The sequence below is a fragment of the Bubalus bubalis genome, chromosome 2 (assembly GCF_019923935.1).
Source record: "Bubalus bubalis isolate 160015118507 breed Murrah chromosome 2, NDDB_SH_1, whole genome shotgun sequence".
Classification (NCBI taxonomy): Eukaryota; Metazoa; Chordata; class Mammalia; order Artiodactyla; family Bovidae; genus Bubalus; species Bubalus bubalis.
This window is the reverse complement of record NC_059158.1, coordinates 14,509,053-14,797,410: the sequence shown is the minus strand read 5'-3', so window position 1 is coordinate 14,797,410 and position 288,358 is coordinate 14,509,053. Positions and strand designations below refer to the sequence as shown.

Below are 288,358 nucleotides of genomic sequence, written 5' to 3'. Positions count from 1 at the left end.
GGCAAGAGTACTCCAAGCCCCCAGGACATTGAGATAATAAATTTCATTGGTTTTACAGCCCTACATGACAGCAACCTAGGATACTAACACAGCAGGTAAATTTGTTTCTAATAAATTCTATAAAGGTAAATGTCTTTGCTAACATCTTATTTGCCAAAGGGAAAAAAAAATCACATTCTTTTCTCCAGGATAGTATTTTCTGTTTAAATGTTAAGTTTCTCAACACAAAACAAAAGCACTCATAAAAAGCCAGAAACAATATGATTTTTATCTTTCAGTTACTCAATGATGGTTTCAGAGTTCAAAGAGAAATGATGTGTTCTTAGTTTAAGAGCAAGTAGTTGATATTTAATCCCTATGATTATTTCCCCCAACATTTATTACAAAAACAGATTTCTTTTTAAACTCTGAAGTTATGTTTTGGGGGAAAGGTATAGAGAGCTACTTAGGCATTATGGTTGTGTGAAAACATTTTAAACTTAAACTATGGCAGAAAGTATATAAAGCATGGCTACCATTTGAAGTATATAGTAATGTTTTTCCCTTCATGAAGAAGATAATTTGCAAGAAGGTTACTGAATTTTCTTTGTTGAACTAGTTTTGTTGGGGGATGACCTATAGGTATTAGAATGAAGTGAAGGACCCTCCGGTACTAATATACCTCCCTCTTCCCTTTCTACCCTAGCCTAAAATTTCTTCTCTTACAGAGTCATTTATTTGGGTTAAGCGAACAAAGGTCAGGACATCATTGTTTTGAGAGATTGTAATAATTCACAGATGACATCTGAGAGAGGTAACAGATAAGTGTTTAGATTCTCCACGGCTTTTCTCCCATGAGCTGATTAGCCTGGAATAATTTACTTGATCTGTTAAAGTTTACCAGCAATGTCAAAGAATCTGGATCAGAGAGGCTAAATTTGGTAGTGCAGAAAGCACAATAACATGAGCTTGGAGGACTGTTGGAGAGACCAGTAGGCTCTTTATATGGACACAGCTCGTCTCTGTCTAGGAAGGTCATCCTCTCCTTTGGCCAGGCAGCTTTAAGGAGGTGGGGTGCTCTCAAGCAGGGAGGAAGGGAGGTCCATCCACCAGAACAGTTGGACCTACTCTGTTGATGAATGAAGGAGGGGCCTGGATAGAATGCTGCATCCTCATACCCTAGTGAGAAGGCAAAACAAACAGTAGGACCTTGGGTAGCAATGTCTGAGAGCAGAAAGATGGGAGGGGTGCTGATGAGGTGAAGGTGATGAGAAAGCCCACTTGAGGGTGAGCAGGAAGAACAAAGGAGGAGAGGATGCTCCAAGGGTCACCTTCCCATCTTCCCTTTTGTTGGTTTTTATCAAGAAGTGACCTTATTTTCATCCTGCCCAAAGCTGGTGAGATATTCAGTGAAAAGCTCATCCTTTTAGGTACCCACTATTCCTATTTTTGCATCTCTCACTCACTCTCTCTCTCTCTCACACACACACAAATAGTACCTAATGTGAAACTGTTCAATACAAGGCAATTATTATTTTGACTTTGGACTGTTAATTCAACAGGAGGTAATTTGCCTGCCACCTTTAAAATCCCTCCTCTCCTCCGCTCACATTACTGAAGGGAGAGGGTAGGTCTCTGTTACTTTGACTGTGTTGTCTATCACAGGAAGCTTGGTACACTTCTTGAGAATGAGAATACTGTTTTGTGTGTTCAGGAATGTCTCATAAGTCTTCGTCGGTTGATTATGTCTACATTGCCCATCAAATTGTATCTACCCAAGCTCCGTACATGTAAACATCCTGCTCCAAGACGTCTTTTCCACATGTCATCCTGAATATAGAACAGAAGAAAATGAAGCAAGGAGCAAGCACGTGTTACCCAGACACACTTGTTTTACTGCATTGCCTAGTGCAGAATCAAGGGCAGAAATATGCAGAGACTAATAGACTTCAGATGAGCAAACGTTAAAACCTGTGTTTGCGAATAAATAGAAATGACTTTCTGGAGGGAAGAAAGGGTGGCAGAAAGGGGGTAGGGTGGGAAGGAATGTTTGGAATTATGGGAAGAACATCTGGTTCAGTTAAAGAATCAAACCTGAGAAAACAAAAGCTGGGGGCCTGGATGCCCAGTTTATGTTGGTGAGAGCTTCCTCAGAGCTGGGACTTTGTCCTTTTCACTGCTGAGAGCCTAGTGCCACAAGAGACATACAAGAAATATTTGTTGAAGGAATGAAGGTTGAATGAATGAATGAATCTCTAGAAATAATTTTCTGTTCAGGAGGATGCCCATTAGACCTATGATGTTTCAAAATCAAAGGTTAATTTAATTTTATTTTATTTTAGATGATGAATTCTCTATTCAACCAGGATCTTGCTGAATATAATAAGGGCAGAGCCTCAGTGATGCAGGTTTGGATGAGAAGTCCAGGATGTCATCTAATTACCTCTCTACCTGTTACATCCCTCTTCATTCCTGATGCTCCAGTTCACTGAATGTGGGGAGAGGCACCCAGGGATTGTGTTCATAGGAAGCTTCCCAGGTGAATGTATTGGAGACATTCCAGGCTTGGACACTGCATCTCCAGGGTTCCACTGGACACTAGCTGGATGCTCCATAGGAGCAGGGAATTGCATCTCCCACAACTGGAGGGCCATCTTCACCCTGGACCACTGTGCTATTTTCTCTGCTTCTATTTCTGCATTGCCTGTCTGTGGTCTTCTAAGCTTGGAGCTGATTTGGAGTTATCATAGATGCTCAGTGAGTGTTCATTTGTCTAGCTTTTTCAGAAAATTTGGGACTAGGACAGACAGATATTTTCCTCTCTTCACCTGAGACAGAGCTTTCCCCTCTTTGAAATGTCTCTCTCTGTCATTTTTCTTCACAGCATCCCAGTGGGTGGGGAAAGACAGGTTTTTGTTTTTGTTTTGGCTGTTCTGGGTCTTAGCTGCAGTATGTGGGATCTTTAGTTGTGGCGTGTGGGTATAGTTCACTGACCAGGGATCCAACCCAGGCCCCCTGCATTGGGAGCATGGAGTCTTAACCACTGGACCACCAGGGAAATCCCAAAAGATAGGTATTTTGACTCTTATTTTATAGATGAGGAAACCAAGGACTAAAATAGTTATTCATTTCATTCTTTGCCAAAAGAAGAATACCAAGTGGAGCTGGGATTGGCTTCCATGGACATATGTACAGTAATGGGTTTTCCTTAAGCACTAACAAAAAAGAACTTTTCTTGGGAGACTACATTAGAATAAGCCCTTATATGAATGTCTTCTACTTAGCAGAAAACTGGTAACATAATGATTACAATACAATCTGATGGTTTTGTTGAGCAACAAATATGATCTTATATTTTATTTCAAAGATTATATATTTTGCAATTAGTTGATATTGTTGTATGCACTTTGGGTCCCTCAGTTCCTTTCAAAGTACTGCTTAGTATCTTTCTCATCACCAGTATTTATACACTGCATTTCCCATTAATTTTCAAGTTTGTTCTCTTGAAGTTTCTAATAAGCTTCCTTTGTAACCGAATTCCTCTTCTTCCTCCCCGGTATGCATTAAAAAACAGACATCCTCTGAAAGGCACAATGTTTAATGTATTATCTTGCAGTCTAATTCTCAGACTTTTTGAGATAACCTTGAAAAGGCATCAACTCCATGGCATTCTCTAATGAATATCACAGGGACGTGCATATTTTGACCCAAACCATGAGAGGAGTTCCTCTGGCAGCAATCCCAGAATTTGGGTCTGCAGATCATAAGAATGAGTTTATTTATGGACAATGATGATGTGAAATCTTCTGTAGAAATACAGAAAATTCTAATCATTGCCTTACTCTCGAGCATCTCTCCTCAATCTGAGCATAATTTCTTTCAGTTTTGATCAGGATGTGTGATGCATAACTAATGGGCTTCCCGCAGCCATCTGGCAGAGTGTGTGAGTTTGCAGCTCATGCTATGGCAGAAACGAGACCACGAGTCAAATATAAAATGAAAGTGAGCTACAGGACACTTGAACTTGTAAGAATGAGTTCTTGTTTTGCTCCGTAAATTCTTTCTGATGGGACTGTTACCTTTAAAAGTTGGCAAATCTCTGTAGTCTTCCCACTGGTCCCCTTTACCTGTACTGACAAAGGTAAATCTGAGTTTCTCAATGGTTTTGTTCCCAAAGAAAAGTTTGCTTATTTGTAAAGTTTTAAAGCTTTCTTTAAAAAAGTTAATTTTTACTGGTTATCAAACCAGTCAATCCTAAAGGAAATCAATCCTGAATATTCATTGGAAGGACTGATGCTAAAGCTGAAGTTCCAATGCTTTGGCCATCTGATGCGAAGAGTCAACTCACTGGAACAGACCCTGATGCTGGGAAAGACTAAGGGCAAGAGAAGAGGACAGCAGAGGATGGGATGGTTGGATGACATCATCACCTCAACAGACATGAACTTGAGCAAACTCCAGGAGATGGTGGAGGACAGGGAAGCCTGGCATACTACAGTCCATTGGATCGCCAATAGCTGGACACGACTTAGCGACTGAACAACAACAAAGCTTTCTTTAGTTCGAATTATTCTCTCATCACTAATTGTTAGAATATGATTTAACTATATGAAGAGGCTGGATTCTGAGGACCTTCTCACTCTTGAGAAGATGCTTATGTATATGAACCAATATCCAAAATTGTGTTTGTTTGATAATTATAAGAAAACAGCTTAATTGACTTGCTTGAAACTATTGTTACTGCCATTAGTTCTTCACCTCAAGATGGGGCACCAGAGTGCTTCCAAGTAATACTGGGGCAAATGAGGACACTGGCACTCACGCTTACTTTCAGAGTAATTTATGCTGTTTATAATTCTTGCATGAAATAATTTTTCCCTTAAGAAATACTTACTGCCGTGTGTTTTTCACATTATCCTACTCCCAGGTCGGAACTTTTTTCTGCATCATATTCACATATGTAAGTCCATAATATATTAGTTATTCTTGTCATTGTAATTCATGGCAAGCCAACTTGAATTTGCTTAGATGCCAAGGAAGAGTTGAATAACTACTCTATCTCATTGATTCTAAAATTTGCATTACAATTTTTTAAATAGCTTTGAAATGAGTCTGACAATTGATGGAACATTACTGTTTTTTACAAGTGTATGTACATACAATGCATACATAACATGGGGTGCATCTTTTGTATGATGGTGTCTGAAACGTCATCAGGTATGGTGAATCACAGAGGGCTGTAATGCAGGTACATCCGGGGACGACTTGAGCCAGTAGCTCAAGTACTACTGGAACTCTGTCTATGGCTATGGCTTCCCTCATTTGGGTTAGCTTTATTTCTTTCACTGCAGACTAGTAAGAGACAGGGCTACCAATAGCTCTCTAGGGTCAGATCTTATGGGTTCCACCACCAAGCCACAAATTCAAAACCACCAGTAAAGGTAGCCATTATTTTGGTTTGGGTCCAGTTGCCACTCCTTCACTCAGCCACATTTGGCTGGGAGATGTAGTCGTGCAAGAATGATAAAGAGCATAGATGAACAAGGGAAGTTCTGATGTACCCATGTATTGAATAGATGGGAGTAGGGATGGGGAGGGCACTTCTTAGGAGCAGAGAGGTCAGTGCTGGGGGGGGGGGGACAATGCCATGGATGTCCATTACTGTCATATCTGTATTAACAGGTGACTGGTTATCCTGGTTTGGAAATGTTGACTCTTCACTGGTTTCCAGTTCCCACCTTGTTCTTTTATTTATTTACTTATTTTTGGCTGTGTTGGGACTTAGCTGTGGCACAGACTCTCTACTTGAGGCTCAAGGGCTCAGTAGTTGCAGTCCTTGGGCTTAGTTGCCCCGCAGCATGTGGGATCTTAGTTCCCCACCATGGATCAAAAGCATATCACCTGAATTGCAAGGTGAATTCCTAACCACCAGACCACTAGGGAAGTCCCCTCACCTTGTTCTTATAGTTGGAGCCACTAATTCTCTCTCACAGCCCTGCACTCATGTATACGACACAATGTAAGAGAGCCAATTCAGGAAAAACAAAGATATTTCTAAATCATATCTCTTTTCGTCCCCTCATTCACAGAAGACAAAACTCTATTGAATCTTTAGGGAGAAAAGTATGTTGCCTTGTAGTGAAATCTGTCGATTGTGTAGAGCTCACTCCAAACCCTTCTGGACTGTACTTTGGAGACTAGAAAGCTTAAAATCCACTTTGCAAACTCATTTGTAAGTAGCTTCTGCCAAAAACTCAGAAGGTGGAGCAAATGGTATGAGTTGGCAGCCCATGGGGAGAGAGAATTCTGTGGTGGAGACTGTGATCCCTCCAGGGCCACCCGACGGTGGCACAACTGTCTGGTGTCCCGTGGTCCTAGTGGCAGCTGAGTGGCTGTTAGGCAGGGTCCTGGTGTGGTGGGGTGTTTATCCTGAAGGCATTGTTCCTGGCCCTGTGGCTGCCAAACCTGGTCCTGGCCCTTTTGGAAATTCCTTAAGCTTAGATAGCAGTGATAAATCCATTTCTGTCATGGCTAGCTAGAGTGATTCTGTTGTCTCTGACTCAGATCCCTCACCGATACCCTTATGCTGTCTGCAAGAACTTCAGGACTTTTCATTTAGTCACAAAAAATATTTTAAAAATGGGTTCTGGTGGCTCAGAGGGTTAAGAATCTGCCTGCAATGTAGGAGACCTAGGTTTGATCCCTGGGTTGGGAATATCCCCTGGAGGAGGGCATGGCAACCTACTCCAATATTCTTGCCTGGAGAATCCCCATGGACAGAGGAACCTGGCAGGCTACAGTCCATGGGTTGCAAAGAGTTGGACACGACTGAACGGCAAAGCACACCACAGCATTTTAGGGTTTTGCTTTTGATGCATACCATCAAGATCTGGAAACTGAGAATACTTTTATATCAGGTCACTGGAATCGAAAACTTTGGCCATGAGTCACCTTGATTCCTACGCTGCCCTGGCCTCACAGTCCTGCTTTCATGGTGTGTGTGTGTGTGTGTGTGTGTATGTGTGTGTGTGTGTGTGTGTGTGTGAGTGAGTGTATAGGGTCTGGAGGGACCTATGTATGACCGAATGAGTTATCACATAAAAAAGAATTACAAAAAAATAGAAAGGAAAACAAATATCTAGGACAAAATCACTCCGATTAATATATCAACATATTATTTCACCACACACAGAAGAAAATTTGGGAAACCTCTCCAGTTATTAGTGGGTTTATCGCTAAGGAGTGGAGGGGAACTGAAAGTGAGGACAGAGCAGACTTTCTGTTTTTACTTTGTAAATCCTCTTTTGGCTTCTTTGAATTATTTACAGACGTGTTTTAATGATACCTTTTGTAATTAAAGCTAATCATAGACAACACATTTTTCCAAGCAGCCCCTAGTAGTTGGATCTTCGGTCTGGGGTTGAGCGTATGATTCCTGGGTTTCTACCCCATTGACTTTCTCCACTGCTCACTGTACTTACTACAAGTCTGGGCTGCCCTTCTTCACCTGGCTGACTCTTCAGGGACACTGCCTCAGGAAGTCTTCCTGGATTTCTTTCCCATTCTCTCTTCCAAGCTGGCTTGATAACCCTTTCCTATGTCTATTGGTGCTCCCCACAGACCATAGTCTTTACCAAGTGGCCCTGAAATGATCTGTTTTTGTATTTGTCTTCTCTACTATTCTTTTTTTATCTGAATGTAGAAATCATGTCTCATTCATTGTTATGTCTCCAGATGATACCCTAATGCCTGGCCCATGGGAGTACTCAACACAGTGTTTTATTTGGATTCTGTCCCTCTATTCACATCAGAGAGTCGTTACCCCAGCATACTATAGAAATGTGCAAATACAAACAATTACTAATGCCAACTCAGCTTTCCCTGATAATTGATAGTTTTTTTTCTGTATCTTCCATATCTGCTTCTTCACATTAGCTGTTCCAACCTTCTTTACATTCCAAAGAAACTTCCTTTCTCCTAAATTTACCAGGAAGATCAAGACCATCCCTGCTTTCTCTAATTCTGACAGACTATATGAGTCCCTCTGTTGGGACTACTCCCCTTCCTTGGCTTTTGATAGTATTTCTATTTCCTCTTGAACCAGTTTAGTTACTTTGTTAACTATCACTCTTGTTTCAGACATAGTTGTGTGTGACTTGATGAACTGCAGCAGGATGACACATTTATTCATGCAGTCATTATTGAGCACCTACTGTCTGCCAAACACTCTGCTAGATGGGAATATCCAGAGATAACTATCCTGTACCAGTTAGGATTCCAGTAGAAAATGTATGGTATTTAAAGCTGGGTAAGTTGAAGAGAATGTGGGGTGTGGGGGTGGGTGGGAGGAATTGGGCAATTGGAATTGACATATGTACACTATCGATACTGTGTATAAAATGCACAACTAATGAGAGTGTACTATATAGCACAGGGAACTCTAATATACCGTGGTGACCTGATATGGAAAGAAATTCCAAAAAAAGGGGGATATATGTATATGTACAGCTGATTCATTTTGCTATATAGTAGAAACTAACACAACATCATAAAGCAACTATACTCCAATAAAAACTAATCTAAAAAAAGATGGTTTTAAAAAAGTTTAAAAATGAAGAGAATGTAGACAGAGTGTAGGAAAACACATGGGATAGTGTAGTCCTCTAAGGTCAGTAACAGCAGGAATCCCTTACCATCCTTTGGCATGAAACTGAGAGAGATGGGAAGCCAAGCTACTGGGACATGGGACGTGAAGGAGAAGAAGGACCAGGAAGGTAAGCAGAGACGCTCCTGCCCAGGTGTGGTTGTCAATCAAGGGTGCCGTTCAGCCAAGGACAAACTAGCAAGCAGGGAGCTGGGGAATAAATACCCTGACCTCCTCACCCTGATGGGTCCCTTCCAAACCAATTGAAAGCCAGTGAAGGAGGAACCCAGTTGATTCTTCTGTACATCAGCCTCCTCAAGCAGAACAAGGAGGAGTAGGATGGAGTGGATCTGGATGCCCAGATGAAAGGTATCCTGCAAGTCCTCAAGTAGCTCAGTGTTTAAGACAAATAAGAACAGGTACTATAAATATGATGTGGGAGGCAATAGAGTAGCTGTGTAGTGTACTGGAGTTATTGCTCTAGGCCACTTGTTGGGTACAATTCTGAGTGTTTTATTGCATGAACTAAAAAATGTACAAGGTACTAGGAGGAAAAGTAGCTTGGAAGGACCAGATAAGCTTTTTGGAGAAAGTTGAGTCTTAAAGTATGAGATGGTCAGGCTGAGCTGGGTTCAGGGAAGAGGCATGAGCAGAGAAATAGAGGAATAAGTAGCATCACGTGTAATTAGAACCTCATAAATTTCATTGTTGTTGGAGTTTGGGGAAGAGAGCATTGGGAGGAGATGGAAGAGGGAGGCAGGGGCTGGATGATGGAGGGACATGGAACTTTTATCCAATGCATGATGGGCAGCAAGTAGTTTCTTTTTCAACTGAGATATAATAGACATATAACATTATGTCAGTTTCAGGTATACAGTGCAATGATTTGATAGTTGCTTATATTGCAAAGGGATCACCACAGTAAGTCTAGTTAACATTGGTCATCATACATAGCAAATATTTTCCAGTGATGATAGCTTTTAAGATCTACCTTCTTAGCAAGTTTCCAATATGTAACACAGTATTATTAACTATGGGCTTCCCTGGAGGTTCAGATGGTAGAATGTCTGCCTGCAATGTAGGAGACCCGGGTTTGATCCTTGGATTGGGAAGATCCCCTAGAGAAGGGAATGGCAACCCACTCCAGTAGTCTTGCTTGGAGAATCCCACAGACAGAGGAGCCTAGCGGGCTATAGTCCATAGGGTTGCAAAGAGTCAGACACGACTGAGTGACTAACACACACATGTATTATTAACTATAATTTCCATGCTGTACATTACATTCCATGACTTATTTTTTTTATAACTGGAAGTTTGTATCTTTTGACCGCCTTCACCCATTTCACCCACACCCACCTCTTGCCTCTGGCAAACACCAATATGTTCTCTTTACTGATGAGGGTTTGTTGTTGTTATTTTTTTAAGATTCCACATATAAGAGAGATCACATGATATTTCTTTCTCGGACTTATTTCACTTAGCATAATGCCCTCAAGATTCATCCATTTTGTTGCAAATGACAAAATTTCTCTTTTATGGCTGAATGATCTTCCATTGTATGTTGATACCACATTTCCTTTATCCATTCATCCATCGATGGACACAGTGTTTACATAGTGTCCATGGGCAATGGCAGCAATTGAAAAGTTGGGTTTTTTGGTATTTATATACTTATTTGGCTGCATCAGTTCTTCAGTGCCACACGTGGGATCTTCACTGCGGCATGCGAGTTCTTTTGTTACCCTGCGTGTGCTTCTTTAGTTGTGCTGTATGGGCTCCACGCATGCAGGCTCAGTAGCCCCACAGCGTGTGGGGTCTTAGTTCTCCCACCAGGGATGGAACCCGCGTCCCCTGCATTGGAAGGCATATTCTTAACCACTGGACCACCACAGAAGTCCCAGAGAACTTTGAAAGAGGAGAGTGAAATGGTGAGCTTTGCCATCAGCTGACCCTGAGAATGTGGGAAGGATGACTTTCAGGGAGGCAAGACCAGAGAAGAGGAGACCAGTAATAGGAGATCATCATGGTGGTGGCTTCCCAGGTAGCTCAGTGGTAAAGAATCTCCTTGCCAATGCAAGAAACGTGGGTTCAATCCCTGGGTAGGGAAGATCCCCTGGAGAAGGAAATGGCAACCCACTCCAGTATTCTTGCCTGGGAAATCCAGGGACAGAGGAGCCTGGCAGGCTACAGTCCATGCAGTTGCAAAGAATCGGAGTTGACTGAGCGTGCACGCGCATACGTGAAGTGGTGGTAGAGGAGAGATGAAGTGGCAGGAAGTACGCAGGCTGGATAGGGGATGATGAATCTGAGAAATGTTTAGAATTCAAAAGAGGCAAGTCTCAGGTATCAGAAATGAGGGCTGGAGGTAAGGAATTATAAAAGATGCCTTTCGGGTTTCCAGCTTCGGTAATGGTCAGATAGTAGTGCATCTAGCTGAAAGTTATAGACAGGGAGAATTGTTCACTTGGGTCAGTAGGACATCCAGGTGAAATTGTTTAGCAAGTAGTTGAAAAAGAAAAAAAAAATGCCTAAACTTGAGGGAGAGAGAGAGAGAGGTAGGGTTGATCTGGGAGTCTGAACATGTAGATGAGAGGTAGCTAAGATAAGGGAAGTGTTATCAAACTAAGCTTGGATTTGCTCACCCACACACAGTAGTCAGTCTGGTTGTGATGAAGGAAAGTGCAGCGTTTACTGCAAGGCACCAAGCAAGGGATCCAGGACAGCTAGTGCTCAAAAAGCTCAAACTCCTCCAAAGTTTTCAGCAACCCATTTTTATTTTTTATTTTATTTTTTTAAAATTTTATTTTATTTTTATTTATTTATTTTTTAAATTTCATTTTATTTTTAAACTTTACATAATTGTATTAGTTTTGCCAAATATCAAAATGAATCCGCCACAGGCACACACGTGCTCCCCATCCTGAACCCCCCTCCCTTCTCCCTCCCCACACCATCCCTCTGGGTCGTCCCAGCGCACCAGCCCCAAGCATCCAGCATCGTGCATCGAACCTGGACTGGCAACTCGTTTCATACATGATATTTTACATGTTTCAATGCCATTCTCCCAAATCTTCCCACCCTCTCCCTCTCCCACAGAGTCCATAAGACTGTTCTATACATCAGTGTCTCTTTTGCTGTCTCGTACACGGGTTATTGTTACCATCTTTCTAAATTCCATATATATGCATTAGTATACTGTATTGGTGTTTTTCCTTCTGGCTTACTTCAGTCTGTATAATAGGCTCCAGTTTCATCCACCTCATTAGAACTGATTCAAATGTTTTCTTTTTAATGGCTGAGTAATACTCCATTGTGTATATGTACCATAGCTTTCTTATCCATTCATCTGCTGATGGACATCTAGGTTGCTTCCATGTCCTGGCTATTATAAACAGTGCTGCGATGAACATTGGGGTACACATGTCTCTTTCCCTTCTGGTTTCTTCAGTGTGTATGCCCAGCAGTGGGATTCAGCAACGCATTTTTAAAGGCCAGGTAAGTGGGGTGGGGGTGGGAGGGATGCATTCCAGGGTACAGCTCATGCCCAGTCCTCTGACTGGTTCGTGTTGAGGTAACAGATGTCACAGGTATTAACCTGATCACCTTAGGCTTCAGTAGGCATGGGGGCTACCTACTCATGATTATCAAGTCGTTAATTTCTTCCATTTGGTTAGGGTTTTTGCATCTATAAATTAACTCAGAAAACATGCGTCAGATACTGTGACCTGGGCACTAGAGTCAGGAGGTACAAGAGTGGATGGAATTACTCAGAGGCAGGGTGGAGAGTGACAGAAGACAGTGGACTTCTCTTGAGGAAGAGCGTGGTTGGACAGTAGCTGGGAGAGGGCACAAGGGAGGTGTGTAGGATTCAGAAAGGACTTTTTTTTTAAAGGAGTAAACGTTTCAAGACACCTACTGTTTGGACACTTTTAACTTTCCTCTCTCTTCTTGAAACTCCCTACCTTCTTGGCTTCCCTGTAATTGCTTTTCACTGGTCCCTTTTTTCCGCTCTTCTCACTCTTCCTGATTCTTCCCCTGATACACTTTGTTCTTCTGTCCCCTGCACTCATACCAGCGCAAGTACTTAAATGTCCTTGATGATTCTAAATAGTAGTAGTTCTTGCTGACTTGGTCTAACTTAGAGTCTAAACACTCCTGGTTGCTTCAGGGAGGGCCCCAGAGTCTCCCTAGATGTGAGATCACTTCCTATAGCACACGCTCATTGCTGGAGGGGGAAGTTGTACTGGTGCCAACACCGCTTTCAGCCACTATCCTCCTTTCGACGTCACTTGATCTTTCTTCCTGCTTATCTTCCTAACACCTTTACATGTGTCAACAGTTGGGTGTACTATAGAGACAGGAATACTAGTGATATTTTATAAAGAATAGGTCACAGAGGATAGGGCCGCCAATGACATTTTTTTTTTTTTTGCTGCGCCAGGCAGCATGCAGGGATCTTAGTTCCCTGACTAGGAATTGAACTTGCACCACCTTTCAGTGGACGTGTATATTGTTAATCACTGGACCTTCAGGGAGGGAGAAGGCAATGGCACCCCACTCCAGTACTCTTGCCTGGAAAATCCCATGGATGGAGGAGCCTGGTAGGCTGCAGTCCATGGGGTCACTAGGAGTCGGACACGACTGAGCAACTTCACTTTCACTTTTCACTTTCATGCATTGGAGAAGGAAACGGCAACCCACTCCTGTGTTCTTGCCTGGAGAATCCCAGGGATGGGGAAGCCTGGTGGGCTGCCGTCTATGGGGTCACACAGAGTTGGACACCACTGAAGCGACTTAGCAGCAGCAGCAGGACCATCAGGGAAGTCCCCGATGATCTATTTTTTACAGTCAACTTCTTATAATCAGGTCTCCAATGATCAGCTTCTTCTACCCTTCCTATTCTCAAAAGTTTTCCATACACTCATACACCAAAAACTTTAGAGAAGGATCAAGGAGCAAATAAAACAGAGAGGAGGGTACAGCATTTGGATTGAGCACTTTTGTGGCCCCACAGGCTGTAGGTATTTTCTGTGTCCCTCATGCTTCTGAGCTGAGAACCCTGGCTTTGTCCTTCTCTCCTATTCTTGGTTTGAGAAGTTTGATATAATTTAGGTACTTTCCCGGAGATATAAAAAAGAAACCATCATCATTCACATGTGGGAATTATTTAAGGGTAATCAACTCTAGAACACGGAATATTGAGTCAGAGTCACTGGTTTGGAGACCAAATTCCTCTCTGGAAGAAACATTTGGGCTTATCGCCGAGTTTATTGTTAATTGCTGAAATATTACGCTCCCCGCAGTGGACTAGTGATTACAAGACAGTTCCCCCCTCCCTCGCCCTGTTTCAAGAATTCATTACAATAAATGGCCTATTCTGCCTTCTGTTAATTGAATCTCCAACCCACGATGCATCATGTTAGTACTGCTCTAGTAGAAAATTGATGTCATCCATGCTTATGTAACTTCTGGTTGAGTGCTTTATGCTCCAGCCATGGTTATCTGTGAGTCATAATTATGTCTGTGTTAAAACACTGCTGCAAGCTGTGTGCGCCTGTGTGGGTGTTTTATGTATGGGTGTAGTCTGCAGCCTGGGAAGCCAAACCTGTTGGTGGAGGGATTTTCATTTACCCAAGAGAAAGCTCTTAACACTTAACAGAGATCACATTAATTTCACCTGGTTTTTTACATGGACAATAAGGTTTGTTAGCAAAAGTGTAACCAAGTGGGTGGCTGATGCTCTCCTTCTTTACTTGTTTCTGAGGATAGGAGTGGGAAGGAAAAAAAAATCAAAGAAAACTCTTAACTTCTCTCAGGATAGGCAGACTGCGGTTAGTTCTGTCTGTCCAGTAGTTCTAATGGGTTCCTCTAGCTCTAGAGGAAGATTCAATTTTTTTTTTTTTTTTTGAGTAAAGGGGACCCCGGGGAGTATAATGGATTAGAGGGTAGATTCTGAATGCAGACCACCTCTCCAGCCCCTTGGGTAAATTTATATATCTGTAAAATGGGATGATAAGAGTATAATCTCGTAGGGTTACTGTAAGGATTCAATGATTTAATGCAGGAAAAGAGTTTAGTACCTTATACATCAAGGTACTCAAATGGCTGTCTTCTTTCTGCAGGGTTCAGTGTGTGTGTGTGTGTGTGTGCATGCTCAGTTGTGTCCAACTCTTTGTGACCACACGGACTGTAGCCTACCAGGCTCCTCTGTCCATAGGATTTTCCAGGCAAGAATACTGGAGTGGCCTGCCATTTCCTCCCCTAGGCAATCTTCCTGACCCAGGGATGGAACCTGAGTCTCCTGCATCTCCTGCGATTGCAGGCATATTCTTTACCACTGCGCCACCTGGGAAGCCCTTGAAGGGTTCAATGTTAGTCCTAAAGCTGGAGCGGGCTCACTTCCTTGAATTTCATGAAGGAATAAGGTCTCAAGGCTCCCCAGCTGGGTCTTCAGCACTGTCTCAGGTGGACACATTCTGCCTGGTTCTCCTCTCCTCCATTCTCTCCTCTCTCAAAGGTCCCGCTGCCTGGGTCTGCTTTGTCCTAGACGCTGGTAAGGTCACATCTTCCTTTTCCTTGAGTTACATCTTCATGCCAGCTGCAGTGTTTGTCTTTTGTTCCACTGGGTTCCTTCCACCCCCACTCCACCCCCAGCCCACAGCACGGTGCGTCCTCACCAGTGCTGAGGCTTTTCATCTTGCTTAAGTTTGGGCAGCTCTGTCAACCCCCCAGTTTGCTCTGATGATGTGTGGGTGACTCCGTGACTGTCTTCCCACCTTATCTGAAACCAGTTTGTTTTTGGTATGGTGCGGTAATTGGAGGGCTCGGTGTATTTCCTGTTTTTTCTGGCCCCCTCTGGCCATGGTAGGGAGGCTCCGCTGAGGCTGGAGCCCTCTTAGAAAACCTGGGCTATGTGCTTTTCTGAGTTCATTCCTCATTCTGCATTTCTACAGGGTTTGGATCCCTTCTCCAGTTTGGAGCAGTGGTCCTCAGTTTTTTGGCACTAGGGACCAGTTTTGTGGAAGACAATTTTTCCATGGATGGCAGTGGATGTGTGATGGTTCGGGGCAAGTGCACAACATTTATTTACTTATATGATTTTTGTTTGGATTGCTCTGATCTTCGTTGCTGTGCTAAGGCTTTCTATAGCTGCATGGAGTAGGGGTTACTCTTCCTTTTCAGTGCACAGGCTTCTCATTGTGATGGCTTCTCTTGTTGTGGAGCTTGGGCTCTAGGGCATGGGCTCAGTGGTTGTGGCATGGCATGTGGTATCTTCTCGAGCCAGGGATCGAATCCGTGTCCCATGCATTGGCAGGCTGATTCTTTATCACTCTGCCACCAGGGAAGTACTCAAGAGCATTATATTTCTTGTGCACTTTATTTCTATTATTATTACATCAGTTCCACCTCAGAACATCAGGCATTAGACCCCGGAGGTTGGGGACCCCTGGTTTAGAGGATAGCCTGGGAGCTTTCCCGTCCAGGTTATTCCAATTGACTATTTCACCCAATTTACCTCAGCAGCCATTTCCATTCCCTGCAATCCAGAAAGCAGAAAAAATAAGGGTAATCACATAGATTTGCAGATATGAAGTTTTGATGAGAAGGTGTAGAGTTTGGTAACTTGGGACCCAAGGAACTGGGGTTGGCAGCCCTGCTTGACCCTGAGTCTGTGTTCTTTCTGGACCATTGTTTCAAGGTTTATGGCAGTGGAATAGGCTCCTTTCCTCACTGGATTGCTGCTGATGAATTTTTGGAGGACTTGCTTCTTTTTCCCATTATTTCCTTAGGAATGCAATAAGATTCAGCTTCATTCTACCATATTAATCCAGGAGCTGTATTTTTTTTCCTTTTAGCATAAAAAGACCTAATTCATATGCCATAGAAACCCTGACTTCATGAGCCTATAACACAGCTGTCTTTTTTTCTAGCCTGGCTGTTTTCTCTACAAGGCTCCACACAAACCAGAAATACTTCCACTTGAGCCATCTTGTCAAATGGCACTATATCTACCATGTTAATCCAGAAGTTGTATTTTTCCCTTTTAGCATAAAAAGACCTAATTCATATGCAGTAGAAACCCTGACTTCATGAGCCTATAACACAGTTGTCTTTTTTTCTAGCCTGGCTTTTTTCTTTACAAGGCTCCACACAAGCCAGGAATACTTCTACTTGAGCCACCTCATCAAATGGCACCATATCTATCTTCACCCTTCAAATATCTTCCTAGTAACTGGGATGATGGTGGATTAGAGGATCAGTGCAGTGTGCCGTACAAGCTAATTGGCTATAACCAACCACAAAATTTAGGCTTCCTCAAGAGGAATGAAGTAGTAGAGTGATTATCAGCCTGGGCTTCAGAGCCAAATTGCTTGGGTTCCGTTTCTGTCTCTACCACTTCCTAGTTAGCTATGCAAACTTTAACAGGTTAGTTTCCTGTGTCCTCATCTGTAAAATGGGATGATGATAATTCATTTGACCTACCTCTTAGAATTCCGAAGAGGCATAAATAAGTAGTTACATGTGATACAATAGAGCCTTGCTTGTTGTAACTTTTTAACATGTAGTATTTAATACGTATTTAGCAATCTTCTTACTCCATTGTTATTGTTTAATGAAGCTATTCCTGGTAAATCTTGGTCTTCATTGACTACAGGAGCAAATATATCTTTATTTAAGAAGAATAATGTATAAATATAACAGCTCTGCTGGTAGAAAAAATGGGAGTAGGAAGGGGCAGAGATGATGTAAGAGTGGGAATTATTGGTGCTAGCTGATGGGTACATGGTCGTTCATACATTGGTTCCTCATTTTTGTGACTGTTCATTTTCCATAGTTAAAATTTTAAAGATTAAACAAGAGATGAATTCTGTAATATGTCAGTGTGGATCAGTGCAGTGCAATGGGAGGTCTCATGTACTCTAGGTGGGAGGCCAAATTGCCATAAGCTGCCTAGAAAACAAATTGACAGGATAAATCAAGGACCCTGAAAATGTTTGACCCAGTTACTATTGCTACCTGAAAAATTACCCAAAAACCTGGCTTAAAACATAATTTTATTAAGTTCACAGATTCTGGGAATCAGGAATTTGAACAGTGGGTTTGTCATTCAAGCAGATGGTTTGTCTGCTCTATGACATGTGGGGGCTTCAGCTGGTAAGACCTGAAGGCTGGGGGTGACTCAGTGGCCAGGGGCTGGAAATTTCGGAAGGTTTGTTCACTCACAAGTTTGGTTTCTCAACTAGTGGTGCACAGGCCAGCAACGTCCCCTGAAGTCCTCACGTGGCTTCCACGTGGGTTGGCTTCCTCCCAGCATGGTAGCCATAGGGTAGTCATGTTGTGTATATGACAGCTCAGAGATTATAGTGAGTGCTCCAGCCATCAAATTTCAGAGACCACACAGCATCAGTTCTGCTTACTCTGTTGGTTGAAGTTGTCCCAAACTTGCCGAGATTCAAGAAAAAGGGATATAGACCCTCAGCCCTCCCTAGAAAGAGTGTCAGAGAATTTCAGGGTCATGTTTCAAAACTACTTCAATGTTTGTCTTCTGACTCTTGGATTTCACTTCTCAGAATTTATCTTAAAGAAGCAATTCAAAATGTGGACAAAGTTATATGCTCATATATATATAATAGAATATACTTATATTTAATACATATTTATGTTTTTTAATTATACTGAAATGTATTTATGAATGCCTTTCAATGTAGCTTATAATAATGAAATGTTGGACTAACAATAGGAAAATGAATAAGTGCTAGTGAACCACTAAGATGATGTAAAGCCATTAAAATAGTGTTAGAGTTTTCCAATACATAGAAAGACATTCATATTTTATTTAAAATTGACAAATATAGTGTCCAAACTATATAACATATAATTTTAAATGTTTTTGCAAGTCTAGATTGTTAAAAATTGCAAAGAGAAAGATGAGAAGGAACTATCTCAAACATTAACAATAGCCATCTCCTGGCAGTGAGCTTATGGTTACTTTAAATTCTTTTCTTTATAGTTTCCAGCTTTTCCAAAAATATTTGAAATTTTCAGATATTAATTTTATAATTAAAAATATATTTTTTTAAAATTTCAGTATATTTGATGCACTGAAAAAAAATAGCTCAATTATTTTGCTTATTATATTGGACTGAAAAAAGTACTTGCTGGCTTGATTGAAACATGCATGTATATCACCAAACATACACCTTCTGGACTCTAAAAGAAGGGTGGACTAACTGGGCCATAGCAGGATTGGCAGCATTTTTCTGAATCCAGTTTCGCCTCATCTATCCCTCTTCCCTCAGCCTGTCCCCCCAGTTTTTAGGACTAGGAGACCCTCACTTCTCTGCTCAGAGTAGCCGAGGTCTGGCAAGAAGTGTGTGTGACAGAGGCCAGTTTCACCCTCCCTAAGCTGCTCAGGGACCAGAAGGCAGGGACCAGGAAGTGAAAGCCAAGCCCTCAGTCACCTGCTTGGAATTTCCCTCTGCAGCAAACTTTGGTTCTTCAGTGTCTTCATGAATTTTTTCTAGGGAGCATCCTCCTCTGCTACCCCAGGTGCAGAAGTCCTTTCCTGCCCACATGCCAGTAAGACTTGCCCTGGGCCTCAGAGAGTCCTCTGTGTGCCCGCTGCTGGCTCAGTTCCCCTTTCCAAGGGCTGCAAACTGTCATCCCATCATCTCTCCTTTTTCCACTCTTTACCAGTGAGTTGACAAGATTGGTTATAAACAAGCATTTGTGTCTGGTCTCATCAGAGGTCATCCCTGGAATCTGTCTGCCTCAAATCCACAGTTTCTAGTATGACTCAATCAGCTACCTTTGCCTCCATCTCTGCTGTCACCTAACTCAGAGGGCTGGTATCTAACTTGTCCTAGACTCAGATCCCCTCTTAAGATGGCCTTGTCCATCTTTCTCTTCCCCAAGACCGTGCCCTTCGGGATCTACCAATATATGTAACAGTTTGATATATCTTAGTTGCATCGTACAATGGCTAAAGATGTAGCTTTCCCATATTCTATCTAATATATCTGCATGTGAGCTCAGTCACTCAGTCGTGTCTGACTCTTTCAGACTACATGGACTGTAGCCCACCTGGCTCCTATGTCCATTGGATTTCCCAGGCAAGAATACTGCAATGGATTGCCATTTCCTTCTCCATGGGATTGTCCTAACCCAGGAATCAAACCCATGTCTCCTGCATTGGCAGGCGGGTTCTTTACCACTGAGCCACCAGGAAAGCCATATAATACATCACTTCTTTAAAAAACATGTTAAACATTAATCAGTTAATATATTTGGTAGGCAACCCTTGAAGTAAACTGGTCCCTGAGCTACCTACTATTATATGTCGTATTTTTATAATAGTTTCCTGGTCTGAATCACTGATGATAGTGCTCTAATATTAATATTCTATTCCTTGGGATAGTTTTTAAAGCAGTTTAAATAATCAAAACTATTCAGAATTTGTTTTAGATCACCTAGAATGAATAACTCTGGGCTTTTTATTTAATAGTATATCACAAAGTCATCTTCTGTGTGAGTTACTGACACCAGCTGTCCACATCCTTACTTTCTTGTTCATTTGGTAATAGAGGAACAGAGGAATTAGGGCAAGGGAAAAATACAGTTTGAGATAGAAATGGAAATGATTTATGATGCACACTCTGACTAATACAGTTAAATCATTTGATCCTCTTAGAGGATTTGAAAATTGGGAAAGATTTTATTCTCCATTCCAAACCTAATTTCTACTACTAAATTGTTTATAAACTCCAAAAAACAAAATGTCATCTCTGCTACTTGCCACTCACAAATATTTTCATTCTTCTGAGGACATGTCAGGGTCACATGGCAGAATTGCTGCCTTAGAGTTGTTAGCTTGGCCATGAGACTTGCTTTGATGAATGAGTTATGATCAGAAGTAAAAAGATGTATCACTTCTGGGTGAGGCTTTGAGAACTAGGGTGTGCTTTGCCATATTTGGTGTCCCTGCTGGGTTGAATGGAAATTTTATTACCCTGGTTCCCAGGTACCTAGGTGAACAGAATCTCCCCAACCTAGATTGGACATGTGGTAGGATGAAGAAATACATTTATTAACCCACAGAGATTTCCTGGGTGTTTGTTACTGGAGCATAACTTAGTCCATCATGACTGGTATAGTAAGTCGCTAGCCAGATGATGACGGAGAAGGCAATGGCACCCCACTCTAGTACTCTTGCCTGGAAAATCCCATGGGTGGAGGAGCCTGGAAGGTTGCAGTCCATGGGGTTGCGAAGAGTCAGGCACGACTCAGCGACTTCACTATCACTTTTCACTTTCATGCATTGGAGAAGGAAATGGCAACCCACTCCAGTGTTCTTGCCTGGAGAATCCCAGGGATGGGGGAGCCTGGTGGGCTGCCGTCTATGGGGTCGCACAGAGTCGGACCCAACTGAAGCGACTTAGCTGCAGCAGCAGCCAGATGATGAATAGGTATGTATGTAGGTAGGAAGATACATAGACAAAGAGATGGGAATCCAGAGGTACTGGTAGTAGTTGTTCATGGGTAGGAATATAGGTCTGGAAAGCATAACTGTAAATTTTTACTCTAACATTGATTAATTAGTCTAGTGGTCACTATCTTTGATTACAATTCATTTGATTGTCCTTACTCTGAATTAAAAACTATATTTTGATCTTGTTGCTATTTATATAGAATTTTCACAAGGTGGGTCAAAAAGTTCCTTTGGGTTTTCCCATGACATGTTACAAAAAACTCAAAGGAACTTTTTGGCCAACTCAATATTTTAAGTGAAAAAAAGGCAAATTATAGTGCAGGATATACAGTATGACTCAAATATTGCAAGGAAAAGAAATATATGACTAGAGAAGTGTCTGAAAGGCTATATACCAGAATATAAACTTCTTGGGGATATAGGTGATTGCAATTTTCTTTCTGTATATTTATTTTTATTCTAAAAGTATAAGCGCATGTCATAAATAGCTATTACTTTTGTCCTAATCGGTGTTCATTCTATTGAGTAATTACCCTGCTTTCCATCCGTGTGATTCTGTTTACCACCTCCTATCCCACCAACAGAAAAGCAGGTATCACCTAAAGTTAGCCAATCTGATACTTTCCTGGAATCTAAACCTTAATACGGATAATATAGGAAAATATGGTATTTAAAGTCAAATTTCCTGTTGGCCTTGTTAAAAGAGAGACCTGAAACTTCCTTGGTTTCTATCTTTCTCGAGGATTTAGGAATTTCTTTGATTTTAGGGTTAGCCAGCTTCTTCTATTTGTTTTGTCTTTGGTTTTTAAGTTACCCTAAATTGATTTGGCAGCTTGCAACAAAACGATCACTTTACTGACAACACGTATTGCTTGTTTAGTTTAAAAGATTAGTGAGATAAAACATAAAGAATAAATCAATCTTGTCCTCTTGCCTATGAAAAATTAAATCATAGAAACTTCTGGGGCTTTTAAAATTCTTTTTTCAAGGTAATGGTAATCATTACCAAGCCTTTAAAAAAATGAACAAGACATTTATAATCAGCTAGTGCTGGGTGTATGTATGTGCATATTTATGTGTCCTCATAGCATTATGAGGTAATTGGAATTTAAACTGATACACATGTGAACTCAGACGCACTGAGAGTGTGTGTGTGAGTCAAGGTGATATGAGTCTGAGTGTGTGATGATGAGAATAGTGGGTCAATATCCTTCCATCCTAGCTAGCTGTCCACCATTTCACTCATGCCTCCTAGTTATATAAACTTGTTATTTCTGGCTCCTTTCATGCGGTGAATTGAAATGCCCCAAGCAGGCAGTCACCCTTCTTAGCATTCTGTTCCTATGCTCTCCATCCTCCAGTACTTTTTATATAAGAGCAATTCCCCCCTCTCATCCCTCATTCAATTAATATTTGCTGAGTAATTTCCAGGAGATGTGCCAGGTGTTGGGGATCAAAAGCAAATGAGACGAGATTGTATCTTAAGGAGACTGCAGGTTCATAAGGACAATGGAAAACAAACCTAAAAACCCTTAGAAAACCAACCAAGATGACTCTGAAGTTTCCTAAAACCTGGAGTGCATTCCCCATCCCCTATGTCCTGGGGAATAAGAGTCTCATTGTCATTAGTGCTATCCCCCAATGTTTCTGGTGCTCCTCCTGCACGGATCCTGGTAGAATTTCACTTCTCCTCCCCCTTGAAATGAAGTCTAGCCGTATGACTTTCTTTGGTTAATATGATCTGAGTGGAAATCACATGTCACTTTTTTAATGTATTATTTTATTTATTTTTGGCTGTCCTGAGTTGCTTTGATTGGGCTTTCTCCAGTTGAGGCGAGCGGAGGCTGCTCTGCATCATGGTGGCTTCTTTCCTTGTGGAGCCTGGGCTCTCGAGTGCATGGGCTTCAGTAGTTGTAGCTCGAGGGCTTTAGAGCACAGGCTCAATAGTTGTGGTGCCCAGGTTTAGATGCTCTGAGGCATGCGGAGTCCTCCCAGACCAGGGATCAAACCTGTGTCCCCTACATTGGCAGGCGGATTCTTATCCACTGTGCCACCAGGGAAGTCCCCACATGTCACTTCTGAGAAACAGCTTTTGTGAGCAAGTACGTGATTTGCTGTGTTAGGGGCTGGCCATGTTCCGCATGGTGAGGCTCTATTAGATGGGGTCTTGTGCTAAGAGTGGCGTGGAGTAGAGCCCGCTACTCCTCAACAGTCCCAAGATAGATAATGCTGTAAGCATGAAAAAGCTTTGTTGTTTTAAGCCACTGAAATTTGGAAGGGTTTGTTACCTCAGCATAACAGATACTGTGAACATCTCCCAGACCTGGCAGGAGTTTTTGTGGTCCTGGATCAGGCTCTCAGTTAGGACTGGGAGTCCTGGGTGACCGGTAACATTAAAGAAACAAAGATAACACTGAACTTAGTTTACCTGGAATTCCTGGGAGGAACAGACCTTTTAAGTTCTAAGGAATTCAGCCCTAGCCTCAAATGGGCTGCCTCACCATGCCATGAAGTCTTTGAAATAGTAAAACCCATGGGTACCTACTTGGTAACGGTAGATCCATACCTGGTGGAAAAAAAGGGCCACTCCTGAGAACTAGGACTAGAACCATCTGCAACAAAACAGCCCTAGAAGATGCTAGGCAAGCTGGCATGCCCTGCTGAGTGTCCATAATCCTGAAATCTGGGTTTCCCGTTTGCCTCTGCATTTAGAATCTCAGAAGTCACTTCTAAGATGTATTTCACCAGAAACATAAATGTTACAAAAGTCACCAGAAATTAGGAAAATGCAAAATAAAATAGCATTATGATCATTTTCTTGAGTTATTAATTGGGCAGGATATTTGAATTGTCCTGTGTTGGCACAAGAGAGGAAAATATAAATAGCTACAGTCTTTCTGCAGACCAATAAGGTAGTTTATATCAAACACCTTAAAAATATGTATGCTTGTTAACCCCTTCTTCTATGGTAATGGAATTTTTAGCCAGGTTGCTGCTGCTGCTGCTAAGTCGCTTCAGTCGTGTCCGACACCGTGCGACCCCATAGACGGCAGCCCACCAGGCTTTGCTGTCCCTGGGATTCTCCAGGCAAGATCACTGGAGTGGGTTGCCATTTCCTTCTCCAATGCAGGAAAGTGAAAAGTGAAAGTGAAGTCGCTCAGTCGTGTCCGACTCCTCGAGACCCCATGGACTGCAGCCTACCAGGCTCCTCTGCCCATGGGATTTTCCAGGCAAGAGTACTGGAGTGGGGTGCCATTGCCTTCTCCTTAGCCAGGTTACCCAGGATAAAGATCATATTCCCAGCTTCCCCTGCAGCAATGAATGGGTACATGAGTAAGTTCTGGTCGATGGGATGAGAGCAGAAGTGACGTGTGTAACCTCAGGATTGAGCCCTAAAAGGGCAGGAGTGTAGGGGTGCAGTGTCTTGTTCCCCCTTTTCCTTGCCTGGCATTCATGTGTGTCTTTCACTCACATGGCTAAGAGCAATGTCTAAAGATGGCAGAGCCACAAGATGGAAAGAACCTGGATCTTGGATGTCACGATGCAGAATCACCATCCCAACTCTGATTTTATCCCAGATATAAATACACTCATGTTATTTAAGCTACTATTATGTGACACATGTGGCCCAAAATATCCCAAATAATGCCTCTGAATTCCTACTTTTAGATATTTACCCTAAGTCAGTAACTGGGGATATGTGCAAAGATTTAAAAACCAATGAAGTTTATTATAGACCTTATGTGAAAGTTGCAAATAAATAATGGCTTGGTTAAAGAAATTATAGTTTCTCTGTACAATGGAATACAATGAAGCCAGTCAAAATTACAACATAGAATATTGATTGATGTAGAAAAGCATTCTTTTTTTAAAAAATGCACATATAAGACAACCAGAACATGAGCTTGACTTTCCCCTCTCTCCACTTGCAACGGAGAATTCTAACTGCCTGAGAGGTTTCTTTTCTCTTCCTCAAACTTTATGGAAGGGCCTGTCTTGCCAGATGAATTCCTTTGGGCTTTTGTGATGAGTATTAAGAGGAAAGGCATATTGGCTAGGGCGAGGAGGATATTTTCTGAAGGGTTTTGAGAATTGAGAAGTGAGCTGTTGAGTGTGGGACAGTGGGTGAGAGAAGAAAAAGAAGATTTTAAAAAGGATGTCATATGCCTTGTCAAGATATTCGGGGTGAAGTGATTTCAGGCTGCTATGATATGCAAGCATTGGACCACGGGGCTGTCTATTGTGGGCACAGAAATGAGTCTTAAAGACATTTATCAACCACCCACGGTTTTTACCAGCTTTTCCTCTTCCCTAGTGGCTTAGATGGTAAAGAATCTGCATGCAATGCAGAAGACTAGGGTTTGATCCCTGGGTGGGGAAGATCTCCTGGAGAAAGGAGTGGCAAACCACCCCAATATTCTTGCTCAGCAAGTCCCATGGACAGAGGAGTCTGTTGGGCTATAGTCTGTGGGGGTCTCAAAGAGTCGGACACAACTGAGTGTCTAAACATAGCACCTCTGAGTGAGTAGCATTTTGTTTTCTGCCTTTTTGCCAGTGTTTGTTATTAAAAACAAGTGTTTAAATTTATTTTTTTAAATGGTTGCTGAGCCCTGCATAAGGGGCTGCTGCTGCTGCTGCTAAGTCGCTTCAGTCGTGTCTGACTCTGTGCGACCCCACAGACAGCAGCCCACCAGGCTCCTCTGTCCCTGGGATTCTCCAGGCAAGAACTCTGGAGTGGGTTGCCATTTCCTTCTCCAATGCGTGAAAGTGAAGTTGCTCAGTCATGTCGGACTCTTCACGACCCCATGGACTGCAGCCTACCAGGTTCCTCTGTCCGTGGGATTTTCCAGGCGTCCATGGGATTTTCCAGGAGTACTGGAGTGGGTTGCCATTGCCTTCTCTGGCATAAGGGGCTGTGGAGGCATAAATTCATCTCAGCCTTTTCCCTTAGCACAGGGAGAAGGAAGGGGAGAGGAGGGAAGTTCCTGCTTTCACCGCCCTCATCTCAGGCACACTCACCCCCATCTGCTAGAGATGACCATCTGCTTCCCTGAGGCAGTTAGAGTCAGGCCAGGTGGTATATGTCAGCGGCTCTCTGCCCACTGGTGGGGAGGATGAGGGAGCTTGGGAAGAGTCTGCTGCTTTCTTTCTGGAAAATGGGGCCATAGACACCCTCACGGACATGCAGGCCCTGGTTCTAATCAAACCCTCACCATCTGTGGGCCACCCCCCAGCAGACCTCCCACCCCCTTGCTTGGTTTCCATTCTGGGTAGGACTAAAGCTCAGCCCAGCTGGCTGGAGACCTGATCACCGTGCCTTTATCTAGAAAAGGAATGAGCTCTGCATCTGGGATTCCTGATCCACAGTTATGGCACATGCCTTGTTGTTTAGTCGCTCAGTCATGTCTGACTCTTTGCAAGCCCATGGACTGTAGCACACCAGGCTTCCCTGTCCTTTACTATCTCCTGGAGTTTGTTCAAACTTATGTCCTTTGAATCAGTGATGCCATCCAACCATCTCTTCTCTGTCATCCCCTTCTCCTCTTGTCCTCAATCTTTCCTAGCATCAGGATCTTTTCTAATGAGTCAGCTGTTTGCACTCTTGTCCAAACTATTAGGCCTTGAGCTTCAGCAGCATACCTTCCAATGAATATTCAGGTTGTTTCTTTTAGGATTGACTGGTTTGATCTCCTTACTGTCCAGGGACTCTCAAGAGTCATCTCCAGCACCACAGTTTGAAAGCGTCGATTGTTTGGCACTCAGCATTCTTTATGGTCCAACTCTCAAATCCGTATATGCCTACTGGAAAAACCATAGCTTTGACCATATGGACCTTTGTTGGAAAAATGATGTCTCTGCTTTTTAATACACCTGACAGCTCATAAATGACAGCTTCGCAAAACACTCTGTTGTCCCCTTTGCCCCACCTTAGGGGTGTCTCTGGGGAGCAATGGGTGAAGTCCTAGCTTCTAGTAACCTTAAACATAGAAAGGAAAAAGAGAACAGCGTTTTGTTCATCTGTATCAGTAAGAGTGGATGGACCAGATCACTTGCTTAACTATTTTTAGCTCTCCACGTCCTCAGAGAGACATCCTGAGGTCTTCTGAGCAGCTAGAGAGATAAAATATAATGAATATGGCAACCAACGTCATTGCATCCATATAGAATCCCCTTTAATCAGCTGCGTTCTTTTTCAAGGACTTCATACCATGCTTTTGCCCCATGAAGTGTGTCCCAGAGACTGACCAGGAGCGCATCCTGTGGGCACAGTCATAGTCATGGGCTGGATGGACCAGAGAATTCATAATTACTGTGGGAGGAATATTTCAGCTGGTCATATAGAAGGTATTAGTCAGCCATGGGCACTCAACTGCCCAATTATCTGGGCATAATGGGGTGTAGTTCTTGAGGAGTTAATTCACAGGTCTGCTTGCACATTTGACTCTGTGATGCAGGTGTTGGGCAGGAGATTCTTGGGCTCGAATGAATGGTCTGAATATGGAGGTACAAGAGTCTCACCTCTCTTGTGGTCATCTGGCCCAGGACTCGTGGGAACTGGAAAATTTCCCAGATGGAAAAGGCCACTTTCTTCTTTTTTAGAGGCTACTTTCTTGATGGCCATCTGGGGATCTGTCTATATGCACCCTGTGCCACATTATTTAAAACTAGAGGAATATAGTTCCCTTAAGACAAAAATCCATTAGTAATAAAAGTTCAAGTTGTTTCTTAGCACCTCACATATGTGGGTAGTTGGAGCAAGAAACTTTTAGGCAGGACTGTCTACATGGTTTGCAGGACTCTGCAAAATGAAAACGTGGGGCCCTTATTCATAAATCAAGACATTCAAGACAGAGAGAGTAGAGTGTTACATCACACGAGAGGTCCTTCTCAGCACAAAACTCTGGACAGCTGTATAGGTTGCATGCCCTGGAAGCTGGCCCTGGTTTTTTTTTTGTTTTTTTTTTTTTTTAAATAATTTTATTTATTTATTTTTGGCTGTGCTGGAGCCTCATGCCTTTCGTTCCTTTGTGTGGGCTTTCTCTGCCTATGGTGAACAGGGATACTTCCTAGTTGCAGTGGTTTCTCTGGCTGTGGAGCACAGGCTTTGGGGTGCATGGGCCTCAGTAGTTGGGGCACATGGGCTTAGCTGCTCTGTGGCACATGGGATCTTCCTGGACCAGGGATCAAACCCATGTCCCCTGCATTGGCAGGCAGATTCTTATCTACTGTACCACCAGGGAAGTCCTGGCCCTGTTTTTTTTTTTTTTTTTTTTTTTTTTTAATTTTATTTTATTTTTAAACTTTACATAACTGTATTAGATTTGCCAAATATCAAAATGAATCCGCCACAGGTATACATGTTTTTAACAATTCCAAGGGAGTCTCTGAGACTGGCTGGTCTATGGCCACACCACCCTGAACGTGCCCGATCTTGTCTGATGTTGGAAGCTAAGCAGGGTCGGGCCTGGTTAGTACTTGGATGCAAGAGTGGCTGAAGATAGCGAGAACCAAAGGAAGATTGAGCTGTGCCAAGAATTGCTGAGGTCATCCTCTTTCCAGTTTTTAATCTCTCAGCCTTTGCTAGATAGCCTCATGGATTATAAAATTTTCCCATAGGATCTCCCACCCCCAGCCCAGCTACCACTTCATGTTCTTGTTTTCTTCAGAGTCAGATTTCTCGGAAGAGTAGATTACAATTGCTACCTCCACTTTCTGATTAGACAGTCACTGATATTTTAAAATCAAATTTTATCCCCCCAAAATCCACCAGATCTTACCAGGCGGACTGTAAGTAACAGATAATCTGGCATATAGCAGCATAAACAAACAAGAGTGTGTTAATTTTTCCCCCATTTCAAGAGGTTTGGAGATAGATAGTTGTGGGTGTTGGTTCAGCAGCTCAACAGTGTCAAGGCCAAGATCGTGCTTTCACCACATGGTTGTAAGATTTCTGCTGCTCCGACTCTGCTCAGCTCCTAGAATCAAGGTTGGAAGAAGAAAGAAGGGGTCAGGCCAGCTATATCCATACCCCAGATGTGAACGAATCACCCCAAAGCTAAGTAACATAAAAGGAATTACTTTATTTAAAACAATGTTTTATTGGAGGATAGTTGCTTTACCATGTTGTGTTAGCTTTTGCTGTCTAGCGAAGTGAATCAGTTATATGTATACATACATCCCTTCTTGTTGGGGTTTCCTTCCCATTTAAGTCACTACAGAGCACTGTGTAGAGTTCCCTGTGATATACAGCTGGTTCTCATTAGTTATCTAGTTATCCCTGAAGAACCATTTTATTTTGCTTGTAGATTCTACAGGGATTTGTTCAGAGCACAGTGGGGAAAGGTGGTTTCTGTCCCACCACGTCTTGGGTCTCAGCTAGGATGAAGGCCAATTCCCTGGAAGGGGCTACAGTCACCGAGAGATGTCCTCACTCACACATCTTGTAGTCGGTGCCAACTGTGGGCTAGGACTCTGCTATATTGTCCAGAACATCGCAACATGGTCTCTCCCTGTGGTCTCCCGGCACAGTTTGGGCTTCCTTGCAACATGGTGGCTGGCTTCCAGAAGCAAATATCCCAACAGAGCAAGATGGAAACACGTGGCAATGTTATGATCTAGCCTCAAATGTCACAGTGCCACTTCTGCTGCACTCTGTTGTCTAAGACAGTCAATGCTCACTCCAGGATCAGGGGAACGGGACCTTGACCCTATCTCTTAGTGGGAGATGCTTCAAGATCACATTGTAAGAAGAGCATAGGACTGAGAGCCATTGTTGTGGCCGCCTTTATTTATTATTATTTTTTAATATAATTGCTGTACAATGTTGTGCTGGTTTCTGCTGTAAAGTGAATCAGCCACACGTGTACATATATCCCCTCTTTCTTGGATTTCCTTCCCATTTTGGTCACCAGAGGGCATTGACTAGACTTCCCTGTGCTCTACAGTAGGTTCTCAATAGTTCTATTTTATACATAGTAGTGTATTTATGTCAATCCCAATCTCCTAATTAATCCCAACCCTTTTCTACCATTGATGTCCATATATTTGTCCTCTACATATGTATCTCTATTTGTGCTTTGTAAATGAGTTCATCGATACCATTTGTTGTGGCCGTGTTTGAAAAATACAATCTTTCATGAATGCTTTTATTAAGAAAGCAATAGTAAATTTATCCTTGTATCTCACTGAACACATCTGTGTCACATGCATGCTTCGTTGCTTTGGGAGGGTGAGAAAGGGAATATTTGACCTTCAAGTCTGTCCAGTGGGTAGCAGAGCTGGGGAAGGGGAAAGAGTGATTATTAGCCAGGCAGTCAGCAGAGTTTGTCACCCTCCCACCCCCAACCAATGCTAGACTCAACCACTCCCTCCTGAGTGCTATTTCTTTTCCATACAAGCTTCTATACACCACCCATAAAATTTTATTGCATTTATTTGTTGCTTTCATTTATATTCCAAGCCCTTTATAGGCAGAAATTCAGAATTCTTTGTCTTAGCATCTCCAAGGTCTATTGCTGTGCCTGGCACAGAGGAACATTCAATAACACACAATACTGAACAATTGACAAGGTGGGTCAGATGGTAAAGAATTCACCTGCAATGCAGGAGACCTGGGTTCGATCCCTGGGTTGGGAAGATCCCCTGGAGGAGGGCATGGCAACCCACTCCAGTATTTGTGCCTGGCGAATGCCCATGGACAGAGGAGCCTGGTGGGCTGCAGTCCATGAGGTCACAAAGAGTTGGACATAACTGAGCAACTAAGCACAGCACACAAGATTCTGGATTTTCTGAGTCGAATACCTTCTAGTCTTAGATGTTTGGGATTCAAGATTATAAGTAATTTTAATGGAAAGAAGTCCACCTTTAATGCCCACAATACCTAGGTTGCCAAGTGGTCTACAGAGAGCAAAGAACCCAAAGGTCTCGAAGACACTTTTGAATCATTATCGTCACAATCCCTTTGATTTATATAAGGTGGTCTTAACCAATATGGTTCTATCTATTCCTCATAACCACTTAGAAAGTTCAGGAGGTCAGATATCATCATTCTCATTTTGTAAAAAGGTGACTAAGATTTAGGTTAAGTGACTTGTTAAAGCTACTATGTATAGGAAAAGCATGGTAATTTCTTCCTAAATTAACCACCCATACACTTGAAGTCTAAAAGTCTGTGAGATGCAATCAATTCACTTACTGCCTAGTCATCAGTTCAGTTCAGTTCAGTCGCTCAGTCATGTCCGACTCTTTGCGATCCCATGAATCGCAGCACACCAGGCCTCCCTGTCCATCACCAACTCCCGGAGTTCATCCAGACTCATGTCTATCGAGTCAGTGATGCCATCCAGCCATCTCATCCTCTGTCGTCCCCTTCTCCTCCTGCTCCCAATCCCTCCCAGCATCAGAGTCTTTTCCAATGAGTCAACTCTTTGCATGAGGTGGCCAAAGTACTGGAGTTTCAGCTTTAGCATCATTCCTTCCAAAGAAATCCCAGGGCTGATCTCCTTCAGAATGGACTGGTTGGAACTCCTTGCAGTCCAAGGGACTCTCAAGAGTCTTCTCCAACACCACAGTTCAAAAGCATCAATTCTTTGGCGCTCAGCCTTCTTCACAGTCCAACTCTCACATCCATACATGACCACAGGAGAAACCATAGCCTTGACCAGACGAACCTTTGTTGGCAAAGTAATGTCTCTGCTTTTGAATATGCTATCTAGGTTGGTCATAACTTTCCTTCCAAGGAGTAAGCGTCTTTTAATTTCATAGCTGCAATCACCATCTGCAGTGATTTTGGAGACCCCCCAAAATAAAGTCTGACACTATTTCCACTGTTTCCCCATCTATTTCCCATGAAGTGATGGGACCAGATACCATGATCTTCGTTTTCTGAATGTTGAGCTTTAAGCCAACTTTTTCACTCTCCTCTTTCACTTTCATCAAGAGGCTTTTGAGTTCCTCTTCACTTTCTGCCATAAGGGTGTTGTCATCTGCATATCTGAGGTTATTGATATTTCTCCCGGCAATCTTGATTCCAGCTTGTGCTTCTTCCAGCCCAGCGTTTCTCATGATGTACTCTGCATACAAGTTAAATAAGCAGGGTGACGATATACAGCCTTGACGCATAGGTTGCTCTAATTATAGTTTTTGAAAGTAACTAGGAAGCTGACACACAGATTGTCTATCTATATGGACACAAGCAAGCACCGCTTATCTTGAAGTTTTATGCAAAATAATATTCCAGAGAAATAGCTATGGGTTTTCACAAACATTATTTTCTATCAGAATTTAGGGTACAGCACTGTCTGCTTGAAGATTTGGATTCATCCACTTCTTGAGTGCCTGTCTTGAAATGTTGGCAGTGGTGGAGACATGTCAGAATGTTAGCTGTTCTCAGAAGGAAGGAGTGGGAAAGAATTGTGAAGGATGTTATCTCAGCATCAATAGCCTTTGCTAAGATACCAGGGAGAGTCCCACAGAGAGGAGAGTCCACACACAACTGTTGAAACTTAGCTCTCAAATGTTTCTGGGTAACATGGTGCTGAGACACCAGAACTGGGAATCAAGTAATGAGAATGTGATAAAAGGATTCTGCAATTAAAGAAAGAAAGCTGGGGAATAGAAGGGAGGCTCAGGAGGGAGGGGATGTATGTATACCTATAGTAGATTCACATTGTTGTACAGCAGAAACTAATGCAACATTGTAAAGCAAAGATACTCCAATTTGAGAAAAATTAAAAAATACGTAATAACTTTAAAAAGCTAGGAATAGTTTTAAGATGTCAAGAGCAAAACAAAAAATATCCATTTCCCCTCAGAGATTTAAAATTGATTTCATGGGTGTATGATAATTTGCAAAAAAATAAATAAAAATAAAGAAACAGGGCTTCCTCAGTGGCTGACTGGTAAAGAATGTGCCTGCCAGTGCAGGGGATGTGGGTTTGAGCCCTGATCTGGGAAGATCCCATATGCTGCGGAGCGACTGAGCCTGATGCCACAACTATTTAGCCTGTGCTCTAGAGCCCGGGATCCACAACTACTGAAGCCTGCGAGACTAGAGCCCATGCTTTGCAACAAGAGAAGCCACCACAATGAGAAACCTGAACATGGTAACTATAGAGCAGTCCCCACTCACTGCAACTAAAGAAGAGCCTGTGCAGCAATGAAGATCCAGCACAGTCAGTCAGTTCAGTTGCTCAGTAGTGCCTGACTCTTTGTGACCCCATGGACCGCAGCACGCCAGGCCTCCCTGTCCGTCACCAACTCAAACTCATGTCCATTGAGTCGGTGATGCCATCCAACCATCTCATCCTCTGTCATCCCCTTCTCCTCCTGCCCTCAATCTTTTCCAGCATCAGGGTCTGTTCAAATGAGTCAGTTCTTCACATCAGGTGGCCAAAGAAATTGGAGCTTCTGCTTCAGCATCAGTCCTTCCAATGAATATTCAGGACTGCTTGAGCTTTAAGCCAACTTTTTCACTCTCCTCTGTCACTTTCATCAAGAGGCTCTTCAGTTCCTCTTCTCTTTCTATCATAAGGGTGGTATCATCTGCATATCTGAGGTTATTGATATTTTTCCTGGCAATCTTTATTCCAGCTTGTGCTTCATTTAGCCTGGCATTTCACATGATGTACTCTGCATATAAGTTTAAAAAGTAGGGTGACAATATACAGCATTGACATACTCCTTTCCCAGTTTGGAACCAATCCATTGTTCCATGTCTGGTTCTAACTGTTGCTTCTTGACCTGCATGCAGATTTCTCAGGAGGCAGGTAAGGTGGTCTGGTATTGCCATCTCTTGAAGAATTTTCTACAGTTTGTTGTGATCCACATGGTTCAAGGCTTTGGCATAGTCAATAAAGCAGAAGTAGATGTTTTTCTGGAACTCTCTTGCTTTTTTGATGAACCAGCAAACATTGGCGATTTGATCTCTGGTTCCCCTGCCTTTTCTAAATCCAGCTTGAACATCTGGAAGTTCTCAGTTCACATACTGTTGAAGCCTTGCTTGGAGAATTTTGAGCATTACTTTTCTAGCGTGTGAGATGAGTGCAATTGTGCGATAGTTTAAACATTCTTTGGCATTTCCTTTCTTTGGAATTGGAATGTAAACTGACCTTTTCCAGTCTTGTGGCCACTGCTGAGTTTTCCAAATTTGCTGGCATATTGAGTGCAGCACTTTCACAGCATCATCTTTTATGATTTGAAAAAACTCAGCTGGAATTCCATCACCTCTACTAGCTTTGTTCATAGTGATGCTTCCTAAGGCCCACTTGACTTTGCATTCCAGGATGTCTGGCTTTAGGTGAATGACTGCATCATCATGGTTATCTGGGTCATCTTCTGCTTCTGTTAGGTCCATACCATTTCTATCCTTTATTGAACCCATCTTTGCATGAAATATTCCCTTGGCATCTCTAATTTTCTTGAAGATATCTCTAGCCTTTCCCATTCTATTGTTTTCCTCTATTTCTTGGCATTGATTGCTGAGGAAGGCTTTCTTATCTCTCCTTGCTATTCTTTGGAACTCTGCATTCAGGTGGATATATCTTTCCTTTTCTCATTTGCCTTTAGCTTCTCTTCTTTTCTCAGCTATTTGTAAGGCCTCCTCAAACATCCATTTTGCCAACACAGCCAAAAATCAAATAAATACAATTATTAAAAACAAAATAAAGAAACAAAGCTCTCCAAGGTCATCCTAAAAATGTTCCTGCATTTTCCTGGGACACAATCCCACATCTTTTTGTGTCTGTCTAAACACGGGCTCTGGAACCAGAGGAGCAATGGAGGTGGTTACCAGAAGCATGTGTCTGGGTTAATCGTGAAGAAAGTGATTGAGGTACATAATACCACATGAGTCAGTATTCCTTATCCTCTGTTTCAGGAACAAGTGCATACAAATCTATGGACAGGGTCATTACTGCTAAGTTGCTTCAGTCGTGTCCGACTCTGTGCGACCCCATAGACGGTAGCCCACCAGGATTCCCCATCCCTGGGATTCTCCAGGCAAGAACACTGGAGTGGGTTGCCACTTCCTTCTCCAATGCATGAAAGTGAAAAGTGAAAGTGAAGTCGCTCAGTCGTGTCTGACTCTAGCGACCCCATGGACTGCAGCCTACCAGGCTCTTCCGTCCATGGGATTTTCTAGGCAAAAGTACTGGAGTGGGGTGCCATTGCCTTCTCCTTGGGTCATTACTATTTCCAACAAATAATTCAGATCATTACCATTTCAACCCAGTAACTGAAGGTAAACTTTGTGAAAAAGGTTGATCCCTCTTTACATTGCTTTTGCAGTATTTATCTTAATTTTCCTGGGTTAGAGTATATGCATAAAGTGAAGTCACTGAGTCGTGTCCGACTCTTTGCGACCCCATGGACTGTAGCCCACCAGGCTCCATCCATGGCATTTTCCAGGCAAGAGTACTGGAGTGGATTGCTATTTCCTTCTCCAGGGGATCTTACTGACCCAAGGATCAAACCCGGGTCTCCTGCATTGCAGGCAGCCACTTTACCGTCTGAGCCACCAGGGAATCCCAGAGTATATGCATACAAACCCTAATTGTTCTGAGACCATGGTCTGCCAGACAAGAGGGACTGTGTCTTATTTATCTTTGTGTCCAGCCCAGAGCTTTGTACTTATTAGTAGCTTAGTAAATGTTGTTTGAATTGAATAGCTCTGTGCAGAGGCTGTGAAGGCAGATAATAGTAAGCAAGTTCTTGACTTAATTAGGTTCAATCAATATATCATAAAATGCCCAGGGAAATTCAATGGTAGATTCAGGCTATGAAGGTAAGAGCAGTATCTAAAACAGCCAGGATTATTATCTGAATCTTTTGGCATTCAGAAGATGTTGACCTTCATATCCAGATATCTACAGGAGGTACAAAAAGGATCTGGCTGGGAATTTAAGGAAGAGCATTTTCCAGTAGTGCCTGAAAAGCATTTTAGAGAATACTCCATACCTTTGGTGGCTTTTTAGGAGCAGAAATATCCAACAAAGAAAGTATACTGCCTGTAGAGCTTCCTGCCCTGACTAGATCTTTGATATGGCATAAAATATAATTACCAGTCTCCAGAAGTCAGGCACATCACATAAAGAATATCTTTATGCCTCTGACTGCAGCTTATTATAAGATTGCATGACAACAGGGATAAGGGTGACTGAACCTTGACCTGCCTGGCTAGTGAAAAATTACTTTTAGTTTCGTGAAAGCTCTGGATGGATGATAATGTCTCAGGCTCCTGTCTTCTTCCTTATTTGATTATTGTGATCCCTGACACCTGAATATTGGGTCAAAGTTTACAAATCTACTTAGCTAGAGCTACCTCCTGTTGTTATAGAACCCAACTGATGACAAGCTGTCATCTGTTTCAACTGTGCTATTTTTCATGGCTTCACTGTTTACTGATGAAAGTGGGCTATAAACTCCAAGACTTTGGCTAAAGCCTGAACATCTTGTCTGGGGATCATCTCATTTGTTAATTCATTGAAAATTTATTTATTGAGCATCTAGTAGGTGCTGGATAGTGTATTTGGTGCTGGAGATAAAAGAAGACACGATTCTTCCCCTAAGGAATTCACAGGCTGTTAGGGAGACAATTGTTATTGAGTTGCTAAGTTGTGTCCAACTCTTTTGTGACCCCACAGACTGTAGCCTCCACCAGGCTCCTCTGTCCATGGAATTTCCCAGGCAAGAATACTGGAGTGGGTTGCCATTTCCATCTTCAGAGGATCTTCCTGACCCAGGGATCAAACTTATGTCTCCTGCATTGGTGGGCAGATTCTTTATCACTGAGCCACCTGGGAAGCCCATTATGGAAACAGAAAAGCCAGTAATCATGCTTTAGGGTCATCAGAGCTACAATTAAGGCATTAATTGTAGGCATTAATTAATTAAGAGGATTCTGAAAGCACCAAAGGTGAGGAGGAACCCTCTCATAGGAGATGACCTTTCAAGTGGCCATTCCCACTTACCTAAGACTCAACATTTCAGATTAAAAATTTATAATTTTCTCTCCCCAACTCTCATTGCATCCTGATATTTCCCTTTCTGTAAATAGTACTACTATTTATCTTCCCAGTGATTCAGGTTTAAAACCTTGTGTTTCTATTTTATTTACCCCCTGGAGCCATTCAGTTATGTTTTGCTAGTTCTTCCCTTTCCTTTCAGGTCATCAAGTCCCTGGGTACAATAAAGCCTGCAGCCTTTGTTATCTGCCTCTAGTCATTACAATTCTAGGCGCCCAGTATTATCAAAATTTAAAAAAAAATCCAACTAGCTCAAACCACCTACTAGTCCACACCCTATGGATGACTGAACTAGCCTCTAGACCTGCTGAGCACAATCTATCCTGGATTCTGCCACCCACATCATAAAGATATTTACCTGGAGTCTGACTAGCTAGGACATGGGGCTTTCAGATGAAGACTGCAAGAGAGAGAACATCCATACATAAAACTGTGAAATTAGGATGCAACAAATGTGAGTGGGCATTGCCTCAAGAAGGGTAAGAATAGGAATTATCTAGCAATTTACCAGGAAAGCCGACAGCAAGGTGCTGTGACCTCCCAAAGGGACAAGATGCCAAGAGAAAGAGCAGCATAATTGTGTTAATTTCCTGTGGCTGTTGTAACAAATTACCATAAACTTGGTGGCTTTGAGCAACAGAATTTTATTCTCTAACAGTTCTGGAGGCCCAGATATCTGAAGTCAGAATCACTAGGCTGAAACCAGACGTCACATGACCACCCTCTCCAGAGGTTCTAGGGGAGGATCCATTTCTTGCCTCTTCCAGCTTCAGGCGGCAGCTGGCATCCCTGGGCTTGTGGCTGCATCATTCCCATCTTTGTTTCCATGGTTACACTGCCTTCCCCCTTTTGGTCTGTGTTTTTTCCCCCTCTACTGTTCTTTTATAAAAATCCCTGTGATGGCATTTAGGATGGGCCCAGACAGTGGACTATACTCTCCCCATGCCAAGATCTTTCATTTAGACCCATCCGCAAAGTCCTGTTTTAGCCACAGGAAATAACATTGACAGGCTCCAGAGATTATGATATCTAATCTCTGGAGGGAGATTAGGTATCTGGAGAGACGGCAGTAGGAGGGGGCATTTATTCAGGCTTCTGACCTAGTAAATGTGAAATGATGAGCCAGGCCTATAAGTCAGATCTCCTGGTTGTCTCAGGATTAGAGTTGGGTTTTGGAGATGTGGGTGAGGCCAGTATTTCTTTGCAGGGAAACAGCATAAGCAATGGCCTAGGGGTCAGCCAAGAGGATGTAGACGAGACAGTTGGGACCAGGCCGCCTGGACTGAAAATGTCATGCAATACATTGCTGTGGTGGGAGAAGAAACTGCCTACATAATTACAGAGGGCCCAAAGAAGAGAACAGCTGGAGCAGCCGGGGACCATAGAGAGAGGATGCTGCTGCTGCCTGCATGGGAAATGGCATCTTGGCAGTTCTGTTGTAGGAGAACCAGTCTGCACTCTCCTTGTGAAGGCCACCTCACTCCTAACTAAGAAACTTAAGGAAATGGGCCAGAAATCCATACTCCATCTCTGGACACCTATGCCTCTCAACTTGCTACTATAACAAATCTTGCCTTAGAAAGGTGAATAGAATCTAAACTTTACCATAGTCTATCAGGGCCTCTTCAACATCATCTCTTGTCATTTTTTCCTTTATTCTGGGTCCCCTTTCAGTACTTTGAAGATGTCAAACTCATTTCCGCTTCAAGGTCTTTGTGTTTTTTTTGTTTTTCTTTCTGGAATGGTCTTCTCCTCCCTTGGCAGGGCTGGCCCTATCTCATTCTTCTAATCCTAAACATCATTTCTTTCCCAAGATCCCTTTTGACCAGCCTATTTAAAGTGGTTTCTCCATCACTGTACCTGTTAGCTTCCTCACAGCACTCATCACAACTTGTAATTATATATGTTTATTCTTTTGTGGTTTATTGTCTGCCTCTTACAATGATCATCTTCATGAAGGAAACCATTTCTTTGCCACTGTGGATTCAACAAATATTGAACGAGCATTTACAACAATGCTTCACCCTGCTTCCCTGGTGGCTCAGAGGGTAAAGCATCTGCCTGCAAATGTGGGAGATGGAGGTTTGATCCCTGGGTCGGGAAGATCCCCTGGAGAAGGAAAAGGCAACCCACTCCAGTACTCTTGCCTGGAAAATCCCATGAATGGAGAAGCCTGGTGGGCTACAGTCCATGGGGTCGCAAAGAGTCGGACACGACTGAGCGACTCCCCTTTCACTTTCAGGTGTTATACTTGATACCGGGAGACAATAGTGAACAAAAACATACGCTCCCTATTGTCAGAGAATTCACATCCTAATAGGAGGCAGGCAATAAACACAAAGGTGAGGGACTTCCCTGGTGGTCCAGTGGTTAAGACTCTGCTCTTCCAATGCAAGGGGTGTGGGTTCGATCCCTGGTCAGGGGACTAAGATCCAACATGCTGCATGGTGTAGCTGAAAAACAAAACAAAAAAACATGGAAGTGAATATACAACAGGTACTGATGAGCATCAGGGGAAAAAAAATCAAACAGAAGAAGGGGATAGCAAGGAATAGAGTGCTACTTTATAAGAGGTGGTTTGGGAAGGCCTCTTGGAGAAAGTTGTCTGAGTAGATACCTGAAGGAAGTAAGGAAGCAAGCCGTGCACATGTCTAGGAGAAGAGTTTTCTAGGGAGAGGCAATAGCAAATGGAAAGCCTCTGGAGTGTGAGAATCTTGGCTGGTATGTCTGAAGAAAGCAAGGACACCAGGGACCAGGGTGGCTGGATTGGAGAGAACAGGGGGACTATGGTAGGCCTGGTTGATATAGCAAACACTGGATTTCACTTAGATGGAAGTGGCTGGAGTGTTCTGAGAATGATAATGCTATAGCTTACATTTTTTAAGCTCACTCTGGCCTTTGACTTAATAATAGACCATATAGGAAGGCAAGGATACTAGCAGGAAGACTGATTAGGAAATAGCTGTAATATTCCTCCCTCTTCCCCCATAGGAGATGACTGTAGCTTGACCCAAGGGAGTAGAGGTCAGCATGGAGAGAATCGTCAGAAAATGGATATATTTTGAAATAGAGTGGATAGGATTTGCTGACAGATTTGAAATGGGATGTGAAAGAAGGAGGAGTCAGGACAATGCCAAGATTTTTTTTTCCTATTTTTATTTATTGTTTGTTTAATTTTTCATTCTAGGCAAAAGGACTGCTCCATGTCTTTTAAAAAATTTTTTTATTTCATATTTGAGTATGGCTAATTAACAATGTTGTGATAGTTTCAGCTGCAGAACAAAGGGACTCAGCCATACACATATATCTATCCATTCTCCCCCAAACTACCCTCCCATCCAGGCTGCCACATAACACTGAGCAGAGTTGTTTTCAAACCTAAACAGCTGGAAGAATGGGTTTTCAAGATATCAAATTGGAGCAGATTTTAGAGGAGAAAGTAGAAGTTAGCTTTAGATGTGTTCCATTTGAGATGGTTACTGCACATCCAAGTGGAAATGTTGAAAACGGAGCTGGAGGTATGAGTCTGGGGCCCAAGAGGGAGGTGGGACCGGCATTTGGTCATGGAGAAGATGAGATGTTGCTGCAGCATAGATTGAATTTGCAGCCATTGGAAGATAGTTATAACTTGGGGAGTTTGTGACAGTAAAAAAATGAGGTATGAAGACTGGAGGCAGCTCACAGAGATGGAGGACTGGACGCTTAAGTAGGAAGAACTAGAAAAAGGGATGTCTAGGGGCAACAAGGAGCAAGTGTTTCAGGAAGGAAATTTCAAGGTGGACTCATCAAATTCTGCTGGTAGAGCCAGATGTCTGTTTTGATAGCTCTTCTATTCAACGCTGGGCATAGAGTAGACATTGCACAAATATTTGTTGAATGAATAAAGAAATGAGGTAAGGTCTGTGTCCTTAGTAATCTAATCAAGGACTAATTTTTATTGTTTCAGAGGTGGAGCTAGAGCAGGTTTTTGGATCTAGGTGAGAGGGTGCTAGCAGAGTCAAGAGCTCTACAAGGTATTTTAATGGAGGTTCTATCCTGCAAGATACCAGCCGGCTAAAAAATAGAGAGTTAAGAATTTCTGTTTCTACACACACAGGCAGGAACTATAAGTGCTGATGGTGGGGAAAGGGTGGGAGTGGTTCTCCTGCTGCCTGAGTGTCCTTGTGTCTGACAAGAAGCAAGACAGCACTTCTTTAACAGATCCCAGCAGCAGGGATAAAAGGAATGTCAGTTATTTTTTTAAAATCTATTTTGTTAGGTATGGTTGATTTATATTCTACATGTTTCTATAAGCTTATATATATGTGTGTTCAACACAGTGTCAACATACTGACTCATAATTTTTAAAGGTTATACTCAATTATTAGTTATTATAAAATACTGACTACATTCCCTGTGCTATACACTATATCCTTATAGCTTATTTACACATATTTTATACATAGTAGTTTGCATGCTTAATCCCCTACCCCATGTTGCTCCTCCCGCCCTCCTTTTCTCCACTTGTTTGTTCTCTGTATTTGTGAGTCTCTTTCTGTTTGTTTTGTTTTTCACATTCCACATATAAGTGAGCTCAGATGGAGTTCATCGTTCTCTGTCTGATTTATTTCACTTAGCCTAATACCCCCTAGGTCCATCCATGTTGTTACAAATGGCAAGATTTCATTCTTTTCCATGGCTAAATAGTATTCTGTGTGTATGTGTATTCTATTGTGTGTGTGTGTGTGTGTGTGTGTGTGTGTGTAGATACCTCATCTTCTTAATCCATTCACCTGTTTTTTTGTTTTGTCTTGTTTTTGGCTGTGCCATGCAGCTTGTGGAATCTTAGATCCTTGACCAGGGATTGAACCCGGGCCCTCAGCAGTGAAAGTGCAGAGTCCTAAGCCCCTAAGTCAGGGAATTCCCCATTCATCTGTTGAGGGACATTTAGTTTGCTTCCATATCTTGGCTATTGTAAATAATGCTGCTATGAACATTGAAGTGCATCTATCTTTTCAAAGTAATGTTTTAATTTTCTTTAAATATATACCCAGAAGTGGAATTACTGGGTCACATGGTAGTTCTATTTTTAATTTTGTGAGGAAACTCCATACTGCTTTTCATGGTGGCTGTATAAATTTAACTCCCACCAACAGTGCACAAACTTTCCCTTTTCCCCACATTTTTACCAACACATTTCTTTTTGATTAAAGCCTTCTAACAGGTGTAAGGTGATAGCTCATTGTGGTTTTGGTTTGCATTTCTATCATGGTTAATGATCTTGAGCAACTTTCCACATTCTGTTGGCCATCTGTTTGTCTTCTTTAGAAAAATGTCTATTCCAGTCTTCTCATTTTTTCAATAGGATTGTTTCTTCTTTTGATAGAGTTGTATCAACTCTATGAGCTGTTTATATATTTTGAATATTAACTCCTTATTAGTTATATCATTTACAACTATTTTCTCCCACCCAGGTTGTCTTTTCATTTTGTTGAGGGCTTCCTTTGTTGTAGGGAATGTTCAGTTATCTTTGCCTACCTGGAACCACCCTCTCCCTCTCACCAGAGGAGCTGCCCCTCTGTGATTGGCCAGAGGTCAGGTACACCTGACTGACCAATCACTGTGGGGGTGGCCAGACCTTTGGGGGCTGGGGCTCTTTGGACAAAACTAAGTCATTAATTTGTCTAAAACAGTACTGTCCAATAGGAACATAATGCAAGCCACATGCGGAGAAGGCAATGGCAACCCACTCCAGTACCCTTGCCTGGAGAATCCCATGGATGGAGGAGCCTGGTAGGCTGCAGTCCATGGGGTCTCTAAGAGTGGGACACGACTGAGAGACTTTACTTTCACTTTTGGCTTTCATGCATTGGAGAAGGAAATGGCAACCCACTCCAGTGTTCTTGCCTGGAGAATCCCAGGGACGGCAGAGCCTGGTGGGCTGCCGTCTATGGGGTTGCAGAGTTGGACACTACTGAAGTGACTTAGCAGCAGCAAGCCACATGTGGAATTAAAAAAATGTAGTTGTCACATTAAAAAAACCTAAGAAAAGTGGAATTAAATTTCAATAATATATTTTATTTAGTCCAGCATATTCCAAATCTTATTTCTACATGTAATCAATGTAAAAAATTAATAAAGAAGCATTTTACATTCTTTTTGTAATAAGTCTTTGAAATCTTGTGTGTATTTTATATTTATAACACATCTCAGTTTGAACCAGCCACATTTCAAGGCACACGTGGTTTGGGCTACAGGTCAAAAACTTACCTTTGCAAGCCAACCACACATAAATTTCTCATGTAGCTTTGGAGCCTAAATTCAAAGCTGCTTCAGCCAGATCATGTCCAAGTATTAGCTTCATCAGGGGAAGCCTGGAGAACAAAGGAAGAAGGTCTCATCAGGGTTTTATACACCAAGAAAATGTATCAGTGGAGACAATGTTCCTCTACTTACCTTTCCAGACCATCTTCCCTTTCCAGACCATCTTCCCTATGACCAGATGCCTATAGTCCTCATGTTGAGAACTGAATCTAGAAAATAGACCCCATGAAACCCTGATGTGAGCAGGAAGAAGAGAACAAAGGCTGTGTGAACTTCCATCTTTTCTCACTTTCTTCCCAAGTCTTCCTAAAGATGCTTCCTCATCTCCTCTGGTGCTGGCTGCCCCAGGTCTGGGAAGGTCAGTGCCCCCGTGAATCCTCTGGGAGGGTTGCAGGCATCTCAGCAGATTGAGGTCTGGTTACACGAATTATGAGTGACTCAGTGTGTTCCACATCTTCCAAGGCCTACATTTTTGAACAGTTACACCCAGGGAGAAGAATATTTAACTCAAAGAAATGAACATGTAATGATGGAATTTTAGGTACCAATGGTCCTGAATTAAGGAGAGGGGTATATTTGGATGACAGGGTCCACTGGCTCTCAAGGTGATGGGCTGTTTATTTGCTGAATCCCATATCCCTTCCCTGTTTCTGCAAGGGTTGGACCTTGCTTATAGGCTTGGCGCTTCTTGAACTGGAAACAGAGGCCAGTGAGTCGGCACCCCAAGGCTGGTTCTTCTCTGAACCTGAACTCCTATTTTAAGAAACACAGCCCTTGCTTTCTCCATAGGACCAAGCCACTCCTGGTCCCTCTGTCTCAGCACCATCCAGCCTCCAGGCTGCTGCTAAGCTGCTAAGTCACTTCAGTCACGTCCGACTCTGTGCGACCCCACAGATGGCAGCCCACCAGGCTCGCCCATCCCTGGGATTCTCCAGGCAAGAGTACTGGAGTGGGGTGCCATTGCCTTCTCTGAGCCTCCAGGCTAGGCATCATCCATTTCCTTTGTTGATCTGGACCAACCTGGCAGCGTATTAAAGGCTCCATCCGCCTTCCTCCCTGTAGGTGTGGTTTGGATTTGGTCTTAATGATAGTAATAGCTCTGTTTACAGAGCATCTAGCATGGCGCCAGGCACCAGGCTTAGTGCTTCATACACGTCCCGTCACATAATCTTCACAGCCACCGTGTGCCAAGTCCATGTTGTTATCCTCATCTTCAGGACGAGACAACCGCAACTCAGAGATGTTAATTAACCTGTCGACAGTCTCACAGCCAGCTCATGGTAGAATCAAGACAAAAACCCCAATTAGTCTGAGTCCAGAGCGGATGCCAGGTTCCACCCCTCTGCAGTCCTGCTGCCCACGCCAGGATCTGTGGACTTGGGCGGGTGCAACATGCTCCGGCCTCACAACTCTCCTCACTGCCTGTGCCTCGTCCGTGTGTCTGTGCTTCTGTCCTCGATTCTGACGTTTCCTCCTAGACCGGAGCTCCAGCCTGACTCCCAGTCTGCTTTGCTGAAGCCCTCGCATCCTGCCTCAGACCTTCCCTACCTCCTCTTCTGCAGCTGTTCCCTCCAGCTGCCTGGTGCGCTCTTGTGCTCAGTTCACCAGGCTCTCATCGAACCAGGAGCCTCCCTCCTGCTTGACCGCTTGCCCGACCTTTATCTGCAGATGGTTGTTGCCATGCACCATCGGCTCCTCTCTCAGGGGCTCAAGTGCATCTGTGTCAGTCCCTCTTGAGACCGCTACATATAAAGGCCCCTCTAGGGGCTCACATTTCGTCATGAAATTGCCCCGGAAGCCGTCTTGAGTGCCCTGCGCTCTGCACCCCTCTCCCCTAGTTTCCTGATCTCCCAGTGGGCTCTTTAACTCAAAAACTATTCTCAATCAAACCCTTGCTGTATGACCTAGTTTTATTTATTTTTCCCAGCAGAATGGGTTTATGAGGAATCAGCAGAGCATTGCAATCTGGGGTTTGCAACCACGGTGAACCATGTTAAGTCTCCCTACAGCAAGAGAAAGAGGACGCTTTTATGGAGCAGAAGAGGAAGCTGGGAGGGTTATATTGATGGTAAACCAGGAGTTCATGGCTTTTCATTGACTGAGTATGACCTAGTTTTAGATTTGCTGTCTAAGTATTTTGTGTGTTGAAATTTGTTATTATTTTTTTACTTTTTTATTGAGGTATAGTTAATTTATGGTATTATATTAGTTTTGGGTGTATAATATAGTGATTCAAAAATTTTACAGATTATATTCCATTTGAAGTTATTATAAAACATTGGCTCTATTCCCTGGGCTACACAAGAATATTCTTGCAGCTTATTTATTGGATAGATAGAGGTTTGTACCTCTTAACTTGCTTCTCCTATTGTATCCCTCCTTCCTTCCCTCTCCCCACTGGTGTCCACTAGTTTGATCTCTATACCTGTGAGTCTATTTCTGTTTCACATTGTATTCATTTGTTTTTTAGATTCCACAAATAAGTGATATCACATGCAGTATTTGCTTTCTTTGTCTGACTTATTTCACTTAGCGTAGTACCCTCCAGGTCCATCCATGTTGCTGCAAATAGAAAAATTTTCATTCTTCTTAGACTGGGTAGTATTCCATCCTGTGTGTATGTACCACATTTTCTCTAGCCTTTCATCTGTGGATGGACACTTGGATTGTTTCCATATCTTGGCTGTTCTAAGCAGAGCTGCTGTGAACATTATGAAGATTTGTCTTTACTAAGAGTCCTGAGTTAGTCTTTTCTAATAACAATAGAGCTGAAGAGATTATGTCAACAGATATTATTCATTCATCTTAGGAAGCTATTCGTGCCACAGAGATTGAATTGTTGTAGGTGCACAAGAGTGAAAATACTTCTTTATAGGATTATTAGAGTCTAGGAGCACATTTCTACTGGCCACCTAATATTTTATTATATCTAATTCCTGTGAAATATTTTTTTTGTATAAAACTTGAAGTCGAATACAAAGTTTTAAAATACATCCAGTGTAAATATTAAAATTTATATTAAAAAAAGAAGTCTCTCCCTTCAGCCTCACCCACTGCAATGCTCGCCCTGGGGAAGTCGTGTTATGCCCAGGGACCCATCATATCTGGTGGGATTAGCCCCAGTGGTTTTGCCTGGTTCTGTCTAACAGGAGGCAGGGACTAGGCTTCTGCTGCCAGATTTGAACACTGGTACTAACCCAAGTCAGACCCTAGTTTGTGGTTTGGACATCCGGCTTCTCTCCCTGGGGTCATGCCTAAAACCACATTAATCCCACTTCTTGGTCTCCTCCAACTTTCAGCTCATTCTTTCAGTTCTCACCCACCATTGAGATCCCAGCACGTCCCTTGGCCAAATCAGCCCAAATTAGAGCATCCACTTTCCCCCAACATTCAGAACGTTCCTGCCTAAACCACTATGCCTTGTTCTTCTCCAGGGTTTGGCAGCTGCATGGGGTTGCCTGGACCCAATGCCTGGCTTGCCCTTAGCACATTAACCCCACTGCTGTTGGGGACCTGACTGACACCGCTGCCTGCCTGGATTGCTGTCAAATGTCTCACTCTGTGGAGTGCTGCCAGCCAGCCAGCCAGCTAACCAGACCCACACTGTGCCTCCCTGATACTACCTTGAAATCCCTGTGGACCCAGTCACGGTTCCCACTTGGTGGTCTGCTGTGTCTGGGTCCTGGCCATTGCTCAGCTGGCTTCTCTCACTGGCTCCGATGTTCAGAATCTCACTTGCTGTGATGGGAAGGACCACCTGTGGTATGGAGCACATGGGATCTGCCTGCAGGCTTTCTCATGTGTCTTGCAATTTACCAGCCCTCCCCGGACACTGGTTTGTACTGATTTCCAGAGACTTCATACATGTAAGTCATCTCCTCAGCTAGGTTTTGAATCCCTTTAGGTTAATAATTATGTCTTACCATGAATTAATTTAATATACATTGAGTTCTTATTATGTCCTAAGCCCAATGCTGGATCCGAGGGTGTGTGTGTGTGTGTGTTTGGGTGTGTGAATGTGTAGATGAAGCACCAGCATGTAAGTGTTAGTTGCTCAGTTGTGTCTGACTCTTTGACACCCCATGGACTGTAGCCCACCAGGCTCTTCTGTCCATTGAATTCTCCAGGCAAGAATACTAGAGTGGATTGCCATTCGCTTCTTCAGGGGATAGTCCCAATCCAGGGATTGAACCTGGGTCGCTGCCCTTGCCAGCAGATTCTTTACCGTCTGAGCCACCAGGGAAGACTGTAGGACCAGCACAGCATCATGAATCAAATAGAGGCCATGGGACTTCCCTGGTGATACACGCTTCTAAAGCAGGGGTCCTGCATTTAATCCCTGGCCAAAGGAATTGGATCCCACGTACTGCAACTAAGTGAGGGTTCGCATACCGCAACTAAAGATACTGCATGCCACAATAAGACCTGGCACAGCCAAAAAATTAAAACACATAAATAAATATTTTTTAAAAATAAAAAAGAAGCCTTAAAGAGAGAAGTCATGTGATTATCATCCCAAATCAGGAGACTTCTGAGAGTGAGTTCTAAGTCACTTCAGTCATGTCCAACTCTTTGCAACCCTATGGAATGTAGCCTGCAAGTCTCCTCTGTCCATAGGATATTTTTAGGGCTCCTTTCACTCTCAGAAAGGAGCCCTAAAAATAATTGAGTCGTTGATCTACAGCACACGGAAACCAAGACTCTCATGGGATGCTGGGAATTAGAGTCACATTTCTTATGTGCTATCTAGTTTGGTCTTCGAAGGCCCAGCACACTGAGTGGGTGCATATGCAAGGCCTGATGCCTGGCAGTGCCAGGCCCAGAACTTCCATCTTCTGGCTCCTAGCCCTTGCTGTTTCTGTTGTTGTCATTAGAATGTTTACCCTTTAGAAACTTGTAATCAAGTTGGCAAACCTACAAGAATCAGGGGGAGGCATAAGACAGTGTATGCCAATTAACTGCCAAGTAAATGATCAGTTCAGTTCAGTTGCTCAGTCATGTCCAACTCTTTGCGACCCCATGAACTGCAGCACGCTAGGCCTCCCTGTCCATCACCAACTCCCGGAGCTTACCCAAACTCATGTCCATTGAGTTGGCGATGCCACCCAACCATCTCATCTTCTGTTGTCCCTTTCTCCTCCTGCCCTCAATCTTTCCCAGAATCAGGGTCTTTTCAAATGAGTCAGCCCTTCGCATCAGGTAGCCAAAGTATTGGAGTTTCAACTTCAACATCAGTCCTTCCAATGAACACCCAGGACTGATCTCCTTTAGGATGGACTGGTTGGATCTCCTTGCAGTCCAAGGAACTCTCAAGAGTCTTCTCCAACACCACAGTTCAAAAGCATCAATTCTTTGGTGCTCAGCTTTCTTTATAGTCCAACTCTCACATCCATATGTGACTACTGGAAAAACCATAGCCTTGACTAGACGGACCTTAAAGGCAAGCATTCTTCAAATAGTATTCCAGGGTACCCTAGGTTTCCTCAGGTTATCAGTGGAGAGATGCCCAGGCAAGCACATCCCCACTTCTCACAGAGCCCCTCTGCTTATATCTGGTGTTCATATTGGCCTCTGCAGAATTCTTGTCTTCAATAAAGATGTTTACATATTTATGCACTATTTACAATAGGTAGGCCATGGAAGCAATCTAAATGTTCATTGATGGAGGAGTGGAGAAAGAAAATGTGGTACATATATACAATGGAATGTTGTTGTTGTTGTTCAGTCACTAAGTCTTCTCCTACTTTTTTGCCATCCCATGGACTACAGCACGCCAGGCTTCTCTGTCCTTCACTTTCTCCTGGAATTTGCTCAAACTCATGTTAACTGAGTCGGTGATACCATCCAACCATCTCATCCTCTGTTGCCTGCTTCTTCTCCTGCCCTCAATCTTTCCCAGCATCAGATCTTTTCCAATGAGTCAGCTCTTTGCATCAGGAGGCCACAGTATTGGAGCTTCAGCATCAGTCCTTCCAATGAATATTCAGGACTGATTTCCTTTAGGATTGACTGGTTTGATCTCCTTGCTGTCCAAGAAGCTCTCAAGAGTCTTAGACAATTCAAAAGCATCACAATTCGCACCAAAATTCAAAAGCATCAATTCTTTGGTGCTCAGCCTTCTTTATAGTCCAATTCTCACATCCATACATGACAACTGGAAAAATCATAGCTTTGACTAGATGGACCTTTGTCAACAAAATGATGTTTCTGCTTTTTAATATGCTCTCTAGTTTTGTCATAGCTTTTCTTCCAAGGAGCAAGTGTCTTTTAATTTTATGGCTGTAGTCACCATTCACAGTGATTTTGCAGCCCAAGAAAATAAAACCTGCCAGTGTTTCCACTTTTTCCCCACCTATTTGCCATGAAGTGCTGGAATGGAATATTACTCAGCTATAAAAAGGAATCAACGTGTGCCATTTACAGAAACATGGATAAACCTAGAGAGTATCATACAGAGTGAAGTAAGTCAGAAAAACAAATATTGCATGTTAACGCATATATGTGGAATCTAGAAAAAAATAGTACAGATGAACCTATTTTCAAAGCAGAAGTAGAGACTCAGACATAGAGAACAAATGTATAGATATACACCAAGGGTGGAAAGCAAGGGTGGGGGATAAATTGGGAGATTAGGATTTATACACACACACACACACACACACACACACACACACACACACTACTGTGTATAAAATAAATACCTAATGAAGAGAACCTACTATATAGCACAGGGGGAAAAAACAAGGTAAAAATAAAGTTTGAAAACTTCTGGCAGACAAGAAAGAGAATAGAAGTTCAGAGGATTCTGGTAGGTTTTTTAGAAGCTGTGGTACTTAAGTTAGGCCTTAAAAGATGGGTAGAATTTAGATACTTCTAATGTGCTTCCAACCACATCCAACTCAATATTGTGATCAACATTGTTGCTTAATGGATACTAGTTGACTTTTTTTGGGCCCTCATGTACACCCAAGTACATTCTGTGGTTTGTTTGTTTTTTTAAGTGCCATAATAATAGCTAACCAACATGACCTCATGCTTATCTCTATCCCTGCTTCCTGAATCATTCCACATCCTTACTCTTCCCACCTTGTTGCTAAAATACATTTCGCATTGCTGTTCCCAGTACTGATGGTATGAGGATCGTCCTCGGGTAGGACTGTCCACTTTCCCCAACATGAAGGAGTCCTGTGGTCTTTCTTCCTAGTTAGTGGTGGTGTTGACCTTGTGATGGGGATGTGATGCGGCTGTTTATCCACAGGTCAGGCAGCTGGTGGTGGGGGTGAGTGTGTGTGTGTGTGTGTGTGTGTGTGAGAGAGAGAGAGAGAGAGTGACTTTATAGGTGTAATTGGTCTGATTGTGGCTAACTGACTCCCACCAATCAAACACCAAGGCAGTGGTCCCTTTCACACAGGAAAAGTGCTAATGAGCTCCGTGCATGCCATGACCAGTGATCTGATCAGCAGGGATTCTGCAGGGCTTTATACACCTGTATCAGAGTGAACCGAAAGCAAGACCTGGAAACTCCTGCATAAAGTTCTGCTAGTGGCAGCTGCTGGTAATTCCAGATGCCACGTTGGTTGTAAAAAGGTGCAAGGGGGGTGGGGGGGGCAAAGCATTCTCCTAAGCATTTGCAGAATACACCCAACAAAGCAAGAGATGGAAGAGAAACTGAGCTTGGGTTACATCCAGGTCCTCATGGCTCAGCTGCCTTATGGCCACGGGGGTGTCAAAGAACACATCATAAGCTCCAATTCTAATTCAGTTCTTAGTAAATAAGAGATTTTTCCCTCTTAACCCCAGAGCTTCAAATTAGATCATCTGCAAAACTAAAATTCAATTCCATCACATCTATAAAGATTTTCTACTTACAAAAGGGTAACCAGCTGGGTTCTCTAATCTTCAAGGATACACCACTACCTTTCTGTGACCCTAGGGAAGTGGGAGGAACTCTGTCTCCCTCCTCTTAGAAAAGATTGGAAATCAATGCTCTCATTTCTTACAGAAACTGAAAGCTCTATCACTTGCCCATGAGACAACTGGACCATCTGCACTCATTCAAATTATAAATGGACACATAGTGACTTTGCTACCTTGTGTCTGAGACATACAAAGGTATACAAGATGAACAGAACAGGATGCAAAGTTCAGGTTATCACCAATCACCAGGGACAAATCGCCTTGAATATTCTCCTACACGCTAGTGCAATTAACAGCCTTTGAAAATGTTTAAGCATACTCTCAAACAGTTGCTATTCATTGAGTATTATAAGGATGCTTTACATGCTCATTTCAGCTCCATTTGGATGCTAGGAACTGGGTACCATTAACATCATTTTATAAGTGAGGAGTCAGGCACAGGAAATCAATTGACTATCCCAAGGCAGCAGAGAGCTAAGCTCTGAGTCCACAGCTCTCTGCAGCCCATTGCTGTTAATCAACACACTCTATCCTCCTATTAAAAGCCTACTTGAATATTGATTCTTTATTCTCTCTACTTCATTTTCAATGATACATTTTCGATTAGGGAAACAGTGTCTAGAAAACCCTGACACCTAGAAGGTGATTCGTGCTAAATAAATGCTTCCCCTCCTGGAATCTGCAATATGTTTAAGAATAAGTGATGTGATCCAGGAAGCGTTTGGTGTTTAGTGTAAGCCCTTGGAAGCTTTCTGAACGTTTGCTGTCAAATGCCTATTTAAAAACCAAAGATTCAACTTTTCTGTCACCTAACCATGGAAATGACAAGGACATTTGACTACAACCCCTAAGGAAAGTTATACCCCCTGGGAAATTAATTGTTATTTAACCCTGGTTGGAAAAAAATCAATTTGTCAAATTTAGCCCTCCATCAGCAAAGGGCAGACACATGCCTCCTGGAAATGAAGGCTGAATAGCATAAGACCTGTACTTTCTGCACCCACAAACCGTTGTGTTTTGATTGTACAACATTTTGTGCTCCACTTAACAACTCAGCTGCATTTCAATGTATGTCACAAGGATTTTGGTTCATGTCTTTTAGCTGGTAAAAATAAATGCACTCGTGAGCTTTAGGAACACAAACAGGAAATCAATTCATACTCAGAGACAACCAAGGATTAGGGAAAAAAAAAGATTCTGGTGTCAGGAAGAGAATTGATATCTGAGAAGAAAATCAAGGGAGACAGAAAGAACGGGAGTGTGCAGAGTAAAGGTTCATAACAAGCTGGGTGGGTTTTTGCTTTGAAAAATATGACTAGTTTCTAGACTGGCTGATAATTAAGAGTGGATTTTATTCCCAGCTTTATCTCAAATGTATGTGACTTTGAGAAACTCAATTATTCTGTACCTCAATTTCTTTATCTGTAAAATGGAATCATTGACCGCCTACTCAACTCCCCTTGTGGTTATAAAGATCACTGAGATAAGGATTACAACATTCTGTGAAGAAATGCATGGTACAGATATAGACTAGGTCTCTTATCATAAGCTATGCTATATTTCACTTTCGGTTTCCTCTGACTGTAAAGTAATACTTGAAGACAAATCCTCAAGCACCCATTAAAATCCACTGTTCTGGGTAACTGCTTCCCCATTCTCCTTTTCAAGTTCTTATTTGGAATGCATAAGAAATGAAAATTTTATTTGTTACTCCAGGTTCTTCTATGATGCCTGAACAAGAATGCATGTCTATAATTAATGTCTTAAATGTCAGGCTTATTTAAAAATAATATGGGTGGTGAAAATAGGAAATTGGATCTTTTACCTTCTGGAACACAATTTTCATGATAAAGGTCAATAGCTGTTCTATACAATGTAAATTTTTAAAATGAGTGCATCAGTTTGGCATCACTGACTCTATGGACATGAGTTTGAGTAAACTCGAGGTGTTGGTGATGGACACGGAAGCCTGGCGTGCCACAGTCCATGGGGTCACAAAGAGTCAGACACAACTGAGTGACTGAACTGAACTGATTAATTAGGAAGACATTTAGGGGAAAAAAATGAATTATTGTGGGAAAAAAAAAGAATATTACTAACATCCTGCTAGGCTAACTTAGCATGTGAGAGTTATAATTCAAGACGATTCAGTCAACTTTAATTTCTTTGGGGATTACCTCTAAAGTGACAGTAGCCAGGAAATGAGTGTATCTTCTTACAGATGCTAGACAGGGTTTAGCTATTGACTATTTCAAGGGCACAATATTTTCTGGCCAACTAGTAAAACACTCTGAGGTGGAAATTTACCGATGTAGTCATACTACTTAGACACTAACTGCTGCCATCTTGAAAGATCACCGGACTTATTCTCAGGATACCAACCAGATAAACTGTGGAAAGGAGGCCCTGGGTGGCTCGGAAAGAGGATGCAACGAAGGAGCTAGAGAACAGGACCCCCGTTCTGGCATCTTTTTACTCCCTGTCCTTCATCCCGGTGCAGCAATGCACTTGTCCCAATTTGTGTCTCATCCAGAACAGCTCAGGTCCAGTTGAGTTCTGAAGACCAGGGAGGGAGGCAACTTGGACTTTGCCTTCTAAAGAGCTCGACCTCAGGGGAAAGAGGGTTGACTGGTTATGATTAGGAAATGGAAGGCATGCTGTGAAGCGGAGCAGATTATGCAGGATCAATTGAGAATCAAGTCAGAACTCAGAGGAGAGGGGCATCTCTTATCAACACCACTGGGTGCCAGAGTCAGGGCACTCCTCCAAGCACAGATCGGCACCAGGAAGACCTCTTACTGCAATAATAAATTGAATAAAGACTTATGAGCTCCTACTATGTGCCAAACACTGTGTTAGGCAGTAGGAATACTTTACGAATATGTGTTGTTTCAGGTTTCTCCGGTGGAGCAATGGTAAAGAATCCACCTGCCAATGCAGGAGACCCAGGTTCCATCAGTGGAGAAGGAAATGGCACTCTATTCCAGTATTCTTGCCTGGAAAATTCCATGGACAGAGGAACCTGGTGGGCTACAGTCCATGGGGTCACAAAGAGTCTAACATTTGATCACTTACTATCTGTTCCACCTTTTCTTCCAGTAAAAGCTCCATGGGTTTCTTTTAGTGAACTGCTCCCATCCAACCTTGCTCAGTCCCAATGGTTTAGAGTCTCCACCCCCCCTTTAGAGTCTCCACCCCGCTCCCCCACTTCAGAGATGAAGCATGTGCCTCAAGGCTGACCAATAGCAGCACTGAATTCTCCTAGCTGGTGATTGGTTCAGAAATGGCTGAGTCACTCAGGTTTCTCCAATCAGATAGAACCCAGAACTTAAGAGGGAAGCACTAACACTACATCAATATCTTCTCGGGTTGATAATAGTAAGAATGAGGTGAACCTGACCTTGCCAGCAGTCAGCACATAGTGTTTAACCCACACCATGGAAAGCAGAGCTAAGATGGAGAAAAATGGAATTCTGAAGATAACTATTTGAGCCTCTGGGTCCAGGCTTTATCAATCTGGTACTAACCTTGAACTTTTCAGTCTCATGAGCCAATAGATTTCCTTTAAACACACACACACACACACACACACTTTCTCTTAGCTTATGCCAGTTTGAGTTAACTTTTTTGTCTTTTACCACCAACAACTCAGAGTTTTGACACAGAGACATAAATGACAAGTTGTCATTCCTGATACTGAGGTGGCAGGTATGTGGTATATACAAATTTAGAGATATCTTCCGCCCGTGAGGGGAGCAGAGCCGCTGCCTCTGTCTGGGGGAGTAAGTTTCCTCAGCCTGGAGAGGGTAACAGTCGGTGACTAACCAACACTCCTACTGACCATGAGACATATAATCTCTCTTCCTACATGCCTCTAGCTAATTAGTTCTAGGAGGAGTCAGTGGTCTGGAAAAAAAGTTTCTGGTAACTCCTTTTCTTCTCCAATTTCCCCTTGTCTGTGCATTTTCATTAACCGGTGGGTATTTCTGAAGACCCTACCGTGTTAATCAAAGACTGAGCAGGTGAAATGGTGAGAAAAAAAAAAAAAATTTTTTTCTGTCTTTCGGGCAGCAGTAACTGGCCTTAAACCCTCATCCCCAGAAAGAATAGGTCATGTAAATTACCAAAAAAAGGGGAAAAAAAAGGCAGTGATTTATTGTTCTGTCAAATATTTCTTATGGCTGGATATACTCTTGAGAAAGATAATTACTGAAAAACACTGAATTCCTGGACTCATATGGTTCTAGTGCTGTCCTCCAAGCTGGGCAGCCCACTTGAAGCTTCAGTATCAGTTCTTATGGGGTGATTGTTGTGGCTTGTTTTCAATTTGTATGATTTCCCTGGCAAAACTTAAACTGGCTGTATTCTCCAGGATCTTTAATTGCAGGCTGGCATGGAGGAGGCAGAACAGTGAAGTGGAAAGAACGTGACCTTAGAGCCTGATGGATCAATTTTGATTTCTTACTGCACCCAATCAAGATAATGAACTTCTCTGAGCACTGATCTCATTTGTAAAATGAAGATAATAGTGTATCACTCTCTGGGTTTCTGTGACGACTGAGATCAAGTGCCTTGCACATGGCAGGCCACTGTCTGTGTTCATTATAAAATAAATGGATGTAATCAGTGCGTATATTCTATTAGAAACCTGTCTTTAAAAACCAAGATTTAATAACTACCTAACCAGACCTCTGCTCCCCCTTCTCTAAGCTCACTGGACCCCAGCTTACGCTCCTATTCTTAGAACATGAGGGCTAGAGTTCCTATCCATAATTTACAAAGGAACAGGGAAGCTGGTGAGCCGTGAGTCCAGCTGGGATCACTGTGGGGAGGGCAGATTAGAGAGCGACAGCTGGCCTGAGAGAGAAACCCTCCCTTAAAGGGAGAGGGAGCTCTGTCCCAGGCTGCAGAGCCTTCATGGGCAGAGATTTCTTCTCTATTTTCACCCACGCAGTCACCTCCTCTTGGCCGATTCTAGAACTCAGCTCGGCTTCCCAGCAGGAGCCCCACCAGAGCGCCTGCTCCCTGAGGGTAGACCCTGATCTTTCATTTCTTGTTGCCACTTACTGCCCAGACTATGTCTGGCATACACAGTGTTTGTGTGTGACACACACCAAGAGTTAGGAAGCCCTGAATAAACAAGTAAATCCAAAGTCAGGCTCTCCACAGGGCTTTGTCTGGAAAAAGGGCTGATGAGAGGGAGTCCCCTTGCAGGAAGGATGGAGGGGAGGGATACTCTGGGAGTTTAGAATGGTCAGGTACACACTGCTCTATTTAAAATGGATAACCAACAAGGACCTACTGGGAACCTACAGAGCACAGGGAACTCTGCTCAGTGTCATGTTGCAGCCTGGATGGAAGGAGAGTCTGAGGGAGAAAGGATACAGGTGTATGTACGGCTGAGTCCCTTGACTGTCCACCTGAAACTATCACAACCTTGTTGATCAGCTGTACTACAGTATACTGCTGCTGCTGCTAAGTCGCTTCAGTCGTGTCCGACTCTGTGCGACCCCAGAGACGGCAGCCCACCAGGCTCCCCATCCCTGGGATTCTCCAGGAAAGAACACTGGAGTGGGTTGCCATTTCCTTCTCCAATGCATGAAAGTGAAAAGTGAAAGTGAAGTCACTCAGTTGTGTCCGACTCTTAGCAACCCCATGGACTGTAGCCCACCAGGCTCCTCCGTCCATGGGATTTTCTGAAAGGCAAAAGTACTGGAGTGGGGTGCCATTACAGTATACCAGAAAAAGTTAAAAAAAAAAAGCACTCCACACAAAGAAATAAATAATTTTTATTTTTAAAAAGAAAGAATTCCCTTGCCAGATAATAGGGCAATCTTTCATCGTCTCAGCCTTGACCACCTGGGTGAACATCCAAACCTTAAACTGGCTCTGAAGATGGAGGGAGACCCTTTTGACTTCTCGAAGGAGATTAGACTGGGCAGGTGAAAAGGCCAAGCTGACTTTCTAGTTCCCCTTTCCCTAGAGCAAAAATCACTCAAAAAGTTTCATTTCCAGCTGGATATTTTGTTGCATTACGTTTATATTATGAAGGAACTGCTCTAAATGCTTAGGAAAGGAGAACCCCCTCCCCCATAATAGTAGCTTAAACAAGATCAGTTTGTTGCTCACATATCAGGAAGGCTGGATGCAGGGAGTCGAGGGCTGTTGAGATGGCACCGCTGTGGCATCAGCATCCAGCCTCCTCCTCCTGGCTTTCTTCTCTGCCATCCCTAGCACATGGCTTCCATCTTCACAAGAGCTGGTGTTAAAAACATCTCGTCCAACTTGGAGAATGGTCTGGACAAATGAGTGCTTGCCAGCGAGTACAGGCACACTTCGTTTTATGGCGATTCTCTTCATTGTCCTTCACAGATACTGGACTCTTTTTTTAAAACAAATTGCGGGTTTGTGGCAAGTCTGTTGGTGCCATTTTCCCAACAGCATTTGCTCACTTTGTACCTCTGTGCAGGATTTCAAGCTTGTCCATGATGATTATATGGGTGATGGTGATTTGTGATCAGCAATCTCTGATATGATGATTGTAAAAAGATTATGACTTGCTTAAGGCTCAGCAAGATGAGCTGATGATGGTTAACTCATGTTTTTAAGCAATAAAGTATTTTAAAATTAAGGTCTGTACATTTTTTAAGACATGGTGCTACTTGGCAGACTACAGTATAGACTTAACAGACTACACACTTAATAGACTACATTTAAGAGACTACAGTATAGTGTAAACATAATTTTAGATGCACTGGGAAACCCCAAAATTGGTGTGACTGGCTTTATTGTACTATATGCTTTATTACAGTGGTCTGGACCGACCCTGTGGTATCTCTGAGGTCTTGCCTCTAGATCTTTCCCAGAAGTGCTGTCCAAACTCTTCCATTTCATCTCCTTGGCCATTCATTCTGCAAAGGGATATGGAGATAGAGCATATGTTTTTAAAGCAGGACATATTTACACCTCCCAAATATAGAAGTTAGTGAAGAAGAGAATAGATACAGGGTAGGCAATTTGCAGTTTTGGACCAATTATTCTATCACTCAAGAGAAATAAATGAAGATGACAGAATCCAGGCTGTAAATTTAGGGAGAAATTGTTGGGAAGATGCAAGAATAGATTGAGGAGGCTGTGTTTGGGGGAACAGCTCCCAGAACCACACTGAGGACTGGCCTTCTCCGTTGGCTGCTGCTTTCAGGGCCCAATCAGGTCTGCCGGTCTCCGAATAACCAAATGTTTCTCCATTACTGTGCTGGCCAGAAAAACCACTCTCCCTATGCCCAGCTTTCTCCTTATGTGGCTTCATGCCTCCTTCCAAGTTGGGCAAAATAAGTTTATCAGGACCACCCTCCCCTGAGTTGCTGTGTGGGAGTCTAGGGAATGTAGTTGTAACTAGAATAAAAATTATTGCCTGTTATTATAGAAAATGCTATGGACAAAAGAGCCTGGTGGGCTACAGTCCATGGGGTCACAAGAGTCGGACACAATTTAGCGACTAAACCACCACATTTGCAATAATTCTGTACATTTCACATTATTCAAGAATAAACAGTTTATTAAAGGGACTTACCTGGCGGTCCAGTGGTTAAGATTCCACACTTCCCATGCAGGGGACAAGGGTTTTGATCCTTGGTCAGGAAACTGAGATCTTGCATGCCGCGTGGCATGACAAGGAAAAAAAAAAGTTTATTAAAAACAAGCACTGATGCGTTTGCACTAAATTAAGGTGGACTTGCTCTGAGGGTAGCATTCAGACACTGACATGTTTTGTGATTTTAATGTGCAGTTGGGGTTGAGAATTAGTGCTTTACCTTTGGCAACCCGTTCATATATTTTAAAAACACTGTGATGGTAAAACAAAACATCTGTGGGACCATATGCAGCCCTTTGCCACCAGTTTGGGAATTCTGTTCTGTACTTTCAAGAAACTACTTAGAGAAATGCAGAGAATCAGATACAGGAGCAGTGGCTGAAATTTGTACAGCAGATAAGAAGCAGGAGGATTCCAGTGGGAGAGGAAAAGGTGGTGGACTGAGATAATATTTGTGGAACACCCTCTGAGACATTTTCCCATTGAGCACCTATTTTCTTTCCCTGAGCCATCTTTGCTGGTATTGTCCCAGGGAAGTGGAGTGGGGGTAACAAATACAGTCCAGTGAACGAGGATGGATCAGCCTGATTCCTGAAAAAGTGGTGGACCAGCCTGCTTGGTGTCACCTGGAAACTCGTAAGAAATGCAGACCCTCAGGTCCCACTCTATAACTACTGAATTAGAAATCTGCATTTTAATAGCATCCCCAGGGGATTTATATTCACATCAACGTTTGAGAAGCACTGATGTAAGTAATTCCTGTTAAGTTGGGAAGGGCCATCAGAAACCCATTCCAGCACTAAGAGAAGGCACTCAGGAGAGAGGAGGTGAAGGGCAAGGGTTGAGTTATAACTGCTGAACTTCAGGGTTGGGAAAAGATGTAGAAACAGTCTGGTATTATATTGGGGCAGATCCCTTGTTTCTTTGGGTATTATTGGGGGGCAGTTCGTCACATCATCCCACCCTGTATCTCTCAAGAACAATAGGATGGCATTGGCAGAGGATGGACCATGGATGAGCCTGATTGCAGAGTACCAGGTGCCCGAAGCCAGCACGTGGCACGAGGGTTCCAGAAGCTCCACACACATGTCAGAGCAGGACTGTTCGTTCAGCCAGGAGAGTGGCAAGACTCCTGGGCTCAGACCAAGGAGGCTTTAGAATATAGGCATGATGCCAAAGGTCGTGGATTTCTTATTATTACAATCTCCTCAGACCAGGTCGACACCATATCTCAGCAACTACTAGTTTATTATGTTCAGAGACTTGACAAGGCAGGTGCCATCTCAACAAAGCCAGGAAGGAGACTGGTATCTTCAGACTCCTATCTTCAGATGCACGGTGGTGAAGATATGGGATGTCCCTGCAGGCAGCGTTGGGTGGGGGTGGTGGGGGCGCATGAGTCTCTGTGAAAAAGAAGAAATTGACTCATGAGGTGTTGGAACCTTCCCCATCTTCCTGAAAGTTAAGTTTTAAATCCCAAGAGCTGGAATTATCAATACATTTTGGTACTGCCCCGATCACTAGCAGGAGTGACACAACAGAGGGGGAATCAATGTAGGAATGCATTTTTGCCTATCTGAGACAAAAGTGCACACATTTTACCCCAGCTATGTGACTGAGGACTTATAAGGAAGTAAAGCTTGAGTGAAGGTTAAAAGGTGAGGCGTGTTTGTCAGGAGGACAAGAGGGGAGGGGAGAGCATTCCCGGCAAAGGAAACAGCATTGTAAATTGTCAACAGCGTGATGAACTTGCTGAACTGAAAATGGTCCAGATGGTTAGGAACAGGGTGTATGCGCGCGTGCGTGTGTGTGTGTGTGTGTGTGTGTGTGTGTGTGTGTGTAGGGAGTGGGGGATGGGGAGTGGTGTGAAGAAATAAACCGGGTAGGTAGGGTCAGGTCTGGGAGAACTTTGGATGCCATGCTGTTTGGATTTTAATTTTATGGGCGATTGGGGAGAGGGGGATGGGTGCTATAGGACTTTCAAGTAGACTCGAGTTTCAGAATTAGCACTCTGGCACTGTTGCGGAAAATGACCTGGAGGAGTCTGAGATTGGAGGCCCAGACCAGTCAGGAAGCTAACAGATGGGGGGAGGGCTGGAATATGGTAAAGAAAGAAGTCTTAGGTTTCTGTTGGGTTCCTGTGTGGGCGGTGCTGTCATTCACTGAGAGAGGGAGTGAAGGAGAAAAGCAAGCACTTCACACAGCACTCGCCTTCATCTGCTTAAGCATCTACTCCTGGTTGGGCATTTAGGCTGTTTATAATAGCTTGCTATTAAACGGCTGCCATGAACATTCTTATGTAAACTATTATTCCTAAAATTTGGAGTTTGGAGGAGAATGAGAATAGATTTGTCAACGTGCAGAAGAGTTTAATGATGTTTTAAAATATTGTCAGATTGCTTTCTGGAAAACATGCCCCGAGGTAGCTGTTAGTATGCCCTTCTGCATGCAGTCCCAATGTATTGGATTTTTGCTATGTAAATCAAGTTCAGCTGATTTAAAAGGTGGATCCTAGAGTTACTAAATTTTGATTTTCATAATGAATGGTAAGCCTGTGAATTTTGTATGCATTGTTTTGTTGTATTTTCTCATCCTACCCGTTCATCTCTTTTGAAATCTTATCTTTGATTGACAATAGTGATAACCAGCCATCCATAGCTGTAATACTGTTATAGCTTCTATTTTTAAAATAGGCTTTATTTCATTGTATGACATAATGTAGTAATCCACATACTTTTTGATATGGATATCTAGTTATCCCAATAATACTCATTAATGAGTGACTCTTTTCCTGATTTCTATTCTTTTTGGTTAATCATTGTTTCCTGGTTTCTAGAACAAACATCTACCACTACTTCATTGGTTGTTTTTTTAAGGCATGTCACTAATTTATGACAATCCAATTAAGATGCATGGATCTTCCCTATAACCTGCTTCTTCATGCAACTCATATATAACATTTTGTGAAAAGTCATAGATTATTTTTCCCTTTGTCTATGTTTGCATCTCTTTTATTTAGAATACAATGGACAACTTTTCTAGTACAATATTAAGTAGGATTAATGACAAAGGGAAATTTGTCATCTGCCTATTTTGAAGTTGGACATTTCTAATGCTAAGTTCTATGCTATGTGTGATAGTTACTATCGGTTTTAAGTATGCACTCTTTATCAAATTAAGAAAGAAAAATTCCTAGAGTTTTAATCAAGAAAATATTTTGTAATTAATGAAATACTTTCCTTGTACCTATTCGTGTAATTATATGATCTTTACTTTTTCCTGTTAATATAATGATTGTCTTGATCATGTTTTGTTGTATTGACCTTGCATTCCTGAAATAAACCTAACTCAGTCATCAGTGATTATTTGTGTTTAGATGTTTGGAACAATCTCATTCTCCTCCTTCCTACTACCTCACTTCCTCTCTCACCTTTTCCCCTTCCTCCCTTTTGCCCTTTCTTCCTTTGCATCTATGCTGATAATTATAGTTTTCTTCTTTGTTACTGGCCTTAGGTTTGGGCCATAAATTCATGTTTAACTTAAAAAAGTCAGGTCAGAAACATATTTTTTTTTCCCATTTCTGAAACAATATGTGACAGAATTATTTATTATTGGAAAGATCTGCAAATTTAGCAGGGTCAGTTGCTTTTTCTCCTTTTTTTTTTTCATTTTATTGTAAAAGCTTTTCCTTTTTTTTTCCCTTCTATTTAATACTGCTGGGGCGTTTTTGTTGTTTTTTTTTTCTCTGCTATTAGTCTGGCCAAAAAGTTTGCCTTGGTTTTTCTGTAACATCTTACAGAAAAGTTGAACGGAATTTTTGGCCAACTCAATATAGTAAGTGTGTTATAATAAATCATCTCCTGTTGTTGATTTTTCACGCTAAGATGGAATAACAAAGGTACTTGGTGCTTGGAGATTACTTTTTAAAGACATTCTCAGAAAACCTCATGAGGTATTCTTTAGGACAGTACACTAATCAAAATGAGAACTTTTATTTCTGCAAGTTTTGTTAGCTTTTATATTTTTGAAAACTCATCTGTTTTGTTTTGGTTATCAAGTATTTTAACATACAATTGAAAATAATGGTCCTCTATTTTAGTGAAATAAAAAAATTTGGGTTTGAATTGTGATAGCTTTTTTTTTTTTGACTGAATATTATTAATCCAGATTTTCTTTTTATTTCATTGATTAACACTTTAAAAAAAAATTGTCAAAGAAGTTCCTGTTACTCATTCTATAGCTTTTGCTTCTTTATTTATACTTAGTTTATTAGTTCTCCTTTTCCTAGTTTTTCTTAATGATTTTCTTTCTTTTTAAAAAACAGATAATTTAGAAAATTCATTAAATAAGGAAAATTAGGGCTGAGTCTGACAACCCAAAGACAACTATGTGTATTTTAATGCATTTACTTGCACTTGCAAAGTTTTGTGACAGTCATGTATAAGCTTTATCGACCACATGTGGGTATTAGGCCAAATGGATGTGTTGTTTAAAATATACTGAATTATATAGTGGATTTCCTCTCTGATGTAGGTTATTATTTAAAATTTTAATCAACTCTACTATTGTTTATTCTTTCAAGTTGCACTATTTTTTACTTTGGGAATGTGGTGTGTAGAATCTCTTTTTTTGTTGTTAATCAAGTGAAGAAAATTTTTTGTGCTTTATTTGCTTGATATTTTTGATGATCCATTATACTAAAACAAAGTTTAACTTCTGTGATTCTACGTCTGTTAATTATACCTAATTTATTATAATAATCAACCCCACACTTTCTTTGTTCAATCTCAATCCTTCAGATTTGTCGTGTGGAATACCATCATTTCAAAGTACAATTCTATTTCTGTCTATATTTTCCTTGCATGGTATGCTGGTATTCTTAGACTTTTTGCTGTTTACTATAACTTTCATTATTCTTTGATGACTTTATTTCACTTTGATATCAAGCAGTGATATAGCAACTCTTAGTTTCCTTTCTTCTTTTTTGACATGGACCATTTAAAAAGTCTGTGGCGGATTCATTATGATATTTGGCATAACTAATACAATTTTGTAAAGCTTAAAAATAAAATAAAATTTAAAAAAAATAAAAAAAATAAAAAGTCTGTTGAATTTGTTGCATTATTGCTTCTGTTTTGTTTCAAATTTTTGTCTGTGAGGTCTGTGGGACTCTTAACTCCCCGACCAGGGATCGGAACTGCACCCACTGCATTGGAAGCTGAAGCCTTAACCACTAGACCACCAGAGAAGTCCCACAACTCTTGGTTTTCTTATAATCAAACAGGCAAAGCCTTGTCAACCCCTCCCTCAGTGTTTTCCCCAAACATGTTCCTTGGCACATGTATTGGTTTCCTGGGACTACCTTAACAAAGGACCACAGACCGGGTGGTTTACACAACAAAGGTTTGTTGAGTCACTGTTCTCCAGGCTGAGTCCAAGATCATGGTGTTGGCAGACTCGGTTGCTGCTCAGAGCTGTGAGGGAAGGAGTGGTTCCAGGCTTCCCTCCTTGGCTTGCAGACATGCGTCTTCTCCCAGTCTCTCTTCATACTGTCTTACTTCTACGTGTCTATGTCCACATTTCCCCCTTTATAGGGTCACCAGCAATCCCGGATCAGGGCCCGCCCTAATGATCTCATTCAACTTGATTATCTCTGTGGAGACCTGTCTCCTGATAAGGTCACATTCTGAGATACTGGGGTTAAGACTTCAACGAATGAATTTAAAACATTAAACATTCAGAGGATGATGTTTTGGGGGAGATACTCAATTCAGCCGTTCAATTCAGCAAATATTTATTAAGTACCCAGTGTGGATTGGGTTCAATAATCAAACTAGTCACACACTTTTCTTGCATCTCCTTGTAAAAATATCTTTATTTTTGCTATTCTTTCTTCTTTCATTCATTGGGTTTTTAGAATGTGCTTTAAGCTCATTATATCTTGAGATGATGGTCATCTTATCTAATTTGGTTACTTTTCTCACATTTTTAGACATTAAGTGTTTAACACAATATTTACTATTTACTTATGTAGGCTTCTCATACAAACCGGTGAGCTTTCTCTCCTTCTGGGGGTGACGAGGAGTCAGAAAGTTTTCGGTGAAGGTGCCATGCATCAGCAGTGTATGTGAGCATGTGTTTTCTTTTACATACATTGGGCTTCCTGATAAGATCTTGTTTGAAGAAAGCCATGAGTTCCCTGTCTCGGTTACTTTTCCCAGGTAATCTAGGGGGGTGGGTGCGCCCATCCCCTCACTGCAGGGAACACTGACTGTTTATGACCCACTGCTGCCCCCCTGGTCCAAAGAATTGCCCTCAGCATGGAGCTGCCTGGAGGTTATACCTGTCTCAGCCACCCCCAGTCAATGACCAACTGGTGGGATAGAAAAGGCTGACCCCTTGCCTAATGCATGATTGACTCTGGTGTAGATAGGCTCCCGGGCTCCCTGGGGATCAAACTGAAGCTAGGCTCCAGCTGAGACAGCATCCTTGTCCTTGTTAGTTTCTTCCTCCTGCCTTATCCTTCTTCTCTAATTCCTCCTCTCCAAAGAGCATTTCCTCCATAAATCACTTGTGCAAGAATCTCCATCTCAGCTTCTATGCTAGGGAACTTCTATTCTAGGGAAACTATCTTTAGACCAAAGGGTTCCACAACTAGATATTGGGTAAAAATCATAGCTCTAATATAAATACGTTGTGAGACATCTACCAGGGTACGTGGAATCCCAGGTGGTTCTAGGAAAGAAGTTAGAACTCATATTTCAGTGATCTTCTTGCTGTCTTCTGAGAAAGAACCCACCGGAGACCCCTTTTAATCAACAGATATGAGATGAACCATATAACTAACCATTATTGTGGGGACGTTCCAGACCAGTGAATACCATCCAATCAATGGAAGGAGATGCATCAGACTCTGATATGAAATTGTCAAATGTCTTCTCTGCTGCTGCTGCTGCTGCTAAGTTGCTTCAGTCGTGTCCAACTCTATGCGACTCCATAGACGGCCTCCCACCAGGCTCCCCCGTCCCTGGGATTCTCCAGGCAAGAACACTGGAGTGGGTTGCCATTTCCTCCTCCAATGCATGAAAGTGAAAAGTGAAAGTGAAGTCGCTCAGTCATGTCCCACTCTTAGCGACCCCATGGCCTGCAGCCCACCAGGCTCCTACGCCCATGGGATTTTCCAGGCAAGAGTACTGGAGTGGGGTGCCATTGCTTCCTCCAAATGTCTTCTCTAGGGAGAATTAATTATGAGTCCTTCTCATAAATATGTTTTTATTTTTGTTTCCTCTGATGGGAATTCAAAGACCTGAGGTTGGGAGGCCTTAAACTCAGGAAGAGAGAGAACAAGGAAGAGAAAGGAAGCAGGTCAGAGGCGCATGGCAGGAGGTGGGCAGCTGAGAAGGTGCGGTAAAAGCTTTCTCCGACTGGGCATCTCATGGTTCCATCAAACACAAGTGCAAAACGGAAGCATCTTGTCCCTAAATCAACCTGTTCTTCTTCCCTAGCTCACTAGATAACGTGACCATCTATCCACTCCTTGTCTTTTCCCAGACTGTTATCCTCTTTCCACTGTAGTCTTTCCCATGCCTTCTGATTCTCAGAAACAATCTAACATTGTGTCAATTGTACCTTTTATATATTTCTCTGGTCCATTCACTCTTCTCCACCATTTCTACCAGTCCTGTCTCGGCTACCATTACATCACGCCTGGACTATGCAATAGATTCCTAACGGGTCCGTTCTCCACACTATAGCCACCGTGTCTTCTGAAACACAAATCTGACTTCTGCTACTGTCCTGCTTAAAACCCCATAGTAGGTCTCCATTTCCCTCAGGATGAAGTCCAAAATATATATCGTGACCCACATGACCTTGCTTTATTTGGATTCAGCCTATGAAAATACTTTAAACATCATTTTAAAGTTGTTTGTTTATAATGTTTTGTTAGTTTCTGATATACAGCAAAGTGATTCAGTGATATATAGATATACATATATTTCTTTTCAGATTCTTTTCCATTATAGGTTATTATAAGATATTGAATATAGTTCCCCCATGCTATACAGTGAGATCTTGTTTATTTTATGGTATGTATACTGGTATGTTTCTATTAATCCCAAACTCCTGTCTTATCACTCTGTCCATGTTTCCCCTTTGATAGCCATAAATTTGTTTTCTATATCTGTCAGTCTGTTTCTGTTTTACAAAACAGATAAGTTCATTTGTATCATTTTTTAGAGTCCGCATATAAGTGATATTTAACTTATATGCAGAGTACATCATGAGAAACGCTGGGCTGGAAGAAGCACAAGCTGGAATCAAGATTGCTGGGAGAAATAACAATAACCTCAGATATGCAGATGACACCACCCTTATGGCAGAAAGTGAAGAGGAACTAAAAAGCCTCTTGATGAAAGTGAAAGAGGAGAGTGATAAAGTTGGCTTAAGGCTCAACATTCAGAAAACGAAGATCATGGTATCTGGTCCCATCACTTCATGGAAAATAGATGGGGAAACAGTGGAAACAGTGTCAGACTTTATTTTTGGGGGCTCTAAAATCACTGCAGATGGTGACTGCAGCCATGAAATTAAAGGACGCTTACTCCTTGGAAGGAAAGTTATGACCAACCTAGATAGCATATTCAAAAGCAGAGCCGTCTAGTCAAGGCTATGATTTTTTCTGTGGTCATGTATGGATGTGAGAGTTGGACTGTGAAGAAAGCTGAGCACCGAAGAATTGATGCTTTTGAACTGTGGTGTTGGAGAAGACTCTTGAGAGTCCCTTGGACTGCAAGGAGATCCAACCAGTCCATTCTGAAGGAGATCAGTCCTGGGTGTTCTTTGGAAGGAATGATGCTAAAGCTGAAACTCCAGTACTTTGGCCACCTCATGCAAAGAGTTGACTCATTGGAAAAGACTCTGATGCTGGGAGGGATTGGGGGCAGGAGGAAAAGGGGACGACAGATGATGAGATGGCTGGATGGCATCACCGACTCGATGGACATGAGTTTGAGTGAACTCTGGGAGTTGGTGATGGACAGGGAAGCCTGGGAGTTGGTGATGGACAGGGAGGCCTGGCGTGCTGCAATTAATGGGGTCGCAAAGAGTCGGACACGACTGAGCGACTGAACTGAACTGAACTAAACTGATAAGTGATAGCGTATGATATTTGTCTGGCTTACTTCACTTAGTGTGATAATCTCTAGGTTCATCCAGGTTGCTGTAAATAGCATTATTTCTTTCTTTTCTATGGCTGAATAATAGCCCATTATATAAATATACACACACACACACCACATCTTCACATCTTCTTTATCCATTCATCTGTCAACAGACATTTAGGTTGCTTCCAGGTCTTGGCTATTATAAACAGTGCTGCTAAGAATACTGGAGTACATGTATTTTATTGTTTATTGCACTAGTTTAAAACTATTTTAAGTTGTAATATAATTAGTCTATAATGTGTTAGTTTCTGCTATACAACAACATATGCACTATTATTGTTCATAGAATTCATATGGATATATGCTGTGCTGTGCTTAGTTGCTCAGTCATGTCTGACTCTTTGTGACCCCTTGGACTGTTGCCCACCAGGCAACTCTGTCCATGGGATTCTCCAGGCAAGAATACTGGAGTGGGTAGCCTATCTCCAGAGTATCTTCCCGACCCAGGAACTGATCCGGGGTCTCCTGCATTGCAGGTGGATTCTTTACCAGCTGAGCTACCATAACATGGAATAATTATGTAAAAGTGTATTGATGTCTAAGGAAAGACTGAATCTTCAGTTCTTTCTCTTTCTCTCTCATCTATTATCCATTATGTGAATTAAAAAGATTGTGTTCCTTACTACAGTTTTTATCTTTTATTAATCATCTCTAGAGTAGGAATTGGCAAAGTATAGCCTATGGACAAAATCTGGCTCATGACTTGTTTTCATGAGTAAACTTTTATGGGAACACAGCCATGTCCATTCATTTCAACATTATCTATGGCTGCTTTTTTGTGACCAAGACAGAACTGAATAGTTGTGACAAAGACCTCAAGGCCTGCAAAGTCTAAAATATTTATTATCTTACCCTGTTAGAAAAAGTTTACTGACCCCTGTAGTAGAGTCTCGTTTAATTCTACAGCACTCTTGTAAGACATGTATCATGGTTCCATTTAAGCTATAATGGTGCTGGAATACATAGCAAGGTCAAGGTCACATAACAATGCCAGGATCCAATCCCAAGTCGAAAACTCCACTATTTGTGCTCAGCCTGTTTTACATACAGAATGCCACAAATCTTACAAAAAATGCTCTCATTCCTGTTTTTGAGATGAGGAAACCAAGGCTTTGTAATCTGTCCAAGTTATATAGCTGATGAGTAGAAGAGCAGGAATTTGAACCTACATTAGTCTAAAGCTTCATTTCTCAGCCTCTACATACTTCCAGGTAACCCTGCCTCTTGCCTGGAGAATTCCATGGACAGAGGAGCCTGGAAGACTACAATCCATGGGGTCACAAAGAGTCGGACATAACTCTAGGACTTTCACAACCCTGCCTCTAAAAATGTATTCCTTCTCAAAGTTGATCCTGCTGCTGTTGCTGCTGCTAAGTCGCTTCAGTCGTGTCCGACTCTGTGCGACCCCAGAGACGGCAGCCCACCAGGCTCCCCCGTCCCTGGGATTCTCCAGGCAAGAACACTGGAGTGGGTTGCCATTTCCTTCTCCAATGCATGAAAGTGAAAAGTGAAAGTGAAGTCGCTCAGTCGTGTCTGACCCTCAGGGACCCCATGGACTGTAGCCCACCAGGCTCCTCCATCCATGGGATTTTCCAGGCAAGAGTACTGGAGTGGGGTGCCATTGCCTTCTCCTATTTGATCCTAGCTTTAGAAAAAAATTGTCATGAGATTAATACTGAATTCCATTCCCTTCAGATGCAAAGGTAAGGAAAACAGCTGATGGGGTTGGCGTTGTTTTACAGATATGTTTTTGTACCTCCAGTGCTGGGATTTTTTAATCCATAAAGCATTTGAGGATATCATTTACCTAAAAAAACTTGTTAAAACTGAGCTAATTCATTGCACAATAGTCCTATTCTTTCCCCTATTTTTTTTTTTTTTTTTTTTTTTTGCAGATTAGCAGGCAATAGATGCAAAATTACTTCTTATACAAGTTCACTATGTAATCCCATCAGATTGACTGGAAGCATACAGTTTAAAAAGGAAATTGGGGACTTGCTTGGTGGTCCAGTGGTTAGGACTTTGTGCTTCCAAATGCAAGGAGCATGGGTTTGATCTCTGGTAAGGGAACTAAAATCCTGTGCAGAGTGGTCAAAAAGAAAAAATTAAAAAAAAAAAAGAAAGAAAGAAACTGGATAAGACTCTCCCTCCTGTATTTCTTGTTGACCTTCGAACATGTAACACTTCAAAGTGATCATCACTTTATGATGTCTAAAGAGTCTCATTTTATCAAAGTACAGCTAGGATGTATGGGACAAGGAGGAAATCCATATTTGAATGGTGCAGTGTTGGGTTGTAATTCCATCTGGCTTTGTGGGAATGAATTGGCAGCCAGATGGAAGTGAGTAGAACTAGAGAGACTGTGTCAACAGTGGGAATAGAAAAAGAGGCTGTGATAAAGACAGAGAAAGAAACAGAAATTCCCCTTGCAGATTTTCACGGGGGTTTTGCGGGTGCGGGCAAGGAAAGTGACACAGACGTAGACAGGGGCATGACTGTGAGCCCAGTCCTCACGGAGGTACCTGATGTGTGAGGTTATCATTGTGCTTGTTTCACACCTGGGAGAACAGAGGCTTCGTGTGATGTCTCACCCAGGGAAGTAGGGGGAGAGAAGGGCACGCACAGCAGGATTGGTTAACAGAACTGGTGCCTTTGAGCACCTGCCCATCACATGACAGAAACAGCCTCTGAGGTGAAATATTCCACCCATGGGCTCGTACGCCTCGCAATGCATTTTGTCTTCGGGTTGGTTTGTTTTTATCCCAGTAAGAATGAGCCGTGTGGGCTTGCTTTCCATCACAGACGAGAATGCATTTGCCTGTTGCTTGTTATGCTTCTGCTAAGAAGTAGCATTTTTAGACCTGGAGCCCATACTGCAGAGGGCAGGAAAGAAAGAGAAAAACACTCCTGGGACAAAGGGTTTCCATCTAATTATGTTATGAGGAGTTGCCTGTTGACTCCCCCGGCTGCCCTGAATCAATATCCTTGGGATCCTTAACAAATGGCAGGTGAAATTCACACCAGGCAGTCTGTCAGGGTTGAAAACGGACACCAATAATTCCCAGTGGACTATTTTTGCAAAGGTGTAAAGTTTGTTTTCTTAAATTACTTTGAACACAATTCCCATGATTTTAGAGGCTCTTTTAACAGGACCTAAAAGATCTGGCAGAAGGTAGGGGAGGAGCTTACGATGATCCAAGGACTTTTGAAATTAGTTACATCAACCTTAAGTACCCAAAACATTGCTCTTGTAATTGTCATGCTTTTTTCTTCATAAGCCACTGCAGCAGGAGAAATAACAGATCGCTTATTCTGCCAGCTTCCACACACCACTGAAAAAAATAATTTGCAGAGCTAGTGGGGGAGTCTATGCTGCATTGAATGAGAGAAAAATCAGGTGATGTTACATTTGTATTAACTAGAAAAACAAAGACATTAATTCATGAAACAAAAATATAGACTATGAAATCAACCTTGAATATTCATTAGAAGTACTGATGCTGAAGCTGAAAGTCCAATACTTTGGCCACCTGATGTGAAGAGCTGACTCATTGGAAAAGACCCTGATGCTGGGAAAGAATGGGGCAGGAGGAGAAAGGGACGACAGAGGATGAGATGGTTGGATGGCATCACTGACTCAATGGGCATGAGTTTGAGCAAACTGGGAAATAGTCAAGGACAGGGAAGCCTGGTGTGCTGCAGTCCATGGGGTCACAAAGAGTCAGATACAACTGAGCGACTGAACAACAATGTCACAATAGGGAAAATTCATGATTAGAGAGACCGACCAGATGACTTTTAGTGGCCACTGGAAAATGACAGTAATGTGAAGGAAAGTGACCCAATGGGCTGTTTTTCTGCCTTGTTTGGACAAGTTTTGCCTGTGTGTGGTTACAACAGTGTGGTGTGCCTACAGGTTGGCTAGTCTGGTGAGCTTCTAGGATTTCCAGCAAACATTGACACTGTTTTACAACTCCTATGATTAGTAAAAAAGATGACTTGATTTAAGAAATAGCTGATAGTAGAAAGAGGACACAAAAAATGTGTGCGGGTTGTATTTATTTTTATTTTGCTATTTGTCAATGCTAGAGTAATCAAAATGTCTCACAAAAGTGAGAATGCAGAGGCTTCTAATGAAGGCAGGCTGGATCTAGACATGCTTGGGGTTGCTGCTGCTTAAAAATGTCTCCCAGCAGCCTGTCAACTGGTGCCTGAAATAGTACCACCCGATTCATGCCTTTGGATTTGGGGTGGTTGTTAAAGAGCCAGTGCCCACAATGCATACAACCTTAAGTCTAGGCTAAGTTATTCATGAAGGGCCTCTCTCCCCGGTGTGGCAAGCGATTGGCTGGGGACACCTGTGTGTAGTTTCCAGGGGAGGGTTCTGGGTGGGCAGAGAGTCATCAGGTGGCACCTGGGAGAAGAAGAAGCTCTGAGGGTGCCAGCAGGTGTCCTAACAGAGCCAGGGTGGGCTGACTTCACCCATTTCGGTGTTTCCTAGCCTGGTGGTCAAATCAAGGATGACAACATAATGCTGAGACACGTGCTCAGCTGTTGCCTGCAAAGTCAGAGAACCAAGAAAATGCCTCTGGATTTCAGGCCTCCTACCCTTGTTATTTGTAGAACTGGGTGGAAAACCACCAAGGACCTAAGGAAAAATCCATGGTTGGCAAGATCTTGACTTCTGGGTTGACTAGCATTGTCAATCAGGAAGCTTTGGCCCTGGTGTGAAAGAACAGATTGAACCATGATCTTTGCAGAGTGATGGAGGCAGGGAAAGCCAGCAGATGGTTGGCAGTGATGTGGCCAAGGTGTTGATAGCAACAGAGCCCAGGGCTCGCAGTTCCTTAGTCAGCGGAGGCCCTGCGTACTGCACAGATGAGGGAGTGGACTGTCACAGGGTCGTGTCAGGACACGCATGGAGCCTGAGTCCCAGGCTGAGCAAAGCAGATTTTCCCTAATCTCTTCAGCACATGGTCCTTCGGGTGCAGCCCTAGAGAGCTTCACAAATGGCCTAAGAGGATCTCTAATGGTTTGTACAATTTCATGCTCCTAGGATATATTCTGAAATTTTAGGGGCAATTTTCAGTCTTTAACAAATTAGGAAAGTTTCCTTGTGTATGAAAGTTGTCTTCAGATATTGACTTTCTAGGTCATTTTTTAAATTTTTTAAAATTTTATTTTGATGCTTGATTATGGTGGTATAAAGGGATAAAACTGGACCTCATAAGAAAACCTTATGCACAAATAATTCCCAATTCAGAGAGAAGGTGTTGGGGCTATATACACACACACATAGTTACAATGTGTATACTCATATACACACTAGCTTCCAACTACAAATAGCCTGATAGATCCTACCCCCGTTCCCAACCCTTTCAACTTGAGTTGTTTCATTAGTGTTTTGGCTATAATCATATTTATTTATAATTTATTTATTTTTAAAAATTAAAATAATAAAACTTACTTAATCTAGAAGAACCCAATTCTCCCATTTCTTCTACCGCTTCACCACCACCTCCCCATAATTAGATTGTCTAATCTAATATAATTGCATTTAGAGGTGGGAAACAAAAAATACATCTTCAGTGGCTTAAACAAAAAGAGAATAACTTTTCTCACTTGAGAGATCTGGCATTGGTGGGTTCAGCAATGAGACAATGGGAGGGCCCTTATTGTGTGATTTGCTTGGCTCTTTGCTTCATAAGTGCTTCTCTGGTGGCTCAGGCGGTAAAGCGTCTGTCTACAATGCAGGAGACCTAGGTCTGATCCCTGGGTCGCGAGGATTCCCTGGAGAAGGAAACGGCAATCCACTCCAGTACTATTGCCTGGAAAATCCCACGGACAGAGGAGCCTGGTAGGCTACAGTCCATGGGGTCGCAAAGAGTCGGACATGAGAGAGCAGCTTCACTTTCACTTCCTTCATAAATGCAATAAAGCTGCTGTAGCTCAAGCCATCGCATCCATAAGGAGGGACGGGAAATGGGAATAGGATCATGCCAACTACCAGCATCAGCCTGGGAAGACTTCTGCTTATGTCTCATGGATCTGAATTGAGTCCCTTGGCTATCGGCACTTCAGTGAGGAATTTGTAGTAGGAAGGTCTAAGGAGAAGTGGGGGAGGCTTGGGGTAGCCATTTAAAGAGTTTGCGCAGTTACAGCCTGGGTAGGAGGCGAGTTTGGGGGAGAATGGATACATATACATGCATGGCTGAGTCTCTTTGCTCTTCAGCTGAAACTATCACAACATTGTTAATCAGTTACACCCCAATACAAAACAAAAAGTTAAAAAAATAAAGTTGATTGCCTTTGTAATTACACATGTGATTAAAGAGTCTGCCATAATTAGTTTCCACTATGGTCAGAAAATGACCAGCTCTGATTGAGTGACCCTCACAATTGAGATGGCTCTTTATTCTGCTTCTAAGGTAAGGTTTCATTGCTAGATGTGGGCACTGAACTTTGATCCTTAGGGACATCATCTAAAAGTGTATTTCCATGAAGTAAGAAATACGTTGGAGAAGAGGCCTGGAGTGGTTGCAAAGTCCAGACTTTAAATCAAGAAGGCAGAAATGCCTTGTCCTTTTTAGTATCCTGAGCATGTCTTGGAGGCCATATCTCTATTTTCAAGCAGTTCTTGTACATATTCACCTTTGCAGAAAACTAATAAAGAGTGAAGACTTGGTGTCTAACAATGCTTCCCTGGGTGGGACAGCCGGTAACCGTAGGATCTCTGGGTAGCTTTGGCCTTGGTAAACCACACACAGTCGTGATGAGCAGTTTTGAAGGAATCCTCCAAAGATACACCGAAAGAGAAATCAAAACAGTGTGCCCACGATTATGAACTACTGAGAAACAGTAGGAGCTCTGGAGTCCAGTTTTATTTTGTTACATCCAACTGTGTGAGCTGGGCTTCCCTGATGGCTCAGTGGCAAAGAATCTGCCTGCAATGCAGGAGATGCTGGTTCGATCCCTGGGTCAAAGAAGGAGGCAATGGCAACCCACTACACTATTCTTGCCTGGGAAATCCTATGGACAGAGGAGCCTGGCGGGCTACAGTCTCTGGGGTCACAAAGAGTCGGATATGACTGAGCAACTAACACTTTCACTTTCAGATGGGCGGGTCACTAACATCCAAAGGATATTATTTCCACATAAGTGAAATGATGAGTTGGATTAGGAGATTATTTTTTAAATATAAAGGATAATGATGTTCCCATAAAGGCTAAACATTAATCTGTATTTTTAATTAGGTGGATTATAGAATATATGGTTTAAGATTGGATATCATCCATTAAAATTGACCCAGTTACAATTTAAAAAAGAGTAGCATTACCCCAATTTTTTTTAAAATAGAAGTTTCATTTCCTGCATTCCTTACAGTTTAAAAAATATGACCAGCTTGGCTGACTGTGAGAGCACATGAGTCTGTTTAATTGGCAGCAGTGAATATGTACATTTAAATACTAATTCAAACAGTATAACCTCCAACTAACTGCCGCTCAACAGTTATCAAAATTTCCACTGAGATTATATTTATGAACTGCCAAATCTGCATTTCTAACCCAGATTTCTCTGTTGAAGAAATTGAACTGCCCACTAAATATTTCTATGAAGAAAGTCCACTCTGAGTTTAAGATGGAGTTCACTTCTGCAAACCTGCTCCTCTTTCTGACTCTTCTACATCGTTGAATGAACCCATCATCCTGCCTCTTGATTTCCTCTTCTAAATATCTGTCTCCCTGAATCTCCTTGTGCACCACCCCCACCATCATCCATCCTGGCTGTTTTAACCACTTGTGTGATTAAGAAGCAGCCACCCAACCTGGTTTCTCCCATTGTAGTCCCCACTGCAATCCATCCTCACAATCTTGCTGAAACAGAACTATCATTTTTCTTTCATTCACCATATATTTATTGAACATTTCCTGCATGACTGCCTCTGTTCCAGTGACAGGGATTCAGTAGCACCCAAAACTAAGTCCTAGTCTTCATGGAACTTAACATTGCAAGAGAGACAGACAAGAAATTAACAAATGGATATATACTAAAATTAAGGGTGGGTTGAGTGCTATGAAGGAAAGCAAGGTAGCCATATTTATAGGAGGTCAAGGAAGGTGTTTGAAGGGTAATATTACCTTCAGAATGAAGTAAGAAAGCAAACTAGGTGAACATCAGAGGAAAGGATGTTCCAGAATGAGAAAGACCTAAAGTAAAGAGCTTTCTTGGTAAGCTCAAAGAGACCAATGAGGTTGGAGTGGAGTCAGCCTTTGGAAAGTGTAGGAAAGGAGGCCGGGAGGTGATGAGGGACCAGATATCTAGAGACTGTCCAGCCGCTGAAAACTGTTCAGCCAGAGAGGAGGTGACCTGACTCATGTTTCATCCATCACTTGCTCTATTGAGTAGAAAATAAACTTTGTACAAGGGATCAAGAATGGTCCCAAAGAGATCAGTAAGGAGGGTTTTACAGAGTTTGTGCAAGAAATAATGAAGTTTATTTAATTTTATTCATTTATTCTTTATTAGGATAAAATATGCATAGCAGACAATTTACCATTTTAACCACTTCTAAGTATACAGTTCACTGACATTAAATATGTTCATATTGTTATGCAACCATCACCACCATCCATCTCTGAAACAGTTTGCATCTTCCCAAACTGAAACTCTGTACCCATTAAACAATAACTTCCCATTCCCTCCTCCCCCCAGTCCCTGGTAACCACCATTTTACTCTCTGTCTCTATGAATCTGAATGTTCTAGTTACCTCATATAAGTGGAATCATATACTATCTCTCTTTTTGTCTCTAACCTGTTCACTTAGTATAATGTCTTTAAGATTCATCCATATAGTAGCATGTGTCAGAATTTCCTACTTGTTTAAGACCAAATAATATTCCACTGTATGTATAGACTATGTTTTATTTATCCACTCATCTGTTGATGGACACTTGAGTTGTTTCCATCGTTTGGCTGTTGTGAATAGTGGTGCTATGAACATGGCATACAAATACATATTCAAGACCTTGCTTTCAATTTTTTTGGTATCTACAGAAGTGGAATTAATGGATCACATGGTAATTCTTGTGGGTTTCTTTGAATGTAGAGATCATAAGAATCTACTCCTCTGTGTAAAATGTTTCAGTGGTTTTCTGTTGCCTTCAGGACAAAGTCCAAAGTCAGGTCAAACATCCTGCAGGATCTCACCCTTTGACAATCTTTCACAATCCTCTACCCCCACATTCTAAATTCTAGTGAATTTCTTTGAATCTGTAGAGGAGGCCATGCTGTTTCCTCTTCTGAAAACTGCTCCTCCCCACAGCTGATTAATGCTTATTCCTAGGTCTCCCTTGCAGAGCATCTCCATCCTGTGTGGCCCCCATGGACCTTGCTTTTCCCCCGTCACACACATTGCCCATCCCTGCAGGGCTGTCATAGATTGATTTGTCTGTGCTGCCCCCCAGATGGTAAGTGCTGTGTTGCTCCAGACTGATATATGTAGAAAGAGTATTGAATCAATGAACAAGGATATACAATAAAATGACAATCTGTCCTTCCTCCGAACATGGTACTTTAGAACATGAGTGACACACAAAAATACCTCTAGGGGCCAGACAACCTAAATGTGTGATGTTGAGGGTGGGAGGTTTAATAAAGTAGAAAATGGTGGGACCTGTGGTCTTCTAGAGCTGTACTGCCCAGTAGGGTCACCACGAGATACACATGACTATTTACATTAAAATTAAATTAAATTTAAATTCTGTTCTTCTACTAAACCAGCCACATTTCACGTACTTAGTAGGTTGCTGCATAGGACTGTCAGCTACCACTCCGGACAGTGCAGATAATAGAGCATGTTCATCACGGCAGAAAGTTTTTACCAAGGCTCCTCCAAGGAGTATATGTCCCACCTGAAGGCATTCAAATTAAAAAAAAATCTTAAACACCATGCTGCCAAGCAAAGTACTTTGGCACCCAGTTTCTAACCCCTGCTCTCAAAAATGAATCTTCTGGCAAAGCCAGACGCTTGGAGACTGAAGCACAGGGATGTGTCTTTGTGGAAATGAAGGTCTCTTATGAGTGAGAGAATGACAGTGAGGATGTTAATTACTCAACTTCCATGGTTGTTATCTCTTTCTGAAAACCCTGGGGGAAGTTTCCCTTGGATCTTAGTGTCAGGAAGACTTGTGTGTTTTTCCATCACGGTCTGATTCTGTGATTGATCAAATTTCCTTTTTTTGCATTGACTGCCAAAGGTTCCCCCAGTGAACCTAATTTACTTTAGTGGTATACGTTATTTTGTTGTAAACATGTACTACAATTTAATTCCCCATCCCATTATTGATAGATCCTTCAGTTGTTTCCTTTTTTCCCTATTACAAACGATGCTGATGGATGTCCCTGTCCATATATCTTCACGCTGCTGTGCAAGAGTGTGCTGAGAAATGAAACGGAAGTGCCAGGTGGGAGGCTATGCTTATCTTTGAGATGTTGCCAAATCGCCCTCTGAAGCTCTTGTACCAATTACATTCCCACCAGCTGTGTGGGAAAGTGAGAATTTCACTTTCACATCCTGATATCATTTGGAATTGTTACTATTTTTGCCAATATAATGGGCTTACCCATCTCCTTGTTGTCTGCCCTCTGCATTTTCCCCGACCCTTTGTGGGGGGAAACCACTTATTTATCTAATTCTGGTTCCTCTTCTGAGAGTTCCCAATACATATCCTTTGTGCATTTTCTATTGGGTTATTGATTATCTTCTTATTGTCGGATGGGAACCATGTACATTTTAAAAATAACAGCTTTATTGGGACCTGATGCACAAAGCCGTAACATCCCCCTCTTTCAGAGCGTACAGTACAGTGGTTTTCAGTTTATGCACAGAGTTGGGCAACCTTCGCCACTGTCCGGTTTCAGAACATTTTCATCATCTCCAGAAGAAGCCTTGCACCTCGAGCAGCCTCTCCCCATTTCTCCCCATCTCCACCCTCCAGACCTAGGCAACGGCCAGTCTCCTTTCTGACTCTACAAATATGCTTATTGTGGATATTTCATATAAATGGAATCATATAATAAAATTAAGGGCTTCCCTGGTGGCTCTGTGGTAAAGGATCCACCTACAATTCAGGAGACAAAGGAGACTCAGGTTTGATCCCCAGGTCGGGAAGATCCCTTGGAGGAGAGCATGGCAACCTGCTCCAGTATTCTTGCCTGGAAATCCCATGAACAGAGGAGCCTGGTGGGCCACAGACCATGGTGTCACAAGAGTCGGACACGACTGAGCGCCTGAGCACCATAATTAAATCCATTTTGAAATAATATGGAGGTATAAGTAAACAGTTATTTTAATGGTTAATAGTTCTGTGTTTTTGAATTATGACAGTGTCTGTTCATGCTTAGATGCTTTTTACTTGCCTCTAAATCTAGTTTTTCCCCCTCTAACATAAGAATGATGAACAAATATATATATATAATTTTAATTTTGCCTTCCTGATCCTTGTCATTATTCACCTTCAAGGATTCCCAGAGATCAAAATCTCCTCCTTTGGAAAGCATTGGCCTGAAGTAAATCACAATCTAAACACAGCCTTGTAGGAGGAGGGCTAAAATTCAGTTCTGTTTACATTTGGCTGAACTAAAAGGGGTCATTTCAAGAAAGAGTCAAAGACTAGAAAAGGAAATGGCCTGGAATGAGTCTAAAAGACTTAATGTTTAAAAATTGGGGAACTCTAAGGGAACTTCCAGCTATTATCAACTGCATGATTGAAAAGGAGTCCGCTGTTAGGGTAGCCATCCACATCAGTCCTTTAAGGGTAAACAGCACAAAGTATATACTTATGTGTGTGTGTCACACAGTGTGCAGTGCGGGAATGAGAACGCAGACCAGAAAATTCCTCTAGGAAATACATTCCTTGAGAGCTCAAGTTGGGGGTGGGGAGAAGAAAGGATGGTCTGTATTGAGTGAGAACCAGAATTTTTCAGCTCATGAGGTAAAAAGGATTGGGTTAAACAGCAATGAAAGTTAAATCTAGTCATAAGTCAAATATAATGTTCACATATTTTGTTTTTCCAATCGTTCCAAAGCAAACAATGAGTGGTGGTTATTGGTTTTCTTTGCATATTCTGATAGGAAGAGTGGTATGTTTCATTGCATGGATTTAAAGTTCAAAAGCATGTTATTTTCAGTGGGAGTTGTCTTCCTAGTTTTCTACTGGGTTTTAGGAATCCAAGTTATTCCAACATTCAATGTTAACATGGTGGGTTTTGTTTTTTTTTTACCCCTAGAATGTAAACACTTATAGAGGGATTATAACTCATCCAGCATTCACACATGCCCACAAGGGCTTAACAAATGTGATCTGCTACCAGACAGAGATAATGACTGCAGATATTGTTATACAGGCTGGCATCTCCTCCCAAGGAAATAAATGTATATCAAGGTCTTCTGGGCATGTGCTAGATCTAAATATAAATGGGATTATAAAATAAATTCAATGTTTTCTAGACTTGAAATTTCTGTTTCTCACTGGTTTGCCTCTTCTGTTTATCCTGTTTTTAACGAGAAAATTGACAAATCTTCCAGAGGTTTACTGAAGTAAGAATGAGGAGATTCACAAAACATAGACTGTAACACTTCAATAACCTCAACGAAGTGTGGGAGTACAATCTAACCTTGAGAATAGTTTTAAAGAACTATGGTTTGTGACTTCCTGGCTCATACGTGAACTAAAGCTTCAGGCAAGGTATTTCCAAGTTAAGGGTCTCCTGGTCTGTGTTTATGTCCCATCTGTGGGCTTCCCTGGTGGCTCAATGGTAAAGAATCTGCCTGCCAATGCAGGAGACACGAGTTCAATCCCTGGCCTGGGAAGATCCCGCATGCCTCGGGGCACCTCAGCCCGTGCGCCTTGGCTACTGAGTCTGTGCTCTAGAGCCCAGGAGCCACAACTGCTGAAGCCCAAGCATCCCAGAGCCTGCACTCCGCAACAAGATAAACAACTGCAATGTGAAGCCCGTGCTTGCCTCAAAGAAGCGTAGCCTCTGCTTGCTGCAACCAGAGAAAAGCCCAAGCAACGAGGAAGACCTAGCACAGCAGAAAACAAATACGTAAAATAAAAAAGCCCCTGGTGGCTCAGCTGGTAAAGAATCTGCCTGCAATGGGGGAGACCTGGGTTTGATTCCTGGGTTAGGAAGACCCCCTGGAGAAGGGAACAGTGACCCACTCCAGTATTCTGGCCTGGAGAAATCCATGGAGTGTATAGTTCATGGGGTTGCAGAGAGTCGGACACAATTGAGCAACTTTCACTTTCACAAAAATATTTATGTCCCATTTGTGATGGGTGGTGCAGACACTAACAAAAAGTGTGCTAACCTGCTTATAGCTGATAGTTTGGGCAAATAGAAGTGAAAATATGATCAACCTCATTTTTTTTTTTAATTCAAGTGTTTATCCAGACTTTTTTTTCCAAGAGATGATCTATAGTACGGCTTCTTTGGTAGACTTACACACTTCAAAGTATTTAAATTGCCAAGGTTCAGTCAATAATATTGAAGGTTTGCACCCCAGGCCCTTACCAAAGAACTCAGCACTTAATTGGCTGCCAAAAGCACAGTGGAAGCAATTAATATCAAGAGATGGTTTAAAGGGCATGTTATTTAATTATTCATTTCCCCAAATCCTTCCATTTCTGTTTCTGCATTCTATGGGACCTAAAAGTAACCATATTTTTCAATCGGGGTGGTTTTTCAAACTTTAATGTACCAGGTTCCTGGGCCCCGTCTACTCAAATTTTGAATGAGTTTTTCTGGGATAGGATTTAGGAATTTGCATGTGTATCAACTAACACCAGCTTTCCCAGTGGTTCAGATGGTAAAGAATCTGCCTGCAATGCTGGAAACCTGGGTTCGATCCCTGGGTTGGGAAGATCCCCTGGAGAAGGGAATGGCAACCCACTCCAGTATTCTTGCCTGGAGAATTCTATAGTCAGAGGAGTATGGGAGGCTAGAGTCTGTGGGGTGGAAAAGAGTCAGACACAACTGAATGACTAACACACACACACACACACACAAATAACACCAGGTGATTTTGACCCACATGTACCAGTGACCATGTTTGAGAGACTGGATATGAATACATTGAGTTTTCCTACATGCTGTGTTCTGATAGATTATTTGGAAGATGGAATGCAATGCAATTTCCTACGAAGAAATTTTTGCATCTCTTGCAAAACTGTGGTTTTCATGATGCTAGTCAATATTTCTTATGGATCTTTTATATAAGAAATTATGCGACAAATTTGTCTGAGAATTAGTGAAGGAAAATGTTTTCCTTTCATGAAAAAAATTATTTTCCTCCAATTAACAACAAAAAGAATTTTTTTTTTTTTGCCCTGGAAGATAATATAGGAAGCTCAGAGAACAAATAAGCATCTCATTGCAAGTTTGCAGCTGAATTTTTTCCTTGCTTCTTCCTTAATGTGGCTTCTGAACATTCTATCTGATCTAGGTTTTAGTTGTTTTGGTGTATATGTTGTAATAGTTGTTTAGTTGCTGAGTTGTGTCTGACTCTTTTGCAACCCCATGAACTGTAGCATGCCAGGCTCCTCTGTCCATGGGATTCTCCAGGCAAGAATACTGGAGTGGGTTGCCATGCCCTTTTCCAGGGGATCTTCCTGACCCAGGAATTGAACCTGTAGCTACTGCCTTGCAGGCAGATTTTTTTTTTTTTAAACTATCTGAGCTACCAGGGAAGCCCAATAAAAAACCAAGCAAAGCAATTAAAAATAACAAAAGATTTGAATAGACATTTCACTGAGGAATTTATATGGATGGCAAGTAAGCATGTGAAAAGATGCTCAACATTGTCACTTGGGACATATATATTAAAACCACAATGAAATAAACCTCCTGGAATTGGGAAAATAACAATAATAAAGGAAAAACTGATAATACCAAGTGCTGTTGAGGATCCAGAACAACTATCCTATATTGTTGGCAGGGATGTAAAATGGTGACAGTCCCTGTGGAAAACAGTTTGGCATTTCCTTAAAAAGTTTAATACACTACCTGCTCCAAGAATTTCATTTCTGTATGTTTATCCAAGAAAAATGAATACATAATGTTCACACGAAAACCTGTAGATGACTGATTTTGACGGCTTGGTTCATAATTGCCTGAAACCGAAAACAGTTTAAATGTTCTACACACTGCTGGTTCTCCCATACAACAGAAGAAGGAACAGACTGCTGGTATATGCAATAAAATGGATGAATCCCACATACGTTATGCTAAGTGAAAGAAGCCAGGCTCAAAAGATCACATAGCAGATGATTTCATTTATATGACATGCTGGAAGAGCAAAACCTATAGGAACAGGAGACAGATCAATGATTGCCGTGGGCAGAGAGAGAGGCTGACCACACAGGGACACATGGAATGTTCCGGGAGGGTGCCCTCACTGTTCTGCATCTTGATGACGCAGTGCCTGCGTAACCATATGCATTTGCAAAGCTCAGAGAATTGCACACCATGCAGAGAAAGTCTTACCTGTGTGCGTGTGAAGTAGCTTCATTCGTGTCCAACTCTGTGCGACCCTATGGACTGTAGCCTGCCAGATTCCTGTGTCCAAGGGATTCTCCAGGCAAGGATACTGGAGTGGGTTGCCATTCGCTCCTCCAGGGGATCTTCCCGACTCAGGGATCGAACCAGCGTCTCCTAAGTCTCCTGCATTGGCTGGTGGGTTCTTTAACATTAGCACTACTTGGCCGCAAGTTTTCTTTTCCATAGCTCTGGTTACCTTCTTCCCTTCTAGCATATGTTACTTACTTATAATGGCTGTCGTTGACGGTCTGCCTTCCTTTGGTAGAATACAAACTCCCAATGGCAGGGGTCATTTGTATTTTTGCTCATGGATGTATCCCAAGCACTCAAAATATACCTGGCACAGCAAAGGCAATCAATAAATATTTGTGAGTAAATGAAGTCTAATAATTAACATTTATCGAGCACATTTTTGGACAAAGCACCTTACTATATTCTTTCTATTGTTTAATCTCATTGAGTCCTTACAATTGTTCCATACTCTATTAGTTTTTAAATTGAGGTATAGTTGATGAATATTGTATAAGTTTCTGTGCCACAGTCCATGGGGTTGCAAAGAGTCGGACACGACTGAGCAACTGAACTGAACTAAGTTTTAGGTGTACAGCATAGTGATTCACAATTTTTAAAGTTATACTCCATGTATAGTTATTATAAATGGTTGACTATATTCCCTGTGTTGTACAATATATCCTTACAGCTTATTTATTTTACACGTAGTAGTTTAGACCTCTAATTCCCAAGCCTTATCTATGCTCTATTATTATTTGCATTTTACAGATAAGGAATCAGGGTGAGTCATATTAAAAGACTAACCTGAAGTTACAAGTATCTAGTAAGAAGTGCAGCCAGCATTCAAACACAGAAATGCCCGACCAAAGAGCCTGTCTGGCCTGTAGGGCCCACACCACTTCTTGGCTGCTGGGTGCCTGGAAACCTAACAGATTCCTGGTTAACAGATTAGATCTATAGGATGGATTTGTTGGGCTTCCCAGGTGGCTCAGGGGTAGAGAACCTGCCAGCCAGGCAAGAGAAGCTGGTTTGATTCCTGGGTTAGGAAGATCCCCTGGAGAAGGAAATGGCAACCCACTGCAGTAATATTGCCTGGGAAATCCCATGGACAGAGGAACCTGATGGGCTACAGTCCATGGGGTCTCAAAAGAGTCCTACAGGACTGAGTGACTGAACCACAACAATGGCTTTATTAGTGGAAGTCATTTGAAGGAGAGTCCTCCAAGACAAACCCTGTACCAATGATATGAAGATCAGTGAGGCTGAGACAGCTGCTAACAACATTTTTGGAAGATAAAACTGGAATTTGAACTCAAGTTTTTCACTCTTCAATAGTTCATAAGAAATTGAAATTTAAATTCACATCTTCCCTCCCTCCCTTTCTAAAAGGGAAATGCAGGCTGAATCCCTTTTATTCTCCCAATTTTTTTTAACTAAGTCTACCTAAAATAAAATTCACTCATTGCTGACTCTTACTGTAATTATTTTATGTGAGCAGTTTATTTGATTTCTGTTTTGCCATACAGACAGGAAACTGTTTTCATTCTTTATAGAATGTCTCTTAGAATTCATTACAGAAATGGGATTGACGACACAAAAATAGTATTGGAGGGAAAAAAAAAATCTTAATTTGGATCATTGTTTTACCAAACCATCTAGCAGCAGCGCCTGATGATAAAAATATTCTCAGGCTTTTCAGACAGGGATTTTACTCTTCCGGTGCATATTTAGGGCAGGATGACCTTTCACTCCCTTTTGATGAGCGCCCTCTTGTGGTGGAATGTGAGTATGCACGTCTCCATCTTGCTCCGGGGTTCTTTGTGACGTGAGATGAGCCGTGGTTTGTCTTGAGCATCCTCTGCCATCCCTGGTGAAGAGAAGCAGGCCCCGTCTTGAGAGGTCTCTGGTTCTTGAAACATAAGGACAAATATGCTGTTTTTATTTCTAGACTTTATTTTTCTCTGTTTCTTTTTCTGCCAACGCTGTCACTGTCACCGGTTTTGGTTTTCCTTTTCTCTTTCTGTTTGATGGAGGATAATTGCTGAATGAAAGCAGAAAATCCATTTTAAACAGGTTTTAAAAGGCTTTACATTTTGAAGTATGAATTCGTTCCTAACCCAAACAACTCTGCATTTTTGTGTTACAGGGAGAATGTGATTTTAAGGCTGAGAAAGCTCAGAATGTCTTGGGATTATGAGTTCAGCTCATTTCAAAGCTATCTGAAGGTCAGGGAGAAAATGACAAGGTTTGGTGAGCTGTAGGAGGATGATGATTGTACAAGACTTTAGAAGGTGTCTCCTGTGCGTGGACTCCTGATAATATGCCTCTTGGAAAAATGACACATGTTTTGTATAGGTCGCTAGTGTCAACTGAAATTCTTCTACACGATGAGTGCCATTTCAATTTCACTAACTCAGGAGATGGTAACCCAGGTGGTGCAAGTGGTAAAGAATCCCACCTGTTAATGCAGGGGGCCCAAGAGAAGCAGACTCAATCTCTGGGTTGGGAAGATCCCCTGGAGAGGGAAATGGCAACCCACTCCAGTATTCTTGCCTGGAGAATCTCATGGACAGAGGAGCCTGGTGGGCTACAGTCCACGGGGTTGCAAAGAGTTGGACACGACTGAGCAGGCACGGGCGTGTGTGCAAAGGGAATGATGTCTTATGCTTATTTCAGGATCCACTGTAAAGGTCTTGGCTCTTTGGAGTCAAAGAGAACTAAATTTAAATCCAAACTCTGATACTTAGCAGTGCGATTTTGGACAGATGACTTTATCTCCTTTGTTGCAGCAAGGCCACACCATTCCTACCGCATAGGGGCATGAAGCTCAAAGGAGGTCGAGAGTACAAAGGGCCTTTCACTGGGAAGGAAAACACCCACTCACCGCTGATTTATTGCAATCTAGTTGGGGTGACAATACACACATTGGAATACTGAACAGAATATATCATATGTTGAAATTATTTCATGTGTTCACCAGATTTTCCTTTTTGTCCTATCAGTTTTTCTTTGTCTTTGGAGGCTCTCAATAAGAACATATGCATTTAGAATTGTTATACCCTCCTGGTGAACAGAAGCTTCTAGAAATATTATTTGGTAAGCCCTAATAAAGTTATTTGCCTTAGAACTTCTTTGGTTTGCCATTACTGCAGGTATACCAGTTCTTTTGCCTAATACTTGCCTGCTTCAAGTCTGTAATAATATCCCTGTCTGCAGTTCTGAAGATCAAAAAGCTCTGGAAAAAGGTTTTGTCCATGATTCATTTGGCAGCAAAACCTGATCTGTGCTGATGTGAAGCTCTTTAGTCTTTATTCCACTTAGAGTGAATAGTAATGTTTCTTTCAGAAATATTATTGTGCTTGATTAAGAGGTGCCGCATTGAACTCCACTGGGGGTGTTATGTAGATATAACATATACCTCTATTAATTTCTTAAAATAAATTAAAATTAATATGAATTTGGAAACATTTTGTTCTAGGGTTTGGATCAAAGACTTGTGTATGTGCATGTATACATTTTTATATGACACAAAATATTTATAACATAAAATAAATAAAACTATATAATATATAAAATATGTAATACATATATGTTATATAACAAATGCAATATAAATAAGCATATTTATAAATTATGATATATAGTATATATTTTATATAGTTGCATATATAATTAAATATATAAAATATATATTTTATATGTATATTTTTCCCCATGTTCTTGTTTTAGAAATGTATCTTTAGGTGGCATTTAGCTAGATTTAATTTTTTAAGAATATTTTCATGATACATTGAGTAGATACAAAGTAATATTTATAAAATTTATGAAAGAAATACACATAGCTGGATTTACTTTTAATCTAATATAACAATCTGTCTTTTAAATGGAAGGCTTAGTCCACTTACATCTATTTCTAATGTATGTGCATTTTTTTCTGCCCTCTGTCTTTTTTTGCTTTCTAATTGTCCCACATTATCTGTTCTTTCCTCCTTTCCAACATTCCATTGGATTAACTGAGCTTCCTTTCTCTTTTTTTTAAGTTTTTGCTCAATTAGCTAGGAAGTTATACCCTCTTTATTCTCGTAATGGTTCCTTTTGAAATATTTTCATGCGTATTTAATTTGCAAAGTCTGTCATCCCTCAGTTGCTTTAACCCATGCTTCAAAAATGCCAAGGCATTTCATTGCTCTAACTGATCACGTTCTCCCAGCTTACACGCTATTGTCCACTATTTTTATCTTCTTTTTTTGGTTTAACCATAAAAGTTAGAATTTATTGTTTAATAAAAATGTTTATTTAGATTTATGTTCCCATTTACTGATTTGTTTGCTCATCAGCCATTTCTCCAATTTGCAATTAAAAAAATATTTATTTATTTAATTATTTGGCTGCAACGGGTCTTAGTTCTAGCATGTGAGACCTTCAATCTTCGTTGCAGTATGCAGTATCTTTAGTTACAGCATGCGGGATTTTTAGTTGCAACATGCGAACTCTTAGTGGCAGCAACATCTAGTTCCCTGATCAGGAATTGTCTGGGTCCCCCTGCATTGGGAGCATGGAGTCTTAGCCACTGGACCACTAGAGAAGTTTCTCAATGTGTAATTTTTGAACATCAACTATAAACCTAGGGACTCAGCCAGTAAACAACACAAAGTCTCTGACCTTCAGGGACTTAACTTCCAACTTTCCTATACTTTTTGTCTTTTTCCTGGGATCATTTTTCTTCTCCTTATACATCTTTTAGAGGTTCCATTACTGGAAGCTTATTGAATCTTAATTCTTTTTGCTTCTTAAGATAGTTTTTATTTCTGAGATATAATTCACATCCCATACAGTTCTTCCGTTGAATGTATGTAGTTAAATGGTTTTTAATATATTCATAGACTAGAGCAGTCATCACCATAGTCAATTTTAGGACAGTTTCATGACTTGAAAAAGAAACCCTATGCCTGTTAGCAGTCACTTCCTATAGTGGGTTAAATAGTATCTCCTTAAACTTTACCTCTACCTGGAACCTTGGAATGTGACCCTATTTGGAAATAGTCTTTGCATATGTACTTAGTTAAGATGACTTAAGTGTAATAACCTCCACTTAATTGTGTAATAGCAATTAAAATGGGGATATCTAGAGAGATGACAATATGAGTATTATACATATGTGTCTAGAAGCTAAACTTTGAGAACTGTAGGTATAAATGACTGAAATCTCCTCTGCAGCCCACGGATCAGATTGCAGAGGGTGTGGACAGATGTGAATCAGCATAGGAGGTGGACTGCCACGGGATGTGGTCCACGCGGAGAAGCACCTCAGCTGATAAAGAAACAGGATGTGGTGATGGAGATGCAAAATGAGAGAAGAGTCTTCAGCCAGGACACTTTGAATAGCAAGGGACAGAAAACCAATCCAAACTAGGCTAAACAAAACGAGCAATTTATCGGAAGAGCATAGAAGTAGCTCAAAGGACCGTCACAGGACCTGGAGCCATTCTGGAGTGTCACGGACTAGAACCCAAATGCTGTTCGCTCGCTGGTTCTCTGTCTCTCTCTCGTCTGTTCCACTTAAGCTTCCTTCTCTGTTAATAGAGATGGACATTCTCTGCCCAGTAGGAAAAATGGCCTTCAGCAACTGTCAAAGTCACATCCTGAAAGATCTGCAGCTAGAAATGTCTCTTCATCTTTGAATTTCAGTTGCAAAGATCCCGTGGAAGGATTCAGATGGTTCATATGGGATTCTGATGCCCACCGCTTGGACTACTGGACTATAGCCAAGGGGTGGGCTGTCTGTTGACCTAGAGGGGGTCAAAAACCCTTCTTGGGGTTGGAGTGAGCAGCTTCTATATCGGGTGTTGGCTTAGCACAGACAGACCACTGGTGCATTTGTCTGTGTGGGATGGCCCCTACAGTGCACCCTGACAGTCACCACCCTGGTCATTCCCAGCACAACTTGGAGGAGGATGGCTGGATAGTTACTATGAAACCTTCACCCTGGGGGTACATGTGCACACCTGTGCAGTCAGACCGACTAGATTCCAGTGGCTACTCCCTCCATCACTTACTTGCCAGGAGATCTTTCTGTGTATCAGTTTCCTTGTTTATAAAATGAAGATCATAACAGTACAAACTCCACGGGGTTGTTAATAGGATTAAATGACTTCTATGTAAAACCCCTTGAACAAGCCTGGAGTATGAAAGCTGAGTTGTCACTCTTCCTAAGGATAAAGCCAGAAAGACAATGGACTAAATAAGGACACTTTTCAGGATCTCATCCATGCCCTTTGCAGACCGTGAGGTCTTCGGAGTCACTTTCCATTCATCCTCGTTTGCTCCCCAGCAGCTGTGCGAGCTGTCCTGCCAGATGCTCAGTGGGGCTCTGAGGCTGCTCTGTGTCTTTCTGGGCCTCCATCCCAGAGCGAATGTCTTTCTCATTTTATGATCCCAGACAGTTTACTTCTCAAATAAATAAACTTTTATTGTAGGGTCCCTATGAGGCCTCAGAGATAATCGCTGAAAGCTGGCAGTGAGCAGAGCTGTGTCAGCCTTGCTCAGCTTCCTTGACCCCATCAGGCTCGTGTTTCTCAGCAGCCTCCCTGACTCTGCAGCCAGGCTTCCTCCAGCTCTTGGTGGCTTCGTGTCAATCAATTTGCCATCAGATCCTCCTTTACCCATCATAGGCTTCTCATTCCTAGTAGTGTGTTTCTAAAGCCTGCATTTACTTTCCCTCAGCCTTTTTTTTTTTTTTTAAAAATATATCTTTCTCTTCACTTTATTACATAAGCCTCAATGTCCTTATCTTGATCCAACTCAAGTCAGCAAATATTATATACCAATAATCATGCCTGTGGGCTTCCCAGGTGGTGCTGGTGGTAAAGAACTTGCCTGCCAATGCAGGAGATGTAAGACATAGGTTCAAGCCCTGGGTTGGGAAAATCCCCTAGAGGAGGGTCATGGCAAACCACTCCAGTATTCTTGCCTGGAAAATTCCATGGACAGAGAAGCCTGGTAGGCTACAATCCATAGGATTGCACAGAGTCGGACACAACTGAAGCGACTTAGCATGCATGCAGCCTTGCTTGTATCCCTCATTTTACTTCCTTTTTTTCTGAGTTTAATTCTCTCTTTTTCAATTTCCTTCATAGAGGGGATCACAACTTTTAATACACATTTTTTTAAATATTTGAAGTAAAACTCTCTTTTTGTTGAAAATATATTGGAAAATAAATCTTGACATATCCAGACTTGATGTGAGAGTAAATTCCAATTGGGAAAAGGTTACATACACCTGGCTCTTTTATCTATAATATATATCTGTAGTTAGTAAATTGCATGTTGTTCATTCCATATAATGGGTTCATTAGTCTTAGTTAATCTTTTTGTTGAATTTATATATTCCTGAGTTTTGAAGTTGTTCTTCATATACTCTTAAGAGAGGTACCTGAATCAGACAGATTGAATAACATTTATGGTCTCTAATTGGCTGGGGTGTGTGTGTGTGTGTATGCTTAGTTGCTCAGTCATGTCCAACTCTTTGCAACCACATGGACTGCAACCCGCAGACTCCTCTGTCCATGGGGATTCTCCAGGGAAAAATACTGTAGTGGGTTGCCGTACCCTCCTCCAGGGGATCTTCCCGATCCAGGGATTGACACCAGGTCTCCCGCATTGCAGGTGGATTCTTTACCATCTGAGCCATGAGGGAAGCCCAAGAATAGTGGAGTGGGTAGCCTATCCCTTCTCCAGGGGATCTTCCCGACCCAGGAATCGAACTGGGGTCTCCTGCATTGCAGGCAGATTCTTTACCATCTGAGCTACCAGGGAAGCCCCTAATTGGTTGTTGAAGGTGGTTAAATCAGTCAAGATCTTTAGATGAATCCCTGAAGAGGGTTTCCTCTCACGTGGGTGTGGCTTCTTACACTTTCATGCTTCTTAAAGTGAAAATAATAATGCCTCACATATGGAACAGATAGAAGATAACAGGTTAATTGAATGTCAGTAAAACTCCTTGAATATGTAACTATGTAATTAGAGAAAAACAGGCTTTAAATAATTTAATCATATAATCCTAATCCATGGGAAGGCAAGGATCCCTAGAGAGATAGGTACTATGTTTGGAGACGTTTACCTAGTTTCATTGCATATTATTCTTTTCAGAGGAAGCATTAGAATTCTGAGTTGATTTCTATAAAATGGTACCTATTTGTTAAGTAGTTATTTTCTTGGAAGACATTCTAGGTCTTCTGCAGAGTCAGAAGAGAGGATTGAGGAAAAGGGAAAGGGTCCATAACCTGAGGGCTTTCCAGGTGGCACTAAGTGTAGCCCGGCTGCCAATGCAGGAGACGTAAGACACGTGAGTTCGATCCCTGGGTTGGGAAGATCTCCTGGAGGAGGGCATGGCAACCCACTCCAGTATTCTCACCTGGCGAATCCCATGGAAGAGGAGCCTGGTGGGCTAGAGTCCATAGAGTCGAAAAGAGTGAGACATGACGGAAGCGACTGAGCACACAGGCATGCCACAACCTGAATCTTTTATTTTAAAAATCAGATTTACTATTTATTCATTAATTCCAAAATCATTTTCCAGCATATATGTGTCAAATCCTCTGACTTGAAAATGAATGGCATAGGGACTTAACTGGCAGTCCAGTGGTTGAGACTCCATGCTTCCACTGCTGGGGGTATGGGTTAGATCCCTGGTTGGGGAACTAAGATCCCACATGCTGCATGGCATGGCCAAAAAGCAAGATAAAATAAATAGAAAAGAATGGCGTCAAGTGATACTCTTGGAAAAGTTGATTCTGTACTGGTGAGGGTGAGGGAGGGGGATACAGACCTATAAATAAATGATAACACAGGAAGGTTAGTACTAATAGATGAATGTACCAAGTGTTGGGAGAGAAAGAAGGAATGAATAACTAAATGTTCAGTGAGGAGTCGAGAACATCTTCATTCATTTATGGGATTAATGGTTCACTGAGAAGATAGGGGCCTAGAGAAGGGCATTTCTGGAAATACATGCAAAGGCCTCAGTGGTCTGAAAGAACATGGAATGTCAGAGGGTAGAGGGGATCTCAGTGAGACCTGCAGGGAGGGTGTGTTTGAGGAAAACCTGGAAGTGAAGCTGGAAAGATGAGTAACAGATTGGGGAAGACCCTGCATTTCGAGCTAAGGATTTCAGACTGTCTCTTGGAAGGAATGATTTACTAATATTAAATGGGGAAATGATTTGATCAGAATGCAATAAGAAATTATAGAAACGGTGAATAAGGTAACAAACCTCCAGAGATAGTTGAGTACTTGCCCTCCAGACTAGCTTGGAGATGTTCACTTAAAAAAATGAATTTCTGTTAAGTTTGAGAAAAACTGCACATTCAGTTCCCTCTCAGAGAAACATTATTTACCAGAATCTATTTAGTGGCTCTGTGAAGATTAGCATTTAAAGATATTTGTTTAACTTAAATCAGTATTTTATAAGACCATAGTATAGATTTGACACATGAAATTCTGAACATTCAGTGTAAAGTCGAATTTTAGATAAACAAGGAATTAAAGGATATTGCAGGGGACATAGTATGTGAAATTAAAATTCTGGGGGACACTTGTCCAGCACTGTAAACTTCAAAGATACTTTGTGCTGTATTTCTAATGAGACATGAGAAAGGATCCCACTCCCCAGAACTCCATGCATGCTTAAGAGATCTTTTTGGTGGAATCTAAATCTTTTTTATATTAATTGTGATAGGTACTGTATGTTCGTCATCTTTTTTGTGTGTGTAATAAGAACTTTAAAGTTTACTCTTTTAGCAGCTTTCAAACATGCAATACAGTATTATTAACTATGGTCACCATACACCATGTTACATCCCCATGACATTTATTTTATAACTGAAAGTCTGTACCTTTGATCACCTTCACTCACTTCTGCCTCCCTCCCCAATTTCTCTGTATCAGTGAGTTTGGTTTTCTGATTCTACATACACGCAAGATTATATGGTACTTATGGTTCCATCTCTGGCTTATTTAACTTCGTATACTGTCCTCAAGGTCCTTCGGTGTTATTGCAGATGGCAAGATAATCCTTTTTTGTGGCTGAATAATACTCCATTGTGTATATATGCTTTTTCTTCATCCATTCATCCATTAGTGAACACGTAAATTGCTTTCGTGTCTTGGCTGTTATAAATGCCAAGATGTTGACCCTTGAACAGCATGAGTTTGAACTTCATGGATCCACTTGTACCGGATTTCTTTTCAACAAATATGTACTATAGTACTACAAGATCATCAGTTTGTTGAATCTGCCATTGTAGAAGCTTGGATGTGGAGGGTAAACTACAAAGTTATAATGTAAAGCTTTGACTGACCAGAGGCCAGTGCCCCAACACTAAAGTAGCTCAAGGGCCAACTGTGATGCTACAGTGAACATGGGGGTGCCAGAATCTTTTCAAGTTAGTGTTTTTTTCCTTTGGCTGCTGCTGCTGTCACATCAGTCGTGTCCAACTCTGTGCGACCCCAGAAACGGCAGCCCACCAGGCTCCCCCGTCCCTGGGATTCTCCAGGCAATAACACTGGAGTGGGTTGCCATTTCCTTCTCCAATGCATGAAAATGAAAAGGGAAAGTGAAGTCGCTCAGTCATGTCCAATTCTTATCGACCCCATGGACTGCAGCCTACCAGGCTCCTCCATCCATGGGATTTGACAGGCAAGAGTACCGGAGTGGGTTGCCATTGCCTTCTCCGTTTCCTTTGGCTAAACACCGTTAAATGGGACTGCTGGGTTATATAGTAATTCTATTTTTAGTTTTGTGTGGCACCTCCATGCTTTCCATCATGGCTGCACCAATTTAATTCCCACCAACAGTGCACAAAGTTTCCCTTTTCTCCACATTCTTAGTAACGTGTGTGTGTGTGTGTGTGTGTGTGTGTGTGATTATACCTTTCTAACAGGTGTAAGACTGGAAAAGGTCAGTTTTCATTCCAATCCCAAAGAAAGGCAATGCCAAAGAATGCTCAAACTACCGCACAATTGCACTCATCTCACATGCTAGTAAAGTAATGCTCAAAATTCTCCAAGCCAGACTTCAGCAATATGTGAACCGTGAACTTCCTGATGTTCAAGCTGGTTTTAGAAAAGGCAGAGGAACCAGAGATCAAATTGCCAACATCTGCTGGATCATGGAAAAAGCAAGAGAGTTCCAGAAAAACATCTATTTCTGCTTTATTGACTATGCCAAAGCCTTTGACTGTGTGGATCACAATAAACTGTGGAAAATTCTTCAAGAGATGGGAATACCAAACCACCTGACCTGCCTCTTGAGAAATTTGTATGCAGGTCAGGAAGCAACAGTTAGAACTGGACATGGAACAACAGACTGGTTCCAAATAGGAAAAGGAGTTCGTCAAGGCTGTATATTGTCACCCTGTTTATTTAACTTATATGCAGAGTACATCATGAGAAACGCTGGACTGGAAGAAACACAAACTGGAATCAAGATTGCCGGGAGAAATATCAATAACCTCAGATATGCAGATGACACCACCCTTATGGCAGAAAGTGAAGAGGAACTCAAAAGCCTCTTGATGAAAGTGAAAGTGGAGAGTGAAAAAGTTGGCTTAAAGCTCAACATTCAGAAAACAAAGATCATGGCATCCGGTCCCACCACTTCATGGGAAATTGATGGGGAAACAGTGGAAACAGTGTCAGACATTATTTTTCTGGGCTCCAAAATCACTGCAGATGGTGACTGCAGCCATGGAATTAAAAGATGCTTACTTCTTGGAAGGAAAGTTATGACCAACCTAGATAGCATATTCAAAAGCAGAGACATTACTTTGCCAACAAAGGTCCGTCTAGTCAAGGCTATGGTTTATCCTGTGGTCATGTATGGATGTGAGAGTTGGACTGTGAAGAAGGCTGAGCACCGAAGAATTGATGCTTTTGAACTGTGGTGTTGGAGAAGACTCTTGAGAGTCCCTTGGACTGCAAGGAGATCCAACCAGTCCATTCTGAAGGAGATCAGCCCTGGGATTTCTTTGGAAGGAATGATGCTAAAGCTGAAACTCCAGTACTTTGGCCACCTCATGCAAAGACTTGACTCATTGGAAAAGACTCTGATGCTGGGAGGGATTGGGGGCAGGAGGAGAAGGGGATGACAGAGGATGAGATGGCTGGATGGCATCACTAACTCGATGGACGTGAGTCTCAGTGAACTCCGGGAGTTGGTGAGGGACAGGGAGGCCTGGCGTGCTGCGATTCATGGGGTCGCAAAGAGTCGGACATGACTGAGCGACTGATCTGATCTGAACAGGTGTAAGGTGTTATCTCATTGTGAATTTTATTTGCACTTCTCTGATGATTTGTGATTTTGAGCATCTTTTCTTGTATCTGTTGGTCATCTACCCGTCTACTTTGGGAAAGTGTCTATTCACTTAAGAACAACCCATTGTGTTGAAATTTTTTTTATCATAAACACATGTTGAATTTGTAAAATGTTTTTCAGCATCCATTGAGATGATCATATTTTTATCCTTCATTTCGTTAATGTAGTCTATCACATTGATTGATTTGTGGATGTCAAACCATCCTTGCACCCCTGGATAATATCCCACTTGATCATGGTGTATAATCCTTTTACTGCATTGTTGATTTTGACTTACCAAGATTTTGTTGATAATTTTTGAATCTATGGTCATCAGGGATATTGGTGTATAATTTTCTTTTCTTACGGAGTCCTTGTCTGGTTTTGGTAATTGGCCTTGTAAAATGAGTTCAGAAGTATCCCCTCCTCTTCAATTTTTTGAGAAAGATTGGCATTAATTTTTCTTTAAATGCTTGATGGCTTCTCAGGTGGTCTTAGTGGTAAAGAAAGAATCTGCCTGCCAGTGCAGGAGCTCCAGGAGGTGTGGGTTTGATCCCTGGGTTGGGAACATCCCCTGGAGGAGCCATGGCAACCCACTCCAGTATTCTTGCTTCGAAAATTCCATGGACAGAGGAGCCTGGTGGATTACAGTACATGGGGTTGCAAAGATTTGGACATGACTGAGCAACTGAGCACACACACACAATTACTGGATAGAATTCAACAGTGAAGACTTCAGCTCTTAGACTTTTGTTTGGGGGGAGGTTTTTTTTTAATAATTTTTTTTTTTTTTTTTTGGCTGTGCTGGGTTTTCGCTGCTGCGTGGTCTTTTCTCTGGCTGTGTGAGGAGAGCAAGGGCTGCTCTCTGGTTGTGGTGCATGGCCTTCTCATTGCAGTGGCTTCTCTTATTGGGGAGCATGGGCTCTGGGGTGTCCAGGCATCAGGAGTTGTGGCTCTTGGGCTCTAGAGTGCAGGCTCAATAGTTGTGGTGCGTGGGCTTAGTTGCTCTGAGGTGTGTGGGATCTTCCCCGATCAAGAACCAAAGCCATGTCTCCTGCATTGGCAGGTGGATTCTTGACCACTGAGCCACCAGGGAAGCCCTTGGGGAAGGTTTTTAATTACCTAGCCAATCTTCTAACTGATAATTCTCTGTTCAGATATTTCTGTTTCCTCATAATTCAGTTTGGTAGGTTGTATATTTCCAGGAATTTACCCATTTCTTCTAGGTTGTCCAATTTGTTGGTATCTAGTTATTCATAGTAGTCTCCTATGATCTTTGTACTTTTGTGGTATCAGTTATAGTGTCTCCTCTTCCATTTCTGATTTTATTTATTTGAATTCTCTATTTTTCTTGGTAAGTCTAGCTTATTGCCTATTTTATTTTTCAAAAAACAAAAAAATTATTTACCTTTAACTGAAAGTATCTTTCGTATTTTAAATTTTAAAAAATTTGCAATAACTATATGCTAATATAAATAAAAGTTGTCCTTTCCTGTAATTGATTTTAAAAACTCTTTTCCTTCCAGTGACAGGGTTTAATTAATAAATTAATCTAATTGTCCAACACACATCTATTGAGAGTCTATCCCGTTCTAGGCACCGAGGATACAGAAATGTGCAAGGAAGATCTGTTCTCTGCCCTTAGTAGCATTGACAGTACAGGAAACAACCTAAGCCAGTCTGTGGTCCTCTAAACTGAGCTTAGCACAGTAGCTACAGCATGATCTGGCTCCGCATGACTTATGTAGCACCACTTCCCACATCCTGCAATCCACCTTTATCTCTAGCCATATTTATGGTTCCCAGGACATACCAAGCGTGGTACCTCCATGCCGTTGCATGTACTAAGGCCTCTCCCCAGAATGCCCCTGCTCTTTCCTCCCTCCTCACTTTCTCCATGTCACACTTAGCCTTCAAGATTCATCTTAAACATCAACCTTGGAAGCATCTCTTAATACCACTTCCCCCAGTGAGATTGGAAGTCCTGTTTTTTTTGGCAGGGGGGTTGTATTCCAAATACTAGTCAGGAGACAGGGAAGATGAAACAAGTTATTCAATAACTAAAATGAGCTAAAAGATGATGAGGGTCATAAGAGAATATCAGTGAAGTTTCTTAGGCATCCAACCTGGGGGTGAGGAAAACAGAGAAGGCCTTTGGAGGTTCAAAACTGGAGCAGAGATTGAGCACCATTGACATTTTGGCCAGACACCTCTTTGTGGTAGGCAGGCGGTCCTGTGCCCTATGGGGTGTTGAGCAGGGTCACTGGCCTATGCTCACTAGATGTCTTCCAGTTATGAGAAGCAAAATTGCCTCTGGACATTGTTCAATGTTGCCTGAGGGCAAAATCAGCCCCCATCTCTCCCCAGCCCTCTTCCCCTTCCCCACCTGTTGATGAACCAGTGAACTAGCCCTTTAACTTGGGCATGCCTAATCCCCACAAGGAACCCCACTGCTGTGATCACCCTTGAGAGATGCTACAGAGAAAATGGGCTCTGTGCAGCCAGCAAAGCCCTGCCTGTTTTACAATCAGGCGTACTAGGAATGGGCTTCCCTGCTGGCTCAGTGGTAAAGAACCTGCCTGACAATGCAAGAGACACGGCTTTGATCCCTGGGTGGGGAAGATCCTCTGGAGAAGGAAATGGGAACCCACTCCAATATTCTTGCCTGAGAAATCCCTTGGACAGAGGAGCCTAGCAGGCTACAGTCCATGAGGTCGTAAAGAGTTAGACACAACTTAGTGACTAAATAAACAAGCCCAAATATAACTCTATCATAACACTTACTGAATAACCTTGCTGTAATTACTATACGCCAATTGTGCAACTTTATACAAAATAAAATTTAAAAAAAATTATCTCCTGTTAGAGGAAAATGACAGAGAAGGTGATGGCACCCCACTCCAGTACTCTTGCCTGGAAAATCCCATGGACAGAGGAGCCTGGTAGGCTGCAGTCCATGGGGTCGCTAAGAGTCGGACACAACTGAGCGACTTCATTTTCACTTTTCACTTTCATGCATTGGAGAGGGAAATGGTAACCCACTCCAGTGTTCTTGTCTGGAGAATCCCAGGGACGGGGGAGCCTGGTGGGCTGCCGTCTATGGGGTCACACAGAGTCGGACACGACTGAAGCGACTTAGCAGCAGCAGCAGCAGCAGAGGAAAATGAAGTTATAATTTAGTTAATTGTGACTTTATTGGGCTAAGAATGAACATGGAAGCATACCTTTTCTGTATCATGTTCTTCTATTCCATTTCTATATGCCCATCTCTCCTGATCCCGTTTCACCAACCAACAGGTGGGCAGACATGGTGGGGCTGTGGTTCAGAGACTGAATCGCTTTCAGTGGAGAGTCTGGCTTCCCCAGCAGGGAGATTATGCAGTGTCCTTTGCAGATCCAAACAGAAAGTTGCTTTCCCCTCCTCTCCTAGTCACTAGTCACACCCCTAATTTTGAGGAGGTGTTTGGAAACGTCAGTCACTGAGACAAAACTTCACCCCAACCATCTAGAATAATATAGCCCATCATATGCCCTGGGTGGGACCCCCCGCCCAGGATAAGACCCCACAGAGAAGTGGGTTCCTCTTTGATCAAAATTTTTGATTGTTGAGCTGGGAAGCGGGGGTGATGACTGGAGAAGAAGTTCTGGAGGTACACGCTGTCATGTTGAAAGATGCCTGTGCAGTTTTTGCCCTAAGTTTCTGAGGTTCAGTTCAGTTTAAGGAAGATTTATGGGGTGTGGGAAGACCAGGTGCTAGAGAGATGTAACAGTGCAAGGTAGATGCAATCCTGCCCATATAGCACTGGTGGACGAGTGAATGCAGAGAGATACAGACAAGTGTGATAAGGGACGTACAAGAGGGTAAAAGACCAGCCTGAAGGAGAGGATATTATACGCCTGCTAATCAAAGAACATGAATGGACCTGTCTAATCTATCTGTGTGAAAGTCTAGGTAGTTGGCCTGACTCATACCTCTTCAGAGAAAGAGCGATGTTGAAGATCTGCATTGGGCAACAGAAGGTCTACAGCCTAGATGTCCCTTCTTTTCTCAGCTTCTCAAGGAACTAATATGAGAGTCAACAGAGCCAGTGATGACAGTCAGTGATGGCTTGCTGGGGACAGAGTGAGAAAGGTCACTGGCAGGGGGATGTCTGTGAGGCTAGCTGTCACAGCCATGACTGGGTTCCAGTGGTCAGGAAGTAAGTGCCAGCTTGGTGGCTGACAGGGCAAGGGACTGGCAGCCAAGAGAGCCCACAGAGAGAGTGGAAGTAACATGGCACTTGAGGGCAAGGAAGAGCAGCCTGAACAATAATACCTGGGGTCCATGCATTCCTCTGGAAGGGGAGAAATAAGAGAGAGTCTGACTCCTTTTCCTAAGAGTTCTGATTGAGTTATGGGCGTTTGTTACTTGAAAGGGAACGATCCTTACAGGATTCGGTTTCATCTGGGTGATGAGTGAACTTCCTGGGTCGGCCAGAACGTTCATTTGAGTTTCCCACGTGTTACAGAAAAACCTGAGTGAACTTTTTGGCCAACTGAGTATACTCTCTCCAGGACATTCTTTTACCACTCTATGTTGTGTAACCAAACCAATAAGAGGATGAAATTTAATACTTATATCAAATCTTTAATTAAATACCCAAAGCCTAATAATATGGCAAGGGAGCTAAGAAAAGTAAAAAATAAATAAATAAATAAAAATCCTGTCCCCTTTTCACAAAGACTTTGAAAACTTCTGTATTCATGATAATTGGCAGTTTACAACCATGCTGTTGCCCGAGATGGCTGTTAGGGCCAGGGCACAGATACGATCCCCTGATAGTGAGGTTCCCTGACAACTTAGTCCCTTAAACAGTGTTAGAGACAGACTGTAAAACAGGATTCTGTACTTTGTCAGGGTGTGTTTAACAAGACTTTGGTGTCTATTTGGTATTTTTATGAGTGGAGCAGCAAGGCAGTGGTCCCGGCCCCCAATCTAGTTACTATAGTAATAACCAGTGCAAATTCTGAGAGCTACTAAACATGTTTTAGAATTAAAGATGTTTAAATATTTTGATAGTGCTCTCTCTAAAATAAACTAAAACACAGAAAATTCATTAATTTACTAAATGCTCAGACCTCGAAAAGTCCTTTTGTAAAGACATCTAGGAAGAAAGTGTCTAGAAATTTAAATAAATTGAACAGCTGTCACTAGAAACTTCTTGAAACCATAATCCAAACTGACACCTTCATTTTCCTTTACATTAAAAACCATAGCCCCTCTTCTGGTATTGTCATGAATTATTGACATAAGTTACAAACTGCTCTAGGGTGTAGAGCATACCAATCTCCTTAACAGAATAATAAATTGATGCATAGCAAAGAAACGGCCATTTACTACTGACCAAATTCAAATCCTTGTCATCATGAAAGCAATAAATAACCAACCTTTGATTGAAATGCATGGTATACTCACCCCACTTCCAAAACTTGCATGGCCCAGGCAAAAGCAACAATAGAAACCCACATGGCATAGCTTTAAACCACGGTCCCCAACATTTTTGATCCAGGGACCAGTTTATTGGAAGACACTTTTTCCATGGATGGGTGGCAGGGATGGTTTCTGGATGATTCAGTCACATTAAATTTATTGTTCACTTTATTTCTATTATTATTACATCAGTTATACCTCCAAATCATCAGGCATTGGATCCCAGAGGTTGGGGATCCCTAGAAAGGTTAAACAAAACTAGCGAGTTGCTAAACAAAATATGTTCTATCCTCCTATATCGATTGATGTACTTTCATGATTGGAAGTCAAGGTCAGATTTAGAATTCTTAGACCACTTAGTGTTGAATGTCCACAGCCCCTGGCCACCCCTCTTGTCTTCCCATCACCACCTCCATCTGGTACTGTGGGTTCCTTGTGGCATTTGGCACATGTGGGCACCCTAGTCTTGCACAGAATCTCTGTCCACATTCTGCCACCTCCATAACAGCTGTCCCGTGGGCTGGGAGTGGGTGTCCTGGCGGTTCTGCCTGCCCTTGCACCAGACCCAGAGAAGAGACCAGGGCAAGCCCTGGAGGAAGGCTCAGGGTTGTTTGGGAAGGGAACGCCACGGTCTTCTGAGAAAGGTCGTGAGCTCCAAGTTGGTGTGTCCTTTTGCCCATGAAGGTGGGGGTGATGGGTGGAGAAGAGCCAGAGGGAGCTCATATGCATGGAGTCCAGGGCAGGAAGCTTTCTTGCCCACATCGTAGGGTGGGCACCAGGTAACTTCCGGGTACTTGCCTAAGTGCTTAAACCACACCACTCCTATTTAACAGTGTTACTAAAATACACACTCTTCAGTCCATCTTGTTTATTTTCCTAAGATATTGCTTTTATAAGCTTCTGGACAACCACAAAGATATGCCATTATTCGTGGGGATATGTAGGCCAGGAGAAGGCAAAGGAGCATCCAGATATTACCGGAAGTTTGAGCTGCAGAGAGGATGTAGAAAATGGAACTGAAACCACCCTTTCACCTTTGAGGATCCTCCTTCAAACATGGCAGACTTCCTGAAACAAGCAAGTGCCTGGACTCCTTTGGTCGGGCAGACCCCCTTCCCAGTGGCCCCTGTGTTGCTGGCTGTCTCTCTTCCCTTTTCAAGGATGTCAGCAGGCGACCAGTGCTCAACCATCGTCACCTCTCTCTGGTACTCATCTCTTAGCTCTTGCCACCTGTATCTTCCTGTGTGACATCAGCGGTTTCTCTGTAGGTCAAGACCTGACCTGGTTATGTGCCTTTTCTCTGGCAGAAGCGTTGATTCACTTTTCTCTGCTTACCTCCTGTTGAGTGACTCATCTGGGGGAGGAGTGGGAAGACCAACTGCATCTGAAAAAAAAAAATGTGCCTAGACATTTAATTGCTCTGTATTTCATATTGGATTTCACTATTTCAACCAGTCTGATCAGAGAGATGAGAATCAGGCTACATGTTGACATTTCGTCATCTCATTTTGGGAACTAGAAAATAAAAAAAGAACGCATCTTTTTTACTGGTGGGGGCGGGGTGGCATTTCTCTTTCACCTGGACTGTGTTCTTTAAGCTCATTTCCTGCCTGCCAGGGCAATTTCAGGTTCAACCTTTTTTTTTTTTTTTTTTTTTTTTAATGTTGTGAATCATATCAGTGACTCAAAGCCAATTTGGAGAGGGGAAAAAAAAAAAGTTAAGCTGGCTGTTTATAAAGAATCAAGCCTAGTTGGGAATGTGAATTATTATTCTTGGAACTTTTGGCAAACACCCACTAAAGTATTATTCATTCCTTCATTCAGCAAAACTGTGTTGAAGCAAAAATATGCTCAATGGATGATGTCATATGTAAAGGCAATTAAATATTCTTTTCTGAAAGATGCATAGGTTTTTTTTTTTTAAGTTGGATTCTTAACTCTTCTCATGAGGGGAACAAAATTTAGAAGTGGTGGTTACTATAAATTTGTCAACTGTGTTGTTTTAAAAAGAGAATTATGGAGTTCCTCAACCCAGACATACTGTGATAAGGAGTTGATACATTAAACACTTATTTTCTAAGTCATAGAACTGGGAGACACCTCAAGGATTATATGTACTTTTCAATTTTGCAGATGAGAAAAGGGAATCCCAGAGAGGGTGATGACTTCCTCAAGGTTGCACAGCTGGTCAGCCTGTGTCAGAGCTGGGCGGGAAACAACTTCTATCTTTCTATGAGTAAGCTCCCTCTCCAGGAACAATCATGTATAATTATTGTTTATTTATTATGAGAGCAAGGCACTTTCTCTTACACTGAATTACTTAATATTCATACATCATTACAAAATAGGTATTATTCTCTTTACTTTAGAGAAAGAGAAAGCAAGTCTAACCAACAATTTCCTGATTGGCTAGGGACAGAGCTAGAACTGGAGAAGGCAAGAATCTGATTCCCAAGATCATATTTTTCCATATTTCAACACCACTCTACCCTACACCATGCTTCCAGAAAGCGTCTTATGGTTGTCATCTTTTCTTATATACCCAAGACAGAATGGGGCTGAATGAGATTCTGTCCCAAAATTGATATGTTTGTTTATGGGGTCATTCATTGTTTTATTCATTATTCTCTCTGTAAAGCACAGCTAGGTGTTACGCAAGATAAGAAGAATGGGTAACATACATACCTGCCCCTTAAGATAGTCGGTGTCTGTAAGGGGACATAAGAGTTGTTCACAAATAACTACTGTATAGGGTAAAATGTAGGAACAAATTAAAAGTGGTAGAAGGTGTTACAGGAATTCCCATGGTGGAGGAAAGTAAGATAATTTTGTACAGTTAAGAAGGTTTAAGAACTCTGGGGTGGAAATATCTTGGAAAGATTATGAGTTGTTTTACTCTTTGACCTCTAGGTGGCAAAAGTGAGGGAGTACATGTGTATGGAGATTTCCTTCCAGGAGAATGGGCACAAAGTTTTATAGGAAAAATAATTTGAATGAATGAACTTGAGGGGAAGATAAGGAAGTTTGGGTTTTCCACGTGGGTACTTGGAAGATAACCCAAAAAAGCTTCTAAACTTCTAGATAGTCTTGTCTTCTAGAATGTGAAAATTTCAATACCAACTAAAATTTAATTAATAACTAAAAATACATATTTATTACATTTGCTGGGCTCTCACCCTGAGTTATGTAATTGATGGATAAGCAACCATTCAGACTTTGATGGAAACAAGTAAAAAGTTGAATAGGAAGAGATTCAGTTGGGTAAGAGCAGCAATCAGTTATTTTTGCAGGAAATTTTGCAATTCTAAATGGCTACTCTATAGGGAAATAAAATAAAAATCAAATATCTTGTGAAATTATACAAGATTTTTATGGTATCTTTGGGCATCTTAAACTTTAATAACTTAGATTGAAGGCAGAGAAAAAATTCAAAGCACATTCAGATCTGTTTTTTGTTTATACCTTAATAGCACAATGAATCCTAATTCTGGGTATGAGATTATTTGGAAAAGAATGAAAAAAAGGCCTATAAATGAAAAGGAAAGCATGCCCTAAGACTAGTTAAATTAAAGCCCGTAGTAACAGGAGAAGAAAAATTTCACTTTGCCTTTGAATGTTATTTTCAGATTTATTACTACCATGCTCACAACCTAGTGTTTATAAAGTTTGAAGAATAATAATAACTGCAACTTTCAAAAGAGGTATAAAGAGGACTTCAACTGCATCTGTGATATTTTATTTCCTCAGAAACATCTGAAGTAAACACGGGGAAAATGAGAACAATCTGGATGGTGGTGACTAAGAGCCTATTATTTTGTTCTCCCTGGTTTTATTTTCTGTTTGAAATACTTCATAATAAAACACCTGTACACAGGCTTTCTGAAGCCATGCTCACTTTTAAAGTCATCAAATTATTCTGTACACCCACTCTTTTAATCAGTGTTTTGATTTACCACTGGGGAAATTATACCACCAGAATGACAGGCTAGAGGGATGAGAACTTCCAACCAATTAGTGGAGGTAGGGAAAGTGACGGGAAGAGGGGTGGGGAATTTGGATGGGCAGTTCAGTTCAGTTCAATCGCTCAGTCGTGTCTGACTCTTTGCGACCTCATGAACTGCAGCATGCCAGGCCTCCCTGTCCATCACCAACTCCTGGAGTTCACCCAAATCCATGTTCACTGAGTCAGTGATGCCGTCCAACCATCTTATCCTCTGTTGTCCCCTTCTTCTCCTGTCTTCAATCTTTCCCAGCATCAGGGTCTTTTCAAATGAGTCAGCCCTTCGCATCAGGTGGCCAAAGTATTGGAGTTTCAGCTTCAACATCAGTCCTTCCAATGAACACCCAGGATTAATCTCCTTTAGGATGGACTGGTTGGATCTCCTTGCAGTCCAAGGGACTTTCAAGAGTCTTCTCCAACACCACAGTTCAAAAGCATCAATTCTTCAGCACTCAGCTTTCTTTATAGTCCCACTCTCATATCCATACATTACTGCTGAAAAAACCATAGCCTTGATTAGACGGACCTTTGTTGACAAAGTAATGTCTCTGCTTTTTAATATGCCGTCTAGGTTGGTCATAATTTTCCTTCCAAGGAGTAAACATCTTTTAATTTCATGGCTGCAATCACTATTTGCAGTGATTTTGGAGCCCCCAAAAATAAAGTCAGCCACTGTTTCCACTGTTTCCCCATCTATTTCCCATGAAGTGATGAGACCGGATGCCATGATCTTCATTTTCTGAATGTTGAGCTTTAAGCCAACTTTTTCACTCTCCACTTTCACTTTCATCAAGAGGATCTTTAGTTCTTCTTCATTTTCTGCCATGAGGGTGGTGTCATCTGCATATCTGAAGGTTATTAAAGTCATCAAATTATTCTGTACACCCACTCTTTTAATCAGTGTTTTGATTTACCACTGGGGAAATTATACCTTGATTCCATCTTGTGCTTCTTCCAGCCCAGCATTTCTCATGATGTGCTCTGCATATAAGTTAAATAAGCAAGGTGACCATATACAGCCTTGACGTACTCCTTTTTCTATTTGGACCAGTCTGCTGTTCCATGTCTGGTTCTAACTGTTGCTTCCTGACCTGCATACAGGTTTCTCAAGAGGCAGGTCAGGTGGTCTGGTATTCCCATCTCTTTCAGAATTTTCCACAGTTTATTGAGATCCACACAGTCAAAGGCTTTGGCATAGTCAATAAAGCAGAAATAGATGTTTTTCTGGAACTCTCTTGCTTTTTCAATGATCCAGCTGGATGTTGGCAATTTGATCTCTGGTTCCTCTGCCTTTTCTAAATCCACCTTGAACATCTGGAAGTTCACGGTTCACGTATTGCTGAAGTCTGGCTTGGAGAATTTTGAGTATTACTTTGCTAGTGTGTGAGATGAGTGCAATTGTGCAGTAGTTTGAGCATTCTTTGGCATTGCCTTTCCTAGGGATTGGGATGAAAACTGACCCAGTCAGTTTTTCCAGTCCTGTGACCACTGCTGAGTTTTCTAAATTTGCTGACATTCTGAGTGCAGCACTTTCACAGCACCATCTTTTAGGATTTGAAATAGCTCAACTGGAATTCCATCACCTCCACCGGCTTTGTTCGTAGTGATTCTTCCTAAAGCCCACTTGACTTCACATTCTAGGATATCTGGCTCTAGGTGAGTGATCACACCATTGTGATTATCTGGATCCTGAAGATCTTTTTTTTTGTACAGTTCTTCAAGTACTTGTCTATTCTTAGCATCGCCAATGGAGAAGGCAATGGCAATCCACTCCAGTACTCTTACCTGGAGAATCCCATGGACGGAGGAGCCTGGTAGGCTACAGTCCATGGGGTCACTAAGAGTTGGACACAACTGAGCGACTTCACTTTCCCTTTTCACTTTCATGCATTGGAGAAGGAAATGGCAACCCACTCCAGTATTCTTGCCTGGAGAATCCCAGGGACAGAGGAGCCTGTTGGGTGCCATCTATGAGGTCACACAAAGTCGGACACCACTGACGCGACTTAGCAGCATCACCAAAGCTGGTTGATGTCGTTGTGCACGGTGGGGGCGGGGCGGGGAGGAATCTGCGGGGAGGAGTTCTTCTCTCTGAGTCCCCTTCCCTTGGCAGTAGGCATTGGTTAGGTTCCTTCTGAGATTATCTGGCTACTGGAGGACTAAAGAATGTCTTTTCAAGAGTCTAGGAAAGGTTTTCTACCACAAAACTGGGAGAAACCTCTCAAATATTTTGTGAAATGTCATGTTATATTTAGGTTGTCAGAGATACAGGAAAGAAGGGCCAAGTATATGGTATCCAACTAGGTATCACCAAGGTATCAACTAGGTCATCTTTTACTACTAGCTCTCTTCCTCTGTCTCATAGTACACTTTGAATGAGAGGGCAGGAGGTGTAGAGGCAGAAGGCCTCATGGAAAAGGATGGTGTTTATGGGAAAATACTTTAGAAAATGTCCAGGCTTCTCACTACGATTCTTTGATTTGCCCTGTCAGTCATTTAGCCCTGGGGTTCCCCACAGCTATCAGATACAGTCTCAGGCAGAATAGGAGAAAGGTGTTCTTACTACCTGATGAGAAGGATCTAGTGCTTCTAATGAGGTGGCTACTACATGCAACATTTCTTTGTGTACATTACCTTGTTTGATTCTCACACCATTCTTGAAGACAGGAAGTGTCCCTATCTTAATTATAAGAAAACAGGCGCAGCACTATGGGAAGAGTATGGAAGTTTCTTAAAAAAGTAAGACTAGAGCTACCATATGATCCAGCAACCTCACTCCCGGGCATATATCAAAAAGATGAAAACTCTAATTTGAAAAGATGCATCCGAGTGTTCAGAGCAGCACTGTTTATGATAGTCAAGACACAGAAACAACCCGAACTCACATCAACACATGACTGATTTTAGAAGATGCAGATGCGTATATATACACACACACAAAATGGAATACTATTCAACCATAAAAGAATGAAATATTGCCATTTGCAGCAGCATGGATATACCTAGAGAATATAATACTAAGTGAAATAAGTCAGAGATAAAGCAAACATTATAAGATATTACTTAAATGTGGAATCTGAAAAATAATGCAAATGCAAATTAATCTATATACAAAGCAGAAACAGACTCACAGACATAGAAAACAAACTTATGTATCAAAGGGGAACATTTGGGGGAGGGATAGATTAGGAGTTTGGAATGAACAGACACACCACTGTATTTAAAATAGATATACAGCAAGGATTTATGTATAACACAGAGAATGGTATTCAACTTCTTGTAATAACCTGTAATGGAATATAATCTGATATACATAACTGAATCACTATGCTGTACACCAGAAACTAAAACAATATTGTAAATCATCAGTTGTAAAATATTATTGTAAAAATACATCAATTAAAAAAGAAGAAGAAAACTGTCTCAGAAGTTTAAATGACTTGACAAAAGTCACTTAGTAAATGATAGAGCCAGGATTTGAACCCAGGTCTGTTTGATGCCACAGATTATGTTCTTTTTAAAACCCCTTCCTTTACAATCATCTTCAGAGTCTCTCAGCTTCCTTTATGTACGGTTCTGAGAGTGGTAGGGATGGGGTACATGGAGACGGACTATAAAGGTCTAGCAGTAGTTTCAGAGCTGGAGTAATATGTCCCTCCTCTTCAAGTCTGGTCTCTCTGGATCCTACGTCCTCGTATCTCCTTGGGGACCTTGCCCATCACTGTGAGGTACCCACTCTCCCCCTCCAATCGGCAGCATCCCTTCCATGTACAGTGTGTGCAAGTCTCTCTTGTCTTTCCAGACGCTCTCCCGTGACCCTGCATTTCCTTTCACTATTGCCAACGTGGTAACCATTAGTCACATGTGGCTGGTGAGTACTTGAAATATGGCCAGAGCAACTGAGGAACTATATCTTACATTTTATTTCATTTTAAGTAATTTTCATTTTAACTTAGAAACCTAAAGCAGTGTGAAACACTTTCCCATTAAACACAACTCTACCATTCTGGTAGAGCTGTATTTCACTTCAACCGTTGCATCACACAGTAATGCAGTACACGTGTAGCATGTGTGTCATCTAGTATTACTCATAAACACATCACCTCTCTAATAGGTCAATACTCAGTGTGAATTCTTTTTTTTTTTATGTATACCAGTGTGACATTGTAAAGTGTTTATTTGAATATTTTTGGCAGAGAGCACAAATTAAACTCATACCTACTGAATCATAATTGAGAAATACATTTAAATATGATCATTTTAATTTTTACTATAGTATCTCTGAGTCATTTTCTAGTCATCTGTCATAGCTATTTGTAAATCTATTAAACACTGAAACTCTTAAGAGGTAGATCTATAAGTGCAGAAAAACTTGAAATTTAAAATGAAGGTACACTCCTGATGCAGAGTAGAGATGTAGAGGGTGGTACTACAAATGGACCTGTGATGAAAAAGACTGACTGAAAAGAGAGACCGATTTCACAATAAATGGTAATTGCAATTTGCTTCAGCGGAGCAAAATGCAGAAGCTGTTATGCGAAACAAAAATCCACTTGTGTTGTTTTCATCATATAACTATTGAACACCATGTCCTAAAGTGAGTTCCACAAAACATTAATCAGGAGGGATGTTCAAAGCAAGAGGGTCTGTGGTCAAATAAGTTTTGGATGTGGTGACTATTTTAATTCTTTACTGGAGATTCACAGTGTAACTTAGCACGTTAAAAGCATTGCGACATCTGGTTTTAAAAGAAAAAAGAGAGATTTTAAAAATCTGATTTAATCCAGTGTTCCCTAAAGCTATTTTCACTCTCAAGCTTATGTTTTATTTTGATTGATCTATTCAGATCATGTAGTAGGGCATGACACTGCTATTGCCAGAAAACTGACTCTTGTTCTCACACAGTGGATAAACCTTTGGGCAGGAAGTTCTCGGCTAGTGGACGGGCCCCTTCTGCATCATGCAGGCAGAATTCTCTGGCCTGTGATGTGATGTGCACGGAATAAATACAATTCAAACTGATTAAATAAGACTCCAGGAAGGGGACTTCCCTGGTGGTCCAGTGGCTAAGACACTGCATTTCCAATGCAGGGGACCCCGGTTCCATCCCTGGTCAGGGAACTAGATCTCACATGCTGCAGCTAATACTCAGTGCAGTCAAATAAACTTAAAAAATCCAGGAAGTGTGGTCAGGGGCTTGGAAGGGAGTGGACTGGAAGTTTGGTGACAAACAGGTCTGGATCAGAGGCCTATGGTTGGGCGTGTGAAAATGCTATACCCATCAGAAAGTATGGGTGATGGGAGATGCATCCAGCCAGTTGACATGAGCAAGGCCCCTGTCATTGGCCATTCAGGAACTGGGCGCTTGAATGGAGTAGCCACAGTAGCAGAGATATAGATTGATTTGGGGAAAAGTGTCATGCTAGCAAATATTGAGTCTTCTAATCCAAAGTATAGTCTTGGATGAATGAGGTATAATCTCTCCATTTTGTTGTTGTTCAATCACTAAGTCATCTTGGACTCTTTGTGACCCCATGGACGGCAGCACACCAGGCTCCCCTGTCCTTCACTGTCTCCTGGAGTTTGCTCAGATTCATGTCCGTTGAATTGGCGATGCTGTCTAACAATCTCATCCTCTACTGCTCCCCCCACCCCGCCCCCCGTTTTGCTTCAATCTTTCCCAGCATCAGGGTCTTTTCCAATGAGTTGGCTCTTTGCATCAGGTGGCTAAAGTATTGGAGCTTTAGCATCAGTCCTTCCAATTAATATTCAGGGTTGATTTCCTTTAAGATCAACTAGTTTGATCTCTTTGCTGTCCCAGGGGCTCTCAAGAGTCTTCTCCAGCACCTCAATTCCTTTTGTTTTGACCTCCTTTAATTTTTCTCTGTTTTTATGTGTTTTGTGATTTTCAGTGTAAAGATCTCAATTTTAATTATATATATATCATTTCTCTTCATTTTTTTCCTTGTAGATACCTGAGAAAATTCTCAGAAAAATAATTGAGCATATCTGTAGCCCACAAAGTATTGTTCCCACAAGTAAAATGCTGTGAGCAGAGCAAAGCCAGAAAGAACTTCAGTAGAAAATAAGAATATAACAATATTTTTTAATTTAAGAAATTTATTAATCAAAAGTTTTGTACAAAAATTTGAACAAAATTAAAAAAAATGAACTTGGATGGTAGTTTCATTATTCACTCATTTATTTTACAAATGTTTCTTTTTTAAAGTTTAGCATTTTCTTATTGAGGTATAGATAAGGTAAGCAAATTCTTAATAAAGGTAGGCAGAGTAATGTATTTTCCTAGCCACTGTAGGAAAAAGGATTTGTTTTGAATTTGGCCATGGTTTCTTACTGAGTTCTCATTGGAAGTCTTCCTGATGTCTGACTGCTCAATACCTTTGGAAAACATACAGCAATCTCTACCGGGTTAGAGACAAATTATGTAGATAATTCTTCCTGCAAGAAATAAGCTCTTGTCTATGTCTTTAGAAGTTACTGGTAGAGAGAGAAAAACATTAAAATAAGGATAACTAGAGTTGCATTTTCTGATGCCTGTAAAAATCCACAACCCAGAGATAAAGCATTGACATTTTATTGTAAAAAGACACAGTGTTGGCTAAAAGGTGGACACAAGTACTTCAGTTAGAAGCAGGGGTTAGAGAGGAGAAAGGGGAACCAGAACCGTCACAGTCTCCCGCTGGCTCTGCAGCTCCTGCGTGAGAGAGAGTTCTTTGAATTAAGAAATCATTGAAAATAATTTGCAGAGAGCAGGGATATGTCAAGTGTGAGAAGTTCCTCATAGAGGAGCACTTCAGGGCTAAAGATGAGGAGGCTGACAGCAGTTTGGAATCTCAGGATCTTATTCCGGCAGCTTGAAAGAGCACTCAATTAGCATCATGATTATGTTAAAAATAAAATGAGGAAATCAAGATACTGTATGGTCTTGGGCCAGGACATTTTCAGTGGCAAGAAACCTTTATTTCTCAAGGAATTCGGCCAGTCCTGTTTGTTTGCTTTCTTGGGGGAGTGGCCTAACAGCATCACAGGTTTTTTCCTCCCAGTTTTATTGAGAGAAAAAAAAAATTTTTTTCTCCTTGTGATGAGAACTCTTAGGATTTCCTCTCTTAACAATTTTCTTATGTAGCAAACGGCTGTGTTAACTATAGTCTTCATGTTGCATGTTATATCCCTGAAAGTGAGTGTTAGTCGCTCTGTCGTGTCCGACTCCTTGCGACACAATGGACTGTAGATTGCCAGCCTCCTCTGCCCATAGAATTCTCCAGGCCAGAATACTGAAGTGGATTGCCTTTTCCTTCTCCAGGGAATCTTCCCGACCCAGGGATTCAACCTGGGTCTCCTGCATTGCAGGCAGATTCTTTACTGACTGAGCCACCAGGGAAGCCCCTGCTGCTGTTAAGTCACTTCAGTCGTGTCCGACTCTGTGTGACCCCATAGACCCCTATTACCTCCCTAATACTTGTTTTTTTTCTTTTTTTTTTAATTTTATTTTTTAATAAATTTATTTATTTTAATTGGAGGCTAATTGCTTTACAATATTGTATTGGTTTTGCCATACATCAACATGAATCCGCCACGGATATACACGTAGCTAATACTTGTTTATCTTAAAACTTTGTACTTTTGACCACCTTCTTCCAATTCCCTCTCCCATAAATCTGATCTCTTTTTCTATGAGGTGTTGTAGGACATGACTTCAAGGTCCATCCTGTTGTCATAAATGGTAGAATTTCCTTGTTTTTTTAAATGGCTATATTGTATTCCATTGTGTGTGTGTGTGTGTGCGTGTGTGTCAAAAAAAAGATTAGTGGATAAAGAAGTTGTGGTATATACAATAAATATATATATATTTCAGTAAAAATTATATATATATATATATATACACACACACACACAAACACAATGGAGTACAATACATGGGGGTACATATATCTTTGCAAGTTAGTGTTTTCGTTATCTTTGGACACATTCCCCAAAGTGGAATTTCTGGTAAGGTAGCTCTACTTTCAGTTTTTTTGAGGAACTTCCGTACTGTTTTGCATAGTGGCTGCACTAATTTACAATTTCTCCACCAGTGGACAAGGGTTCCCTTTTCTTCACATCCATGCCAGCATTTGTTGTCTCTTATTGATGGCCATTTAAATAGGTGTGAGGTGATATCTCTTTTTAACTTCCCCTAAAGACTAGTGATGCTGACGTTTGTGTAACTTCTTTGAAAAGATGTCTATTCAGGTCCTTTGCCTATTTTTTAGTTGAGTTATTTGGTTTTTGCTATTCAGTTGGATGAATTCTTTATACATTTTGGATATTAAGCTCTTATTAGATACATGATTTGCAAACATTCTACCCTTTCCGTAGATGTTCTTTTCACTGTGCTGATGGTTAGAATATACAATTTTTAGGTACATATATTTTGACCATAATTATGTGAAATAGTGTTAAGCAAAAAATGATAGAAATAATGCAGAGGGGAGGATGGCAGCAGTGGCGAAGTTCAGTCTTTCTGAATCCACAGCCTGGTGGTCCAGTCGTTTAGACTCCGTGCCCCCAATGCAGGGGGCATTAGGTTTGATCTCTGGGCGGGGAGCTAAGATCCCATAATGTGGTGTAGCCCAAAAAACCCCACCCCCAAACAAACAGAAAACAGAACTGAAAACAAACAAAAGACCAGACAGGGAACACAAGAGCTTTCTGAGCCTCACCTGGGTTTTGCCAGGTGCTCCTGATACCGGGGTTAGATCCCTGGGTCAGGAAGATCCTCTGGAGAAGGCAATGGCAACCCACTCCAATACTCTTGCCTGGAAAATCCCATGGACAGAGGAGTGTGGCAGGCTATATAGTCCATGGGGTTGCAAAGTCGGACACACCTGAGTGACTTCACTTCACTTCCTGAGTTTTCAACATATGATTTAAAAATGACATGACATGGAACAAACAAATCAGTGTTTTGATTTGGTAGTGCTTTACCATGAGAATCTACACAGATATTTCAGGGATGTTGCCACTGTTCTAACTGTTCTGGATTCCTCTTTTGAGTCTCTGGCATATCCTTTGGAGATCTTCAGAAGATAAAAGACCATCATTTGTGGACAGGCATAATTTTTAGAGCAAAAGTTCCCTTGATCCCAGGATGGTAAATGAAGTTGCACATGCACAACTGAGATACAAACAATCGAATGAGACGTTCTATGGGATGTGTGCCAAACTGACCTTAGTCTGGGTAAGAGGAGCCCAGGTATCAGGCCCATGATTGAGAGGGCCCTGTGCATGTCACAAATGTACTAACAAGTAAAAATCCAGGGAGTCTCTATACTCAGGGTCTAGTGCTGGTCCAGTAAAACTCATATCCTTAAGACATCTGCCCTCTGTGAACACTGCTGAGGCCCCAGGAGCTGCTTCTTAATCTCTGTTGAGATTCTTGAAACAAAAGGCAAACGTCTGACTATTGTGAAGTGAGACTTGGTTGACACTGCTTTGGAAAGCCCAGTGGTTACAAGCAGTAGACATTAAGATAAATTAATAAACTAGTTAAATACATGTTCTCAGAGAGTTGAAGGCAATGGATTTTTTAAAATATTGAAGCATAGCTGATTTACAATGTTGTGTTCGTTTCAGGTGTACCACCCTGCAAAACCTAGATGAGGCTCAGAGAACTCCTGTGTTTCCTGGGTTTTGGTTTTGGTCCTGTTTTTTGTTGGTTTATTTGTTTTTGGCTGCATAAGTCCACAGCATAGCATGTGGACTTTTTCAGATTCTTTTCCATTATAAATTATTATGGGATATTGCATATAGTTCTCTGTGCTATATAGTGGGTCCTTATTGGTTATTTATTTTTTGCATAGTAGTGTTTGTATGTTAATCCCAACCTCCTAATCTATCCTTTTCCCCCTTTCCCTCTTGGTAACCCTAAGTTTGTTTTCTATGTCTGTAGGTCTACTTCTGTTTTGTGTATAAGTTGGTTGGTATAAATTTTTTTTTAGGTTGCACATATAAGTGATGTCATATGATATTTGTCTTTGTCTGTCTGACTTACTTCATTTAATATGATAATCTCTAGGTCTACCCATGTTGTTGCAAATGGCATTATTTCATTCTTTTTCATGACCGAGTAATACTCCATTGCTTAAATACCACATCTTCTGTCTTCATTCACCCTTCATTCATCTGTCCATGAATATCTAGGTTGCTTCCATGTCTTGGCTGTTGTATATAGTGCTGCTATGAACAGAGGGGTACGTGTGTCTTTTCAATTTATGGTTTTTCTCTCTTTAGCAATAGCCCCTATGACTGCCCACATGTTTCAGCATGAACATTACATATACGTGTACCTAAAAGGTAACATGTAAATTAGATTTCTTAAGTAATTTAGAGGGCTCACTTCTTGAAATATTGCTTATGATCAGTTTAGTATTCTAGAGCAAAGATTTTTAATAAAGCAAGTTATTATTTTTGTAATTTGCATATTTTTAGAAATCCATACTTGGCTAAAGAAGTGATTCAACCCTGAATGCACCTCAGAATAATCTGGAGAGAGTTTAAAAAGTATTAATGGTCTGTCTTACCCCAGGAAATTTTCACCTAATTTGTCTGGAATAGGGCCCAAACATCAGCATTTTTGTTAATGTATTTTTTTGGCTTAAAAGTTTTACTTTGAAATAATTTAAATTCACAGGAAATTGGAAGGAATGTACAGGGAGATTCTGTGTGCTCTTCATCCCGTTCCCCCAGTGATAATCTTGCATTAAGTATAGTGGAATATCGACTCCAGGAAAACAACGTTGGTACAGTCTTCAAGAGTTTATTCAGATTTCACCAGTGTTAATATGTTTGTGTGCATGGGTGTGTGTTTCTATGCAATTTTAGCACACGTGTAGAATTGTGTAACCACCACCACAATCAACATAGAAAACTGCTATCACCACAAGGTTCCCTCATGCTCTCCCACCTCTCACCCCTGGCAACGTATCTGATCTCCATCCTGACAGTTTAATTTGGTATTTCAAGAATGCTATGTTGATGGGATCATGCAGCATGTGATGTTTTGAGGTGGGCTTTTTTTCACTCAGCATAATTCCCTTGAGATCCTTCTAAGTTGTGGATGTATCAACAGTTGGTTGCCTTTTATTGTTGTATAGTATCCATAGAGGGCTTTCCTGGAGGCTCAGATAGTAAAGAATCTGCCTGCAAAGCAAGAGACCCAGGTTCGATCCCCGGATTGGGAAGATCCTCTGGAGAAGAAAGTGGCTACCCACTCCAGTATTCTTGGCTGGAGAATTCCACAGACAGGGCTACAGTCCATGGGATTGCAAAGAGTTGGACATGACTGAGTGACTAACACTTCATTCGATATGGAATGGGTGTTTCAGTCTATTTTACTATTCACCCACTGAAGGATGTTTGAGTTGTTTTCAGTTTGGGACTGTTATGAATAAAGCTGCTATAAACAATCATGTAGAGGTTTTTGTGTGAACCTAAGTTTTCACTTCTCTGAATAAATGACCAAGTGTGGAATTGATGGGTCACATGGTCTGCATATTCAAAGCTGTGGTTTTTCCAGTAGTCATGTATGGATGTCAGAGTTGGACCATAAAGATGGCTGAGTCCCAAAGAACTGATGCTTTTGAATTGTGGTGCTGGAGAAGACTCTTGAGAGTCCTGTGGACTACAAGGAGATCAAACCAGTCAATCCTAAAGGAAATCAACCCTGAATATTTACTGGAAGGACTGATGCTGAAGCTCCAATACTTTGGTCACCTGATGTGAAGAGCTGACTCATTAGAAAAGACCCTGATGCCAGGAAAGACTGAGGGCAGGAGGAGAAGGGGGCGAGAGACGATGAGAAGTTTTGATAGTGTCACTGACTCAATGGACATGAGTTTGAACAAGCTCCAGGAGATAGTGAAGGACAGGGAAGGCTGGCGTGCTGCAGTCCATGGGGTTGCAAAGAGTCGGACACGGCTTAGCAACTGAACAACAATGGAACTACATGCTTAGTTCTATAAGAAACTGTCAAACTATTTTCCAGAGTAGCTGTACCATTTTGCATACCTACCACCAGTATATGAGTGGTCCAGTTTCTCTCCATTCTTAGCAGTATTTGATGGTGATACTTTTTTTTAAAAAAGTAGCCATTCTAGTAAGGATGTAGTGATATTTCATGATTTTGATTTACTGTTCCCCAGTTGCTAATGACATTGAACATCTTTTCATGTGTTCTGTTCACTGTCTGTATATCCTCTTAGGTGAAATGCCCCTTCATGACTTTTGCCCATTTAAAAATTGGATTGTTAGCTTTTAACCATGAGTCTTGAGTTGTTTATATTTTTCTAGAAACAACTCTTTTGTAGGATATAGAGTTTATTTGTATGTTCTCTCACTCTGTAGTATCTTTTTATTTTCTTAGATGGGTCTTTCACAAAGTAAAGGAATTTCATTTCAGCGAGATCCAATTTTTTCAGTTCTTTTAATGGATCATGCTCTTGGCCTCAAGCCTAAGATTTCTTCATCTAACCCTTGGTCCTGAAGATTTTCTCTTATGTCTTTTCTAAAAGGCTTGTAGTTTTATAGCTTACATTTAAGTCTGTGACCCATTTTGAGTTTTTATATAAGACATGAAGCTTACTCTGAAAGTCATTTTTTTACCTATGCATATCCAATTGTTTCAGCATCATCTCTGGGAAAGGTTATTCTTCCTCACTAGAATTACCCTTCCATCTTTGTCCAAAAGTAAGCTGGGCATATTTATGTGGATCTATTCATAGGTCTTCTTTTCTGTTCCATTGATCTATGTATAAATATCTATCTTACCATTGTACCACACTAAGCTGATCACTGTGGTTATATAAGCCTTAATATATATAGTGATTCCTTCCATTTTATACCTCTTTTTCAAAATGGTCTTAGTTATTCTAAGTCCTTTGCCTTTCCATATCAATTTTAGAACACGTTTGTCTATGCCTTACTGGGAATCACTTCACCTTAATTGTCCTGGAATAGAGCCCTGGCATCAGTAATTTATACTCCCACCCCCAGGGGATTCTGATGTATAGCTGAGGTTGTGAACTTTGGTTTAAAGCTAAACACACCTAAAGAAAAATTGCCCTTAGAGAGCAGATGATTCAAGTCTTGGCTTGAAAGTTTGAAGAACAGGTGGGATCTTCTGAGACAGAGACTATGAAATGAAATTTAAAGAAGTGAAAGGAGGAGAAAGAAATAGAAATTTCTTTACAGCCCTGCAAATCGTCTCCATTATATGTCCATCTGAATAGGAGGAAGCCTAGGTTTGAAAAAGCAGCTCAACTAATCTTGACGAAGCTCCAGAAATGGAAATGGTTGGTCTCCAGCCATACTATTCTCACTTGGCTTGAACACAAAAAAGACTGTGGCCAAGACCACACCTGTTAGAGGCAAAATACTCTATAGATAGGTGTGGTACAAGTTAGTAATGTGAAAGCATTTTTCTTCTGTGTGGATGGTGCTACAAAGACATGTTGAAACTGTAAAGGATTCAGAGGTCTTTTGAATCCTGCTCGTGCCTGTGCTCACTCACTGACTTGTGTCCGACTCTTTGCAACCCCATGGACTGTAGCCCGCCAGGCTCCTCCGTCTATGGGATTTCCCAGGCAAGAATACTGGAGTGGATTGCCATTTCCTTCTCCAGGGGATCTTCCCAACTCAGGGATAGAACCTGCGTCTCCTGCATTGCAGTCAGATTCTCGGGCCACATTCAAAAGCTCATCTGGACTGAAATTTTAAAAATGGCAGACATAGTCATACATTTGTTGTCCTTCTTTTCTTTTAACTGAAAGCCTTTTTGGTTGTATCCAGTAAGCATCAATGTTATTACTTTTCTGACAATGTGCCTGTGATTTATAGTTGCTGTTGGTGAATAAATGACGATATGCTTGAGGGGATCTCCCTCCTTTTAAATACTGTTGACAGATAGTCTTCCCCTAACTGCAATTAACACAGATTTCCCCTATAGTTATAGAAAAGACAGAATGATTGAAGTAAAACCATTTCAGAGCAAAATACAGTTCTTTTTCTACTTTTAAAATTACCAAGTAGTTGGCACCACAGAAGTTTGGGTCTGAGAAGAGATACCTAAGGAGGTTGAATGTCTCTTAGCCATCCCATTTATGTTTCTCAAGGCTGCTTTCTGCAGTGACCACAGTACCAGGAAACAGAAAGCTTTTCTCTCCATCGACTTCCTGTTGGCCCAGTTCATTGACCTTCACCTAAGGGTGAGGCGTTAATCTGCTTTCAGTGATCTCACTAGCAGGGAAGGAGTTGGGTCACCTGCCTCCCTGGCTTTCAACTTCATCGCCTTGGGGAATTTTGTTCAAAAGGAAGATCCCTGGTTCCTGTTCCCCCAGCGCTAGCCATTCTGCTCTGGAAGGTCTGTCACGAAGCCCTCAAGTCGGCAATTTTGACAAGTACCTTTGAAGGTTCTGATACTGGCAGGGTCTGAGCCTGCCTAGGGGTTTGGAGTCACAGATGGCTGGTTGTGATAAAGACGCTTTTCAAGCACAGCTGGCTCGGGGATGAAGGTGGCGGCCTTCATCATGAAGGTGGCTCCTTCATGGCCGGGGGAGCCCTCTGTGAGAGGCTCTCCTGCGTGCCCACCTGCCTCTCCAGACCCTTTGCTCTGAAGTTGCTTCTGCCCTGAGCTGCTCCCTCTCAGCGACCACAATAACAATCCTCTGTTTCAGTTCTCACCACTTCACTGAGAATTTGACTATTTCAGTCCCTGTGGCTCTCCCCCTTCTCTAGACTTGCTGTCATCCCAACAAATGAAGCAGAGGCATTCTGAGGGGGCACTTCTGGTGTGAAGGCTCATGAGGTAGCGTCCAGGCTCTGGCCAGCTCATGAAACACCTGTCCTTCCAGCAGTTTCTCCCTGACCCAGCCCCTCTTGCTGCCTCCTGCACTCCGTCCACAGGGCCTCTGCTTCAACCAACCTGCCCTCCCTGGGTCTTCACTGCCATTGTGACTTCACCCCAGCACATGCCACTGCTTTATCTGCTTCGGAGACATCACTTTTTCCATGGTGTCCAATACCCCAAACAGTTCCATGCCTGCCCCTCTTATGTGCAGGAAATTAGAAAGTTATTCTCATGACTAAATGTTAGCAGTAGGTTTCCACAGCCAGAGAATTTGTAAACTGAAGTATAACCACGGTGTCTATAATGGGCTTTGTTACTTGCAAACCCAAATTGAGTGCAACAATTGACATTTCTTCTTCCACCCCAACTCCCCTGGAAGCTCCTTAACTGCAGCGACCATGTCTTCTTTGTCCCCCATGTTTTCCATAAGCTTCATTGAGAACTGGAAAGGATGTTGGACAGAAAGAGGGAAGGGACTATGATGTAAGAAAAGAGAATGGGCTTTGGAATCTGTGTGGGTAGAATCACGATCCCCCAAAGACATAACCTGTAAAATCGGTAAAAATAATTCTCTTAATTGTATAGATGAAGCAACTGAGGTTTCAATTGTTTAATATATGCCAAAGATCACATTTACAAAGAACACAAAGCTGACAAAGGTCCATCTAGTCAAAGCTATGGTTTTTCCAGTAGTCATGTGTGGATCTGAGACTTGGACTATAAAGAAAGTTGAGTGCAGAAGAACTGATGCTTTTGAACTATGCTGTTGGAGAAGACTCTTGAGAGTCCCTTGGACTGCAAGGAGATCAAACCAGTCCATCCTAAAGGAAATCAGTCCTGAATATTCTTTGAAAGGACTGATGCTGAAGCTGAAGCTCCAATACTTCGGCCACCTGATGTGAAGAACTGACTCATTGGAAAAGACCCTGATGCTGGGAAAGACTGAAGGCAGGAGGAGAAGGGGACGACAGAGGAGGAGATGGTTGGATGGCATCACCGACTCGATGGACGTGAGTTTGAGCAGGCTCTGGGAGTTGGTGATGGACAGGGAGGCCTGGCGTGCTGCAGTCCATGGGGTTGCAAAGAGTCAGAAACGAATGAGCGACTGAACTGACTAACTAAAAGATCACATAGCAAGGTAGTGTGAAATCTTTTTGAATCTTGACTTTCATTTAATATAATTCCTGTGTCTCCCAGGTGGCACGGGTGGTAAAGAACCCGCCTGCAGTGCAGGAGATGTATGAGATGTGGGTTGGGTTCCTGGGTCAGGAAGATCCCCTGGAAGAGGACATGGCAACCAACTGCAGTATTCTTGCCTGGAGAATCCCATGGACAGAGGAGCCTGGTGGGCTACAGTCCACAGGATCTCAAAGAGCTGGACACACTAAAGAGTATGTTTTGAATGATTCCTTGGTGACTGAAATGTATTTCCATAATCTCATTCTCCTGAGCTCAGTTGCTTCTGTCGTGTCCAACTCCCAACTCTTTGCATCCGCACAGACTATAGCTGGTTAGGTTCCTCTGACCATGGGATTTTCCAGGCAGAGATACTGGAGTGAGTTGCCATGCCCTCCTCCAGAGGATCTTCCCTACCAAAGGATTCTCTTGAGGAAAAGTCATTATATCCATTTTACAGATAAGGGAATAGATGGGATAGTAAATTGCTCAAATTCCCAAAGGCAGTAAATAGTAAGTACAGAAGTGGCCTTTATTTTCAGTTCTGTCTGAGTTCAAGGTCCCTGGTTTCTTTCCTTACAGCATGCCACATCTCAGAAGGCAAGCCGCAGATAGTTCTGGATTTTGGACTTCCCGTTGTTTCTTGTAGGTCAATATCATAGTTTGTTTGTGTTTATCTCCCTCTGACCACCCTTCCCAAATATCATTTAAAAAATCTGACTTAAATAGAGCCTGCAATTGTAACTATTTTTAAAGATACCCACCTCCCCTACCCACTTTGGTGAACATTTGCAATTACGAAATCAGAATTCCTCTCTTGCATACTTCCCAAGAGTCTTTTTCCATTTAGAGAAGTACTTGCTGATTAATTGATGGTAGGCACTCAATGAAGGTTTTTAGAATTTAATTTAAGGGTTCCCATGGAGCTTGCATACTTGATAAACCTTACAGCCACAGGAATTTTAATTTTATCATTGCTTACATTTGAGAAGACATTTTTAAATTTTTTTGTCTTTTTTTATTGAGGTATACTTGACTTACAATATTATTATATATTCATTTCAGATGTACAGCATAGTGATTCAGTATTTTTATAGATTATACTCCATTAAAAATTATTACAAGATAATGGCTATAATTCCTCGTGCTGTAAATGGTATCTCTGCTGCTTATCTGTTTTATACATGGTAGTTTGTATCTCTTAATCCCATACCCCTAACTTGCCCCACCCCCTTCCCTCTCCCCATTGGTAACCACTAGTTTTTCCTTTATATCTGTGAGTCTGTTTCTGTTTTGCTATATGCAATCATTTGTATTATTTTTTAGGTTTTACATATAAGTAAATAACATATAGTATTTGTTTTTCTCTGTCTGACTTTTTTTGCTGAGCATTAATATTCTCTAGACCCATCTGCTGCTGCTGCTAAGTTGCTTCAGTCATGTCCGACTCTGTGTGACCCCATAGACTGCAGCCCACCAAGGCTCCCTCCTCCCCATCTACATTGCTACAAATAGCAGACTTTCACATTTGGGAATACTTTTTAAAGTCCTGTTTCCCGCACTCAACATACATATCATGGAATGAGGGAATTAGAAGTGGAAATAGCTTTAGCGATTATTTCACCACCTTTCCTTTTCCATTTTACAATGAGTACTCCAAGGGGTTAAGTGATTAAACCAAAACAATGCAGCTAGTTAGTGAAGGCATCCACATCAGAATATAGAAATATAGGTCCCGTTTAATAGAGATAAATGTATCTGAGCTTTAGAGCTAAAGTGGACACTTGGTTTTTTTGAAAACCTAAAATCCATTTCTCCTTGTTTTGATAACAGAACCCTATTTTTTTTTCTTAGAAAATTACTCCTCCTCCACTTTCAGTTAAGAGGTTGTGTTATGCAAATTCAGCCTCCAGTTCCATAGATGGCCGTATGATAATGATCTGGCCAATCAGAGTGGTACATTCTTTATTTGGGTCCGAGATGGGCACGTGACACATTTAGGGCCAATGAGATTCAATCCTGGGATTCCTGCTGGGAGGACTGCATCTTCTGGTTACTGAGAGGACAGGAAACTGGCCTGGAGCTGCAGGCAGCCATCTTGCCATCCTAAGGGGATGGAACATCATAGAGGAAAACAAAACCCAGAAATACTAAAAGACCAATCCTGAAAACCTTGAGATCCTGGATCTAGATGTATCTGAAGTGCAAATACTCTCGGAGTTTTCAATTATTTGACTAATTAATTTGATAACCAATAAATCACCACCTTGTTTTTTTAATTGCCTAAGGATGCTTGAAATGACATGTCTTATCATTTGCAACTAAAAAAACAAAAACCAAAATAATGAAAATATGATCAAAAAGTTAATGGACAAGGATAGGATTGGGGAGACAGGGCCTAACAATTATTTGTGTGAAAGAGGCTCTTTGGAGAATTTTTTTAGTTGAAATATGGCGATTCACGTGGTGGCAAAGAGTCGGACACGACTGAGCGACTGATCTGATCTGATCTGATCTGATAGTTGATTTGCAATGTTGTGTTAGTTTTAGGTGTACAGCAAAGGGATTCAGTTTTACATACATATATGTCTATGTTTTTCAGATTCTTTTCCCTTATAGGTTATTATAGACTATTGAGTATAGTTCCTTGTTGGTTATCTAGAGAAATTCTTATTCAAATTTGAAGTCTGATTTCTTGAAATGTATGACAATAAGTCTGGATACTATACTGAAAAATGAAAAGAAATAATGTAAATTTACTTAAGTATGGCAGAGATTTTTTTTTTTGTTTGGTTGCACTGGGTTTTCGTTTCTATGTGTGCAGAGAGTGGGGACTATTCTCTAGTTGTGGTGTGTGGGCTTCTCATTGCCGTGGCTTCTCCTGTTGCAGAGTACAGGCTCTGGAGTGCTCAGGCTTCAGTAGTCGTGGCTCATGGGCTCCAGAGTGCAGGCTCAGTAACTGTGGCGAATGGGCTTAGTTGCACCATGGCATGTGGGGTCTTCCTGGACTAAGGATCAAACCGGTGTCCCTTGCATTGCAAGGTAGATTTCCAACCACTGAACCAGTGGGGAAGCCACGGGCAGGATATTTTTAACTTCTAGAAATAGCTGATAATAGTTTCCATCTATACTGCACTGGTCATCTCTTGCTTGGAAGACTGTTTTCAGTTTTGTGTAATGGTTTTTAAGAGAGACAGGGACAAACAACAGAATCTCAGGAACAGGGTAATTAGAATAGTATGAGATCTTAAAATTACAACATTATTGAAGGAATAGTTTAGCTATGGAAATGAAGGCTTATAAGAGGGGGGAAAAAGAGACTCTTTTCAGTCTTTAACTGCTGTCAAATGGAAGAAAATATTTTTTTATTTTATTTGGCAGAACTGGGAATAGTGGTTAAGAGTTTCAGGACAGCAGGTTTTAGTGCAATATGATCAAAATTTTTAACCAATATGCTGTTTCCACAGTGTCTGTCATGGGTTACATACGAGCCCCATATGTTTGTTATTTTCTTGGAAGAACCAATTGACACAAAAATGTTTCACTGTTAAACAGAGTCCCTCCCCTTATCCCAGTTAATAACTAAGAGCAGACTGTGTTATCTGTACATCAGTATGCTGAATGGTCTGGGACAATGTTGGATAAAAGTGTTATAAATATATAGTCAATATATGTATGAACAAAGTTATTATTTTTTAAAATATATCTTCTCAGTTCAAAAACAATATTCTACCTGTCTTTGTGAATGATTATATATTTGATTTCAGTTAGCAAAACATTAATGTATATGTTTAAGCTACAGTGATTAGTGTAGGATTGGTCTCTGTCTTCTACGAAGGAATTAAATGTAGCCTTACTCAATTTCCACATTCTCTATACAACCTATTCCTATGTCCTGTCATGATGTATCATATTGATTACTTCCCTGAATAAGGCACTTCAAGGAGAAGGACTGTGTTTCATCAAATTCCATATGAAAACCCTGGAGATTTTAGCCAGCTCAACAGAATAAGAAAAAGAAATAGAAATACAAGGATTAGAGAGAAGGGAATAAACTGCAACTTTGTAAAGAAGATGATATGATTTTCTACTTAGAAAATTTGAATCTATATACAAATAAGTAAAATTCATAAATATTTTAAAGGGTGCTACGTACGTAGAAGATGATCAGTTCAGTTCAGTCGCTCAGTTCGTGTCCGACTCTTTGTGACCCCATGAATCGCAGCACGCCAGGCCTCCCTGTCCATCACCAACTTCAAAAGTAAATTGCAACAAACAGAATATGTAATGTATAAAACAAAAGAGAGAACATTTACTAGTGCAAAAGAAAATATAAAGTACCTGGAATAAATCTAATCAGAATGATCGAGGCATTTATATAGATAGTAATAAAAACTTAATCAGAAACTTCAAGGTCTGAGTAAGCAGAGAGAAATACTGTACTCATGGAACAAAAACTCTACATATCATAAAGATTTCGGTTCTCTGCAGACTGAAAATTTCTCTACAAATTGAGAAAGTGACTCAACACAATTCTAATCAAAACCCAATGGGGTTTTTCATGAAACTAACAAACTGGCTCTAAAATTTACATGGAAGAAGGTCCCAGATTGTCCAGATGCTCCTGAAGAACAATATGATGGAACATCTCATTCCAGGTTCCAAGACTTTCACACATCGATTGTAATTATGACATTGTGGTATTGGTCCACAGTAGACATATAGAACAGTGGAATGAAATAGTAAGCTTAAAACAGATCAACACAAAAATGATAACTTAATATATGACAGAGCTTGATCAGCAGGAAAAAGGGGAACAGGTTGATAAAAGGTTCTGAAACATCTAATAATCCATACAGAAAAAAAAAATGAAACCTCACATTCTATCTCACATCATATCCAGGAATTAATTCTAGATGAGACAGAGTTAAGTATAAAGCAAAATTTAAAAAAGAAATCAACCAAGATATCCTTCAGTAATTAAATGGATAAACGATTGTGAGGGTGGCTTCCCTGGTGGCTCAGTGGTAAACTCTTTGAAAAATATTTCTATTCTACTCCCTCCACAAGTTTTTGTCCTAACATGATTGAAAGTCTTCTATTAATTATCCCATCATACTTTTTCAAAACAAAATATGCATATAAATGTAATCTTAACATTTATCTCATTTTCTAGTATAAGGCTCTAAGATTAATTCTTCTAAAAAAATAATTCTTCTAGATTGAGTTATCTTTGTAATTTTTATTGTGCTCAGTTGCTTCAGTCCTGTCCAACTCTTTGTGATCCATGGAACGTAGCCAGTCAGGCTCCTCTGTCCATGGGATTTTCCTGGCAAGAATACTGGAGTGGGTTGCCATTTCCTTCTCCAGGGGATCTTCCCAACCCAGGGATTGAATCCCCATCTCCTGCATCGCAAGCAGATTCTTTACCACAGAGTCACCAGGGAAGCCCTTCTTAAATATATTTATAAATGTTGATATTGTTAAATATAAAAAGTAAAATTTATTGGAAGTAAATCCTTTTTTGCTTTTTATTTAAATTTGAAGTATAGCTGATTTTAGAAATAAATAATTTTATAAGAAGAATCATGCTCTTTTTCTATGCTTTTAGTAAAGAGAACAGTTTATACTGGTGAGAACTGGTGGGACTAGCAGTTATTTTCTATATTGTTTTTATTGATAGGAGATAGAAAATAATAAACATTTCAAAGGATAAAATAATAAACATTTCAAAGGATAAAACAATAGGAATCACTGTAATTACAAAAAATTGATAAAATAGGTTTTGATTACCACACTGAGTACTACATACAAAAATGGGGGAAAAAAGCTTTATTTTTAGATCTTACCCAAAGTTATCCTGAAAATTTTGGCAGTCCCAGGAAACATTCCAGTAACATTGAAAAGAATCACAGTCATTCTGCTTCTTCAGCTGATCAACATGTTTTTATTTCCAGCAAATGACACACCCTAGGAAAGAGTATTGAAAATAGCTGAAAAGAAATTCTCGTTTTTAAACACATGAAAAAAAACCCTCAAGTTTTCACTGTTGAGTCTGTCTTTTTCTCTCTCTCCCTCCCTTCCCTCCCTCCCTCCTTTCTTTTCTTCTTTCTTTGGGCATCCCATGCACCATGTGGAGTCTTAGTTCCCCAACCAGGAATCAAATCCATGCCCACACAGAGGAAGCACAGTCTTAACCACTGGATCTGCAGGGAAGCCCTAGTGTTGAGTATTTCTTACCCATCTTTTCTTTATTTTTCTCTCCCAGGACTCTTTCTCATTCTTTGAAAATGAGCTGGGGAAGAAAGAGGTGGAAAATTATCATTGCCACCTTCATTCTCATCACTACCATTGATCTGATGTCAGAACATCTTGACATAGTTAACTCTAAAATTCATGCTCTGCCATTAACAGAAATATGCATAAAATGGGAACCAAGAAAGCCCTGTGAATTTATGGAGCCTTGCTTAATCCTCAGGAGACCTGGCCCATTTGGAGATGAGAAGGGTTCACACCCAGGACCCTGGTACACTGTGAGATTTGCAGTGGATGCTTTGATCACGTGGGAGAAGGACTGCTTGAGACTTCTCAGGCAAATTTGGTTTAGCAAGAGTATATATGAAATTTGGGTATCTAGAAATAATTTATATTAACTGATAGATGGTTGCTGCTGCTGCTGCTGCTAAGTCACTTCAGTCGTGTCCGACTCTGTGCGACCCCAGAGACGGCAGCCCACCAGGCTCCCCCGTCCCTGGGATTCTCCAGGCAAGAACACTGGAGTGGGTTGCCATTTCCTTCTCCAATGCAGGAAAGTGAAAAGTGAAAGTGAAGTCGCTCAGTCATGTCCGACCCTCAGCGACCCCATGGACTGCAGCCTTCCATGGGATTTTCCAGGCAAGAGTACTGGAATGGGGTGCCATTACTCACAAAAGTCCTTATGTACCTGAGTAGGGGTGGGAAGGTGAGAGGCATGCAAGCCTTGGTTTGGAGAGCACTACTGATGATGTTTCTGATGTTCTGTTTCTTATAAGAGTTGTGATAACATGCATTTATCTTTTATTGGTCTGTTTTTAGTTTATATTTGTTTAGATATATATTGGGTTGGCCAAAAAGTTCATTTGGTGCTTCCTATAAGATCTTATGCAAAAACCCAAACTTTTTGGCCAACCCAATATATATACATACATATACATAATAATAACAATATATTATTATACTTATACATATGATGTATCTCTCAATAAATACAGTTTTAAAAAATCTATAATGTTTGCAGGGCAGTTTTATTTCTCAAACATATACATGGAAACTGTAGCTGAGAAAGACTGGGTTTGTAGGTGTGACAGTTGAGGGAAAATCTAAAATTTTCAACAACTGGTAGGAGAATCTCTTTCAGGGGGAAAAATGTCTTTATGTAGGAAAATAATAAGCCCTTTTATAGACTGGATTTTAAAGAGGATGGTAAGCAAAGAGATAGTTCCATTGTTTTAGATTAAAAATGAGGCAATTCGGATAAACTCTCACAAATATGGTCCAATGAGCTTTGATGTGGATGTCAAGACCACTCAGTGTGAAAAGGACAATATAAAACTGTTGACAAGCTGGAAATCCATATGCCCAAAAAACTGAAGTTAGACTTTTATCTTATATTATATTCACAAAGTAACTCAAAATGAGTAAAAACATAAGCAGAAGACCTAAAACAATTAGTAGAGAACTAGAGGAAAACATAGGGGGAAAACTTTATGACGTTGGATGTGGCAATGATTTTTTAGATACAACAAAAAAGCACAAGCAATGAAATTAAAAAGAAAAATGGGACTACATCAGGCTTCAAAACTTTGATGAGTCGGAGGACACAATCAACAGAGTGAAAAGACAATGGATTGGATGGGAAAAAATATTTGCAAGTCATGTATCTGATAAGAGGGTTAATATCCAGAATAAATAGAGAATTCTTACATCTCAACAATGAAAAAAATCAATAACCTCACACAAAAATGGGTAAAGGACTTGAACAGACATCTCTCTAAAGATGATGTAAAATGGCTAACAAGCATATGAAAAGATGCTCGATGTTACTATCAGAGAAATGTGAGTCCAAACCACAATGAGATTATTTCACACCCATTTGGGTGGCTACTATTGAATAAAAATGAAATAGAAGATAAAAAGAGTTGGCAAGAATGGAGAAAAATTGGAAGCCTTGTGCAATATGGGTGGGGTTGTAAAGTGGCAGAGCTTCTATGGAAAATAGTATGATGGTTTCTCAAAAAATTAAAAATAGAATTGCCATATGATCCAACAACCCTGGAGGAGGCAATGCAACCCATTCCAGTATTCTTGCATAGTGAATCCCATGGACAGAGGAACCTGGTAGGCTACACTGCATGGAGTTGCGAAGAGTCAGGCACGACTGAGTAACTAACACACACACACATACATGATCCAGCAATTCCATTTCTGAGTACATATCTAAAAGATTGAAAGTAGGGTCTCGAATGTTTTTGTTATGTCTTCACCTTTTAGAGTATAAGCTCCATTAGGGGAGGGATTTTTGTCTGTTTACAGTTGATGTGTATCCCAAGCACCTAGAATGGTGCTTTATTAAATAATATTTATATTAAATAATAGTAGTTTATTATAAACAATAAACATGTGCTGAATGTCGACTCAGTCTTCACAAGCAAAAGCACTGTTTCCCCAAGTGAGTCTGGGGAAAGCTAGTTCTGAAGGATGCACTCTGAACACAGAAAGTGTCCCATAGTGAGTGGAGCCTGATGTTCCTTTCTTGGAGATCACAGACACGAGCACCTGTGAGTATGTGGTGGAGATAGGTACTCTGAAGTAATTGACCAGTAGTGATGGAAATTGTTTTGAAGAGAATGGAAGTTGCAGAAATGGCACAATTGGAGTGTAGGGAAGGCTTAGGGAATAGAGACAAATACCTACTTTAGTTCTATAAAGAAGAGACTACACTGTACCATCAGCATAATTTAGGGCTGGCCAGCCTGATGTGCTGACGCTGATGGCCACACAGGCTCTGAACAAGCTGGGTCATGGGGATTTAAGTGAGAGGTCATGAGTACCATTGGCTGCACAGATGGCCAGGAAACCAGCCATCTCTTCATTTGAAAGCACTGTTGTGCTTGGTATTATCGCTGGGCCTAGGAATCAGGCAATAGAACGAGGAGTGAAGTGCTCAGTCACTCAGTCGTGTCCGACTCTTTGCAACCCCGTGGATTGTAGCCCACCAGGCTGCTCCGTCCATAGGATTCTCCAGGCAAGAATACTGGAGTGGGTTGCCCTTTCCTTCTCCAGCCCCTAACTCATAGTAGAACCAAAATAGACATCAAGGAAGCAACAGCTCAACTATGAGAGGAGGTTGAAAACCTAGGAAGTAGACACAGTAACTGAAAAAGTTTATCTCTTTGGGTGAAATTTAGTGCCTGGACAAACTTATGACAAGTCAGTGGAGTCTAAGATGTCATCACTGTGTTGCAGGATGGGGTTCTTGATTCATCAGTAAAAATTCAGTTATGATCACTTTAAGTAAGCAGGAACACATGCAATCCATTTTAGAAACCTCTTCTTCCCAAAAGACTAGAGTTAAAACTAAAATGTTAGCTTGTAGAAGGTATGCTTTCACTGAGCAGTTTTAGCATTTTTTTTTTTTTAACAATTACTCCGTAACAGTTTAGTTCACATATAATCTTCCCTTCAGTCCTTATACCAGTGACAAGAGACCATAATTCTTATTTTCATGTTGTAGAGCAGGAAGCTGAGACATGATGATAACTAACCTGCTCAGTCACAAAACCAGGAAAAAGCATTTCTGGTTTTCATGTCCAGTTTTGTTTTGCTCTAAAGGCTGGGTTCTTTCGACTTTCATTCCCTGTTCCTTTTCTGTGTTTTAGGCTCCAGTCCTGTACAAAATTGTACAAAATCATATTTATTGCTCTGTGTACTTTTAGTGAATGGCATTTTGTAGCAGGTTTTATTTCTGCATTTGCTTATCAGTGACTAAGTTCTGCTTTGTATTTATCATAACTGGTTTCTTTCAGAGGCTGGCATATTATTTTGGATTCTTTTGTCTTTACAGCATCTCCCTGATGTAAGTAGAGTTTAGTAGGCTGAGAGGATTTGTGCTGATTTATCTTGAATGACTAAATGATACTACTATTCTCAGGGGAAAATGCTATGTTATGAAATAGTAAGAGAAAAATCTGGCATGTGTTCAGTTATCTTAATTTTCTGAACATGTACAAATATGAAAATAATGTTTAACTGTGATTGCAACTCAGAAAATAAGTTAGGCAGGTAGGTGGCAATAGATGCTCCAAGCCAATGCAGAATGGTTGAGCTAAAAACATGAAGAAATGAATCACTGATTGCAAAATATAAATTCCCTACAATTTTGTGCGGATGATGCTTAAGGAAACAGCTTTAAAAGCAAGAGTGGTACCCATCGTGGGTCACTTTAGACCATTCTCCTGATCCGATCTCAAATATTAACGCATGGAGTTTAATGCCCTTGGCAGGCAACAATTTCTGCTGTTTTCCTGAAGGTGGACTCCTAGTATAATAAAAAAGATTTCTGTGTGATAAAAAAGAACAATGGAATAGCTAAGTTTGAATCCTACTTTTGCAGATTACTAGGTGGATAAGCTAGCTGCAAGTTACCAGAAACTTCATATTTTCATGAACAAAAATGGAGATGATGATGACATAATAATAAAAGTGGTAACACCTGCCTTTTCAACCTCCTAGAGTTGGTGGGAGGATCAAAGGGGATGATATAAATGAATGTTCTCTGTGAATACAGAATATACACAAATATGTGGTATTATTAGCATGGCAATTTATTTTTATGTGGGTTATGTCATTTTAGATGGTTTAATTAGTTTTTGTGATAATTATTTTTTATTGAATCATAAGAGTCTATCTTCTTGAGGGGGTTATACCTTTGTAAATTTTGAGGATGATTTTAATTTAATTTTGTTGTTTATATTTGGCTGGGTCTGTGTTGGCATGAGACTGGTGTTGGATTTTCATCAGTCGATAGCATCAAGCTGCCTTCTGAATCATGCCAGATTCTTTTTCAGGTCTTTTTTGTCCGGCCTTTAATTTTAGACCAGTCATCAGGGTAAGTGCTGGGTCTTCTGGATGACTTCACATTCTGAACATAGCTTCATAAAGGAGATTAAAAACCTGACCTTGATATCAAGCCTCATTTTACTGCAGATAGAAAACAGGTGAGACAAAGCGCCTGTAGCCTCACCCCAGCCACTTCATTTTTGAACAGTAAATGCAGTGTTTTGCCCATAGGAATGACAAGCCTGCGGGTATGTGAGCAGGCCTCCTGATAGAGAGAGAAATGCTTTGTTTTAAGAGGCAAATGGCAAATGACTGAGAGCCCAGGCTCTGGAATCAGACAGACATGTTTTATTCAACCTCCCTTAACACAGTCAAGACACTTAAGCTCCCCAAACTTCAGTTTTCTCATTTGTAAAATAGAGATTATAATAACTACCACATGGGATATTATCACTGGTAAATGAGAGAGCTTTTGTAGAGATATAACTAACATATAATAATTATTATGATGAATGTATGATTCACAGAGGATGGAAACAAAGGGGAAGGAAAAAAGAGTGATAAGTCCATGGTGCATAGCCCATCTTCCAGAACCCAAGTGAATTAACCTGTAGTATAACTGGGGATTCCCCGGTGCCTCCTGCAATGTAGCAGATGTGGGTTCAATCCCTGGGTCAGGAAGATCCCTTGGAGAAGGGCAGGGCAACCCACTCTAGTATTCTGGCCTGGAGAATCCCACAAACAGAGGAGCCTGGCGTGCTACAGTCCGTGGGGTTGCCAAGAGTTGGACACAACTGAGCACCAGCACCAGAGTACGTGCGCACACACACACTCTGTACACAGAGCGACCACCACCACCACCAAGTGTTACTGATCCCTTCTCTTGATGCTGCGTCTCCTAGGAGTTCTTTGAGGATTAATTGTACTACAGTTATCAGCAGGACAGGATTATTAAGATTTAAGTTCTGTGATGTTTTGTTTTCAAGATCTAAGCATAGTTCCTGCCTTTTTAAGGGTAAATTTTAGACTAGATAGATGATAATCTGCATTTTGTTGAGAAGAAAATCCAGGTAGGGCTAATCTTCTGTTTTTAAACCTATGTCAATGTGAGGACTATTTTTTGAAGTCTGAAGAATATAGCTTTGTGGAGAACTATGAATGGTCTGAGGGTTTTCTTCATAAACACCACCCAAACTGGCCTACTTTTCTTTTCTAGCAGTTCACATTTAAGTGATTTTTTTTTTTTTTTTTGAGGTTTCAGACTCTTTCTGCCCTCAAATACCTCATGTAAGCTGTCCTCTTGCTGAAGATAAAAGGAACATTGTTTCAATTCTGGTCAGTTTCTAGAACTGTGTGTTATTTAATAAGCCTGTCTAGCCTCATTGGGGCTTCCCAGGTGGCATTAATGGTAAAGAATCCACCTGCAATGCAGGAGGCTGGGGTTCAATCCCTGGGTTGGGAAGATCCCCCTGGAGGAGGGCATGGCAACCCACTCCAGTATTCTTTGCCTGGAGAATCCCATGGACAGAGGAGCCTTGTGGGCTACAGTCCATAGGGTTGCAAAGAGTTGGACACGACTGAAGCGACTTAACACGCATACACACAGCCTCATTGATCCTCAAGCATATGCCTGTGTGTGTGAGTGTGTGCACTGTGTGAGTGAAGGAGCGTGGTGATAGTGGCCGCCTATAAAATCTTCATGGGGACCAGGAGCGGTGGTTGGGACATTTTTTTTGCTCCTCAACAGAGGACAAGAGTCCAGAAACTCTGGCCTGACCATCTAAAATTCTGTGCAGCTTTTTGGTGATGAAACTCTTCCAGAAGGTCAGGGTGAGGCTGCGCCTTGGAGGGAAAGGTGTTAGGTGTGTCTGACAGGACTTCAGTTGGATTTGAAGTTGAGGGTCACATGGAGGACAGTTAGTTCTGCTCTAGAGGGACTGCCTCCCTGTTTGGTTGGTTTCTCCACCAACTAATCCTTGGCTGGGTGGCTCAGTGCCCGTTCCCAGGTAAACTGCTAATGCAAAGTATTGAGCTTGGTTACCTGGTGAAGCCTGGGGATTGACACCAACTCTTTTTTTTTTTTTCTACCCATTTGATTTCAACACTGCTTTCCTGAAAGTCGTCTTCATCAGCAAGCATTACAGCAGTTCCTGGAAAGAGCAAGACTTTTATGATTCTCAAAATCTCTGTATCAACTGAAAAAGTTTCCCAAGCACCAGTGATACATTTCTGGGGACAAAGAAGTGAAGGGGCCAGGTAACCCCTTTTTAGAACCGGTGCTGGCAAAAAAAGTGATCAGAGAGCACATAGTTCGCAGTAGCATCGTTTCTTACAGGAGTGAAAAGAATTTACAGTCCGCGGGGGGCCGGAAATCCAAGGTCAGAAGCTAGCAGTCCTAGTTTCTGAGCTTCTGCGACACAAACCCAGGGTGTAGGAAACTCTCCCCTTAAGGGGTGGGTGATGGGGCGCTGGCTGGGAGCATCGGGGTGTCCTTGGGTTTCCAGCCCCCGGCAGATGAACTCTTGGCCGCGGGGAAAGCGCAGGAAACCTTCACCCGAGAGGGAACCGGGAGGGCGGGGGTGCTGAGACTGCGGCGAAACCAAAACAGGGTGTGGCCAGGGTGCTCCCGTGTGCTAGGCGCCCGCCTGGGTGACCCGGGAGGAGGTCGTTTTCGGGTGGCGGGGAGAGAGGACAGGGAACCCCGGAGAAGGAAGAGCATTGGCTCCTCCCGCCCCACCCCCGCCCGGGGCTACGCAACGCCGGGCGCTGGGCAAGGAGGCAGCGCCCGTGGCGGCCTCTCCCGCCCCGCGCGGCCCGGGCAGGGCGGGCCGGGTGGCGCTCGGGGGGCCGGGCTCTGGTCCCCACTCAACCCTCCCTCCCTCCGCCTCCCGGGCCGTCCCGGGCGGCCGGGCCAATGAGCGGCGAGAGGAGGGGAGCGGGAAGCCGAGCGCGCTGGGCCGCGGCCCTCCTACCGCGCCCGTAGCCGCAGCGCAGAACGCCAAGTTTTGCACCCCGAGACTTTGCGCCGCGTCTCGTCCTCCGGCTCGCAGCTCGGTCCCCGGGAGCCCGGCGGCCGCGCGCTGCCCTCGGGACGGCCGCCCGCGCGCACTCGGGCAGGAGGACGCCGAGCCGGGGGCCGGGGCTGGGGGCGGCTCCTCCCGAAGATGCAGGATGGCAGCGGAGCCTACCGCACCACGGGCTCCACCTGTCTGCACCCGCTCAGCCAGCTCCTGGGCATCCCGCTGGACCAGGTAACTGCGGGCGGGCGGCCAGGCCGCGGCTGGGGCGTGAGCGCAGGCACCCTCCCCGAGCCGGAGCGGGAGGGAAGCCGGGGGAAGCGGGGAGGGGGATGTTATCTACCTCCCGTCCCCGCCCCCAAGCAGATTTCCCTGCTTCAGACTAGGCAGGTGGAGTTTTGTTTGTTTGAGTTGATGTTTTTCTCCTGTAAGTATGTGTATACCCTGCACAGCAGGTTCGAATAAACTTTTTTTTTTTTTTGGTCTTGTTTGAAGTTTGGGGTTGCCTCCTTTCCTGTAAGCCAGTTCTAAAGCCTTCTGATAAATGAAATCGTGTTCCTTCTGTCAGTGCACTCAAGTCTTCATGATTTTTAAGTTAGTTGAGCCTACTTAGAAAGTAAGCCTGAGTGATGTCTAAGCAGTAGCCTACCGTTTGGGGATGAGAGACCCGGGTTTTTCGGGCAGCGAGGCTTGGAAAATCGGGTTGACAGTTATTTTGTGCCGTGCGATCTCCATCCGCAAGGGAGGAGGGACACAGAATGCTGTGGTTTTCCGAGGGCCGTGGTTTATTCAGTCAGTCCGTCCTCGAGGGTCCAGGCTCCCTAGTAGGACAGGTTATTGGAAGAAGAGAGAGGCTGCTGCAGGTGTTTGGACTGAAACTGAAAATAGCAACAAACAGTAATTCCAGGTAGGAAATTTTTCTAAGCGTTGAGGCGCTTAACCCATTTTTTTGGTCTCTCTAGATGCTACAGGCTAGATCTGCCCTGTGTTTAGTAGTGAGCCAGTAAATACACAGTTGACCCTTGAATAAGACAAATTTGAATTGCATGGATTCACTTATATGTGGATATTTTTCAATAGTAAGTACTACAGCGCTGTACCAGTACTGAAGCTGCTTAAATCTGCAGAGTCTAGGAACGGAGGATTCAAGAGGCTGTCTGTAAATTATAGGCAGATGAACACCTGTGTGGTTGAAGGGTCAGCTGTATGTTATTTAAATGGAATTGAGTAAGGCTCCTGGAGGAGGGCCTGCATACTCCTGTTTCCTGCTGAGTTTTTACCCAGTTTTCTTCCTCTGCCTGTTCCCTAGTAGTGAATAGTAGTGAAGTTGCTCAGTCGTGTCTGACTCTTTGCGACCCCATGGACTGTAGCCTACCAGGCTCCTCTGCCCATGGGATTTTCCAGGCAATAGTCCTGGAGTGGATTGCCATTTCCTTCTCCAGGGGATCTTCCCAACCCAGGGATCGAACCTGGGTCGCCCACCTTGTAGACAGATGCTTTCCCGTCTGAGCCACCAGGGAAGTCACCTGTTGGCTAGTGAACTTTAAAAATTCTTTCCTTCACTCAAGAGCATACCTGCTGCACTTTCCACTCCCATTCCTTCTGCAATGAGGAAGTGAGAGCTGGATGTTTGCTTTACTCAGATGCTGTTTTCTGAGCCACCCTCTACCTGGCCCCCTTTGAGGCTTTGATTCAGAATTCCACCTGATCCGACAGTTGCCTTCTCATCAGTTGTGAAATCCCGAAGGTCAGGAGGGGTTTTTTCCAGCTGCCAGTGTCTGTTGTTGTAGTGAGGATGTAGTGACTGCCAGGGACCTGCAAAGGCAGCAGTAATAGCAAATTCTCTAGCCCTGAAATGAAATCTAACTCAGAGCCGAGTTTCCTTTCCGGGGAGTTTGTTTCATACTTAACCCCTCTACCCTCCATCACAATTTAATTGCACTTTGCATTTGCAGCAGAACAGCACAACTAGAGAATGGAGGAATCCAGGGAGGGTGGGGTTTTTTTTGTATGGAAAGAGAGATTGTTAATAGATCCTGGAGATTGATGGCTAAGAGGTACCTAGGATGGATGTTATTAAGTGCCCTGTAACTGCCTCCACTCTCATCTTGAGTCTCCTGGATTTCTGGCAAAAGAATCCTGGTTTTAATTTATAAGAAAGAACAAAAGACTGAGAGGGGAGGGATTTGGGGGTACACTGAAGGAAAAATGTGGGCTTATAGACAAGGAAGGCGCACCTGTGATCTCTTAGATCTTAGGGAGCCCTACTGCCCTTCAGTTGGGTCCAATCACAGTGACTCTTGGTGGAAGACACTCATAAAGGGCAATACCCCAGCTGGCTTATTTAGGCCGAGGGAGAATCCCAAACCATAAACAATGTGGTTTGAGGCGAAACTGTGGCTTGAGGGTTTGGAAGCTTGATGTGTTTTTCTCCCTCACACTTTCAAGGGCCTTTTAGATGTTAGACTGACTTGCGGGTAATTCCTGGTCTGCCAGAAATCTTCCTTTGTGACCGTCAGCTGGTATTCTACCAACCTGGAGCCTTAGGGTCCTCATGTGTAACGTGGGAGATGGCAAAGGACCTACCTCTGGGAGTTGAGACATTTTATATAGATGTAAAGTGCCCTACTGTCCTTATATCAGGCAGGGGCCTGGCAGGAGACAATTCAACTCAATGGCTTATAATGAAGAAACTTCCCTGAATTACTTAAGAGTTGTGGGTGGCACTATAGGAGCCAATAAAAGATGTTCATGTACCAAGACTGGGCGCTGAAGGGGAAAAGGGAGTAAGTCCTATTGCTGGATGCAGGGGCGAAGCAGAGAACTTGGCCCTTCTGCTCCCCATCCCTTGACCTTTGCATCTCTTGCCATGGCCCCTGGTGGGTGGCTGGCCTAGAGCACCTAGGTGAAGTGGTCTGAGGGGCTTCTCCTGGGCCACAGAAGGGGGACGAGAAATGTGGAGCCAGCTCTGGAGGACAGTCCTAGGCTAAGAGCCCAGTCCTTGATATACATTTGCTCCTGGCCCATTAAAGAGAGTACCTTCTTATTGGCCTGCAATTTGCCAAGAATGATAAAACATATCTCAAGTTGCCCAAGTAGTGCCTCATATACCATTTAAAGGCGGCAGTGAATCCTCTCCTTAATGTTTTAGCATTTCACATGTGTTTTTTAATTTCTGAATTGATTGCACTTGTGAGAATGTCTTTGGCTTCTAGGTCTCCCTGGGTCAAGTTGTTTATTATTTGCAACACCTGAGATATCTGCTGAGCATTCTGCTATGTGAGTGAAGAGCTCTATTTTTCATCCGATTCTTCCATTTATCTGTTCTATTAGCTCCTCAGGGGAGCCCATGTGCATTGCAACTACACTCAGGAAAAGTCTCTAGTTTTAGTTTCTGGGGCCTTTGACTAGCCTGGACTCCTCTGAAAGAAGTTAAATGCAAAATCATTTTATTTAATTAGAGATTTGGAGCCCAGCAGTTCAGATCCAGAGTATAGGAAATGGAGGATGTAGGGGCCTTCACAGGTGCCTCACAGATGAGTTTGTTGAAAACTGTTTCTAGAATGAGTTCCTTTCTGTTGAGCAGATGTGGAGCTTGGGCAGGGAGCGGAGGATGACTGATTTGCTTTTCTGTTTAAATCATCTGTTCATGCCCTCTCCACTCTGTTTAGGTTGTGGGCTATGACAAGATCCATCTTTAAACTGTCCCAGCCTTCGAATGGACTAGGACTCAACTAGTCCTAAATGGACTCAGCTACCAGAATGCTGACATTCCTAATGTGTGTGTCACTTGATCATATCCGAGGAGCTGTGCAAGAGGAGGAATTCCTGGCTTTAAGGACTTTGCAATTTGGGGAACTCTGAGTGCCAAGACTTATGTTTTTACTAACTGAAACCCCCCCAAATTTGTCTGTATTTGCATAAAGTATCAATTCATTATTAAATTGGGATTCTTTGTCTGGATTTCAGTTTTTCCCCCTAATTGACATCAGCAGAAAAAAGGGGCAAAGGAAAAATAGACCAGGAGATAAGAATCTAGGAAGTGATTTCCGAGGTTAAAGCTGTCAAGGTTTAGGCCTCTTCCTATAGGCTTCTATTACAGTTTAAAAGGCTAGTGAAGACTAGCTCTCAAGGCCTGGCCTTCTCAACTCATGGTGATACGCGGGTATGATGCTCCTACCCGCGTCTCTGGTGGCTCAGATGGTAAAAAATCTGCCTGCAGGGCAGGAGACCCAGGTTCAATCCCTGGGTTGGGAAGATCCCCTGGAGAAGGGAATAACTACCCACTCAGTATTCTTGCCTGGGAAATTCCACCGACAGAGGAGCCTGGAGGGTTACAGTCATGGGGTCCCAAAGAGTCGGACCATAAAGTTTCTCTACCTGCCTGGAGTTTTCAGTCACCTGGTTGGTTCCCTTGCCTGTCTGTGGAAAGCCCAACCCTCAATTCTTGTCTTATCTAAGCCTTGCCCTTGGTTAAAAGCTTAACTCACATTCCACAGTCATTATTAAATATTTATTTCACACTTGTAATGCCAGGGACTTGGTCAGGTCGTAGTAATATAAGGATTAAGAAAAAAAGGTTTCTGTCCTAGAAGAGTTTATACACCTATAAAGGAGACAAAAGACCCACATAAATATTAATATTCAAGTACTATGTCCTGATGAACCGGTGTAGGTGCTAATAGAGGTTTGCTGTTGTTCACTCACTCAGTTATGTCCGACTCTTTGCGATCCCATGGACTGCAGCATGCCAGGCTTGCCTGGCCTTCACTATCTCCTAGAGTTTGCTCAAACTCATGTCCATTGAGTTGGTGAGATCCAACCATCTCATCCTCTGTTGCCCTTCTCCTCCTGCCCTCAATCTTTCCAGCATCAGGATCTTTTCCAGTGAGTCAGCTCTTTGCATCCGGTGGCCAAAGTATTGGTGCTTCAGCATCAGTCCTTTCAATGCATATTCAGGGTTGATTTCCTTTAGGATTGAGGTTTACACGTGGTACCTTAGTGGAATGGAGACGGGAAAGCCACAGGACACCTTGGACTCCTGTAGAATTTACTGTTTACCTTTGACACCATTTGTATTTGACACTTAGTAAATGTTACCTTATTTTGTTAGCTGTCCTACATTTGTATGCTGAGTTTCAAACTAAAGTTTTCTTGAGGGTCAGGTTTTATTTCCCTTTGTATTCTAAACAAGTAATAAGTGAAAGTGAACGTCGCTCAGTCGTGTCCGACTCTTTGAGACCCCAGGGACTATACAGTCCATGGAATTCTCCAGGCCAGAATACTGGAATGGGTAGCCGTTCCCTTCTCCAGGGGATTTTTCCAAACCAGGGATTGAACCCAGGTCTCCCACATTGCAGGCAGATTCTTTACCAGCTGAGCCACAAGGGAAGCCCAAACAAGTAGTAAGTACTCAACAAATGTTTATCATTAGTAACAGTATAGGCCCATGCTAATGATGTATGTGATCAGATGTTGATATAGAGAATCTTGTTTTTCAAGTGGACAGTGGATGGGCCTTTGTGGGGAAAGGGCCCGCCACTGAACATCCCCCCTGTTGGTGGTGCCTCCAGGCTGTACCCTCGGGTTTCTGATTTGAACCATCTGCTTTCCACCCTAGGGCTTGACCCCAGCTCAGGATGCATTTGGCAGGCCAGAAAACGTCGGTCCTACAGAGAGCCACTTCCATTTATTTCTTTGGCCTCACTGGTTCCTGCAAGGCCAGATCTCCTCTCCCCACTCAGTTTCCCTTTCATTGTCCGAGAGTGAAAATCATTGACTCCCAGGAGGAAGCTCATGCTGTTAGACCACAGATAGCAAATCCTGAGTTTCTGCCGTATTCCAGGAGTTCTTGGAACCAAGTGAGGCTGGGATGATTCAAACATGAATAAAATTGGGCCCTTCCTCAAAAAATTTACTGGCGATTGGGGCGGAGGACACAGAAATCAACTGGTGTTGCTTCTGTGCAGTGCCTGGGCCAGCAGCATCAGCCTTGAAACTTGTTAGAAATGTCCATTCTCTCTGCTTGACACCCCTTCCGCTGCTGTGCGGGGCAGACCCAGCCAGAGGGTGGTCTCATGAGCCCTCCTGGTGGTGCTGGGAGCAAGAAGTTTGAGAATCACTGCTGTATACAGATAATTGGGATACAAATGAGTTTAGTGCAGTGGGGAGTCGGGTGAGGTTTGGTTGTCAGAGAGCACCTCAACTGGTGGGGAGGAACATGAATTGGGTCTTGGAAGGATGAAGAAGTGTTTGTGTGGCGAGGTCGGTAGAAAGAAGAGCACGTACAGAAGCGGGGAAGTGTGAAACTGCACTTCATTTGAGGCGCTGAGCCCACTGAAGTGGCTGGTGGGGCTGCGCTTGTGAAGACTGTGGGACCGTAGGTTGGGGAGGGAGGCGGGGGTTACATCACAGAGAAGCTGGAAGACTCTGGTGAGGTGTCTGCACTTCATCCTGCGGACCAGGGGGGCGGCAAGCTTTTTATATAAAGGACCGGACAGCAAATACCTTCAGCTTTGCAGGCAGTCTGTGGCATCCACGTCACTGTGCCCTTGTCACTTCAGAGCAGCCGTAGACAGTATGTAAATCATTGGGCCTGGCTGTGTTCTCCTGAAGCTTTATTTATGGGTGCTGGAATTTGAATTTTATGTAATTTACATGGGTTGTGGCATCCCTTCTTTTTTTAAAAAAACACTTATTTTTGGCCGTGCTGGGTGTTCGTTGCTTCGTGTATGCTTTTCTCTAGTTGGGGGCTACTCTTCGTCGTGGTGTGGGGGCTTCTCACTGCTGTGATTTCTCTTGTGGAGCTGGGCTCGAGGGCATTTGGGCTTCAGCAGTTGCAGCCCACCGGCTCAGTAGTTGTGGTTCTGGACTCCTGAGCACAGGTTCAGTAGTTGAATCGCACGGGCATAGTTGTTCCGTCGGACGTGGAATCTTCCCAGACCAGGGAATCAAACCTGTGTCCCCTGCATTGACAGGTGGATTTTTATCTGCTGTGCCACAAGGGAAAGTCCAAAATTCTCCTCTTTTGATTTTTTTTTTTTTTACAACCCTTAAAAAATGTAAAAACACATAGTTAACATGCAGGCCACACAAAAACAGGCAGGGGCTGGATTTGGCCTGAGGGCTGGAGTTTGAGATCCCTGTCCTAGACTGATTTTCCTCCAATCTGGTGGATGGACCAGCATCAGAATCTACTGCCATGTATGCTTCTGGGATTCAGTTCAGGCCTAGTGAGTCCAAATACCTGTCCTAGTGAAGGGGCTGCCCAGGTGATTCTCCTGACAATAGAAGTTTAGAGGCACTGCTCACATCAAAGGGAAAGCGTTGAAGGGTTTAATGTGAAAGGATTTTCATCTTGTGAAGTGGGGTGGGAGGTCATGGCTGAGGGATGAAGGGATGGAAGTGAAGCCGGGGTTTTGAGGATGAGCGGATGTTTCAGGTGGTCTTTATAGGGGAGCAGAGAAGGAGCTGCCTGGGGTCAGTTGAATGGGTTGCTGGGTATAATCAACCCACTGAAAGTCAAAAGTGTTAGGATTTGTGCCAGTCTGATTTTTCTCTTTCAGCAGTGCCTTCTCAGAGCAAAAGTGAAATAGACAGTTGGAAGGGAAAGTTGTTGAGACGTTAAGAAGTAAGGGTGTTGAGAGATGCTGACAAGTAGCTAGAGGTGGTGACAGTGGGAAGAGAAACATTCGGAGATTGGAGGGACTTTGAGGAGCAGGTGCTGGGGAAGTGAGAGAGCCAGGCGCCAGGGTATTCAAGTTGAAGATCCCTAGCAAAGCTTCCCCAGGAGAAGGGATGGAAATTGATTCAGTTTAGCAAGGCCAGGAACTAGGGGGGTTTGAGGAATTGTCCTCCTAAACACTGAAGCTCCCCAGGTGCCCGGGGATGTGAGGTGTGGTATCTAAGCTCTCCAGGAATGTGGAGGTTGGTGGATGCTGACAACCAGGAGGGACCAGAGAGGGCATGACCGGCTCTGCTCTCAGGCTCTCAGCCAGCTGCTCTGCAGGGTGCATCCTATCCAGGGTTAGGAGGAGCCAGACTTGGGTCTGGAGGGGAGGTACGTCCTGGCTGGAAGGATGGTGCCTCTCTCGAAGGGTGTTAGGAGCTCTCCTACCCCCTTTATAGAAAGAGGCAGCAGCTGAGCCTGATGAGGGGAGCAGAACATACCTGCTGTGTTTTTTTGGTGCCTGCCACCCCCATTCCCTCCAACAGCCCCATCCTAGGGGCCCAGTTCATAATTGGTGCTAATTAAACACTTTAAGAATTGATGCTTTCAAACTGTGGTGCTGGAGAACACTCTTGAGAATCCCTTGGACAGGAAGGAGATCAAACCAGTCAATCCTAAGAAAAATCGACCCTGAATACTCATTGGATGGACTGATGCTGTAGCTCTAATATTTTGGCCACCTGATGTGAAGAGCTGACTCACTGGAAAAAACCCTGATTCTGGGAAAGATTGGGCAGGAGGAGAAGGGGATGACAAAGGATGAGATGGTTGGATGGCATCACCGATTCAATGGACATGAACTTGGGCAAACTCCAGGAGATAGTGAGGGACAGGGAAGCCTGGCGTACTGCAGTCCATGGGGTCAGGAAGAGTCGGACATGACTTAGTGACTGAACAACAACAGAACACTTCATGAATACAAGACCAAACAAAATGCATTCAAATGCTTTCTTAAAAAAGGCCAGTTTAGAGTACTTTCTCCTCAGGCTAATAAATAAGGGCAGAGATACTACTTTCACATGATTGGCTGACTTTACACACACTTAGAGCTTTTAGTCTGCAAGTGTATTGCTAAATGACAGGGGATGGTGAAAGAAAAATGGTCCAGAGCAGCACTGGGGGAGTCTGGACAAGCAGTGACTTTCTTCTCTCTCCTTGCCCATGTGGTGGTAAAATGGGAAAGCAGACACTGGGGGCAGACAGCTCTCCCACCAGGCCGAGAGCTGAGGGAAGGAGCTGGGAAGACTCTGAGGTTTCCGGAGCAGAGCAGAGGTCAAAAGTGGGAGGGAGGTCAGTGGTGGGAACATGAATCATGGGAGCGGAGGAAGAAGTCCATAGCTGCAAGTGTGCACACCCTACAGGAGGCTGGGGATGAGAGGCAGGGTGCTTGGCAGGGCAGGGAAAGTGCCCCCTGGGGGCCCAGGGGCCTGATAAGGCCATGGCCAGCAACTGACCCTAAGCCTTGCAGTCTTTCCTGGAGCTGCTCACAAAGAGAGTGGTGTGGCTTCTGGAATGCTTTCTGTAATTTAAGGCAGAGGCCTGGTGGGTCCTGGAGCTTCTGCCTGCCTGTCATGGAACAAGATGTGTTTCTTCTCGACTTAGCCTCAGTTTACCTGTCTGCCCTAAAGACACCAGCAACTCCACATGCTGGATGCTTAAACAGGCTTACAGGTCTTCAGTGGGACTTCCCCAGTGGCTCAATGGAAAAGAATCCACCTGCAATGCAGGAGACGCAGGTTCGATCCCTGGGTCAGGAAGATTCCCTGGAGAAAGAAATGGCACCCCACTCCAGTGTTCTTGCCTGGAGAATCCCATGGATCCCATGGACAGAGGAGCCTGGCGGGCTACAGTTCATAGCGTCGCAAAGAATCAGACATGACTGAAGCAACTAAGCGCACACCCGTCTTCAGTAACTTGCCTACAGCCCTAGGGCTGGGCGAGGGCAGAGGCAGGACTTGAACCTGGGCCTCTGCAGGCTTTGCTGTAGTCACTTCCTTGCGTGCCAGCATGCTTTCCTGGGTTCTGTATAGTCAGCGCAGCAGACAGTGCTTTCCTGTGGCTCAGATTCCCTGTGTCTTTTACACCTTCCAGCTTCTGTTCACACTTCCCCTCTCGCAGGCCATAGCCCTCATCCTGATCCTCATTTCCTGTTTCATTCCCTCCTGTCTGCTCTCTGTGACCCTGGCCTTGCTCTCCCCTCTTCCCTTATAGACTCCCCCTCCCCCAGGGCCAAATGACCCCCCTTTTATTTTCTTGGTTTCTCCACAGCACTCTCTGCACATCATATGTACCTCTTTTGAGGGGGGAAGGATTATGACAGTAATCCAAAGAGTTATGTTTATTGACTTTGTATATGCATATCTAAAGGAAATCAACCACCCTGAATGTTCATTTGGAGGACTGATGCTAAACTGAAGCTCCAATACTTTGGCCGCCTGATGCTAAGAGCCAGTTCATTGGAAAAGACCCTGATGCGGGGAAAGATTGAGGGCAGGAGAAGGAGGAGGCAAGAGAGGATGAAATGGTTGGATGGCATCATCGACTCAATGGACGTGAGTTTGAGCAAACGCCGGAAGATAATGAAGGACAAAGAAGCCTGGCATGCTGCAGTCCATGGGGGTCGCAAAGAGTGGGACGTGACTAAGCAACTGAACAACAATATGTGTTTCTACTTGTCTGTATATTGGTTCTGTGTGTCTGTTTCTGTCTTTTTTAAATAGAAATTTCATAGTTGATTTGCAATATTGTATTAGTTTCAGCTGTACAGCAAAGTGACTCAGTTATAAATATTTTTCAGATTCTATTCCATTATAGGTTATTATAAGATATTGAATATAGTTCCCTGTATTGTACAGTACATCCTTATTTCTTATCTGTTTTATGTATAGTTGTTTGTATCTATTAATCACATAATTTATCCCTCCCCACCCTTTCCCCATGGGTAACCATAAATGTTTTCTATGTGAGTCTGTTTCATTTTTTTGTATAAAAATTCATTGGTATTATTTTTTAGATTCCACATATAAATGATATTATATAATATTTGTCTTTGACTTCACTTAGTAGGATATACTCTAGGTCCATCCAAGTGGCTGCAAATGGCAATATTTCATTCTTTCTTTACCTGGTGCCTCTTGTGTCTCAGATATTTCTTGGTCTTTCTGCCCTGCCTTGCTCTGAGAGGCTTCTTTCTGTAGTTGCTTATTGAACACTGGCTACCAAATATTGGGCTGGAAGGGGGATACAGAGATGAGCTAGGGCCTGTGCCTTCTAGCAGGCAGACCTATAAGCATGTGTAAACTCTTACAATGCAGTATGCTGAATTATTCCAGAAAATGTGTGCACCCAGGCCTCAGCACCCCTGGGCCTCTTCTGGGAAATGATATGTGTGGGGAGTGTTCTTCCTGGGAGTTCCTGCTTTAGAAGCAGGAGAGAAAGTGCAGGGATGGGGCTGGGGGACAGGCAGAATATGCCAGGAAGAGGAAACTGAGCAAAGGCACTGAGAAAAGATGAACTTTCTCTGTGGGCAGTGATTAAGGCTGAGTCGTGGTCATCTTGGTATGCTTAGGCGTGTGAAGTAAAAACTAAATACACTTGATTCCATTGTAGTGGAATTTTATTTACATATTTGCGTTGGAATGGATGACTAAGTGATGAGAAACGAAGGGGCCAGTTCCTTTAACCACTGGGTTAGGCCTACCTATTTCCTATTTGGACCCTGCATTTCAGATTGAATAGGCCTAATTTCTGATCGAAAGTTGATTAATGGCCCAGTTGCTGATAGTGAAATGTGAATCTTGGATTGTTTAAGTATAACATTCTCCATTCCTGTTTTCATTGTGTGAAGTTGATAGATCTATTACCCTAGATAGATCTATAGTAATAGATAGATCTATTACTATATGATATAGTAATATCATAAATGCAGATATTATCATCATCTTTTGGGGGGGGTCAGAATGTCTCATGTTTGTGTGGACAATATGTGGAAATTCCTTTCCCAGTCTGAAGTCAAGTCACTTATACAAAAAGTACAGCATACCCCAGTACTCTCGAGTGTTTTTGAAGCATGGCCTCTGAATTACATTCATAAAGAAAAATTTCATGAAAAGATTATATCAAAGCAGATACAATCTGGAAATATCTTTTTGTGGCAGCAACTTATAAAAAAACTAAGAATTCAGTCTGTGTATTTAATCACAGTATTTGGTTGTGTGCTTTTCAGAAGCTTTCTATTTTAAGTAAGTCAACCCTTTCAGTAAATAAGACAAAGGAAAAACTTGCTGCAGACTTATTAATGACAATTTCTAGTAGTTTTGCCAGAAAAGCAAAAGGATAGAGAATAATCAATGGGAAAATTACCTTCACATAGTTTATACTGGTTAAAAATAGGCTTTATTAAAAGACCACTATCCCTTAGGGCTCAGTTACATGACCATGTGCCACAAGATGAACTCATTAACCCATTTGTAATGGGTTTTTACTTGGCCAAAAAGTATGTACTTGGTGAATCATTTACCAACTTCCTTATAATAGAAGGGCTCTGCTTATAACTGTTGTCAGTGGTTAATCTTCTCTGAAGTATGTTTTTGAAAGTCCACATGGCATTAAAGCATCTCTAAGTGTTGAACTAGGATTTCTAGGGGGTGGGAAAGGGGGTTGGTGCTGAGGGTTTCCCAACCATCCTATTGTTAAAAATATTCCATACTCCAGCTTATCTACCAAAAGAACAACACACAGCTTGGGTTCTTGTCTCATTTGAAAAAAAAGAGCAGGGTTATACTGGAAAAGTTTTCTTCAGTTCTAAATTCATATTTCAAACAAGTAATTAAAAAATCCTGTGGTTTGACCCCCCCCTCGCTTTTGTCTCATTCCTCATTCTGTGCTTCTTTTCTGAAACAGAGTCAGCAGGGGTACATACAACATAAAGTTGCTAAGGCCTAGAGGAAGTTGCTAAATTCAAAAGTCATCTTGTGAAATGTCACGAAGTGGTTTAACTGTGAGTGTCATTGGGTTGAGACGTCTTTCCTCCGAAGACCTCCCCCGCCCATCCCCACCCCTGCATGATTTGTTGCTCTGTCTTTCTAAAAATTTAATTTCACTTATTTTAAATATTTATCTGTTTTAATTAAACATGATTTGTGTTTGATTAGTTCATTTTGGGGGTTTTTACTTTGTGTAAATACAGATTTTAAGAAATGAGTTTTCTGACTAGGTAGCTTATGTATTTAGTGTCAGAATCACAAGGCAGAAAAGGGGGATAGGATGAAAGGTCAATCCCAGTGGTGTTCCCCCCCCTTATCCCCCATCCCCCTAGTTTGAAGCTGCTCAGATTCCCTCCCCACTGGCAGCCAGTGGCACCCTTTGAGAGGTAGGGGAGACATCCAGTATATGGAATCTTTTTGTCTTTTCTGATATAAGTGAGAGCGTATGGTTCCTCCACTCTTCTCCTTTAAAAGAAAAAAAACCAAAAACAGTGTCTCCTAGGAATTGATTCATATCTGTGTCTACGGAGCTCTTGCAATGCCGACTTCCTTTCTGCCTTTTCTGAGAGTTCTGTTTCTGTGCTTCCAGGAGTGACCTCGTCCTTTAGCCAAGGCTGAAAAACGCTGCTGGGGGTGGGTGATGGAATTGGGGCGGGGTCCTCCACTTTGGCATGGTCCCCAGGAATATGTAGAGTGAGGACCGCCTACAGTGGGACAGGTTGGGTGGTTGAGCCCGGAGCTCAGGAGCGGGGGCAGAATGGGGTTTGCCTCCAGTTTCAGCTGGGAGGGAGAGAGATCCACTCTGGACTTAGGCTTGAGGACATTGAAGATCATCCATCCCTTGTGGCCCAGGGATTCAAATGGCTCTGCGTCTCACAGATGTGAGGTCCGTGGTCCGTCTCCAGAATTTCTGCTCTCTCCATCTGCCAGAAACGATACTCCTGAAGTCCAGTGCAGCTCTAAAATTCTGTGATTCCAAGATCTTCAACAGTAGAGGGAAGGCTTGGTTGCAGATTGTAAAGGAACTCTTCTTGAGGGTGAAGACCCCCTTTTCTTTTTCCTTTTCAGTGGATGAAGCTCAAAGAATTGCACCTGTATATGTTCCTTTCTTATTTCTCTCAACGAAATGTGCGCATTTCCACGCGTGTTGGCTGAAGCGAATAGAACTTCAGGGCTCTGGAATTGCTTTGCTTCTACCTCCTTGTTAGAGTCCGGTCAGAATGCCTTAGAGGTTTGTGTGCTTTGCTCTGGAAATAAGAGTAATTTATTTGAAAAGAGCTTCTATTTCTTGTTCACATGTTTGAGGAGAGAAATGTTTATCTTACTAAACAATTATTCGTTCATGAAAATCACCTGATGAGCCTGAGGATTTGGGGTGAAAAGTCCTTTGTATCTTTACTGAAAGTGACTTAGATGCCTGCGATGATTTTAATAAATCTGACTTTAAAGTAAAAGTGAATCTGAAGCACAAACACATACTGGTGTAATTGTGTGTGAAAAAGAGCTTCTATTTCTTGTTTACTAGGGATGTTGAGCTGGTTTTCCTCCCTTCTCTATCCCAAAAGAAAATTGCCCATTCATCTCCAAACAGTAAGTGTTGCCTGCAGATTCAAAAGGAAGCAAATCAAATTGGATTTGAAATTGTAGTCAGAGGTCCACTTTCTCTACCCTGTGGAGGGAAGAACAACAAAAAAAATTTACGTTTTTTTTTTTTTTTTTTTTTTTTTTTTACTGACTGGGGTCTGGGGGTGGAGTTTACAAAAAGGATATAATGAAAGGCTGTTTTGTAGTCTCAGCCTTACTGAGTTATCATTTACCTCAGTTTCATAGTGAGCTTGACCTAGTTGCAAATCTTGAGTTACCTGTTTTATCTTTCTATAGAGGTATTTAGAGTGTCTTTATAGATACCTTTATCTGATGGCTAGTTTGTTATCTTAATTTAAAAGAAGGCTGAAAGGAGGCTATAAACTAAAAGTAATCTTTTCATCAGTGTACAAGGTGGGGCCCAATTTCACTGTCTTGAGCAATAATGAATTATGACTGTGCACCTTAGCTATTTGAAACTTTGAGAGACACTGAAGGACAATAGTAAGCTGTCAAAGTGATTTAGAAATTGACCACTTTTTTCAATGAGAACCGGAACACCGTCTGTTGTATGCTTGGCAACCCCCAAGTATTTATTAGAGTTATATGTATCGAGATTGGTTCGCTATTGCAAAGTTTCTAGAGGATATGGTGCAGTTAGAAAGGAGCAGGCAAAACGGTTATAACGACAACTGAATTGAAGGTTCCTGAACAAAAGAAAGTGAACTTGAGTAGAGTTGACTAAAGGTGGCCAAAGCTGCAGACTGTGGAATGGTGGTGATCAAGGACCATAAAGTGCTGGTTTGGTAACCGTAGGTGGGGTGTGCCGCTGATGCATGTCATTTCCTGAAGATGGCCTTGAACTTGATGGCCTCAGAGAACTCCTTTGTCATGTCATTTTATAGGTATCCTCTCTTTAGCTTGAATGAAAATACTAAGAGTCTCACCAATATTTCCAGAAGCAACTGGTATACCGTCTAAGGTTTGCTGTTTGCTTCATAATAATAGATCACGTTCTATGGTAATTAAAAAAAAAAAAATCCCCAATTTATTTTGGAATAATTTTAAATGTACAGAAAATTTGTAATGATAGTACAAAGAGTTTTTGTATATGCCTTCCCCAACTTTCCTCATTAGGTACCCTTGTCAAAAGTAAAACATCAACACGGATAACTGTTAAATGCATTCCAGACTTTTTGAATTCCACCAGGTTTTCAACTAATGTCCTCTTTCCTTTTTTTTTTTTTTTAAATTTTATTTTATTTTTAAACTTTACATAACTGTATTAGTTTTGCCAAATATCAAAATGAATCTGCCACAGGTATACATGTGTTCCCCATCCTGAACCCTCCTCCCTCCTCCCTCCCCATTCCATCCCTCTGGGTCGTCCCAGTGCACCAGCCCCAAGCATCCAGTATCGTGCATCGAACCTGGACTGGCAACTCATTTCATACATGATATTTTACATGTTTCAATGCCATTCTCCCAAATCTTCCCACCCTCTCCCTCTCCCACAGAGTCCATAAGACTGTTCTATACATCAGTGTCTCTTCTGCTGTCTCGTACACAGGGTTATTGTTACCATCTTTCTAAATTCCATATATATGCGTTAGTATACTGTACTGGTGTTTTTCTTTCTGGCTTACTTCACTCTGTATAATAGGCTCCAGTTTCATCCACCTCATTAGAACTGATACAAATGTATTCTTTTTAATGTCCTCTTTCTAATCTGGGATTCTATACCTTACAATTCACTCATTTCAGGTGTTCAGTTCAATGTTTTTTAGTATCTTCACAAGGCTGTGTGACCATTTTAATAACCAAGATGAATCTCAGGAAACAAAGCAACTAATGTATGTTGTGTCCTGGGGCAGACAAAGAGCATTAGGCAAGTCTAAGGAAATCTGAATAAAGAGCAGGCTTCAGTTAATACTAATGTATAGATATTGGTTCATTAACTGTGGCACATGAAACCTTTGTATGTGAGATGCTAATAATAAAGGAAATAGGGTTAGGCTATATGAGAACTCTTGTACTATCTTTGCAATTTTTCTTTAAAGCTGTTCTGAAAAATAGTTTTTACTTAAAACATAATGCTATTTAATTAAAAATTTTTTTTTGATTAAAAAATATTTATTTATTTTCGGCTGTGCCAGGTCTTAGTGGGATCTTAGGTTGCAGCGGATAGGCTTCTTAGTTGGGGCATGCACGTGGGACCTAGTTCCATGACCAGGGGTAGAACTCACACCTCGTGCATGAGGATTGTGGAGTCTTACCCACTCGACCACCAGGGAAGTCCCTGCCTTTTTGTTTTTAATCAAGGATCATTACTTGTGCCGTGTCTGTGAACACTGGGACCAGTGTGGATTTAGAGAATTTTCTAGCCAGAAGAATGAAAAGGAAACACGCAGTTACCCTGGTATGTAAAGAACAAACATTCACTTTTGCTTTAAAGTCAGATTTATTAAAATCATTGCATGCATCTAAGTCACTTTCAGTAAAGACACAAAGAACTTTGGTTTATCCTGAATCCTCCAGCTCCTCATCAGGTGATTTTCATGAACAAATAATTGTTTAGTAAGATAAGTATTTCTCTTCTTGTGACATAAAACAGCAGAACCCCCCTCCCCCAACCCCCCACCTCCACCTCTGAACGAAACTCTCCAGGCATTAGCCATTGCTCATTGAGGGTATTTCCTCATTAAATTTTGACCTTGGAAATGCTATTCTGCATCTCAGTTGTCCATTCAGCAGAACCATTCTAAGTGTCTATTGCTTAAGCCCAAAGAATTCATGAAAAAAGCTCTTCTCAAGGAATTATGGAGGGCAAGCTATACAAAGTCGACCACGTTTTAGACCCAGGCTGTGTAATTGATATTTGTGTTTCCTTCTGACTTCTGTCCTGTGAACTCACCCTTGCTCAGTTGTAGTAGGAACAATGCTGCAATAGACTTGGAAGAGCTGGGTTTTAGACTTAGAGCTAGTCCTTTGTAGATGTGTAACCTTTTGGGGCTTCCCAGGGGCGCTAGTGGTAAAGAATCCACCTGCCAACGTAAGAGACGCAGCTTTGATCCCCTGAAGAAGAGAATGGCAAACCACTTAAGTATTCTTGCTTAGAAAATTCCATGGAGAGAGGAGCCTGGACTTGACGGAGCACATGACCTTGGCCAACCTATTTAAGCTTTCTGAGCCTGACCCCTTATTTGTAAAATGAGCTATTATAGGTACATTAAGAGTGGTTTGAATTTCAAATGAGGCGGGTGATCCATGGGGAAGATTTTAGTAAACTGTTCATCAATTATGTGCATGCTGCTTGCTGTCACTTCCCCATCACCCCTTCCATCACATTTTTGAAGCTCAGAGGGAACAATACATGCTCAGTGCTCATGTCACAGCACTGAGATTAAGTGAGGTGGGTGTAGGTGGTGTTTGGAGGGGAAGTTGAGTTTTCAGTTAGTATCTGGTGATGAGTAAGAAAAGACTCAATTTTGAGGATTCTAGGGGATGAAGAAATTTAGTACTTCAAGACAGAAAAGATGGGGCAGAAGAAGGCAGTGAGTAAAGACAAGGATGACAGTTAGGGGGGGAAAAAAACTTTTTTTTTTGACTGTAGTGAAATGGGAAAGAGTGGATCCAAGCTGAAATATAAGTAAATTTAGTGTATCCAGGAAGTGATAAAGAACCTCTCATAGGAACCACTCTTTATCAGATAAACATTACTTCTTATCAATGAAGAGGCAGGGTTAGTTAGTTTGGGTATGTTCACACCAGCAGCGTGGCTGTACCTGTGGGTATTAGGAAAAATCAACTGTCTTCTGAAACAGACACTGAAGCTCAGGTATTTACTTATTATCAGCCACTTGGATATATAAAAGACAAGACTTCTGTCTCTTCAAAGAAGAGGAAAATACAGCTTAATTCCTCAGGAGGTATGGGCCACATGTATATTTATTCTGTCATATGGCAAGAATTCTGCTTTCAACTTCTGGTCTCCGTGCTAACCTAGCTACACATGTGTGCTAAGTTGCTTCAGTCATGTCCGACTCTCTGTGACCCTATGGACTGTAGCCTGCCAGGCTCCTCTGTCTATGGAATTCTTAAGCTTTTTGCAATGATTGCTTCCTGCATACTGTGCTAAGCACTCCATATGAATCATCTAAGCCACACAACCTCCTATGTGGTAAGTGACTTGTTTTAGGTCCCGTGGCTGGCCTACAGTAGAGCCAGGATTGGGACTCAGGAACTTTGGGTTCTTATCCACTCTTGTGTTTTATGCCTAAGGGCTTCAAGTGCAGCCTCAAAGCAGGGCTGATTAGAGAGTATTCAAGAGTATTTGGTAAGTCTGGGAATGAGTTAGAATACACAGCAAGTTTTGTAGCTGTCTTCTTTGACTTTGGCCACCTGATGTGAAGAACTGACTCATTGGAAAAGACCCTGATGCTGGGAAAGATTGAAGGAAGGAGGAGAAGGGGATGACAGGGGATGACAGAGGATGAGATGGTTGGATGACATCACCAACGCGATGGACATGAATCTGAGTAAGCTCTGAGAGCTGGTGATGGACAGGGAAGCTGGAGTGCTGTAGTCCATGGGGTTGCAAAGAGCTGGACATGACTGAGTGACTCAGCTGAACTGAACTCTTTGGCTTGTGGCATGTGGTAAAATGACCCAGGGGCTGTGTTATGCTCTTCTGTCCATAGCCGGTGGTGCTGTGGAGGGATGGATGGTCACAGCAGTTCACTCTGTGCTGCTTGAGTCACAAGCCCCTCAGTGTTCAGTGCTACGTGTTAGCTTTTGAGAGCGACATTGGAGGGACTTCCCTGGTGGTCCAGTGGTTAAGACTTTGCCTTCCAGTGCAGGGGATGAAGATTTGATCCTGGGTTGGGGAGCCAAGATCCCATGGGCCTTGTGGTCAAAAAAGCAAAACATTAAACAGAAGCAACATTGTACCCGATGCAATAAAGACTTATAAAAGAGAGACCTCGGAAAACAGGAAGAGCTGAAGGAAGGTGAGAGCCCTGGAACCTAGTTCCTGGGAAGAGGATTATTGAAGGAAGAAGAGGTGTTTAATTGAGAGAAGAAAAGCCTTCGATAGGATCCCGTAGTAGAGTTCAGATATTTGATGCATGTAATTATGCTGTGTCCTCAGCAGAATTGAACTCAAGGGATGGAAACTTTAGGGAAGTAGGCTTCAATTTGTCACAACGTTTCCTATTGATGAGATTTGTGTCGATAAAAGAATTGGTCATCATTGAAGTTCATGAGTGCCCCGTCCCTGGCAGTTTTTAAGTATTCAAGCAGAGGCTGTGTGGTGATGATACTCCTACCATCAGGATCTACTCCCTTCCTTCCTGATAGCCCTCCCTGCTTGCTCTGAGTTCTTTGTTTATCCAGCTGTCAGTCCACAGTGGTTCTAGTTTTAGTATCAGCTGACAAACAAGTCAGTGGTTTAAGGAGCGCCTTTTCTCAATGGACTTTTTAAAGACAGAAAGATCCCTAAATGATAAGCAATAGCAGAGTAGTTAGATTGAATTATAGTATACTCAAGCTATGAAATTAGATACACATATTAGAGAAAATGAGGTCAGGTTGAAAGATAGTCATCATATTGAGTGAAAAGAGCAAGTTGCAGAACAGTATGTGTATTATGATCTCATGTTCTGATTAAAAAATAAAAATGCCATCTCTTCCATCTATTCATCTATCTGGCTTTGGAATGATAGTCACCACCATGTCGCTAGCCATCGCAGTGACCTGTGAAGATGTTCATGTCCCTGTCTGGGTGTCAAAGAAAAGGAGCAGGCAATCTACACGCACATTGTCCCAAAGAAGACATACAGATGGCCAGCAGATACACGACAAGATGTTCAACGTCACTACTCACCAGGGGAATGCAAATCAAAACCACAGTGAGATACCACCTCACACCTGCCAGAATGGCTATTTCAAAAGGATAACAAGTATTGACACGGATGTAGAGAAAAAGGAACCCTTATGTGCTGTTGATGGGAATATAAACTGGTGCAACCACTGTGGGAAACAGTACGGAGATCCCTCAAAGAATGGAAAAAATAGAACTGTCATGTAATTCAGCAATTCCTCTCCTGGATATTTACTCAAGAGAACAAAAACACTAATTAGAAAAAAAGATATAGGTACCTTGATGTTCTCTGAAGCATTGTTTACAGTAGCCAAGATAGAGAAGCAACCTAAGTGCCCGTCAATAGATGAATGGATAAAGAAGATATAGAATGTAAATCCAATAGAATATTTTTCAGCCACAAAAAGAATGAAATCTTGCTGTTTCTGACGACATGGGCGGACCTAGAGGGTATTATGCTACATGAAATAAATCAGAGAAAGACAAATACTATTTGATGTCACTTATATGTACAATCTAAAACAGAAGACAGAAGAGAGTTATAGATACAGAGAACAAACAGGTGGTTGCCAGTGGGGAGAGGGGAAAGTAATAGGTGAGGGAAATGAAGAAATACAAACTTCCGGTTCTAAAATAAGTGAAGGTATAAAATGTACAGAGAGGTGAATATAGTCAATAGCTATGTAATATTGATGTACGGTGATGTAACTAGACTCATTGTGATCGTTTTGAAATATATAGAAATATGGAATTATTATGGTGTAAATGAAACTTACATAGTGTTGTAGGTCAGTTATGCTTCAAAAGCAAGCAAGCAGTCTCATAGAAAAAGAGATCAGAGTTGTTACCAGAGGTGGGGAGTGGATGAAGGTAGTCAAAGGGAACACACTTGCAGTTGTAAGATAAATAAATACTAGGGATGAAATGTACACCATGCTAAATGTAATCAACACTGCTGTATGTTATGTATGAAAGTTGTTCGCTGAGTAAATCTTAAGAGTGTAGGATTCATCACAAGGAAAAAAGGTTGTTTTTTTTTTCTGTTTATTTCATTATGTATCTCTAAGAGGTGATGGATATGCACTAAATGTACTGTGATAACTGTTTTGTGTTGTATGTCAGTCATATCATTACACTGTACACCTGAAACTTACACAGTGCTGTGTGTCAGTAACATCTCAATAGAACTGGAAGGAGAAAAAAATAAGGATACCAACATACCCCCAGGAAATTCCTGCGATGCTGGGAGTCCTAAAGAGGAAGAATGCCTTTCTGGGGCAGAAAAATACTCTGTGTATTATCTATAGGTTTGTCTGAGCATTTACTCCTTTGGGGACTTGTTCTAAATTTTGCTCACTCGGGGATGTTGGGTCTCCCATGGTGATCAGACACCTTGCTATTTCTAAGGCTGAGCATTTGTAGGTGTGGATATCTGTTGTGTTGTTTACTGTTCTTAGTCTGCCATGTCTGTTCCCACAAAGATTCCGAAGCCTCTCTGAGCACCCTTGAGTCATTTTCTCTAGGTACTCTTCCAGTTCACAGGGTTGCCTCTTATGCCCCACACAGGCAGACCTTGGAGATATTGGGGGTTCAATTCCAGACCACTGCAATAAAGCAAGTATTGCATTTTGATTTCCCAGTGCATACGAAAGTTATGTTTACACTATACTGTAATCTGTTAAATGTGCAATCGCATTGTGTCTAAAAAACCAATATGCACACCTCAGTTAAAGAATACCTTATTGCTAAAAATTGCCAACCATCATCTGACTACACAGGGTTGCCACAAACCTTCAATTCGTAAAAAACATTACCTGTGAAGCTCAGAGACGTGAAGTGCAATCAAGAGGTATGCCTGTATAATGTTCCCATTTCACTCTTAAACTTAGGTAGAAAACCAGTGTGCCAAGTTTCTTCGTTTCTTGACCTGACTTACGGAAATTCTTTTTTTTTCCTCCTTATTCTTTCATATTAATCCAGGAGCCTAACTCTTAGTGTCATGACTCTTTTATTCCTTCTCTCCTTTGCTGAAGATAGAGATTGTTGACCCCTTCTGGCTTTTTAAATTGTTTTAAATTTGTAAAATAAGAAGTTGGAACTGTTTTTGTAGGGGAAGTAGGAAGAAGAAAGTGAGCTCTATAGAACTGCAGTAAAATTTGCCCTGGAGAACACTCCCCATAAGTTGTGGGAGAGCCCTTTAGATGCTTGTACTAGATGTATCCATATATTTTGTTTTGGAAATTTTACAATTATCCTAACAGTTATCTTTCCCACTTCCTCATTTTACAGACAGGAGCAGTAGTCCAAAGACTCCCTAGGTAACTCATGGCAGAACTGGCTGTCAGACTCCAAAGTCCATGCCGTTTCCTATATGACGTGTTTACTGTTTTGCTCGTATCTTCAGAATTAGTAAAACATGACCGTGGTGAAAAGACTAGATCCCTGGATTACGGTTATTGCACACAGATTTCCATTATTGCGCTTAATCACTCAATTGTGTCTGACTCTTTACGACCCCATGGACTGTATCCCACCAGGCTCCTCTGTCCATGGGATTTTCCAGGCAAGAATACTGGAGTGGGTTGCCACTCCCTTCTCCAAGGGATCTTCCTGATCCAGAGATTGAAGCCAGGTCTCCTACATTGTAGACAGATTCTTTACCATCTGAGCTACCAGGGAAGCCCAGAGTTGCCATTGGTCGGTGTTTAAATATTTCAGGAATCTTGAGAATCCTCTTATGTCCTGGGAAGGACTTTATATTCACATCTGAATGAGCAAGTTGTGATGTTCAAAGATGTCTTAGTGGAATAAACATAGGAAGTTATTTTTATCCTGAAGATGTTTAAGTTTGAAATAAATATTTCCAACCAACTTGGTAAATAGTTTTATAACCATATTTACAGGCTGCAGGTTTTGCTTAAAACTGAATGGCTTATGCTCTGCTTTCCATTTGTTGGAGTGTGGAGCTTGTTTGATTACCTGGAAAGTAAGTTAATCGGGAATAACTCAAGGCACTATGGTTTTTCTCCTGACTTTCTGATTAGTTTATTTACTTTTGGAAGTAGATGCTTGCTGTCTCTTATGGCTTTCTTAAGTCCCCTACTCAGAGTTTAAACTCCTTTACATTGTTCAAGGTGTACTTTGATAGAATATTCTAATTTGTGCTACTTCTTCAAAGATTTCATCAGGGCTCTACTTAAAAATGATGATGTTTCAGGCTGACCTTATTGACCCTCCAGATTCAGATCCAGCAAACAACCAGGGAATAACTTGCCCGGTAAACTTGCTTCCAAGAAGCGGTGCTTATGCATTCCCCACAGGGTCACAGTATTGCTTCGCCTTCTGTTTCTCGTTCTCTTACTCTGGGCTGCAGGAAGGGTGGTGACCCTCAGGACATATGGATTTGTAGTTGTTTGGACCTGGAGAATGTAGGCAGCAGCAAGAGGTATGTTGGAAGCATCATTGGAGATGGAAGACTTATTGGTACAGCCACTATGGAAAACAGTGTGGAGAGTCCTCAGAAAACTAAAAATAGAATTACTGTATAATTGACCAATCCCACTTCTCGGTATATTTACAAAGGAAATGAGATTACTGTCAAAGAAATATCTGCATCCGCATCCTCCTGTTCAGCCCCTCCCCTGACCCCCCTCCACCAAGAAAAAGGAAGTCTTGCCATTTGTCATGAGTGGATGAACCCTGAGGGCATTATGCGAAGTGGGATGAGTCAGTCAGATACAGACAGACAAAAACTGTATGATCTCACTTATGTGTGGAATCTAGAAGAGCTGGCTTCATGTTGAAATACCCATGATCATATTGAAAAGTTATGGACTCTTGTTCCCTGGGGCAGTGAGCCTGGTGGGAGGGAGGAGATAGATTACCTGCAGATGAAGACAGACCTGAAGCTTCCAGCAAACTCCAGGCCTCTCACCTTCCCGCCCCACCGTCTTCCTTCCTCTCAATCATTTATGGATGTGACCCAGTACAAAGACAGGGAGTCAGAGCTGGTGTTAACTCCCTGTTTTTTTCAGTTTTTATAGGTGAAAGTGAAAAAGTGAAAGTCGCCCAGTCACGTCCGACTCTTTGAGACCCCACGGACTATACAGTCCAAGGAATTCTCCAGGCCAGAATACTGGAGTGGGTAGCCTTTCCCTCCTCCAGGGGATCTTCCCAACCCAGGGATCAAACCCAGGTCTCCTGTATTGCAGGCGGATTCTTTACCAACTGAACGCAGTGTTTATATTGGAGCATAGTTGATTAACAATGTTGTTGTTAATTTCAGGTATACAACAAACTAACTCAGTTATTCGTGTATCTGTTATTTTGCAAATTCCTTTCCCATTTAGGTTATTACAGAATCCTGAGTAGAGTTCCTTGTGCTATACACTAGGTCCTTGTCCTTGTTGGTTATCTGTTTTAAATATAGCAGTGTGTACATGTTAATCCCAAACTCCCAGTCTATCCTCCACCCTCTCCATCCCACCTCCTGGTAACCGTAAATTCATTCTCTAAGTCTGGAGTCTATCTCTGTTTTGTAAAAAAGTTCATTTGTATCATTTTTTTAAAAAGATTCTGCATGTAAGTGATACCATATGATATTTGCCTTTTTTGCAGACTTCATTTAGTGTGATAATCCCTAGGTCCATCCAGGTTGCTGCAAATGGCATTATTTCATTCTTTTTAATGGCTGAGTAATAGTCCATTGTATATACGTCCCACATCTTTATCCACTCATTTGTTGATGTACGTCTAGGCTGCTTCCGTATCTTGGCTATTGTAAACAGCACTGCGATGAAATTGGGGTGCATGTATCCTTTTATGAACCATGTTTTTCTCTGGATATATTCCCAGGAGTGGGATTGTGGGCTCGTATGGTAGCTCCACTTTTAGTTTTTAAAGGAACCTCCATATTCTTCTCTATTATGTCAGTACCAATTTATATTCCCACCAACTGTATAGAGGTGTTCCCTTTTATCCACACCCTCTCCAGCATTTATTGTTTGTAGATTTTTTGATGATGGCCATTCTGACTGGTGCAAGGTGATATCGTATTGTGGTTTTGTATTCTAGTATTTCTCTAATAATTAGCAATGTTGAATCATGTGCCTCTTGGCCATCTGTCCTCCCTGCCTTTTAAGACTTTTCATCTGTTGAATGGAAATGATAATGGACCTGCCTCATAGTTTTGTTAAGGGAATGAAATGAAAAAATAGGGAAAATGCTAAGACTATAGAGAGTATAATTTTGATTATTGTGTGTTGGGCTCTGACCTAGGTGCTGGGCTTACAGAGATGAGTAAAACTTGTTCCTTGCCTACAGAGAACTCAAACATAGCTAGAATATAGATTCACACACAAATTGCCATTATGTTAAAATATTAGATACCTACAGTAGTATAGGGGCTTTCCAGGTGGCTCAGACAGTAAAGAATCTGCCTGCAATATGGGAAGCACAGGTTCGATCCCTGGGTTGAGAAGATCCCCTGGAAAAGGGAATGGCTATCCACTCCAGTATTCTTGCCTGGAGAATTCCTTGGACAGAGGAGTCTGGCAGGCTATAGTCCAAGGGGTCACAGAGTCAGACACGACTGAGCGACTGATCACACACACAGAATATAACTGGTAAGCAGAACAGAAATACTGATATTGGGTAGTCATTCTCTCTATCTCCCACATAGGAGACTTCCTCTGCAAATTCAGAATTGAATCAGAAATAGATGGAGTCTGCTGGTGGACATCATGGTCACGGTGATTGAGCCAGGCTGACCAGATAGGCCCAGTTGCATCATTTGTCTGCACCTGGATGGGCTGGTTGTAGTACCTCTTTACCTATTTGGTGCTCATGTAGTCAACTATTTTGTCTTTTTTCCTTTGTTTAATAAAATCCTGGCAGACTTCTCCTTTCGGTAAACACATTGTCTAGATCATAGTACCGTGGACTATAGTGAAAGCTACTCAGTCATGTCTGACTCTTGGCGACCCCATGGACTATACAGTCCATGGAATTCTCCAGGTCAGAATACTTGAGCAGGTAGCCTTTTTCCTTCTCTAGGGAATCTTCCCAACCCAGGGATCGAACCCAGGTCTCCCGCATTACAGGCAGATTTTTTACCAGCTGAGCCAGAAGGGAAGCCATGGACTAGATTACAGTTTATTTTAGTTACATTCCAGCCTGGAGGGTAGGACCACCTGGCAGGCCCTTTGAGTGAGAGAGTGACAGAGGGGTCCAGAGGACAGGGACTTCTCTCTGGCTGCAGTTGTATCCTTGGCTCTTCGTAGAGGGGTGGGAGATAAGGCTGGGGGGTTTCCAGTGTCTGGAGAGCTCTGTGTGTCAACTTGTTCTTTTTTATAAATATAATACCAACTGTTTCCATTGTGTTATCTGAATTTTTCTCCACCAGTGAAAAATTCTCCATCATTTTCCATAATAAATATTGGGGTTTGAGAGTTTCATTTTCGCCCCCTCCAGTAGGTTGTGAATCAGTTGAGACATGTGCACGGGTGTCAGCTAGGGGGCTTGGTAATGTCTTTGATAGTGAGAGAGCTCAAACAGAGCTGGGGACCATAAACGTGAGAGCTCTTGCAACCTGAACTGAGCTGATTTATCCTGATGATAGACGTGCATGTTGTTAATCCCTTCCTTCAGTTTGTGTAGGTGTAACATGGTTTCTCAGTGGTTTGAGGCATTGTGAACGTACACACCTGTGCCCTTGAGTCCTCCTCTGTGTTGGAAGCATCGTCTTCACTTTGGATGGCCCCTCCTTCATCACCTGGTCCCCATGGAGACGTGAGCTCTCTCCTCTGGATGCCCGTGGGCTTCCTGTCTCCTGTGTGTGAGGACAAGATGATGCCTTATGCTTTAGGGGGCTTCCTGGGTGGCGCTGGTGGTAAAGAATCCACCTGCCAATGCAGGAGACATAAGAGACATGGATTCAATCCCTGGGTCATGAAGATTTCTCTGGAGAAGGAAATAGCAACCCACGCCAGCATTCTTGCCTGGGAAATCCCATGGACTGAGGAGCCTGGCAGATTATAGTCCAGGGGATCGCAGAGAGTCAGACACAACTGAAGCGACTTAGCGTGCATGCACGAATATGTGCTTTTTGGTCTGTTGTATTGATACTTGCTTTACCCCTTTCTCTAGAAGGTGGGAACCAGAGCGCCTGTCCTTTTTCTACCATGGCACCATCCTGAACTCTGGGACTAGTTATTTAATTGAATACATTTAAGTGATGACTTTTCATCCACCTTAGAGTTCAAGAGAGAAGAAAATAAGATGGAGAGAAAAGGCCAGCAATTGAAAATAGAATAAAATGGGAGCAGAGATTTCCCTGGTGGGCCAGTGGTTAAGACTCTGTGTGATTCCAGTGCAAGGGTTATGGGTTCCATCCCTGGTCAGGGAACTAGAGTCCCCTGTACCATGCAGTGTGGGCCCCCCCTAAAGAACAAAGTCAGAGCAGGAAGAAGGAAGACAGAGGGAACCTGATAATAAAGAGGTGAAAGAAAAGAAATGTTTAAAAAGGAAAGAGGTGACACGGGGCTGAGACCTGTGCTTCCTCCTGCACTGAGATGGCCCTGCCCGCTGTGAGTGGCTCTGATCACTCTTGTGTTGGGGGGAGGGGTACTTAACGAGGAGGGTCACCACAGCAGGGGTGTGACCCCTAATTCAAACCTCTCTGCCGCAGCCACCAAAATGGGAAACAGCCTCAACAGGCCAGTCCTTTGGCAGCTGTGAAGTAGACAAGATGAAATTATCTGGTTTCTATTTTCAGCCTGCCGTTAACACTGCCTAAAACTGATCATTTCAAGGCAATCGTTTGCTACTATTTCTGTTTTCATTATATGTCTCCTTAGGCTCACTGCTTCTCAGGTGGTGCTAGTGGTATGCAGGAGACATAAGAGACGAGGGTTCAATCCCTGGGTTGGGAAGAATCCCTGAAGGAGGACGCACAGCAACTCACTCCAGTATTCTTGCCTGGAGAATCCCATGGCCAGAGGAACGTGGTGGGCTACAGTCCATGGGGTTGCCAAGACTTGGACATGATTGAATTGACTTAGCAGGTACAAGCACAGGCTCAGTTTGGGTGACATCAGAGTGGTTTCTGATCATTTCAGTTTCTTTCATTCTTAAATTTTAAGTTCTGTTGAAGTCTTTCTAAATGTCCAGTTGGAAAACACAAGTTTACATAAGCGATGCCATTTATTAAATAGAAGTTTTCATTAAATTCACTTGTCTGTGGATACACTGTAGGTTTTTAAGTTAGAAGATGAACATTAACAAGTAATTGGTGTTTGTTCGGTGGTAGAAAGAAGCGTTGGTGTCCTATTTAAAGGCTAGACATTTAAATAATGTTTAGCGTAGCTCAGAGTGAAACTTTGTGGGCAGATTCATCAAGTGCAGATGATTTTTGAGTTTAATTAGCAAAATACCAGAGCAGCTGATTCTGTTGGGCGGGAGCAGAATGTGGGGGTGTAGAAGATCCAGGGCTACCGGTGGTTATTGGAACAAGCAGGGGGTTAGTTAGCTGCCCATGAGGCCTGAGTGTCCACACTGGGAGGCCCTGGAGAGATGACAGGAAGGGGAAAATGGTGGAAAACGCCAGGACATTTTCATGGGGAAAGACAGGAGAAGTGGGTAACATAGGAAGATGGCCAGTAGTGAGAGCGTGGAGGGATTGGAAGTGATTGGAAAAAGGAATGAGGGGGGAATTAAAGCAGGTTCAGTGACATTAAACTACATCAGAGTTTTATTGAAAAGAGCCTGAGAAGTGTCTACTTTTTGAGCAGTGCCACAACTATCCAGATAAGGATCCACTCTTCAAGGAAGAAACAGTCTAGAGTGGAGGTGGCATGAACACAGACACTTAGGGGACCGGACAGGATGTGATGGGTGCAGTGTGCGGGCGTGATGCAACTTCAGAGGCTGCCAAAGGGAGGGAGGGAGATACAGTGCTTGGCTTCTCTGATTTGTTGAAGGAAGCTATTGGCTTTTTCTTTTTTTAAAAAATCCAGCTCTCGGGGCTTCGCTGGCAGTCCAGTGGTTAGGAAGCTGTGCCTCAGGGGGCATGCATGCAGTCCCTGGTTGGGGAGCTAGGATCCCACATACTGTGCAGTGTGGCCAAGGGGGAAAAAAATGTAAAATCTAACTCTCAGCAAATCCCTGATAGAAACCAGGCACCCACTGTAGGTTTGGTGAGCTACACTTTTAAGACTGGCCGTTCGGTGGGATGACCTTGCTCCACTCATTGTTTTGATGTCAGTACGATGAATTTATTTCCTGTGCTCTTGGTGTAGTCTTTACATGAAGTGGATCGGTTTACATGAAGTGGGTCAGTTCATCGTCACCTGTCAGATGTCAGTCAGCCTTAGGCTGAGTCACTTTATCCGGCCAAAGCACAGAAAGCATTTATAAGTATTTTCGAATTAGAAAGGATATTATGGATCATTAATATGATCTCCTGATTTTTCCAATGGAAAGCTTAGGACCTCAGGGCCTAATGACTGTCTAATGTTCAGTGCATAATTGTTGTTGATTTCAGCCCACGATGAGCCTGTCTCAGACCTAGTCTGTGTCTGGTCCAAGATTAGGCAATGGGTATCCACACTCTGACACCAGGTGTGCTTGGCAGGGACATCACGTTTAGAAGAACAGCAACTACTACTTTTTAAATATTTCCCAGAATGCTGTGGTCCTTTTCTAACACTGTCATGTTTTTGTGGCCAAGTATTGCCCTGGGATTTCTTTGGAGGGAATGATGCTGAAGCTGAAACTCCAGTACTTTGGCCATCTCATGCGAAGAGCTGATTCATTGGAAAAGACTCTGATGCTGGGAGGGACTGGGGGCAGGAGGAGAAGGGGATGACAGAGGATGAGATGGCTGGATGCATCACTGACTCGATGGACATGAGTCTGCGTGAACTTCGGGAGTTGGTGATGGACAGGGAGGCCTGGCGTGCTGCGATTCATGGGGTTGCGAAGAGTCGGACATGACTGAGTGACTGAACTGAACTGAACTGATTGCAACCGTGGAATCTTCATAGTGTTAACAGTAGGTAGCCATGGCAGGTTCAGCTTTTGCTCTAAAGAAAAATGGTGTCATGTGGGGGTGGCTTTAGAAGGCCATTTGTTGAATACACAGTAACCGCTGTGTGTACATTACCTACACACTGGAGGGACTTTCCTGGTCATTCTGTGATAGTGCCCCTTGCCTGCCGCCTCCTCTTCCCCATAGAATTTACATCCATGGAAAACTGGTAGCAGGAGGCAGGAACTTCTGCCCTGTACCCTGGAATGGTCTGACTTAAATGACAAACAAATAGAAAAACCACAATAGGAGACAGGAAATTGCATCTTGGCTTAATAGGCTTTTGAGGTGAGTAATTTTTTAATGTTTACACCACTGAAAAAGCTATAGACTCTAGAGCAGCGGTCCCCAACCTTTTTGGCACCAGGGACCAATTTCATGGAAGACGATTTTTCCACAGACTGGAGGTAGGGGGCAGGTGGGAATGGTTTCAAGACGGTTCAAGCACTTTACACTTATTGTGCATAGAAAAAGCAAGAGAGTTCCAGAAAAGCATCTACTTCTGCTTCATTGACTATGCTAAAGCCTTTGACTATGTGGATCACAACAAATTGTGGAAAATTCTGAAAGAGATGGGAATACCAGACCACCTTACTTGCCTCCTAAGAAATCTGTATGCAGGTCAAGAAGCAACAATTAGAACCGGACATAGAACAACAGACTGGTTCCAAATTAAGAAAGGAGTATGTCAAGGCTGTATATTGTCACCCTGCTTATTAACTTGTATGCAGAGTACATCATGCCAAATGCCAGACTGTGAAGCACACGTGGGAATCAAGATTGCCAGGAGAAATATCAATAACTTCAGATACGCAGATGACACCACCCTTATGGCATAAAGCGAAAAGGAACTGAAGAGCCTCTTAATGAAGGTGAAAGAGGAGAGAGAAAAAGTTGGCTTAAAACTCTGCATTCAAAAAACTAAGATCGTGGTGTCTGATCCTGTCACTTCACTTCATTGCAAATAGATGGGGAAACAATGGAAACAGTGAGAGTTTTTATTTTCTTGGGCTCCAAAATCACTGCAGATGGTGTTTGCAGCCATGAAATTAAAAGACGCTCCTTGGAAGAAAACTATGACCAACTTAGACAGCATATTAAAATGCAAAGACATTACTTTGCTGACAAAGGTCTGTCTAGTCAAAGCTATGGTTTTTCCAGTGGTCATGTATGGATATGAGAGTTAGACCATAAAGAAAGCTGAGTGCCAAAGAATTGATGCTTTTGAACTGTGGTGCTGGAGAACACTCTTGAGAGTCCCTTGGACTGCAAGGAGATCCAACCAGTCCATCCTAAAGGAAATCAGTCCTGAATATTCATTGGGAGGACTGATGCTAAAGCTGAAACTCCAGTACTTTGGCCACCTGATATGAAGAACTGACTCATTGGAAAAGACCCTGATGCTAGGGAAAGATTGAAGGCAGGAGGAGAAGGGGACGACAGAGGATGAGATGCTTGGATGGATGGCATCACTGACTCGATGGACATGAGTTTGCGCAAACTCCTAGAGTTGATGATGGACAGGGAAGCCTGGCGTGCTGCAGTCCGTGGGGTCGAAGAGTCGGACAGGATTGAACTGAACTGACTGATACTTACTGTGCACTTTGTTTCTATTACTACATCAGCTGCACCTCAGATCATCAGGCATTGGATCCAGGAGATTGGGAACCCCTCCTCTAGAGGATGAATGGATATGTAAAACCCAGAGGACTTTCCCCTCCACACTGAGAGAAAGTAGCTTTAATGCTCAGCTGCACCTTTAGAATCTTTTAGACAACTGCAAGACCTGAGTCTTGTGAGTGACACCTGATGCCCGCTAATCTGCCCTGTTGCCATTGAACCTGCTGCCAGGGACTTAGGAAGCTGGCATCAGAGTAAAAGGAAGGAGGAAAGACAGGTGGTAGTGGTGGCAACAGATAGGCGGAAGCTTTGGGCAGCGGGGAGCAAAGTGAGAAGATCAGCAGAAAGTTTTAGAGAAAGCTGATATTTTAGGATGATGTCTCAGAAACCTTTGCCAGGTTTCACGAGCAATCCCAATGTTGTGCTTTGGTGTATTGTCCATATCAACATATCTTGGATTTTTTAATAGGCATTCTTGTTATTATAATGTCCCCAAGGCAGTTCTGAACCCTTCTGTTTGCTGCTTAATAAGCTTATGAAGCAAGAGAGAAGGTAACTGCCTGAAGATCACAGGCCAACTCACTGGCTAAAGGTGACTAAGCACCAGCCTATTGTTAATTGTCGACATACCATCACCTAAGGTCTTTATTAGTATTTTCATCTGGGTAGTGACTAAGGGCAGGTCATTCTTGATGACAGGCTAGACTGTCAAAATTTTCAGTGTTTCTAAATGTGTGAAAAGTGAAAGTTCGTCACACAGTATGTCCGACTCTGTGTAATCCCATGGGCTGTATCGCCTGCCAGGCTCCTCTGTCTGTGGAATTCTCCAGGCAAGAGTACTGGAGTGGGTTGCCATTTCCTTCTCCAGGGGGTTTTCCTGACCCAGGGATCGAAGCCAGGTCTCCTGCATTGCAGGCAGATTCTTTACCAACTGAGCTACTAGCAGATAGCTTTATGAACTATCCGATGCTACCCATTTTTTATAGTTAACAATTACGAGGTTATAGGACTTCAGTGGTCCAGTGGTGAAGACTTTGCCTTCCAGTGCAAGGGGCGTAGGTTCCATCCCTGGTCGGGGAGCTAAGACCCCACATGCTTGGGGCTCAAAACCAAAAGGTAAAGAAGAGGCAATATTGTAACAAATTCAACAAAGACTTTAAAAATGGTCCACATCCCCCCCAAAAAATCTTAAAGAAATTATGATGCTAGACCTTTTATCATATTTGAAATGGAGTAAATGTTGATGGTAAATGCCAGTATCTCTTCTGCATCTTACTTTGGGACTGCTTAAAGCTTCAACTTTAAAAAAACGTTAGCTTTTAACTACACCACTGCATTGTATTAATCGTAAAACAAACGAAATATAAAATGCGCACACCCCCATAGTCAAACTTCAAATAGCTCTTGGCCAACAGCACTTTTGAGGCTGTTGTCTACTCAGCATGTGTTGCAATTACATGTATCATTTTCAACAGGTGATACTTTTTTTTCCCTTGAATTTCAAGAAAAGACGAATTTCTGTTAAAAACCTAAACTTAAAATTCTCCATTTAAGAGAAGGCAGTATCTCTGCTACAGATAATTTCTGTCTTAGGGCCTTTCTGGCTTTGCTATTTTTATTAATTAAAAGGCTGTTTTTGTGGGGTCTTAAAGGGGACCGGCTTTTAGGGGAGGAACTGGTTTTTGGATATGTCTCTATTTTGTCTCCTGGCCCACAGACATCTTTACCCTGCATCCTGAACTTACCAAGGTGTGGCTTTGCTGGGGACTCTCTTTCTTGACTGTCTTACTAAATGATACGTCCAGGATGAATTAATTTGCCTCTTGTGGATGTCACTGCCCTTCTTCTGGCACATCCCCATCATGTCAGACATGAAAATAGAAATCGAAGGAATTTAAAAGTAGTAGCTAACTTTTTGCTTTGAAAATTCCTCTTCATCATTGGCTTGTTGTTGTTCAGTTGCTAAGTTGTGTCCAGTTCTTTTGTGACCCCATGGACTGCAGTCCACCAGGCTCCTCTGCCAATGGGATTCTCCAGGCAAGAATACTGCAGTGGGTTACCATTTCCTCCTCCACAGGGCCTTCCCAGATCAGAGATGGAACCCACTTCTCCTGCACTGGCAGGCGAGTTCTTTGCCACTGAACCACCTGGGAACCCCTCCGTCATTGGCTGCTTGGTATTATTTTTATTCAGCATGGATCCCATGACTGGAACTGTTTTCAAGTACTCTTGATTTCCTCAAGATACTCACAAGAAGCAAGTCTTTCTTCCTGAGCCCTGAGTCACCTCCCAGTGTGGCATACAGCAGGGGACCTGGTGCCATGAGTGGCGTCAGAGGTGGCGTCTGGAGGTGACCGGTGAAGCTGTGCAGCACACACTTTTATAGATTGGTGGCTTGGGTTCCTGGACTCCTGACACTTTTTTCCCCATTTCTCTCTCAGATATCTTAATTTTCCTCTTTCAAGTATACTAAACAGCAGGAACCATATTCTGAGGCTCAGTTTTTAATCTTAAGAACAAGTATGTCCTTACCGCCTAGAAGAGGTGGTCCACTGACATCTGTGCACAGTGTGTGTGTGTGTGTGTGCACACGTGCTCTGGTACTGGTGCTCAATTGTGTCCTTCTCTTTGTGACCCCATGGACTGTAGACCACCAGGCTCCTCTGTCCATGTGATTTCCCACGCAAGAATACTGGAGTGGGTTGCCATTTCCTGCTCCAGAGGCTCGTCCCAAGCCAGGGATCAAACCCAGGTCTCTTAAGTCTGCTGCATTGGCAGGTGGATTCTTCACCACCTGGAAGTGTGTGTGTATGTGTGTATACGTCTATAGAAATGACGTACATAAGAAATACATATGTGTATATATATATGTGTGTGTGTATATATACATATATAAATATATGTAGACATGTGTGTGTATATATCTGTATCTTTTTTGGACCACGATGGATCTGGGGGGCACCATCTGTATTTCAACTTGTATCATCACAGATTTGTTTAGTTGGCATGCTATCATTTCTAAGATTTCCTTCAAACCCTTTGCTCTTTGTAAAACATGCAAATCTCTGCAGAAGTCCTGACAGATATTGTTAATCCCATTTTTCATTTGAGTAAGAGAGTGGCCCCAGGTTATTGGGATCAACCAGGTAGGTAGGCTACCAACCACAGTAGCCTCTGGAGCTTGGCCCACAGGATGGAGAGAGAGCTGCTCCCCACTCCCCCCAGTCAGTTCAGTTCAGTCGCCCAGATGTTTCTGACTCTTCATGTCCCCATGGACTGCAGCACGCCGGGCTTCCGTGTCCATCACCAACTCCTGGAACTTGCTCAAACTCATGTTCATCGAGTTGGTGATGCCATCCAACCGTCTCATCCTCTGTCATCCCCTTCTCCTCCTGGCCTTCAGTCTTTCCCATGATCAGCGTCTTTTCCAATGAGTCAGTTCTTCAAAACTCCAAAGTGTTGGAGTTTCAGCTTCAGCATCCCCACTTTCTCCCCACTTGGCCTGGTGTGTATTGATGTGTAGGACAGGTTCCTTGGGCATTGAGAAGGGGTGGGTGGAATGTGAGAACATCAGGGTAGATTGGCCTTTGCTTTTCAACTTGAGAGAAAAAAGAAATCAAGCAGTCTTCTTATTAGCAAAGCCTGGATTTAATTTTCTTTTTACTCACATAGCTGTGATCTACTGTAAAGCCAAGAGAAACTAGAGTCATTCTTTGGAACCACCAGTTGTGGGCGCCACTGACTGATACCCTTTGCGGCCGTCTTAGTGTTCCTCCTTTCTCTCTTAGATTTTCTTTAGCTTTCTTTTATGGGCCTTTTCTTATTTATTCATTTTTTTCTACAGAGATTAAATATTTACCACATGCCAGGGACTGTGCTAGGTGCCTGGGATCCAAAGAGTAATAAGTCATTAAGTTTCTGCCCACGAGACCCTCACATTCTATTGGAAAAGTAGACTTTATCTAGCATTTGAATTGTTTATTCTGCCAATTCTAGGACCTCATCTGATTTTTAGAACCATCTTGTAAGACAGCGGTCCCCAACCTTTTTGGCACCAGGAACCCGTTTCGTGGAAGACAAGTTTTCCACGGATGGGGATCGTGGTTTCGAGATGATTCACGTGCACTTTATTTCTGTTGTATTTCTTACTACATCAGCTACACCTCAGATCGTCAGGCATTAGATCCCAGAGGTTGGGGACCCCTGTTGTAAGAAGCAGCAGTTAAACCATGTTCTGTTTGTCGTTTATTTATTTCCCTACCCCAACATTTTTGTCTTTCTCCTTTCTCTGTGTTTTAAACCCTCTATCCCTAAATATTTACTGGCACTGCCTAGTTCTTCGTGTAATACTCAGATTTAAAGATTTGTCCAGTTTCTGGTCTGTCTCTTCCTAAGTCAAACAAAATTTTTAATCTCCTTTGTGTCCTCCTACTTATGAACAGCCAAATGTATTTTGACTCTATTTCAGATATTTTCCAAAATGAGTCATTAATCATTTTTGATGAAATGTTTCCACTCAGTTGTGGTGTCTTTTAAAAACCAGTTTGAATCCCTATGATTATTTTATGGAATTTAAAAATTCAAATCCTGGATTAACTTTCAGAAGACATTTTTCTTGTACGGGAACAGAGATCTAGAAAAGACCAGCTTCTACTACTCAGAGACCACAAAATTCCAATTTTGTGTGACATGGAGAACTTACCTTTTCTTCATAGAGTCCATCTAGGAAACCAAAACATATTTATACATTTCTACACTTTTAGCCTTTGTTTCTATATGTTTTTGTGCATGCTATCATATTGAAATGTTTATTAAGTATATGATTATAGATGTGCTTCAAGATTTTATACATACACACACACACACACACGTATTTTTCATTTATGTGTTTGCAGGACTTCTCACTATAGCTCTACTGGGAACTTAACTTTTCTTAGAACAAGGAAACAAGACATTTGCTAACTATAGATTCGGAAAGGCAAAAGAGCCAGTTTCACCTCCTTTTTGGTTTTAAGAGCAAGAGTTGAGAAAGCAAGGCAGCAGATCCTCCTTTGATTCTGCAGGTATAGTGTCAGAAAATTGAGGCATCCCTAGGAATCAATTTTTCATAGCAGTTTATACCACAGCATCTTGATTGCCTTCTTTTTTGTTTTCCTTCAGTTCAAAAATGTAAAAGAAGTCCCTGCTGTCAGCAGTGCTCCTGGGGATTGTATTGATGGAGTTAGTTGTTGTTCAGTCACTCAGTCATGTTCAACTCTTAGCAACCCCATGGACTGCAGCATGCCAGCCTTCCCAGTCCTTTACTGTCTCCCAGAGTGTGCTCAAACTTATTTCCATTGAATTGGTGATGCCATCCAACCATCTCATCCTCTGTTGTCCCCTTCTCCTGCCTTCAATCTTTCCCAGCATCAGGGCTTTTCCAGTGAGTCAGCTCTTCCCATCAGGTGGCCAAAATATTGGAGTTTCAGCTTCAGCATCAGTCCTTCCAATGAATATTCAGAGTTGATTTCCTTTAGGATTGACTCGTTTGATCTCCTTGCTGTCCAAGGGTCTCTCAAGAGTCTTCTCCAGCACCACAGTTTGAAAGTATCAGTTCTTCAGTGCTCAGCCTTCTTTATGGTCCAGCTCTCACATCTGTACATGACTACTGGAAAAACCATCGCTTTGACTAGATGGACCTTTGTCAGCAAAGTAATGTTTCTGCTTTTTAATATGCTGTCTAGGTTGGTGATAGCTTTTCTTCCAAGGAGCAAGTATCTTTTAATTTCATGGCTGCAGCTACCATCTGCAGTGATTTTGGAGCCCAAGAAAATAAAGTCTGTTACTGTTTCCATTGTTTCCCCATCTATTTGCCATCAAGTGATGGGACCGGATGCCATGAACTTCTTTTTTTTTCTTTTGAGTTTTGAGCCAACTTTTTCACTCTCCTCTTTCACTTTCATCAAGAGGCTCTTTAGTTCCTCTTCACTTTCTGCTATAAGGGTGGTGTCATCTGCATATCTGAGGTTTTTGATATTTCTCCCAGCAATCTTGATTCCAGCTTGAGATTTGTCCAGCCCAGCAGTTAGCATGATGTACTCTGCATGTAAGTTAAACAAGCAAGGTGACAACATACAGCCTTGACATACTCCTTTCCCAATTTGGAACCATTCCATTGTTTCATGTCTGGTTCTAACTGTTGTTTCTTGACCTGCATACAGGTTTCTCAAGAGACAGGTAAGATGATCTGATATTCCCATCTCTTTAAGAATTTTCCACAGTTTGTTATTGATGGGGTTAACTGTAATGTTTTCTGTTGAAGTTGAGAGGAAGGATTAGATTGGAAAGAGATTATCCTGTTTGTTTTGTATTAATTACATATAAATAGCTGAATAAGAAATAACATTGGTCATTTTAAAAAGTGACACCTGAACTCAAAGAATACTTCTGGCAAAGTCACCCATGGCCCCAAAACAGTTCACTCTTGTATATCAGCCTTTTAGCAAACAGTTTCTGAATACCTGGTAGAGGCCTGGAACTGTATTCTTTACAGAATAAAGAGGAAGCATGATCTCCAGATTCCTTTATTACTTGTTTTCTTGTTTTTTCTTGTTATTACTTGTTTTCCTTTTCCTTTGTCTGTCTTTTCTTACTCTCTTAACATGCTGGCTAACGTCCTTTGCTCCTGAGCCTACCATTCGTTCATTCATTCATTCCAATTTTGAGAACCCAATATATAGTAGGCACCCTGCTATATATTGAATATTCATCAGAAGGACTGATGCTGAAGCTAAAGCTGCAATACTTTGGTAACCTGATGTGAAGAGCTGACTCATTGGAAAAGACCCTAATGCTGGGAAAGATTGAAGGCAGGAGGAGAAGGGGATGACAGAGGTTGAGATGGTTGGATTGTATCAGTGACTCAATGGACATAGTTTGAGTACACTCCAGGAGACAGTGAAGGTCAGGGAAGCCTGGCATGCTGCAGTCCGTGGGGTCACAAAGAGTTGGACATGACTCAGTGACTGAATAACAACAAAATGGATACTTTGATTAAAAGTAAAGACACAGCCTTTGCCTTCTTGAAGCTGTTTGCCCAGGTAATGAGGTCAACACAGTTCGAGAAGTGCTGTGACTGCAGAAGCTTAGGATACTGCAGGAATGTCAAAAGGGAAGCCTTCCTGGAGGAGGTGACTTCTAAGCTGTGATTAAAAGGTTGGAGGAAGAGGGGAGAAGGAAGTGGGCATGGTCAGAGGCAGTAGATGAGTTCAATGGCTGTTGAAATTGTCCAGGTGAAATGAAGGGTGACCTGAATTCAGGTAGAAGTAGTGAGGGAAGCAGATGGATTTAAGAGACTGAGGTAGAATGAATCGAGTCAGGAGGTTGATTCCATTAATGGGATTTAAGGGGAAAGGACAGGTTCTCTGGTTTCTGGCCTAACCAGTTGGGTGGTTGAAGGGCCCACCCTAAGAGAGGAGTCTGAGGTGAAGGGGAAAGCGATAAGCTCTTATGGACCTCATGAAATTTAGGTGTCTGTGGTTTATCCAAGTGAGGATTCCAGTAGGCACCAGGGTGTATGCCTGGGGATTCAGGAGGGACATCTGGGCTGAAGAAAAGAGATCTGGAAGTTATCTGCTGGTCATCGGAGGCATGGGAGTGCCAGAGATCCTGTGCTGTATAACTTGGCTTGGGAAGCGAAGCTGGCCTGGGATGGCCCCCCAGAGGGCACCGTCTCAAGCGGAGTGGCAGGAGGGCAGCTCTCAAAGGTGAAGACCACCTAGGAATGTCAGGGAGTCAAGCAAAAAGAGCAAAGAATAATGCTCTGCATCAAACATTGCTGAAAGCCCACGGCAGCTGCTGGGTCCTGCTCACCAGCTTTGGCCGATGAGATGGTTGGTGACTTGGTCACAGCAGTTGTTTGGAGTGTTAGTGTTGTAATTTATGGCACGTGAAAGTGAAAGTTGCTTAGTCATGTCTGACCTTTTGCGACCCCGTGGACCCATGGAATTCTCCAGGCCAGAATACTGGAGTGGGTAGCCTTTTCCTTCTCCAGGGGATCTTCCCAACCCAGGGATCGAACCTGGGTCTCCCTCATCGCAGGCAGATTCTTTACCAACTGAGCCACCAGGGAAGCCCAAGAATACTGGAGTGGGTAGCCTATCCTTTGCCAGGGGATCTTCCGGACCCAGGAATTAAACCGGGGTCTCCTGCATTGCAGGCGGATTCTTTGCTAACTGAGGTATCGGGGAAGGCCCTATGGCATGTAGTGGAGGTTAAGCAATACAGTATGATTTTAGGGGTTCTTTGTAATTAAATTTTTAAAAGATTTATTTCTTTTTGGCTGTGATGGGGCTTCCCTGCTGTGTGCAGGCTTTCTCTGGTGGTGGTGAGCAGGGGCTAGTCTTCATTGTGGTGCTCCAGCTTCTCCGTACAGCGGCTTCTCTAGTTGCAGAGGGCAGGCTCTAGGAGCTCAGGCTCAGAAACTGTGGCGCACGGGCTTAGCTGCTCTGTGGCATGTGGGATCTTCCCAGACCAGGGATCGAACCCATGTCCCCTGTATTGGCAGGCGGATTCTTAACCATGGCACTACTAGGGAAGCCCCGTAATTAATTTTTAAAAATACAAATCCCTTCACTAGGTCCCTCCCTGTGACCTATAGGTAGGAGAATTAATAAGCACCAAAGAAAAGCTTACTTACTACTTGCAATTTTTTTTAACCTGTAGTTAGTTGGAATTTGTTTTCTGCCTTTGAAAACCATTGTCTTGTTTTCTATAGGCTAAGGCATTTTCTTTTCTTTTAAAATAAGGGATGCACAGTTCCTTTGACTCTTGCTCCAAATTGGAGTCTCCCTTTGATCATTAACACATATTTTAGAGAAGGTGATTACCTAATAGGAATTGTAAATAGCTTAGGACTTAGTGACCAGACGGAATCACAGGTATTCCCATTTTGATGTTCCCTGGTTGTATAGTGGCCCCTAGGTCTTGGGTCTCTCCGCTCTTGGAATTGTGACGTTTGTGTTATATCCCACCTGTCCCCACAAGAGCTCTATTTTATGAAAGCTAAATGGTGCTAAGTTTTATTTTCAACTTGAAGTGAAAATTAATTGTTTCAAGACATTTGAGAATTTCATAACTGTGTGAGATAATTGGTCACACCCTAGGGATATTGCATAAGAAAATATAGCTCTGAGTTCTGCATTTTCATTTTCCCTAAAGATCTTATTCACAGTGATATCTTAAATAGTAAATAGTTTTATGGGTGATGGGAAAGCAGATCTACCTGTAGAGTGCACTTTCTTTGGCATGGTGAAGGGTTCACAGACCACCACGAAAGAAATTGCTCAAGTCAGGCTTTTTGTTTAGGACGCAGCAATAGGTTATTGTGGATAGAGGTGACTTGGGAGTCTGTTTTCCTCTCGTTAAATACACCTTATTTAACCTCTCCATTGTACCCGCTGGGAAACCACTGACGATATTTGTACTTACTGCCTCCCTAGTGACATGAAGTAACCAAACACAGTGTGTGCATGTATGTGTGTATGTGTGTGTGTAGTTACTTTTTCTTTTTTTTTAAATAAAATTACACTATAGGATCATAGTATAATTGATTCATGCTCCATGCTGATTCGGTTCATATTTCTTGATTGATTATACTATTTCAAATGTGTAATGTCTAAGAATTTTAAATAATGAGATTTAAAAAAAATGTTAAGATAATGAATGTGGCCTCTTTAAAGCACCATCACCAACTCAGTTGAATCTCATTTGGGTGAAGATGGGCGAATTTCATTTTTACATTTAGGACAGGTGCCAAATATGCCTATGGGCTTTCCTGGTGCCTCAGTGGGTAAAGAATCTGGCTGCAGTGCAGGAGACCCAGGTTTGATTCCTGGATCCAGAAGATCTGGAGAAGGAAATGGCAACCCACTCCAGTATTCTTGCCTGGAAAATCCCATGGATGGAGGAGCCTGGCATGTTGCAGTCCATGGGGTCGCAAAGAGTCGGATACAAGTGAACAACTAACACACTTGCCGGCTATATAGGAACTTATGCATTTGGTAGACCATCAGTGGGCTAAGTCACTTCAATTGTGTCTGACTCTGCGATCCTATCGAGTATAGCCCGCCAGGCTCCTCTGTCCATGGGATTCTCCAGGCAAGAATACGGGAGTGGGTTACCATGCCCTCCTTCAGGGGATCTTCCCAACCCAGGAGGAAGTCAGCGGCTGCCCTGGTGGGTCTGCTGGCAGGACTTTGATTGACTTAGTTCTCTATCAACCTCTCCACTCCAGGACAGAGGAGAAAGGAGGAAAAGCCACTTCCAGGCCAACCTGTCTCTTACATCTCCTGCATTGGCAAGTGGGTTCTTTACCATGAGCGCCACCTGGAAAGTCCTCAGAGATGGAGGCGTGGTGGTCATCATTTATATGTTTTTTACTGAAGGATGTGCAGAGAAATTGATCAAGTCTAATGAATATATTTGAGCTTTTCTCCTTGTTGCTGTATTGGGTAGATGGCCTGACGGAAAATAAGAGAGGTGCCATTTAGCACACACTCAGTATGTCATGCTGGACAGGCACCATGCTAATCACTTTACAAGTATTAAGTCATTAAATCTATGACTCAAGTTAATATTAAGTATTAATTCTATGAGGGTAGCTATATTATTGTCCACATTTTACAGAAGAATTGGGGTTAGGGGTTAGATAACTAGCCAAAGTTGTACAGCTATGGGGTGAGTTAGGGTAGTATTCAAGTCTCAGCAGTCTGGATCCAGAGCCTGTGGTCTTAACTCTTTACACCACTAGCTTTCATTACAGTCTGCTGCTTTGTCTACAGATCTGCAGTTTGTTGAATCCATGGACAGAAAACATGGACAGAAACTGAGAATAAGGAGGGCTGGCAGTACTGGGCTATTTTCTGTAAGAGACTTGAGCATCCACAGATTTTGGCATCTGTTGGGGTCCTAGAACCAATCCCCACAGACTCTGAGGGACACTGTCTTATTGATCAAATCCGAATGCTTTAACTCATCTGCATCACTCTCTTTTTACAGTAATGAAAATGAGTCTTGTGGCTAATAGATTCATTGGCCAAAGGCCAATAATAAATGAAAAGATGCTCAACCAGTAGTTAGGAAAATGCAAGTTGAAATGAATATACCACTAGTTCTTTACCTGATTGGAAAAACGGAACAGATTCATAGCATCCAAGTGTGAGGGTAAGGACACATGCTCATATGTAACTCGTGGGAGGGTGGGAGTAAAAAAATTGCTTCAAATTTTTATTTAAAATTTTAAATAAACATTTCATTTGACTGAACTCCTAGGAATTTATCTTGTAGACATAAAATCACCAGTACATAAGGATGCATGTACAAGGAATTTTTTTTTATCATGCTATTTGTAATGACCCTAAACTGGAAACCACTTGGCAGTTGGAAAATGCTGGCATAAATTATGCTGCATTCCTAATTTTGGAGTTTGGGGAAACTAATCAACAATTCCTCTCCTAGCTAGCATGCATGCATGCTCATGCTCAATTTTTCAGTTGTGTCTGATTCTTTGCGACTCTGTGCACCGTAGCCCGCCAGGCTCCTCTGTCCATGGGATTCTCCAGGCATGAATACTGGAGTGGGTTGCGTTTCCTCCTCCAGAGGATCTTCCCGACCCAGGGATCCAACCTGAGTCTCTTGCATCTCCTGCATTGCAGGTGGATTTTTTATTTTTATTTTTTTAACCACTGAGCAACCTGGGAAGCCCTCTCCTTCTAGTTGTGGAACCAATTAGGAAATAAGACCCAAGGGACAGAGGGAGATCAAAGTATTGTCTTTATTAGTGATAAAGCTGATTGACTGTGTTTCTTATTTCTTTATTCTTGAATGAGATGGACTTATGCTCCCAACTACTGGTGGTGATGGGGGAAGGGCAGCAGGGGCGGGAGCACAGATCAGAGAATGTCCTTGTCTACATGCAGACTGGCCACTAAAGACCGAAGTCCCCAAGTGAGTCCAGCACACCCAGTGTCTCCTCTCAGATTCACCAGTTGGGCTAGTCATCTCCTCCCTCCCTGGATAGGAGGAAGTGCGGAGTCACAGTGGAGAGAAGGTGGAAATTCTCCTTTTGTATTTTCCCTCCTAGGGAAGGGAGTGGAGATTATTCTTCCTTATGGAAATCTACGAAGTGGGGAGTGTTCCCCTCTCCTCCAACAACAGTGTTTTGGAATATCATGCAGTGTTAAACAGTATAACTTAGTTCAGTGTGAGCAGACTTGGGAAGATGTCTGTCATATTTTAAGTGAAAAATTGAGCTATAGGTGACTTTTATATGATTTTATATGATTATATTAAAAGGAGAAACCATGTATATGGGTATATTTTTGTAAATATAGAAAAAAGTATTTAAACACATATTGTAGTTGCTAAGAAGAATGGTGTGTGGAAGGTTTTGGTGATGGGGAAACTGAGCTTTTCCCTTGCATTTCTCTGTACTGTTCAGTTGTTCAAATGAGCATTAATTAATTTTATAAGAAAACGTCTAGTTGAGAGTTGCTATGAGATACATATGGGCTTCCCTGGTAGCTCAGATGGTAAAGAATCTGCCTGCAGTGCAGGAGACCCTGGTTAGATCCCTGGGTCGGGAAGATCTCTGGAGAAGGGAATGACAACCCACTCTAATATTCTTGCCTGGAGAATTCCATGGACAAAGGAGCCTGGCAGGCACCAGTCCATGGGGTCTCAAAGGAGTCAGACATGACTGAGCGACTAACACTACATACTTCACTTCATGATATATATATATACACACACACACATATATGTATGTATATATACATATTTTCAGATTACTTTTCCATTATAGGTTATTACAGGATATTGAATATTGTTCCCTGTGTTATACAGTAACTACAGGGTAGTTCAAGACTACAGGTAGTCTTGAAATTTCTGATTACAAGAAAAAAAAAGTTGTAACTGTGTGTGGTGATGGATATCAACTAGACTTACTCTGTTGATCATTTTACAATATTTGCAAATACTGAACCATTACATTGTAAACCTGTAAGGGAGTCTTAGTGGCCTAGCTGATAAAGAGCCTGCCTGCCAGTGCAGGAGATGCAGGTTCCATCCCTGGGTCAGGAAGATCCCCTGCAGACAGAAATGGCAGCCTACTTCAATAGTCTTCCCTGGAGAAGCCCATGGACAGAGAAACCTGGTGGGCTGAAGCCCATGGGGTCACAAAGAGTTGGACACGGCTGAGCTACTGACACATGTTGTACACCTGAAACTAGTATAATGTTATATGTCAGTTTTATCTCAATTAAAAATATCATAAAGTTGTCTGCAAATATTGCATTGTGTGTTCAGTGGTACCTTCAGCAGCTGGTGTCCCCCCTTCCCTTTAGTAGTTCAGGGGTCTTCACTGAGAACTTGTTTCTAGATGGGCCTGTTGGATCCCCTGCACCTTGTTTTATTTCCACCCCACACCCAGGTGTGCATGTGTGTGCTCAGTTGCTTCATTCATGTCCAGCTCTTTGTGATCCTGTGGACTGTAGCCCAGCAAGCTCCTCTGTCCATGGGATTCTCCAGGCAGGAATACTGGAGTGGGTTGAGATCAAACCTGCGTCTCCTGCATCTTTTGTGTTGCAAGTGGATTCTTTCCCACCACAACACCAGGGAAGCCCCTACACCCAAGGCTGGTGGGGAGTTTTGGGAGGGTGCGCTGGACTGGAGTCAGGCCAGTTTGTTGCTTGGTGACTATGAACTTGGCTGAGTGATTGGCCATCTCTGGGCTTCGCTTTTCTTACCTGAAAAATGAGATGTTGGAATTACATGAGAAGATTGAATTAAATGAATCATTCTGGCGGGGGTGCGGGGGTGGAGCAGGTGGACTCTGAACCCTGTCTCCCCGAGTTTAAATCCCCATATTGCCACTTACTAGGTGTGTGATATTTAGGAAAATTTTGTAACCTCTCTGTGACTTACAGGCAGAAGGACTTAAGCAGTGCTGGAATATATGGGGTTGGTCAAAAGTTCATATGGGTTTTTCTGTAAGATGTGATGGAAAAACCTGAATGAAGCTTTTGGCCATCCCTCTAAATACTGATAGTGTTAGTCACTCAGTCGTGTCCAACTCTTTGTGATCCCGTGGACTGTAGCCCAACAGGCTTTTCTGTGGAATTCTCCAGGCTAGAATACCAGAGTGGGTTGCCTTTCCCTTCTCCGGGGGGTCTTCCCAACCCTGGCATTGAACCCAGGTCTCCTGCATTGCGGGCGGATTCTCTACCATCTGATCCACCAGGGAAGACTACTCTAAATACTAGCTATTATTAACTGACTAACAATGAAATTAATTCTAATGGGGAAATGGTATCTCCAGGGAGGTGGATGACAGCATGCTTATGGACACGGTTTCCCAGGATTCCTCAAATAATCCTGAATTCTATCCAGTCTTCCCTGTCTACTTGGCCAGGGCTTATAAGGATGTGGTTTATGAGGTGGGAGGCAAGCTAGAGGGATATCCTTAAAAGATACTACCCACCTATATTAAGGTTTTTCTTTGCCATGGCTAAAGAGGTGGCTTAAGTATTTTCCCCTTTGTATACACTGGAGTCAGTTTCTAAAGGGTTTTCATTGTAAATTATAATAAATACATGGCATGATATTTACAGAATAAGGTCAGCCATGAGTCTTCCTGTACAATTTAAACCCTAAACAAGTATATAGGATACTGTTCTGAGAAGGTGTTTAGTTGCTAAATTGTGTCTGACTCTTCTGCAACCCCATGGACTGTATCCTGTCCAGCTCATCTGTTGATGGGATTTCCCGGGGAACTATATTGGAGTGGGTTGCCATTTCTTTCTCCAGAGGATCTTCTGGATCAGGGATCGAACCTGCGTCTCTTACATTGCAGGTGGATTCTTTACTGCCACCAGGGAGGGTTATCTCATTCCAGAAGGACTGGATGACTTACTCTGAACTAGTGGAAAGAGGCTTGTTAAGTGAGTATAAAAAGTTGGGGAGCAGGACTTCCCTGGTGGTCCAGTGGTTAAGACTTTGCCTTCCGATGCAGAGGGTGTGGGTTTAATCCCTGGTTGGGGAGCTGAGATCCCACATGCCTTAGGGCCAAAAAACCAGAACATAAAACAGAAGCAATATTGTAACAAATTCAATAAAAACTTTAAAAATAGTCTATATTAAATTTTTTTTTTTAAAGCTCAGAGAGAAAGTTTGCACAAGTTGAAGAGTTGTTGGAAGCAGCTTAATTAAAGCCTCCCCCTGGACAAGCCTGAGGTCTTAGGAGACAACCACAGGCAATGACTAAGCATCTCGCTTTAACTCCTGGAGCCACCCTGGAGCTGAGTGTTTGGAGTCATTTACTTTACGTCTTAGTTTCCTCTGTAGTCCTTGAGGATTGTTGGGAAGATTGAGTGAGATGATAGGTGTAAAGTGGTAAAGAATCTCCTTGCCGATGCAGGAGATGAGGGTTCGATCCCTGAATCAGGAAGATCCCTGGAGGAGGAAATGGTAACCTGCTCCCGTGTTCTTGCCTGGGAAATTCCATGGACAGAGGAGCCTGGCAGGCTACGGTCCATGGGGTTGCAAAAGAGTCGGAAGTAACTGAGTGACTGAGCACATACATTTAGAAAAACAGCCTGTATTTGTGTTGCTCAGTACACATACATGCTCAATCAGTGCCGATTGTTACTACTTACACGTGTGTGTTTGAAACAAAAGGCTTAGGGGTCGTGAACTTTCTCAACAAGTGTGAACCCTTTGTGGGCTAATGAGCTTTTGACCTAAGGAGGAGCAGGGAGGCCAGGGCACTGCTGGGAAGCCCTCTCAGTCGCCGTTTGCAGTGGGCTGAGACGTACCTCCAGGCGAGGAGGGGGCCCCAGCTTATGCTGAGCCTCACAGCATCCCTCACAGTTTGGTTTGGGTGTTGCTAACTTCCCACCTGCAGGCGGAAGGAAAATGAGGTCTGTTTCATTCCTTGTCTTTGAGTCTAGGGTTTTTTATTGGGAAGTGTTACAGGCCAAATTATGTTCCTGCAAAAACCCAGTTCTGAAGTCCTAACTCCAAGATGGTTGGATGGCATCACTGACCCAATGAAGGTGAGTTTGAGCAAACTCCAGGAGGTGGTGAAGGACAGCGAAGTCTGGCGTGTTGCAGTCTGTGGGGTCGCAAAGATTCAGACAAGACTGAGTGATTGAACAACAAACAACAACCTCCAGTATCTTAGAACGTGACTGTATTTGGAGATAGTATCTTTCAAGAGGTCACTGAGTTAAATGACGTCTTTGGGAAGACCCTCTGGGAGGGAGACGTTGGCCGTCTGCAAGCCAAGGAGAGAGTCCTCAGAAGAAAACAACCCTGCTGCCATCTTGAAGTCGGGGCTTCCAGAATTGTGAGGCAACAAAGTTCTGTTGTTGAAGCCCTCCAGTCTGTGATACTTTGACATAGCAGCCCTAGCAAACTAATACAGGCAGCTACTGAATTCTCCCCCAAGTGATAGTATTTCTGGGCAGAATATTTGAAGGTGAAGGAAGTGATACAGTATCTTCAGTGGGGACATAGGCCAGGTTTTAAATTCTGGCTCTGTTGCTCACTGGCTTTGTGAATTCAGCCTTTGTTTTTTCTTTTCCTCCTGTGTTAAGCAGGAGTAAGCTACTTCATAAAGTTGTGAAACTGAAAGGACTTCATCTGTATAAAGTTTATTACTGTGCCTGACACTTAGTAAGCACTCAAAAAAATAGTATTGTTACAATGAGATGGAATATCAGTTAGGAGTTTGGTTATAAATTTGCACATTGATTATCACTTTTAAGTACTATTTGCTTACCTACAAGCTTGGAAAATGGCTTATCACAGATTTGAAGGCATTTCTTGCTGACCTCCCAAGGAGCTTGGAATTAAAGTATGACAAGGATGTCTTTGAAAGTGCAAAGAAGCTAAAGAGTATGGTACAGCCACTTTTTGTTTTGTGGTACAGAAAGCAATTGCATTTTTTGTTCTCTTCCCCAGCCACATTCATTTGTAGGAGGCAATGCAAAAGAGCACTGTTTGTGAGAGAGGGACGGCTTGCCTTTAAATAAGGAATTGTTTAATTAGGTTGGTTTCGTCTTGGGGCATATAAGGCAGTGCTGCTGAGAAAAACATTCCAGGCCTGAACAGCTGCCTTTGTCTCATTGGTGAGCCGCCGGTAAATCACTGTGGTAGGGAAATAATTTTGGATTGTTAATATTTGCTGTTTGTTAAAAATAGCCAGCTTGCATCTCTTCATTAGGAGGAAGGCAGTGTTTTGCGCTCCTGGCAAAGTTTGGGGGCTTTTTTTTGGAACATAAATCCCCCAGAAATGCCTTTCAAGCAGCACATGAGAACAGAAAGATCAAAAACTTCCACTGGAAGATTGCAGCTCATTGTGATTGGGCTTCCCGGCGGCTGGTAAAGAATCCGCCTGCAATGCAGGAGACCCTGGTTCCATCTCTGGGTTGGGAAGATCCCCTGGAGGAAGGCATGCAAGCCACTCCAGTATTCTTGCCTGGAGAATCCCCATGGACATAGGTGCCTGGCGGGCTACAGTCCATGGGGTCGTGAAGAGTCTGACACGACTGAGCGACTGAGCACTAAGTGATGGGCCTTTGGTGAAATAAGTCACACCCTTGGGCATGTATTTTTTTTTTCTTTTTAATGGGAGGATAATTGCTTTACAATATTGTGTTAGTTTCTGCCATACATGACTCAGCCATAGTTATGTTGAATTCATATATCCGTTGAACTCCCTCCCACCTCCCTGGGCACATGTTTTATTTCCTTGCCGTGACTTCGAAATCTTGTGAGAGTGGTGGAAATTGAGCTCTTGCTGAATACAGGTTGTATTTGATCAAAACAGCTGTGCTATACCATTTCCTTCTGCAGAAGGGCCTGGGCAATCCTTTCATTGTGAAGGGCGTGTTGTTGGACATCACGAACGGAAATGCAGCTTGCTTTCCTGCTCTAGAGGGAGGGCATCAGTAGAAAAATAAAAACTTGGCACACCTTCCTTTTAAATATGAACATGTAAAAGTGTTAGTTGCTCAGTCGTGCCCGACTCTTTGCTACCACATGGACTGTAACCCGCCGGGCTCCTCTGTCCATGGGATTTCCAAGAATACTGGAGTGGGTTGCCATCCCCTTCTCTAGGGGATCTTCCTGACTCAGTGATCAAACCTGGGTCTCCTGCATTGCTGGCAGATTCTTTAGTATCTGAAACCACTAGGGAAGGGTTTATTAAAAGTAAAGCTATCTATTTTCATCTTCTTTGCCCATCTTCATGGTTAACTCCTGACATTTTGCTGCCTGTAAAAAGCACGTTTTTCTTTAAGATGAAGTTTTTTTCAAGTTAACTTCTGTTTATGCCTAATTCCTCCCTAAACTTGATATATATAGTAAGTGCTAATAAATGCAGCCCTGAGGATAGAGTAAGCAGAATTAAATAAGAATTGTTATGAGTTTAAGCGCCCTGATTGTGTGTGGTGTGTGTGTATGAGAAATTCCATATGGAAATTGCAATTATAAATTGGAAAAAAATTTACAAAGAATTTGCCAAGATCCCTGCCATCCTGATAAAACAGCCATATTCAATTTTACATGTCTTTGCCTTTTCACATGCTACTATTGTTTAAAATATAGTTGTACATATCTATACAGTTTTATCTTCTGCTTTTTATTAGTTATAGCAAATGTTTTTCATTTTATTATAGGTGCTTTGTAAGGCCCATTTTTAATACTCTTTTACTGAACAGTACCATTAATTACTATCTCTCTATTATCCTATATGTAAGTAGATTTTGCTTCATTTTGTCTCATAAATAATATCTTGACTTTTGTTCGGCATTAAGCTTTTTATCATTCCAATGAATAAATTTTCAGGAGTTGGTCAGAAGTGTTACTTGTAGTAACTACTATCTACCATATTCCTTTTGAAAAGATTATAGTGCCAGGCGTATCCTTTTTTTCACATGTTAATCAGTGTCTTTACTAATTGTTGAACTTTTAGTTTGCTTCTTCTTGCCATTAGAAATAACATTGAGGTGTCTTTTTTGTGTGTGTATTAAAAATTTGGTGCACATTTCTAATAGGTAATTGTGGTTTTAAAATTTACAGTCACACAGACTGGATAGGAGGGGAGTTTGGGGGAGAATGGATACATGTTTATGATGTATAGTTGAGTCTCTTTGCTGTTTACCTGAAATTATCAAAACATTGTTAATCATCTATATTCCAATATAAAGCAAAATATTAAAAAAATAAGATTTACAGCCACAGACAGATAATACAAAAAAATAGAACTTTAAACATTTTTCCCTACTAAACTTAATTTAGTTTTCAAGCTGAATTGCCAGTTTTAGTCAGCTTACTTCCTGTTTAAGGCTATGAAGGTTTGTCTCCCTCTACACCTGGGAATGAGTTGCAGGCTTTTGTGTTCTTGGCGGGCATCGAGTCCCTGTGCCATTGGGACTTTGCTGGTCTCTACTCCATCTTTGTGGTCCTCTAGAGTGCTTCTCTATACAGTTGGCCATCTCCCGTGGCTGCATTCTGAGAAGCCAGGCAACCATCTCTTCTTCTGTGATACCTGCATGCTTCCTCTAGGCTTTTCTAGGAATCCCATCCACTTAATGGTCTGAGCATCTTTCCTTTTACCCTTTTGTCCCGGTGTCTAAGTGCTGGTCCTGTGTGGTTCTATGCTAAGTCGCTATGTCTAACTCTTTGCGACCCTGTGGACTGTAGCCCACCAGGCTCCTCTGCCCATGGGATTCTTCAGGCAAGAATACTGGAGTGGGTTGCCATGCTCTCCTCCATGGGATCTTCTTGACCCAGGGGTTGAACCTGCAGCTCCTGCATTACAGGCAGATTCTTTACTGCTGAGCCACTGGGGAAGCCCCGAGTGCTAGTTCAACCCTATGGAATCTCTCCTTCAGTCTGCTGGCCAAACACTTTTATCAACTTTTGTGCCGAAAAATAGCTCTTATATAATTAAGAGCTTTTCTCCCCTCTGGGATTATGGTAAAACTCCATGCTTTAAGTTCTTCAGTTTAGCTCTTCAGCTATGAAGATAAGCTTTCAGTATTAAAAAGGAAAAAGAAAAACTTTCCTAAGGTTCTGGAGACTGTTTTGACTTTCAGATTTATCTCTGCTTTAGGTTTAGAAAACTCTACTCAGGAACTGGAAAACCCAAGGATTGCCTCTCTCATCCTAGGCTGCATGGCCTGTCCCTGGGGAAGAAAGGAATGTGGAGGGCTTGGGCAGCTGCTTGAATGATGGGTGGGAAAGGGAATCAGTCCAAGGACAACAAAGAGACTGGGGAAGCCAATTCTTAACAACACAGCAGTTTAGTGCTGTGACTTAACTGGGGACTGTGTGTCAAGTTTATCGAATGCACAGTTTGTGTGTTGTTGTTGTTCAGTGGCTAAGTTGTATCCAACTCTTTGTGACCCCATGGACTGCAGGGCAGCAGGCTTCCCTGTCCTTCACTGTCTCCCAGAGTTGGCTCAAACTCATGTCCATTGAGTCGGTAATGCCATCCAACCATCTCATTCTCTGTTGCCTCCTTCTCCTCCTGTGTTAATTTAGTGGATATAGAATAATATTAATAGCAAGTACTTGTCAGTGGCAGGACTCTTTTGAGTGATCTTTTATATTAACTTCTTTAGTCCTCAAAACAACTTGAGAAGGACAACTACTTTTTTTTTTTTTTTTTTGTCCATACCACGTGGCATGAGGGATCTTAGTTCCCTGACCAGGGATTGAACCCTGCATTGGGAGCATGGAGTTTTAACCACTGGACCAATTGGGAAGCCCCTAGTACTACTGTTATTACCTCCACTACATGCACTAGGAGCCAAGATGAAATGAGCTTTGTAACTCTTCAACTTGTAAGTGGTGAGGCTGGGTCTTGCAGCCCAGTAAGACTGTTGTTGAGTCTCTAAGTCGTGTTTGACTCTTGTGACCCCATGGCCTGTAGCCCACGAGCCCACCAGGCTCCTCTGTCCATGGAATTCTCCAGGCAAGAATACTGGAGTGGGTTGCCATTTCCTACTCCAGGAGATCTTCCCATCCAAGGATCAAACTCGTGTCTCCATTGACAGGCAGATTCTTTACCACTGAGCCATCAGGGAAGCCCTGGTTCTATTTCTGGTCGGGGACTGGGAGGTGACAAGTACTTAATCTGATTATTATTGAAGGGAAATCCTTTTCTCTTGTATTTGTGACACTTTTGGCTTTCTTCTTTCAGGAGTTTGATCATTTCATAAAAGGTGGTTCTTTTCCTATTTAGGAAGGCATCATCTCTTTACTGTTTTGGTTTGTTCGTATATTAATATGTATTTCCTCATTAACTTAGCTGTTTCTCTGATGAGGATAAAGAAACCTTCATTTCAACTACTTGGAATCACTAGGGTTTAAAATCTGTATTATCTTAGGTCAGTGACTTGTTTTCCAGAGTTGTGTTATTTTTTAAAAATATTTTTTTAACTTATTTGGCTGTGATGGATCTTAGTTGTGATACATGGGGTCTTCATTGTGGGATGTGGGGTTTAGCTCCCTGACCAGGGATCGAACCCAGGCCCCCTGCGCTGGGAGCACAGAGTGTTAGCCACTGGACCACCAGGGAATTCCCGGAGCTGTGTCGTTTTAAAAACCTGTTTATTATGAAAAAGGTTAAACATAAAGGTGAACATGGAGATGTCAGTAGAGCAAACTTTTCATGTGTCCGACACACAGCCTCAACAGTTTTAAACTCATGGCCAGCCTGGTTTCATCTATACCAGCGTTCTTCACCTTGGTACTATTGACATTTTAGACTGGAAAAGTCTTTGGATGGGAGGCTCTCCTGTGCCTTGTAGGATATTTAGCAGGATCCCTAGCCCCTACCTACTAGATGCCAGGAGCACTACACCCCTCCCCGCTTCCTGGTTATGACAACCGGAAGTGTTCCCTGGGGAGCACACCCTCCCGAGTTGAGGGCCACTGACTTATACTCACTCCACTCTCCCTCCCTGTAAGATTGTTTGGAAGTAGATCCCATAGATTAAATCAGACCCATTTGTGGATTTATTTCTGAAATGTAACATTATATATAAAATATAATGTCCAGTTTTGTTAACCCTTCAGAGAAGAAAGGAGCAAAGATCTAATAATGTTCGTATATGCATTGTTGTCAGGTAGCCACTCTTGGCTGCAGAGATGGTCATAATTCCTACCAGCTACCAGTATTGATATGAACTAGGAAACACAAAGAAATGGATATTATGCTCCAGCCTGTGTATATTTTTAAAACTGTAATGTATACATGATACAGGGTTTCCCATTTTAAAGTGTGTAGTACAATTCAGTGGCAGTAAGTACACTCACTCTGTCATGCAACTATTTCCAAATCATCCATCTCCAGAACACTCTTCATCTTGTAAAACTGAAACTCCATATCCATTCAGTAATAATCCTATTCTCTCCACCCCTCAGTTCCTGGCAAGCAGCATTCTGCTTTCAGTCTTGATAAATTTTATTTTTCTAGGTACCTCATATGAAGTGAAGTGAAAGTCACTCAGTCATGTCCGACTCTTTGCAACCCCATGGACTATACAGTCCATGGCATTCTCCAGGCCAGAATACTGGAATGGGTAGCCTTTCCCTTCTCCAGGGGATCTTCCCAACCCAGGGACCAAACCTAGGTCTCTTGCATTGCAGGCGGATTCGTTACCAGCTGAGCTAAGAGGGAAGTCCGGTACCTCATATAAGTGGAATCAGATATCTGTCCTGTGTCTGGATTATTTCACTTAGGATAATATCTTCAAGGTTTATCTGTGTTGTAGCATGTGTCAGAATTTCCCCCATTTTAAGGTTGAACAGTATTCCATTGTATGTATTTATACCACATTTTACTTATCCATTCATCTGTTGATAGACATTTGGGTTGTCTCTGCCTTTTGAATCTTGTGAATAATGCTGCTCTAAACCTGGCAGGCAGATATCTCTTCAGGACCGTGCTTTCAGTTCTTTTGGGTATACGCCCCAAAGTGGAATTGCTGTATTATAATTTTTTGAAGAACCACTGTACTGTTTTCCATAGCAGCTGTACCATTTTCGATTCCCACCAGCAGTGTACAAGGATTCTAATTTCTCTAAATCCTTGCCAATACTCATTATTTTGTTTTTAAAATAATTACCATCCTAATGGGTGTGACATGGTATCTAATTGTGGTTCAGCGTGTACCTTTTAGGATGTTCCTCTACTCATTGAAAAGTAATTCTGCTAGAACCTTCCTGCTAGAACTAAGTGCTGCCATTGTGTATTTTCACTTTCACCTTAGAATAGTTTGCTCTGGAACCCTGAGGTTCCAGTTTGATCTGGAACATCTGAGGATTGGCTAGAGACTCATTGTTGGGAAGAAGGTTGGAGGGGTGGGTTGTGTTTGTGTATAGGGGGGAAACTTTTAATCCATTGTGAAGTGCTGCATTTGGGCACCAAGAGTTCAGGGAAAAGATGCTGGTCAGATGTGGAATCAGAGACCATTATGGCTGGAAGAGGCATGAAAGACCACTTCAAAAGGAATTGATTTATTCAGATACAATATCCTTGATCCCTTCTAAAAGCAAACTGATGCTGAAGTTTTCATTCTGAATACTCTGAAAAGTCTAAAGTACTTTTCTAGGGTTAATTTAATGGTTAAACCTTTCAATATATTTGTGTTAAGTCCCTTCCTGTTTCCTAAGAGTATCAGTTCAGTTTAGTTTGGTCGCTCAGTTGTGTCCGACTCTTTGCGACCCCATGGACCAGCATGCCAGGCCTCCCTGTCCATCACCAACTCCCGGAGCCTACTCAAACTCATGTCCGTTGAGTTGGGGATGCCATCCAACCATCTCATCCTCTGTTGTCCCCTTCTCCTCCTGCCTTCAATCTTTCCCAGCATCAGGGTCTTTTCAAATGAGTCAGTTCTTTGCATCACGTGGTCAAAATTTTGGAGTTTCAGCATCAATCCTTCTAATGAATATTCAGGACTGATCTCCTTTAGGATAGACTGGTTTGATCTCCTTGCAATCCAAGAGATTCTCAAGAGTCTTCTCCAACACCACACTTCAAAAGTATCAATTCTTCGGCACTCAGCTTTCTTTATAGTCCAACTCTCACATCCATACATGACTACTGGAAAAATCATAGCTTTGACTAGATGGACCTTTGTTGGCAAAGTAATATCTGCTTTTTAATATGCTGTCTAGGTTGGTCATAACTTTTCTTCCAAGGAGCAAGTATCTTTTAATTTCATGGCTGCAGTCACCATCCGGGTGCCATTGGGACTGGGTTGGGACTGTCATTGGGATGGGACTGGATGCCATTATCTTTGTTTTCTGAATGTTGAGCTTTAAGCCAACTTTTTCACTCTCCTCTTTCACTTTCATCAAGAGGCTTTTTAGTTCCGTTTCACTTTCTGCCATAGGGGTGGTGTCATCTGCATATCTGAGGTTATTGATATTTCTCCCAGCAATCTTGATTCCAGCTTGTGCTTCATCCAGCCCAGCGTTTCTCATGATGTACTCTGCATACCTAAGGGTATTAGGAAATTATAAATATTTTATAGTTTCTTTTAGGTAAAATATTTTTGAGAGAGAGGTCATTGAGATTTTTCTAAGGAAATATAGTGACTATTTTACATAACTAGATAGTTTTGATATTGAAAGTTTAATACAGGGCTGTCTCTCTTTCTGAGCGTCTTTGGAATACCCCCTTGGATTTGGGCAATCTCTTATTTGGTGTTAATTTAAAATGAGAAAAATTAGAGTCAGAAAACAGCTGATGAGGGACTTCTCTGGTTAAGATTTCACTCCCTGCAGCTGGTTGCAGGTTTGATCCGTGGTCGGGGAGCCAAGATCCCATATACCTCGGGGCCAAAAAACCAAAACATAAAGCAGAAGCAATATTATAACAAGTTCAATAAAGACTTTAAAAAAAAAAACAGCCCATATTTTTTAAAAAATCTTAAAGCCCCCCCAAACCAGCTGATGATTGTTTTGGAGAAGCATTTGCTTTCTTACGTACCAGTGAGGGAAAGGGCTTCCCTTGATAGCTCAGTTGGTAGAGAATCTGCCTGCAATGCAGGAGACCCTGGTTTGATTCCTGGGTCAGGAAGATCTGCTGGAGAAGGGAAAGGCTACCCACTCTGGTATTTTTGGGGCTTCCCTTATGGCTCAGCCGGTAAAGAATCCGCCTGCAATGCGGGAGACCTGGGGTCGATCCTGGGTTGGGAAGATCCCCTGGGGAAGGGAAAGGCTACCCACTCCAGTATTCTGGCCTGGAGAATTCCATGGCCTGTGTAATCCATGGGGTTGCAAAGAGTTGGACACAACTGAGCAACTTTTACTTCACTTCACTTCACAGTGAGGGAAGCCTCAAGGATTTGATTCATCTGCATCTCAAAAAGAATACGTTCTTTATCTTAGGATAATGCCAAGGGCTGGGGGTAGGGAAGACGCTCAGCAAAGTGACCTCACAGTCAACTAAGGCTCTTTCCAATAAAAAGTCTCCAGTTTGTCGGTGGGAAAGCAACTTTGCCTCATCTCAAAGGATTGGAGAAGAAACTTTTGGGTTGGTCACCTCTTCTACCAGATGAGGGTATGGTTATCTTTTAACCTCCTCCAGACGAGTGCTCTACTGAGCAAAACATCCATGTCTGAGAGGCATCTTGATGTAGAGTCTGCAAGGAGGAGGGAAAGAAAATCTACACGCAGGCCAAACAGCAACTGTTCTGATTCTCGCTTTCCCCGTCCAGGTGAATTTCGTGGCCTGCCAGCTCTTGGCTTTGTGTGCTGCTTTCTGGTTCCGCCTCTACTTGAGTCCCGGTAAAACCAGTCCTGCTGTCCGGCATGCATTTGCCACCATTTTTGGCATCTATTTTGTCATCTTTTGTTTTGGCTGGTGAGTATGAACCTCCTACGTTCTAAATGTTTATCATTCGAGTGTTTTGTGGAGATATTCTTGGCATTTATCCCAGACACTAAGGAAGAAAAAATATGACATTTACTCTTAGTGTAAAATAATGGGGATATTGGAGGAATCTCCAGAAACTGAAACCAATAAATTGACTCTAATAGAAATTAATTCAGTGAATTTTTCTTAAAATTAGACTTCTGCTGATCTCACCCAGGATCATGTAAATGGAATTTTCCTAGCAAGGAACTTTTCCTAACTGTTATAGCTATTGGTGTTTTTCTTGCATCACTGCTAGAGATAGTGGCATTAACCCTGCACTTAGAGTAGAAGAAAAGTTTTAGGGCCAGTCTTCGGGAATGTGTCCTCCTTTAGCAGGGAAAGCCTTTTCTCTACTAGGTAAGCTGGGCAGATCTCCTGGGAGGGATACTTCTTGGGGAAGAAGTTCTAGAAATAAACATTTCTAGAAGTTCAACTTGAGGGAATTTGTTCAGAGTAGTAGCTTATGGCTCCTCCTCCTCCAGTGAAAATTTGAGAAAGAATGATGAGTATTTTGAATCACCCCAATGTCAAAGTGTTGGTGTCTGGGGCAGCTCAGTTTTGGTCTTCATACTTTAAAGTTAGAAAGAACTCTCTTCTCTGCAGTTGGAGATCTATATCATGACTTCTTAGTGTCATTTCAAGGTATCTTATTTGCATAGAATGAAAATACTTGATTTATTTTCTCTTAAATAAACATGAGTTAACTGATCACTTGCTTTTTGGTGGGAGTGGAGGTGGAGACAGCCAAGAGGTATGTTAATATGAAATACATTCGGTGTCCTCCCTTTCTCCCCACAATGTCCTGCAGGTATTCTGTGCATCTTTTTGTGCTGGTGTTAATATGCTATGGAATCATGGTCACTGCAAGCATATCCAATATTCACAGGTAAGACCCTGGGGATGAACAATGCAAGGTGAGCTTTTTCATGATCTTTGAAATCTGTTTCCAGGATGAAGGGATGCCTTCTCCATTAGCCACATGTGGTAAATCCTAAGTTCTCTGGGATAGCTGAAGGGAGGGATGGAAAACCTTAAATTCTGGGGGTCTTTGGAGAAAGCAGTTTGGAAAAAATGTGTGATGCAAACTGGAACTCAGGGGAAAGAGAGTTTATCAGAGTTAGGCAGCCTCATTTGTCATGGCACCAACCTGGAAAGTGGTCACCTTATGGAATACTACTCAGCCATGAAAAAGAATGAATGATTGCTACACACAGTGCCATGGATGAATCTCATCATCAATGTGCTGGATGAAGGAGATCCCACGCATTCTCTTCTCAAAAAAGCAAACTAAGCTGTAGTGACAGAAATCAGATTGGGGTAACTGGCAGCAAGATGGCTCAGGGAGATGTGAAAGGGATCACGAGAGGCGTGAAGCAGCCTGGGAAGGGGGTGATGGATATGTCTGTTACCTTGAACTTGGCTCTGATTTTCTGAGTATGACGTGTGTCAAAACTTTGGATACTTTAAATGTGCCCAAAGAAGTGTTAAAAAGGGAAGAAATATTCTTACTATGATATTTTGATTTCAAAGTGCAGAAGTAATTTAATTCTACCTTGAAGGCTGCATGCTTGGACAATCCAGGAAAATACCTGGAGTGGCTGTCTTGCACTGTCTCTGATTCCTGTGGTCTTTCTGAAACCTCAGAATTCATTCAGCCTCTCAGTAACACTGGAATGTGAGCTCTGTGAAAACCCAGACTTTTCTCTCCACTGTTGTAGCCTCAGAGCCTAGAACAATACCTGGCACAAGTAAAGACTCAGTAAATATTTGTGGAATGAATGGCTGAATATACTTGAAAATACATTCACGCTTCGATGGCGTCCTTTTTGATAACTTCTCTGGAAAAGCAAATGCCTTATTTCAACCTCGGAAAACTCTTTGATTAATAAGACTATTAGCACAATAGTTTTCCTTCTTAAAAGCATTGAAATTTAATTTTTTAGTGTATCATCTTGTAATTACTTCCAATAAAATTTTGGTTTGCAAGGGAAAATATTTTTGCCTGCTTTTAACTTGGATAGTCACTTAACTTCGTATTCGAATGAACTTGGGAAATTTGAATTCTAGTCATCTCTCTGCTAAGTGTCTTCCTTAAAGGGGATAGAGTCATTCCTTCAGAAGGGAAATAGGAAATCTGTATTTCTATAATTTGTTAAGAATGGATTTGGGAAATGCTTCATGTTATGACAAATGCTTTTTTTTCAGTGGGAGGTAAAAATGCGTGGCTTTTCCTTCACTTGACACTGGAAGCAATTCAATGATGAATAAAAATGTCACATCTCTAATGCAAATTTCCAGCTACCTTACAAACTATAATTTGTCAGTTCTCCCTGCATCTGTGTGATGCGGGTGAGGTGGGGTCCATTTTTCAGAGGGTCCAGCTGTATTTCCAGGCTTGCTGTGTTAGTCTCCAGCCAGGAGTGGAATCCTCCGGCCTTGGTAGGGAGAGCCCTTCACGGGCAGGCTCCGACTGTTTCTTCATGATAACATTGTGGTAGCAGAGGTCCGTGTCCTAAGACTGGAAAGAAAAAAATGCCAGAACAAGTTCTCTCCTTTTTCTGTGCTTGTGTGGTTGCCAGGACTGCCGAAGTCAGGAGTTGTTCACATTTCCCAGTGGAGGGAAGTGGTTTCCTCTTGCTGCTGGGAAAGAACACCAGGCAGGGGTCAGGAAACCTGGCTGTTTCCAGCGTCATGAGGTTGGAAAAGCCAGGCGGCTTCTTTGCATGTCGGACTTCCCGCCTATGCGATGTGGGGTTTGTCGTGGTGTGTGTTGTTTAGTTGCTGAGTTTTGTCCGATTCTTTGCGACCTCATGGACCGTAGCCTGCCAGGCTCCTCTGTTCATGGGATTTCCTAGGCAAGAACACTGAAGTGGGTTGCCATTTCCTACTCCAGGGGATTTTCCCCGATCCAGGGATTGAACCCACATCTCCTGCATTGGCAGGTGGATTCTTTACCACTGAACCACCAGGGGATGGTTTGAGCTTAAGTTTGCTTCAGGATTGCTGGGTTCTTTGTGAATTGTTTTCCTCTGCCTTTCCCTGAGTTGTGAGTTGTGTCCTATGCATAGCTGGGAATAGGAGGGGAAGATGGTGGTACTTGCTGCCATGTGGACCTAACCCACTGCAGAGCTGCCTGTTATTCAGGATTTATCTAGAGAGTTCATGGAGTACCGATGCTGTTTACTTCCCAGGCCACTCTGTTGGGCAAAAATCACAGGTGTTCACTTACTTTATATAAACCCATTGGAACAGAATACAGTACCTCCTGGGATGGAAGGCCTCGTGTGGGAACTTGGTGATGCAGTTACCAACTTTTGAGGCCAAGCTCTCTTAAATATGTTTCATTATTTTGATATATAAACTCTTATTGAGTATATCAGTATACAATTACATTTACTATTTCCTATCATTACGGCAAATATATTCTTTCTAGGAGAACTCTATAGGGTATAGATTTTTTTTTCCCTGAGATGGAAAATGATGAAAGTTCAGAGAGGTGAATGGGTGTATGTGCTCAGTCGTTCAGTCGTGTCCGGCTCCTTTGTAGCCCTCCAGACTCCTCTGTCCATGAAATTTCCCAGGCAAGAATACTGGAGTTGGTTGCCATTTCCTACTCCAAGGTATCTTTCCAACCCAGGGATTGAACCCATATCGCTTGTGTCTCCGGCATTGGCAGGTGGATTCTTTACCAGTGGTGCCACCTGGAAAGCCCCGGGTGTACAAATGGCTCTGCAGTTCAGTGAGTTTTCACAAAGTGAATACACCCCTGCAACTGCCACGAAGGTCCGTGAGGATTGTGTTACCGTCACTCATGTTCCAATCTCTACCACACCCTTCCTTCCTAAAATAACTACTAGCCTGACTTCTCACACCTGCAGATGAGTTTGGCCAGTGCTTGGATTTGAACTCATGTTGGTCTGTGCCCAGAATACATGCTCTGTCTGCTGCTCCTGGATTCAGGTTTTTCAGGGGAAATGAATGTATTTCTCTATTGTCTGGGGACTCAGTACTTGGCCCCACCCTTGGTAGGTTGGTTGTATTATAATAATTGAATTGAACTTGCTTTTCTCTTTGGGTGAAGGGTCCCAGGAAGGCATGGGTGTAGCTCCTTTTGATTCGAAAGGGTTCTGGAAAAGTCTCTCGAATCTTCTTTGTGCTACTGCCTTGACCCTTGTGAACTGGCTTGGGAGGGGGGACAGGTACTAGAGGGAAAAGGTCTAACTCCATTCTAGTACTTCAGCTCATAAGGGAGTTTTTTCTTAAACATTTGCTTTGTGCACCATCTTCTTGGTCTGGAAAGGGTTATGGTTGAACCCAGGGAGGGAAAAATCATTTCTGTGTGGTAACATCTTTGCTTGCAAATAATGAAGAGAACTAAAGTTATGGAGTGCTTTCCTGTATCTGGCTCAGCATCCTGCTTTCCCTTGCTACCAAATGAATGTTTATTATCCCTTTTTTACTATTCCTGAGGTTGATTTAGTCTTCATGAGTTATTTTAATGTGAATTTGTGAATTTCAACATCATTCAGTATCAGAATATACATCTTTCCAGTTTTATTACATTTGTTTGAAAATCATCCTTGTGAATTTATGTCTGTTTTTGATGGGCTCCTGAGCCATTCAGTTCAGTTCTGTTCAGTTGCTTAGTTGTGTCTGACTCTTTGTGACCCCATGGACTACAGCACGCCAGGCTTCCCTGTCCATCACCAACTCCTGGAGCTTGCTCAGATTCATGTCCAGCGAGTCGATGATGCCATCCAACCATCTCATCCTCTGTCGTCCCCTCTACTCCTGCCTTCAATCTTTCCCAACATCAGGGTCTTTTTCAGTGAGTCAGTTCTTCTCATCAGGTGGCCAAAGTATTGGGTTTCCTGCTTCAGCATCAGTCCTTCCAATGAATATTCAGGACTGATTTCCTTTAGGATTGACTGGTTGGATCTCCTTGCAGTCCAAGGGACTCTCAAGAGTCTTCTCCAACACCACAGTTCAAAAGCATCAGTTCTTCAGTGCTCAGCTTTCTTTATGGTCCAACTCTAACATCCATACATGACTCCTCAAAAAATCATAGCTTTGACTAGACAGACCTTTGTTGGCAAAGTAATGTCTCTGTTTTTTAATATGCTGTCTAGGTTGGTCATAGCTTTTCTTCCAAGGTGTTTAATGTTCTCAGTTTAGTTCATTGCAACTAACAGTTAAGTGAACCTCTTGGTGGCCAAGAGTTTGGGTGCTTAAGGTTACAATGAATTGGAGAAACAGATACATGTAATTTTAATGTTATGATGATGTGTTAGCATAGGGCTCTGGAGAAACACAGGCAGTTGAGCAGTGAATTGTGTTGGGAGTTGGGGTGAGGTGGATGGAGCAAGACTATGCTAGATGACATTAGAGCCCAGCCATATCAGATAAGCCATATCACCCAAGACGGGCGGGTCATGGTGGAGAGGTCTGACAGAATGTGGTCCACTGGAGAAGGGAATGGCAAACCACTTCAGTATTTTTGCCTTGAGAACCCCATGAACATATGAAAAGGCAAAATTACAGGATACTGAAAGAGGAACTCCCCAGGTTGGTAGGTGCCCAATTTGCTACTGGAGATCAGTGGAGAAATAACTCCAGAAAGAATGAAGGGATGGAGCCAAAGCAAAAACAATACCCAGCTGTGGATGTGACTGGTGATACAAGCAAGGTCCGATGCTATAAAGAGCAATATTGCATAGGAACCTGGAATGTCAGGTCCATGAATCAAGGCAAATTAGAAGTGGTCAAACAGGAGATGGCAAGAGTGAATGTCGATGTTCTAGGAATCAGTGAACTAAAATGGACTGGAATGGGTGAATTTAACTCAGATGACCATTATATCTACTACTGTGGGCAAAAATCCCTTAGAGGAAATGGAGTAGCCATCATGGTCAACAAAAGAGTCCGAAATGCAGTGCTTGGATGCAATCTCAAAAACGACAGAATGATCCCTGTTCATTTCCAAGGCAAAGCATTCAATATCACACTAATCCAAGTCTATGCCCCAACCAGTAACGCTGAAGAAGCTGAAGTTGAACGGTTCTATGAAGACCTACAAGACCTTTTAGAACTAACACCCAAAATATATGTCCTTTTCGTTATAGGGAACTGGAATGCAAAAGTAGGAAGTCAAGAAACACCTGGGGTAACAGGCAAATTTGGCCTTGGAATACGGAATGAAGCAGGGCAAAGGCTAATGAGTTTTGCCAAGAGAACGCACTGGTCATAGCAAACACCCTCTTCCAACAACACAAGAGAAGACTCTACACATGGACATCACCAGATAGTCAACACTGAAATCAGATTGATTATATTCTTTGCAGCCAAAGATGGAGAAGCTCTATACAGTCAGCAAAAACAAGACCAGGAGCTGACTGTGGCTCAGATCATGAACTCCTTATTGCCAAATGCAGACTTAAATTGAAGAAAGTAGGGAAAACCATTAGACCATTCAGGTTTGACTTAAATCAAATCCCTTATGATTAGACAGTAGAAGTGAGAAATAGATTTAAGGGACTAGATCTGATAGATGAGTGCCTGATGAACTATGGACTGAGGTTCATGACATTGTACAGGAGACAGGAATTAAGACCATCCCCATGGAAAAGAAATGCAAAAAAGCAAAATGGCTGTCTGGGGAGGCCTTACAAATAGCTGTGAAAAGAAGAGAAGTGAAAAGCAAAGGAGAAAAGGAAAGATATACCCATTTGAATGCAGAGTTCCAAAGAATAGCAAGGAGAGATAAGAAAGCTTTCCTCAGCGATTAATGTAAAGAAATAGAGGAAAACAACAGAATGGGAAAGACGAGAGATCTCTTCAAGAAAATTAGAGATACCAAGGGAACATTTCATGCAAAGATGGGCTCAATAAAGGACAGAAATCTTATGGACCTAACAGAAGCAGAAGATATTAAGAAGAGGTGGCAAGAATACACAGAAGAACTGTACAAAAAAAATCTTCATGACCCAGATAATCACGATGGTGTGATCACTGACCTAGAGCCAGACATCCTGGAATGTGAAGTCAAGTGGGCCTTAGAAAGCATCACTACAAACAAAGCTAGTGGAGGTAATGGAATTCCAGTTGAGCTATTTCAAATCCTGGAAGATGATGCTGTGAAAGTGCTGCACTCAATATGCCAGCAAATTTGGAAAACTCAGCAGTGGCCACAGGACTGGAAAAGGTCCATTTTCATTCCAGTCCCAAAGAAAGGCAATGCCAAAGAATGCTCAAAGTACCGCACAATTGCACTCATCTCACATGCTAGTAAAGTAATACTCAAAATTCTCCAACCCAGGCTTCAGCAATATGTGAACCGTGAACTTCCTGATGTTCAAGCTGGTTTTAGAAAAGGCAGAGGAACCAGAGATCAAATTGCCCACATATGCTGGATCATCGAAAAAGCAAGAGAGTTCCAGAAAAACATCTATTTCTGCTTTATTGACTATGCCAAATCCTCTGACCGTGTGGACCACAATCACACACAGGAAACTGGAAAATTCTGGAAAAAACTGGAAAATTCTGAAAGAGATGGGAATACCAGACCACCTGACCTGCCTCTTGAGAAACCTATATGCAGGTCAGGAAGCAACAGTTAGAACTGGACATGGAACAACAGATTGGTTCCAAATAGGAAAAAGAGTACATCAAGGCTGTATATTGTCACCCTGCTTATTTAACTTATATGCAGAGTACATCATGAGAAACGCTGGGCTGGAAGAAAAACAAGCTGGAATCAAGATTGCTGGGAAAAATATCAATAACCTCAGATATGCAGATGACACCACCCTTTATGGCAGAAAGTGAAGAGGAACTAAAAAGCCTCTTGATGAAAGTGAAAGAGGAGAGTGAAAAAGTTGGCTTAAAGCTCAACATTCAGAAAATGAAGATCATGGCATCCGGTCCCATCACTTCATGAGAAATAGATGGGGAAACAGTGGAAACAGTGTCAGACTTTATTTTGGGGGGCTCCAAAATCACTGCAGATGGTGATTGCAGCTATGAAATTAAAAGAGGCTTACTCCTTGGAAGGAAAGTTATGACCAACCTAGATAGCATATTCAAAAGCAGAGACATTACTTTGCCAACAAAGGTCCGTCTAGTCAAGGCTGTGGTTTTTCCAGTGATCATATATGGATGTGAGAGTTGGACTGTGAAGAAATTTGAGCGCCAAAGAATTGATGGTTTTGAAGTGTCGTGTTGGAGAAGGCTCTTGAGAGTCCCTTGGACTGCAAGGAGATCCAACCAATCCATTCTGAAGGAGATCACTCCTGGGTGTTCATTGGAAGGACTGATGCTGAAGCTGAAACTTCAGTACTTTGGCCACCTCATGTGAAGAGTTGACTCATTGGAAAAGACCCTGATGCTGGGAGGGATGGGGGGCGGGAGGAGAAGGGGACAACAGAGGATGAGATGGCTGGATGGCATCATTGACTCGATGGACATGAGTTTGAGTGAACTCCGGGAGGTAGTGATGGACAGGGAGGCCTGGCGTGCTGCGATTCATGGGGTCGCAAAGAGTCGGACATGACTGAGCGACTGAACTGAACTGATAATCCGATAATTTGTGTCCAGACAGACCATAGGAGGGAGCAAAGAGTTGCAGGCAGAGGAAGGAGAAGGAAATCTGGCCTGAAAATTCAGGATTTAATTGGAAGGGAGCAGTCCGGTGTGGTTTAGCACATGATGGACATGGAACATGGCTGGAGGTGATCCAAAAAGGAACTGTTAAGGTAGAGCTTAGCATGTGCAGCAGCTGGAATGCTGTACTCAGGAGTTTTGATGTGATTCGACAGTAGGGAGGAGGCGTGGGGTGGAGGAGCAAAACTCTTTTTTAAACGGCTTTATTTATCTATCTATGGCTGCGCTGGGTCTTTGTTGCCATGTCCAGGCTTTCTCTCATTGCAGACAGTGGGGGTTACTCTCTAGTTGGGGTGCATGGACTTCTCATTGCCACAGTGTCTCTGGTTGTGGAGTACAGGCTCTAGGGCATATGGGCTTCAGTAGCTGTGGGCTTGGTTGCCCCAGGGAAGGTGGGGTCTTCCTGAACCAGGGTTGAACCCTGTGGCTTTTAAGTCAAGAAACATTCATTTATTGTGTGTTCATTCAACACTGGCGACAGTCTCAGCTAGTACTGAATGAAACACACATGACCATCCTTACTCTCATGGGGCTTTCCGGCTTGTAAGGGAGACAGTGGTTAATCAGATGATCACATATCTTTATATGTAAGTTGATGAATGTTCTTAATGGCATGCATGCGTGTGTGTGTGTGTGTGTACATTGCTGGTTTATACCTTAGGATGATCCTCTGAAGGAGGCCAGGGAGTGAACAGGAGAAGGTGGAAATTGAAGCCTCAGGCATCAGCAGGGAGGGTTCTGAGCAGAGCACTGGGACTGCTGACGCCTAAGGAGTAGAGGGAGGAAGATAGGCTGAGCAAGAGCCTTGGAAGAACTGACCAGAGAGCTGGGAAGGAAACAAGGAGAATGGAAGCCAAGGGAACAAAGTGTTTCAGGAAGGGAGTGGTTGGCAACAGGATGATTTATATTTTAGGAAGATCACTGTGTAAACAGGATGGTTTGTGAAGAGGAGGCTCTGAGTGCAGGACCTTACAGGTCCGCGGTTCCCAGCTCTGGCTGCACGTTGTAGTGACACCTGCCACATGTATCCCTTATCAATGAAATTAGAATATCCGGGGGTGGGGCCAGTTACTCCCCAGGTGATTCCATCATGCTGCCCCAGTTGAGAACGACTGCAGTGGTCCAGATGAGGAAAGATGAAGGGCTGAGAGCCGTGCATGTGCAAGTGAGGAGCAGGGATGTGCTGGGAGGGAGGTGGACCAGGTAGGACATTGTGGCTAATCGCATGTGGCGGGTGAGGGAGAGAAGAGAAAGTCGATTGACTGCATGCACAATGATCTGATCCTCGGTGGTTTTTTTTTTTTGGTTCTAGATACTCCTTTTTTGTAGCAATGGGCTACCTTACAATCTGCCACATCAGTCGAATCTACATCTTCCACTACGGAATTCTCACTACAGATTTTTCTGGGTGAGTATCTTCATTTGCGTTGGGGTGGTTGGGTGGCTGACTTTGACTCAGTCCCCTGGGGTCTGTAAAGATCGAGAACACAGGTATGAGTCATCAGTGACTTGGTTAAATCATTTGGTGAGATGGCGCACGTGAGGTTGAGGGCGGTGATTTGATTGCTCCATAGGATGGTGAGCTCTGCCGTTTCGTAAGGCAGGGGTCACCAACCACATGCCGTGGGCTCTGTGTGGGCTGCCACTTGATTCTGTAGTTATATTGGAACATGCCCAGGCACTTACTCATGTATTTGTTATCTGCGGCTGCTTTTTTGCACTACGGTGGTAGCGCTGAGTAGTTATGACAGAAACCATATGACCTTACAGAAGCCAAAATATTTCCTATCATGCCCTGTACAGAAAAGTCTGCCAACCCGTATTCTAAAACACCAAATACAGAGTTGGTGTTTTATCTCTTACTCGTTAATAACACAAAATTCTTCCATAGGAGCTGATAAACATTGGGTTGGCCAAAAAGTTCGTTCGGATTTTTCCATGTGCTGCTACGGAAAAGCCAGATGAACTTTTTGGCCAATCCAACAGCTGCTCCGTGAGCCCCATTGAGTGCCCCCTGGCTGCTCTGGCCTTCTTCCCAGGTCCCCTCCCCAACTCCCCCAGACTTCTGGCAACATAGCAGGGGTCTCCTTCCTTCTTGTAAAATTTTGTCTGTCACCGCGGCCTTCACCCGGGGGGCCACCCCCTCTCCTAGAGGGTCGCCTGGTGAAGGTGATGGTGAATCAGTGAGCAATTTGTGCTCTGTTGATGCTCTTTCAGGAACAGCTTTTTGCAAATCTTGAGGAACTAAAGGAGAGATCCTCCTCCTCACACGTCATGTATTTTCCACGTCACTTCCTTAGAAGTTCGCTTCTCATCTACACAGGCAGCCTGAGGTCAGGGAGAGCCTGGGTTCTGCCCTCAGGTTGACCTGCCTTTCATGGGCTGAGTTGGTAGAGATTAATCAATGAAATAAGGGCTACAACTTACCACTCATTTGTATGAACTTCCCAGGTTGTGCAACTAAACTCTCCCATTGTGACGAGACTTCAGGAGGCGAAGTGTTGCCTGGAACACAAAAACTGTTGCCTTGAAACTTCCACAACCCTAGTTTGGTCTCAGACTGGCTTTCTGGGCATAAGTTCCTCTTACCCTCAGTCCTCTGGGTTTTGCCTTTTTCTCTTTGAGTTCCATCCTTTCTTTATTCCTTTCCTTGCAGATTATGGACCACTATTTTTCAGTTTTCCTGAAACAGATTCACAAACTTCTTTCTGTTTTTTTCAATGATGTGTATGGCTAGCAAAATATGGAAAACGTGGGAGCAACGAAGATTAGCAACACAGTCGCAAAGTTATAGCATTAAAAGTAATTTCAAAATGGTGGTCATAACTCTCCTTAGAATTTAATCAACAAACTTCAGTTTTTTTGGTTTAACCCCAGAACTGTGTCCCCCGTTCCCCATACTTAGAAGAGCTTCTGGTCTGTCATAGTGAAAGGGAAGTCGTTCAGTCGTGTCCGACTCTTTGCGACCCCATGGACTGTGTAGCCTACCAGGTTCCTCCATCCATGGGATTCTCCAGGCAAGAATACTGGCGTGGGTTGCCATTTCCTTCTCCAGGAGATCTTCTCAACCCAGGGATTGAACCCGGGTCTCCTGCATTGGAGGCAGACACTTTACCATCTGAGCCACCAGGGAAGAACACCTGGCATGTCATAGGCGTTCACTAAATGAATGAGTTAAATACTCTAGTATTTGAGAAAGCCAAAAGGGTGTGAGGCAGGATTATAAACATGAAAATCTTGCATTAAGATTGCTTTGCAAGCATCTTTGCTTCCCCTTACCTTCTTAATCTGTGTTGGAGAAAACCACTCCAGAGATAGTGGATGGGGATTGTGTAAGAGCAAAGCCATCATCGATCAGATCCACACTCCAAGGAGTGGCTTGGGTTCTGCCTTGGAAGGTACCTTCGTTCACCATTCAGCAGACCTGACTGAGAACCTGTAGATGGCAGGCATGATTATAGGAGAACGAGGTGAGGAAAGACTGAGGAAGAATGCATGTGCAGTTACCATTTCAGGTTTGTGTAGGGAGGCCGCATGTGAGTGCGTCACCATGAACTGGTTTGACAAGCGTTCCCCTAATTCGTGTCCACTTGGAGCCTCAGAATATGTTCTTATTTAGAAACAGGACCTTTGCAGGTGTAATTAGTTAGTGTGAGGGCATGCTAGATTAGGATGGGCCCTAAATTCACATGGCGGGTGTCCTTATAAAATGTCCACAAGAGAGAGAGAGATACACGGGGGAGGGGCGGCCACGTGAGGACGGAGGCAGAGATAAGAGTGATGAAGCCACAAGCCAAGGGACTCCAGGGTTTGCCGTCTGCTCCAAGCAGCTAGGGAGAAGCATGGAACATTCTTCGTCAGAGCTTTCAGAAAAACCCAGCTCTGCCAGCACCTTGCTTGTGGCCTTTCTGACCTCCAAAACTGTGAGAGGTTATGGTGGCTCTAGGAGATGAGTATCCATTGTTCTGATTTCATATATATATCTGCTGACTGCAGTCCCCAGCTCTTGGTCACACAGGACACAATGCCTCCCTCTCCACATTCCTCCCTGCCCTCATGACATCTCCTCCAGTGGTTTTGTCCGTAAAACTCTCGAACGGTTGTTACGTCATTTTTAGTATAATTGCAATTGCGGAAAGTTACCAAAAGAGAAGGATAGAGGGCAAATTATGGGAAGACAGTCATGCGTTTTTGAAACGGGGTGGATTTGGGGTTTGACAGCACGGGAGGATGGAAGTTGCTGTCCACTCCACTGGCAGCGGCGTAGGCGAAATTGTGCTATGTTTCCTTATGTGGTGTTTATCCTCTGGCATTTTTTGGGTCTGCTTGTGTTAAGAGATCTCTTCTTTACATATTAAAGTGCAGACTGTTTGAATGAGAAAGGACACTTCTGTTAGGGAAAGGAGACAACGAAAATGTGTCTGCTCCTGTACATTGAAGGTGATTTAGAGCCCTAATTGGCAAGCGACCATACTTTATTCAGTTCTTGGAAGATATGTGTCTTTTTTTTTTTTTTAATTATAGGGCATTCTTAGGCAGAAGCATTATTTTTTCCCTGTCACCCTAAATGCACAGTGCCTCACTGATATAGATCCATCTTCTTGGGTAATGTCAGAAACGTAAATGGAGAGGTACAAACTAACCGGAAATTGACACAGTGTTTTACATCACAAATGGTCAATAGGAGAGATTCTGACTGTCTGTTCTCATTGTGTTAGCTGCTCAGTCATGTCCAACTCTTAGTGACTTCATGGACTGTAGCCCACCAGGCTCCTCTGTCCATGGAATTTTCCAGGCAAGAATATCGGAGTGGGCTGCCATTCCCTTCTCCAGGGGATCTTCCCAACCCAGAGATCAAACGTGCATCAGATTCTTAACTGTCTGAGCTACCAGGGAAGCCCCAATAGGAAACAGTTCTCATGATGAACATACAAGCAACTAACCAGCAGTTCTCTTTCAGAATGGAATTTAACACTACTGTTTATGTTGGTCTAAGAATCTAAGAATCCTGGTCTAGGATTTTGTTGAGGAGTCAAGCAGTGATTTGAAGTTACACTTGGTGTTTTAAGGCAGCAGCCTGATGTGATAGCTATTCTCTTCTGAGCATGCGTGCAAACCTATGTGCCTAACACTGTTGTTTAGAGCAAGAGCGCAGACCTGAGTTGACCAAGATTGGATTATGTTCGTGTTGTTACAATGAGGTGTGTGTGTTAGTTGCTCCGTTGTGTCCAACTCTTTGCAACCCCACGGACTGGAGCCCGCCAGGCTCCTCTGTCCATGGAATTCTCCAGGCAAGAATACTGGAGTGGATTGCCATTCCCTTCTCCAACAATGATGTATATGTGTTTCTAATTTGGGGGAGCACATAAACTTGTACTTCAGATTATTCTGGGGCTTGAAATTTTATCATTCTGAAAGTAATCAAAGCTGGTGTGAATGGTGAGCGTGACACACAAGATTCACTTTTATTAGTGATGCTGATGTCATTTGTATGGGCACACACAGGGCCAGTGCCCTCCATGTTTTCTCTGTGAATTCAGGTTATTAAAAATACGGGAAGATTGAACTGTTCTCCCTGGGGAAGCTCAACAATTGCTTGTAATAAAGCTGATACTTGATTCCTTTTAAGTCTGTGATAGTGAACTGATTGTTTTTTTGCTCACAGAAGGGTGCAAATCGAGTTTTCTTCTGAGGGAAACAGCAAGAAGGAACCTTAATCCTTTTGCAGACAGGGCCAGATTCAGGCAGATAATTGCTCTGTCATCAGGATGGCAATTTGAGTTGCTCATGTTTTCTTGAAAACATCATGAAATGAGAACTTTTATACGCTGCTAGTGGGAGTATAAATTGGTGCAACTGTTCTGGAAGGCAACTTAGCCACAGATTTTAAGCAAGAAATTTTAAAAAGTTTATGTCATATTATAAATTCCTAGGAACTGAATTACCTGAAGGAAATAAAATTTATTCATATGTGTATTCAACTTATGAACAGTGCAACTTGTCAATCATAGTGCAAAATTGGAAACATCCTAAAGGTCCAAAAGAGGTGAATGGTTAAATTATGATACTAAACGGGAATTCCTTGGTTGTCCAGTGGTTCAGACCCCATGAACTCACTGCTAAGGTCATAGATTCAGTCCCTGGTTGGGGAACTAAGATCCCACAAGCCACATGGTGTGGCCAAAAAAACTAAAAAATAAATTCTGGTACTGATATGCATCCATTAAAATGATGTCTTCAAAGAATATCTAATAACACTGGAAATGCTTACAATATAATGGAAAATCAAAACCACACACACAAAAATACATGTTTTGAGGTTCCATTTTCATGAATGTGGACATGTGTGGGGGAAAAAAGAGTGGAGGGAAATAACTGCTAAGACAGCGATTCTGTCTAGGATTGGGGAGTGGTCTTTATTGGTGATTTCAATTATTGTTTTTTTTAAATTTTATATAATAAGTTCTAAATGTCATTTAAATATAATACAGTTGAATGCACACTATGCATGCTTATCACGGTGAACTGTAGCCTACACCCGTGGAACAATAGCCATTTGTGTTCCTGGTTATCTTGTTGGGCATTCTAGAAATACCACTCACTCACACCCCCTGGGGTAGGAGAGCTCATTTGCCCTATTGTTCCATGGGAGATGTTTTCCTCTCTCGGTTTATTATAATCCCAATCACTGGACTGATCAGCCCAGTATGTGCAAATAGGTGGGGTCTGTGTCTTAGTTATATTACTTTTTGATTGAAATGCAGCATGGATGGTACTATTTGAGTTTTATCCTAAGTCAGTAACTCTGACGTCTCAGTAAGCTGTGCCGTCTGAGTTTGGCATCTGACCTACCCATTGGCTTAAATAAATCGATGAATGAAAAAGTGTTCAGAATGGACATCCTCTGAGCAGGAGCGTATGGCACCGTTCCTGACACCCACAGGAAAGTAAGAATGGAGGAGGAGTCTAACCCCATTTCCTTTCCTACAGGTTGCCAGTGTGTGTTTTATAAGCCCATGATCCCACATGTGAGTTGTTTCTTATTTAAGTTGCTAGAACTTTCTTCAGATACTTCAAACAGAAACACTGTATTATTGAAAGTATAGTCTGGGTGATGAGTAACAATATTTGACCCATAGCTTCTTTGTTTTGCTCCCCTAGAAGGGAGATTTTTTTTCATCAAGAATGATAACAATATGATTCTTACATAGACCTAAAGGTACAGATTTCATGTGCAATAACTGTTATTCATTTACATTGATCCAGATATTTACTATTATGCATTTTATTAGTCTGGGTTCTGTGAGAAGTGGATGCCAAGGTGGGAACAGAAGTATGAGATTTGTTGGGTGAAATACCTGTGAGGGAAAACATGGAGGTAACTAAACAGGGAGGTTCTTCCATCTGGGGGAGCCATCAGATGGACATGCATGTCTGACCCCTGAGATGGACAGGAAAGGAGGGGACTGAGGTCTTGGGCTGCAGTGCAGTTCTCGTAATATTTCAGCGAGTTCAGTGATAAGTCCTCGAGCTCGGATCCCCAGCTGAGGAGCACCATACCTGGCCTGGAGGGCCCTGCTTGGTACCCAGCTGTGCTCAGTCATTGACTGGACACAGCCTCAGGAGGTGTGGGCTCAGCACCAACAAGGCGATGGAACCAGAGGATGTAGCTGGAGCCCATCAATTACGCATCCCCAGCAGCCAATCAGAGAGCTGCTTTCTCATGCCCATTGTTTCCGTGAATAGATACTAAATGCTTTGCTCAGAGAGCTGCTTTTCATGCCCATTGTTTCCGTGAATAGATACTAAATGCTTTGCTGAACGCGTGCCTAATTGTGGAATACATTAAATCTAACCCCGGTAAAGGAAAACAAATGTTACATTTCTTAAAAAATTTTTTTTAATTTTATGTTAGAATATGTTTGATGAGCAATGTTAGTTTCAGGTGTATAGCAAAGTGATTCAATTATAAATATGTATCCTTTTTTCAAATTATTTTCCCATTTAGGTTATTACAAAATAGAGTTCCCTGTGCTATACAGCAGGTCCTTGTTGCTTATCTATTTTAATTATAGCATTGTGTACATGTCCTTCCCAATCTATCCTCCCCCGACACCTCATTTTCCCCACTGGTGACCATATTCATTCTCTAAGGCTGTGAGTCTGTTTCTGTTGTGTAAATAAGTTCATTTGTATCAAGTTTTTAAGATTCTACATATAAGTGATATGATATTTGTGTTTCTCTGACTTACTTCACTTAGTATGATCATGTCCATGTCCATCCATGTTGCTGTAAATGGCATCCTTTCATTCTTTATCATTCATATGTTCTTTATCCATCCATCTGTCTTCTGTAGAGAGAAGAGCAAGCTAATTCTGTGACACATTTTCTTTATGGATATATCAATGTTATAAACCCTTTAAAAATGAAGTTATAAATTAAATGAAATATAGAAACTAAGTTTGCAAAGTGCATGGTCATCAGAATGTGTGTCTCAGAATACAAAAAAAATTTGTGCTGGGCTTTGTGTAAAGAAGGCTGGGAGCTTAGGTCCTATTACTGATTCCTCAGACTTAGTCTTACAGGACAAAAAGGCTTTGGGGAAAAAAAGGTCATATTTGGCAACCACTTGGAATGTGATGCTTAGAGTGAGTCCCTTTCAGGATAAATAGCTCTCTGCATCTGTTATACATTCTGGGTTAGAAGTCTGGTAGAATATCAAGAAGATGAGCTGTGAGGTTATATTGGTCTATAAGGCCAAATTGCTCTTACAGAAAGTTTTGATGTATCTTATTTTTAGGACCCAAACCTCCGTGTTCTGGAAGCAGTTTGGTTTTTTTTTTTTTTTTTCACTATATAAGAGTGTAATCAAAATCAGTGTCAGCTGTGAGCTGTCTTGCTGCCCTAGAGTGACCACCCTGGGGACCCCCTGTCCACCACTCCCATTTTGCCCCAGTCCCGGAGAGCAAGCCGCCCCTCCCTTCCCCTGCTCTTCACCTTTAACAGTGTGAGGACTCTTGTTTCAAATCTTGGCAGTGGGGCTTTTGCAAATGAGATATAAAGTTGGATGTAGGTGTTAAGATTTCAAAGGGCCTTTGTTGACATGCTCTTTAAAATAGTGTATCTTTCTAGCTTATACTGGTAGTTTAAAATATTACATGTTTATGCTTTTAAAGAGATGGAAAATGGAAATGGGAACGAGAGGAATTAAAGAAGAAAATGACCTCAGAGAGAGGAGGCTGAGTACAGTGGACATATCAGCTTTGGCCTAAGGATGCTTTGTGTCCATCCCATCCTTCCACACCTGGCGTGGCCAGAGCTCAGGGCCCAGAGGCTGTGCTGCACCCTAAGGTTATCTCAAGGATGCAGTCATAGACATTGACCAAACCTCAGCTTTGTACGTAAATGAGCCCTCAGAACATATGGGTTAGAGATGGCAAATTCAGGAAGAAGCCATGAGGATGGAGATCAGAAAACCAGGCTAAACTTGGAAGGAAGGTATGGTAGAGGTACTTTTGAGGAAGGTATGGTAGTTGGGCGGTGAGATTTTATCTTGTCTTATGGGGCAAGAATAGAGCTATTAAAGGTACTGAGCTAGACCAGATGATTGCAAAACCCAAACTGCAGCTTTATTGAGATATAATTCACGTACCATAAAATTCACCCATTTAAAGGACACAATTCAGCAGGTTTTAGCATATACACAGAGTAAATTTACAGAGTCTAACTATTTACAGTGGTTAATTTTACGTTTTCATCACCCTCCTACCCAAAGAAACTTGTATGCATTAACTATCACTCCTCATTTCCTCCCTTTACCCCAGTCTTAGGCAACCAGCAATCTATTTCATTTCTCTATGGATTTGCCTCTTCTAGGCACTTTATATGGAGAAGGCAATGGCACCCCACTCCAGTACTCTTGCCTGGAAAATCTCATGGGCAGAGGAACCTGGTAGGCTGCAGTCCGTGGGGTCTCGAAGAGTCGGACACGACTGAGCCGACTTCACTTTCACTTTTCACTTGCATGCATTGGAGAAGGAAATGGCAACCCACTCCAGTGTTCTTGCCTGGAGAATCCCAGGGACGGCGGAGCCTGGTGGGCTGCTGTCTATGGGGTCGCACAGAGTCGGACACGACTGAAGCGACTTAGCAGCAGCAGCAGCAGCAGCAGCGGCAGGCACTTTATATAAATGGAATCATACAATATGTGGCCATTGGGTCTGGCTTCTTTGACTTAGCATAATGTTTTCAAGGTCTATCCATACTGTAGCATTAGCAGTGCTTCATTGTTTTTTATTGAATTATTGAATATTCTGTTGGATGGACACGTGTGTGTGTGTGTGTGTGTGTGTGTGTGTGTGTGTGCGTGCGCGCGCTGTGCTCAGCCATGTCCGACTCTTTGTGACCCCATGGACTGTAGCCCGCCAGGCTCCTCTGTCCAGGGAATTTTACAGGCAAGAATACTGGAGTGGGTTGCTATTTCCTCCTCCAGTGGATTTTCCCGGCCCAGGGATCAAACCCACATCTCCTGAATTGCAGGCAGATTCTTGACTGCTGAGCCTCCTGGGGAGGCCCTGGATGGACAAACATATCATGTTTTATTTGCCCATCAGTTGATGAGAAAGAAAAATATGTCTACACATAGACTTGTACATATATGTTCAGAGCAACACTTCATAACAGCCTGAAAGGAATAATCCAAATACCCATCAACTGATGGATGGATAAATAAAATGTATTTATGTAACATTTGGGTTATTTGGGTTGTTCCTTTGGGGCTGTTACGAATAATGTTGCTTTGAACCTGAATGTACAAGTTTATGTATGGACACATCATGGGTACATACCTAGGAGTGGAATTGCTTGGTCATATGGTCACTCTATGTCTAACCTTTTGAGAAACTGGCAGACTGCTTTTCAAGCAGCTGCACCATTTAATATTCCCACCAGCAATGTATGAGCGTTCCAGTTCTCCGCCTTGTGGCCAAAACAACCTGTCTTTTTGATTCTGGTCATCCTGGTGCTTGCCAAGTGGTGTCTCATGGTTTTGATTTGCGTTTCTCTGATGACTGATGACAGCGGAACATCTTTTCATGTGCTTATTCACCACTTGTGTATCTCTTCTTTAAGATCAATGTCCATTCAGAGCCTTCTAAATTCAGGCCATCTAAACTGTCCATTCAGGCCATCTAAACTGGTTATTTTTGTCTTTTTAATTCGGAAGAGTCCTTTGTGTAGTCTAGTACAGGTTCCGTAGCAGATGTATGATTTTCACGTTTGTACATTCTGTGAAATGTCTTTTCACTTTTTCTTGATGGTGTGTGCCCTTTGAAGCACAAAAAATTTAAGTTTTAATGACATCCATTTAATCTGTTTTCTTTTCCTTTGGTTGCTTGCGCTTTTGGTGTTATATCTAAGAGGCTGTTGCCACGTTGAAGGTCATGAAGATTTATGCCGGTGTTTTCTTGTAAGAGTTTTGTAGTTTTAGCTCTTACATTTAGGCCTTTGAACCATTTTTAGTTACTTCAGTATGCTTTTTATGTGGCTGTCTAGTTGTCCCATCACTATTTGCTGAAAAGACTATTCTTGCCTCCATTGAACTATCTTGGCACCCTTGTTGACATGGGTGTCACTTCTTAAGCTTTTTTTTCTCCTCAAATTAAGATTGTTGCTATTTTAGGTCACAAAATGCTTTATTTATAGGAAGCTACATTTTACAAATGTGTTTCTTTTTCTTTACTACGTGTGCACAGAAGAATTGCTTTTAAATAGAACAAACCATGTTAGACCATATTAGGATGAAGAAGCCAAAATATATACCCATCCAGGTGGAACCAGGGCACTGGATTGGGTGTTTCCCAGACTAGTGCTACTTACGCTTAAATGCGCATTTGAATTCCATGGATTTCTTGTTAAAATTCAGGTTCTCATTTTATGGTCGGGGATGGACCATAAGCTTCAGCATTTCAGACAGGCTCCAGCAGATGCTGGCAATGTTGCTTCTGGAACTTAGCTTCGAGTAAAAAGGCAAGAGAGACTTTTCCGGGTGATCTTGCTGTTCACTTGTTCTACTTATTCAAGGTGATTTGGAAGGGGAAAATTGTTTTGAATTCCATGGTTTTTGTATTTTACTTAATAACTGTCAAGATGAGAAACTACCAGGGCCAGAGATGGAATAAACATTTTCTCCCGTGGCGATGTGGCCAGTCTTCATTATTTTCTATCTTCCTTTCAGGCCTCTGATGATTGTTACTCAGAAGATCACAACCTTGGCATTCCAAGTTCATGACGGTGAGAACAGCAGCCCTCCTTTTGGGTCTAAGAGTGAGCCTGACCTTCAGAGTTCTTCTTTTCCACTGTATACACAGCCTAAAGTTTAGACAAGGGCTGGCAGATCTTGTTATATCTTGTAAAAAAAAAATTTTTTTTTTTTGCAACTCAGATTAATCATAGCTTTTTACTTTCCCAGCCGTGACCTACCATTCCATTGCTGAATCTGTAGCCTTTGCTGAAATATTTGCATCAAGAAGAGTGGGTTTTTGGTTTAGCTGTATGATGTTTTAAATTTCAGTTTAATTTTGTGGTACTCTCTGCCCTTGATTTCCAAATCTGTTAAGAAGAAATGGCATCCTTTTTCCTCTGGGCTCATCTCTGAGAAGCTCAGAAGGTAATAAAAGATGAAACAGCATTGGCTAGTTAAGTTACCTTTATTTTTGGCCTGGAAAATTATATAATGAGATTGGCTTGAACCTATAAAAAGCTGGCAAGAGGAAGAATCCTCTGGTTGTCTAAAAACTGAACATTTTCTTCACTTGGGCCCTTCCTGATAATGGCCAGAACGTGTGATTATTTCCAGCGTTACTACCGGTTCCAGGAAAGGAGGGTGGCATTTCCACGCAAGAGGAAGGTTTCAATATGGGCTTAAGAGAAGCAGGTGCGATTAGTAAGGATGTCTTCTTTGGGTTTTAGGGCTCTAACAAATGGTTTCCGATTGTTGAAACTTTATATGTTGACAGATTGGGAAGATTTAGTCCCCACTAGCGAGTCTTCTTGTTTTTACTTAAAGCTTGAGAACTGGTTTGATTTCATTTTGACCCTGTTTATTCCCAGTTCATACTTGGTGATTAGTCATTCTCTAGAGAACTGAGTACTTTTATTATGAGGATGGAGTCTTTCTACACTGACCAGCTATCTGAGTTTGCTCAGAATCCAAAGGTTTCCCAGGACAGGAGATATTTAGTGCCCTAAATGGCAAAGTCCTGGACAAAATGGAGTGAGTTGGTCAATATTTTTGTACCTGAAAACCATTTGATCGTGGTTAAAGACTCATACTAGCACCATAAGTCAATAAGCTAAAATCAATTTAATTTCTGAGATTGCTGGAGTGGGTAGCCTATGCCTTCTCCAGCAGATCTCCCGACCCAGGAATCAAACCCGGGTCTCCTGCATTGCAGGCGGATTCTTTATCAACTGAACTATCAGGGAAGCCCTCCTGAGATTGCCAGAGCTGGACTATTTGATGAGATCTTAGAAAAAAGTGAGTGTAATTTTGTTTAATCAACATTGCTTCTTGTTTTTGTTTTTAATACATAGGCTTTTTGCCTAAATTTACTTTTTAAAGCGTTCTCAGTTTACCCTGTTTTTTGTTTTTAGAATATCCCTTACATGCTGCAAAATGTTTATTTGCCTTTTTTTCTTTCTTGTGTGTAGGAGGAACAAGTAAATTCCAGAAACACTCTGCCTTCTCTTAGGCATGTTTTTGAGTTGTGTTGGTGGTTGTTGACCATAATCTGTCTTAGCTAAATATACAGTTTTAAAGTTGAATTCTTTTGCTTTTAAGATGACAGTTTGGTTTCCTTGACTGTAAGTTAATGTACGCATTTTCTAGGAGGCACAAGTGAGATTTGGTTGGGAGTTCTGGCATGGGTGCGTTTTAAAAGAAGAAAAACCTCCTGATAATTCTTTGGTGTTTTCCCTGCATTCAGGGTTACATTTCCTGTTTTTTTTTCTTTTTTTTTTTTCCTTTGGAAGAGGAAAGTCCCCTATTCCTTTCCCATTCCATTCCATTCTCAGCGTGTACCAGGTGTGTGTACCCAGCATAATCTGGGTGGCAGCTAGGCAAGTGCAGGCCGCAAAGGCAGGCTTGTGTGTCTCATGTAGTGGTGAAAACATATACAGCGTGGTAAGGAATATATGCAGTGTAGATCCCTGTTCATACTGGTGAATTAAATAAGGGTAACCTCCGAATCCTCCCCTCTTCCTAAGAACCTATAAAGACTTTCCTCCTCACTCATGTACTTATTGGCAGCTCTTTGATCCAGAGCACTTAAAAAAAAAAAAGGAAAACAGAGACTCTTTATGACTGATGAAATAAAAATGAATCATTTCTTTCAAAGGAGTTTTTATCAGCCTATTTTAGGATGTAGTGATCTACTTCACTCGAAACCTCTTATTTCTAAATGTTTCTTTTCATAGGACTAGGTCGAAGGGCTGAAGATCTTTCCAGCGAGCAACATCGACTTGCTGTAAAGTAAGTTTGACGATATATTCTTGAGCCCTTTGGGCATCAGTATTCAGAGCTCTTCCTTGTTTATATGGATGTAATATTGTTTATGGAATGAAGCTACTGTTGATGGACAATCAGTAGACTGGGTTGTCTTTGGTTTTTATAAATGGTAAGCTACGATAACCTTGTTCATAGGTCATTTTAAATGGATTTGGGTGTAATTGTGGGATAGTTTCCCTCGATTAAAGGGTCAGTGGCTCTGTAATTTTATTAGTTTCCCAGGATTCTCCTTCACTGCGGTTGTTCTGTTTATTCCAGAATTATTTTTATTGGGCATGTATCTGGAGTTGGGGGGCATCCTCAAGAAATAGTCACTTATCTGTGCCCACCAGTATGATTATGCTGGCATGAAAAAAGATAAGATACAGGGTTGGAGAGAGAAATATGGGCTGGGCAAGAGGAGGAAGGAGGAAGCTAAAGTTTGAAGGTGGATTTTGGCCAGTGTTATGTGAGGTAGAGAGGGGTGGGCATCAGAGAGGAAGGGAGGCCGTGTAAAGAGGAGAATAGCACTGATAAGGCAGTAAAATGGCATGTGGGGGACGGTGGTACAGCCACAGCAGAGTTCCTACCAGAGAGTTCAGTTTAGTCGCTCAGTTGTGTCTGACTCTGTGACCCCATGGACTGCAGCACACCAGGCTTCCCTGTCCATCACCAACTCCCAGAGCTTGCTCAAACTCACGTCCATCAAGTTGGTGATGCCATCCAACCATCTCATCCTCGGTCATCTCCTTCTCCTGCCTTCAGTCTTTCCCAATGAGTCAGTTCTTTGCATCAGGTGGCCAAAGTTTTGGAGTTTCAGCTTCAGCATCAGTCCCTCCAATGAATACCAGAATACCAGGGAGTAGCAGGAGATAACCGGGATATATGAGAGAGGGTCCCAGCTTCATTCCTTCATTAAGGAATCAGGACTTGGAAGTGATGGAGACAGAACCACCGCAAGAGTCTCATGAGCCAACTTCTTTGCTGAGCATCATAGCGGTGTAAACGCTAGAGGGCTAACCCTGTGAGGAATCCTTTCCCCACAACTCTGTCATTAGAAGAGCATGCCCTTTGGTACTTATTTTTGCTCTCCAACGTTACGATTTTTAATGAAACTCTACTCAGACAATATCACAGCACTTCATTTATTTTTGGTTGCGAGACATATGGGATGCTAGTTCCCGGACCAGAGATCAGACGCGCACCCCCTGCATTGGAAGTGCGGAGTCTTAACCGCTGGACCACCAAGGGGGTCCTGAGCCTGCCATTAACACACTAGACACAGCTGGTCTCTGCAGAGTGTTTTCCTGCCACTGCCCATGTCTGTTGGCCGGGACGTCATGCCCGGAGGCCAAAGCAGACAGGAGACTGCCACAGCAGTAGTTTTGTGTGGCCTCTTCAAGTGGAAACCAGTTCCACCCATCATTTGTTTTGTATTTATTTTGGCAGTTGGGAGGGAGTTTTCCCATCTCACACCATCTCGACCAAGTCACATTAGGCCGCGTTCCCACCCTGCCTGATGTTTATTACCTTCATTTTATCCGGTGGACAGACAGCTGAGGTTGCCCAGAAAGAATGTTTGTTCCCCAGCCTCAAGGCTGCCTTTGTCCCGCGGATCTGGCCCTCCGCGTGTAGAGCTGCGGTTGGCCAGCAGAGGGCGCCATAGAGTGCCGTGCCGTCTCTGAGCCACTCACCTCCTTCACTTCCTTTCAACTACATGTCTCTCTTAGGTGGGTTTTTAAAGAAACAGAACAAAGAAAGAGCATGTAGCATTTAACAAGCGAGAGACAGCACCTGTCTTTACAACGGGCGTATTTGCAGATATGAAAGAAAAATCAAAGACTGAAGACTCTTCAACTTTTCACTTTATTTTCGCAGAGCAAAACCCTCCTTCTTGGAATATGTGAGCTACCTTCTCAACTTCATGAGCGTCATAGCAGGCCCTTGTAACAATTTCAAGGATTATATAGCCTTCATTGAGGGGAGACACACACACATGAAGTTGCTGGAAGTGAACTGGAAGGAAAAAGGCTTCCACAGTCTGCCGGAACCTTCTCCTACTGTAAGTTGTTCTTCAGTGCCAAGTATTTATCCAGAGGTCTAGGAAGTAGAGCTTTGCTGCCAGGGCTGACTGTCACTTTTAATTGTTCTAATTAAAAAGCCAAACAGTTTACCAGAAAGCTTGGCCCATAACTTTTCCCCCCTGTTTAAAATATCAACATTGGTATTTATTTGCAGGAGTTCTCCATGTTGGCACAACAGGAGTTTATTTCACACAGAAGCTCATTGGCTAGAAATAGTACAGCAATTAATCTACTTGCCAGCCAGCCAGTATTTACTGCCTATGATGTACCTACAATTGTGCTAGTTAACACCTTCAAATGTGTCTTTATGAATAGAAATTCATAGACAGCCAAAGGATACTATGTCATAAATGGTGAAGAGGGAAAGAGTGGGTACCAGAATAAATGTGCTTTTTATTGCAGAGCCTTACCATGGCAAGGGAAACCAGCTTTATACTGGCATGCCTTATAGTCAGTAAGTTTCATCTTACTGACTTGCAGAGAGTTGAAGGTGTTTTTTTGAAATAATGTTTTAATTTGAAGTGTATTAATCTCAAATTAATCAACATGAGGATAACTCATTGAACTTTGCAAATCTGCTGAACGTATCCAGATCAGATATCCTATATTAAGAAAAATTTGTAATCAACGGAAGGAAGAGAAACATTGGAAAGGGAGAAATTGAGGATAATTTAAATATTTTTAAATGCCACTGTCAGGCAACATTAAGTATTTGAAAATTTAAATGATTGATTAAGCATATGTTTTCTGAGAGTTTGACACAGTCAGGTCCTCTGCAGTTGATGGTGAATCAGAGACCTTTGTGGACAGAATCTAGGAGGGAGGTCAGTGGCTGGGCGTCATCGGAGTAACCGCGGGTGCTTACACGCAGCGTCTGTCACAGGAGTTCTGTGTCACATTATTTGGAAAATAATGGTATCAGAGAGTCTTCACGTCACCCTCCAAGGAGACTCTTGCATTTTTGTGCACAGAGAGCATGAAGCTCTGAAGTTGCATTTTGGCCAGAGACACGTGGATGTGAGGGGCTGGCGCGCACCAGTGGTGAAGAGTTAGAAAAGCATGCTGTGCTCTACTGTGATGTGCCGGGAATCCGGCTCTGCTCTCAGCCCCTTGTAAACATTCCTGCGCTGAAACCCCAAGCCACCCTGTGGCGGGCGCTATTACAAATAAAACTAGTCTCTTTTATAAAGTTGGGGACTATAATTCTTTGGGTGTTAGCTAACATCTCCTGGATGTCAGGGGATCTGGGCAAAATGACTCCATCCAGGGGAACTGAAAACCTCAGTACATCTCAACCCCAGAGCAGACTGCATGGAGACCATCTGGAAAGGGTTTGTAAAGCTACCTGCCCACATCCTGGCTCAGACATGTAATCACGTGCCCAGAATCCTTCCTTATTAAGCCTCTGTGCTCCTTTCTGGTGACTCAGACTCATTTCTTTGGCTCTGCTGGCTGCAGGACCAACCAGGTGGCCAGTGGCTCTTTCTTTCTGATGCAAGATTGCCACCCTGTAATGTTACTGATTTTGCATATGTTTGGGGGCTACCCTAATGGCTCAGATGGTAAAGAATCTGCGTGCAACACAGGAGACCCGGGTTCAATCCCTGGGTCGGAAAGATCCCCTGGAGAAGGAAATGGCAACCTACTCCAGTATTCTTGCCTGGGGAACCCCATGGACAGAGGAGCCTGGTGGGCTATACAGTCCATGGGCTCGCAAAGAATCGGACCCAACTGAGCAAGTGGTCTCTCGCTTAGGTAATAAAACCACCTGACCTTTGATGGTAGAATGTGCTGGTAAGAGTTTTCTTTTTTTTTAGATCCATCCCTTCCTGGGTGTCAGAGGTGAATCCTGCGTCTAAATACAGCATGTATGCCCATCATCTGAAACTGTGCCCTGAGGAATAATGCCCTTTGCCTCTCCTTCTAGAGACTATTACCACAGCCATGGGGCAGCTTTATTCTTAGCATCCCTTTGCTGAAATTGTTTTCCACGCACCAGTGTCTTCTGAATAGTTATTTCATTCTTCTCCCCCATTTCCAGGGAGCCGTGATGCACAAACTGTGCATGACCTTGGTATCTCTCCTTTTGTTTCTGACGCTGACGAAGACCTTCCCTGTCACCTCCCTGGTTGACGACTGGTTTGTTCATGAAGCAAACTTTCTGACCCGACTCTGCTACTTATACATTGTCATGCAAGCCTCCAAGCCCAAGTATTACTTTGCCTGGACGTTAGGTGAGTTTGCTGGAGGGCACTGAATGCATGAGGAAAAAATGCTACTTCTTGGAGGGCTTGGCCAGAGCAACATTTGGATCACTTAAACAAACAAACAAAAAAAGACTGGTGTGTAATGGAAGGCAGTTGAGCCAGGGGGACTCTGTACTTTCCAGGGTAACCCTCCTCTCAATTATCTGTGATAAGGAGAAAAGTCCTGGCTATTGTTTAAACCCAGTGTTATTAGCAGATGTCAGACCTTGGAAGCTGCTGCATCTACCCATCAAACTTGGCTATTTAGGGTAATGGAAAGTTAGGGAAAAATTCCAGAATGACCTGGCTTTCTTGTAATTTTTGTGGGTTGTCTGTAATACAGGATACACGTTGAATTTTACCCATACATGTGCTTATTTAGGTTGACCTTTTAAAGAAATGGTTGGTTAAGCTTTATGCTTTAGAAAGAAGCTGATTTCAAGTGATTTTTTTTTTTTAAGGTAGAAAGTTCAACTTAATTGGGCGTTATCATACTTTTCTTTTTCCCCTGTGAGGTAACTTTAGTCAATATTAAGCTTTTATATCTTTTCCTTTTAAAGAGTTTTACACCAGAAAAGTTTAAACCTTTGCTAAGGTGAGCAATAAACCTTCTATTTACATACCAAGAATGGTAAAGTATTTTGATAAGGCATGGTAACCATAGGGAATATCTATTTTGCATTTGGAAGACTTTCAGGAGGGGAAGTTTAACACCTTAGCTGCAAGTGACGTGGGGGCCTGATGTCAGGAACAGTGACTTGGTTTATGAAATCAAGTAGATTATTAAACTTGGTTCCTAGTAGACCATATTCCATAAGGGTGAGGCACTTAACTGAGTTCTCTCATTTCATACTCTTAAGTTTTTAGCACCCAGTTCAAGTTTATAACTACTGATTTATTCATTTATCATTTTTTTATTGTGGTAAAATATACATAATATAGAATTTGCCATTTTATCCACCTATAGTGTACAACTTAATGGCATTAAGTTCGCTCACAACAATGCAACCATAACCACCATCCATTTCCAGAACTTTCTCTATCACCTGAAACAGAAACTCTATCCTTTCAACAGAGCAGTGATCCCCTATTCCTCTTTCTTCCCTGCTCCTGGTCCAAATGATTTTTTAAAGGTCACAGTGTTCAGAGACAAGTGCAGTCCAATGCAGAATTTATGTCACACTTGACCACAGAGAGACGTAAGAGCTTTTCCAAAATTTGCTGTGTGGGAAAGTTTGTTCCCGGTCCCATTCAGTTTAACGCAGGGAGTTTTTGTTGAGTACCAGGCTCTGTGCTACGAGGAACTCAAAGTCGGACATCTCAGCCCTCATGGTCATGGCACTCAGTGGGCCCCAGACACGTATATCCACCAGGCACTGCATACCCAGAGCCGCGGCAGTGACAGGATGGCAGAGGGGATGACGTGTACGGACTGGTCCTTGGGCGAGGCTCCCAGCTCCTTGTATCTGATTGCCTTTCCTGCCGACGCTTTATTATTGAAGAGTCATTTCCTTAGTAGGTGGGCATTACACCTCCTCTGGATGCAGCGCCACTCAGAACACTGGGTGTATTTTTCTACTGAAGTAGACTTTTCACTTTGCTCCAGCCTGGAGAGGGTGTGTGATAGAATCTTGCACTCCTTTCCTAATTTCTACTTCTTCGCTTTTCCTCCCTTTCTTTCCCCCTTCTCCCTCCCGTTCCTGCTCCCATATTCTGTACCCCAGGGCTTATGGGCTGGCTTCTGGACTAAATCGGCTCCTGATTTAAGGAGGAAAGAAAGGCCATTCCGTGGCCTCGTAGGGAAAGTCTAACACGAGGTGGGTTGTACTGGTGGGAATCCGGGCGCGGAGGCGGTTGCAGGGCACAGGGGGTGTCTGGCCTCACTCTGTCCTCTGTGGAGTGACCCCAGATATTTAGGGTAGAGAAATAACCCTTTCCATGGATTGCTTTCTCTGTGGACTTATCTCTTTGTCTTTTCTTCCCCACCAGCCTTTCTTCATTGTTTTTGGTAGCTTCAGTAGAAACGCTTCATTAATTTGCATGGCCTCAATTTGGAGTTTGTATTAGTTTAGATTGCATGGGCTGGTCTGAAATTAACCTTTGTATTATTTATAAGTAAAGATGCAATGAATAGTGTAACAGGGAATATTTAAACTGCTTAACCGAATAATTGTTTTATCCAGCTCCTTCAAACACCATTTCCATATAATTGATGTACTAATTATACACAGTTATAAATTTAATCCTTAAAGCTGGCCTCTTGATGAATCTCAGCTGACTTGCACTGTGTACGTCTAGTACTAGTTACCGTTTCTGTTGAAAGAATAGAGCTATTTTCTTTGGACTTAGCATATGAGGCTAGTGGTTTTTCTCCTACTAATTAGTACTAATTAGTGAGACTCAATTATAGCCCAGGCTGTGTTCTAAAGATCACAGATGCCCAAATAGGGGTGTCCAATGAATTTATCTTCCGTTATGTTAGAGCCGTGTGCAATGCAAGTGAAGCCGGTTTTGGATTGGTGAACTTAGAGATTCTAACTGCTTTAAGGCAAGAACAGTCTTGGATAAAAGGTGGCAGGATGCACTAAGGGGAGCAGGGAATTCTGACCGTGTATAAATGGGCAGTTCTGAGAGTCACCTCTTCTGGTTCTTCAGTTCAGTTCAATTCAGTCACTCAGTCGTGTCCGACTCTTTGTGACCCATGAATCACAGCACGCCAGGCCTCCCTGTCCATCACCAACTCCCGAAGTTCACCCAGACTCACGTCCATCGAGTCAGTGATGCCATCCAGCCATCTCATCCTCTCTCGTCCCCTTCTCCTCCTGCCCCCAATCCCTCCCAGCATCAGAATCTTTTCCAATGAGTCAACTCTTCGCAGGAGGTGGCCAAAGTACTGGAGTTCCAGCTTTAGCATCATTCCTTCCAAAGAAATCCCAGGGCTGATCTCCTTCAGAATGGACTGGTTGGATCTCCTTGCAGTCCAAGGGACTCTCAAGATGGCTCCTGGCCCCCAGGGACGGGGGAGCCTGGTGGGAGGCCATCTATGGGGTCGCACAGAGTCGGAGACGACTGAAGCGATTTGGCAACAGCAGCAGCAGCCAATCAGGCTGGTGGAATCAGCCCTAGTGTTCAGAGTTTGGCACTGTTTACCACCTGAGCAATCTTTTCTGTTTTTTTTTTTTGATGTGGACCATTTTAATAGTTTTTATTGAGTTTGTTACAGTATCGCATCTGTTTTATCTTTTGGTTTTTTGACCCGAAGGCATGTGGGATCTTGGCTCCCCACCCAGGGAATCGAACCTGCATTGGAAGGCGAAGTCTTAACCACTGGCCCACCAGGGAAGTCCTGCACACCTGGCGGGACTGAGTGATCTTAATGTTAACATCACTAAGCTTTAGACCTCTTTCTAGCAAGATGGGGATGGCAGTAATAATGAAGGGGGCGGCAGCTAACCATTCTTGAATGTTAACTCGGGCCAGGCCCTGTATTATGCACTCTACATATCTTCAATTTGGTCTAATCCTTTCAGCATCCCTTTAAAATAGGTACCGTTATAATATCTACTCATGGGAACAGGTTCCTAGAAGTTGAGACAGCTCTCCCAAGGCTGTGAATTGACCCTGCTCCCAAGTAGAGAAAGGAACCCAGGAGATCACCGTTCCCACGACGATGGTAACGTGAACCACCATTTTCACACCATTGTGAGCACTAAATGAGAAATGACCTGCATACAGAATCCTGGGAAAACATTTAAGGATTCCACCCCCCCCCCCAAAAAAAAAATCGTTATTCTTCTGTGTGTTTTGGATCTGAGGCTGGACACGGGACAAGGCACGCCTGGACGGCCGTGCTGGTTGCAGCCCCATCAGCCCGGGCCTCAAGAGCGCGTCCTCTCCTGGTTTTAATTCTGTTCTTCGCCGTCTGTGCCCACACAGTGTAAATTTGTGGTCTCTTAGCTGCTGCACCCTGGCTGTGTCCTCCTCCTTTTCCACTGAGTTTCCCTCCAGTCGGCATGGGAGGAAGAGATCTCAGGACTCATTTCTTTCCTCCCTTCTCTGAAAGAAGCCAGACCATTTTACAGTAAAGCTAAGCGTAAGATAAGCAGTTTTAAGGCATCAACAATGCCAAAAGGAAAGCAGGCAAACTTCGAGGGGGTGGTTTTTCTTCCCACTAGCCCTTAGAAGTCTCGCGTGAGCTGGACCTGAACTCCCCTAGAAACGGAATGAACAGAGCTATGGGAAGGGTTGCTCTGAGATCTCCCCCAGATCTCGGGCTTTACAACTTCATTAGTTTGATTTTTTTATGTTTGTAGCAGCTTTACTCATAACTATCAAAAGTTGGAAGCAAGCATCAAGTACATTTGCTGCTTTTTTATTTATTTGTCCTCTGTAGATTGCTTTGTTAAGTTAAACAAGTTTGCTTCTTTGTTTGCAAAGGTTTAGGGGTTTTGGTGAGGGGATGTTTGTTTTTAATTAGGAAAAGATGAATTCTATGGAATGTCATCTCTGTATCTGTTAATATGACCATATTGTTCCTTTTAATCTGTTAAAAAGCTCATTTGATTATTTTTAAGGAAATATTCTGTTGCTCCATGTCCAGTTCTAACTGTTGCTTCCTGACCTGCATACAGATTTCTCAAGAGGCAGATCAGGTGGTCTGGTATTCCCATCTCTTTCAGAATTTTCCAGTTTATTGTGATCCACACGGTCAAAGGCTTTGGCATAGTCAATAAAGCAGAAATAGATGTTTTTCTGGAACTCTCTTGCTTTTTCCATGATCCAGTGGATGTTGGCAATTTGATCTCTGGTTCCTCTGCCTTTTCTAAAACCAGTTTGAACATCAGGAAGTTCACGGTTCACATATTGCTGAAGCCTGGCTTGGAGAATTTTGAGCATTACTTTACTAGCGTGTGACTGATATGCAGAGTACATCATGAGAAACGCTGGACTAGAAGAAGCACAAGCTGGAATCAAGATTGCCGGGAGAAATATCAATAACCTCATGGCAGAAAGTGAAGAGGAACTCAAAAGCCTCTTGATGAAAGTGAAAGTGGAGAGTGAAAAAGTTGGCTTAAAGCTCAACATTAAGAAAACGAAGATCATGGCATCCAGTCCCATCACTTCATGGGAAATAGATGGGGAAACAGTGGAAACAGTGTCAGACTTTATTTTGGGGGGCTTCAAAATCACTGCAGATGGTGACTGCAGCCATGAAATTAAAAGACGCTTACTCCTTGGAAGGAAAGTTATGACCAACCTAGATAGCATATTCAAAAGCAGAGACATTACTTTGCCAACAAAGGTCCGTCTAGTCAAGGCTATGGTTTTTCCAGTGGTCATGTATGGATGTGAGAGTTGGACTGTGAAGAAGGCTGAGCGCCGAAGAATTCATGCTTTTGAACTGTGGTGTTGGAGAAGACTCTTGAGAGTCCCTTGGACTGCAAGGAGATCCAACCAGTCCATTCTGAAGGAGATCAGCCCTGGGATTTCTTTAGAAGGAATGATGCTAAAGCTGAAACTCCAGTACTTTGGCCACCTCATGTGAAGAGTTGACTCATTGGAAAAGACTCTGATGCTGGGAGGGATTGGGGGCAGGAGGAGAAGGGGACGAGAGAGGATGAGATGGCTGGATGGCATCACTGACTCGATGGACGTGAGTCTGGGTGAACTCTGGGAGTTGGTGATGGACAGGGAGGCCTGGCGTGCTGCGATGCATGGGGTCGCAAAGGGTCAGACACGACTGAGCGACTGAATTGAACTGAAGGAAATATTCTAACAGAGTGAACTTGAAAGAAAGTAATCTTGGCCATTATAATACAAGTGTGTCGATTTCATCAGGTCTCTCTTTGAGTGTAAAAAATATCATTAAGGAACTGATTAGAAATGAAATACAGCAGGGGGATGGTTTCACAGAGTTCAGTGAAGTGAAATAAAGGTGGACACAGGAGCTTTTAGACCGACTTTGTCGGTAGGGTGGCTTTGGTCATTGTGTCCACGTGTGGCCTCTTTGGTGGGCTTCCCAGGTGGCGCTAGTGGTAAAGAACCCGCCTACCAGTGCGGAAGACATACGAGATGTGGGTTTGATCCCTGGGTCGGGAAGATCCCCTGGAGGAGGGGATGGCAACCCATTCCAGTATTCTTGCCTGGAGAAGCCCACGGACCCGTCCAAGGGGTCGCAGAGTTGTACATTGACTGAAGCGACTTAGCGTATATGCATGTGGCCTCTATGGCAGCTGCCTCCAAATTCACAGTTCTGGTACTGTTCTTTTTCGTAAGTTCTAAATTGTTCTAACTGTATCTTGGCTGTCCCAACTGATATCCATACTGACACGTCATGCTTAACATCCAAAATGAGCTCAGTTTCTCTTTCAGAGCTGATTCTCTTCCAGATGTGATGCTATCAGCCTGTGTCATGCCATCGTTAATGACAACTCTTGGATGGAGGTCCTTCTGTCTTCTGAGCTTATATGTAAATATTTCCACCTTTTCCCCTTTCCCCCCTTATATCTAGTTGGTCTCTAAATCTTCCTATTTCTCTGTTTTGTTTCTTCATCTCTCTTTTTCTCATTCTGCACATTCTGTGAGCATCTTCCTTCTTACTTAGCAGGTGCTCACGAAATGCTAGTGAATGAATAAAAATGAATGAATAAAAGTTGACATCACCCAAGCGCCAAAGCTCTGACTCTTAGTAGTATCAGGAGATCCTGTAAATTTATTTTGGTTTCTTTCTCAAGGAAACTGCAGCCATCTCTCTTCCTCTTAAAGCTAGACAGACATTTAGTTATCTTTGAAAGCAGCAATGTGACTTGTGTCCCACATCCTAATGTGTTGTTTTGAAAACCATAGCTGATGCAGTGAATAATGCAGCTGGCTTTGGGTTCAGCGGAGTGGATAAGAATGGAAATTTCTCTTGGGATCTGCTTTCTAACCTAAACATCTGGAAAATTGAGGTGAGTGTATCATGCTTGTGAATGACGCTGCCGTTGTGAATAAAGGAAACGGTGTGCTGTGAGTGTGGTGAACGTGGGAGGTCCTTGTTAGTGTCCGAGAAAAAGTCCCTGTCAGGGAATCCTGGCTCCAGCAGTCTTTGAAACACTCTGTATCTCAGAACTTTTTTCCTTATATATATATACATTTTATGGTACCTACTTTCTTGGCAGTATTAATGGTTCTAGCAGTAAAAATGATACACGGAAAGCCTGCCAAAGAGCCAGGAAAATCTTTTTGTTGTTTACACTCCTATTGTACCAACTAGAAAGTACAGATGTCATTTTCTCTTGGTGACGGTCTCCTTTCCGCAAAGATACAGACTAGTGGTTGTATTGCCGGTGTTCTCTGTGGTTCCTTTCCGAACGATGCATCTGCTTTTAAGAATTGCAACAGTGCACAGCTTTTAGGCCTCTAGAATTAGAGTGGTGGTTTCTCTCTCACTAGCTTTGTTCTTGGACCGCAGTTCTCGGTATTATCATTTCCATCTCTAGAGGCGATCTCTGTGGGGCCACATCCTTCTTGATCTCCTCCGTGTTGTCATCCCTCAGAGCTGAAAGGACTGCCAAGCCTCTGGCCCTTTTCCTCCTTGCAGCCAGAGGGCACGATTCTCAACGTGCAGAAGTGCTGGTTCTCCAGCCAAGAGACTCATGATTGCTGTTGGCTATGGCACTGGAGAGTCTAGGCAGAAAGAGGAGCTCCGTGTAGGGCAGGAAGCCCAGGAGGTAGAGACTGACCCCCTGCTGCCCACATTTGGTGGGCATCCCCCACCCACTGGGAGGCCCGGGGGACAGCTTCCACCTTCTTGATACCTGGGGCTTCTCTTCATTTGAATGGACACGATCCAGCCTCCAGAACAACCCCTCTCTTTTGTTTTTCTATCTAGATGATGTCAGAGAGCGATGTGTTATGACTTTCCTCCCTTTTCCCACTGAAATTCTTCTCGTCCTCAAAACTGTCAGACCCTGGCTGGCTACTTTGGCGTGCTGAGGGTAAATGGGCCTTCAGAGTGGGTCCCCTGGACCTCCGGCTGCCCAGCAACCCCTCCACTGTGGCCCTGAAGACAGAGACCTCTCACTGTGGGCATGTGTTCTGGGTGATGCTGAGTCATGTATTTATGATGAAAGAAGTGGAGCTGATATACAGCCAGGAGCTAAGTAGAACCGCCAAGGAGGTCTGATTTAATTTAGGCACTTTTGGCTCTGTGAGGATAGCATTTTTTTAGCCATGGAAGATGGCTAAATAAAACTCCTTAGGACAGCAGTCCCCAACCTTTTTGGCACCAGGGACCAGCTTCGTGGAAGACAGTTTTCTCCCGGACCAGGGGTGGGGAATGGTTTTAGGATGCTTCAAGCTTGTTACATCTATTGTGCACTTCATATCTATTGTTATTACATCGGCTCCACCTCAGATCATCCGGCATTAGATCCTGGAGGTTGGAGACCCCTGCCTTAGGGTGTTGAAACTAGAAGTTCATAGTACAGAAACCTGTCTGTCCATCACTGATGCGTTCTCCCTCTTCCTCCATTCCTTCCAAACATATTACATTAGGCCAACTTGTGGCCTAAGATTTTATGGTTGAAACAGAAAACAGGGACATCTACATTTTCCAACTTCATTAGGAATTCTAGTTCTTAAATGTTTGCTACGTGCTTTCTACAACCAGCCTTTATTAAATTTTTTTTTTAATTAGAAAACCCAATTGAAGACTTATTTTGGAATCTTTCTGCATGGTTGATCTACCTGCGTCATGCTGGCAGAGTGATATTTTGTTTTCTTTTCTGTATTGTGACTCCTTCGTGCGTGAAATCTCCTTACTATTCTAGATACAATTGGAAGCGTTTGAACCTGTGTAGCTACTTGCAGAATAACTGCACCAGACTGACCTAGCTTACAGCTGGCCCCAGAGAGAAATGATGGCAACTGAATTCAAGGTGTCTCCGGAAGGGCTCTCAAGTCACAGGATGAAGCTTTTCCTGTGGCAAATCCCATTTTAGAGGGTTTAGTTTTAAAATTCAGATGACTTGGGTTTTGTGTTTAACCAGAATGGAAGGAAAACCCACAAAACATTCTTTCGGTCATCCTATAATTTGAAAATAGATTTTGAGAGAAATTGAGACTCTGCGAGCCAAGCTTTAGTTGCGAAGGAAATCTTGGGAAGTCCATCAAGTCTGACTGTGTACACTGGGGCAGCTGAGCTGCCCGAGTCAGTTGTCACCTTGGAAATTGCACATCTAGTCTGCCGCCAGGGAAATTCTGGGAGGACTTTCCGTTTCTGGGGATATTTAAAGCTAATGATAGGTGTTATTTTCTCCTTTCTAGACTGCCACAAGTTTCAAAATGTACGTAGAAAACTGGAATATTCAGACAGCTACTTGGCTAAAGCGGTAAGGAAAACAAAAACGACCTTGTTACTCATGGCGCTGGGATATGTTTAGATGGGCAGCATTAGGTGAACAGCCGTAGTCTGCTGGGTCATGTCAGCTGGCACTTTGGTTTGGTATTAACATCTATGCTGTGTCAACGAAAAAGTAGGAAGAATTTGAGAAGGTCACAATGTAGTATATTAATTTCACTGTACCAAATACTTGCTAACGCCATTCCTGTGTACCAGCAATCCTCATTCCAATCCCAGGAAGTGATGGTACTTATTATCTCCATTTTACAGATGAGGAAAGTGAGGCACAGAGGGCTGTGTCACTTGCCCAAAGTCACACAGCTAAGGAGTAATAAATATGAGGCCCGTGCATCTCCAGAGCCAGGCTCTTAACCGCTGTGATGTGCTGCTGCCTACCTAGAGGACAGTCTATTGCTCAGGGGTCAAGGAGGGTCAATGTCAGCATCATGTCACGGAAGACTGCTGTTTATCTTATCTGTAGCATTGAAAACTTTATGGTACCCCCCACATGTTGATGCTTTTTAACTTTGTATTTTTGGTATTTCTCTGTCCTTTTGTTTTTATACACATTCCAAAATTAGAAATATTACTTCTTATGGAACTAATGACATGCTATCCTCAAAGCAGCAGACTCTAGCTCATGAATATTCCTATTACATGAGTGCAGAGAGAGCATAAAAATATTAAACTGTCAGTTCTACTGTTTTTGATAAGTAGCATTTTTCATCTTGTTAAAACACTGGGGTCAAAGAAGAGACAAAGTATAACAGTTCTACCAAAGTAAACTCATGCAATTAATCTGAATATGCACGTTTTGAAAATTTGCCCTTAAGTTATTGCTTTTAATTTTCTGAATCAGTTTAGCATAAACCTCTATTTTGCCTATTGAATGACCCCAATGTATTGAGAATCCTATAGTCTCCACTAGGAGCTTGTTCTACATACACATTTTTTATGTGAACATATATATAAAAAGTGAAATATTAAAAAAAATCATTTTAGAAAATGGAATATTTCATTCATTCAAGAAGGTACAGAGAGGTAAGAAACAAACACCCATGCAAAGTACCTCTCATTTCAAGAAGAAATATTTCACATGGAATTCCACCCTTGTTTCTTTCCTCAGATGCATTCCCTTTCTTCCCATAAAGAGACAGCTGTGATCCTTCGTTTGGTTTTAACTTGGTTACTTTTGACTGTTGGGATTTATTTTCCTCTGGGCTGTCTCATTTAGGAAGCCATGTAGTTGCTCCCCAGGGTACCACTGTCAGTCTGTAGAGTGGATTTTGGAGGAAGTCCCCTGTCACTTCGTTTTAATAGACAACCAAGAAGCCAGAGATCTGCAGGGTATTTACTGGCAGTTCCTGGATTCTCATAACACCCTCTCTTTAAGGCAAATTCATGGGTTGGAATCCAGTGGACACTGAGAACTGAAGAGGCCCTGTAACTGATGTGTTGATTTTGTGCTGGAGTCATGGCCAAGAGAGATGAGAAGGCTGCAGTGGTTTGGTTGTTGTTTTTTTTTTAAGGTGGCATTGGGGCCAGTGCGGAAAGTAAATGAATTCCACTAAATGAGGACCCTTATCTGGTTCTAAATGTTTTAGAGCCAATGGCACTTTTCTAGTCTGGAAGATCCCCTGTAGAAGGAAATGGCAACCCACTCCAGTATTCTTTCCTGGGAAATCCCATGAATAAAGGAGCTTGGCGGGCTATAGTCCTTGGGAGTCACAAGAGAGTCGGACACGACTCTTAGTGTTTAAGAAAACTAGAGATCAAGGCTGCTTGGACTACACTGCAAGCCCCTGACGAGGGTTAGGCAGGCATGCCATCAGTGGATCAAGTGATTTCTGCATGATTGGATCCAAAAAGATGCAGGTGTCAGTAAAAATTCCTGATATGTTTGACCTGTGGCTCATTGTACCTTCCTGTCTTCAGTGTGTGCTATGAGCGGGTTCCCTGGTACCCCACCGTGCTGACCTTCATCCTGTCTGCCTTATGGCACGGTGTCTACCCTGGGTACTACTTCACCTTCTTAACTGGAATCCTTGTCACTCTAGCAGCCAGAACGGTAAGCTTCCTCTGGTTATGGGATCTTCTCGTTAGTAATCAGATGCCTGTGTGTGTGTTGTCTTTTAGGTCCCAGCAGGTTGGGGACCATGGTGGGAGTGATGTTTTGAGAAATCAACAGAAGTCTTCCCATTAGAGAAATATTTCAGTATATAGGAACTTATGGTCATAAAATGGTTAACTATTTCGTTTTCATATTACTTACAGGGAGTGTTTGCAAAACAAAAGGACTTTTAGGAACAATGTTTAGTACCTTAAGAGATGAAAATATTTTTAATCATTAAAGGCTACTAATTACAGATGACTATCATTCATCCATGGAGATTCCATAAAACTTCATTTTGCTTATACTATACATAATGTCTCTTTTCATAATCTTTGACCTAAAAATAATTTGATCTCCGAGCAATTGTAAAAATTGCAGCCACAGGAACTGTTCTCTTAAAGATTTCTCTAACCAATTTTTGGTTAGAGAAAATGTGTTTGATCCAATTAAATTAAGTTTGTGTAAAGTCCTTTGTGAATTTTATAAATTTAGTTCTCTAGGTTTTAGGAGTAGCCTTCAGTTTGTCCTAGACTGTTCCTGTGATTTTCTGGCTGCAGAGCAAGAATAATGACAGAATTAAAATGTCCTCAAAAATGAAGTGAACATGTACAAGTCAGTGTCTTCTAACTGTCAGATACAGAGCTTTGAATTTTATTTCATTTCAGTACTTGATAGTGATTCAGGTGCCAGGAGCTTTTAATGAGATTTGTTGAGCTGGTTATTTTAGACGTGGGTTTAGGAGTCCCAACAAAGCTATTCACTCATTCTTTTATTTTTTTTAAAAATATGTTTATGGAGTGCCTCCTGCATGCCAAGTGCTGTGATGGGTATTGGAGGAAAAAATGGAGAACAGAAGGGATGTGGTCCCTACTCCTGGTCTACTACTGGGAATAGAGACGTAACATATAGTGTACGTATAAATGGATAACATATTCCTGTTTGTTCAGTGGAGAAAGTGGGTAGACTAGGATTTCTTTCCCATTTCTTTTAGCTGTTGACTCATTCATCTGTTCGATGAATATTTCAGGAGCCCTTTTATATGTTAGCAGGTGCTGGGCTACTGTAGTGAACAGAAGTTCTTCACCCATGGAGTTTTTATCAGGTTGGCCAAAAAGTTCACAACTTAAGCACTTGTAGAAAAATTTGTATGCACCTTTTTGGCTGACCCAATATTTTATTTATATAAATGTTTGTTGTGTGAACAAGATGGATAATTAATCATTCTGATTAGCACAGTTTAAAGTTTTATAGCAACCCAGTTCAGTATTGTTGCCTGGGAAATCCCATGGACAGAGGAGCCTGGCTTGGCTACAGTCCAGGGGGTCACAAAAGAGTTGGACATGACTTAGTGACTAAACAAGAACAATAAAAGTATATACTGTACGTACTTGTGCAGTGAAAGCATTTTCTTTTTTCCCATTCATATACCAACTTGGGTCATAAAACGAAAAAACAGATGGAAAGACAAAGGCTAGAATTTTGTTTATACATTCAGAGTATTATTTCTTAAAACGTCTTTCGTTCAGTTGATCTTAATTGGTATAAAAGCACTGACTTATTGGGTTGGCCCAAAAATTTGTTTGAGTTTTTCTTTAACATCTTTCTGGAAAAGCCCAAATGAACTTTTGGGCCAACCCAGTATATAAAGCCTGTCGGGTGACCTTGGAACGTTTTCCACAAATGAGTCAGATACGAGATGGAGAGAGGGTTGATGGAACAGTGTTTCCATTCCCCTCCCCGCCAAAGGGAGAATGAACTCAAACAGTCATGAAGTGTCTCAGGCCCAGGAAGTTACTTAATAAAATCTCTTATGTGCTTCTCAGTACTGCCAGTGGATGGACCTCCAGCCTCTGTCTAGAGGACCTTAGAGCCAAGGACGAGTCCTTACTGACCTGCCTTTAAACCAGCCATTGTTTCAACTCTGTCTTTGGTTCTGGCATCTGGAAATCGGGTGCCTTTCTGGAACCAAATCTGTGTCCAAAGACCTACAAATCCTTTGACACCCAGCATTTTTCATCTCAGAGAGTTCTGTTTCCTTGTCTGTAAAATGGGCATAATGATGCTTACATGATAGCCTTGTTGGGAGAATCAGAGATGATACCCATAAAGAATTTGCACAGACTTGGCATACTGTAAACACTCAATAAATGGTAGCTCTCATTATTACACTATTATATTTCACCATTATTCAAAGGAAATAAGACACAGTGCAGAGACTTTTCTACAAGGGTATACATCATAGAATTGTTTACAAAGTTTCCCATAATTAAAATTGTGTCAGATTAATATTTACTGACGTAGAAAAAAGTTCATGCTGTGTTGCTAAATGAAAAACAGGCTAACCATCTAGTGATGCCTTTGGAAATGTAAATATGAATATGTATGAATAGAAAAGAGACTTGAAAGGTTTTTCAACAATGCTTTTCTTGGGGAGATGTTAAAAAAAAAATCTCTGTTTAGTTGTTCTTTAAACATTTTTGTACAGTGAATGGATGTGTACTTTTTTAAAATAACAAAACTATAATGGTATTTTTGGTTGAAAATAGAACTCAGATGGTAGTTTTTATCTCCTGTGTTCCTGAGGTGTACTACATGCATGCATGGAATAAAAGTTTTTATTTTTTGCACCCCGCCCCCCCCCCCCCCACTTCCTTGGCGAGCAGGTGAGGAAAAACTACAGACATTACTTCCTTTCTTCAAAAGCCCTCAAGGTTGTTTATGACATAGTCACCTGGGCTGTCACTCAGCTGGCCGTCTCTTACACGGTGGCCCCCTTCGTTATGTTGGCCGTGGAACCCACCATCAGCTTATACAAGTAAGTTTCGCTTGTTCACGATTGCTCTGTAGAAAACTTGTCTGGTAACCTCTGTGTTTGACTTAGGAGCTGGTGAGCTGAATCAGCCAGTACTGAGTTTCTATGTGCGGTTTCAATGCAAAAATGTCTAGAGAAGGCTTTAGGAGGAAGTGTCTGGCCTGGAGATGCTAACAGACAGTAACGCCGATGGGGCAGAGTGCCCTTGAACCATTCCTAAAGTAAGTAAGGGATGCTTATGGTAGTGAATTCCAAAGGCATGTGTCTGGATTACAAGCTCAGAGGGTGAGTTCACTGCCCTTACCTGTTTTTCCTGGGGTTAGGCTCTTTTGGGGGCCTTGGGGCACCCCAGGAGGGACAGAAGCAGGCACGAGCTGGATTCACCCCACAGACGAGGCCTTTAGGGAAAGGATGTCAGGCCCTTGTATTCAACCACCAGCCCTCCAGCTGAACCGCAAAGCTCTTCTTGATTACTTTTATTGTCTCACTCCTCTGTTGAATTAGCCATATTTCTCTACTCTCAGAGAAGTGGTTGTGTGACCTCTGGCAAGTTATTAACCTCTTTTACCTGTGTTTTGTCAACTGTAAAACGAAGGTAAGAATAGAATTCATCTCAAAACACCTTTGTCAGGATTGAATGAGGCAGACATGCAAAGGGCTCAGCCCAGTGTCTGAGGTTGCAGTCTGTACTCGATAAATACTGACTTGCGTCGTTTACTGATTTGCAGGGACTTTTGTAGGTTAAGTTTGGGCCACAGCTACAATCAGAAAAGTGGCTTGGGAATAGACATGCAAACGTGCCTTATTGTATATCAGAGACTGGACACACCGGTTAGGAATGACCAAAGATACTCGCACTGCTCAGTCCAGGTATCAGTGTCCAGATGTAGGATTCTTTTTTTTCAGGTTGAAGTCTGTTTCTGTAATTCCAGTTAGGTCGTAGGCATTATGTCCAGATAGCATGGAAGTTAAATTGGTTTATATACAGACTTTTCTAGACAAGGGATGCAGGAATAGTGGGAAAAGAATTATAATCTTCAGCCAAAAAACCCTCAGTTCAGCTGCTACAGAGGTAGGAGCCCTGAGCCGTCCCACCTGCGCTCGGCTCCCTCTTTCCAGAGGTGCCCCACCTCCAAGCCTGCACCATCTTGGTTTTGCCTCCTGTGCCCCCTCCCTCTGAGCAGCCCCACTTGCTCACAGCTCTGTTTTCTTTTCCCTTATCTGAGTACTTCCTGGTGGGTGTCTGCCTGCAATGCAGAAGACCTGGGTTCGATCCCTGGGTTGGGAAGATCCCCTGGAGAAGGAAATGGCAACCCCCTCCAGTATTCTTGCCTGGAGAATCCCATGGACAGAGGAGCCTGGTGGTCTGCAGTCCACGGGGTTGCAAAGAGTTGGACACGACCGAGCGACTTCACTTTCACTTTATCTGAGTGTCCTCCAGCCAGCATTTGCCCTTTATCATCTTGTACATTTTAACACTCTCTGAAGCAGCCTTTAAGCCCAGTCCAGCTATCCTCCTGGGCTGTCCAAGTTTTGGGCTTGGGTGCTAATTGTCTTTGTTAGTGCTCAGGTTACAAAAACTCTCATAGGTTTTGAGGTGTCTGCTTCTAACTGGTAACCCTGGGCTCTTTCCCCCGTTTTCTTTGGAGAGAGGAAAGAGGAGAGAGTTGCTAGTGAGGAGATGACCTTTTATAAAGTGGAACTGTGAGGTAAACAAGGAATTATGTTAAACAGGTTATTTTTTTTTAAACAGGCATTGAGACACATTGATTTGCATTCCGAAGTCAGATGCCTGGGGCTGAGGGTTCCCCCAGTGTTCGGAAAATCTAAGTCACTATGCAGATAAAGAAACGAACTGGGGAGAGGCGAAACATACCCACCCCAGCCCTGGCATTTTAAGCGTATGATGTTGCTAGATGCAATATTTTTTTTCCAGGAATATGTGTGTCATATTATAGCAGAAGTGCCTGTATTTAACTCGATATCATTTAATCGATCCTTAGGTCGTAGCGATGCTCTGGAGAAGGGCATGGCAACTCACTTCAGTATTTTTGCCTGGAGAAACCCATGGACCGAAGAGCCTGGCAGGCTGCAGTCCATAGGGTTGCACAGACACAACTGAAGCGACTTAGCACAGCACGGCATGCTAGGCACTGCTCTAGAAGCTGGGACTGGGGTGGTGAACAAAAGATAGAACTCATTTCTACTTCCGTGGAGGAGATAGCTTGATAGAAGTGATAGGAAATCATTGACAGATTTATAAATACCCACGAAGATCAGACCCTTGAGTGAATGGTCCGGAGATTTTGTACCATGTAACATGTACATGGTGCATGTAACAAGAATCTGACTCTCGGGAGAAAGCAGCATTGAGCTTTCTTTCCTGGAGGCTGCAGGTACAGAGTGTGTAGGGATGCTGAGGGGGGCGGATGGACCACTGTGGGTTGTGCTGCCAACCCTGGGAGCAGCACAGAGAAGCTCCATTGTAATAGGAAGAAGCCCTGAGAAACATGAGTGTGGGAAGACTGTAGAACCAATCCAAGGTAGAGCAGTGAGCTGAGAAGAGAATGGTAGGTATCACTATCCCTGTTTATTATTTATGGCCATGGAGGCTCAGAGAGGGTGAGTAATTTAACAGATGTCACACAGCAAAACCCAAGTTTCACTTGCAAAGTTTGTTTGTTTGTTTTTTTTAAACAGCAAGAGGAGGAGTGCAGTCACTAAAAATTTCTGTAGGAGAAAATACTTTGGAAGAATGTTATCACTTGGGAGTCACACACAAGTAGTGATTTGTTTGTGATCACATGCATTTAACCAGCTAAGCATGCCAAATTCTATTTGTAGGCAGGAGCTTTAGGGGAAGAAATCATTATCAGTCCAGATCACTCTCAGGAGATTTCCATTTCTTTTTAAAAACAACCTACTTTACTTAAAACGCACACAAACCTTTGTTTAGAGTGAAATTTGACATTTCTGTCACTTTTGTCAGTTTCAAGTAATTCAGCCTAAGTGGTATGTTGTTTTCCTCGTTGCTTATGTATACCATTTAAATTCCCTACCTAGGTCAGCTCTGTCCAGTAGAAGTTTCTACAGTGACTGAAATGCCATCCAGTAGGGTGGCCACCAGCATATGTGGCCACCGAGCTTTTGAAGACTGAGAAACAGTTTAAAACTTAAAATTCAAATTAATTAAAATTAGATTAACAGCTGCATAGCTGTTGCCAATGACTATTATAGATTGTCTCTCAAAAGTATTTTCAGAATCTTTTTAAAACAATTATTTTTCAGAAACTCGTAGGAGACTCTGTGAATCTGGCAGAAGAAATTAATGGAGATGGGCCTGGCCAGATCTGTTCCTCTCTAGGGGGTAATTTCAGTAGCTGGAGATGACTGGCAGTCGTATGCAAATCCATTTCTCAGGATACCCTTCCTTGATTGACATTTAAGTGTCAGACGGGCTTTGTTTTTCTATCTCGTCACTTTTCAATCTGTAGCGACTAAAAAGACTGCTTTAGTCTAATTTTTTCCCTTGTAGTTGTAAGTGAGCCCCAAGTGAACATTTGACTGTATTATAAAAGAACTTGTGTCTCCACAAACATGGCAGAGTAGAAGGATTTGCGCTCACTTCCCCTCAGGAAATCACCAAAATCACAACCAAGTGCTGAACAGCCATCGGCCGAAAAGACTGGAATCTACCCCACCTGATACATTCAAAGACAAAGAAGAAGCCACACGAGATGGTAGGAGGGGTGCTTTCACAACACATCTAATCCCATGTCCACCAGGTGGGCAGCCCATAGGCTGGAAGGTAATTATATCACAGAGGTTCCCTCACAAGATCGAGTGCTGAGCCCCACATCATGCTCCCCAGCATGAAGGTCCAGCCCTGCAAGGAGGGTCCCCAGAGCATTTGGCCTTGAAGGTCAGTGGGGATTGAGTACAGGACTGGAGCTCCATGGGACTGGGGGAGACAGAGTCCACTCTTGGAGGGCACAGACAAGGTTTTGTGCCACTGGGAGCCAGCCCAGGCTAGTAAACTCCATAGGAGCTGGGACTGGACCTCCTGTGGGTCCTAGAGGCTCTCCTGTGGCGACAGGGGTTGGCTGTGGCTCACTGGGCCGGGGGAAGGGTAAGGACAGTGGCGGCAGAAGCCCCCAGAGAATACTGACCTCTCCCAGAGGCCGCCATTTTGGCATCAAGACCTGGCTCTAACCAATAACTTACAGCTCCAGTGCTGGAATGCCTCCGAGAGAGCAGTCAGCAGGCTACGAACACCGCCCCAGCCGTCAGCAGCCACACTGAGGTCACCTGGTCCTTATGTTAGGCTCTCAGTTGTCCGACTCTTTCCAAGTCCATGGACTGTAGCCCACGGAGGTTATAGGCTCCTCTGTCCATGGGATTCTCCAGGCAAGAATACTGGAGTGGGTTGCCATTCCCTTGTCCAGGGGATCTTCACGACCCAGGGATGGAACCCCAGTCTCCTGAACTGCAGGCAGATTCTTTACCGTCTGAGCCACCAGGGAAGTCTCAGTCACATAGCCACCTCTAAACACACCCCTTGACACAATCCTAACCAATGCCAGACCACTTTACCTGCCTCCTGAGAAACCTGTATGCAGGTCAAGAAGCAACAGTTAGAACCAGACATGGAACAATGGACTGGTTCCCAACTGGGAAAGGAGTATGTCAAGACTGTATATTGTCACCCTGCTTATTTAACTTATATGCAGAATACATCATGTGAAATACCAGGCTGGATGAACCACAAGCTGGAATCTAGATTGTGGGAGAAATATCAATAACCTCAGATACGCAGATGACACCACCCTTATGGCAGAAAGTGAAGAGGAACTAAAGAACCTCTTGATGAAGGTGAAAGGGGAGACTGAAAAAGCTGGCTTAAAACTCAACATTCAAAAAACAAAGATCATGGCATCTGGTCCCATTACTTCATGGAAAATAGATGGGGAAACCATGGAAACAGTGACAGACTTTATTTCTTCAGCTCCAAAATCACTGCAGATGGTGACTGCAGCCATGAAATTAAAAGATAGATACTTGCTCTTGGGAAGAAAAGCTATGACTAACCTATACAGCATATTAAAAAGCAGAGACATCATTTTGCCAACAAAAGTCCATGTAGTCAAAGCTATGGTTTTTCCAGTGGTCATGTATGGATGTGAGAGTTGGACTAAAGAAAACTGAGCACTGAAGAATTGGTGCTTTTGAACTGTGGTGTTGGAGAAGACTCTTGAGAGTCCCTTGGACTGCAAGGAGGTCCAACCAATCCATCCTAGAGGAAATCAGTCCTGAATATTCATTGGAAGGACTGATGTTGAAGCTGAAGCGCCAATACTTTGGCCACGTGATGCGAAGAACTGACTGACTGGGTAAGAGCCTGATGCTGGGAAAGATTGAAGGCCGGAAGAGAAGGGGATGACAGAGGATGCCATCCAATGATGAGTTGAATGGTATCACTGACTCGATGGACAGGAGTTTGAGCAAGCCCTGGGAGTTGGTGATGGACACGGAAGCCTGGCGTGCTGCAGTCCATGGGGTCGCAGAGTGTCGAACACAACTGAACTGACAAGATCCTGACCACCTGAATGACAAGACCCAGCTCTACCCACAAAGAAACCTGCGCAAACCTCAGGACCAACGTCAGCCACTAGAGGGCAGACATGAGAAGCAAGAGACGCTATGATCCTCAGGCCTAAAGCAAAGGAAAGAAAGATGACAGACAAAATTCAAAGTTAGTAGAAGGAAAGAAATAAGATCAGAGCAGAAATAGAGATGAATAATGGAAAAAAACTAAAAGCTTTTTCTTTAAGAATGTAAACAAGATTGATCAATGTTAGCCAGACTCATCAAGAATAAAAGGGAGAGAACTCAAATCAATAAAATCAGGAATGAAAAAGGAGAAGTTAAACTGACACCACAGAAATATAAAGGATCTTAAAAGACTACTACAAACAACTATATGCCAATAAAATGGACAACCTAGAAGAAATGGCTAAATTCTTAGAAAGGTGCAACCTTCTAAGACTGAACCAGGAAGAAAGAAAACAGACCTGTTCAATTTCTAGCACTGAAATTGAAACAGTGACTAAAGATCTTCCAACAAATAAAAGTTCAAGACCAGATGACTTCATAGGCAAATTCTGTCAAACATTTAGAGAGGAGTTAACAACAATCCTTCTGAAACTCTTCCCAAAAAATTGCAGAAGAGGGAACCCTAATGTGTATTGCAGCACTTGACAATAGCCAAGATATGGAAGCAACATAAACGTCCATCAACAGATGAATGGATAAGGAAGATGTGGTCCATATATATATATACACTGGATCCCCTGGAGGAGGGCATGGCAACCCACTCCAGTGTTCGTGCCTGGAGAATCCCCACGGACAGAGGAGCCTGGTGGGCTAGAGTCCACGGGGTTGCAAAGAGTCCGACATGACAAGCGACTAAGCACATTACTCAACCATAAAAGAATGGAATAATGCCATTTGCAGCAACATGGATGGACCTACAGATCATCATACTAAGTGAAATAAGCCAGACAAAGGCAAATACCATATCACCCACATGTGGAATCTGATTTTTAAAAAATGATACAAATGAACTTATGGACTTATTATGAAGTTGAAACAGACTTACAGATATTGGAAACAAACTTATGGTTACAAAAGGGGAAATGTGGGGGTATGGAGGATAAATCAGGGGCTTGGGGTTAACGTCCACATACTACTATATATAAGATAGGTAACCAACAAGGACCTACTGTATGGCCCAAGGAACTCTACTCAATATTTTGTGATAATCTATATAAGGACAGAATAAGAATGAATATATGTATAACTGAATCACTTTTTCACACATTTGAAACTAACACATTGTAAATCAACTATAATCCAATAGAAGAAAAAAAAAGAATGAAATTGTCTTAGTTCAGGCTTCTATGACTAAATACTATAGACTAGGTGACTTAAAACAAGACTTTTTTCCCTTTACAGTGGCGGAAGTTGGGAAGGTCAAGATCAAGGTGCCAGCAGATTTGGTCTCCAATGAGAGCTCTTTCTGGCTTGCAGAAGTCTGCCTTCTTGCTGTGTCCTCACATAGCAGAGAGAGAGACTGATGGAGACAGGGACAGCGAAAAAGATGGGTTGAGGGACAGTGAGAAGGATACAGAGACAGCTCACACTCTGATTTCCCATTATTTTCTAATAAACACACTAATACCATCATGGGGACCCCACCCTCATGGCCTCTTCTAAACCAAATCACCTCCCTAAGGCGGCTACTTCTAATATCATCACATTGGAAGTCGGGGTTTCAACATATGTATTCAAGGAAGACAGAAATATTTAGTCTAGGAGCAGAACCCTTCTCTGAAATCATTTTCAAAAGCAAAATCTAAGTTGTCTTTAACTAGACTAGTTGTCTTTAACGCTTTCTAAATTCAGTGTATAAGAATGTTAGAATTTGTGTAGGAGTTTCTGTAGATTGCAAGCTCCTTGAGGAGAACTGTGCCCTATTCATCTGTATATCTGCACACCTGGTTTAGTGCTAGAACACTATATAAATGTTAACTGAGTTCTTCCATAGTAAAAAAGATGAAGGGTTCTTTAACACTGGAGAGAAGTATGGAATGTCAGAATAGGTTACTAAACCTTCCTGGGAGGTTGAAAAGGAAATTTCAACCCCTTGACTTCCAGAATATTTGATTGTAATCTAACATAACTGCTTTAGGGTAGATTTGACCACATGTAAATGATTCAGGCAAAAGGCAAAAACAAAGTCTGTTTTAGGAGAGCAAATTTTGAAAGCTGGAATCCCCTATGCTTTGGATGTGCCTATGAGAATCCCAGTTTATACTTGCAGAGCCAGTGTGTTTCCTTGTTGAACTATTTTTCACTCTCAATAATGTCCTGGTTTAAATAGTAAATCAGATGACCACTCACCTGTGGCTCTTTACCCCTCTGCTGGCTAAATTGCTACTATTCTGTCTGTACTGGTCTTTTCCATTCCCAAAAGAAGGGGTGGAGTCTTTGTCTTTTTATAGATCCCAGTTTACTCCTTCCTGCATTCTAGGTGGGCTTCCCAGGTGGCTCAGTGGTAAAGAATCCCGTGATGTAGGAGATGCAGGTTTGATCCCTGGGTCGGGAAGATCCCCTGGAGGAGGAAATGGCAACCCACTCCAGTATTCTCGCCTGAAAAATTCCATGGACAGAGGAGCCTGGTGGGCTACAGTCCAGGGGGTCACAAAGATGACTGAGCACAATACACAGTTATTGAAAGAAGAAAAAGTATGCTTGCTTCTGCTGGAGCTCTTGACTATTCTGTTGATCCGACCTTATGATCACAGAAGCTGGGGGATGAGATGTAAATCAGTCGTGGGTCTCCTGCCCCTTAACATTATTTTCTTCTGCTCTTCAAAAAGCATTGGAGAAACTGAAAGTTCAGTTTTTCCAAATGGATATACAGCAATCATATAAAAGCTGTTCATAATTACTTCATTCATTGATGTGTACAGATTTATTGAACATCCACACTGTGCCCAGTACCACACTTAGGCTGTAAGTCCACAGACCTCAAAAGCAAAACGTGTTCTAGTTTGGATGAAATTGAGTCATGGGGTAGGCTTTTAAAATCTGGACTCTTTGGGCTCATAATGTCTACAAGAACCCCTGACACTTAGTGGAGCACATTGGCTAAAGTGTCAGTTGCTTTTGTGTTAGGGGAACATAGGGTAGGGCTTGAATTTGCATTCCATGCATCCTTATACTTGTAATATGGTGAGTTTCTAGCTGTGGGGTTAATGCTCTTGATCTGCTTATAACATCAGTGGGATATTACCACGTGTCTGTCTGCAGATGGGCTAGTTCATTTGCTCTGCCCAGCTCTGAGGTTTTGGTCCATCCTTGGCCCGCTCAGCCACTGTAGGGAGTTATCTGTGGAGTAGATCAAGGCAAGCCTGAGGGCGGTTAGGTCCGCCAGTGCCAAAGGATGATGTAATTGCTTCATGTGACATTTCCCTTGTATATTCTCATTTGAAATATGTGTATGTTTCTTCCTAGGTCTATGTACTTTTACTTACACATCATCAGTCTCCTGATCATTCTATTCCTGCCAATCAAACCACAAGCTCATAATCAAAGGTGGCCTCAGACTCTGAACTCTGTTAATAAAAAAATGGATTGATACCTCCACCAAAAAAAAAAAAAAAAAACGCTGAACACTTAAGACTGCAAATCATTGGACAGACAAGATAAAGACTCCAGAGTTCTCCAGTGACTTAGAGGCGATGTTTACATGCATTTTTTTCTTGTTTTTGTTTTTTAAGTGCAGGGAGTATTTTTATAAAGCCTTTTTGTACCATTAAATCAGCCATGCCCAGTTGATTTCATATTTTATAGGACATTTTAGTGGCATGGAGGTATGTGGAGAAAGTGCCAGAACTTGCAGAGACAGTGCATTCTGGGCATCTGGGTCTTTGTTTTTCTGGCATGATCTCCAGCCCCTGAAATCTGAATATTGGGAACCTGAGTGTCTGCTCCCAAAGTGAGAAGGGGAAGCTGAGATGACTTGTCTTCCAGAATACACCCAAGATGGCTGTGCCTTGGGAAGCCCCCAATCCTTTGACTTGTGACATTTCTGTTCTCAAACACATTAACTACACTCAGAAGACTTCTGGGGAGGGACCGTGTGAAGGGAGGTCTGTAGAATACTGAAAACTCGTTGTGCCAAGGTCACCAACGTGAACGGACACCTGTATGGACTTGAAGTCAGGCATGTGCCCTGAAGGAGGCTGTGTTTTCTTCCCCCGCCCCCGAGGGATGTAACCCTTCTTTCTTCTGCAATGAGCCAAGATTGAAAATTAGAAAGTCTCCTGTCCAGGTACAAAGAGGTCTCAGAGGGGTTATAGTTCCCCATTGCACAAGTACATGCCTTCCACTTGCCCACACATGGTCCTGAGAAAACACCCAAATTTCACACTATGAAGGCAGGAGGATACCTTTTTATAATTTTTTAAAAAATAAAGTTACATTGAAGTTTGGGAAGAAGAGGCAGACATTTCTCTCCTCTTCCCTCACATCTTGGGAGTGTTCATGATCATGGCCATGGTGTTCACTTGGGCTGGTTTCCATTTTTCAGTTTCATAGCTGATTAAATTTGAAATTGTTTGAGTTGAATCATCCTGCCTGAAAGCAGAGATTTAAAATGGTTTTCTTTTCTTTCCTGTCTTTGTCATGAATGTGCTGTGGCTCCTTTGGGAAACTTCTAGGTGATATTCTACGTGGGAGAAGGAAATGTGGTATTAAATGTTATGGAAAATAATAATGATAATGAAACATGCTATGATGTATTTTCAATCAAAACCCTTGGGAGGAGAGAATTTGTTCAAATAAGATGATGGTAAAAAGTTAGTTTCTTACTAAATGAATACTGTATTTCTATATAAAGGAAATATTTCTGAAAAACATTGCATATTGTGTCAGTAGCATCTTGCCATTCTGAAGCATGTGTGTGCATTTTGCATGTGTGTGTGTGTGAACAAATGTGTACAAACTTAAAGGTCTGTCTTGCTTAAAATTTGAGCATGATGTGCTCCATCTATACTATATGTCAAGTGCTTGGGTGGTTTTGGTTTTTGGTTGAATTTCTGATCTTCATCCCCCTAAGTGCAGATAGGATTAACTTCCTGTTATAGATGAGAAAACAGTCAGGAAGATGGTTGCTAACTGCCCCATAGTCACAGACTTCATGGTTGAGCTAAGATTGGAATTCACAGTGGTCCCAGGAAGGCTGCTGGCCATGGCATCTTTCCATGCTGGTGCTTCTCTTTGGACAATGAAATGTGAAATGATGTTCTTGTCCCTTAAAGAGTCCAGGGTGGCCCTGTGCTGCTCAGAGCCTAAGCTCTAGTCCTGATGTGAGACAGTGGAAGTTAAGAAGTAGCACATTTGGGCCAGGGTAGGAAACTCACCCCAATTTAACCAGGTAACCTTCTGGGACTTCCCTGGTGGCTCAGATGATAAAGAATCTGCCTGCAATGCAGGAGATCTGGTTTTGATCCCTAGATCAGCAAGATCCCCTGGCAAAGGGAATGGCAACCCACTCCAATATTCTTGCCTGGAGAATCCCATGCACAGAGGAGCCTGGTGGGCTACAGTCCATGGGGTCGCAAAGAGTTGGACACGACTGAGTGACTAACACTTCTTTCAATCTTCTAGCAACCCTTCTTAGTGTCCTGAAAGGAATCTTAGTGGATGCAGGGGAAAAAGGTAGGTGCCTAACATCTGTCAGAGTCTGCCTCCAACAGGAATATTTTGAGGTACAAGACCAAAATGCGTAATCTTGTACACTAGCAAAAATGGTATATATCACCATTGGCATGGAGTATGTGGAATAATCCATCTTACAATGAAATCCTTGAACTTGCAACGTGATTTATGTCTGGGTTTCACTGTATTTTAAGCGTCTTCATTTCTGAGAGAAGAACTTTGGTGGTGAGAGGAGAGTTTATCATCCCTCTGCTTTGCAGGGACTTTGCCAACCCCTGAGTCCTAGGCAAGTGGGGACCACTGGTCCCCTAAGTGACCCACCCAGAATCAACTATTCATTATAGAATAAAGTCAAGACTATGGAATCTGGGCTTATAGATTGTCTGTGTCAGACAGTGCTAGGTCCTGGGACACATTTTTGGTACTATGAGGCTTTACTCAGAAATAAAAGGATAACACATTGAAGAGCAATTCATACCTTCTCCCCCCGAGAACATTTACCCATAGAAAAAAATTTCGATTTAGGACCCATATTTAGATAGAAGATGGGGACTGTTTCTATCGCCGTAGAGTTCCTAGTTTTTAGGTATGACCTAAATCAAACCCTTTGTGATTATACAGTGGAAGTGACAAATAGATTCAAGGGATTAGATCTGATTAAGTGCCTGAAGAACTATGGATAGAGGTTCGTAACTGTACAGGAGGCAGTGACCATAACCATCTTCAAGAAAAAGAAGTGCAACAAGGCAAAATGGTTGTCTGAGGAGGCCTTACAAATAGCTGAGAAGAGAAGATAAGTGAAAGGCAAAGGAGAGATAAGAAAGCCTTCTTAAATGAACAATGCAAAGAAAGAAGAAAACAACAGAATTGCAAAGACTAGAGATCTCTTCGAGAAAATCAGATACCAAAGAAACATTTCATGCAAAGATAGACACAATAAAGGACAGAAATGGTATGGACCTAACACAAGCGGAAGATATTAAGAAGAGGTGGCGGAGAAGGCAATGGCACCCCACTCCAGTACTCTTGCCTGGAAAATCCCATGGATGGAGGAGCCTGGTAGGCTGCAGTCCATGGGGTCGCAAAGAGTCGGACACGACTGAACGACTTCACTTTCACTTTTCACTTTCATGCGTTGGAGAAGGAAATGGCAACCCACTCCAGTGTTCTTGCCTGGAGAATCCCAGGGATGGGGAGCCTGGTGGGCTGCCATCTCTGGGGTCGCACAGAGTCGGACACGACTGAAGCAACTTAGCAGCAGCAGCAAAGAATTATGATGTTGATCTTTCTTTTTCCACATGGTTTATTTGCCATCTGTATGTCTTCTTGGTAAAATATCTGTTTATATCTTTCACCTGTTTTTCTTTTCATTAACAAATAAATAGCTCCTTTTTATCCTCAAAAAAAAAAAAAAAAAGAAAAGAAAAAAAAAAAGAAGAGGTGGGAAGAATACACAGAAGAACTGTACAAAAAAGATTCTTCATGACCCAGATAACTACAATGCTGTGACCACTCACCTAGAGCCAGGACATCCTGGAATGTGAAGTCAAGTGGACCTTAGGAAGCATCACTATGAACAAAGCTAGTGGAGGTGATGGAATTCCAGTTGAGCTATTTCAAATCCTGAAAGATGATGCTGTGAAAGTGCTGCACTCAATATGCCAGCAAATTTGGAAAACTCAGCAGTGGTCACAGGACTAGAAAAGGCCATTTTTCATTCCAATCCCAAAGAAGGGCAATGCCAAAGAATGTTCAAACTACCGCACGATTGTGCTCATTTCACATGCTAGCAAGATAATGCTCAAAATCCTTCAAGCTAGGCTTCATTAGTACATGAACAGAGGACTTCCCGATGTACAAATTGAATTTAGAAAAGACAAGAACCAGAGATCAAATTCCCAACATCTGTTGGATCTTAGAAAAAGCAAGAGCATACTAGAAAAACATTTACTTGTGCTTTGTTTACTATGTGAAGGTTTATGCGAAAGCCTTGACTATATGGATCACAACAGACTGTGGAAAATTCTTAAACAGATGGGAATACCAGACTACCTTACCTGCCTTCTGAGAAACCTGTATGAAGGTCAAGAAGCAAGTTAGAAGCGGCCATGGAACAACAGACTGGTTCCAAATTGGGAAAGGAGAATGTCGAGGCTGTATATTGTCACCCTGCTTATTTAACTTATATGCAGAGTACATCATGTGAAATGCCAGGCTGGATGAAACTCAATCTGGAATCAAGATTGCCAGGAGAAATATCAATAACCTCAGGTGTGCAGATGACACCACCTTTATGCCAGAAAGCGAAGAGGAACTAAAGAGCCTCTTGATGAAAGTGAAAGAGGAGAGTGAAAGCTGGCTTAAAACTCAACATTCTTCTCATTAAGGGCCAATCACCCTCTCGTTTACCCTCTAACAAATTTCTTTTTCTTGCCTGAAAAAAAATTCAACATTCATAAAATGAAGATCATGACATCTGGTCCCATCACTTCATGGCAAATGGATGTGGAAGCAATGGAAACAGTGAGAGACTTTTATTTTCTTGGGCTCCAAAATCACTGCAGATGGTAACTGCACATGAAATTAAAAGACACTTGCTCCTTGGAAGAAAAGTTATGACAAACCTAAGCAGTGTATTAAAAAGCAGAGATATCACTTTTGCCAACAAAGGTTCATATAGTCAAAGCTATGGTTTTTCCAGTAGTCATGTATGGATGTGAGAGTGGACCATAAAGAAGACTGAGCATCAAAGAATTGATGCTTTTAAACTGTGGTGCTGGAAAAGACTCTTGAGAGTCCCTTGGACTGCAAGGATATCCAACCAGTCAATCCTAAAGGAAATCAACTCTGAATATTCATTGGAAGGACCGATGGTGAAGTGTCAACACTTTGGCCACCTGACACAAAGAGCCAACTCATTAGAAAAGACCCTGATGCTGGGGAAGATTGAGGGCAGGAGGAGAAGGGGCTTACAGAGCATGAGACAGTTGGATAGCATCACTGACTCAATGAACATGAGTTTGAGCAAACTCCAGGAGATAGTGAAAGACAAGGAAGCCTGGTGTGCTGCAGTCCTTAGGATCACAGAGAGTCAGGCATGACTGAGCAACTTAACAAAGAGTTTCAAGGTATCCTAAATATATTATATATTTAATAAATATGTGTTGAGTTGATGAGTTTTAGGTTTAAAAGAAATACATTTTAGGGTTTTGTTTTGTTTTTTAAAAGGCCAGATCTAGTCATCAGTGAAATGAGAATCAAAACCACAGTGAGATAATCAACTTCATGCTAGTCAGAATGGCTATCATCAAAAAGAACACAAATAACAAATGTGGGTAAGAATGTGAAGATAAGGGAGTCCTCATATACCGTTGGTAGGAATGTAAATTGGAGAAGCTTCTGTGGAAAACAGTATGAAGATTCCTCTAAAAACTAAAAATAGAACTACCATATGATCTAATAATTCCACTTCTGGATATCTATTCAAAAAAGCCCCCAAACACTAATTTGAAAAGAAACATGCAATCCTTTGTTCCTAGCAACCTTACTTATAATTACTAAGGTATGGTAGCAACCTAAGTGTCCATTATCAGATGAATGGATAAGGATACAGTGTACACACACATACATATAGAAACACTACTCAGCCATAAAAAGAATGGAAATTTTGCCATTTGTAGTACCGTGGAGGGACTTGGCACTATGTGAAGTGAAATAAGTCAGAGAAAGATAAATACTGAATGATATCCCTTATACGTGGAGCCTAAAAAATACAACAAGCTAGTAAATAAAACAGAAAAGCAGCCGACTCATAGATACAGAGAACAGACTAGTGATTACCAGTGGGGAGAGGGAAGGGAGAGTCAACACAGGAATAGGGTAGAAAAGGGGTTATTATAGGATTCTATGAAGTCATGTGTGCGAAACTTTTGAAAATTATAAAACTTTAAAGAATCTTTCAGTTAATTCTATTTTAGTTTTAAGGTTGCCATACAGAACATAAACATTATTCAGTAGTTGCAAAGACTCAGTAAGTATTTCAGCCTGAGATTTTGACAGGCTAAGAGAGAAAAAGGCAGAAATTGGGAGGAGAAAAGAGAAATTGGTGGGTGGTCCCAGAACAGGTTGTGGATGTGCCCCCTGGACTGTGTAGGCTCAAGGCAGTGAGCAGACGTCCATTCTGTACACCCTTCTCCACACTGGCCACACATTACAACCACAATAGGAAGTTGATAAAGAAGTGATTGATGCCCAGCTTTGTGAGAGACTGTATCTTATTTCTCTTCTTGTCTCCAGCCCTTGGCATAGTGCGGGGCATGTAATGAAGATTCAGTAAGTGTTTGTTGAATGAATGAAGGATTGAATGCATTAGTTTAATGCATCGTTGGGTTTGACAGTTTTGATGGAGTCATTTTTGTGCTGGGAAATATCTTTTCTACTCTTCAGAATTAGTTTTTGAAATCAGGGCATGTGTTTTCAGGGAATTCTGAAAGCGCATTATGTGAAATAATCACTCAGGTAGGCAGTATACGTAGTCTGAACCCACCACTACCACCCCCACCATCCATTAACTAATGCATTTGCTTATTCATCAAATGTCAGGTCTGGCCACATAAAGGATGCAGGTAAAAGATGCTGAAGACCCATTCTCTGCCCTTGAAGAGCTCACAGTGGGACCAGAAAGACAAGAGCCGGAGCATGTGCTGCAGGTTGGAGGGATCCCAGCATTCTGAACAGCACAGTGACTGGTTGCTGTGTCCTTGTTTTCCTGTAAGTTCGGAGCCACCTCATCTCTTGGCGCCTGAAGGTTCCCCAGGAGAGCAACAGCACCCCTCAGCAGCCTCTTGTCTGGGTGAAGTCAAGCCTGCTCTTGTTCTGAAATTGGATGCTGCCTTTGCAACAAACCAGTACCAGTTATTGCAGTGACGGTCCAAAGGAGCAGACTGTGCATTCCCCGTTGCCCATAGAGGTAGTGGGGTGGCTAAGCCAGCCCCCAACCCCAAAAGATCTTTAGGAAAGTTCTAGGCTCAGTGAATGATGTGATGAGGCCCAGGAGGAAGGGTGTTTGCTGAGAGAAGGCTCAGCCCTCCTGCTGCTGCTAAGTCACTTCAGTCAGCTTTGTCTAATCCCTAAACTTATGTTAGGCTATTCACTTTTCACTTTCATGCATTGGAGTAAATGGCAACCCACTCCAGTGTTCTTGCCTGGAGAATCCCAGAGATGGTGGGGCCTGGTGGGCTGCCGTCTATGGGGTCGCACAGAGTCGGACACGACTAAAGTGACTTAGCAGCAGCAGCAGGAGCTCCAGGAATGATTGCAAGCTGCTGTCCCTGCCACCCCTCAGGCTCCAGGAGAGGAGCTGCTGCTGACCCCATCACATGCTCTGCGGGCATGCATTAGCTACCCCTGCGGCCAAGAACCCCAGGACAGGGGACCAGTTTCCTCATCTGCATACCCCCTATCAAGGGGAAGATGGCCAGCACATGCCAAGAAAAGAGGAGACAAGCATCCACACTAAACACAGCCCTCACACCAAATATATTAAACCCGCACAAGCTACATAGGGGCGTTCCCACATATAAATAGCCTTATAAGACCACAGTAAGATAATTGTTTCTCCTAAACTCACAGAGTAAGAGAAATACAAGCAAAATGAAGAAACAGAAGAGCCACTCCCAGTTAAAAGACCAAGAGAATTCCCCTAAAAGAACAATGAAACAGACCTCTTCAGACTAATAGACACTGATTTCAAAAAGGAGATAATGAAGATACTGAAGGAGTTAAGAAAGATGATTGACAGAAATGCAGAGGAACTGTAAAATGAAACTGGAAACTATAAAGAGGAACCAAGGAAAATTAGAAAATTCATTTGCCAAGATGAAAGCTGAGCTAAAGGCAATGAATAGCAGGATGATTAATGCAGAAGAACAAATAAGTGACCTGGAAGATAGAATATTGGAAGTCACCCATTCAGGACTGTAGACAGAAAGCCAAATTAAAAAAAAAAAAAGCAAAATTATATAAATTAACTTATTTACAAAACAGACTTACAGACTTGGAGAACAAATTATGGCTACCAGATGGGAAGGTGAAGGAAAGAGAGATACTGGGAGTTTGAGATGGGCATGTACACACTGCTATACTTAAAATGGATAACCAACAAGGACCTACTGTATAGCATGGGGAACTCTGCTCAATATTCTGTGACCTAAATGGGAGAAGAATTTGCAAAATAATAGATACTTGTGTATGTATAATTGAATCACTTTGCTGTATGCCAGAAACTAACACCACAACTCCAATATAAAATAAATTTTTTTAAATGAAAACAATATAAGACACCTATGGGATAAAGTGTGCCAAACTATATATAAGAGGCATTCCAGTAGGTGAAGAAAGAGAAACAGGTATTGAAAATGTATTTGAGGAAATTATGGCTGAAAACTTCCTAAACCTAAAGAAGAAAACATATCCAGATACAGGAAGCACAGAGGGTCCCAAACAAGATAAGCCAAAACAGACCTACACCAAGATATATTATAATAAAAATGGCAAATGTTAAAGAGAGGATGCTAAAGGCAGAAGAGAAAGAGTTAATTACAAGGGAACCCCCCACATAAGGCTGTCAAGCTGGTTTCTCTCCAGAAACATCTGCAGGCCAGAAAGGGAGTGGCAAGATATATTCAAAGCCCTGAAAGGGAAAAATCTACAGCCTAGGATACTCTACCTAGCAAGATTATAATTTAGAATAGAAGGAGAGAGAATTTCTCGGACAAGCAAAAACTAAAAATACAGCAATACTTCAGTTCAGTCACTCAGTCACGTCTGACTCTCTGCGACCCCATGGACTGCAGCGTGCCAGGCTTCCCTGTCCATCACCAACTCCCAAAGCTTGCTCAAACTCATGTCCATTGAGTTGGTGATGCTATCCAGCCATCTCATCCTCTGTCATCCCCTTCTCCTACCTTCAATCTTTCCCAGCATCTGGTCTTTTCCAATGAGTCAGTTCTTTGCATCAGGTGGCCAAAGTATTGGAGTTTCAGCTTCGGCATCAGTCTTTCCAATGAATATTCATCCTTTAGGATGGACCTTTGGGATCTCCTTGCAGTCCAAGGGACTCTCAAGGCTCTTCTCCAACACCACAGTTCAAAAGCATCAATTCTTCAGTGTTCAACTTTCTTTATAGTGCAACTCTCACATCCATACATGACTACTGGAAAAAACATAGCTTTAACTAAACGGACCTTTGTTGGCAAAGTAATGTCTCTCTTTTTTAATATGTTGCTTAGGTTGGTAATAGCTTTTCTTTCAAGGAACAAGTGTCTTTTCATTTCATGGCTGCAGTCACTATTTGCAGTGATTTTGGAGCCTCCCCCAAAATAAAGTCTCTCACTGTTTCCATTGTTTCCCCATCTATTTGCCATGAAGTGATGGGACGGCAATACCAAACCTATCCTAAAAGAAATATTGAAAGTGTTTCTCTAAATAGAAAAGAAGCAAGCATCTATTAGGAAGAGAAAATCACAATTGGAAAGCAAGTCACCTAAATAGCCCAGAGTGTGCTAAGTTGCTTCAGTAGTGCATGACTCTTTTACAACCTGTGGACTGTAGCCCACCAGGCTCCTCTGTCCATGCAATTCTCCAGGCAAGAATACTGAAGTGGGCTGCCATGCCCTCCCCTCCAGGGGATCTTCCCACCCAGGGATCGAACCCACATCTTTTATGTCTCCTGCATTGGCAGGCGGTATATAAAAGTGATGATAACCACAATGAACAGCAAAAAGATGAATGTGAAGATATAAAATAGGACATCAAAATCACAAAGTACAGGAGAGAAGAGTAAGAAAATGTAGATTTTTTTTTTTCACTTCCTAGAACATGTTTGTGGAGAAGGCGATGGCACCCCACTCCAGTACTCTTGCCTGGAAAATCCCATGGACAGAGGAGCCCTGTAGGCTGCAGTCCATGGGGTCGCTCAGAGTCGGACAGGACTGAGCGACTTCACTTTCACTTTTCACCTTCATGTACTGGAGAAGGCAATGGCAACCCACTCCAGTATTCTTGCCTGGAGAATCCCAGGGACGGGGGAGCCTGGTGGGCTGCCGTCTATGGGGTCGCACAGAGTTGGACACGACTGAAGTGACTTAGCAGAACATGTTTGAGCCTATGTGACTACCAAGTAGATACAGGAAGCAGTTCACATGCCTGAAAAACAAAGTAACCACAAATCAAAAACATACAGCAGATTCAGAGAATAACCAAAAAGAAGAGAACAGAAGTATACTACAAAAGAAAATCATCAAGCCACAAAAGGAAAAATAAAGGGACAAAAAAGAAATATAAAATCAAGGTGAAAACAAGGTTTAACATTGCAATAAATACATATCTATCAAGTTACCTTATATGCCAATGGGCTAAATGGTCCAATCAAAAGACATGAGTGGCGGGCAGACTGGATAAAAAAGAAACAGCTGACAAGAGACTCACTTTAGGGCAGAGGGTGCACATGGATTCAAAGTGAGGGGATGGAAAAAGATATTTCATGCAAATGGAAATGACAAGAAAGTAGGGGTTGCAATACTTAAACAAAATAGACTTTAAAACAACGATCCTAAAGATCAAGAAGGACACTGTAGAGTGATAAAAGGGTCAATGCAAGGAGAGGATTTTACACTTATCAACATATATGCACCCAGTACAGGAGCACTCAGTTACATAAAACAAATACTAGCAGACGCAAAGGGAGAAATCGACAGGACTACTGTAACACCAGGAGGTTTTTACGCCCCCCTCACATCAATGGGCAGATCTAGACTGAAAAGCAGTAGTGCAACAGATCCCACATGATACGATAGAACAGTTAGACTCAAATGATATATTCAGGACATTACATCCAAAAAAAACCCAGAAAACATATTCAAGTGCACATGGAACATTCTCTAGGATTAACCACATATTAGGGCAGAAAACCAGCCTCAACAAATTTAAAATTATAGAAATTATCTCAAGCATCTTTTCTAACAATGACATGAAACGAAAAATTAACCACAGGAAAAGAAATGAAATAGTGATTACATGGAGACTAATAATATATGTCACTAAAATATCAGTGGTCAGTGATGAAATCAAAGAGGAAATGTAAAAATACCTTGAGACAAGTGACAATGAAAACACAACTGTGCAAAATTTATGAGTTGCAGTAAAAGCAATTCTTAGAGGGAAGTTCACAGTAATACAAGCTTTCCTCAAAAAACAAGAAAAATCTCAAGCAACCTAACCTACCACCTAAAAGAATTAGAGAATGAATAAACAAAACCTAAAGTCAGCAGAAGGAAGGAAATAATACAGATCAGTGAGGAAATAGAGACTTTAAAAGCAATAGAAAAAAGTTTAAAAATCAATAAATCCAAGAGCTAGTTCTTTGAAAGGGTAAATAAAATTGACAACCTCTCACCACATTTGCTGAGAAGAAATGAGAGCCCAAATAAATAAAATAAGAAATGAAAAGAGGACATAAACAACCGATACCACAGATATACAAAGAGCCATAAGGGAATGCTATGAATAACTACTTAACAATAATATGCCAACAAATTAGACAGCCTCGAAGAAATGGAGAAGTTTCTATAGCCCACCAAAATTGAATCAAGAAGAAATAGATAATTTGAACAGACCAATCACAAAGTGAAATAGAATCTGTAATTTTAAAACTCCTTACAAACAAAAGTCTGGGACCAGATGGCTTCACAGATGAAGTCTACCAAACACACAAAGAAGAGCCTATACTGAACTTTCTCAAATCCTTCCAAAAAATTGAAGAGGGAAAACTCCCAAAGACACTCTATGAAGCCACCATCACCCTGATACCAATAGCAGACAAAGAGAACCAAAAGAGAAAATTTCAGGCTGTACCTGATGAATATAGATTGAAAATTTCTCAACAAAATATTATCAAACTGAATCCAATAACACATAAAAAAGATCATACACCATGACCAAGTGGAATTCAACCCAAGTTCACGTTTGCTTCAACATACACAAATCAATGTGATACGCCACAGACAAAAGACAAAGCCTACATGATCATCTCAGCAGACGCAAAAAAGCGCCTGACAAAATTCAGCACCCATTAATGATAAACTCTTATCAAAGTGGGTACAGATGGAACATATCTCAACATAATAAAAGCTATTTATGGCAAATGCACACCCAATACAACATTCAACAGTGAAAAGCTGAACGTCTTCCCACTAGTCTTAGCCACAGCTATCAGGAAAAAGAAATAAAAGATCCAAATTGGAAGGGAAGAGGTAAAATTGTCATTATATGCAGATGATATGATACAATATAGAGAAAACCCTAAAGACGCCACATAAAAACTACTAGAACTGAAATGAATTCAGCAAGGTAGCAGGATACAAGATTAACATATGGAAATCAGTTGCATTTCTATGAAATATCAGAGAATTTTTTTTTTTAAACATTTTAAAATCACACCCGCCAAAAGTAAAATACTGAGGAATAAACCTGACAAAGGAGGTGAACAATGTACGTGTTGAAAACTATAAAACATTAATAAAGGAAACTTAAGATGATTCAAAGAAATGGAAAGATATCTTTTGGATTAGAAGGATTAGTATTGTTAAAATGACCATACTACCCAAGCAATCTGCAGATTTAATGTGAGCCCTATCAAGTTAACCATGACATTTTTCACAGAACTAGAACAAATAATCCTAAAATTTATATGAAGCCATAAAAGACAGAATTGCTAAAGCAATCCTAAAGAAAAAGAATAAAATAGGAGGCATACCCTCCCAGACTTCAGAAACTTCAAAGCCACAGTAACCAAAACAGCACAGTATTGATACAAGAACAGACATACTGACCAAGAGAACAGAATAGAAAGCCCAGAAATAAACCCACATACCCACAGTCAATCTTCAACAAAGGCAAGACTCTATGATGGGAAAAGACAATCTCTTCATCTAGTGGTGTTGGGAAAGCTGAACCGCCACATGTAAATCGGTGACATTAGAACACTCTCACCAGACACAGAAATAAAAAAACAGCTGAAAGACTTAAACATAAGACATGACACCATAAAACTCCTGGAAGGTATCATAGGCAAGACATTTTCTCACATAAATCATACGATGTTTTCTTAGGTCAATCTCCAAAGGCAATAGAGACAAAAATAAACAAATGAGATCTAACCAAACTTATAAGCTTTAGCACAGCAAAGGAAACCATGAACAAAAGACAACCTACAGAATGGGAAAAAATATTTGCAAATGATGTGACTGACAAAGGCTTAATTTACAGATATACAAACAGTTCATATAATTCAACAGCAGCAACAAAATAACCATTAAAAAAAAAAAAGGGTTCAGAAGACCTAGACAGACATTTATTCAAAGAAGAAATGCATATGGCCAATAGGCACATGAAAAGATGCTCAACATCTCTAATTACTAGAGAAATGCAAATAAAACTACTGTGAGGTACCACTTCATTCCAGTCAAAATGGCCATCATTAAAAACTCTACAGGGACTTCCCTGGTGGTCTAGTGGTTAAGGCTCCATGCTCCCAATGCAGGGGGCACTGGTTTGATCCCTGGTTAGGGAACTAAGATCCCACATGCTGTATGGTTTAGTCAAAAATAAATAAATGTAACCCCACCCCTAAACCAAAAAACTACAAATAACAAATACTGGAGAGGATGTGGAGAAAAGGGGACCTCCTACTCTGTTGGTAGGAATTTTAGTTGGTACAGCCACTATGGAAAACGGTATGGAGGCTCATCAGAGAGCTACAAACAGAGCTACCATAGGATCCAGCAACCCCACTTCTGAGCATCTATCCAGACAAACCTCTAATTCAAAAACATAACGTGCATCCTGGATGCACAGCAGCACAGTTCGCAATAACCAAGACATGGAAGCAACCTCAATGGCCATTGACAGAGGAGTGGATAAAGAAGATGTGGTGTGTATACACAACAGAATACTACTCAGCCATAAAAAAGAACGAAATAATGGCATCTGCAGCAACATGGATGCAGCTAGAGATTATCATTCGAACTGAAGTAAGTCAGAGAAAGACAAACACCGTATCACATCCCTTATATGTGGAATCTAAAATATGACACACATGAAGCTATCTACACAACAGAAGCAGACTCATAAAGACAGAGGACAGCTCTGAGGTTGCTACAGGAGAGGGGGTTGCGCAGGGGTGGAGTGGGAGGCTAGGATTAGCAGATGTAAGCTGAAATATACAGAATGGATAAACAAGGTCCTACTATATAGCACAGAGAACTATATTCAATATCCTTTGATAAACCATAATGAGAAACAATATCAAAAAAAGAATGTTTAAATATGTAAAAATCAATTTGCTGCACAGAAATGAAGATGACATTATAAATCAAGTGTACTTCAATTTAAAAAATAGCATTAAAAGAACCCAAAATGTATGTGAGGCTACCTCCCATATGCTGAGAGGAAGAAAACTAGCAGTTACTGGCAATTCCTTTCACATTCATTACTTAATACAGCCTGGAAACTTGCCATTAATATCCTCAGCCAGGATATTTTTATGGTGGAAGCCAGGGCTCAGAGACTACGTAACTTGCCCCAGGTCACCCAGCTTGTTCAAGTCGGTGAGCTGGGGCTTAGATCCTGGTCCAGGTAACTCTGAAGTCATCTTGCCTCCTTGTGAACAAGCCCTTTAACAAAAAAATTTATTGCTGAAAGTAACTCTACAAGTTGCCTGGTCCAGTGGTTTCTGAATGCAGGTAAGCTGGCCCTGTCTCTTGGAGATCCTGCTAAAGAGGCAGGATGGGAAGGATGGATCTGCTGTTGACAGAAAAACAGTGATTGCCACTGTCTAAGGGAGCAGCAGAAATCCTATCAGTGGAAGCTAATGGAAACCTTGCTCTGCTCTCAGTCTCTATGGGTTAGAAAAGTGAGAGTCGCTCAGTCCGGTCTGACTCTTTGTGACCCTCATGGACTATACAGTCCATGAAATTCTCCAGGCCAGAATCCTGGAGTGGATAGCCTTTCCCTTCTCCAGGGGATCTTCCCAACCCAGGGATCAAACGCAGGTCTCCCGCATTGCAGGCAGATTCTCTACCAGCTGAGCCACAAGGGAAGCCCCTGTGGGTTAGAAGGGAAGGAGTAAACTGGTAGGGTGGGAACCACACCAAATCACTGGACTCTGATCAAGAGACGGCACACTGAGGGACTGCCCTGGTGGTCCAGTGGCTAAGACTCGTGCTTCCAGTGCAGGGGCCTGAGTTCAATCCCTGGTCAGGGAACTAGATCCCACATGCTGCACAATATTGAAGACTGAAGATCCCACGTCCTGCAACTAAGATCTGGCACAACTCTATACTGACTGCATGACTCTCGGCAAGCTGCTTAACCTCTCTGGGCTTCAGGTTACTCATCTATCAGATGGGAATAACAGCTGCATCTCCTTACTAGGTCATCATGCTTTCGAATTGTGGTGCTGGAGAAGACTCTTGAGAGTCCCTTGGACTGCAAGGAGATCAAACCAGTCAATAATTCTAAGAGAAATCAACCCCGAATACTCATTGGAAGGACTGAGGCTGAAGCTCCAATACTTTGGCCACCTGATGCAAATAGCTGACTCATTAAAAAATACCCTGTTTCTGGGAAAGATTGAGGTCAGGAGGAGAAGGGGGCAAGAGAGGATGAGATGACTGGAGGGCATCACCGACTCAGTGGACATGAGTTTGAGTAAACTCTAGGACATAGTGAAGGACTGGGAAGCCTGGCATGCTTCAGTGCACGTGGTCTCGTGGAGTCAGATACAACTTAGCAACTGAACAGCAACTAGGTTATCATGAAATAAAATAAGAGAATACATAAAATGCTCTGAATAGTGGCTAGTGTTCAGTTAGTACTTAGTAAAACTTAGTGACTAGTATTACTGACATGTTTATTAAAATAATTTATGGATTTAAAAAATATTTGCAATATTATAATAAAGAGACTTTACCCTGAAAAAAATGATCTGGCACAAATAAATAAATATTAAAAAAGAGAGACAGAAGGCACTTTGAAGCTTCTGTCTGTGCTTGTGCTGCTACAAGACATTTTGTTTAACGTGAACTATGCAAAGGTTGGCCTAGACCTTTGGGACCTGATGTATGTTGTGGGGAAAAAAACTACTTTGCTGGAGAAATGAACAGAACTTTGGGGGGGATTAGCTGTCACTGCTTGGGAGCAGAAGAATGAGGCAGCAGACATTTGGGACCTGAGAAGAGGAATTCCCAGAGGGTTGACTGATCAGGGTGACATTTAAGAACAGAGCAGAGTTGTTGGGCTGTTCTGGAAGGTTCGTCTCTTACTGCCATAGCTAGGGACACTTTTCAGTTTAAAGAAAGGGGGAATCCCTCGTGCTTCACTTGGGGCTGGTGTTGGGAGGAGAGAAGAGGACAGACAGAGAGAAAACACAATAGACACAGAGCTTGGAGCAAGAAAAGCCCAGAAGCAACCTAAGTCCATGAGAACCCCCTAAATGACTGGGCAACGGGGGCAGGGGTGCTTCCCGTTACCCTTGTACTTAGAAACTCATTTCTTATAAAGTGAGAGATCCTCAGGGATATGCAGGGAACAGACACCTTGACAGACACTTGGCTACAAACAGACTCTAGGAGGAGCCCCCAGATCTTTTGGTTCAGCTGGTTTGGAGGTGTGCTCAGGAAACAGTACTCCTGGGTTGGGAGTTACTGGTTTATTATGACTATTACATCTGAGGTAATTCCCAGGGAGTTTCATGACCTGCCTGAGGCATCATGAAGCTCTTCTGTAGCAGATTTGAGGGTAGAAGCAAAATCTTTTGTTCCAGTAGAGCTTGTAAGTCCTACAAGTCCGCACTTCCTCCCTGACAGATACCCAGCTCTGCGCATTGCATGGACAAACAGGGCTTGGAGGAGCTATCTTAGTTTTCTATGACCATTCCTAGGACGAACATGCCCCTGTAAGGCCTAAGATAGTACAGGTGAGCGTTGGTCCTGCTTCCGCGGGCCTGAACATCTGCATCTTCTGGGTACCAGGTGGCCCTCCACGTGCTGTGGCCTAACATCAGCTTCTGAGCCACCTCACAGTCTTTCCAGAACTGCTGACCCAACCAATGGAGGCAGACAGGGAGCACTTTTCTGGACAGTACAGCACTTTTTTTTTTTTTTTTCCTTCTATGCCTTTCTAGATCCACATAGCCCAACGGATCAAATGACCTCTTTTGTTCCCAAAGCAAATTCATCCGGAGTAAGCACTTTTGACATTCAAATATACACGGTCTAAGCAGTTGCCAGCTGCAATCATCCATTCATTGCAGGCCTCCTTTCTGTCCATTGTCTTGTGTTTCACAGGCAAAACGACCTTTCAGCATTTCCAGCTGCAGTCCCAGGGTGCAACCGTCTGTGGGTGCGCTGGCCCAGAAAAACCTCAAAAGCTGGAAGGACTTTCCTGCTGGGTCACCAGCCTCCTTCTCCCTCCCATCCTTCTCCAAGCCGCTCCCAGAGAAACTTCCTGGATGGACCATCAGGCCCGTTCTCTGCAGCAAACTGTCTGTCGTCTCCTACTAAGGACAGCAGAAAGCCCACCCCTTCCCGAGTGACCTGACCTGTATCTTGGACTGTCACCATCTGAGGACCTGCCCCTTTTGAGTGGGCACTTCCCAAAGCAAAAAAAAAGACAGGCCTTTCCAGCCAAGAAAGCAGGTGCTGGTTGCTGCTTTCACTGGTTGTCACCCTCCATGGGCCTCTGGATTCTTCTCAGAGACACCCAATGACACTTTGTGTCCCGAGTGACCTGGTTTCCTTTGTCTGTTCCCCAACCTGACTGCCCACTGCCTGACAACTCCATGCTGTGTTTATGTCTTCCTACCTAGCAAGGCGCTGACTCACAGGGTCTGGAGTCAATGGTTCATTGAACTAATGAGGGAAGGAATGGATTCCATCCCCTCTGGCAGGATTGATTCCCTAGGGTGAGGGGCTGCCTGGGGAGGTGGGTTGGGTTTGGGGCTCTGGCCCCTGCATTTAGAGATCAGCCCTAGAAACGGCCCTTGGAGATGGGGTTCGATCCCTGGATGGGGAAGACCCCCTGGAGAAGGGAATGGCAACCCACTCCAGTATTCCTCCCATTGGGCTCCATGTTGCTGGGATCTTCATCTTTTACAATTTGTGTGGTTAGTGCTTTTGTTTTCTGTATAACCAAGTCTTCATGCATCCATCCCTTGCTGATGGGCTTTGTCTTCAGCTGCTTGGGCTGCCATCAGAGTCCCACCATCTCAGTGGCTTAAACAACAGAAAGTGTGTGTCTCACGGTCGAAGCCAGAAGTTTGAGATCAAGGTGTCGGCAGAGTGGACCTTCTGCGGTCTCCCACCCTTCCTGGCAGACAGCCGTCTTCTCCCTCCATCTTCACAGGGGCTTCTCTCTGTGTCTGCTCTGTTGCTGCCGTTCAATCGCTCAGTTGTGTCTGTCTCTTTGCAACCCTGGGGACTGCAGCACGCCAGGCTTCCCTGTATTTCATCAACTGCCAGAGTTTGCTCAAACTCACACCCATTGAGTCTGTGATGCCATCCAACCATCTCATTCTCTGTCACCCCCTTCTCCTCTTGCCCTCAATCTTCCCCAGCATCAGGGTTTTTTTTCCAGTGAGTTGGCTCACTGCAATCAGGTGGAGCTTCCGCTTCAGCATCGGTCTGTGTTCTAATCTCCTCTTAAAAGGACAACAATCATATTGGATTAGAGCCCGGCCACAATAACTTCAACTTACCTATTAATACGTCTTTAAGGACCCTATTTCCAAATACACTAAGTTACATTCTGATGTACTGGGGTTAGACTTTACTTAAGAATTTGGGGAGGCCACGATTCTGCCCATCACAGACCTTCAGGCTAGTCCCAGTGTTTCCATGGTAATAAACGAAGCGAGGTGAACATCCTTTCATAGTTCTCTGTGTACACGGGGGTGATAAGGTAGATGCAGGGACATGGAATTGCAAGAACAAATGGACTTAGAGCTTGCCTGTATGTTATTGGTCTCCAAATGGTTACAGGAATTTCCCCCTAACCCTGCAGTCCATCCTAAAGGAGATCAGTCCTGAGTGTTCACTGGAAGGACTGAGGTTGAAGCTGAAACTCCAATACTTTGGCCACCTGATGCAAAGAGCTGACTCATTGGAAAAGACCCTGATGCTGGGAAAGATTGAGGGCAGGAGGAGAAGGGGACGACAGAGGATGAGATGGCTGGATGGCATCACCGACTCAATGGACATGAATTTGGGTAAACTCCGGGAGTTGGTAATGGACAGGGAGGCCTGGCGTGCTGCAGTCCATGGGGTCGAAAAAAGTTGGACATGACTGAGCGACTGAACTGAACTGAACTGCAGGGTTTGGCAGTTCTTTGTCCACATTCTCATCAGACTTGGTGTTACCAGATTTTGTTCTGTGGCAATCTGATCATTGTGAAAAAATACTCTGTCCTCAGTACTCCTGTTCCAGTTCCTGGGGGCGGCCAGTATCATCTTCTGTACACAGCCCATCAGAGTAACTCTGTGCCCCCACATCTGACTTTTCAGAAACATCTGAACATATCTCACCTATCTCCATGTTATTATAGAAACTTCTTAAAAGTTGTTTTAAATGGCTGCATACTCTTCTGTGGATGAATGTGTCATAGTTTTGAAAAACAGCCTAATTGTTGGCTATTGGTTGTTGCTTTGTTAAAAATATTCCTCCCAGAATTTTTAAAATTCATAAAAAGAATAAAGCAGCCATAAATCCCAGTACCTGTTGACGTTTTATTATATTCCTATTTTCTTCTGTAGTTATAAAATGCTTTTCTTATTCTTCTTCTTATAGGCACTGATTTGTACAGAAGCCCAAGACTTCTTTTGGAGCTTGGAATTCTGTGTATTATTTAACTTTACAATGTGAGCAGGTCTACAAGCTGCTAAATCCTCCATGCCTTTCTCCTCTGCTCCAGTAAACACTTTGAGGAATGAAAACCAGTGAGGCCATAATGGGGGTGGGCTTGAACTTGGCTCATAATTTTCTAAAAGGTAAATTAATTACTAACTGAACTCTTAATTATTATTAGTCTGAAATTACTTTGACTTACCCCACAGCTCATCAGCCCACAGAGGCTGAGGCCAACTTCTCTGAGACTTTTAACCCACTGCCTGCCAAGTGACCCCCACTGAGCTCCTCAGTAAGTAGGATGTGTTTGTGGAGGAAATATGGGCCTTTAAAGCAAAACAGCTTTCTTGTTCTATAAAGTGGACCCCTCTTCTGAACACTGCTAAGCAGAAAAGATTTTTTTTTTTTTTTTTTAATGAAATGAGTTCACTGCCTTCTCAGGGTGGCCAGACATGAACTGCCATTAGTGAAGATTTGTTGGTGTTTAGTCACTAAGTTGTGTCCAACTCTTTTGCGACCCCATGGACTGTAGCCTGCCAGGCTCCTCTGTCCATGGGACTTTCCAGGCAAGAATATTGGAATGGCTTGCCATTCCTGTCTCCAGGGGATCTTCCCAACCCAGGGATCTAACCTGTGTCCCCTGCCTCGGCAGGCAGATTCTTTACTGCTGAGCCACCAGGGAATCCCCCATTAGTGAAGATTATTCATCTCAATTTCAGCTTTAAGAGAGAGAGAGATTAGGAGAAAGAGTCTCAGTAGTGAGCACTAATAAAGTTCACAACTTTGAAACACGATGGGACCTTTAAAAAATCTGCAATCTGCAAGCACTTTTTGTACCAATAAATTTCATATGAATAATAAAGTATTAAAATAAACTTAAGGTTTGTCAATGCTCAGTATAGCTGAAGTGGAAATTGTGAGCCTGGTTGACATATGTGTGGTCTTTTTAAAAACTTTTAAAAACTTGAAATAATGATTTGCAAACTGGGTTCTAATTATATAGGGGGAAAAAAAACCCAGTAAACACAGGACAAGTCTGATCTGAATTATGAGTGTGCCGTATGAATAGATGACACATAAACTCACTAGTCATTGGAACTTCAGTCCCGGTAAGGGAAAGTAGAGGGACTATTTCAAGAAGGAAGCACAATTTAAAACCCCAAGGTGCCATCTTTTGGGTGTTGCTAAATCACTGTTTTGTGAGTCCAAAGGACTGAGGCTGGTAGAATTACAAAAAAGTGCTGATGAGAGCCTTGCAGCTGAGCAGATGAAGGGCTTGGTGCAAGGTCCCCAGCCCTGGAGCAGCCTGGGAACCTCCTGAGAGGGTGACTTCTTGGTTAAAGATTCCCAGCATTAGCCCATTCAGTCTCAGGCCTTAATTAACATCTACATTTTTTTCAGACTCTTTCACAGTAGATTTAAGAGAAAACAAGGAAGCAGCCAAAGGTATTAGAAATGACGGAGCTTCTTTCAATTACAAGAGAGAAATCATCTGTGTCTAAAAGATCAAAAATTCTTGAATGTGGATGGCTTTTCTGAAGTGGGGTGAAGTAGTGACATCTTGTGGACAGTTAAGGTAATTGCAAGCAACTCAGACAACTAAAAATTCAAGCATTCGTTCATTTGTTCTTCATTTCTTTAAGGTTCATTCATACATTCTTTCACTCACTGTGTGAATACATAGCAATTTCCACTTTAGCCTCTGATGTTCCTTTTAAACAGTAAATGACAATCTTTCAGAGTAAAGGTCAGATTTTTAATGACTCTTCCAGTAGGGTCAAATACTACCCAGACTTCTGCTTATCTTAAAAGCAAGAGGATGTATGGACTCAAAGAAGCTTAGATGTTTTGGGCAAATAGCTTTAAGACATGTTCTGCTTTTTATTTGCTGTGTGAACGTGGAATGAGTGGGCCAACTCAGGACTTTTCCTCTTATGTAGAGTACCAGTCAGATTGCAGAGGTTAATCATGAGTTCAGTCATAATGTGAATTATTAAGCTAGCTGATTTCTGAAATGATGATATAGTGGAAATAAGTTATTGGGACATAGGGCTATCTAAGCTCTTTGGATGTCAATTTTCTCATCTGTACAAGATGAGTGTTAAATGAACTGAGTAGGAAGATTGCTTCTAATGGTCTGCAATTTGATATTTTCCTTTACACCCTAATGAGTCCCTGTTTCGAGGATTAAGCTCTCCAGCCTGTGGTTGTACTGGTCTAGCCTAACTTATTTTTGGCCTATAACTTGGAAGTGTTTTGTTCCCTGGATAATAAGTGCTAGGTGGCCAGTTTTGAAAGGAAAATATTAATAGAAGCATTTTATGCATTCTCTTTCATCACTGATATTCCAGTATTATAGTGAGGGCAGTTAGGCAAGTTTCTTAATTTAGAAAGAAACAGGTAAATATTTTGGCAAGCATTTAAATCTCCTGTGTGTGTCTGATAGACATGCTCCCACAGGTAGGTCAGGGGCACCTACCCCTCGGGTCCAGGATTACTAGGACAAGCAATGCAGCAAGTGGATTGATCTTTCTCGGTCTCCCTTCCCACCTCATTTGTTCCTCAACATTACAAGGCACTTGGATAAAATTCCCAAATCAAGTTTATGCCTCACTGTCAGAGGGAAAAATATCAGGAAGCAACATATATTTTGGGCAAATTTGTTCTTTCCTTCCCCCACCTCTTTCCCACTTTTTCTTTCTTGCAATTAGTTTTCTAAACATTACCAGAATACTTTCAGTACCTCATGAGAAGAGACAACCATTCCATTTTACTTCATGTATTATTTGTAATTGGCAGTTCATAAAAACCCATTCCCATACATGCTCTCCTTTGCTTCCCAAACCAAGAATGTGAGGTTACTGGAATGAGTTGTTACTATCCATTTTTAAGTTAGGAACCTAAGATCTGAAAAAACTGAGTGACCTTCCTGTGGGCAAACATGCAGTGAGTGGTGGGGTTGACACTGGAACCCTGGGCCGTCCTCCTGGCTTAGGTCTGGAGTCACTAAACTGTGTCGGTTCATTTCACAAATCGTCTCATAAACTCTTCTTGTGCTATTAGCTTGAATTAACTGTTGCTGGAATTTGTTTTTGAAACCTTGTAAATTTCCAAATGAGGATGATCCCTTTAGAAAGGCAGAAAGGCCACAGATGGCCTTGGGGTGTGTCTACCCAGAAGCAGACCTTCCTTGAGCCGGGGATGTCACGCTGAGCAACAGCAGTTTGTTTGGGAAGTGATACCAGGAAGGATTTGGAATGGGGAAGTGAGACAGGGGAGGGACGGAATCTAATATCAGATGCACTCATTAGTGGATGAGCACTGTGGGCAACTGGAGCTCAGTCTGCTGGAGACCCTAGAGACAGTGGACAACATACCCCAGAGTTCTCCTACCCAAGAACAGGAGATTGAAGTATCGATGGACTAACTCTCGTTTGTCATTGGGACCACTCCCCAGCAGCATGGCAGGGCCTGCAAACTGGCCAGACATGCTCAGCAGGGAGAGAGGGTCCCCAGCAGAGATGCAGGGGGATTGCAACAAGCAGCTGCTGCACTCCCAGGAAAGGTGAGTGCTGAGAACACGTGGGTGGGCATTGGGCATGCCCCTGTCAATTTCCCTGGCTCTTCCTGTATCTGGTGATAGGACTGTGAGTCTCATGTTTGGCACCATGCAATGTGGTAAGGGAAACACAAAATACATTTAAAGATCTAGAATCTCTACCTATCACAACAGACTAATTTAAAACATACACTTAAAACAAGTAACACTGGAAGATACTTATTAGCAAGTGTCAAAATGAGTAAGATGGAGATCGAATACTGTAAGAATTCAGAGAAAGGAGAGATTGGAAAATCCTGCTGAAAAATAACTCCAAGGGCTTGGATTTGGGTAGGAGAGTGAGACTGAAGGTGTGATCAGAGGAAAAGCACCGGCAGGCGTGCACCTATTTCTCCTCTGTCCTTCCAGATAACAGGAAGTTGAAAGCCTCTCACCCCATTTTTATTAAATGACTATGTGGGTATAGCTTAAAAGGAAAGAAATCGTTTAGAGACTTATGCAATGTAAATAAAAGTAGTTCCAATATTTTAAAAATAAGTGATAAAATACAGGCTTATGCATGTAGAGCTACATAGGCATTACTGCTACAACAGATGAGGGGAACACAGTGAAAACCATGTCTCAGGTCTGTAGCTTTAAATGAAAAGAACAAATCTAAAAATAAATGACCTAAGAATTCATCTCAACAAGTCAGAATTAAAAAAAGCTTAAATAGCAGCCCCCCCTCCCACCACCAAAAAAAAAAGTAGGAAGAAGGAAATGAAAGAAAAAAAAAAAAAGATGAAACAGAAACAATCAAAAAAAGATCAGGGCTTCCCTGGTTTCTCAGTGGTGAAGAATTCACTCGCCAGTGTAGGAGACATGAGTTTGATCCCTGGTCCATGAAGATCCCACACGCCACGGGGCAACTAAGCCCACGGGCCAGCACTGCTGTGACTGTGCTCTGGAGCCTGCGAGCCCCAACTCCGGAGCCTACGTGCTGCAACTACTGAAGCCTGAGTGCTCCGGAGCCTGTGCTCTGCGGCAAGAGAAACCAGCGCAGTGAGAAGCCCGCGCACAGCAGATAGAGAGCAGCCCCCACTCACGGCAACTAGAGAAAAGCCCGCACAGCGAGAAAGACCCAGCACAACCAAAAACAAATACACAGATAACAAATGTTTAAATGCCCCCATTATTTAAAAAAAGGTCAATAAAGCTAAAAGTTGGTTCTTGGAAAGGACTGATGCCAATTCATAAACTCTACCATAGACTGATTGAAAAACAGGCAGAAAAGGCAACTAGTATCAGGAATCAAAAAGGAAACAACACTATAGATCCTGCTGTAAGACTTTATGTGTATTATGAACAGCTTTAAACTTATTAAAGTTAGGTAAGTTAGATAAGATTGACACCTTCCTTGTTATTAGTGTGACTTTCCTCAATACATTATTAGTGGGGACTGACTAAACTGGATCCAAGAAGAAACAGAAATATCAGAACAATGCTGTAACTATTTGTCCAACTCTTTGAGACCCCATGGACTATACAGTCCATGGAATTCTCCAGGCCAGAATACTGGAGTGGGTAGCCTATCCCTTCTCCAGGGGATATTCCCAACTCAGGGATCAAACCCAGGTCTCCCACATTGCAGGCGGATTCTTTACCAGCTGAGCCACAAGGAAAACCCATATAATTAACAAGCTTCCCATAAAGAAAATTTATGCTCAGAATTCTTATTGCTGAATTTTACCAAACATTTAAAAAGGAGTTAGTGCTAAACTTTAAAAACTCTTTCAGAGATCGCTGCTGCTGCTAAGTCGCTTCAGTCGTGTCTGACTCTGTGCAACCCCATAGACAGCAGCCCACCAGGCTCCCCCGTCCCTGGGATTCTCCACACAAGAACACTGGAGTGGGTTGCCATTTCCTTCTCCAATGCATGAAGGTGAAAAGTGAAAGTGAAGTCGCTTAGTCCTGTCCGACTCTTAGCGACCCCATGGACTACAGCCCACCAGGCTCCTCCGTGCATGGGATTTTCCAGTTGGAAATGACAAAAAGGTAATTTCCAATGCCTAAATAATCTTGATACCAAAACATAACAAACATTATAGGAAAAACTATAGTTGAATCCACTCAAAAATCCTTAACAAAATATTAATAGAGTGCATTGAACAATATATAAAAAGATAATAAATCTTGCTCATATTGTTATATTTGAGAATGTTGATTTGATCCAGTATTCAATAACTAATCAGTGTGATTAGCATGCTTACAGAATAAAGGAGAAAAAAAATACTGATCATTTTAACAGATGCATAAAAAGCAAATGGAAACATTCCATATCTACTCATGACTTAAAAAAGCCTTACAATGCCACACAAGTACAAAGGATCATTAGAGACTGCTGTGAAAAGTGTACGCCAACAATTGGACAATCTAGAAGAAATGGATACATTTCTAGAAACATACAGCCTACCAAGACTCAATTAGGAAGAAAAAGAAAATCTGAATAAACTGATTAGTGATTAAATCTCCTTACTAGTAATCAAAACCTTTCAACAAACAAAAGTCTAGGTCCTGATGGCTTTGCTGGCGAAATCTACCAAACACTTAAAGAAGAATTAATACCAGTCCTTCTCAAAATCTTCCAGAAAATAGAAAAGGAGGGGACACTTACAAATATATTTTATAAGACCATCATTATCCTGATACTAAAACCAGAAGGGAGGCCGACAAGGAAAATTACAGGCTAATATCCCTGATGAACATGGGTGCAAAAATCCTCAAAAAGTATTAGCAAACCTAATTCAATAATACATTAAAAGAATTAGACATCACGATCAAATGGGATTTATCCCAGGGCTTCAAGGCAGGCTCAGCACCTGTAAATTAGTCAATGTGAAACACCATGTTAACACAATGAAGGATAAAAAGCCAGGATCATCTCAGCAGGTGCAGAAAAAGCATTTGACAAAATTTAACATGCATTTATGGTAAAAACTTTCAACAAACAGAGTTATAGAGGGAACGTACCTCCACATGGTCAAGGCCATATATGACAAGCCCAGAGCTAACATCATACTTAATTGTGCAAAGCTGAAAGCTTTCCTCTAGTATCAGGAATAAGACAAAGATGCCCACACCCCACTTTTATTAAACTTTGTATTAGAAGTTCTTGCCAGAGCAATTAGGCAAGGAAAATAAATAAAATCATCCACATTAGAAAGGCAGAAGTGAAACCGTCACTATTTGCAGATAACATTATACATAGAAAACTCTAAAGACTCCACCCAAAAAAGCTCTTAGAACTAATAAACAAATTCAATAAAGGATACAAAATCAATGTACAAAAAAGTTGTGTTTCTATACACTAATAATGAACTATCAGATAAGGAAATTAAGAAAACACCCCACTTAAAACTGCATCAAATAGAAGAAAACACAAGAATAAATTTAACCAAGGAGGTGAAAGACCTGTACACTGAAAATCCTAAGATATTAATGAAAGAAACTGAAGAAGACACAAAGAAATGGAAAGATATTCCATACTCAAAGACTGAAAAGTTTAACACTGTTAAAATGTCTATACTACCCAAAGCAATATACAGATTCAATGCAAATTCCAATGGCATTTTTTCACAGAAACAGAATAAATGGTCCTAAAATTCGTATGGAATCACAAAAGACCCCCAAGAGCCAAAGCAGTCTTGAGAAAAAAGAACAAAGCTGGAGGCATCACACTTCATCACACTCATCAAAACAGAATGCTATTGTCATATAAACAAACATGCAGATCAAATGAAGCAGAATAGAGAAAGCCTCAAGAAAACTTATGCATATATGGTCAAGAAATTTAGAACAAAGAGCCCAAGAATATGGAATGGGGAAAGAATTGTCTCTCTAATAAACGGTGTTGGGGAAAGTAGACAGTCACATGTAAAAGAATGAAATGGAATGAATGATGAAGAATGAAAAGAATCTCTTATACTACACACAGAAATTAACTCAAAATGCATTAAAGACTTGACTATAAGGTCTGAAACCATAAACTCCCAGAAGGAATTTTGAGGGTAAGCTCCTTGACATTGGCCTTGGTAAGGATCCTTTCGAGTTGACACCAAAAATAAAGACAACAAAAGCAAAAATAAACAAGTAGGACAATATTAAGTTAAAAAGCTTCTGCATAGCAAAGGAAATCATCAAACAAAAAGGCAACCCATGGAATGGGAGAAAACATTGGCAAATCATATATCTGATAAAGGGTTAATATCCAAATATATAAAGAACAAGTTAACAGCATCAAAGTAAGCAATGTGAGTTACAAAATGGGCAGAGGAATTAGACATTTTTTTCTAAGAAGACATACAAATTGCCAACAGGTATGTAAAAATATACTCAACATTACTAATCACCAGGGAAATGCAAATCAAGGAAGACAGCAATGAGATATCACTTCTACCTGTTTGAAGGTCATTTGAAAAAAATAAAAAACAAGATAGGAGATTGCAAGTGTTGGCAAAAATGTCAAGAGAAGGGAATCCTTGTGCACTCTTGGTAGAAATGTAAGTTGGCTCAGCCACTGTGGAAAACAGTATGGAGGTTTCTAAAAATCTTAAAAGTAGAGCTACCATCAGTTCAGTTCAGCCGCTCAGTTGTGTCCAACTCTTTGCGACCCCATGGACTACAGCACGCCAGGCCTCCCTGTCCATCACCAGCTCCCGGAGTTTACCCAAACTCATGTCCATTAAGTTGGTGATGCCATCCAACCATCTCATCCTCTTAGTGCTCTTCTCCTCCTGCCTTCAGTCTTTCCCAGCATCGAGGTCTTTTCCAATGAGTCAATTCTTCACATCAGGTGGCCAAAGTATTGGAGTTTCAGTGTCAACATCGGTCCTTCCAATGAACACTCAGGACTGATCTCCTTTAGGATGGACTGGTTGGATCTTCTTGAAGTCCAAGGGACTCTCAAGAGTCTTCTCCAACACCACAGTTCAAAAGCATCAATTCTTTGGCACTCAGCTTTCTTTATAGTCCAACTCTCACATCCATACATGACCACAGGAAAAACCATAGCCTTGACTATCCAGACCTTTGTAGGCAAAGTAACGTCTCTGCTTTTTAATATGCTGTCTAGGTTGGTCATAACTTTCCTTCCAAGGAATAAGTGGTCTTTTAATTTCATGCCTGCACTGATCTTTTCATTTCATCTGCAGTGATTTTGGAGCCCCCAAAAATAAAGTCAGCCACTGTTTTCCCATCTATTTGCCATGAAGTGATGGGACTGGAATGCCACGATCTTAGTTTTCTGAATGTTGAGCTTTAAGCCAACTTTTTCACTCTCCTCTTTCACTTTCATCAAGAGGCTCTTTAGTTCCTCTTCACTTTCTGCCATAAGGGTGGTGTCATTGGCATATCTGAGGTTATTGATATTTCTCCCGGCAATCTTGATTCCAGCTTGTGCTTCATCCAGCCCAGCGTTTCTCATGATGTACTCTGCATAGAAATTAAATAAGCAGGGTGACAATATACAGCCTTGACATACTCCTTTTCCTATTTGGAACCAGTCTGTTGTTCCATGTCCAGAGCTACCATATAATCCAGCAATTCCACATTTGGGTATATAGTAACAGGAAATGACATCACTATTCCAAAGAGATATCTGCACTTCCTTATTCACTGAAGCATTATTTCTAATAGTCAACGCATGGAAACAACCTAAATGTTATTGACAGCTGTATGGACAGAGAAAATGTGTGTGTATATATACATATGTATGTATATACACATGTATCATGGAGTAGTATTCTGTCAAAAAACAAAAGTAAATCTTTCTATTTGTGACAAGATGAATGGACCTTGAGGGCATTATGCTAAGTAGTGAAATAAGTCAGGCAGAGAAAAACAAATATCATATGAGCTTGCTTATATGTAGAATTGAAAAAAGAACAATGACAACAGATTTATAGAAACAAAGAACAGATTGGTGGTTGCCAGAGGTGGGAGATGAGGGGTGAGGAAATGGGTGAAGTGTAGTCAAAAGGCACAAACTTCTTAAGATAAGTAAGTTCTGGGTATGTAGAGTACAACATTGCTTTGTATATTTGAAAGCTGCTAAGAGAGTGAATCTTAAAAGTTCTCATCACAAGAAAAATAGCTATAAATATGTAAAGTGATGGATATTTACTAGACTTGTGATAATCATGACAATGAACACATCAGATAATTATGTTATACATCTTAAATAAGGTGTTATGTGTAAATTATTAAAACTAGAATAAAAAAATAATATCAGTCTAGTTTTCAACCCTTTCCAAAAAGTCTTGAGAAATTAGAAAGAAACTAATAAACATAAAAAACCTATAGTATTTGTCATACTTAGTAGTGAAAGGGTAAAGGCTTTCCTCTTGAATTTGGAGAAAATGTGTACAGGAGTTCCTATTCTATAGGAACTTATCTATTCAATAAGGCAATAAAAAGAAAGAAAATATGTAAGGGTTGAAAGAAGAAGTAAACCTTTTATTACATGCAGATGCTATACTTTTATAAACAGAAAATCTTTAGAAAATACATACAGATAAATTTTAGGATCAATAAAGAAGGTTAGCAAAGTCATGTCATACAAGGTCTATATACAGAAGTATTTCTATGATAACAGAAAAGCAAAAGCACATGAAAGACACAAAAGGAAAGGAAATAGCTAGACACAAATACATACATACTATAGAATCCCATTTTGTAAATAGTTCAAAAAGCAAAAATGCCCAAAGTGTATTATTAGAAGTCATGGTAATTACTTTTAGGAAGGCTGCAGGGGCACTACAGGTCCTTATAGCGAGCTGGCAACACTGTTTCTTGGTCTACATGGTAGTCACACAGATGTTCACTTCGTGATATAATTGAGTTGTACCTTTGTTATTTTCACTTCACATATGTTAAAATTAAACAAAAACCCAGATGAGTCAGTTTAATAAGCAATGGTATCTATAAATATATGTATTATAATTTTGGTTTCAGAAACAGTAAATGATTTGAATATAACTGGAAGAAAACAAACAAGAATTTATAATCACAGAATTCCACCATCATATTATGTCAAAAAAAAAAAAAAAAAAAACAACCCCAACACAACCACCACCACAACCAGGACACAGTAATGCAGGAATCTATAAACCTAGTGTGGACACAGAAGTCAACCGTGCAAGGTGTGACATCACAAGATGGTGACATAGGTCTTTCCTGACTTTGCAACTATTCACAGACAAGACAGCACTGAGAGAATTCTAGAATGTGGGAGTGAGTTTGAAATACCCGCTGCAACTCAAAGACCAGAGGAGACTTTGTGAGGAGGGTGAGAGGAATGACGACCAGCCAGACACAGTGTCCTCCTTCAGGCCATTGTAGCACCAGGCTGAGAGGTCTTCCCTGAGCCTACATTTCCTCTGCTGGAAAGAGCAACACTGGGGTGACATATAGCACCTTGGTTGTTCTGTAGGAGCCCCTACTCTGGTTTTGCCCTACAGGGACTCTGCTGGGCTTCCAGCAACATCATTCAAGATCTTGACAGGCCATGTTCCTACCTGCAGAGCCCAGGGGTAGCCCCAACCAGTGGGTTTGCTCATCTGTAGAGCCAAGTCAGCAGCGTAGTCTGACCAGAGAACTCAGTGGGTTCCAACCCTGCCTGATTTCAGTCTTCAATGGGGATTTGCTGGCCCTAAAGCATGGTCTGCCCCTGCTCAGGCAGAATTGCTGAGTCACAGCTAAACCCATTATAGAGTAAGCATGGCTTCAGGCCCCTGTTGACTAGAAAGACTATTTGGGAAAACTTGGCAACTGCCAGAAGTGGGTCCTCCAACCCTGCCTAGGCAGGAGAGCTAAGTCCTATCCTTGTCTGCTATAAAACTTGGATCCCAGCCCCATGTGACATGAGGGCTGCAGAGAATGGATAAGCCAGCAATGCTTGAGCTGAGAAGAGGGCAGGCAGAGCTGATCACCCACAAAGCAAAGCCAGTATCAAGCATGGAGATTTCACCTGCTACACCCAGATGTAGCTTCCTTGGTGGCTCATGGTCAAGAATCCACCCACAATGCAGGAGACCTAGGTTCAGTCCCTGGGTTGGGAAGATTCCTTGGAGAAGGGAAAGGCTACACACTCCAGTCTTCTTGCATGGAGAATTCCTTAAGCTTATATTAATAATAATTTGGGGGCTTCCCTAGTGGCTCAGATGAAAAAAAAAAAATAATCTGCCTGCAATGCAGGAGATCTGGGTTCAATCCTGGATCAGGAAGATCCCCTGGAGAAGAGAATGACAACCCACTCCAGTATTCTTGCCTGGTGAATCCCATGGACAGAGGGATTGCAAAGAATCGGATACAACGAAGCGATGAACACTTTCGCACTACACCCAGGTCAGGGAGTTAATTCACAGCCCCACCTACTATGGAGTATGGTGCCTAGTGCTATTTGACAGGAAGGGCTCCATGAAAATGCCTAGAAGCCGCTACATAACCCAGCAACGCTTGAGCTGAGAGATAGGAAGGCAGAGGTGATTGTCCCCAGAGCCAAGCCAGTGGCCCTGTTCAGCCAAGAAACGTGGGGGAAGGATCAGCTTGGGTCAAGAGCACAAAGAGCCTGAGTAGCTTTGGAGCTGCTTTTCTTGTTGTGCTCAGACAGGGAAACTGATTCATAGCCCCATCTATTGCTGAATACGAACTTCAGCTCACCTGGCCAGGGAAGTCTGCCCAGGGCGCATGGGTGGCTGAAACCCACCCAGCAGCTGTGCCTAAAACAGTGGACAAGCAGCGCAGCTTGCGGCTTTCCCTGTCTGCAGAGCAGAACTAGTGACCTCACCTGACCGGGATACTCAGTGTGTGCTCCTGTAGGGCTCTGGGGCTCATCCTCCCACCCCACCAGGACAGGAAAACTGATTCATTGTCCCACCTACTGCTGATTGTAGTACCCAGTTCTGGCCACCCAGTAAACCAGATGAGACAATTCAGGCAACTTGGCAGGGAACCAAGCCAGAAGTTCTATACAGTTGTTCATAGCAAGTGGCACCTTCCATCCCTGATCTCAGAGCTTGAACAGTTTCCTCACAAAAATAGACCCTAACGGCAGGCCCCATGTGCCCAAGGATGTTAGCCAGAAGACATGTCCAGAAACCCAAACTGCACTGACTGGTGAAATACTATCTCTATCAAAGCAAACCTGCAAAGCCTGAAGGAAGAGACTACTTATGTGTCAGATACCACGTAAGTAATAATAGAGCATAAAACATCAGATAAATATGACACCACCAAGGTAACTAATAAACTTCTAGTAACTGACTCTAAAGATGTGCAGATCTATGAACTGCCAGAAAAAGAATTCAGAATAATCCTTTTAAAGAAGTTCAGTGAACTATAAGAACACACACAGAAGAAATTAGGAAAATAATGCATGAACAAAACAAGACATTCAACAACAAAAACAAAATAGAATCTATAAATACAAAGAAATCCTGGAGTTAAAAGTACAATAATGGAACTGAAGAATTCAAATAGGGAGCTTCAAAGCAGACTTGGCCATGTATTAATCGAAGAAAGAATCAGCAATGTATAGCACTTGAAATTATTCAGACAGAGGAACAAAAACTAAACAGAAAGAAAAGTGGAGAAAGCCTACAGTACTTGAGGGACAGACTTAAAAGAAATGATATTTGCATTATGGAAGTTCCAGAAGGAGAATAGAAAGGGACAGAAAGAATATTTAAAGCAGTAATGGCTGGAAACTTCACAGACATGAGAAGAGAAACAGACATCTAGATCCAAGAGGCCCAAAGGACCCCATAGGTTGCACCAGGATAAGGCTGTATCGAGACACATTGTAAATAAATTGTCAAAAGTCAAAGAATTTTGAAAGAAGCAAGAGAGAAGTTACATACAAGGGGGCCACCACGCAACCGTTAGAGAATTTGTCACCATAAACATTCACGAGAGAATGGGGTCATATAGTAAAATAATGCAAGAAAAACATTAAAAGCAGAATAAAGCAGTACCTTGAGACAAATGAACATGGAAACTCAACATACCAAAATTTATGGGATGCAAACACGTTTCTAGGAGGGAAGTTTATAGAAATAAATGCCCTGTATGGAATCTAAAAGGAGGGATAGGTACTGATGAACCTATTTGCAGGGCAGCAGTGGAGATGCAGACATAGAGAACAGATGTCTGGACACAGTGGGAAGGAGAGGGTGGGACGAATTGAGAGGGAAGCATGGAAACATACACACGACCATACGTAAAAGAGAGCGCCGGCGGGAAGTTGCTGTGTGACACAGGGAGCTCAGCCCAGTGCTGTGTGACAACCCAGAGGGGTGGGCTGTGGGAAGGAGGTTCAAGAGGGAGGGGACATAGGTATACCTGTGGCTTACTCATGCTGATGTACGGCAGAAACCAGCACAATACTATAAAGCAACTATCCTCCAATAAAAAAATTAAAGAAAAAAAGAAACAAAGATCCCAAATAAACAACTTAATTCTATGCCTTAAAGAATGAGAGAAAGAAAAAATTCAGCCCGAACTTAGTACAAGGAAATAATATTAGAACAGAAATAAATGATATAGAGAACAGAAAAACAAAAATTAACCAAACCAAGAGTTGGCTTTTTGAGACCTAACAAAAATTTTGACATTTTTAGCTAGACTAATCAAGGGGAAAAGGAGCAAGGATCCAAATAAACAATGCTATAAATGAAAAAGGAGACATTATAGATACCACAGAAATACACAGGATCGTATGAGGCTATGATAAAACTCTTACACCAACAACATTGTGTATGTACACACACACACACACACACACACACACACACACAGCGCAATACTACCCAGTCGTAAAAAGAACAAAATGTTTTCATTTGCAGCAACATGGATGGACTTGGAGGACATTATACTAAGTGAAAAAAATCAGAAGAGAAAGATAAATACTGTATGGTATCACTTATATGTGGAATCTAACAAATACAATGAACTAGTGACTATAAGAAGAAGGAAGCAGACACAGATGCAGAGAACAAACTAGAGGTTACCAGTGAGGAGGAGGGCACTATAGGGGTGGGAGAGTGGGCGGCACAAACTGCTGGGTGTAAGACAGGCTCAAGGAAATTATTGCACAGTACAGGAAATATAGCCAATGTTTTATAATGAGTATAAATGGAAAGTAACCTTCAAACACTGTATGAAAAAATTTAATTAAAAATAATTCACAGAAAAATTAATAAAATGTGTTATCACCCAAAGATAGCAATAATTATCCAAAACCCAAGTTCAGAGTTGTGGGATTTTGTGATCTAATTGATAAAGAATTCAAAATGATGGTCTGGAAGAAACTCAATGAACTACAGGAAAACTCAGAAAGATAATTCAATGAAATCAGGAAAAACATACATGAACAAAATGAGGTATTTACCAAAGAGATGGGAATCATAAAAACAGAGATTCTAAACAGGAATTCAATGAACTAAATGAAAAATGCAGTAGAGAAAAACTGCAGTGGAGTAGAGCAAATGGAAGAAAGAATAAGTGAACTAAAGAAAAGGAATTTTAAAATAACCCAGTCAGAATAGAACAAAGAAAAAAAATGAGAAAGTAAAAAAAGCATACATGATCTAAAAGATTCCATCAAAACCCCATAAATATTAGAATAATAGGGTTTCCACAAGGAAAGGAGGAGAGAGGGGCAGAAACTTTATTTAAAGCTCAGAAATAATAGCTCAGAACTTCCCAAACATGGAGAAAGACTTGGACATCCAAGTTCAATAGGCTAGTGGCTCACCTTATTATCTCCATGCAAAAAGAGTTTCCCCAAGAAACTTTTTTATGGTGAAACTGTCAAAAATCAAAGAAAGTTAGAATTTTAAAAGCAGTCAGGGAAAAAAAAAAAAGATTATAACCTACAAAGGAGCCCCATTAGGCTAACCACAGATTTTTTTTAAACAGAAACCATAGAGGACAGGAAAGGGTCAAATGACATACTCATGACATACTCAAAGTGTTGAAGGAAAAAAATTGCCAGTCCAGAATACTCTACCTGGCTAAATTGCCTTCCAGATATGAAGGGGAAATAGAAACTCTCTCAAAGAAAAGCTGAGGGAGCCTGTCATCACTAGACCTGCCTTGCAAAAACTTTTGCCTTGCAAAAAATATTTCATTTCAGGCTGAAATGAAAAGAAGCTAATTAGTGACATGAAAAAGATGAAAGTAGACAACACACTTGTAAATACACAGACTTAGAAAACTCTAATTCTATAACAAGATGGTGTGTTAACCACTTATCCATAGTACAAAGATTCCAGGAGAAGAGTGTTAAAAATAATTATAACTACTAAATTTGTCAATGAATATACAGTATAACAAGCAGTAAAGAATGACATCAAAAAGATAAAAGCTGAGGAGTAAAAATGTGAGGCGTTGGTAGGCAATAAAAATTAGGTTTCTATCCGCTTAAAATAGACTGCATCATTTGAAATATTCTAAGTAAGCCTCTTGGCAACCACAAAGCAAAAACCTAGAGTAGATTCACAAAAGAGTTTTAAAAATTCTTTTAAAGGGGATGAGAATGACATCAGCAAGATGGAAGGCAAGGAAGTCCCAATATCGATCTCCCCGTCTAACACACACACACAAAACAGGAACAGTATATAAGTAACTACAAACGGAGGTAAGCAGGGAAATCTCTGGACTACAAAGAACCAGCAGGTTCCCTGTGGATTCAAAAACCAAGGACGGCAGCACAGAAAAGTACAGAACATACTTGGCTTGTGTCATCCCATACCCTAGTCAAGAGCAGCTCAGCACCAGGAGGGATCCCTTGGGGGAAGCTCACCACAGTGGGAGGAGAGCAGGCGAACCCCAGCAAGCCCCACGTGGACATCTGCAGCCTTTGCTGCAGGGGTCTCCCACCATCCTCGCTGACACTGACCCCGGCTGACTGAGCAGCCACAGAGTGCCTTCTTCTGCACCAACTCCCAGAAGCTGGAGCTGCTGCTGAGATGAGATCCGCCCTGGGGGATCTCAGGAGGGCCCTGGTTTCTGCTGTGTTCCTGGTCTCAGGTGTCACACGCAGCACCTCCCCATAGATGACACCAGAGCTGGCGCTGCCCATCCCGTGAGGCCTGTGATTGCCCTGTGAGGTCTGTGACTGTCACTTTGGTTAACCAGTTAACTATTTTCTTAGTCACTGTTTCACAGTGCCCTGTGATCCTATATGACCAAATATTTTGAAATCTTTTTATATTGTTGACAAACTTCTCACCGCCCCTCCACCCAATCCAATTCTACACAAAGTCTTTTTGACCTCAAATTAATTTGGGGAATTTTCAGAGGGTCCTTAGAACATTTCAAAAGATTTGTTCTCTCTCCTTCTAAAAGGATGTTGCCCTAAAGTAGAGCTTATTTGGTATGTTAAATCACGTAGGAAGCATTATCAAATAAGTAATGCAAAACTTTTCTTAGATTATACTTATGAAGGTTATGTTTTTATTATAAGTATTCCAGAAATTGTATGGAATTCCTAGAAATCTGATGTGTCCTGATATGTTATCATTTGTAATTATAGTTACTATCTTGAAGTGTTATGTGGCACAGAAATAATCAAATTCTTTATTAATTGCAACCCTCATTAGATTTTTAACTATGGCCCTTTTAAAGTCTTGTCATTTACAGTTAATATTTTACTCTAACAATTTTACAAGTGTCCCTACAAAAGTGCTTTATCTTTAGGTATTCATGGAGGATTCTAACAAGTACTCTACAATACAGGTTTCTGATAACTTTTCAGACATTACCACTGAACTAAATAACAATTTACAGAATCCTAATGGAGAGACTGATGGCTTTGTAAAATTTCTAGCAAAAGATCAAGACTAACAAGCATTCATTACATGGGACTAAATGAACTGAGAAAGATGATTATAATTTATTACGACTTTCTAACTTAAAGTACTGCTGTTTTTTAAACGTGTTTATGTTTTCCAGATTTAAGAAAACTTTTTCTTAAGTGATATGATTTACAGCAATTTGATGAAATGTAACTTTGTAAACAAAGATGAAACAATTACTTTTCCCTCTGCCTAATCCCTCCAGCATTCAGAAACTCTCAGTGAGTATTATTTTCATGGCAATACAATTGTCTGCATGAGTTCAATAAGAATCTGTTCTTCTTGTAAGATGCTTGCTCCTTGGGAGAAAAGCTATGACAAACCTAGACAGCATATTAAAAAGCAGAGACATCATTTTGCTGGCAAAGGTCCCTATAGTCAAAGCTATGGCTTTTCCAGTATCATGTACAGATGTGCGAGGTGGACGATAAAGAAGGCTGAGCACAGAAGAATTGATGCTTTTGAACTGTGGTGCTGCAGAAGAGCTCTGAGAGTCCCTTGAACTGCAAGGAGATCAAACCAGTCAATCCTAAAGGAAATCAGTCCTGAATATTCATTGGAAGGACTGATGTTGAAGCTAAAGCTCCAATACTTTGGCCACCCGATACAAAGAGCTGACTCATTGGAAAAGACCCTGATGCTGGGAAAGATTGAAGGCAGGAGGAGAAGGGGATGACAGAGGATGAGATGGATGGATGGCATTACCATCCACCACTCAGAGGACAGGAGTTTGAGCAATTTCCGGGAGACAGTGAAGGACATGGACTTCCCTGGTGGCTCAGACAGTGAAGCGTCTGCCTACAATGTGGGGGACCCAGGTTCAATCCCTGGGTTGGGAAGATCCTCTGGAGAAGGAAATGGCAACCCATTCCAGTACTCTTGCCTGGAAAATCCCATGGACAGAGGAGCGTGGTAGGCTACAGTCCATGGGGTCGCAAAGAGTCAGACATGAATGAATGACTTCACTTCAGCGAAGGACAGGGAAGCCTGACGTGCTGCAGTCCATGGGGTCGCAAACAGCTGGGCAAGACTGAGTGACTGAACAACTCCTTGTAACAGGATACGATGGAAAATGTCAGTCATGTTACGAAGGTTTTGACTGAAATGTCATACTTAAGATTTTGCATTGACTTAAATGTGACTAGACAGCTTTCAGGAACTAAAATTGAGTTAATGGAGCCAATAAAGCCCTTGGGGAAAAAGCCTGGTATGTTGCTTACAGGGTTTCTAAGAGCCTTGGCATGTAAGGAAGGTTACTTTTTGTTAGGTACAAGAACCTCAGGATATTTGGAGGGCCTTGAGGAGAGAGACTTAATGCAGGGGAAGCCTTTTTACCCACAAGAGGCTTTTACAAGTTCAATCTGCAGTTCCTTATGAGAAGTTCCAGGAAAGCAAATTAAAATATGGTCAGTTGCTATATTTGATGTGCTTATGTAAATAATCAAGCCAAGTTTAATAAAACTCGATTGAATAAAACTTGATTGAATTTGCAAGCAAATTAATCTTACTGTGGTTTATCTTTGATAGAAATGGGAGAGACTGTAGAGAAAAATGATGTTTCAGTAATATACCTTTATGGATATTGAATTCTAGATCCCTGGTGGTTCAGATGGTAAAGAATCTGCCTGCAATGTGGGAGACACAGGTTCAATCCCTGGGTAGGGAAGATCTCCTGGAGAAGGGAATGGCTACCCACTCCAGTATTCTTGCCTGGAGAATTCCATGGAGAGAGGAGTCTGGCAGGCTACAGTCTGTGGGGTTTCAAAGATTCAAACACAACTGAGCAACTAACATTTTCACTTTCTATTAATCATCTTTGAGGTTTTGTTTTCTACCTGTAAACTGGACTAGAACCTGAATTCTTCTAGTTTCCTTGAAATTTGGCTACTACTCTCCAAATTAATATTTCCAATTTTTCTTCTACCCTTTCGATTTGAAATCATTAAGTACTAAAACTTCCCTTTTTCTAAAGCTATGCAAACTAAAGTTGGACAACTTGATAGAAACTTCAGAGAAATCACCACAACTCACGTACAGACAATCTTCATACGGGTTGCTGTGTGGGCTATTCAGAAGACCAACTGCAAGGGATTCAACTGCAAACCAGAAAAACCTATCAAGTCCTCACTGCCTGTCCTCACTCTGGGGAATGCTTTGAGTCCAATATCTGGTAATTTTCTCTACTGTCCAACCCCTGGATCTCAGAAACTGGTTTATAGTTTGCTGTAATCATTAACCATTGATTTTCTGTTGTTTCCACCTGAGTGCCCAGGTGGCGCTAGTAAAGAACCCGCCTGCCAGTGCAGGAGACATAAGGGGCGCAGGTTCCATCCCTGGGTCGGGAAGATCCCCTGGAGGAGGGCATGGCAAACCACTCCAGTATTCTTGCCTGGAGAATCCCATGGACAGAGGAGCCTGGAGGCTACAGTTCCATAGGGTCACAAAGAATTGGACACAACTGAAGCTACTGAGCACACAGTATGCACAGCTTATTAAATACCTGATTCTTTAAGATTTTTTTTTTTTTGGATGCAGACCATTTTTAAAGTCTTTATTTGATTTGTTACAATATTGTTTCTGTTTTATGTTTTGGTTTTTTGGCTGTGAGGCATGTGGATCTTAGCTCCCCAACCAGAGCTCAAACCTACATCCCCTGCATTCCAAGATGAAGTCTTAACCAGTGGGCCACCAGAGAAGTCCTGCTACCTGATTTCTTGCACAATACAGGCCTAACTTTGGTAATGATGCCCAGCTGAATCATTACCTCATAGAATGAGACATTCCTGTTTAACTGAACTGACCTATTTTTAAGACAAAGAAATTAATTAAATGAAATAACTGAGCAATATACCACCTCAGCTTCTAACATGTGAAGCTCCCAGAGGAGGGAACTGATGGGGTTCAAGGATGAGCTGCTCCAAATATGCCAAAGTAGCATATTGTTTTGAATAAAAGTTACTTGAGAAACAACCAGTACAAAAGAACACTCTGACTCTCCTTTGCTCCCCTGAAAACAGCAAACTCCCATGGGAAGTTTTCCTCCCTATGCCAGGGGGATGGAGGGCATCCTGGTCCCCAGAGATAGAGAAATTGAGAAGGTTAAAGAAACAAACTTTGCTACTTCTGCATTAGCTTGTTATTCCAAGCAATAACCCCTTGGTTTTGTCAAAACTTTACAAATAATTGGTTCTTTGTCTAAAATGGTGTATGAACATCCTGCTTCAGTTACTTTTTTGGTTCCATATCTATGCAACCTCCATACGTATGAAATTAAATTTTTTTAAATTTAATAACATAACATAATATGTCTTATGTTAATTTTAATTAAAACAGCCAAAACAACTAGAAGGGTAGAAAAAAATGTTCTCTCCCCTACAAAATATACATGGAACATTCTAACATTCATTCTTCAGAATAGATCACATGTTAAGCCACAAAACAAGTCTCAATACATTTAAGAATGCTGAAATCATATTAAGCATCTTTTCTAATCACAATGGCATGATGATTGAAGTCAATAAAGGCCATATGTGACAAACCCACAGCTAACATCATACTCAATAACAAAAGGTGAAAGCTTTCTAAGATCAGAAACAAAACAAGGGTACCCACTTTTGTTGCTTTTATTAAACAGAGTATTTCAGGTCCCAGTTGTATCAGTTACAAGGAAAAATAAATAAAAGGCAACAAAATTGGAAAGAAAGAAGTAAAACTGTTATTATTTGCAGATGACATGATGCCACACATCACATGTATAGGAAACCCTAACAACTCCACCAAAACACTATTAGAATAAATGAATTCAATAGAGTTGCAAGATACAAAATACATAGACAGAAACTGACACATTTATATATATTAATAACAAGCTACCAGAAAAAAAACTCAAGAAAACAGTTGCACTTATAATTTCATTAAAAAGAAAAAAATACCTAAGAATAAATTTACCAAGGAGGTGATAGACATGTACCCTGAAAACAATAAGTTGTTAATCAATGAAGATAAAGATGACATAAATGTTAGAAAGATACACCATGCTCAGGCATTGGAAGAAGCATTATATAAATTCAATGCAGCTCCTATCAAAATACCAATAGCATTTTCTTCACGGAACTAGAATAATCTTAAAATTTGCATGGAACCACAAAAGACCCCAAATAGCCAAAACAATTCCGAGAAAGAACAAAACTGGAAATGCCATGCTTCCTGACTTCAAACTATACAACGTTGCTGTAATGCAATCCATGTGAAAATTCCAATAGCATTTTTCACAGAAGCAGAACAAACAACCCCCACATTTGTATGGAGTCACAAAAGAGTCCAGGCAACCAAAGAAATCTTGAGAAAGAAGAACAAGTCACACCTTCTGATTTCACACTATGGGTGTTAGTTGCTTAGTCATGTCTGACTCTTTGTGACCCCATGGACTGTTGTCCACCAGACTCCTCTGTCCATGGAATTCTTCAGGCAAGAATATTGGAGTGGGTTGCCATTCCCTTCTCGAGGGGATCTTCCTGACCCAGGGATCGAACCCAGGTCTCCTACATTGCAGACCGATTCTTTACCATCTGAGCTACTTGGGAGGCCCGACTTCATACTATATTCCAAAGCTATACTCTATAAGACAGTAGAGTATTGGTGTGAAAGTATGCACATAGAACAATGCAACAGAACAGAGAACTGAGAAATAAGCCCACACATATATGATCAATTAGTTTACAGCAAATGAGCCAAGAATATACAACGGGGAATATAAAATTTAAAAAATGGGGAATATACAAATATACAATGGGGAATATACAAAAGATAGTCTTTTTAGTAAATTGTATTGGGAAAACTGGACAGCTACATGCAAAAGAATGAATCTGGACCACTATCTTACATCATACACAAAAATCAACTCAAAATGGATGAAGACTTGAATGTTAGACCTGAAACCATAAAACTCCCAGAAGAAAACATGGGGGTGGACTTGACATTGTATTGTCTTGTATAGTATTTTGGATTTGACATGAAAAGAAAAGGTAGCATAAGCAAAATAAACAAGTGGGACTCCATCAAATTAGAAAACTTCTGTACAGCAAAGGAAACTCTCCCAAAAGGAAAAAAACTCAACCCATGGAATGGGAAAACACTTACAAATCATATCTGATAAAATGTTAATATCAAAATATTTTTAAAAACTTACATCACTTAGGGGAAAAGTCCAATTAAAAAATGGGCAGTGGGTCTGAACAGACATCTCCCCAAAGACACAGAAATGACCAACGGTTGTAAGAAAAGGGGCTCAAAATCACTAACCTACAGGGAAATGCAAGTCAAAACCATACTGAGACATCACTTCATACCTGTTAGAATGGCTCTTATTTAAAAAGACAAGAAATAAGTGTTGACTAAGATGTGGAAAAAAGGGAACCCTTGTGCATGCTTGTTGGGAATGTAAATTGGTGAAGCCACTATGAAAAACAATATGAAGTTTCCTCAAAAAAATTAAAAAATTGAGCTATTAATAGCATGTGATCTAGCAATTCCACTTCTGGGCATTTATCTGGAGGAAACAAAATCACTGTCTTGCATTCTCATGCTCATAGCAGCCTTATTCACAATAACCACAACATAGAAATAATCTGCCCATCAACAGAGGCATGGATAAAGACAATGTGGTGTATATGTACAATGAATGGTATTTAGCCACAAAAAGAAGATAATCCTGCCATTTGTATCAACATGGATGGACTGTGAGGGGATTATGCTAAGTGAAATAGATCAGAGAAAGACAAATACCATATGATCTCACCTATATATGAATCTAAAAAAGGAAAAAAAATCAGAATTAAAAAAAAAACAAACAACCCATGAAGTCAAATTTATAGAGCAGATTGGCCGTTATATGGGTTTGGGGAAATCTGTAGGTGCAAACTTCCAGTTATAAAAGAAATAAGTTATGGAGATACCATATACAGCATGGACTACAATTAAATGCACCATATTGTGTGTCTGAAAGTTGCTAAGACTGTAGACTTCCAAAGTTCTCATGGCAAGAATAAAAATTTCTAACTACATGTGATGATGTTAACTTATTGTAATCATTTTGTAACAGATTGAATCACTATGTTGTACATCTGAAACTAATATATTACATATCAATT

At 42.1% G+C, this 288,358-nt stretch overlaps 1 protein-coding gene and 2 long non-coding RNA genes across 12 annotated transcripts; 2 read left to right on the top strand and 1 right to left on the bottom strand.

The window, feature by feature from the left end:
* Positions 1-132,638: 132,638 nt before the first annotated feature.
* On the bottom strand, positions 132,639-135,882 carry LOC123329164. Of its 2 annotated transcripts, none has more exons than XR_006544379.2 (3): positions 135,759-135,882; positions 134,828-134,936; positions 132,639-132,927 (listed from the first exon to the last, which is right to left on the bottom strand). It is a non-coding gene; the product is annotated as an uncharacterized LOC123329164 (long non-coding RNA). The 2 variants fall into 2 exon arrangements; XR_006544375.2 differs by having other exon boundaries at positions 132,639-132,878.
* Positions 135,572-245,995, top strand: MBOAT1 (membrane bound O-acyltransferase domain containing 1). Of its 8 annotated transcripts, none has more exons than XM_006046533.4 (13): positions 135,583-136,037; positions 193,468-193,613; positions 194,476-194,553; positions 203,638-203,733; positions 214,562-214,617; positions 216,802-216,856; positions 218,750-218,933; positions 220,997-221,189; positions 228,048-228,151; positions 230,511-230,575; positions 232,522-232,654; positions 235,363-235,514; positions 244,590-245,995. In XM_006046533.4, the coding sequence occupies exons 1-13, from the start codon at positions 135,951-135,953 to the stop codon at positions 244,711-244,713; spliced, it is 1,473 nt and encodes a 490-aa protein (XP_006046595.1). In that variant the 5' UTR covers positions 135,583-135,950; the 3' UTR covers positions 244,714-245,995. The 8 variants fall into 8 exon arrangements, with proteins under 8 accessions (XP_044783578.1, XP_044783551.2, XP_044783565.1 ...); XM_044927611.2 differs by lacking the exon at positions 135,583-136,037 and adding an exon at positions 183,427-183,780; XM_044927637.2 differs by lacking the exon at positions 135,583-136,037 and adding an exon at positions 183,428-183,645.
* LOC123329163 lies at positions 136,045-139,766 on the top strand. Of its 2 annotated transcripts, XR_006544373.2 has the most exons (3): positions 136,065-136,710; positions 139,019-139,082; positions 139,475-139,766. It is a non-coding gene; the product is annotated as an uncharacterized LOC123329163 (long non-coding RNA). The 2 variants fall into 2 exon arrangements; XR_006544372.2 differs by lacking the exon at positions 139,019-139,082 and having other exon boundaries at positions 136,045-136,710.
* Positions 245,996-288,358: the final 42,363 nt, after the last annotated feature.

Bases quoted from the DNA above. Each gene is read 5' to 3' on its own strand.
- MBOAT1 (XM_006046533.4), top strand. From the start codon at position 135,951: ATGCAGGATGGCAGCGGAGCCTACCGCACCACGGGCTCCACCTGTCTG. The intron at 221,190-228,047 runs GTGAGTTTGCTG...TGAAAACCATAG, and splicing joins TTACTTTGCCTGGACGTTAG to CTGATGCAGTGAATAATGCA. The intron at 232,655-235,362 runs GTAAGCTTCCTC...CTTGGCGAGCAG, and splicing joins TCACTCTAGCAGCCAGAACG to GTGAGGAAAAACTACAGACA.